General features: G+C 32.6%; 16 protein-coding genes and 2 long non-coding RNA genes across 21 annotated transcripts; 10 read left to right on the forward strand and 8 right to left on the reverse strand.

Moving 5' to 3' along the window:
• The first annotated feature begins 442 nt into the window (after nt 1-442).
• Nucleotides 443-29083, forward strand: LOC130817890 (DNA-directed RNA polymerase III subunit 1). 3 transcript variants are annotated; one of them, XR_009043889.1, is made up of 29 exons: nt 443-694; nt 1516-1612; nt 1724-1853; nt 4443-4595; nt 6258-6423; nt 7959-8104; nt 8294-8406; nt 8822-8921; nt 10692-10907; nt 10993-11141; nt 11229-11370; nt 11455-11595; nt 12241-12429; nt 14506-14725; nt 15897-15990; nt 16594-16828; nt 17263-17454; nt 19016-19114; nt 21569-21772; nt 21860-22033; nt 23230-23377; nt 23519-23670; nt 24675-24833; nt 24909-25022; nt 25136-25212; nt 26859-27063; nt 27162-27364; nt 28673-28791; nt 28873-29083. XR_009043889.1 is itself a non-coding variant. In XM_057683854.1 (28 exons), the coding sequence occupies exons 2-28, from the start codon at nt 1536-1538 to the stop codon at nt 28722-28724; spliced, it is 4050 nt and encodes a 1349-aa protein (XP_057539837.1). In that variant the 5' UTR covers nt 443-694; nt 1516-1535; the 3' UTR covers nt 28725-29083. The 3 variants fall into 3 exon arrangements, 1 of the variants encoding a protein (XP_057539837.1); XR_009043888.1 differs by having other exon boundaries at nt 28673-28775; XM_057683854.1 differs by having other exon boundaries at nt 28673-29083.
• A 6365-nt stretch (nt 29084-35448) lies between these two features.
• Nucleotides 35449-43554, forward strand: LOC130817904 (kinesin-like protein KIN-13A). The gene is made up of 13 exons (XM_057683873.1): nt 35449-35734; nt 35860-36116; nt 36470-36679; nt 36772-36966; nt 37958-38059; nt 38185-38262; nt 38429-38510; nt 38881-39043; nt 39588-39917; nt 40714-40932; nt 41010-41586; nt 41722-41787; nt 42823-43554. Exons 2-13 carry the CDS (start codon nt 35913-35915, stop codon nt 43003-43005), a joined length of 2409 nt encoding a protein of 802 aa, XP_057539856.1. The 5' UTR covers nt 35449-35734; nt 35860-35912; the 3' UTR covers nt 43006-43554.
• A 486-nt stretch (nt 43555-44040) lies between these two features.
• Nucleotides 44041-54437, reverse strand: LOC130817913 (ubiquitin-like-specific protease ESD4). Its single transcript, XM_057683885.1, has 9 exons — nt 53268-54437; nt 53104-53183; nt 52927-53020; nt 52737-52835; nt 49961-50053; nt 49766-49885; nt 48021-48124; nt 46452-46524; nt 44041-45372 (listed from the first exon to the last, which is right to left on the reverse strand). The coding sequence occupies exons 1-9, from the start codon at nt 54123-54125 to the stop codon at nt 45310-45312; spliced, it is 1584 nt and encodes a 527-aa protein (XP_057539868.1). The 5' UTR covers nt 54126-54437; the 3' UTR covers nt 44041-45309.
• Nucleotides 54438-64987: 10550 nt separating this feature from the next.
• LOC130817923 (ABC transporter C family member 14-like) lies at nt 64988-73943 on the forward strand. The gene is made up of 12 exons (XM_057683895.1): nt 64988-65260; nt 65345-67541; nt 68164-68484; nt 68587-68673; nt 68992-69618; nt 69946-70110; nt 70195-70489; nt 70575-70789; nt 71713-72018; nt 72257-72320; nt 72489-72728; nt 73339-73943. The coding sequence occupies exons 2-12, from the start codon at nt 65352-65354 to the stop codon at nt 73437-73439; spliced, it is 4611 nt and encodes a 1536-aa protein (XP_057539878.1). The 5' UTR covers nt 64988-65260; nt 65345-65351; the 3' UTR covers nt 73440-73943.
• A 2222-nt stretch (nt 73944-76165) lies between these two features.
• LOC130817930 (uncharacterized) lies at nt 76166-82384 on the forward strand. Its single transcript, XM_057683907.1, has 5 exons — nt 76166-76430; nt 76554-76660; nt 76757-76904; nt 81570-81764; nt 81854-82384. Exons 1-5 carry the CDS (start codon nt 76320-76322, stop codon nt 82088-82090), a joined length of 798 nt encoding a protein of 265 aa, XP_057539890.1. The 5' UTR covers nt 76166-76319; the 3' UTR covers nt 82091-82384.
• A 12307-nt stretch (nt 82385-94691) lies between these two features.
• Nucleotides 94692-99309, forward strand: LOC130817935 (heat shock factor-binding protein-like). The gene is made up of 5 exons (XM_057683920.1): nt 94692-94832; nt 96887-96940; nt 97938-97961; nt 98069-98111; nt 98920-99309. Exons 1-5 carry the CDS (start codon nt 94830-94832, stop codon nt 99078-99080), a joined length of 285 nt encoding a protein of 94 aa, XP_057539903.1. The 5' UTR covers nt 94692-94829; the 3' UTR covers nt 99081-99309.
• Nucleotides 99310-101975: 2666 nt separating this feature from the next.
• LOC130817942 (rapid alkalinization factor-like) lies at nt 101976-102893 on the reverse strand. Its single transcript, XM_057683933.1, has one exon. The coding sequence runs from the start codon at nt 102658-102660 to the stop codon at nt 102274-102276; it is 387 nt and encodes a 128-aa protein (XP_057539916.1). The 5' UTR covers nt 102661-102893; the 3' UTR covers nt 101976-102273.
• A 2505-nt stretch (nt 102894-105398) lies between these two features.
• On the reverse strand, nt 105399-106912 carry LOC130810579 (uncharacterized). Its single transcript, XM_057676694.1, has 2 exons — nt 105906-106912; nt 105399-105780 (listed from the first exon to the last, which is right to left on the reverse strand). The coding sequence occupies exons 1-2, from the start codon at nt 106910-106912 to the stop codon at nt 105399-105401; spliced, it is 1389 nt and encodes a 462-aa protein (XP_057532677.1).
• A 3541-nt stretch (nt 106913-110453) lies between these two features.
• Nucleotides 110454-127307, forward strand: LOC130817953 (DEAD-box ATP-dependent RNA helicase 13). The gene is made up of 15 exons (XM_057683944.1): nt 110454-110891; nt 111160-111414; nt 112775-112947; nt 113041-113235; nt 114361-114537; nt 117198-117586; nt 118641-118821; nt 119985-120107; nt 120197-120313; nt 122850-122954; nt 124886-125026; nt 125157-125222; nt 126198-126347; nt 126690-126771; nt 126895-127307. Exons 1-15 carry the CDS (start codon nt 110771-110773, stop codon nt 126948-126950), a joined length of 2331 nt encoding a protein of 776 aa, XP_057539927.1. The 5' UTR covers nt 110454-110770; the 3' UTR covers nt 126951-127307.
• A 1213-nt stretch (nt 127308-128520) lies between these two features.
• Nucleotides 128521-138069, forward strand: LOC130817961 (proline--tRNA ligase, cytoplasmic-like). The gene is made up of 13 exons (XM_057683955.1): nt 128521-128702; nt 128777-128847; nt 128952-129037; nt 129137-129229; nt 131111-131227; nt 131432-131619; nt 132519-132585; nt 133418-133540; nt 133699-133851; nt 134690-134974; nt 136110-136328; nt 137063-137156; nt 137747-138069. Exons 1-13 carry the CDS (start codon nt 128593-128595, stop codon nt 137809-137811), a joined length of 1671 nt encoding a protein of 556 aa, XP_057539938.1. The 5' UTR covers nt 128521-128592; the 3' UTR covers nt 137812-138069.
• Nucleotides 138070-144179: 6110 nt separating this feature from the next.
• On the reverse strand, nt 144180-147941 carry LOC130817987 (ammonium transporter 1 member 1-like). Its single transcript, XM_057684001.1, has 2 exons — nt 147059-147941; nt 144180-145148 (listed from the first exon to the last, which is right to left on the reverse strand). The coding sequence occupies exons 1-2, from the start codon at nt 147751-147753 to the stop codon at nt 144335-144337; spliced, it is 1509 nt and encodes a 502-aa protein (XP_057539984.1). The 5' UTR covers nt 147754-147941; the 3' UTR covers nt 144180-144334.
• A 965-nt stretch (nt 147942-148906) lies between these two features.
• Nucleotides 148907-155104, forward strand: LOC130817975 (pentatricopeptide repeat-containing protein At3g18020). Of its 2 annotated transcripts, XM_057683990.1 has the most exons (5): nt 148907-149211; nt 149297-149388; nt 149501-151534; nt 151915-152074; nt 154384-155104. In XM_057683990.1, the coding sequence occupies exons 2-3, from the start codon at nt 149322-149324 to the stop codon at nt 151450-151452; spliced, it is 2019 nt and encodes a 672-aa protein (XP_057539973.1). In that variant the 5' UTR covers nt 148907-149211; nt 149297-149321; the 3' UTR covers nt 151453-151534; nt 151915-152074; nt 154384-155104. The 2 variants fall into 2 exon arrangements, with proteins under 2 accessions (XP_057539973.1, XP_057539965.1); XM_057683982.1 differs by having other exon boundaries at nt 148907-149388.
• Nucleotides 155105-155550: 446 nt separating this feature from the next.
• On the reverse strand, nt 155551-164355 carry LOC130817969 (uncharacterized). Its single transcript, XM_057683969.1, has 14 exons — nt 163846-164355; nt 163006-163149; nt 162780-162893; nt 162606-162690; nt 160749-160857; nt 160538-160605; nt 160326-160451; nt 159317-160251; nt 158859-159062; nt 158716-158776; nt 157695-157808; nt 157002-157115; nt 156830-156916; nt 155551-156100 (listed from the first exon to the last, which is right to left on the reverse strand). Exons 1-14 carry the CDS (start codon nt 163953-163955, stop codon nt 156074-156076), a joined length of 2298 nt encoding a protein of 765 aa, XP_057539952.1. The 5' UTR covers nt 163956-164355; the 3' UTR covers nt 155551-156073.
• A 5073-nt stretch (nt 164356-169428) lies between these two features.
• On the forward strand, nt 169429-176120 carry LOC130817993 (ABC transporter G family member 26). The gene is made up of 9 exons (XM_057684012.1): nt 169429-169614; nt 170283-170575; nt 170845-171000; nt 171307-171490; nt 172386-172667; nt 173778-174062; nt 174240-174524; nt 175137-175244; nt 175789-176120. Exons 1-9 carry the CDS (start codon nt 169429-169431, stop codon nt 176056-176058), a joined length of 2049 nt encoding a protein of 682 aa, XP_057539995.1. The 3' UTR covers nt 176059-176120.
• A 2203-nt stretch (nt 176121-178323) lies between these two features.
• LOC130818003 (F-box protein SKIP16) lies at nt 178324-187686 on the reverse strand. Its single transcript, XM_057684021.1, has 5 exons — nt 187322-187686; nt 184115-184777; nt 181320-181532; nt 179040-179146; nt 178324-178771 (listed from the first exon to the last, which is right to left on the reverse strand). The coding sequence occupies exons 1-5, from the start codon at nt 187535-187537 to the stop codon at nt 178693-178695; spliced, it is 1278 nt and encodes a 425-aa protein (XP_057540004.1). The 5' UTR covers nt 187538-187686; the 3' UTR covers nt 178324-178692.
• A 1225-nt stretch (nt 187687-188911) lies between these two features.
• On the reverse strand, nt 188912-191711 carry LOC130818010 (uncharacterized). Its single transcript, XR_009043908.1, has 2 exons — nt 191431-191711; nt 188912-189794 (listed from the first exon to the last, which is right to left on the reverse strand). It is a non-coding gene; the product is annotated as an uncharacterized LOC130818010 (long non-coding RNA).
• Nucleotides 191712-201515: 9804 nt separating this feature from the next.
• On the forward strand, nt 201516-238667 carry LOC130818018 (myosin-6-like). The gene is made up of 42 exons (XM_057684040.1): nt 201516-201818; nt 204739-204867; nt 206795-206938; nt 207331-207476; nt 207561-207717; nt 208779-208837; nt 208949-209108; nt 210080-210229; nt 210350-210486; nt 210588-210734; nt 210838-210939; nt 211288-211345; nt 211453-211554; nt 214343-214380; nt 214544-214670; nt 214778-214948; nt 215102-215233; nt 215352-215461; nt 215608-215668; nt 215942-216119; nt 217079-217284; nt 218755-218874; nt 223940-224038; nt 226259-227119; nt 227199-227408; nt 227494-227628; nt 227720-227854; nt 229288-229427; nt 230704-230764; nt 230852-230887; nt 230973-231047; nt 231170-231340; nt 232639-232776; nt 232968-233144; nt 234956-235054; nt 235138-235208; nt 235466-235565; nt 235977-236033; nt 237154-237210; nt 237736-237816; nt 237937-238034; nt 238107-238667. Exons 1-42 carry the CDS (start codon nt 201816-201818, stop codon nt 238219-238221), a joined length of 5553 nt encoding a protein of 1850 aa, XP_057540023.1. The 5' UTR covers nt 201516-201815; the 3' UTR covers nt 238222-238667.
• On the reverse strand, nt 221587-227691 carry LOC130818025 (uncharacterized). Its single transcript, XR_009043909.1, has 3 exons — nt 227573-227691; nt 222757-222815; nt 221587-222578 (listed from the first exon to the last, which is right to left on the reverse strand). It is a non-coding gene; the product is annotated as an uncharacterized LOC130818025 (long non-coding RNA).
• Nucleotides 238668-265193: the final 26526 nt, after the last annotated feature.

Raw genomic sequence — 265193 nt, forward strand, 5'->3', positions numbered from 1 at the left:
AACTTCATAACCACAATCACAAAGCTCTTCAATACAATGCTCCTTTGACATCTACATAATACATATAATATATTAACGTTAGTGAACTTTCAAAAATAATGTTTACATTTACAATAATAAAACTAACAAAATACCTTATGTTAACTTTAACAATTGATGGAAAAGAATAAGAATGATCTAGAATGGATAAAATGAAGTATAAGAAATGATGGACCTATTTATACAACAACATTACAACGGCTATTTTCACATTCTAACGGCTATTTTTCTAATTAACAACGACTAGTTTAGTTTTTAAATTTAAAAACAAAAATAAAAAAAGCTAAAAGTCGCTGTTAGTAACAGCGACTTACCCGAGCCTAGACTTGGACGTATGAAAGTTTTGGGACATAAGTTTATCCCAATCTTATACTTGGAATTACCGCTCTCCAAAATAACGTAATTTACCTAAACACTTTCACTCACTCTTTCTCAAAATCAGAATTTTCAATAACTTCTCCCTCCTCCCTAAAAAAAACTGCCGCCACACCTACAGAACACCCCTGCCGCCGGCCCCAGCCACTGCCACTGCCACTGCCACTGCCACCGCCTTCCCCAGACCCTGCCGCTTGTCCGGCTGTGTGTTCACCTGTGTCTCTGCCGCCTCACAATTCACAAAACAAAGACTCTAAAAATCAGAATTTTGATTTTTAAGGTATTTTCACTCTTAATCTTTATGTTCTAATCTTTAATCTTAATCTACATTTTAAATTCTTAATCTTGATATTCTAATATTTAATCTTAATCTTGATCTTAAATTTTGTTAGAATGTTATTTGTTAATTTTTTTTTGTTTATCTTAGTTGAATGATTGAATATTTGTTAATGTTAATGTGTTTGTTTATTTTGAAAATTAAATGGTAATGTGAAACGTGAAGAAGTTAAGAGGAGACAGAATTTTGATGAGCTTCTATGGCAAGTAACTGTTACTTATGCATTTTTATTATTACCCAATAGATATTTTGGCAGTACAAACATTTTCTTTTGTTCTGGGATCAAAGGCCTATTTTTAATCCTTTTCTTTCTTCAATTACCAAAGGTGGTGATTCTTTCAAGAATGTTTTTATTTCTGATGTATTTTTATTTCTCTTTGTTCTTCATGCCAATTTTTAATCTCATTTTATGGCTTAATTGCTTCTAGATTCTAACCCTAGTTCATGATATAGAGCAATTTGGCTAAATTTACTTGAATGGTTCATTTTAATTTTAATTTTTATACGTTTTAGTGTAATATATATATATATGTTAGTCTCCTTTCTTTGTATTTTTATTTGGCATTGTCTATTATTTAGTGTTCTACCATTGAATATTTTTTGTTTTGCAATTTCAAAATGTGACTAAGTTTACAGCATGTTAGGGCTCATCATTGAATCGAATTGATGAAATTCTGAATTTGGTTTAATTGAAAACGTTGAGTTAAAACTTAAATTTTTATTTGAATAACCTTTATCTTTTTTTATAATTGTTATTGCTGCAGTTGTGCTTCAATTTTTTTTGATGATGATGCTGCGATCGCATAACAATATTCAATTCACCAAGCAGCCGTATATTGAGGATAATGAGCCTCGTCGAATGTATCTATTTTCTCCTTTTTAATTTACAAATTTGATGATAATTAATTGATACTCTTTCGGTTAATTTTAATGCTTATAACATTTTGTTGTTATTGGGTGTAATTTTTGCAGTGAAAGCATAAATTTTTCTATGTTTTCGGCATCAGAAATCAGCAAAGTTTCTGAAGTTGAAATTTTTAAAGGAGTTTATTACGATGTTCAAAAGAAACCTATAGCTAATGGTCTTTTGGACCCTAAAATGGTAATCATCCTTTTTAAAATTTTTTTTTTAATTCTTATGTTTTTTGTGAATTTCTTTTTATTTTGCATTGTTGTTGTCTTTGTTATTGAAATGGTTGTTGTTTGTGTTTATGATGCTGATTCAATAATTCTTACATTGCTGCTCATGTTTAACTTGAGTTATATATAAATTGAAAAATTAAGTATGGTTTGGTATAGTTTATTTTATTTTATTTTATTTTTTAACAGAAAATAAACCAAAACATATTCATTAAGTGTTGTATGAGACTGTTTCACGATGAGATAAGCCATACAATCAACTTATTTTTCTAAGTGATCACTTTAATTTAAGGTTATAAGTGGATAATTTAAGACTTTCAAACAACGGTTCACATCAAACTTATAACTGATTATTTTATGTTTATAATTGGTCACTTTAAGATTGTAAGTGATTATTTTGAGATGATGAGTGGTCACTTTTAGGTTATTGATTACTTTAAGATTATAAAACATAATCATTTTAAGATTGTATTAGACTTATCCCATACTCGATTTAGATTTTCGAACCCTTAATAGACCCAAACTTATAATTAGGTAGTAAGTTAATAAAGTGAGCTTGAAAAGTATGTATGAATATGACTTTGATTACGTATGAGAATGTTACAAGGCTTCTTGTGTTGTGTTTTAAATGAGCTATCTTCTTAGGGTATTTATACTACTCTTAAGTACTCTAGAAGGTTCTAAATAAGTCGCATGTTCAATTCTAGAATGTTCAAAATACTTCTACACAATTCTAATACGTACAAGACTTCACTAAAATGATCTAGTTTCTCTTAGAACATTTTAGGCCCTACTAGTATTTTCATGATATTTCTAGAGTGTTCTAGACTTTTCAAAAACATTCTAGACAAAAGTATGAGCTTCCAGCATGTTTTACACTTTTCTAGAACATTTTTCATTTATCTAGAGCATTTTAGTCCTTTTTAGAATGAGCTTGGACTATCATGCTCAATGATTGGAGGTATAAAAAGGAGTCTCGTGACAAATAGTTCTAATCTTCACGTTCAAGGAAAGTTTTTTGCAATTCTTATTAGTTAACATTAACAATGTAGCCTTCAAATTATAGCCTTTACAACTATTTCAAAACGTTGATAGTTATAGCCTTTATGTAGCAGTTTAAAACTAAGTAGCGTTTAAGAAAATTAATATTGAAGTTTTAATTAAAAAGAAAAGATAAATTTTCTCAACAACTTTCAAAAATTGTTTTTTTGGTGAAGACTTCTTGATTTGTAGGCACCTTTCATTTTGACTTGCAATTTATTACTTTGCTTTTTAGTTCAAAAGCCTTTTTTGTTATTTCTTTTACTCAATATGTTATTAAATCTCTACTTGTTATATTTTTTGCATGATCCTTCAGTGTTTTGCAATGTACTAATTATGTTGATTTGGAATTTAATCATTACCATTTCTATGTAATTTTTTTCTAACTGATGTTTTAATACCAATGGTGATTAATTAAAAAATTATAGAATTCCGACCACATAACTTTAATTTTTGACCGCCAACATTGTTGGAAATCTGTGATTTGATCTGAACGCTGTAGACTTTGATACTTTGTTGGCTATAATTTGCAAAAATTAACATTGAGTTTGTAATTTGCAAAAGTGCTAAACTTTAAGGCTGTTTTTCGCAAATTATTAAACAAATAAATCTAAACTTTGGGTAAAACATACTCTCATTTCAGACTCAAAATGTAAAATTAGTAGAGTAAAAAATAAGGCTAAAACCTATGTTGACCCTTCACCTATCATATATGGCGAATTAACTTTGGGTTTAAAATTTTAATCCTAGAATATAGGTTTGAGTTTGATACATAAAATGGATGAATTTATGTAAAATCTTAGACCTATCTCAAATCTATTTCTAATGTTGCAAGATTGATAAATTTTAAAAATAGTGTTCAATTATTATGTATGACAATTGGTGTCGAAAAAATAAAAACTATCTTGAAAAAACGGAAACCTAAAAGAGAGCTAGGTTTTGTGTTTTTAGATATAAAAAACCGAAAAACAAAATTGATACAAAACAAGCCCTTGTCAAAATTTTGGGATGAACATTTATAAATATTGTTTTTACACATGATAAATCAAATGGCTTTGTGCTTTTTTTTGCTTTCTTTCCTTTTCTGTTGCTAAATCTGACATTATTGCTGCTCATGCTTTTAAAAAGTAGTCGCTCCTTGTGTTAATTGATGCTAGTTTTTTCACGGTTGCTCATGTTTAACCCAGTCATGCTCTACCTTTTCACCATTTTATAAGTATTTTTTGAATCAATATTGTGGGAGAAGTAGAAGAGAATTTATGTTTCATCTGGTTCATGTCTACCTGATCAATTTGGCCTATGATAATACTTTATGGAGCTTGTGAAATGAAACTGATAATTGAGGTTTGATTGTCATGGATTGGTACTTTGGAAGAAATCTGTTTAATTGAGACTTGTGGTAATGCAATTCCACTGTTTCTTTTTTCATTTGTTGAATTTTTTTGAGATGCAACATATTTTTATTTTTAGTTTTGTAGTTGATATTCTATATTGGTTTCTTTGACTACAGGGGCCTCCAAACAAAAGTAGTGGTCTTTGTGCAACATGTCATGCGAAGTATGAAGATTGTCCGGGCCATTATGGATGTTTGACTCTTGCACTGCCTGTTTTTAACATTGGCTACATTGGTGCTATCCTAGATGTTTTAAAGTGTATATGCAAGGTGTGTGCCGTGTTTATTTGTATGATAATTTTGTCAAAACTTATGACCAACTATCTTTTTATGGCTTTACTTATGGCTTGATGTTTTATGCTTTATTATGAATATTTTATTTGTATTGAATGGATCATGATGAGGAAGCTTGTCGATTTAGCTTTGTGGAAAATAATTCCCATTCTATTGCCAACATGGTGTGTTTTTCCTCATTACAAAATAAGATTAATACATCTGGATGTTTTTAGATTTTTTTTTTTTACCATTATTAGGGAGAATTGTACATAGCGTTTCATTGTAGGAAAGATAAGGTTGCATTCATATGACTCCCCTTCTAGCATGGGAGCTTGTTTATAGACAGTTTTTATTTTGATTTTTATGCATTATGATATACCTCATGCTATGTTACTTGGACTCTTTGTTTTTGTCGGCTCATCGTTGTTCGATACGGCCAACACGTATACCGATGTCGAATACGTGCTCGGTACGCCATATTGCACAAGGGTGCGACATAGTTTCGCAAACCCAGTTGTCATTCTTACTTTTGCCATTGAATGTTTTGGAGAAGATGAAGGGAGGGAGTACTTGCGAAGAAGATGAAGGGAAAAATACTGAGAATGGGCGAGTTAGGGTAATACGTCATTAGTGCTTTTTGGGATAATTGTGTTTTTATTGGAATTCATCTGAATTTGTATTATAACGTTGGTACTAGTGATTGTTTCCCATAAATAGTTAAAATACTCTTTAAGTATTAGTATTAAGGCTTGTTCATGCTATAAGTCTGGAATTTGTATCATGAAGTTGGTACCAATTTTTTTTTTCTTTTTCTTTTTTTTTTTTTTACTTTTTACTCTACTTTTAATTTTTCTTTACTTTTTACTTCTTCTTTACTAAAAGTAAGTTTTTTATTTTTATTTTTTTAATTTTTATTTTTTTTTGTTATAATGGAAGTACTACTACTACTATTAATAATAATACTTTCAACAATCAATACTAAAATAATATAATGTGGGGCTCACTAATGAATTATCTTTATCCTTAAAAATTCATCTCTAATAAATTAATCAATAAATTTACCCAAGCTTAACCTGCAAATGCCTCAGATTCTGGGAATGCTTGGCGTTCCTTTTAAATTATTTTGCCGTATGACCCGTATCCAATAATAGTACGGTGTTTGCGTATCTTAGAATTTTAAAATTTTCGTATGGGACACTAGGTTCCACACCTATATTTGATTCCCTTACCGGAGTCCAATTCACATAGACCTCACGTTTAATAAATTTCATACAGAAGAAAGATAAGTGTGAAATGAGGTATTATGACATACAAGAAGGTAGCATCATGGTGCCTAAAATTGATAAGCATATATAATTATGTCTTGGTTAACCCTGCATGATAATTTTCGCCTAATATGTATGTCACTATTTCTTCATGATTGTTCCACATTTTGTGATGCAAGGCTCAAAAAATGTATCAGAAAGATCATAAGCTAAGCTCTTTTTAGCCTTGTTTGTGCTTTTTTGTATTGTGCATGCCTAGTGGTTGGTTAATTAAGATGCATGCTTTATAAGAACATCTCTAAATGTGTATTATTTGCTTGTCTTTCGTAACATTGTTGAAAATTTGGGTTATTTGGTCTTCTAAACTTATATTCTTATTGTCTCCTGTCAGTCTTGCTCACATATCCTGCTACCAGAAAAAGAATGTAAAGAGACTTTGAAGAAGATGAGAAACCCCAAGCTTGATTCACTGCAAAAAACTGAGCTAAGGAAAAGGATCGTGAAGAAGTGTACCTCTAGAGCTGAAGTGCTGTGCTTGAGATGTGGATACTTGAATGGTAATATCTTCATTTCTAGTTTACCTGCACATGCAAGTAGTTGCCTTTTGTTGGTGGCGGCTACGACTAAATTAGTAAATTAAAAACCCTTAGAGATTGAATCAATATTATCAAGTGGCAATATAAAGAGAGAAAAGCGACTTAATGCCTCAACACCCGACTTCCTCTTTGTTGAGTTTGTTTTGTACTTGTAGTGAAGAAGCGTTGCATAAATTCTACAATCCAAAATTTAAGGAAAATGGTTGGTTTTCTTTAGAACCAGGTTAGAATGTTGTGGAATTATTTAAATTGGTCTATCGGTTAACTAGGCTTCTTTATAATGCCCTATTACTTTAATATTTTACGGGACCATAATATGCGCTACTAGCACCAGAATTCCTACATGAGATTACCTACACCAAATATGAGATTGGTGTCATATTTACATGGTTGGTGGAGATTTTCTATTTCAGACCCCTTATTGCAAGTGTTTAGATGGTGTGACTACTTCACTACACATAAGGAGATGTGTCGCGTATTGCTTTTGTCTCTCCATGAGGATTATAAGTTATGAATTGCCAAATTATAAAATTTACCAAGTAGGGTAAGTAATGAATTGCCAAGTTATGTTTGGGGTGGGGGTAAATATTTAATGGGTAAATAAAGTCAAATTAGGAAATTTAGGTTGTTAGAGGTGGAAACAAGGGGACTTTGGTTGTTAAAAAGGGGATGAAGTGATTTTTATTGTGTATGAGATGGGGGGGGTAAACTAGTTACACTAGGGCCTAGGGGGTGATGGGTTAATTTTTCCTCTCTTTATTCTCTTACATGAAGATCTTTTTTTTTCCTTCACAATAACTTTAGTCCCTTGTTTCCACCTTTAAGCACCTTAATCTTTTAGTTTGACTTTATTTCCTTAGTTCAAGCATGCTTCGTTGTGAATCGTTTTGAATGTAAGTATCGCATATAGTGCTTTTTCTCAAATGTGACTGTGATGTCATTTTGAGCTGTGCAACTATTTAGGGTTCTCAAACTTTTATTTTTCGTTTTCTGTTTCTAGTTAGGAAAAGCTATTAATCTTATTATTAGACAATAATATTTTGTATTAATATCTCATTTATTTCAAATACACAATTTTAAAATGAATTTTATTTTTCAAATACTACCTGTAAAGATGTACTTTGTCAGAAATGCCTTAGAACAATTTTTTGTCAATAACTATCTTCTTAATTACATTTTTTTAAAAGGCTACCTACTAACAATTTTCATATGTTTCTATGATTAAATTAAGTTTATGTATATATTTTAATTTTTAAAAAATAAAAATACAAAACAAACTTTGTTGACACAATTAAACTTCCAACTCTCCTAAGGTAACAACTTCTACTGCCACATACATAATGGTGTGGTGTGTTTTATAAAAGCCTACAAATTTTGCAAGTAAAGGTTATTATATATTATCAATCTCTACATGTAGTCCAAGTATTGTTGGTCAGGTTTTAGTTACTTTCTCATGGCATTTCTGTTGACAATAAGCAGCTGATGTTGTGTTTCAGGAAAGGTGAAAAAGGGTAAAACTGCATTGCAAATTGTTCATAATCGTCCGAGGCAGAATAAAAATGATGAAGAAAGTGGAGGCTCCACTCTTTCCTTTATAAATCCTCATGATGCATTGTTATTATTTAAGCAAATGCTGGATCAGGTGAATATTTATGCTATGAATTTTACAAACCATATTCTTAATGATCACTAGAGTGTGGTTCTGCACAATTGTTCTGTAGGGTGTGAAAAATTATGCACCTGTAGCCGAATGAAAATTTTCATAAATTGCTTAAGGAAAAAATATTAAAACTTCTATTAGTTTTTTAATTAAATATTTATCATCTTGCAGGATTGCGAGCTACTCTATCTGAATGATAGACCTGAAAAACTTGTAATTACCAACTTGTGTGTTCCTCCTTTGTCCCTGCGTCCTTCTGTTTTTGTTGATGGTGGAATTCAAAGGTCTGGTCTCGACTTATCTGCAAGCGCTGTTGCTTGTCTCTAGTTACTTTTTTCTGTTTTTTCCAAAAAGAATTGGGGTCTATTATATCTAACTTAATAATGCTAAACTTATCTGAAGTTAGAGCTTATGAGTACCAAAATGAACATATTTTAAATTATATTTCTTAAAATAAGTGTAGTATGCTTAGGCACTGAAATCAGCATACTATTTTTATCTGAACCTATCACTGCTGCATTGTACTTATTAGTACTAAAATAAATTTTTCCAAATTTATCTGAAATTGTTTTGTGCAGAAAATATACTAATAAGTTAGACAAAACATACACTATCAATTTGCAATAGGTATTAGGATACTTGCACTTCATCAACTTTTCAGTTTTGATGATATTACCTCTTCTTTCATGGTGCTTTCAGCAATGAAAATGACATCACAGAGAGGTTAAAGAGAATCATACAAGCAAATGCTTGCCTTCTTCAGGGTCTGCAAGAACCAATTAGCTCATTTAAAATATTGGTAAGATACGTGAAAATATGTTCTAGTTCATTCATTTATTATACCTAGGTATTTCAGTTTCTTGACTGACCAATATGTTTGCTCATTCAGGATGTACATTCTAATTTTGAGGCTAATTCTTTAAAGAAAGTAACATGAGAAATTCTTTGTATATGAAGTTCTCTTACTTGCAGAATTGACAAACAAACTATAATCATTTAGTAGCTATAGTATAATCCTAGTTTTCCATCAAATTCATTGAATATGTCATGTTTATATAACTTCTGTGATCAGATTATACACAGCGGAAGGACATAATATAGCAGAAATAGAAGAGATTAGAGACAGAATAGAAGAAGATGAAAGGAAGGAATGCTTGTTGTATTGTTTATCTATATGAGCAGTGTACCCATCCTGAACTCTTCGAGCGGTTCAGTAGCTCCCTAGTGTGTAAATACACAATTGTGAATACAAGCATGAATGAGATCAGCCACCCATTCCCCCCTTTTATACATGAGTAGAATCTACTAGAATATGTAATTCCCAAAAGTCCCCTATGCATAACAGAATGTAAAACAACCTTCCAGCTGGTATGACAAACTTTGCCCACTTGTGTAACTGAATTATTGCATTCTAGAAGCAACTGATTAAGTAATCTGATTTCTGTTCCTCCGGTTGTATGTGTAACGTATGGCTGGCTTGGAATTACTCTGGAGTGGGCTTGAAGTAACACTTGGATCCACTACATGCTCTTCATGAGTTCGAAGGCAGATCTGTTTGCAGGACTGTTTGAGGATTGCATTTTTACTTGCTGTTTTTTGGGTGTGCAAGAGTAGAGACTCCTGTCTTTCGAATGCAGAATTACTCTCTTTATATAGAATTGTTTCTGATATTGTGTCTAGCTCACTTCTATATATGCATAAGTTGGCAACCAGTTCATCGTGCATATATTGTACAAAAGACAAAACATACACTATCAATTTCTCCTTGTTCATAAGTTGTTGCCTTTTGTACTTTCGATATAGTTTTCTCTTTTTAGTTCTTAATTCTTATGATTTTAAGAGTGGTTGGTTAAAGTGTATTAGAAGAATTATTATTACTCACAGCCAAAGGTCTTGGTTCGAGATATAAAGTGGACATATATGTAATTATGTACTCTTTTATGAGAGTTATACGTCATGCCCATTAGTATTCTTGATTTCTTTTTTAATGTGAATCGTAATTTTAAGCTATCCTCAACCCTGTTCTGTTCAAACAGGTTCTACTGCATTTGAGGCCACTATTCTTTTTTATATTAAAGCACCTACACATATATTTTTTTGGTTAGGATCAAAGAAAAGAAGCCTCCATCTTTTATGGATGAAACATTTTGCTTTTTGGGGTTGAATTTTAATCATATTTTCCCATTATAGGCTTGAAATTGAAGATATCATGTGGGATTTTGGTAGATTTGTATTGATGTAGACTCTCAACAAACTTTGTTTAAGCATATTATTATTATTATTATTATTATTATTATTATTATTATTATTATTATTATTATTATTATTGTTATTGTTGTTATTGTTGTTGTTGTTGTTGTTGTTGTTGTTGTTGTTGTTTTTGTTTTTGTTTTTGTTGTTGTTGTTGTTGTTGTTGTTGTTGTTGTTGTTGTTGTTTTTGTATTAAGTACACTTAAGGTTCAAGTTGTTAAGAATCATTTTTTCATTTAAAAAATAGAGGTGTTAGATATTTGTTTAAGCATAGAAGTAGGTGTTGGCATTTAATAGTTATTATACTTGTTCCTTTTAGGATGACTGGGATTACCTTCAAGTTGAAGTGGCTCAATACATAAACAGTGATGTACGTGTTGCTTTACAAGCCCAACAACCTACTAAGCCATTGAGTGGATTTGTTCAACGTTTGAAGGGGAAACAGGGACGCTTTCGTGGAAATCTGTCTGGAAAGCGTGTTGAGTTCACTGGAAGAACTGTGATATCACCTGATCCAAATTTGAAAATCACAGAGGTTCTAAACGTTACTAGTTTAAAGCGAGCTTAATCCTTACAGTTTATCTTTTATTTCTGGATTTAGGAAACTACTTCATTTGCAGGTTGCAGTTCCACTGTTAATGGCATCTATCTTAACCTATCCTGAATGTGTCAATGATCATAATAAAGAAAGGTTGAAGCAATGTGTGCGTAATGGGCCAAAGAAGTATCCAGGTGCAAGGTTTGTTGTAGAGACCAACGGTGACAAGAAGTGAGTAACTGTTCTTGATGCCATACAAATTATTAAATTTTCGAGATTCATTAGATGAATATTGGTTATTCCTCTTTCCTCTTGCAGAGACTTATCATTTTCTATTAGAAAACGGATTGCTGAAGACTTGAAGAATGGCTGCATAGTTCATCGTCACCTTGTTGATGGTGATGTTGTTCTTTTTAACAGGCAACCAAGTTTGCACCGCATGTCTATTATGTGCCACAGGGTGACAACATATTTTCAACATATTTTTTTTCAGTTTGCATTTAGGTCACTCAAGCTAAATTGACTTATATATGCCTGCTTGTAGGCTAGAATAATGCCTTGGAGAACTTTGAGATTCAATGAATCTGTTTGCAACCCGTACAATGCTGATTTTGATGGTGATGAGATGAATATGCATGTTCCACAGACAGAAGAGGCGCGAACAGAGGCATTACTGTTGATGGGGGTACTTATATCTTATTGTAATTTTTTTCTTTGCCTCAATCGAGCAAAAATCATGCAACTTTTTGTGCCACTGGATCTATTTTTGAGGTGCAGATAATTGGAATTTCCATTGCAAATATCTGCATTGTGGATCTTTCCAATAAAAGTATGGAAATTAAAAACGTACAACTAGACAGGATACATAGATAAATATGAATGGATAAAAAATATGTCCACTCACTTAGAGAATACTAAATATGTCCTCACCACCTGCTAGAAGAGCTGTTGCTATGATTTATGAAAGGCTAAGAAGAGGAGTAAGAAAGAAAGATGGGCTCGATGAAATTCTTATTCAGACCTGACAATGTTGTGATGCTAACTTTATGATGTTGTGATTCTAATTTTACTTTTAACACTTGTTCTCAGTTAATCCTGATATTTGAATCATTACCTTTCCACGGTTTATAATGAATATGTCATATAGGTAACATCTAAGGATAGTTTGGAGGGGGAATCAGTCCTCATTGTTAGCTTAACCAATGATTACCTTAACGTTTATTTTTCATATCTAGGATGCGAGCAGTTTAGTTGCTCCAGCATGATGTTTGATTTGGTGATCGCTTTTTTGTTTTTCAACAGCCAATAGTGTTTTCTGTACTCATTGTAGGTTCAAAACAATCTATGCACGCCGAAAAATGGAGCTATTTTGGTCGCGTCCACCCAGGATTTCTTGACATCTGCTTTTCTAATTACCAGGAAGGATACATTTTACGATCGTACAACATTTTGTCTGATGTGTTCTTACATGGGAGACGGAATGGACATCATAGATTTGCCAGATCCAGCAATAGTTAAGGTCTGTATGACTAAAATTATGCTTCATCTTTTTACTATTGCTTAGAATAATTGTGTTTTAACTAAGCTATACTTATAGTTCTGTACTTCTGTTATTTTGGTCTTCAGAAAATAGATATAGCATACAATAGCAAATGATTGAGATGTTTTTTTCTTCAATTGTTATTCACTTGTGTTGCTTATTAGAAAACAAAACTTGTTTTTCTTGGAAGAAATACATGTTTCGTTTTCGATCATCAATACGTTTATGTCTCAAGGGTTTCATGTGTTGATCAAGAAAAATTCGAGATATTTTATGTTTCATTTATGAATTTTAATTAGTTTGTCAATGTTTTTAGGACTTCAATTTTAATTCAGCTGACGTTTGCCGACCTAATTTGCGATGGGTATCTTTTGGTATTTATTATGTTGTAATGGTAGATAAGCTTTGTTCAAATTTGCAGCTGGATTATAAGTAACTTTAATATAATAAACATGAAGTCTTAATTTTCCAAGGAGACTAGAAAGTATTGATGGGAGGATAAATTTAACGGTTAGCCAGTGAAGTAGGATAATTCTGTAGAAAAACAATAAAATGTCAGGGTCCTTTTGTCGAATTAGTCTAATTATTACTAGATTTTGGAGTCCAATACATTTTTCAAGGCTGAATCATTCAGGACTGTGAGCGCATGTTGATTTCACTTCATTTCCATTTTTCTTTAAAAGAAATTTTTTGAAGTACCACTATTTCTGCCCTTAAACACCAATCCCTTTCTAAGAGAGACATTTACTCATAGATGGATAGTGATCTTCTAATGGTGTGGGTGATGTTCTCTTTTTCCATTCTATGTCTATATGGTTAAAGAGAAATAGAACTTTTATTGATCGTTTTCTATCGGTGGAGTTGTTGTGGGAAAAAATGTTTTTTTGGCGTCACTTTGGGCTATGGCGCATGGGTTATTTTAACTTGCTCTTTAAATGATCTATGTAGAAGTAATTGAAATGTGATATTGTAGTCATTGGAATGTGATATTGTAGGTATTCTATCTGCTTTTGGGATTCATCATCACATGGATGTATGACTTTGTTTCTTCAATTTTAAAAAATATTTCTTTATCAAAAATGATATACACTTGGAAGGAGATGACCTTTCAGATGCCTTATGGGGTTGGCAGCTCTATATCATATTAACATCAGAAAGAAAAGAAAACCATGAAAACTAAAGGCCTAACAACATCCTTTTAACAATGCGTCATAAATGTTTTTTAATTGGAGAACACTTAATTATTACACAAGGAATCCTGGAATTGAGGTTTAAAAATAACAAGCCAAACACACATTTTATACTGTGAAGAACCACCCTAGTGATACCTCTTTAGAGTAGTGCTAAATAAGTGCAAACCAAATTATTCAACTATTTGTGCTCTGTATAGCCTTAAGTGCACAGGCTACCTATTTAAGAATTATCTTGTGCTTCTCTGCAAGACCCATGTATCTTCCTAAGAAAGATATATAGATGGTATTTATCACCAAAAATATCTCTCCACACAACAAGCTTTGACTTTCCTTGAGATCTTGGATTGTGAGGTGTGGGTGGCCTAATCAAGAAACTAACCACGTGGATATTTTTGTACCGAGTTATAAAAGATTGTGCATGCAGACAGGCATACGAATTTCTTAACCACAACCTCCTATGTGGAGGATTAACTATGCATGTCTAAAACAATAGTTGGGGTGACTTAGTATGAACCTGGCATGTGAGACTTGACTCTGGAGCTTACTTGAGCTTTCCTGTAGATATTGGAAAAATAATAGAATATTGTTTTAAAAGATCTGCAGGTTGTTAATGCTGGGTGTGTGTATCTGAGATCAAGAATGTTTATTGTGTGTGTGTGTGTGTGTGGGGGGGGGGGGGGGGGGGGGGGGGAGGATAGCAAAGAAGTCAAAATTTTAATATTAGTTATTGGTTTTATTTTAATTGAGCATTGATGGGGCCTCTCCTTTTGTGTTTTTTTTGGTTTTAAATCATGGTGACTCTTCTTTAAAGAGGTACTTTCTGATTTTCCTCACTGATTCAAATGTCTTTGCTTTGCTGCAGCCTATCCAGCTCTGGACGGGTAAACAATTATTTAATGTTCTCATACGTCCAGGTAGACAACTGAGAGTCTTCGTGAATCTTATGGTGAAAGAGAAGATATACTGCAAACCTGACGACAGGAAGACGACTTGTAGGGAGGATACCATGTGTCCTAATGACGGTTTTGTTTACTTCCGTAATAGTGAACTAATATCTGGTCAACTTGGAAAAGCTACCTTAGGTCAGCTTTTAGTATTTTCTTGCAATCATGCTTTTATTTATTTTGTTGCAGTATTTTTTTTCAAGGGAAATATGCCTGCAGGATGTTTATGTCTTTCTGTTAGTAAAAAGTTGTAGTCAAGGGGGTTATTATTGAAAATGATCCAATGAACCTAAATACCCAAGAAAATATATCTTTGCCTATTTAGTTTTCTACAAAGTATGACATGCAATTCTTGATCATAAATTTGTTCAACCATACTCAAGTTATATCATGTGTGACAAACGTACAAAAATCTTGATGTTGCCTGATCTTCAGAGTTCAGACTTATGAAACAAGCCATATTTTTAGATCTGTAAAAGAGTAGAGAATAATCACTGGGTATGCTCATAGACATGTTCATTGCATAGTACACAAATACAATATAGGTGACATAGATGTAGGCATAGGTGACTATTCAAGGTCTAGGACACATAATGTTGACGTCTTCACCTAGTTTATCTTTAGTCAAGTCCTCAAAGAGGTTAACTTGCTCATGTCATTTTTAATTTGCTCTTCCCACATTTTCTTTGGCCTATCGCGACTACTCTTTCCATCATTCGTGATGCCTTCCACCCTTTTCACATGTACGTCGGTGGACTTCCTTTGTACATGTTAAAATCATCCCAATCTACTTTCGCACATCTTTGCAGATATTGGTGCAACCCCTAGACTTTCTTTCAAAACATGGTTCCTAATTTTATCCATCCCGGTGTGCCCACACATCCATGTTAACATTTGCATCTTCGCTACATCCATCTCATGTTCATCTATCTTCTTAATTAGCCAACATTGTGCTGGTCAAATTGCAACTCGATAGAATTTACCTTTTGAATTAGTCAGAAACTATCACATAGCACCCCAGTGGCTGCTCTCCATTTAAGCCTGCAACGTGAATTCGATGAATTACATCTTCATCAATCTCCGCATTACTCTGGATTTTTGATCCCTTGATTAAATTTTAAAACTGATATAATAAATAAGATAGTAATTGGAACTTCCTTCAGCAAAAGTGCAATCGTGGTGAAAAGAAAAACAAAAAGTGTAATGATTGGACTCAAGTGTTATTTTTGAATTTAGGTATGAATTGAAAATTTTTAGTTTGCAATTAGGAGTTTAGGAAACTTTTGATATTTTCATTTGGTAAATGCAGGGAATGGCAATAAAGTTGGGCTTTTTTCTGTTCTTGTTCGAGACTATGATCCACATGCTGCTGCTAGTTGCATGAATAGAGTGGCAAAACTAAGGTAAATATTTTCTTGATGGTTTGGTCAACAATGTTGACAGTGCATATTAATTTTGCTCAAGGCTCACAACAATAAGTCTAAAAGAATAATATGCTAAGAGTAAAATATCTTCAGTTCATATACATTTAATAGTAGTTATTTATTCAACGCTTAAGGACTGTAGCGACTGTCCCTTAAATTTTCTGCTCAACGAATATAACCAAATCTATTGTGCTAGTTTTGGCGCACAACAAAAATCCCCTTTTCATCATATTTCTCTTAGGAGACACCTAACTAGTGAGTAGCTGCGACAATTTTTGTGAAACCCACCTTTTGCAGATCTTTTTTTGCTTAACTTTTTTGATGAAATCATTTTGCAAAACTTATCTTTTCTAAACAAACTTCATTATTTTTGAAGGTATTTCACCTAAATGAATTTCCTTTTGTGCTCAACCTTGTTCATTTTACTTATAATTGAGGATAGCAAAGTATAAGCGACCAACAACTAATTTTATCAAACATCATTTTAACTGATTGAAAGGTCAACAAAATGTTGTGCTATATTTCGGAGATGTGGAGGTTTAAACTAGTTACACTCCCAACATTTTTGCGTTTTTGCTGCAGTGCTAGGTGGATTGGTAATCATGGGTTTACGATTGGCATTGATGATGTCCAGCCCGGTAAACTCTTGAATGAAGAGAAACAGTTCAGAATAAATGAAGGTTATAGAGCATGTGATGGGTTAATAAAATCCTTCAACGAAGGGAAGTTGACTCTCATGCCAGGATGTGATGCAGCCCAAACTTTGGAAGCTAAAATTACACAACAGTTAAATGAAATTCGTGAAATAGCTGGAAAGGTAATGGCTCTTTATTCTTATCCTCTTCTAGAATCTACCGAAACATGACATCACCGCAAGGCCACTTAAGTGGCCCTTGTCTAGCCTTGTAAGGGAGGTCGAATGTATGCAGCCTTGACCAGCTGCCCTGAATCGTGCTTAATGTGACTGCTTTCACACTGTTGCTCCTCTTAGAGTTTCTTTAATTGTGGTATTAGCATAGAAAAAATCGTGCCTAATACCGCCTTCATACTTCCTTTAAATAGTTCTTCTTGCACCTTCTCCATACATCTTTTACGAACCATAATTATGTTGAACACTTGAATTATTTTTTATTTACATCATATTTCCTACGGGACGAAAGAGTTGATCAATGAATATTCCTTCTTTTTCTTGTTTTCTGATAGCTGAATTTTTCCATTCCATGAAATTTATCTGTTTATTTATATTTTTAGGTTTGCATGAAAGAGCTTCACTGGAGGAACGGCCCATTAATAATGTCACAATGTGGTTCGAAAGGTTCCCCAATCAATATCAGTCAAATGGTTGCGTGTGTTGGTCAACAAGCAGTAGGAGGGCGTAGAGCACCAGATGGCTTCAATGATCGTAGTCTACCACATTTTCCTATAAAATCTAAGACTCCATCAGTATGTTTCAGCCCTTTATTACGCCTTAAAACTTTTGGTCCTTTATTCGACTTGCAATATAATTTTTTTGTTTGCATGGTTTGGAATTCATTATTAAGTTTGAGGTACACCTGTGTGTAAAATAGTTTCTCTTAGTTCTATTGTTGTCTCCTCTACTTTGTTTCTTGCTTCTTATATTTTCACTTAGGCTAAGTGACTTAGCTAGAATTAGGCAACGTAGTCTGTCTGTGCATTTCGATATGAGATGAAATTGATTATGGCAATAATGATTTCCCTTTATCTTTCCGTTATTTGGATAGAGAAACTGAAACAGTTCAGTTTCGGGATAGTGTTTCAGGTGGTGTTTGGAGCTAAGAGGACTTTTCGAAATATGAGCCATTTGCAGCATAGATTATTTGTTGAATTGGTTAACTTGTGTTAAAGCCATAAGAGAGGAAAAGTTGATTTGAAATTTGACTAACATGCCATTACCCCAATGTCATTTTATGTTTCCTAGCTAGGCAGGGTTTGGGCTTTGGATATACACACACCCTTGCCCTTATGATTAATTAAAGTTGTTTCCGATTGACCCTTTGTAGAAAACATTATTTGCAATTTCACATCAATAAAATATTCACATGAATTAATGAGCTATTTTATCTTCGTTTTGTATAATATGAAATTAAAGAACTATATATCTTTGGCACTTATTAGGATTCAACGTTGACCATACATATACTTTTAAATCATTTGTCCAAGAAACTGAACTTATTTTCTGGCGAAATATTGATTTTGTCTAATATTAGAATCACCTTTTATTCTTTGAGTTCACATGTTGAGCGTTGCTTATCTTGATTTGGGCACTTTGCTAGTTTGTACTTTGTAAAGAACAAATGTTTTAGTCTTATTGATTAGCAATTTATTTTTTTATCTTCTTAATACGAGCATAATTTATTTATATATATAAAAAGTTTATTATTTTTCATATCAAGATGTATTGTGGCGATAACTCCCACCGTCCCGATAAATTTGGCCCATTTTTCATTTTAACCCGTCCCAATGATTTTGCCTATTTTCTATTTTTGGAAATGACCCCACCACTTTTACTCTCTATATTCTCTCTCATATTTCTAAATATTCCACGACTTTAACCCACTGTACCTAACTCCTTAATCTTCGTGCAAGTTGCAAATGGGCCAAACTAAATGGGACAGAGGGAGTATTATCATTCCAAACTAAATTGCGTGTTTCGGAAAGTTGGAATGGGGAGAAAGTGTGATCTAAACCGCCCAAGTTCCATTTTCTCTTTGCTGAAGAGGTAGTGGTAAATTCTCGAACTGTTAGTCAGAAGCACCAGGCATAAATATGTATGTATATGAGTTTACTTGTATGTGTTGCTCCCTTTACTTGAATATAGTAATGGCATTTTGCAAGTAAGCTGTATTTATATATAAAAATGATATCTTGAAATAACTGATAAATGAAGAAGATTACATTAGTAGTTAGATAATATGCATTAGAGGGTGCAGTAGAGTGGAAAATGATTGTCTGAGTAAGAAATGTATTATCTGATATTTTGCAGGCTAAAGGATTTGTTGCTAATTCATTCTATAGCGGCTTAACAGCTTCGGAGTTCTTTTTCCATACCATGGGAGGGCGAGAAGGCCTTGTGGATACAGCTGTATGTTTACTCTACAGTGCTTCTATACTGTTTTAATTACAATATAGTTTGCATATCATTATTCTTCACCTATTGTTTTTGCACTGGATTTTTTATATTTGAATTTCGAATCCTTTTAATTGTCTTGGGCTACTCCTAGGCATGGTATTTAGTTATTATTATGTATCCAAAATTGTTGCCTATTACATCTGTACTACATAGCTGTTTGATTTCAATTTCATAAAATTGCTATTATTTGGACAATAGGCGTTTGATGAAACCATATTTTAGAGAATATTGATCAAACTAAAAGAAGAAAGTATAGTTATGTGGACTTATGCTCTTCCCCTTAATAAAAGGGTCAAATACCTTATGTTCTATCCTTGTCAACTAGAAGAAGGTAATGATTCCATTTTTATATGTTCCAATTGTTCATCATGAGCTTTACTACTGATCACTTGGCGGAAGTCTGGATAGAAACCAATGTGAGAAGTCATTTTGAAGACATGAACCACCTCTTTGATCTCAAGGCTTTTCCAAAGGGAATACCAAATACAAAGTTTCACAAATGTTATTTGTGGGGATAATGTAAAAGCATTCTCCTTTTTGGATAGGAATGTAGTTTGGAAATAGTCTATATGATGCTATGACTCCTAAGAGAATGGAATTGAGGAATATAGTTTGGAAATTGCTATTATTTTGCTATAAAACTAGGAATATAGTGAGACTGGGCTCCTTCCACGAGGTGGATCTCCCTTCATAGTGTACTCGTCATTGATTAGCTTCCATGACGAGGTATGGGTCTTCCAACTTGCAGCCATTGTTTCCAACTTCTTTGAAAATTGCTCTCCTGAAAACAAATCAGAACTTATGAGCTCCAAGGGTAAATAATACTTAATTATATCTTTACTTTTGGAGTCCCGATAAAATACCCCTGTATTCACCTGTGCCATAACTTCACTGTGTTTCCTTTACTGCCCTTGGCCTTTCTTCTAGAGTAAGTGAAGTAATTTTGGATGTTCTACTGCTGGTGTAGCGAGACACTTTATGCTTTATGTCCTACAGATTTTGTTTTTGTTTCAAACAATAATAATTTCAAAACCTTATCCCCGCAATACGGGTCAACTACATGAACCAATATAAACTAACGTCGGAAAATCTGAAAATCCTACCACTTCCGTAGTTTCATTTCTATTGTAATGATTGCACAAATGTACTCCACAAGAAAAAATTGTGTTAGTTGATAAGAAATACCACGTATGCAGGGGCGGATCTATGTATGTGCCCCGGGGAAAATTTTTTTGTTCTAATCTTAATCTTAATCTTTATGTTCAAAATTTTGATTTTTTTTAGGTATTTTCACTCTTAATCTTAATATCTTTAAATTCTAATCTTTAATCTTAAACTTAATCTAATTCAATCTTGTTGTTCTGATCTTTATTCTTAATCTTGATTCTTATTGCATTTAAGTGTTTTTTGGTATCTGATAATAATGTCATTTAAATTTGATTGAAGTTAGAATTGCGAAACCATTGTGTCCTAGAACCTGATGTTCATTCAAGATATGTGAACTAAATAGCACACCAAGTACACAGATTCACAGAAGAGCGTGGATTCTTTAGAAATTAGAAGTGGGAGTTGCAAATTATGTTTTTAGGTATTTGGTTAGAAGCTCTCGTGAATCACTATGAAGCTAGACTGCAAATCCAAAGTCGCGAGTCTTGGTTTGGGGTGGATAGATTTGAGTGTGTTTTTTAATTCATTTTATGAATGCTATGTTTTAGGTGAAGTCAAGATTAGGTTAGCTGAATAAAAAAACACCATCGTTGAATTTTTCGATTGATCAATATGAATCTCAAGTGTGTGGTTGAGTACTCCTTCCAGGCCCCAGCTCCCTCTTTTCTGTTTTCCTAGGGAATTGCTTGTTATTAAAGATTTTTCATGGTTTAAGAGATTGTTTCACAAAGATGCTATCTACTGCTCACACTAGCTAATTTCGTCTATTCGTTGGTACCCTAGGGGACTCTAAACCCTAGATCCGCCACTGCACGTAGGTTGTTCCCGATTAACTCTTGTTAGAAAACATCATCTAATTCACATAAATAATAAATGCACATGATTTAATGAGTCTTTTACTATAGTCCATTATCATCATAGCTTTGTTATATAAGAGAAGTGAATTATAGGTACTTGTATTTCAAGAACTATGCTATATGTGTTCCTTACTCTCTATAGTATGTATACCCTTTCTCTTAGTTTCCCCCTTTGATGAGTTTGCTCCTCCTCTTTAAAAAAGTTCACACGAAACAAATGGCAACAACATTTCATCACTCCAATGTCATTAAGTGAAAAGGGAGAGATAAGATACAAAATAATTGAGAAGGGGAAGGGATAGAGAGAACATACCTGTTTTGAACTTCGTTGTGTTAAATAATGTAGTAAGTATTTTGATTAGATTGATGGTGTTTGCTGTAGGTGAAAACGGCCGACACCGGTTATATGTCACGTCGACTGATGAAATGCTTGGAGGATCTAGTTGTTCATTATGACATGACTGTCAGAAACTCTAATGGAACTGTTGTTCAGTTTTTTTATGGAGATGATGGCATGGATCCTGCGCAAATGGAAGGAGCAGAAGGATTTCCCGTGGACTTTGAGAGATTACGTTTCAAAATTGAGGTATTATATGCTATGTCTTTCCTGATTCTCAAGTTAGTGTTGGTTGTTAGGTCTGGAATTTGTAATTTTAAAAGTTTCTTTGTGCAGGCTACTTGCCCAGCAGGGAGAGATATGAAACTACCTCCTTTAGAGATACCTGAAATTATAAACAAGAGGTTTTCAACTTATGGTGGTTGCTCTGATGCCTTCAAGAAAAAGTTATTTGATTTTTTTGAGAATTTATCTAAAAGAAAATGCTATATTTCTGAACAGCAGCTTCAGGTATTGATATCTACTATATGTAGTTAGGCAAAGAATAAGTGGATAAAATGTTTGATGTGTGAAAATTACTTATTGTAGTGGCTCTCATAGGTGTTTTTCTCTTTGAAAATTCCCCTAAATTTTAGTTTGCCTGAATGGCTTTATGTGCAAGGCATTGCATAACTAGAAGTATGTAATACAGTTGGCAATTTTTTTTTAGCTGTGATGTAGATGAATAATCTACTCCTTCAAAATTCAATATGAACGGATTTTAGAACATAAAATGTTATAATATTAGTTGATCCAAATATGAAGTATTTGAACTAAATTGGAACGTATTGAAGAGGAAAACGTTCAATCAAGATGATATTAGTTGATCCAAATATGTAATATATACCTAATGAAACCTAAAAATTCAAGTAGAAATGGTTAGCTTAGTGGTAAAGCGTCACGCCTGTGGGTCAGAAGGTAGCATTGAAAACATATCAAAGGCGTATGAAGAGGCAAGTACAAGGGGAGGACAAAATGTGGGTATGCCAGCTGGATTAATTGGTTGGTAGTAGTTAGCAGTAGCTAATAATAATGAGTAGATGTTATGTCTTGTAATTAGAAGGCTAGGCAGGAATGTCTATATATAGGCATATTGTAATTTTGTGGATTGTGTATTGATTTTAGAGGAATAATAATAGGAGCAGCAGGGGCTTCAACACTGCATTGCTTCCAACATTCTCTCTGTCTCTCTTTTTTCTCTCTCTTCCTTGTTTTCTCTTTCTTTGTATATGTTTCAGGATTGAAACCCCAACCAATTTGGGTGTGTCATATAAAGCTAGTGTTATAACAACAAAGAGGTCATAGGTCAAAACCTTGCCCCTCAGTTTTTATTCAGAATTTATATTGCAAATTTTCGTTCCCCTCAATTTTCGGCTCAAGTTTCGCCAGCTAGTCCTGATCCATTTTTCAAAAGCTAACAAGGAATCTTGCCATTCTATGGACTGTTTATTCTTCTTCTCAAGTATATTTTATAGCTATACTATGTAAAAGTGAACTTGTAAAAAATTACAAACTATCCATTGTGGAATACTAACTCTTTAATTAGTTGCTATGAAGTTGAAACCTTATTTTAGTTTTATCTGCCCCATTACTAAGTCATACATTATGCAGTTGATGTACATCTGATGTATAAAAACCTTAAAACTTCTTTGTTGAGTTTTGTGAAGGTGTTTTTGGATGCTTGCATTTCTCGGCTTCGTTTGAAAGAAATTGAAGCTGGAACAGCTATTGGAGCAATTGGAGCTCAGAGTATTGGAGAGCCTGGAACGCAAATGACTCTGAAGACTTTTCACTTTGCAGGGGTTGCCAGCATGAGTATCTTTGTTTATAAAATTTTACCCTATACCTCCTTCCCACCCCTATCGCATAGTAATTTAGGCAATCAAGAGGATTCAACAGAATGTGGAAACTGTATTCGTCTTTTCATAGTTGTTCAATCCTTAACGTTGTTTTTAGATGTTACCCTTGGAGTTCCTCGTATCAAAGAAATCATTAATGCTAGCAAAAAGATAAGTACACCAATCATTATGGCCAAACTTGACGATGATAATTGTATGGATATTGCACAAACAATAAAAGGTCAAATCGAGAAGACATTGTTGGATCAGGTATGTTAATATATTCAATTAAAAATCTTTACTTGAATTAGATGTCTATTTTGCTTCCTAGTAGAAAATCATCTCCTTGATTCTGTTTGAGGCCAGACAGAGAGCGATAGTAGTATGGTTGTTACAATCTGGAAGGGGATGGGCACTAGTTAGGGGTTGATGCTTCAATGAAATTAATGCAGAGAGCATAAGTTGTGGAAAGGAGCGGAGGGGTTGGCCTTTTTCTTGGAGGGGATAAGTCAATATTAGTTAATGAAGTTAATGTATGCTACTTAATGTTTGGTATTTAATTAAAATAATGCAAAGAAACATTTGATTATGTAGTTAACACAGCAATTCGAAGAAAACAGTTGGAAAAATGGTTTTTGGAAGATATAAGAAATAGGAATGTTAATTAGTATTTTTATGTGAGGTTGTTCCAAGAATAGACTTTGCTTTCACTAACTTAGAGATATCTTCCGAGCCCAACTATAAGTTCACTTTATCATGAGTATTTCAAGGCTTCTATATACTGCAAGTTTGCTAGGAGTATTTGGAGTAGGTTATTTAGCATCATTTTTATTCTTTCCAGTCAAATCGTCCTACAAGCTCAGTTTCTTAACTGAAATTCCACTGCTATCCATGATGTCTTCGGCCTCCCTTGAACTTCCAAACAAAATCTCCATATTGTGAACTCTCCACCCTTTATTGACATGCATCTTCTGGTCAACGTCCACACATATACCATTTTAAAAGTTGTTAACTAGACCTTTTTTCTTGCAATTAACATGTTCCATCACCAACACCATTCATTTATAGTTGGAGATTATTATTTTATAGTTCAAATGTTTAATTTATGTTAGGAAAAAAAAGAGTTCAAGTAACTATCAGTAATTATTGTGAAGAAATGTCATATTTTGGTCCTTTATTTGAGAAGGTGATAGATTTTTGCCATTGATTTTGTTGAAGATTGTTATGGAGGCTCTCTTCCCATGCTATGGCTTTTATCTTATGTTGTTTTGTAGGTTGCAAAGAGCATAAAGCTTGTGATGACGTCATTTAGAGCTTCTATAGTTGTTAAACTCGATATGGTAAAAATTAATGGTTCACGGTTGTGTATAAATGCTTATACTGTCAAGGAGAGAATCGAAAAGTCTTTGGCCAAGCGCAAAAGTGACAAACTGGTGAAATTTTCTCCTCTGACTTTGTTTGGTACAATCAATCAATTTGATCGGTATCTGATGTAATTTAATCAGCAGAATATCAAAGTTCTTGATGATGATAAGTTAGCTGTAATGCCTGATGCGGATAAGCACGATGCTCACTTTGTGTTACATCAAACTAAGAACAAGCTTCCATATGTCGTTGTCAAGGTGAGAATAAGAAGTTAGTTGGTTGAGTGCCTTTGTTGTTCAATGTGTCATCTTGAGTTATTCATTCCAAAATTATTGAATTATTGTGTTTAAGCATTGACTTTTGATTTTAGGGTATTGATACCATTGAACGAGCAATTATTGCTGATGAGGAAGGGAAAAAGGGAAAGCTAAACTTGATCGTTGAAGGGTTAGTTCATTCCTAACAAACCGAATTGTTGCTTTGCTCTTGATACATGTTCCTCCTTTCTCTCATGCTGAAAAAGCGATTTACCACTATAACCAAACGTTCACTATAATCAACAACATTTGATGACCACCAAATCTGTTGTATCCCCAAATCACCATCCGTGGTGCTCATTTGGTCTCTTTCTAGAATAGTTTTGGTCTCTTTCTAGAATAATATTTCTTAATGTCTGTTCATTGTTCAAGAATGTGTAGAGAGTAGAAATCCCTGTGCTGAATCAACAATATTTGTTAAACATGCCTTTGGCTTTCATATCATTAATTAAGTCAAATGTTATGGATTTGGTTTTCTCACTCCACTTTTTACATGGGTATTTTTAAAAAGACGTGTCTAGGCAGCAGACACTGAAGCCTAGTGCACAAAAACAGTCATGTCGCCACATCACCACCATATTTTTGGTTGTGATAAGTGTGAAACCATCTACATTGACCGCAAAAGTTGTGTTGTAATTGCTATCACACATGACTGCATTTGAGATTTTGCACTTAATGCCCAAGGTGAACCCTTACACTTTAATTGGCTTAGAGAAGGAAGTTTCCCTGAGGCCCATAAAAAGTGCACACTACAATATGTTTTCTGCATAGGATTTTAAATTTTAACAAAATACACCTCACTTTGATGCTTCGAAGATGAGGTGTTTGCCTCGTACCTAGCTTTTTGCACGTAGGCTCTAGGACCCATATAATCTATCATCTTAGTGTGTCTTAAACTTTGTTATACATTTTGGACACTATTAGGCTCATATGAAACATCTTAAACTTTTAAATTTGTGCATGCAAAAGAAATTTGTTTTTGTCGACAATTTATGTAATGACTGAACCTGTATGTATTTGGGTTTTCTACTCTAAGCCTTTTCTTTTCCTTTTTCAAGTTTTGTTCACCTTTATATCTTCCCTTACATTGCTTGCGAAGTAGCCGAGGAAATGAAATACAGGCATTGTTATTAGATCGAACAAATGTTGTGTCCAGTGGCACATAGCAATATGTTTTCATCATTATAATTAGTTAAATCAACAAACAAAAGATCTATTTAGTAGTAAGGTATTATACGATATATGGGGGTATCAACTTAAAACAAATTTTAAAACTGATTTTGATGGTAAATTTATTATTTCATTTCAGATTCTATAGCAAAATTTATGCTTGATCGGAGTATTGACGTTGATATTATTACCTCATCAATATACGTCTCTTTGAAAGGATATTTCATATTGACGATAATATTAAACTAAAGCTTGAAGTCCTTAAATTTATCCCAGAGTTCATGTTGATTATAAGTTCGTCCATTGATCGTGCCACAAATATTATAGTTTATCTCTGTTCTTTATGGTATTTTTCTGTTGTATACAACATTATATTCAAAATTTTCCCTATACCAAAATAAAGTCTCGCTCTAAAATTGAGTAGATATTCTAGGCATTCTCTAGAGGAAGATATGTGGACATAGAGTAGTATGACTTGTTAAAAAAGGAAAGAGAATTATTTCGAGGTCACATCCCGTATTTTTCTTTATTGCTAGTTTGGTCATAAAAGTTGCTTATTTATTCCTCTTATAACCTTTTATTTGCTTGTGAATTGTGATATTACAGAACGGGGCTTAGGGACGTAATGGGGATCCAAGGAATTGATGGGCGTAAGACAGAGAGCAATCATATCATTGAGGTGCATCAAACTCTTGGAATAGAAGCAGCCAGGAGCTGTATCATCAGAGAGATAAAAAAAGTCATGCAAAGTCATTCTATGGATGTAGACATACGCCACATGATGCTACTCGCTGATGTGATGACATTTAAGGTTATGCCTGTATCCATACATTTAATTTTACATTAATCAAACGGAAATGAGGTTACATAAGGTGGATAAAACCCTTGTTTTTAATGTTCATATAACAGGGCGAGGTTTTGGCTGTTACTAGAGTCGGGATTGCAAAGATGAAGGAAAGTATTCTGATGTTGGCATCTTTTGAAAAGACAGCTGATCATCTTTTTAATGGTTCTGTGAATGCGAGAGAGGAAAAGATTGAAGGAGTTACTGAATGCATCATCATGGGTGTACCAATGCAGATCGGCACTGGTATGATGAAGATAAGGCAGAGGTATGTTGGCAAATTCATATCATTATTTGTTGTATACACTCTGCTACATAAATTTTCTGTTCGATCTCCTAAAATATAACCATGTATCATCCATCACAATTTGTAGAATTTGAATATTAATTGCAGTTACTTTCCGTGGTCATGGTTTTACGGACGTACGTACTTAAAATCATTTTCAAATCTTCTTGTTCTTTTATCTGTTTGATAGAAAGGGCTATTTGTTTCACACGTGCGAATGAAAAGGGAGGCTGGGAGAATGAAAAGGGATAGAGAACCCAGAGTTCCTCGTTTCATTTGGTTAAGATACAGAAATGGAATTGGTCGACTCTAACTTATTTTAAAAAATCAGCCCTTTTTCAGCTTGTTTTTATTCGAGCTAGTATACTTACTTTATAATGCAACAATGCCAATTATTTTTCTGAACTGCAAATTTTTTTGGCATTTTGAAATCTTGAAAGCTACGATTGGAATTTTAGAATTTTTTTGGAAACCTTATTATGTAAGAATGACCTCCATTTTCTTGACCTCCATTTTCTTGCAAACATCTGAACACATAACAAAATCAAATTATTATCTATTCATCATTTATAAGTTAGAATATACTACCGTATGATCATTACCTACGACATATGTACAAAAGATCACCACACGATAATCTCTACTAATAAATATTATGGTGGGAAAATACGACTTTTTATCTACCGGCATTTGTTCGTGTAGATCTGATACCTACCCAACAATTAACATTCAAACTCTTAAGTATTTAAAAGAAAGACAATTGAAGATTTTGTTGTCTCTAATTGGCGTGATTCACTTATCTCTCTAAATGTAGTTCTTTTTCAATGTCATCGCAAAATAACAAACACTAGCAATGGTTGAATGGTTACCAGCATGCTGATTGTGAACAATGAACAATTTTCTTGGAAAAAAAATTGGAATAAGTACATGATTCATGATTATATTAACAGCCCGTCTTGTATAGTTGTATAGACCGTCTTACGATGAGACGACCTCAAAACAAAAAGACTAAGACCCATAAGCTAAAAGTGTCTATTATTAGGCTATTTAACCCTAGTATGAGGCATGTTTCACGATGAGACCATTGCATACAAGAATTTGTGTTATATTAAAGGTTTGATTATGGTAATTGTGATTGCAAGATATGCTGTCTGGTGTGTACAAGTTATGAATATCATCAGTTCTCCACTCTATTGCTGATTCTGGCTCGTAACATGCACAGGACCTAAAGAGCATTTTTGAGATTAAAATTTAGTTTAATCCTTGACAATTGCTTTGTTTCTTGTCCAGAATTGATTCTTTGCCTGAGTTCAAATATGCATCAGATCCAATATTCGCTTGATTAGTGAAGTTGAAGGCGATAATGGAGCAAACATCATGAATTTTGGGTTTGGTATTCACATATCAAGGCAAATGATTTGATAATTGCATTCCTTGTCATATTACATCCTTAATATGGATTTTTTTATACATTTATTAAATTTGTGTAGGAATTTTTCGTCATTCATGGTGATCGTATAGCAACCGTGACCTGATTTTTTGCGAGAACGTATAAAAACTCAGATACAAGGTGGTAGGATTTGATAGGATGAGAGTTTTACTTGAAAATGTGTGTTCATACGAATTATAATAACGTCAAGATTTTGTAGAAGTGGAATCACAATTTGCGTGAATGAATATATTATTTTATTGAATAATAAATTTGATGAAAGAAAAATTGGAGACCATTAAATATTTAAAAAGTATTAAAAGAAAGTTAATGGAAAAAAATGAGGACCACAATTAATAAAACTTGTTTTTATAAAGCTAGTCGGAAACAAGTGGGGATCATAAAAAATATAAAAATGTTAAAATAAAGTTAGTGTAAGATATGTGAAGACCATAAGTATTATTAATGCTCCATATTAAAATGACGATGAATAATGTTATTTTTGTTTAAAGTTTGTAATACACATAAAAAGATTTTTTATGAAAATACAAATAGAACACCTAAAATAGCAAATGAAAATTTCATTAGAAAACGGAAGGAATAGTTAACAATAATATAGCCTTGCTTATAGCCTTTTAACTATTTACAAAACATTGATACTTATAGCCTTTATATAGTAGTTGAAAACAAAGTAACGTCTAAGAAAATTAATATTGAAGTTTTTTTAAAAATAAAATAAAATAATTCATAATTTTCTCAATAACTTACAGAAAAATATTTTTTTCAATTAAGATTTCTTGATTTGGAGGCACCTTTTATTTTGACTTGCAATTTATTACTTTGCTTTATAATCTAAAAAAGTGGGAAAAAAAATTATCTAGAATAATTCAAACTTTCACTCATTTTCTCACAATAATTTCACCTTTTACTCAACCCCTAAATAATCTCAATTTTAAAAGGTGTTCGCTTATGGTGAAACGAAGTAACTTGTTACCTCTTCAACACGTAATATTCCAAAAATAAAATTAATATTAAAAAAACTAAAATAAAAAAAAAAACAGCACCAACATCTCCTCCCCTCCCCACCACCACCAACAACCCTGCAACCACCCTCTCCTTTCCCATTTCCAAGGACGCCGTGATAATAACATGTTCTCTTCTTCACTACTAGAGCGGGTTTGGAGCAGATCTTGCCAGATTTGAATCCAAACCAATTAATTTTTAATGGATTCAAACTCGGATTTGGACCCTAAGGATTCAGACCCATACTTAAACCGGCCGAGTCTAATAGGTTTAGGGTACTTAATGGGTCTAAAAGATCCTTATAGTTAATATTGTTTAAAGAAGTAGATTGAGAAAGTCTTGTTGGTGTTGCCCATCTGTCATATCATTTGGCTTTAACTTAACTATACATGTAGCGGCAAAGTTGTGAGCTCGAATTTCATAAAAAAATCTATTTCAAACTTCAAATACTACAATGGTGATGGTAATTCAAGTAAAGGAATGACAACCAAGCTAATACCAAAATTAATACAAACTAATACCCTAAAACAGGAAGAACAAGTTGCACTGCACATGTGCAAGTGAGGAAGATATGCAAGTAGAGAATTGCAGAATTGAAATGAGGGACTAAGGTAGTAAGGAAAAAGGCATGAAGAAGAAGAAGGAGGGCCGCGAGATGAAATAACTTTTCAGCTAGTCTCTTGAGTGACCGTCTCTTCGAAAAACGTATCTTAAGCCCAGTTCATTAAAGATTAATGCCTACTTACTATATTCTTAATGCCTACTTACATTGTCCTTAATGCTTGCTTATCGTGTCTTTAATGCCTACTTTCAATATCTTAAATGTCTACTTATATCATTCATAATGCCTACTTGCAATATTTTAAAAAATAAATAATAAGTCAGCCAAATTAGAGATGATCTCTCAAAGAGACAGTCTCTCACAAGAATTTGTGATAACTTTTAGTGTTTATTAAAGAAAAGCAATTGTGCAAGTGCATAAAAAATATATAACAAATTTTTGGGTCAGGATCAGGATTCGGGTCTAAAGGTTGGTTTGGGTCTCAGTTTGGATCTAAGGGTCTGGACCTCGATCCAGACCCAATAAGTCTTAAAAAGTAATTCACATACCCTTAGAAAAAGGGCGGGTCTAATAGGGTCTCAGACCCATAACCATCTCTCTAATCACCGCCCTTCATACTAGCACACCATCATTATCCTCTGCACAAGTTACAACCGTCATCTTACTACTCTTGCAAGACTATTATTATTACCAAAATTTCTTTGTGTTGTATTTGAAAACAAGTATTTTATTTTAAATTATACTCCCTCCGTTCTTTTAAGTTCTTTCACCTTACTATAACGGATAGTTTCATAAGTTCTTTCACTTTAGAATATTTTCTATTTTTAGAGTTTTGTATCCCATTTTTACCCCTTAAAACCCCCATTTTCTTTTAATGTACCCCTTTTCTTTTATTTATAATTATTTTCTCTCTCATACTTTTAATACAATCATTACTTTACACTACTATTTAATTAAAATAATACCCACTATAATCAAAGATTTTCTTTTTTTTAATATGTGTGAAGAATCCAAAGTGGAAGAACTTAAAAGAACGGAGGGAGTAAATTTCAATCATGAAATCATAAATAAGAAATTTAAAAATGATAAATTTTGGAAAATCATTCTCAAATTCTCAACTTTATTAATAGTAAAATTAATTCAAATTCAAATTTAAAAATTTTTAATTTTTCAAATAATAAATTTGAGCCAATTTTTTATTTTCAAATAAAATGATCGTTTACTAGCATGATAGTAATTCATGCTTACCCACCATACGCCTTAACCAGCAGAACAAATTGAAAAAGTAATCAACTGTTCACCATTATCTATTATTGAACATTTAAACTCACTTCACCATTGTCATTAATGAACAAGTTCTTGAAAAGCAGTTTCTTTAATTTATAGCTTACATTTTGTGTTTAGAAATCAAGTTCTTCTATTCATAGATTCATATTTTAATTTGTAATTTTTATATAACTCTAATTTCAAGGATGAATCAATCAGATTGATTGCAAAGCAAGAATATACCCCATATTGGCATATTCCGCAATGAATCACTGGAAGAGTGCAACGTAAAACAACCAAATAGTACTAAACTACAAAAAATTAAGAAAACCCACATAAATTTCAATCAAGCCAAATAAATAATTCAAAGTTTGTTCCCTTGTTTTTGAATTTGATTTCAAGTTAAAGTTTCAATCTTTAACGGCCTACTAAATGGTGTTAAAAGGAAATGATTTACAGTATAAAATTTCATCAAAAGTTATATATCATTCCCGTAATAAAATTTAAATAAAAAAAATTATTTACAAATTTCCGTTACCACCTAATACCACGTCTCCCAATGGTAATGCATTTCAGGAAGAAAATGAGATGATTGAAGTTGGACAAGCATGACCATCAAGCTAAGAGATTTTCAACTAAAATTACAGTAGTTTTTCATTCCCATGATCACCGTTTATTACCGCCTACCAAATGGGTCGTAAGAGTAATTGTAAGTTTGATTTTAAGGCAAAGAACAATTGGAATTTTTTTAGAAGAATGATTATAGAGATAAGTTGTTTTATGAAAGAAATGAGATCACTGAATTGTGAGTGGGCATTGGAAGGCGAGAGAAACGGCGGTGGTTTTGATGGTTAGTGATGGTGGTGGAGATAAATGTTGGTGTGACAGTGAGGGTGGGAAAGAGATTGGAAAATTGAGGACTTTTTTTTGAAAAAAAATTACCTGCTATAAATAAGCATTAAATGACAAGTGATATTTTAAGCAAACATCCTATAAAGTTTGAATTATTCAAGTTTAATCGGTGGTAGAATTATTGTAGAACAATCAGTAAAATGTTGATTATTAAACTTAGATCATTTCCAATAGTGAGAAAATACTCCACATGTAAAGTATTTTTTTTTAAAATTTGATCCCATCGGTGAAGAAAAAAAAAAAAAAAAAACTCACAAACTATTTTTTTACGCGCTGTGAGTAAAAAATTTTTAGGAAACGACTTTACTCACCGAACAAATAAGAAGTTGACTCTTATCCAAATAAGGTTTTTCTTATTTTTTAAATTATATATATATATATATATATATATATATATATATATATATATATATATATATATATATATATATATATATATATATATATATATATATATATATATATATATATGATCAAATAAGAAAAATTTTAAAATAAGAAGTATGAGAAGAATTTATATATATAAAAGAGGATATTATGTTACAAAATAAGAATATTCTAAAAGTTTATGTTATAGTTACTTTTCTGTATTATGTGATTTTGGCTCAATTATGACCATAGAATTTTTTTATTTTAGTGAAATCAATGGTGTAGAGTCCTTTTTAGCCTTCTCATTTTCAACACCCTTCTCATTGAAATATATATATATATATGAAGGATGAGAAGAATTTTTGTTTGATTTTGTTTAGTTACTATTTATACAAAAAAGATACTATGTTATAAAGTAATAACATTTTAAAAATTTATATCGTAGTTACTTTTCTGTGTAACTTAGTTACTTTTACAATTATGTGTTCTTGGCTCAATTGTGACCATAGATATTAATATTTTAGTGAAATCAAGGGTGTAAAGTACTTTTTACCCTTCTCATTTTCAACACGCTTCTCATTGGATCTCTCCCCTATATATATATATATATATATATATATATATATATATATATATATAGAATCAAATAAGAAATATTTTAAAGTAAGAAGAATGAGAAAGATTTTTGTTTATTCACTTTATATACAAAAAAAGATATTATGTTGTAAATTAAGAACATTTTTCAAATTTATGCTATAGTGACTTTTACAATTAAGTATTTTTGGCCCAACCATAACTTCAGATTTTTTTATCTTATTGAAATCAAGGGTGTAGAATCTTTCTTATCCTTTTTATTTTCAACACTATTTTCATTAGATTTCTCCTATATATATATATATATGTATATATATATATATATATATGTATATATATATATATATATATATATATATATATATGTATATGTATATATATATATATATATATGTATATATATATATATATATATATATATATATATATATATATATATATATATATATATATATATATATATATATATATATATGTTTATATATATATATATATATATATATATGTATATATATATATATGTATATATATATATATATATATATATATATATATATATATATATATATATATATATATATATGTATATATATATATATATATATGTGTGTGTGTGTGTGTGTGTGTGTGTGTGTGTGTGTGTGTGTGTGTGTGTGTGTGTGTGTGTGTGTGTGTGTGTGTGTGTGTGTGTGTGTGTGTGTTAACCGCTCTAATATAAACTTATGATTTATTAATATAACACAAATTTTTATTTGAGACCGTCTTTACAAAAGACATTTCAAGTTTAGGCCAGTCCAATTTTTAAATTTTTAAAAAAAAATAATTTAACTTTCTAAGCAATGCTTTTTAACTTTCATTTTCAGTTTTTCTTTTTCTCTTTTTTGATAAAACTACTCATTTTTTTCTCTCAAACTCCATTTATGGTTTTCAATCTCCATCTTCCTCTCTCAAACTCCATTGTTGTTTATTCTCTGTTTATCTTCTTCAACATTTGCAAAACTATCAAAGTTATGCATTTATACTTCATCATTTTCATTTTTAAAGCTTTTATTTTCATTTTTTTGGGTTGATTGTGTTATATATTAGTTGGATTACAATTTTCTGATTTTTTTTAAAATTAAGCTTCATCAATGGTGTAAATAGTGATCGATGTTGAACAAGATAACAATATCTACTGTTTGGGGAAATTAATAAAAGCAATTGTGGTTATAACATAATATATCGAGAGTTATAACATAATATATTTGTATTTAAAACATAATATATTTGGGGTTATAACCATAATATATTTGGAGTTATAACATAATATAGTTGGGGTTATAACAAAATGTATAATTGCGGTTATAATGTAATAGATTTGGGTTTATAACAGTATATGATATAATACTACAAAATTGATATTATATTAATACAAGCAAATACATTATGTAATAAATCTCAAATATATTAAGTTTTAATTCCAAATATATTGAGTTATAATCCCAAATATATTTTGTTACAACCACAAATATATTTTGTTATAACCCCAAATATATCATGTTATAACTCCAAATCATAAAAATTGGCTATAATTGTCATCTTCAACATCACTGTCTTCCAACATTGATGAATTTTAATTTTTTTTAAAAAAATGAAAAAATTTGATTTATTACTAAATGATGTTTTATTTTGCTTGGGAATAGGCAATTAATCAGAAAATTTTTCATCTTTAAAAAAGAAAGAAATTTTCTACAGTTTTTTTTTAAAAACAATAATTTTTTTAAACCAATTTTTTTTAAATTAAAATATTTACTAAAGAAAAAAAAGTAGAATAAACTGTTAAAAGTCGTTTTAGATATGTTTTTTAAAATTAAGTATTAAAAACTCAAATATTCAATACATTTAATCACCATCAATACATTTGTGATACGTGAAGCAACGTTTTTTTTTTTTTTTTTTTGTTTTTTGTTTTTTCAGAAAAGAGGTGTTCTGAGAGAGTTTTGAAGCTTACGTCTTCGCCATCTTCTTCCCCATTTTTTCGAATTCAATCCTAATTAGGATTTTTCTTTACATTTTAGATCTGTTAGGTTTATCATTGTATCGAACTGATTAATTCTTTGATTTGGTTTGATCGAAGAAATTCCCGTGGAACTGAGTCGCGAGTTTCGTGTCGATTTACCTTTCATGTTTTGTTTTGGGTTCGAATTTTCTCCGACTTGTGAGTAATTTTACTTCGTTTTGATCATTATTTTTTGTAATTTACGTTTCAATTTGGTCAACATGTTGTATATGGAAAATGTCTTGTTTGATTGGGTACGTGTATTTGTTTAATGATTATTTCAGGTTGTATAACTTAGATCTTGAAATTGGCTCCCCAACGCCGGTCGCAGCGCCACATGGGTGGCCAGATGCAACAGAGCAATGCTGCTGCTGCAGCGGCTCTGTATGATCACCCTGGTGCCGCTGGTGGGTCCCTTTACAATGCAGCACCCACCAGTGATGCCGGCGATGCTGTTATGGCTCGCTGGCTTCAATCGGCTGGGTTGCAGCATCTGGCCTCTCCCTTGGCATCCAACCATATGCCAAATCTTCTCGTGCAGGTATGTTAAATAACCACTCTTTGCTAAACGCTTCTGCCAGAAGATATATGATTTTGATTTTTCATTATTAGTATTCGGTGAAATCAAATTAGGGTTTGGAGACTATTAGATTATTGATTCAAAGAGGATTACAATGTGACTTTGGTTTAACTTGTTAGTGTCAACTGTCAACTTTTTATTGGGATGTGTTTGCTTTTTTTAAGTAATGAGAATGAGAAGTTTGATGAAGGATGATTGTCTTCAGATTTTAGTTTTCATAGATAAACAAATGTATGCTGTTAATCACGTTTTAGGCTCTTTGTGAAGATTTAGGAATTTATTGTTAACTGTCTAGTTGTACAATGGTCTTGAAGGGCTATGGAGCACAATCTACTGAGGAGAAGCAAAGGCTTCTCTTATTAATGAGAAACCTGAATTTCAGTGGGGAGTCTGCTTCGGAACCATATACTCCGACAAGTCAGAGTGTTTCTGGGGAGGGGTTTTACTCTTCTGAGTTCAGAGGGGATTTTGGAGCTGGGCTTTTGGACCTGCATGCTATGGATGACACCGAACTTCTCTCGGAGGTATTTATGAACGTTTTATGAATGTTTTTCTTTTTTGATGCAATTTTTCCATGTCTGCATTTTCTCCCTTAATTTCAAATTTATTTCTCCAGCATGTTATCTCAGAGCCTTTTGAGCCCTCTCCTTTCATGTTGGGGTCTATAACATCAATGGATGATGACATGAATTTGATCAGCAACAAGCAACAGAGAGGACAATGGCAAGTTGATGCAGATGCTTCTACCTTGACAACATTTGACAAAGAGACTGTTTCAAAAGAAAATAATGTGGCCAAGATAAGAGTTGTTGTAAGTATTAACTGAAGATTATCTGTTAAATTTATTTCTTGCATCTGTAACCTCCTATGCTATCATCGTGAAACATTGCTTAAGGATTATGAGAGACTAGTTCTCATGATTTTTACTCCTATCACTAAGAGGTAGCAGCTTGTTTTCTCTAGAATGCGGAGTTTTTGTTAATCAAGGAATTCCCTCTGTTAAATGTGGATAAAGTTACCCTTATAAAGCATTTCATTAGATATGCTTAAAAGTTTGACAATTTGTTTTAAATGGGAGTTGTCAAGCGATTAGTAGAATATGCGGCCCATGATAATTGATTTTGGAGAAAAAAATAGTTGGATGATGCATGTGGTTGGTCTATGGAAATACTGAACAAAATATTTTGGTGTCCTAAGGCAATGTAATGGGAGTAGGATAGTTCTTATGAAGGGTAAATATTTAAAAGTCTATTTGGTTGATTTAAGCTTTGTGCTCATATTGGAGCTTCTTAGACAATAAGTTTAGATGAGAATTGAGGTGATTAAGGCCAATTTTGTTGTTCTTATGAAGATGCCTAAGTGCAACTCATGAATAAAAATATGTTTTAGTGTCCAAATAAGTTATGTTCATATGAGCTGCAAAGTCATATCCGTAGAGCATACATTTTTGTAATTTTCTTTTAAAAATATTTTTAAATATGCATGTCAGTTCCTTAAATTAAAATTGCTATTTGTGGTAAGATATTAGATATTTTAAAGGCGATGTTGCTAATGCCTAGGGTGGAAAGGTAGATGATATAGTTATATTATGGGGTATAATGAAATTCTTATTCATTAACCTCATTGCCCTCAATGATTCATATGCTCATTTGATTATACAATCAAAAGTCTGTAACTGTTTGTAGCCTATGCGTAAGCCTTTTATTACCTTTAATGCGTTGCAAGTTGTAACAAAGAGCCATATTTGTATACCTTCTTAGAATTTGTGCAATTGCAGAGCATGAGGTTTCTATTCTTTTCAGGTGCGCAAAAGACCTTTGAACAAAAAGGAACTTGCTAGAAAAGAAGATGATATAGTTACTGTTTATGACAATTCTTTGACTATTCATGAACCCAAGTTGAAGGTATGTATCTTTCTTTAGATAAAACTTAAGAGTTATGAACCAGATATTTTGCTCTTATATTTTAAAAATGTTATTATAACATCGTTATAACTGTGTATGTTTAACTTTGCCTTCTCATTTGACAGGTGGATTTAACAGCATATTTTGAGAAGCATGAGTTTTGTTTTGATGCAGTTCTCGATGAGTATGTGACAAATGATGAGGTATTACCAATTCCCACTTTTGGGGTTTTTCGCTTTTCTGATTTTTAATTAAGGTGATGCTGATGAACTTATACTCTTAGTTTGTTTTACCACTTTGAGGGTTTTTGTTATGCGTTGCAAATATTTACTTATCTCTAGTATTTTGTCTCATTTCTTCTTCTACCAGGTATACCGTGGTACTGTTGAACCAATTATTCCAACAATTTTTCAACGCACAAAGGCAACATGCTTTGCATATGGTCAAACTGGTATGTTGGGTACTCTTCTTTGTTTAGTTGTTGGCAATGTCCAATTAGGTGTGCTTCATTAGTATATATAGAAATATAGTATCTAGGTTAGGCAGTGATATCTCCTTTTTTGTGAAATGTGCAATCTGCTATTGACTGTTATCTGCCACTCTTCCAGTCATGAGGTTGCTCAGAGAAAAAAAGGCTGGGAGGAAATTTTGTTGTCACAATTTGATGATTTAGATTATATTAAATTGTTCCTTTATTTTTCCAAAAAAAAAAGCTTTTTTAATGCATCTGGTGTATTTTCAGACTTTTATCAAGTGGTGTATTTTGTATGTTTTTGCAATTATTATTATTTTTTAATCAATTACTGTATTTCTTTTTCCAGGTAGTGGAAAGACATTTACCATGAAACCTTTACCTATCAGAGCTGCTGAAGATCTTCTAAGATTGTTGCATCAACCTGTTTATCGCAATCAAAGATTTAAATTGTGGCTCAGTTACTTTGAGATTTATGGCGGAAAATTATTTGATCTCCTTTGTGATAGAAAGTATGGTTCTTGGTTGACAACCCGATTTTTTTCTTGCTTTCGATTTTGAGATAAACAAGTAATTACTTTACGGCTGAGCTTGATTTGCGTACTGGGTCCTGGGGTTTCAATTTTGGAATATTTGCTTCAGTTTTAATCCCACTTTCTGTCAGTGCTTAGAAACTTAGCTTTTTCTCTGGGAGCAATCAGTGTGGTTTGCCCATTGTGTTATTTGCCTCAGCCCATGCTACTTATCTACATTTTTCCGGCAATGCATTATATTATAATATAAATGCGTCATGTTATACTTTGCAGCATGTTCTTTTTAAAAATCATTAAGATTTTTTCTTTTGCGTTCATTAATCGTGTAGTTTCTTTGGCTGTCTACTGTGTATTATCTTGTATCTAAATAATAAGAAATATATTGATGGTATGCTCAAGATTTTTTGTGTGGAGATGGGGTAAAAATTAGTTTAATTGAAGTCGGGTTTACTGCTTTGTGATTACTTTAAGTCTGTAACATGTTGCCCAGACTGAATGAGCAATTCTGCTTATGTTTCTCCAGGAAACTTTGTATGAGGGAAGATGGGCGGCAGCAAGTTTGCATTGTTGGACTGCAGGAATTTGAAGTTTGTGATGTGCAAATTGTTAAAGAGTATATCGAAAAAGGTGATGGAGCTAGAAGCACCGGCTCTACTGGTGCTAATGAGGAATCTTCAAGGTCACATGCTATCCTTCAGCTTGTTGTGAAGAAGCACATTGAAATAAAGGATACAAGACGTAATAATGATGGTAATGAAGCTAAGAATGGAAAGGTTGTTGGAAAAATATCATTCATTGATTTAGCAGGAAGTGAAAGAGGAGCAGACACAACAGATAATGATCGACAAACAAGGTGATTTCTCTACCTAATCTCTTAGATTTTTCCTCTCTCCAGTTCCTTGAAATTGAATCCTGGAAGTACAAGTAATTGGGTAAAATAGATTGGGGGTGCTGTCTTGTGAAGGAGCTGATCTTGCTTCAGTTTTAATTACTCATTCTACATGAAATGTTACCAACAGGTGTTTATTTAACTATTGTTTTTTCGCTTGATCCATTTTTTGGGGTGAATTGAAGGTTCAAATTCTAACCTTTTAAGCACCAAAGGAGGAGAAATCAACTGTAGTACTCATTAGGCTATTAGTTTTCTGTGTACTGTGGAGTGGAGCACACAAAAGAGAGATAAGATGCATTTATCATCCACCAAAGTCGATTTTTCATTGGCAGCTATTTCCATTCAAGTTTCTGCACTTTGCCTTGGTTTTCGACTTGTTCCAAGGAATAGTTTCCATTTTTATATCATACTGGCTTGTTAAGGTTGGTTTTGTAGGATGCATTCAGCCATGTGAAGCAATAGATTTGTGGTTTTTATTTTTTATATTACATTTTGTTTTCGAATTCAATCTAACTTACAATTAGATAATTATGATCATTCATATATCCAGGTATTCATTGGGTCATCGTCAATGAGGCTTATTTCAGTTTGACATTGGGGGTTTGTGAATGGTCAACTTTGTTAACAAAATATCTTTCCATGTGTGCTTCATTACAAAGGCTACAATCATGTACTTCTATACAATCATCTGATTTTGTTGCTTGGGATGTTCCATTATATTGCCTTTTTATCGTTTTTGTTGTTCGAATTATTTCAGGATAGAGGGAGCTGAAATTAATAAAAGCCTTTTAGCTCTTAAAGAGTGCATTCGTGCTCTTGACAATGACCAACTTCATATTCCATTTCGAGGAAGTAAACTCACTGAAGTTCTTCGTGACTCCTTTGTTGGCAACTCTAAGACTGTCATGATATCTTGTGTTTCACCAAATGCTGGCTCATGTGAACATACCCTCAACACTTTGAGATATGCTGATAGGTACTCGAACTTATTTTGGCTTTTTTTTTTTTTGCTTTGTTTCAGAGCACATAACTGTAAAAATACATTTAGAACAGGGTAAAAAGTCTTTCAAAAAGTGGGAATGCAAAAAAGGATTCATTTCCGACTGTAAATAAGGAATCTTTGTCTGTGCCAAGTACACAATTCTTTGCTGATCCAGAGGTTGTTCAGGAGCTTCCAAATGCTAGAGCAGCTGATGTCAGTAGAAAAGCTTCAGAGAAGGAAAAATTTGCTTATAACACTTCATCTGATTTTCCTACTACTTATGGTCATAATGGGAGGAATGTGAATGGAGTTGCTTCTAGATCAGTTGATGGATATAAACTAGAGATGAAAAATACTTACGGTGGCTTTACTAGTCAAAAGAATTCTTCATCTTTTGCACAAAACTCCGCTGATGTAGAAGAAAACATTCAGAAGGTATCCCCTCCTCGCCGAAAAATCTCAAGTAGGGGCGAAAGAACAGAAAAGCTAGGAAACTGGTTTAAGAAAGAGGGAGCTGGGCTTGATCCATCAACGATGAACCACAAAACTCAAAGTACAAGTGCAGTAAATTCAAACAATGCTCCATCCTGGCATTATTATGAACCAGAATCCTTGGGGAATGATGGAAATATTGATGCGATACTGGAGGTTGGTTTTCCTCGTGTGTTATCAGTGCCCTTTCTTGGTGGTTTGTTTTAGGTTTTTGGCTGTCATTTTGTCATTCAGTCTCATATTTAATTTATTCAAGGGATTAAATATAGTGACGTTTTCAAATTTTTGTAGGAGGAAGCAGCATTAATTGCTGCGCATCGGAAAGAAATTGAAGATACGATGGAAATTGTCCGTGAAGTAAGTAACTTTACAACTTGAAATTTCTTTGAGTTTTGATATTAGCGAAGAAATTATATTGATGGCAATAGTTTTCTTATCTCAATGAAGTAGTGTGTTTCGAAAGCTTAACACCCAACCATAGAGCTCTAAAATAGCAATTCTTCAAGATAATTTACCTAAGTGTGAAGACCAACTGTTGTTAACATACATTTCCCTCATGTGAAGGAAAATTTTTGAAGCACTATGCCCAGTATGCCAATATGTCGTATTAGTGTCCTAGCTCCACCTAATGTTCAAGACCTCAATAAGACCATTAATGTTGCTGGTTTTGTTCATTATTATTAATATGAATTGAGAAGTCGATACATCATACATGGGTTCGAAGAAAACATATCAAGCTCTTGGTAAGAAGTCCATAGAAAAGGGTGAAAAGGGATATATAGTGTTTGCAACATTTCAGACATAATCTTTAATATCAGACTCTTTTAAATGAGGTGTCAATGTCTGGATTTCCTAGAATAAATTTTATAAAGCAAAAAAATATCCTAGCAGAAGTTAGAATTATCCCAACTATTAGATCAACTAAGTTACTTATCTTTTTTTTACGAGCCTTAATTATGTGTTGAAGCCTTAATTTTTATTTTTTAATTTCTGGAATTTGAGCCATTTTTATTTTTCAATTTTTGGGTTTTGGGCCGGCCCATATAGATGGTCTCAATATGAGACCGTCTCTCGTAAGTTTTTGTGATGACGAAAATTATTATAGTGGCAAAGTATGTAACAAGCTTTACCAAAATGGTCAATTTGTTGCTTGAATTTATTTTGTGATATAAATAGAAAGATTCTTTATGGGAACAACAAATAGAACACCTCAAAATGGCAAATGGGAACTTCTTTAAATGGAGAGAGTATAAAATAGTTTCTACATGACCCTTTCCATCTTCTCCCTCCACTATGTGAGCCATATGGTTTGGATCAAAGTAGCTCTTGCAAAAAAATTGGTGGGACTTGGCTTCTGCATTTAAGTGACAGCAGCAATTTGGTTTGGTACAGGAAATGAAACTGTTGGCAGAAGTTCAGCAGCCAGGGAGTTTGATCGACAATTATGTAACGCAGCTAAGTTTTGTGCTCTCACGGAAGGCTGCAGGTTTGGTTAGCTTGCAGGCTCAGCTTACTAGATTCCAGCATCGAATTAAAGAGCAGGAAATTCTTAGTCGGAAAAGGGTTCCACACTGATCACACTGTTTCACTGTTCCAATGGTGACACTTCCTGTTGTCTAGTAGCAATATTCTATTTCTCAATGCGCCTTGCTTTGGACATTTGGGAAAAAGCCGTTGATGTTGAATGGATCTTCGTACTCCCTTTGTGGTGTTGGCGCAGTGAAGAAGCGTTCATTTTCTCTACTCTGCCAAACGAACTGTGTGGAAAGATATTCTGTGTAGTGGATTGCATCTAGATGGTGATATGTGGATAAGCTTGTGTCCGGTGATGAGAAAGGTTGAAAAGAGTGGATAAATCCACAAACAATTGTGGTTGTAGTATGGGAATTGAGAAGTGAAAGGAAAATGTCACGAGACATGACTATGTTCTTTGATTGATTCATTGAATTCCAATTTCTTTGTAATTTGCATATAATAATCACAATGATAGGAGAATAATTGTTGAAGCTTCAGGTTTTGGGTATTTTTAATGTTTTGTAAATGCAATTTCCAACTTATAGCCCATAGCATAAATGTTTTGAATAACTATCCTTGATCCAATTTTATATAGCAAATCTTGTATGATCGTCTCACCATGAGATAGTCCATATTATACGCTTATTTCTCTAACTAATCACTTTAAGCTTGTAAGTGATCACCTTAAGATTATAAGTGATTAATAGTAAGGGTCAACTTGTTAGTGATCACCATGATTACCATGAGATCGTCTCATTTGAAAATTTGTGAATGTTATGTGCATGAAGATTGGGTTGTCAGAATATGATGATGATGAGTTGCTTAGTGGTTGAATATTTTCTTTTTCACTTGTAGGAAAGAGGTTTTTCCTCTCATCACCTATAAATCTCCCTCTAGTATATAGAAGAATTTATTTACATGGAAAAATTAAAAATGTCATAATCTAACCCTCCAAAAATGTAATATAATTTAAGAAATGCTTAAAAATAAAAACATTAGTCAAATACTCCCTTCTATTCAGCTTATGTATCCCATTTTCTTTTATGGTCAAGTCATCTTAATTGTCCCATTTCTATTTTTAGTATGGGTTTTTCACTTTTATGCCCTTAGTAGCTTTATCCTATTTTCAATTATACCCTCCATTACCCATACTAATTTTCTTTCCTTACATTAAAAACCCATAATACCACTCTCTTTCCTACCCTTAGGGTCCCACTTTTGACTTTCTTTAAGATCCGTGAAAAGTCAAATGGGACTCCTAAGGTGAATAGGAGGGAGTATTATTTAACTAGCCGTTTACATGTTTGTTGTTAATAAGGACGAACACTTTTATATATCAAATATTATACAATGATTTTGAAGTAAAAATAAGTATATTTCTACATCACGTAATTTTATTGAAAAAGAAACTTAAATAGAAAAAAATTAAAAACAGATTAAGATAGAAAAAGCAAATAGAAATTTTAATAAAACTTGGTCCCTCTCTTTTCCAGCTGAGCACAACCACCATTACAACCACCTCCTCATCAACACCATCAAGACCATTTTAATGATGGTTCACTCCGGTTTAATTCTTAACCATCAATCACAACCATTTTTCCAACAGGTTGCTTAGGTCTTGTCGTATGCAATTGTTAGAGGTGCTCATTTGATTTGGATCATGTATTTCGAATCAGGTCAAAATTGAGTTTTATATCCACGATAACTGTAAATTCATTTTTTTTAAATCGAAATAACAGATAAATAACAAGTCGAATCTATTTTGAACGCCTGTAAGCGTACAGGTAGCAGTTGAAGATTGTTCTTGATGATCATTTCCAAACAAATGTCCTTCCAACTGGTTGATTGCTAATAAATAGGGAAGCACATTCACTATTTCATACAAGATCCAAAACTTTCCACAACAACGCATATGATCTACCAACAACTCCTTAACACCTATCCAATCCATACAATGATGCAAATCACAAAACACCAAACCACCCTCTGCCTCACCATCCCAACTAGGCATAGTGTAATAACTAAGGAAAAAAAAAAGTAACAGGAAAGAAGCAGCTTGTCATCTGGATCTAGCACAACTGCAACTATGATGTCAAAAACTGATTATCCAATTACATTAATATGGCGAGCCTAAAACTTACGTCGCACACTTAACCAAAGAAAGCAACCCCAAACCAAATGAATGGAAGAAGGGAGACGTAGATAAGCAAGAATAGCAGCTACACAATATATACAACCTTATCATTTAAAAGACCGTCTTCCAAAAGCTTAGCGTAGTCTCGATTGAAAAGAAACCTTTTTCAAGTCCACTTCAAGCTGGAACTCTTCAGTACAGCACTTGGAGCAACAGAACTGTAATTGTTATCAATCTGCTCTTAGCTTCAAAATCTCCTTGGCTGTCCTAAGTCGAAAATAAGGCATGTCTACCTACAATAAGAAATCAAAACATTAAAGGAATCAGTACCGAACCAAAATCATTGAAAGTAAACAAATAGTGATGTTATCAAAAGGGTGCATATTAGGCTTAGAAATGTCTATCTCATTATCAACAAAAGCAACTGAGCATGAACAATGAATCAAATGAATTAACAGTGTCCATAATGTAGCATGCAACTTCATATGAACAATGAGGAATTATTGAAACAAAAATATAAGTGACTTTGATATTCTCACTCGTTTCCAGGTAGATGTCAAACCTAAAAGAGCCAAAGATTTTTAGTGCTTATAAAAAAGGCCTACTGTGATCCTTATTCCTCAGTGAGATCAGCTATCCAGCATAGCAACTCATCAGTAGTTCTTAAGACCTAGCATGTCATCTAGCAGCACTCAAAAGAGTTTTACTGGGATATGGTCCTAAATGGTCAACGGCATGGGTAAGTTACTTTGACTCAGAAAACTCGTTTGGACATGGATATGTTTTCCCATATTATTTCTGGGATTTGTTCAATTGATAGAATTCAAAGGGAAAAGGGAAGTTAGGGTTGGTTTTACGTTTGATTCTGCAGGAAAAGGGGAGGGAAGGGGTGGCGGTGGCACAAGGATAGGGGAGGGGAAGGGGTAGGGCGGGGAAAGGGGATGATGGGGGGCAGTGGCAGAAGGGGGAGAAGTACAGTGGGTGGATGGGCAGGTACGTGATGGGGGGAGGGGGTTGTACTGGAAAGGGAGGGTTTTTTTTCTTAATTTTCTAAAAAAAGGTTTACATTTTTATTCGTTATTTACTTTTTATTTTAGGTGAAGAGATCCGGTAAGACTTAAAAAAAGGCATACAAAGGTCGGACCTTTGTAGGATAAATAAAAGGTTGAATCTTTAAAAGATAACCACCAAAAGGTGAACCTTTAGAATTAAATTTTCCTACAAATTTTCATGATATTACCTTTAATTCAAACATTCCCCATCACTAGATAACACATTCTAAAACATAATAAGCGAAAGTTCAAAAGAAAAGAAATCAGCCCATATCTGGGGCAAAACTGAACAAAATTAGTAGACAGCCATAATGGACTACCTGGGAGAATTGGAGCCCCAAGCCTTTGCTATAGAAATCAGCATATTTGATCATAAACACACCACAATCAAACCTGTTCAGAAAGAAAACATATCTGAGACAATAATACATATAATTAACAATAACAAGCAAAAGGAAGTGAAACGAAAGCAACCTCATTCCTTGAAAGAACAAAATGGAATACAACACTAATCAACACAATCTTTACAACATAAAACACGTCAATAACCCCAATGCTGGGTGGCTCTTGCCTAGGCAGCTTTAAGGGTTCCAATGTATGCAACTTAACTCCTGTAATAACAAGGGAATTATTTCCTATTGACCTTGACTATTAAACACCATATGCAACTTCACATAAATAAGCACAAATGATTTAATGAACTATTGTAATAACAATGACAACAACCTACCTCCAACTTAAAGATAAAAAATAATATTATAGCATAAAGGTAACACTTGTTTCCGATTGGACTATTCAAACAAACTCCGTCTATGAGCAAGTGCTTATGCATTCATTGAGAATCCAAAGCCCGAGTGAAGGAACAAAGCTATCGTAGGTTACCAACATATTGCACATCCCAAACTCGAGCGTAATAATAAGTAAACAAGGGTTTCTAGATCATCCCCCAGACAGTGACGCGCCACATTGTCCAAATAAGGTATCATATGAGTAGGAATTCACGTTAAACTTCCCTACCTACTCTCAGGTGTAGTATTAAGTATGCAAGGATTAATAGCCTTGGAAATAATTCCTTTTGGACCAGCCAAAAATCTCATAAACTCATGGAGACACCGCCACCCCCACCCCAACCAGCCAGATAAAAGCAATACACAACTCAAAAAACCATAAACTCCCTCACTTGATAAACTTGCATAAAAGCTACTTGAACTTGTTAGAATTAGATGGAACATTTTGAAGAAGGTAAATCATGCCAAAACAGAATTAATTCAATTCAAATAAGGCAGAACATAAAGAAGAAACTTATATATCACCCACCTTCCTATCATCCACTTTGGTCCACAAAATCAATAGTGCACAATACTAATGTAATTGGAAATACAAAAACAACTCCAGGTTTGTATACAACTAAATATTACAATTTTTCAGACCAGATGGAAAGTTATTCTCAATCAATATAACCCGAATAAGTTCTGAAATCAGTTCTGATTACTAATAATCAGCAACTGTACAGATAAAAGAAATGGAACAGTAAAATTAATTTGAACTAGTACAATAAAAATCAGTTAGAGTCTATCAGCCAAAAATATGTTCTGTTTAGTAAAATCAGGTGTGAATGACTCAGTGCAAAAAATCTTCAGACTGTCAATATCTTATAGTTTTCAACAATTCCATATCCGAAAAAAAAAGCAAGTAATAAAGGCCAAAAAAGCAAAAAAAAAACAAGGGTTCGAGAAGTACAACTTAAGCATGGACTGGCTACAAAGTTGAGCACCCACATAGATACAAATAACACAATCTTCCAGACTTCCACATAGATGTACAGACCAGCACCAACAATATAAAACATGAAATCGAAGCTACTAAAAGAACGAAAAAAGAAAATTTACCCATTCTGTTGTTCAGGAAGGTCTTCTACAAACTCTACATCCCATGACCGAACATCAATTTCCTGCCCGCTCTTGTCCTTTATTTCATCCATAAAATATCTAGACTGCAAAAGAGTATTAACAAGATGTTTTCAATATATATAAGCAATAATAATATTATACTTACACTCATAAAAGCAGCGAATAATAGCAGCATTATTGGGATCATATTTCATCTCTTTATAGTTTCCCCTATAATTTCATTCATAGATTTAGCCAAAGGCATTTTCTAATTGGGTTCATCTATGGATTGAAGTCACTACTCACAAGCACAAAAGAGGAGAAAATCCTATAGACATCAGCATAGTGCATGATAAAGGAGTTTACTATGAGAATTCCAAACAATTAGCACAATACTTAGTACAACTAGAGAAGCACTCTGAAAGCCATCCGGCTCATCCTAAGCACACTCATCGATTCAAAAGTTTGTAATGATAGACATAAGCATAGTGCATGATAAAGAAGTTTACTGTGAGAATTCCAAACAATTAGCACAGTACTTAGTACAACTAGAGAAGCACTCTGAAAGCCATCCAGCTCATCCTAAGCACACTCATGGATTCAAAAGTTTGTAATGATGCAATCCATTTTATGACAATACTGTAGGAATGTTAGAGTAGCTCATTAATAAATAAACTAGGAGAATTGATGACCTAAGAAGCATGGCTGGTCCTCTATGACTCCTTGAGGTATCCCAGATGTCCTTTACTTTACATCCTTCAGATGAGGACAGTATTAGGACATCCCCAGATTTTTGGAACAAAGTAGACTAGACGGCAGCACGTTCCACTGATGAAGCCTACTAAAAAACCAGGTGAATCGAAAACCTCAAACTCCGGTATGGAATTATTTTTTAGATAAAGAAAATATATAATAAAAAAAGAAAGTAACTTAAGGGACAAGATGCCCCGTCCATGAAACTACTTACAAAATAACCCTCAGTTTACTACGATAAAGATCTCCCAGAGAAACATCATTAGAAAATCCAAAAAATTTCATCCATAAAGATGCTAAAAATTAATTTTCTACCATATAATTTCTACGGGAAAAAATTGGTCTCCAAACATATGACAATTTCGTTCTAACCAATTTGAACAAATGGTAGCCGAGAAACATGTATTTCAAAGCTTTTGTAGTATACTGTTAGGCTCGAAGGCATAAAATTTCGAACCCAAGAAATCACAAATATGTTGTGGAGCAATCTAGATTCCTCTTTGATGTGAAAGAGTCTATAATCTATCCCACAATCCTCTTGCATAATCACAGTGAAGAAATAAATAATTATTAAGCTCCCGACTTTTATGGCACATGATACACTGATTAGGGTTGAGAGCCAAATTGGGACAAAGAGTCTGAAGATTTTCCATTGTGTATAGTTTTCCCAGAGCCACAAGCCAAGTCAACGTCCTAATTACTCTACCAATGTACAGGCAGTTACCAATTTATATGCTTGCTTGAAATAACGAATTATAGCAATGTACAACTAGGAAAGAATATTATCGCTTCTTTTCCACATTTACTCTAGGGACAATAGGTGGCTAGAGTTTTAAACTCCAAATTTAAGAGAGCAGGATCTAAAAAAGGGTCCGTTAATTAGGTTGTCATATTTGGGAATCTTAGAGATTCATAAAATATAAAGCTCTCTTAATGTGAAAATGGTATCATTATTACAACTTCTGGACCTAACCAATCATAGAAAAACATACCAGAACTTTCAAAACCTGAAGATCTCTTCCACCCAAAGAGTCTAGATACTGAAATGACTTGTCCTTCTTATTGATGACTGCCAAACACCAATGAACATCTTTGTGGATAGGAACAAATATCTGCCATGTTTGAAAATTCAAGTCAAGATACACAAGCATGAAGAAACAAACAAAGTTGAGAACAAGGTCCAATACTTTGTCGCAATCCATAAGTCCATAGCCAAGCTTTCTCTGAGTGGTCCATCTTTTAACCGCTTTATAATCATAGCCATTTCTTCCACCAACAAGCTGCACCAATAAATAAGAAACATTCTAAGTGCTATGATCACAAAACCAGTAAAAAAAAGGATATCGTGAACCAAGTAACCAACAGCTCTAATCTTCCAGGCACAGAGATATGGCAGATAAAAATCTATAATATGAAGTACCCATGAAAAATAATCCTTCATCAATACCTTATATTTGGACATAACAATAAACTGCAGTTTAGGCAAGTGCATCTCATTATGAGATAGTAAGCATAACCATAATTCAAAGATCTGAGTTGTAATAAATACAACTCCCAGTCTCCCACGATTCAAGTCTCAAAATTCTTGGTCAACATCATGTCTATCTCCACAAACATAAATCATTCATGTAGCATTAATGTAGACAAAAACGGTATTAAAAAAATGTGGACAACAAAGAAATAATCATTAATTATCGCAGCTCGTGGACTATGCAACCGCTCCACTTTTTGAAGATTGAAGTTTGCAAACTTTGAAAGTATTACTTTTACATAAATGCATAAACAAAATTATCATATGCAATCTCTTTAGACTTCCTCTAATGTGTATTTCAATATTACCGATTTTACATTTTTTGCAAACAAGGGCAAGAGAAATCGAAATGTTCAGTACGGAAGCTCACGAGTACAACGTATTAGCTCCTCCCATTCCACACAGAAGAAAACTGGGTATATCCCTTTCTAGAGCCCAAAGGCTTGACACAAAAGACCAATAGAAAAAGAGGGTTTTAGTAGGTGGTTATTTACACCAACAAATTATGTAAAGGGAATTTTATTTAAGCATGGTTTCTCTAGACAAGTTAAATTTTCCTAAAAAACAATTACCTCAATCTTGAGTTTGCCACGGGTGAAATCACTAATCAACTAAATGAAAGAATTATCCGCATCAGCTCCTCACATACGATTTCAGCCCATTGTAAGAGACAAAAAGCATCAAATATACTCCACAAGACTCCTTTATCAGTTTACCCTAAAGGTTAACTCAAGATGGTCACTATAGCGCTCAATTTTGAGAATTTAGAGAGCAGGATATCCTATGATATAACTAAATAAGTGTAATAGATAAGCCAAGACCCGTGATCGAAACCAATAGATGGAGACACTTCGAGTCTGCCCACTAACTCCCAAAAGGATACTTCCATATTATTCAATTAATCCAAAGCTAATGAATTATTAAAAGGGTGGCTCTATATATAGCCTAACCCCCCAAAAGACAATTAAAAGATAACTATTCTAATTACAAAGTACAAACACTAATTAATATGAAATGTCGATAATGCCCTTGGACCCTTTGGCCCGATTATGACTATTTCAGACAAATTATATCTTAGCATCATAATCTCTAACTGCGTCCAAATTCACAAAAAGCCTAATTTCATTTGATAGCAGTGAAAACTGAAAGCCCGTTACATTTTTGGCATGAAAACTTCTCTTCAGTGTTTCAACAATTAATTTTAAATAAAACAGCAACAGAAAAAGAAAAGTTGTGATGCCCTTTTAAAGCCGACACAATTTCATACCCATTCTGATAAAAGGCATCTACCCATGTACTCCATCATTTATGTAGAATTCAAAAGGTAACTGAGTTCAATTTTTATCACTCTTTCATTTGACAACACTTTCTAGAGAAAAACAAAACATTTGTGATAGCAAATTACAAACTCAAATTGTAGTAAGTTGACCATAAACAGTTTCAGGTTATGAAATGTGTAGACATGATAGAGCTACACGGTCCAAAAGAAAGTTGGGTTGGATTCAAATGGAAGTCTACTTTCATTTTATTTGTTCATTGAACCATGAGTCAAGATTCAATAGTTTGGCGAGGTACCTCTTTCAACACATACTCTTGAAAGTAAGAGCTTACAAATGGGATTCACTTTTCAGTAAGCATTAACTACAAACAATGTGGATATACTAAGCTTGTCTAAATTGACCATTTAAGTGTTCTCTTAATTTGTTATTTTAGGTCTCAATTCTGTCTTTCTTACTTTACTTTGAACTAATTAGTTTTTCCCTAACCTTCAAAAGAAGAGGTTTACAAGTTAACTTGATTATCAACAATCAACAAGTAAATAAATGACATTTTAGCAGTTTTAATTGATTTCTTTATCTTGTAATTCTACAATTATTGGGACAGAAATCCAATGCCAACCTCAACAATTTACTTGGCATCCAAGTTTGAGTGGTTCGCAGCAACTAGCAAGTTCAGGTTATTAGACACGAAAGCTTCAAACATAATCGATGCGTACGCAGGCAGTTCAAGTTTATGGTAACACTTATCACAATTTCACCTATAGTTGCACAGTGTTTGGCGGTGCAGAAAGACAAAGTGAACAATAAATCTGCCAAAGCGGATGACTGACTTGTGTTTTCTTCAATTGATACTTAGCCAAGGGTTGAACAAGAATTTAACACAAGAAGTCTGCATGATTGCATTTCATCTAAGGCCTAATCTACATAGAGATTATATTTCTTTACCCAATAACTTTGCTACATTTTCTAATTTTTCTTGTCCTAGTAACTTATAAAGCTAAGCGTCCCAACTCAAGACCACACGTACAACAAATTTGTAACTCTTATTTGCAAGTGTACAATACAGAAAATTTTAAGCCCAAATAAAGCATAGACAAACTGAAAGCATAAGACCGGCACACATAAATGAAATTAAATTAATAAATGACCAACCTTCTTGTAGAAAAATGTATTGAAGAAATGACAATTCAAATACTTCTTGGGCTCTCTTTTTTCCCTCTCTTTCAACAGTTCAAGATAGACATTTATAACCTGCAACCCAGGAAAGGAAGGAGCAATATGTCAGCACAAAAAAGTGGTATCCTTCTATTCCAAAGATAAACATCAAGTAAATGTAACTCACTTCATCATTCAACCATGCACCTGGGCTCAAACACTGCAAAAGTTCACCAGTGATATCAATGTTGGAATTCTCATGACTTACTAAAATCTTTCTCCTGTAAAAGCAAGCAACAATATATAATACTAGTAAAACTAAAATTATGTAATCATACCAAATGATCTATGTTTGAGCTAATACCTATTAGAACGTGATAATGCACGCGAAACCTCTCTCTCCTCCTCCGTCGTGAGTGGGACAAAAGCCTCACGCAACAAATCCTGTAGTTGCATAAGAAAAGATCAGTAACATAAAAATCCCAAAATAAACAGCAAAATATATTCAACAATTTGACAGTAATTTACCTCCTTCAGTTTGTTCAGCCCCTCGGGTTTCTCCTCCTGCTTTGATTTCTTCAAAGATGGCATCAACCGTATTGATTCCAACTTGGCCTCTGTTGACTTTATTTCACCACCCAAAAAACTAAGCCTAGGATAACTTCTGTTCACTTCATTCAGCAGTTTTTTATATGCCTCGAGACTAGGTGGCATAGAAATCAACCCGTTAAACACATTTTGAGCTTTAGCCAAATCTGGCACCATCGAATAACCCTGAATATCACCACTTTCCAAACCCTTGCCATCCAGTTCCTGAATTTCTGACTCTAATCTATCACTCTCTAACGCTCTATGATCATCTGAAACCACTGATCTTACTTCATTTCCATCTTCTACAATTTCCACCTGCCCTGAATTTTTCAAAATCACATCATCACTACGCGGCTCTTCTGCATCAAGATCAATTACCTCCTTATAATTTCCTACACTAATATGCCGCAAACCTTTTAATGCTGTGTGCTTGGTCTTCTGATAAATACCGAGTATATTCCCCATGGATGACTCCTTTTGAATACTACTATCTACACACCTTAACCCGCTGGATGAAAACCCAGACCTAGTGGACTTACAAGGCGCATGAACCTCCCTGCGTAACTTCTGAGGTTCAGGATACCTTCCTAATCTAGAAACAGCATTCTGTTGCACAGCATTCACCTTTCTAGGGCTTTCAGTATAAGAAAATCTGGGTTTTTTTGCTATGTGAGTATCAATTTGATTGCTGTAATCACAGATATAATAAGGTGACTTAAAAGATGGAGATAGAGACCCAGTGTGTAAATTAAAGCATTCATCCACTCGCTTAAGATTATTTGTCAACGCACCCATTAGATGAACCCTAACCCTAATTCATCTACGAGAAACAATTCAAGCCAAAAATCATACCTTCAAATTCAGTACTGAGAATCAGACATTATATTAGTACGAACCGTTTGAGAGAAAATCGAATTTCTGGAGATTTCGAAGTATATTGCAAGCTGAAGTAAACAATTAATAAGAATAAAAATCAGAAGACGACGAACCAATTGTAATTTCAATTGCGAGATTAGGCGCAACCGCGATCGGGAAAACCTAGACAAGAGAAAGTTTTGGAGTGTCCTTTCTGTCTGGGAAATTCTACGTGTAACTCGGCGTTTACTTATTTGTTCCATCTTGATCTTAAATGTTAATTTTAAAGCATGTTCTTGTAAGTTTATTCATACGACTCACCATTTCAAATGGCATTAATTTTAACATTTTTCATAACTCTACCATCTTTGATCCAAATTATATTTTTCCCTTCAAATTCAAAGATGGTAGAGTTAAGGTTTATATTTTGGGGGAAAAAGGTTGAGACTGATGGCATTTAAAATGGTGATACAACAGCCTTAATTTCGAAATTAAAGTTTGCTAATGTTGCAAAAAGGTCATGGTGAAACAATTTGGTAAAGCTCAGGATTACCACGTGAATTTTTTAAAAACTTTGGTTACCACGTGGAAAACCCAAAACCTCAAGGTTACCACGTGAAATTTCTCAATCTGTTTGTTTTGAAGTTCTACACTTATCGTTAGGGTCATAGAATGGGCGGACAGGTGTTGTATGTCCTTGTTTATACTTATACTCATCTAAAACAAATCGATTCGATGGTTTGAAATAGACTTGAATCCCAGCTAAAATTCAGTGGGTCAAAACCCAAAATTTTTCACTTGTAATATGCAAATGACAGACTTGTAAATACCAAAAAAAATTGGGTCAAATACGACCATAATTTAAATTCGACCATATTGAAGCATTTTCAATTACATGTAATCAATTTCAGTTCCTCGTTTATTTTTAGTCGGAACCTACTATATTTCTAGTTAATTTTTATATTTTGAGCCAACTTGTCTTTATTGTAGCCTTAAAATAGGTATATTGATCTTTTTTATAAGAAATTTTTTCTTTAAAAATACAAAAATTGTTATATATATATATATATATATATATATATATATATATATATATATATGGAAATAATTAATGGTAAAATACATATTTTTAAAAAATCCTTAACTCTTAGGGTAGACCTAAAGACGAAAAGATCCGACCCAAAACTAGTTCAATTTGAAAATGATCCAATTCAATAGTAGCCCGATTGAAAGTGATCCGACTCACAATTTGCTCGACTGAAATGCACCTAATTTTTGGGTTTATTCTAGATTTTTTGAATTATTCATATTGATTTTATTAGAATTGAAGTTAGCTAGGTAGGCAGATAAGGTATCGACTTATTGAGAATGTACAAAGTATTCGATTCTACAAGCTCTTAAATTAAGAGACTTCAAGCATTAGAGTACTTTATTACATTACTAATTAGAAAGTGTTCGGGCGATGTACGGTTTTATTAAATTTTTCGACATAAATTATTACAACTATTAATAACACATTTTAAAATTAAATTTACCACAAAAATATGTAAAATTATTTTATAAAAGTTTAAACGAAAAAAATAGTTTTTATCGTGAAAAATATAATTGACTTAAATAAAAATAGTCACAACCTAAATCATATTAGAATTAAGCATCGCATTTAAGTAACCAATTGTATAAATATCCATCTCAAAATATCCAATACACTAAATAATACTCATTTAATAAATTATAAATAATTAAAAAAATAATATATATATATATATATATATATATATATATATATATATATATATATATATATATATCAAATGATGTGAGTAATAAAGTCAAAGATAAAAAAAGTAGTCATAAAAATATGACATTATCATTGAGCGTTGGAGGGAAAACTTTTATTGAGGTGCTGACACGTAAGCAATTTTAAATAGTGATGATGTCATCAGTGTTTTGTTTTAATAATAGTTATATAGAGACTTCAATTATCACTTTATATTATCTTTGCTTAAATTTTTGTTGTAGTTTATTTTACTAGTTTTTGGGGCCAAGCTTTTAGAAAATTTAAAATAAATATAAAAAATTGTCAAATGAAATAGTTTTATGGTGAGATTATCTTTGTAGGATTGACCAAATGTACATTTATAGTTTTAAAGTATTCACTTACAATCTTAAAATGATCGATTATAATCTTAAAATGATCACTTTTATAGCCTGAAAATAATTACTTATAACTTTAAAGTACTCACTTATAATCCTAAACTAATCACTTATAAGTTAAAATAGTCAATTATAAGCTTAATGTAATCAACTATAATTTTTAAATGATCATTTGTTATATTCTTAAAATAATTCCTTATAACTTTAAAGTAATCATTTACAACATTAAAGTGATCAAATAGATATATGAGTTGATTGTATCTTTCTCAGGATGAGACAGTTATATATAAGACTTGCTCATAAATTATAGTGTATTTTTTCTCGGGTTATGCTTTTTGAATATATTGTCTAAAAAACAAACTGGACAACTACTGTAAATTCGAGGGAGTATTTAATTTTTAGCATTTAGTAGTAATGTTTTGTTGAGATATAGTATTTTAGTATTAAGGGCATGTTTGGTTGGCTCTTTTTTAATGGTATGGAATGGTATCACAACCATTCCAATGTTTGGTTAGGCTTTTGTCGAAGCTGTTGACAATCAAGAGAAAGAGACCATTGAACTAGATAAGGGTGGTAGTGATGAAGATGATGAATTTGATGACAAGGAGTCCGTCAACAAATCAAAACAATCAACTCGAAGTGAACCTTCTTCAAAGAAAGCCAAAAAAGAAAAGGCTCCAAATGAACAAGGAAAAGGAAGAAGCCGAAGGTTGTGGACTTAACTTCTTTTAACAATATGTCTTCTAGCTTTTCAAATCATATGAATGAGATGAACAAGCACATATTAACCATTGCAAGTGCCTTCTCTACTACACAACTACATGAGCAAGCTATCATGGCTCGTGAAGAATTTGAGGAAAATCAAAAAAAAAATTTGGTTAGTGAATTGCTTCGCATAGAAGGATTGACAAGATTTGAAGTAATGGAAGCTTCCAAGAGGTTGGCCTCCAATCCAAGTGAACTCTCACTCTTTTACCAATGCCCGGATGATGAGTGGAAGAAAGAGTTTATAATCAACCTCATTCATCCTAACTTGGGCAAGTGATGTAATGAAAATGCTTAACTTATAAATTATCTAGACTTTGTGTTTGGTTGTCAAAAACATATATTGGAATTTTTTTGTGTGGAGATGTATTGACACCATTTTGAGTGAAAATATATTGAACTAGTACTTTTTAATTAGTGGTAATTATCTATTTGCAACATAATATGTGTGTATGTATTTGTGTGTTTAATAAATGTATGTATGTATCTCTATATATATATAAACTGGACAGAGAATCTATTCCATAATTGAACCAAACAGTGTGAATGGATTGAATATTTATTACAGGATTGAACCAAACAGTTTTAGTCTGGTATGGGGTTTCATACCATTCCAATCCTGCTCACTGAACCAAACGGACCCTAAGTTGTTACAACAACCAACCTTTTGCTTGTATAAATAGACATTAGTCAGTTATTGTAAACTACTTTTCTACCTTTTCTCATTCTCTCTTTTTTTTCCTTCTTCTCTTATCTTTAATAAAAGCTCTCCAAAGCAATTAGTAATGGAGTATTCTGTGGGACAAGCTTATTTTGCATCCTCTGTACAATAAATCAATGAAATGAATCTCAATTACTTCTTCTTATTCTGCAGTGATTGCTCGATTCCGCATCTTAACATGCTTTAAACTTCAAATTGAACATTTAAGAGTTTGAAGCCACTAGAAGGGTTTTATCCATTTTTATACTTATGCAATTACTCCATTTTCTCTTAAAAACCTCTATTATTCAGTCTTGTTTTTTAATTAGTTATATTATGCTTCAAATGTGGTAGTTGATTTATCTTCAAGTTGATGTTTTTTATTTTCTTAAACACTCAATTAGTGTTCTTAATCTAAATTGATCAAAACTCTTGTTTAATTAGTCTTAATCTTTCTTATTAGTTTTACTAATCATGTTTAGTCATAATGTGTTTACCTTTAAATTTCATTCATTATGAATAGAGGTGTTCAACAAGGCAGGTCGACCCAATGGGTCAAGGGTCGGGTCACATTTTAACGGGTCATTAGCGGGTCGGGTCAATAATAAATTTTTGTGTAAAGGGTCGGGTTGGATCGGGTCGGATATTTATAGGAATTGGTTGTGAAAAAATATTTTACCACTTCTTTTTATATTTTTATATGATATTATTATATACATAGTTAGAATTGACCCAACGGGCCATAAATTATAATAAAAAAATTATTTTATTAACTTTTAAAAAAGGGTCAAAGTGGATCGTATATAAACGGGTTTTGACCCGCCTCACCTCGTTTAACATTTGACATGACCCGCCTCAATCGAACCCATTTAAATTTTGACCCGACTTCATCTGTTGAACCCCTCTAATTATGAATGAGTAGTTTCATTCTAGAATTAGGGGTTGATTAACCCATTAGTATGTCTAGAAAGTGATTAGTGGTGTTTAAAAATGGGTTAGTGCATCAATGTTTGATGGGGGAGTTTGAGACTCTCTTGGTCATTTCTAAGAAGGATAACCAAGAGAGGATGTTGGCCTATCTATGGAGGGAATGTCTAACATCCTGTTGGAATTAAAGCAAAAAGAAAGTGGAGTTTTTTTATGAAAAAAGTGAATATTGATAATAAATAAAAAGATAAAATAAATTGTACGTTTAGATGAAATTAAAAAAGCATTATAATGTATATATCAAATTAAAAAAATAGAATATGCAAAATAAGTGGAACAAAACAAAATAACAATTAATGCAAAATGAATGGAACGAGAAGAGTACTTTTACTTCACCCATGATTGATTTATTTGGATTATTGCTCTAGAACGTAATAGTAAAAATCTTTCTAAAGAACAAGAAGCCTAAAAGCCAAACTTCATTAATTCCTCTTTATTATAGCCTTAGAAGGCTATAATAATAGATGCTTGTCAATCTTATTATCATATCATGTATCTCGAGATATTAAAACTAAATTGAGATTATGTTTGATCTATATATGGTCAAGAGCCTACAAGCTCAAGATCCTTTACCATTTTTTTTTTTTTTGAATTCACCCTTTACTTTGGTCACCCACTAAGTGGTATCTAAAGTCTAAACATAGAAGTGGATGTAGACATATCATCTTAGCTTGTCATGTCTACTCTACCCATCACTTGTTCATTATTGATCTACAACTAACTAGCTTGTAAATGAGTTGCTCTAAAATCCTAGTTGTCTTGCCCTTGATTTTCTTTATATATTGCAATAATTCTGTATATATTAGATTTGATATTACTGACCTTTTGCAAAAGTTCGTTATTAATTTATAACTAACTAGCTTGAAAATATGTAGGAAGAAGAAGATGGATGGAAGAAGAAAATAAATGAAAATAGAGAAGGTTATTGTATTTTAAGGAAAGACAAGGGTAAAAACAAATATTCACAACTTAACGTATAATCTAACGTTTTTTGAGCAATAATGTTCAGGCGCTTAAATTCCAAAAGTACAATGCTATTTTGTGAAATTGTTTTAGATTCGCTACCATTGACATTTTGCAAAAGTTCGTTGCTACCATGTAGGATATCCCAAAAATTTATATCAAATGCTATATAAATAGTCAATGCAACCATCATCATCAAACCAATATCTCTCTCAAACACACGGTCTGAGTGAGGGAATGTGACATACAAACCCAGAGGATTGTAGTTAATTTTACCCCAAAAAAGTGAAAGCCATACATACAAAGAAATATTAGTGACCTCATTGCCTTTTAAAACTACATGCGAAAAAATAATATTAGCCAAAACTATGGCTAAATCAATATAATAATTCTATATTATTATATGTAAGTGCAAGTGCCAAAACTCTTCATAATGATGTTAACTTTGAACATATATTATTAAACATGCCTTATCATGTACGTTGGAGAAAGATGGTGAGGATGTGTCGAGTTGCGAAGGTTTAAGGTTTGGAACGATCGATGAAGTGCTTAATGTGAGGTGTTTTAAGGCTTTCACTAAGGATGTGGAACCATGCCTTGAACTAGTCAAGGTATGGAAAAGGGTGTTGCTCGAACAAAGCAACACGAGAAAGCAAAACAAAAGGTACAAGGTGCACGTTTGAGCAAGGGATAGTGCTCGTCCAAGCACTTAAGTCAGCAGCAGACAGTAGCTTAGAATCATTGGTGCTCGAGCACATTGTTCATCATCTTGTTTTTCATTTAGATAAGCGATTGTAGTTTTCCAAACCTCATAAACACATTGTGTCCTTTTTCTCATTGTTCCTTTGTGTTCATCATCTTGTTTTTCATTTAGATAAGCTATTGTAGTTTTCCTTTCATTTTTTTTATTAATAAAGATAAATTTAATTTAATAACAAATGTCAAGCAATAATTATGTGTGTTGCTAATAATGTGTGTTAATTAATTCTACTGAAAGCTAATGTTCTACATAACAATTAATTATTACTATTTTTGTAATTTTATACTGTATTATAAATATGAAGTAATATAACAAATGTTAAGCAATTATGTGTGTTGCTTACATGTATTAATTCTCTATTACAAGCTAAATATTCTATGTGACAATTGATTAATACTAGGAGTATTTTTTTAAAATTTTATACAACCATAAAATAATGAGAAATATTTTCTTATTGATGATAATAACACGTAAAAAGAATAACGATAATTTCATTTACAGTCCGTTTTATATAAAATCGTCTCATCATAATTAATTGAAAATTTGAAATAATATACACTTTTTTTAATTTTCAGTAATTGATGTTAAATTGAGTACCCAAATTTTCAAGCACATGATTGTATCCGAGCCTGCTAAATTAACTCGATTTGAACCGAGTGGGATTCCCAGCTGGATAATTGGGCCTATTATGGAAATCATGTGATGATGGCAGCCCACGTGATACGTTTATCATGTCTCGTGTTAAATTGTATCGTACTAAGTTTTATCGGTCTGTGTCGTGTTTGACTATTTAAAAATGAGGTCTAACCACAGAAATCATGTTCTGCTGAGTAGCCCATATATCGTGCGTCACGGAAAACTGTACCGTGCACACTGCACAAGTCGAGCAATGAACAATATAATGTTGTGTCGTGTCGTACATAGGCGGCCCATGTGACAGACCTACACCTCGACCTACTTTCATCTTTAGGATGAGTCAAACACTCATCTTTATTTGTGTGCAAAATCACATCAACTGTCATATTTTGTTATATTAATATTATGCATATTAATAATTTTCAATCAAATGATCTGGACTATAACCTAAATAGGGAACCTCGATTCTCTCTAAACTTAAATATGTAAGAAATATTATCACTAAACATAGGATTATAAAGTTGGTATAAAATAACAACTAACATTAGGAAAGAAAATAAAGCAAATTTTTGAAAGACAGCCTGAACAAAATGACTCATCTTCTTATTTCATAACATTTTCTCACTTATATCCTTAAGATCTAACTATTTATCATTTAAAAAAAAAATCTAACTATTTATTATTTAAAAAAAATCTAACTATTTATACAATATTAAATCTCATTCATTCCCCTTCTTTTTTCTTAAAATTGCCAAATCAAATGAAATACTTCAATTTGATTAGAAATTTAGAATATAATAGAGTATTAAGAAAAAGAAGATAAATATGTAGATGACTATTAAAAAAGTTAGACAAATTCTTAAATGAGTCAATTTCACAGTGCGACTATTTTTATTCGACTAACTTAATATACATTTATCGTCTTAAAATGATCCTTTATAACTTTAAAGTGATCTCTTACAATTTTAAAGTGATTACTTTTTATAGAACTAAATTAATCACTTAAAACCTTAAAATAAACACTTACAATTTGAAAATGAACAATTAAAGAAAGAAAATAATTATATAGGTTTGTCTCATGATATCATATAAGACTTTGTGAAAGGTTATACTTATGAACATGATGAACATTTCTATATCTTGTAAATAAAAGTACAACTCAATTTATATGAGATCGTTTCACCATGAGACGGGCATATATAATTAGTCAATTTATTAATTAATTGATCACTTATAAATTATAAATAATTACTTTAACATATTAAATATACATAAATTAACTACTCCCTCAGTATTCTAATGTTCTTTCCATTTGGAATATTCCACCTTAAGGAGAGAGAAATTGAATTAATGCTTTTGACACATATTTGAAAGATAAATATATTCATGCGGGATCTCGTTAAATACTTCTTAATATATACTTTTTTATTATGTATTTTCTATAACTTTTATTATATGTATTTAAAGATATTGAGATTTAAAATTTGCACCGAAAACTGTGCAAGTAAATGAAAAGAAAAAAAAAGAAATAATTATTAATAATATTCTCACCATAAGGGCGTTTAATTTAAGAATTGGCGATAAAATTATAAAGGAAGTAGAAAGGCGTTTAGAAGTCCCTCGTGGAGCTCATGGACAAGATTAGGATGAGTTCAATAAATATTTTATTTGTGTCATATTCTACAAATTTATTATTGTACTTCGTATATTTTTCAGAATATTTATATTGTCTTTGTGTCTTAAATCAAGATTCCTTCAAATATTTTATGATTGCCACGAATAAAACAATTTAAACCATCCAGTGTACGTATTTCAATTTTTACCATATGCATTCTAATTCATTATTATTATTATTATTATTACTGCAACCAATTTTGTACGAGACAGTTTTTCGGTGAGATCGACTGAAAATAAAAAGCTCATATACTTGTATTTTGCGTTAAGAGACCTTTTTATACAACAATTTGTGTTATTACTGTTATTTAGGAAAATGATACTCCCTCCAATTCATTTGAGTTGTCCCATTTAGTTTTGGCACACTAGCCAATGCAATAATTCAATTCTAAATATCTCTAATTGTGCATAATTAAAAATTATAAAAATTTGATATTAATAAAATTTACATTGAAACAAATCGAACAAAATCCCACATGATTATATTTTGACGTCTAGATTAAAAATAACATACAAATTAAGAGTGATCGATAAATAGTGTCAAAAAACTAAATGAGACAACTCAAATGAATTGGAGGGAGTATTAGATTGTAAAAACAATGAAAAATTGTATAGAAAATAAAATTGATGAGAGGTTTATTGCGTGAAAATGATATACTTAAGTTGTTTCCTTTTGTTTGTCCATTTTAAAATATTATATTGTATAAAAGAGAATTTAAATAAGGCTTTTTAGGAATATTTTAAAAATAAAAAATATTCATGTATGATGTTGTTGGATTTGTTTTAATGAAATTTTTTTATTATCCAATTTAATATTTTTTTATAATGCGTAGTTTCTAGCGATATTAAAATTTAAAATTTACTTTGAAATGTTTGTAAACACTAAATTGGACAAAAAAAGAGGTATACTATAACTAAATTTATTAAAATTAACAATTAAATTCATTCTATTAATATCATTAACCTAACGAGATGTAAGAAATTAAAATAGAAATATCTACCAATATATCTCAATTAATATACAATTTGGTCTCAGAACAATTTTAAATAATATGGTGATAAATTCATAACTTAATGTTATTTTAGATAATAATAATAATGTACGTAATTACTACTTATATATGTAAGGGAAAGAGTATCTCGAATACAATTATATGAATTATTTTCTTATTTCATTTCAACTTATTACTAATCTACCAAAATTAAAATCAAGCTTATATAAACTATTTTCAATTAAAAAATTAATTATTACTAATAAATTATTCGTTAAGAAAATCTAAGTCGTTGACATTAAACACATCACGACACTACAAACAATAAATTGGTCATAACCGTGTTTGTGGGCGGTGTTAGGGGCGCTTTGGATCCAACATTTATCTATATGCAACAATAATTTTTTTATGAGACCGTCATACCGTGAGATAGGTTACATGCAGATCATTTACGAAAAATATTAAAAAGATAATATTTGACGCTCTCATTTCTATTTTATGCAGTTTTATTTATTGTTCTTCTAAAAAATTCTTTCTATTTATATTATTTGGACATATTTAACCTTAGTCATCGTAATTTAAATTCTTTTAATGCTTATAATTTACATATATTTTCTATGAACTTTATTTAACATTTACGCAATATTTATGGTCCATGCATATTTCTCACTAACTTTATTTAACATAGTTTAATGTTTATGATTTTCATATTTTTCCACTAATTTTATTTTATACTCCATATTTTCCTAATGCATCTTCAATTTTTTTATAACTTCATAATTATTTAATAAATTATATTTTCACCATCTAAAAAATATAACTTTTCTTAATTTATTCACATGAACATTTCTTATGAAACTATCAAATAGAAACAAATGAAATATATTACACTATTTATTATTCATAGCATTTCTATTTCTATAAAACTTATACCAAATAATCTGAGGTCGTAACTTTGTCATATTGAACCTAAATGTACTTTTCGTTGGCTCTGGCTGTGGCCAATATCAATCCTAACATTTTATAGTCTTAGGCAAAATGCAAGAAATAGACCATTTCTTTAGAAGATCAATTCAGACTTTAATGAATATTTAAAATAATAAAGTTATAATTTTACGAGTGATGTTCTACGACTTATAAGTGAAGAAGGGCATGGCTCGGGCTCCACGACCCGCACGTTACCCCTAACATGCACTAATGCAAAATCCTGAATGCACAAAACAGCGTGCACCACGAGGTCACATTAAACTATTCAAGTATAAGATTTTGCCGCTTGCCCAATAACACCACTTTACGTCTACTTCCTTCATTTAGTGTTGACTCTTATCAATGGAATATAGTGGGAAATGAGAATCCTCACTAGTAGTAAGACTAATAATTAGTAAACTTGTTTATACACTTTCCCATTTCATTTCATTATTTATCTATCAATTTCATGTTCCAAGTAAGATCATTAAACTTCCCTTTTAATTTCTACTTTTCATGCATATTTTATGATGCACTAATAAATTTTTTTGGTTTTTTGTAGGAATTTTATGATGGGTAAGCTTTTAGGAAGTGATTTTATGTATGTTTTGGCTAAATGGTTGTATAATTTCAAGATTTCTTCAGATTCTGATTGGGTTACAACTCTTAAATGTTCTTCAAATGATCATATTATTGAGCCTTCTGATAATTTCATGCAAGTTTTTCAATGGGTTAGATTCATATTCCTATCTCCTTGTCCTCAAAGACTTGTTTTTTCCTCCATTAATCTCTTTTTTCTATTTATCCTTACCTTGTTTCTTCTTCATAGGCTTATTTCCAAGTTCTTTTACTCTAGAAGTAATACTACCTCTTCTTCAATCAATAAACCTCTTTTGGAAAATCAAACTGATAAAATTCTACATGTTAAGATCAGTTTATGGTTTAGATTTACCTTGATTTCATCTGTTTTACTTTCTGTTTTGTATCTGGTATTGGGTATATTACTATTTATGGAAAGCAAATCAGGAATCCCAACTTCATGGAAACAAACAGAATTTGTGTTTAGGATTGCACAAGCTGTAACCCAAATGGCAATTTTAGTCCTTGTTGTTCATGAACAAAGATTTAATGCTATTTCTCATCCTATGTCTCTTAGAGTTTATTGGGTTGCCCAATTTCTGCTAGTTTTTTGTTTTAGTATTTCATCTATAACCCGATTCGTTTCGGTTCATAAGGAAATGGATTCATATTTAAGAATGGATGATGTGTTCACTTTGATTAGTTTTCCCATCTCATTTTTTCTCCTCTTAGTTGCATCTCAACAATCTTCTGGGATAATTGTGATTAGAGAGACTGAACATGGGTTAGATTCAAGAACAGATGAATCTATTGTGAATGATCCTAATATTAGTGATTATGGAAAGGCAAACTTGTTTTCTAAGATTACTTGGCTTTGGATGAACCCTGTTATAAATAAAGGATATAAGAACCCACTTAAGTTTGATGATGTACCTTCACTTCCTCTTGATCATTCCGCCCAAAGGATGTCGGAGTTGTTCGAGTCACATTGGCCTAAACCCGGTGAGCATACGAAACACCCGGTAGCCGTAACCTTGTTCAAATGTTTTTGGAAGAGTATTGCCTTTACTGGGTTACTGGCAGTGATAAAACTTGGGGTGATGTATGTTGGTCCAGTACTAATCCAAAGCTTTGTTAGTTTTACTTCTGGAATGGGGAGTTCCCCTTATGAAGGGTATTATCTAGTTTTCACCCTTTTATTAGCTAAAACAATAGAAGTCTTAAGTACCCATCAGTTCAATTTCCATACTCAAAGAATTGGGATACAGATCAGGTCTACCCTTATAACTGCACTCTATAGAAAAGGATTGAAACTATCGTGCACGTCGAGGCAGAATCATGGAGTAGGTCAAATTGTGAACTATATGGCAGTTGATGCTCAGCAGTTAGGTGATCTAATGAATCAGTTGCATTCCATTTGGCTTATGCCTTTGCAGCTTTTTGCTGCACTAGCCTTGCTCTACTTTTACATGGGTGTAGCAACATTCGCAGCCTTTGCGGGAGTTATTGCTATCTTAGGTTTCGTGCTATATCGTACTAAGAAGTGCAATGTCTTTCAGTATCAAGTCATGAGGAATCGAGACTCGAGGCTTAAAGCGATGAATGAAATGATAAATAATATGAGGGTCATTAAATTTCAAGCATGGGAAGACTATTTTTCGACTAGAATCCAATCGTGTCGAAGACTTGAGTATAAGTGGTTGTCTAAGTTTGCGTATACTGTTTCGGCTAATATGAGTCTTCTTTTTAGCACTCCTATGATTCTGTCTGTGATCGTGTTTGGATTCGCTATTTGGATGGGCAGTGTTCTTGATGCAGCCACTGTATTCACAGTTACTACTGTGATGAAAATTCTGCAGGAGCCAGTCAGGAGTTTTCCTCAGTCTTTGATACAGATTTCTCAGGCAATGATTTCACTTGGAAGATTGGATAGTTATATGATGAGCCCGGAATTGGATGAAGGGGCTGTCGAAAGATCAGAAGTGTGTCACGATGAAATTGCGGTGGAAGTGAAACATGGGAGATTTTCTTGGGAGGATGAGGCAAAAGAAGAAACATTGAAAGGATTAAATCTTCGAGTCAAGAAAGGAGAATTGGCTGCCATTGTCGGGACTGTTGGGTCTGGGAAATCCTCGTTATTAGCCGCTATCTTGGGTGAAATGCACAAAATATCTGGATCGGTAAGACTAATTCTATGCTTATATGTTCTTCCACTTCATTGTCTTATCCTGTTCAACTTACGGTTTATATTCGCATTGTGGATTCAGTCAATGTTGTCGCTGTCAAAGAACAGACCCAACCAAAAGTTTAAGCAGATGTTTGAGGCGTCAATATATGTTATAATAGTATATTCTATCACGCCCGCTCACATGAGAGCCATTTGGGCTAGAAATATGGATGCTTAACAAGTGTCCCTCATAATTCCACCTAAAAGGAGGGGTGAATGAGATTCAAACTCATGACCTGAGCTTCTAAAACCTTGTTGAAAAACCAACTCAATCAAGCTTAAATATATAGACGTTATGATTGAGGCTCCAATATATGTTATATACTCTTTCAATGATAGAGCATATAACATATATTGGGAACTTGCTATCACCTTAAGTTTTTGGTTGTAATCTATGATATTTTATATACTGTATTAGCCGCATTGTTTTGTCAGTAAAAAGTAGTCTCTTTTTATGTAGTTGGTTCAAGCCTTTGGCGTTGTTGTTTATCGCTCTAATCTTTGATTATTTGACAAGGTTATTGGTTCATTTATGACATAAAAGTAGAATTTTCTTTCCCTTTGTCAATTTGCAGGTTAGAGTGTGTGGTTCAACAGCATATGTGGCACAAACATCATGGATACAAAATGCAACAATTCAAGAAAATATTCTATTTGGCAAGCCTATGAATAAAGAGAAATACAAGGAAGTTCTTAGAGTTTGTAGCTTAGAAAAAGACTTGGAAATCATGGAATTCGGAGACCAAACTGAGATAGGAGAGCGCGGTATCAACCTGAGTGGCGGCCAGAAGCAAAGAGTCCAGCTTGCCAGAGCTATTTATCAGGATTCTGATGTATATCTTCTCGATGATATTTTCAGTGCTGTTGATGCGCATACTGGCTCAGAAATATTCAAGGTCTGTCTATATTATGGACTTTTAGATGAAACTATTATGATTGGCTTTTTTGAAAGATGAATTTTCCAATTATTCTACTACTGAATTTATTCATAATTACAGGAGTGTGTAAGGGGAGCCATCAAAGATAAAACTATTCTTCTTGTAACCCATCAAGTTGACTTCTTACACAATGCTGATCATATATTTGTAAGTGTTAATTATGATTTCCAATGTTCAATTCTATTGTTATGTTATTCCCATAAGACATACATTTCACACATACACATATTCCATTTCCCTAGCCATGACATGGGTCCCACGAATGTGGGGGTCAAAAGTACGCAACCTTACCCTTGTTAGTGATAACAAAGAGGTTGTTTTCGATTGACCCTTGGTAGCAAACATCATCTTAATCTATACATAAATAAGAATTGCACATGATTTAATAAGTCGTTTTAATACGATTTATTATTCCTAGAAGACGGGAGTATTATATTGTTTTCATAAGTTGTATGCAATATTTAGGTGATGCGAGATGGAATGGTAGTGCAATCTGGAAAATACAATGAGCTTCTAGAAGAAGGCTTAGATTTTGCTGCTCTTGTGGCAGCATACGAAAGTTCCATGGACCTTGTAGAAATGAGTTCTCACCCAACTGAGGAGAACTCGGAAGAAACATCCAAGTCTCCGCTAAGTGAAACCAAATCTCTTGAAAGAGTCAAGTCCGAGAAGAAAGAACACGACAAATCCAACTCTGAAAAGGGTAAATCCAATCTCATTGAAGAAGAGGAGCGGGAAACTGGTCGTGTTAGCCTAGACGTGTACAAGAAATACTCTACCGAAGCTTATGGATGGTGGGGAGTAGCTGCAGTAGTGCTAGTATCTCTATCCTGGGTTGCTTCATTAATGGGTAGTGATTATTGGCTTGCATATGAGACTTCTGAAGAACACACTTTCACTCCTGTCTTGTTGATTTCTGTCTATGCAATTGTTGGATCAATAGCCTGTCTTTTTGTGACCGCACGAGCCTTGCTTATAACATTTCTGGGACTTAAAACTGCGCAGAGTTTCTTCAACCAGATTCTTGACAGTATCCTACATGCTCCCATGTCGTTTTTCGATACTACTCCTTCCGGAAGAATTTTGAATCGGGTAGGAATCTGACTTCCCATTGTTGTTCTTGATATGCATAAATGTATTTTGGTGCATGCTTCAAATTTGATGTGGACGGAGAATATTTGTTATCTGCCTAGCTTGCTTAGGCTTTGGTTATTCTTGAGCCGAGGTTCTCACTGGTCGCAAGCTTCTTATCTCTTTTGATAAGGGTATGGTATGCCGTCATCTAACCCTCACAGACTCTGATTATAGCTTCTATGAGCGGGATATACTGGTTATGACGATGATGATTTTCTTAGCTTTCTATTCCTGATGTATCGTTATCTTAACCTTCCACGACTAATTCTGATCTATACTTTGCAGGCATCAACAGATCAAACCAATGTTGATCTCTCAATTCCATTATTCTTAGGCATGACGATTGTAATGTATTTCAATCTAGTGAGTGTTGTTGTCGTTACATGCGTATACGCCTGGCCTACATTTTTGCTCATAGTTCCCTTAGTGTGGGTGAATCTTTGGTATCGGGTATGTCTTCATCTTACATTCGAATGATTTCCCTTTTTTCAAAAGATTTCATTGATTCAGCTCTATGAGAATGTTTTTCTGCAGGCATACTACCTAGCTAACTCACGAGAGCTAACCCGTTTAGGTTCCATCACAAAATCACCTGTCATCCATCACTTTTCAGAAACCGTTTCTGGTGTAATGACAATTCGATCATTCAGGAGGCAAACCAAATTCTGCAAACAGAACATTGACAAGGTTAACACGAACCTTAAGATGGATTTCTACACTTACGGAGCAAACGAGTGGTTAGGTTTCCGTTTAGAGTTCATTGGAAGTGTAGTCCTTTGTTTTGCCGCATTGTTCATGATTATTTTGCCGAGCAGTATTATCAAGCCAGGTCAGATAACTCAAAATCTTAATTATACTAATTAGAGAAATGTGAATTTTGAGTCCTGATTTTCATGATCTTGTGGAATTTGCAGAGTATGTGGGTCTGTCTCTTTCCTATGGGCTTACACTCAATGTTGTGATGTTTTGGACTGTATATATGACTTGCTTTGTTGAGAATAAGATGGTCTCGGTTGAAAGGATTAAACAGTTTATTAGAATCCCATCTGAAGCACCATGGAAGATCAAAGAGTGTACCCCTTTACCAAACTGGCCAATTCATGGAAACATTGAAATAAAGGATTTGCAAGTAAGTTCCGACTTTTCATGACATATCTCTTTTAATCAGTTGTGGATGCAGGATAACAATATAGGGTAGACCGAACATTCATCTCTGTATGTGTGCTGAAGTAATTTAATGTAAAGGAACTAACTCAACCAAAAGTTTAAGTTTATGGTTGAGACCCCAATATATGCTATATACTCTATCACTGGTGCCCCTTCACACAAGAGCCCTTAGGCTAGGAATGTGAATGTAGCACGAGTCTCCCTCATGTTAGAGTATATAACATATTTTGGGGCCTCAGTTGGTTCCTTGTCACGGTATCAGAAGTCAATGTGACAAGAGGTCATGGGTTCGAATCTCAACCACTTCCTCATTTAAAGTGGAATATTCAGCGCCTATGCACATCCAGACTTCTAGCCCAATGGGCTCTAGTGTGAGGGGCATGTTAGAGTATATAATATATTCTGGGGCCTGAACCAAAAGTTTAAGCTTTTAGTTGAATTAGTTCATTGGCACCTCATACTTGGCGCTAATAATTTCACTTGATAAGAGGGGTGGATGAGAATCAAACCCGTGACACTGACTTGGGCTTTTAATACCATGTAAAGTAATCCAAAAGCTTAAACTTATAATCAAGACCCTGATATATGTTATAGTCTATCAATTGAGTGTCATTCATTTGTGTTATATGTGACACAATTGATTACTCATAGGGTTCTTTATCAAATAATTTGAGCCACGGCCTACACAGGCTCGTGCTTAGATCCCTCCTACTCACAACAAAGACTCCCTCACTATTGTCTTGATAAGAAGCTCTTGTTTAATTTTGATATATGAAAGCTACATGCAAGTATTTTTCCATTCTAGATTTTCATTTTAAATCCTTTTTAAACCAAACAACGGAAAATGAGGAAAACAATAATCTGAGACAACGTTCTGATGAGCAGGTGAGGTACCGGTCAAACACGCCACTCGTCCTAAAAGGCCTCTCACTTAGCATACGAGGAGGTGAGAAAATTGGGGTTGTTGGTCGCACTGGTAGTGGGAAGTCTACCCTTATTCAAGTATTCTTCAGGCTTGTAGAGCCTTGTGGAGGGAAGATTATAATTGATGGTGTTGATATTTGCAAAATGGGACTTCATGATCTGAGGTCTCGCTTCGGGATCATTCCACAAGAGCCAGTACTTTTTCAAGGAACCGTGAGAACCAATGTGGATCCTCTCGGTCTTTATTCCGAGGAGGAGATATGGAAGGTATTTACTCTCTCTTCTGATGTTTCACGTCAATAGACTTATTTTCTATTGAATTTACTACATTTCTTTCCGAAAGCTCTTAAATGAGATCGAAAGGAGTAGATTTATCAGACAGTTATCTTATACCTCTATGGTTTCCATGTTGAATGTGTTTAGATCGATAACTTGAATACTTCATTTTTGATGATAACTACGAATTTTTGTAGTCGTTAATTGATCAGTAGCTGTGTGTTTATAGAGTCTGGAACGTTGCCAGCTGAAGGAAGTTGTTGTTGCAAAGCCCGAAAAGCTCGATGCACCAGGTTTGTTACCGTAAACTCTTCCCTTAAAAAAATCCGATCATACATGCTAGTGCGGATACCAGACCTATTCATCGATTCTGGTTCCTGGATCAATTGTGTCATGGCATTTGCTGTAAGCTAGATATGGTAAGATGTATGAACGACTTATAAGAACTTTTTACTGTGTAGTGGTGGACGGAGGAGAAAATTGGAGCGTTGGTCAGAGACAACTGATGTGCTTAGGGAGAGTGATGCTAAAGAAAAGCCGAATCTTGTTCATGGATGAAGCAACAGCTTCTGTTGATTCGCAAACAGATGCTACGATTCAGAAGATCATACGAGAGGACTTTAAAAGCTGTACTATTATCACCATCGCTCACAGAATACCGACTGTTATGGACTGTGACAGAGTGTTAGTTATTGACGCAGGTAACTTATTTTAATTCGTTTCAATGTTCTTAGCCTATCGGAAGTAAACTTGCGCACGCGCGCGCACACACACACACAGTACAAACTCGTGCACAAATTTTAGTCATTGACACAGGTAACTTTTGATCCGTGTCAATCTTCTTAGCCATTCGGCTCTAAACTTAAACACGCATGCACCCACACACGCATACAAACTCGTGCACAAATTATAATCATTGACGCGGGTATCTTCTTTTTATTCCGTATCAATCTTCTAGCCAATCGGCTCTAAACTTGCCCACACACGCAAGCACCCACAATCACATAACAATTTTGTACGCAAACTGTAGTCATTGACACTGGTAGCTTCTTTTGATTCCGTATCAATCTTCATAGCCAATCGGCTCTACACACATGCATACTCGTGCACTAATTGTGGTCATTGACAAGGTATCTTCTTTTAATTATGTATCAATCTTATTAGCCGATCGGCTCCAAACTTACACACGCAAGCACGCACCCACACACATATACAAACTCGTCAACAAATGTGCATGAAAATTTCACTCTTGATCATTTAAGTATGTGTAAAACAAAAAAAAAACGATTCTGATTGTTTGTCGATGGACAGGATGGGCAAAGGAGTTCGATAAACCATCTCGACTCCTAGAGAGAAACTCCCTTTTTGGAGCATTGGTTCAAGAATACTCGAATAGATCGTCTGAACTATAAATAAGCAGTTTTTGCCAGAAAAAGGATTGCACGTATCTCGACACATCCGATGATCTTCCTAGATTCTACTTATTGCGTTAGAGTAGCAAATTTTGGTTAGTTATGCATTAGAAGATGAAAGCAGATTGACTTGATGGAAGATTGAGTTTATGGAGGTTGAGTTTCGATTTTATGGATGGTGAATTTGTTTGCATTTTATATACTCTCTAGTCTTTCAACTCTTTATTCCAAAATCCAAATATTGAATATAGTAAAATAATTGGAAAATTGACAATACTTCCAAACTATGATCATTCTACCCACAAGAAAATGTATGGAGAAGGTGCCTCCCAAAAGATGAGATCACTTGGAGTTGAGCAAAAGATGGGAGTGAATTGAGTAGAATGTAATAGTTTGTGAATTGTGATGGATATTTATGTGTTTGAATTTAGAATATTTCTAGTTATTTTCGAAGTTTAAGAATGTATATAAAGAGCGTTTGCACCGACAATGGGGTGTTTGGTAGTTGACTTTTGTATTGTCGTTTTGGTTAGCTTTTGGCTTTTAGGTTTATGGTTGATCAAAAAGTCAAAAAAAGAGGTTTGGTAAATGACTTTATGTCAAAACAAAAGAGATGCTCTTGTTGACATTTTTTCATTGGGGTTTCTTTTGCTTTTTGGCCCCATTTTTCTAATAAAAACAAACAATTAATACCTAATTTTACCATACATCTTTCTAAACAGTCGATTTATCCAACTAGATTAAAAACCAACAAGCAAATTAATAAATTCTAACCTATTAAATAAACCAACTAATAATCATTTGTCGAACACCCATGACCCATGTGTGCTCAGTTATACTTTTGCTTCTTTATAAGGAGTGGATGCATCACAATATCAATAGCAACCACTCTATATAGTAGAATGTTTTGAGTGATTAAAGGTGTTGTATCTTAAGGATATATTAAGAATATATGTAAATTTTTTAAGTTAGGAAGTCATTATTGTAATTATTATGTGATGTATATTTTAATATTGCTTTTATTATATTTAGGTTATAGTCTTCCTAATTTAGGATGATAATAGTTTATTTATACAATAGGTTGTAATTATTATTGTAATTATTAGTATTTATGATTATCATATATTTTAATAAAAATTTCTAATCAATCATCGCGATTTGTAAATCACCATAAAAAGACAGAACAAATAATAATAAAGTAAATAAAAAAAATTAATTAATTAAAATTTAAAAATCCCACCCTATTAAATTCTTTCACATAAGGGTGATTTACAAATATTACAAAACACTGTTATTTCAATGATTCAATCTATGAAGATGTTCCCTAAAATATTTTTTATTTTTCTGTGTTTCTCAAAACCTTCACTTAAATTTTGTATTCTTCTCTACTAAAATGGAATAAAAAATGAAAAGGAGTATTTTTTAGATTATCGTGCATTTTAAAGTTTTGTGTTATTCTCTTCAAAATAAACTGTGATGTAAAAGATATTACCTTGTTTTTTTGAGTTTGCTACTAAAAATAACATGTTGTGAAAAAAATAACACTTTAATTTTTAATTTGGTTTAAAAAGGATTTAAAATGAAAAGCTAGAATTTTTGTGTTATTTTCTCTAAAACTAAACCATAATGTAATCCATACTTAATCCCATTGACTTTGTCTAAACATAAAAATCAAATTAAGTATTTACGGCTTGTTTGGTAGGTAGTAATAAACGGTGTTAATAGGAATGAAAAATTAGTGTAATTTTAGTTGAAAATATCTTGGCTACCTTGATGACCATGCTTGTCCAATTCTAATGATCTCATTTTCTTCATAAAATTCATTCCAATGCATTACCATATGGAAATGTGGTATTATGTGGTAATGGAAATTATAAACAAAAAAACTTTTTTGTGATTAAAGTTTCATTACCATGGAAATCATATGAAACTTTTAATGAAATTTTACACTATAAATTATTCTCATTACCATCATTTAATACCACTGACCAAATAGATACTTAATATACGAAAAGCAAAATCGAACAATAAATACATTCGTCCGCTTAAATATCACTTTAATAAAAGCTACTGTGTTTAGGTATCTTATCAAATTTTTAAGACCAAAAAAATAAATAAATTAAACATTGTACATACATGTAGCAAATTCATAGATTCAAATTATACTACTCCCCCTATTTTATTATATTTGCTGTTTTCACTTTTATGCAATCAATGCGTAATTTTAATTATTTATATCTTAAACCATCCTTAACTAAAAAATCATTAAAATTTAATGTCATGAAAGTATTCAATTAGACGATTCAAATAAATCTCACTTGACTATATTTTTTTTTACACATGTTGAAAGATAAATAATAACGCTCAATCTTATATAACCAGATGAAATACTATAATAAAATTAAATTTTATCTCATTAGAACAAGTATCATCTTTTCCGTTCAAGATCGTAGATTCGAATCATACCTCACTTATCATTATCAAGAAAAAATACATACAATTAGAGGTGTCCAACGGGTTGGGGCGGGTCAAAGCCTGTTTAAATACGATCCACTTTGACCTGTTTTTAAAACGTTCATAAAATGTTTTTTATTATATTTTGTGAACCATTGGATCAATTCAACTATATATATAATAATATTATATAAAAAAAGTGATAAAATATTTTTTTGCAGCCAATTCCTATAGAAGGAGGACTGAATTTAGGGATTTAAAATTTGAAATCGTGCATAGGAAACAGAGTATAGAGGTCAAAGTTCAAATATACTGTTTCCACTTTCCACTACTACTACTGCTTTCCTTTTTCAACCATTTTTCACTCTATTCTCTCAATTTGAACTCTCTTTCTTCTCAGATTCTCACATAATTCGAGTTTCAGCCATGGAAATGCCTTCAACTTCCATTGAAAATGCTCCTCCTGTTGAGTCCGCCATTGATTACATCCCTTCCGAAGATCTCACGCCATTATCTGACCCCGATACTCAGATTCAGGTTTCTTCTGTTCTATTCTCTTTGATTTGGTGAATAAGAAGGAAAATACCTAGTAGATCTGATATTAGAAGTTGAACATCCATATTTTCATCATCTTAATTGATTTGCCTTTTGAACTTGTAGGGTTTGCTGGAGAGTTTGAATTCAAAGGATTGGATTAAGGTTTGTGAATCACTGAATCATACCAGGAGATTGGCTCTTTATCATCCTACTCTTTTGATTCCATTTCTGTAAGTTTTACTTTACGTTTAAAATCTGATGATTCTAGTTCGAAATTAGATAGAAGTACAATTCTAATCTACTGTAATGTTTTGTGTTTTAATCAGAGAACCGGTTATGGTGGTATTGGTTAAGGCTATGAAGAACCCTAGAAGTGCTTTGTGTAAAACTTCTATAATGGCTGCTGCTGATGTCTTTGTTGCGTACCGTGATAAGATGCTTGAAGATACCTTAACTGCTGCTTTTGATAGTTTGGTAATATCTTGTATTCTTGTTATTGTTTTTGCTTGCTTGGGTTTTGAACGGCACATTTCTTGTTTTAACATGCTATGCAATCCACTATTTTCACCCTTACGATTATAGTTTTGTGTGATTAAAAATTTTAAAAAGTTCCTACATTGTGAAAATATGTATTGAGATGAATCAAGTAAGGTAGTATAAATTGCATTGTACATAACGAACAAGAGGTACTAGCATAAAAAGTTGAAATGATGACAATATGCTTGATGAATAGTGGCTACTATACTAGTGTAACAACTATAGAGTATTTGTACTGTTGTTAAAATTATGGCTCATTTTGCATGTTCTTTAACTCTTTTTTCATTTTGGAAATATGATTTCACGACATTTCCTTTTTGGAGATGGTTTTATGTTTAAGCTTTAGAAATGTGAAATGAAATACTCCTTTAACAACCTGCCCAAAGAAGGAAAAATGTGATTAACTAGCGTTTGTAAAACCTAAATATTTCTCTTGTGGACTAGATAGTTCTAGTGTAAAATAAGCAAAGTGGAAACAAAAGTACTTAATCAACGTGAGCGGAAAATTGTAGATCCATGGGAGAACGAGAAGATGGTCATGTAGAAGTACACGTTAGTCCTAGTTCTAGGCAAGTAAGGAAGTAATATCCATGGTACACAATAAAGGTATCAATTTTAAGATTAGCATATGATCATAATAATAGAGAGTTAGACTCTTAAGTCTATAAGGTCAACACATTTCAACCAAACATCATCATTCATCCACTTTGTCAATCTTTTTCATACATTTGAATCAGTATCTCCTCATACAAACCAGTGGTTCAACGTCCAAGTTCCAAAACGTGTGACATATATGGAACATGAATGTGGAAGACATCATTCACCATCTCCAAGAAATTTGACAAAGTTGATACACAATTTATAATCCGCTCCGACACATCTTTGACTTAACTTGGTGCAAAACACACCACTCCCTTTATAGGTGATGCTCGCGAAAGAATCTTTGCACCAACGACAAACTATTAGGCCTTTGCTTCAAATCAACATAGGACTTTTACCTACATGAGCTGCCTTTATATTTTCACAAATCATTTTGACTTGCTGAGTCTTCTTATAATGCATATCAATTCCCAAAATTGTTGAATTAGTGAACTCCTCTTCAATTAACGCCCTAAAAAGATTCATTTGAATACTAGCTTTGTAACTATTATTGTAGGAAAATTCCACCAAATCCAAATGATCATCCAAAGATCCTTGCAACTCTACTAGCTCACAATATATACATTAAAATCTGATTCATCCTCTCAGCCTAACCACAAAATAAAGTACTTCTAAGAAGATCGGTGCCTAACGTTGTAATGACTTATGGAAATAGGACAAATACCTAGTATCTTTGTAAGTAGTTTCTGTGGTGCTCTATGAAGTTGAACAAAATGCTTAATATAGGCTTTAGCAAGGTGGTATATCTCTCATCCATTATAGCTTCAAAATGAAATTGTTAAAATATTGTCCCATTTCCATTCATGTATCTTCAAAGGCTGGAATAATCTTGTGGGTCTGTGGTGTCACTCCACGTTTTGAAAATAATGTGTTCTTAGGGTTTCTAATCTTAGGTTTTCGACTCTAGTCCTAGAAACAAAGGAATATGATCATTGTTACTCAAACCGCAATATGATTCGGGATGAGCGATGGGAATGGGGGACGCCACTTAAAGTGACTCGAGAACGACAAATAATTATTGGAGTTGTTAGAAAAAAATAAAACACAAGAAAGTAAGGAAGAAAAAGGAAAAGAAAAGTAAAATAAAAAAAGAAAAACGAAAAAAATAATTTCACAACTATCATAGATTAACAAAAGAACATCACGTGAGAAGCTTTACTTTAACATTTATTTTAAATCAAAGGAAAAGAAATGGGTCAAGCCCAATATTTTAACCTACTCATTTACTTGTATAAGCGAAAAAAAAACCTAAATAAATCTTCCGAAGTTAACTAGAGAGGTGGAATGGATGTCTGACAACAAATGGTGGCTTCCATCTTCACTGTGGAACAAGTTAAGTTTTCTCCTCTTTTTCTCTTCATTTTCTTATTTTCTCTATTACTCTTTGTTAGCTTATAAATTTCTCTTCTCCCATATCTTTTTATCTGGTCATTTTCTCTCATGATTGTTATTGTCAAGGTTAGAATTTGTTAGGGTTACCTTGTTTATCATGGACCTTTTGAAATTGGATGAACGTTATTCTTTTCCATTGCCATAGCCTTAATCCCAACAGATTGGGGTCGGCTTTATGAACCAATATATCATTTCCAACGGTTGTCCACATGAATTATTCTTCATTCTTTTCAATCTCTTTTATGTAAGTTTAGATTTTTCATATCAATTTCTACCTTTGCCCTTTAAGTCATCATCGATTTTCCTCGCTTTTTTTTAAGTTCTTCGAACTTCAACTTTCTATTCCTTGCCAGTTCGTTAATACCTTGTCTTTGCACTTGCCCCAATCATCTGAATCAATTATCTTTCATCTTGTTCCTCAATATTTGCAACACTTAACTCTTTCTTATATCTTTCGAATTCTATCCCTCAAGGTATGCCTACTCATTCGTCAAAGCATTCACATTTCTACTACTCCAATCTTCCAACCATAATCCTTTCCATAAGTCAAACATTTGGATCCATATAGTCGGGATGGTCTAATGATCGTTCGATAAAACTCACTCTTAGCTTTAAGAACACATCTTGATCACATAATATCCCAGTAGCCTCTCTCCATTTTTGCCACTCACATTAATTCTATGAGTCACATTCTTGTTGGATGTCCACACTATGGAATATAAACCCAAAATATTTGAAGCATTCATTTGGAGTGATATCTTTCTCTTATAGCTTTGTAGTGCCTCTTATTATCTCATTTGTGCTAAAGTTACACTTTGGGTACTTTGTCTTACGTCAACATAATTTGAATCTTCGTGACTCCAACTTTTATTTTCTTCGGTCTTATCTACCAAAATAATATTATTAGAAAACAACATGCACCAAGGTATGTCTCCTTGTATCGAACAAGTTATCTTATCTAGGGACTAGTATCACTACATAGTGAAAGGAACTTAGAGTTGAGTCTTGATAAAGGCCAATTGTGATCGAGAAATACTCTTTTGCCCTTCTACATGTCCTAATACTTGTCTTTACTTCTCGATACATACATTACACTATACTAATGTATTTCTTGGGAATATCCTTCTTTGTCAATGCCCACCAAAGTACTACTCTTGGTACCTTATCGTATGTTTTTTCCAAATCAATAAAAACTATGTGCAAGTCTCTTTTTCTTGCCCTATAGTACTTCATCATTTTTTACAAAATGATTTTCTTATATTGTCGATTTCCCTAATGTAAATCCAAATTGGTTCTTTGAAACGATAGGTACATCTCCTTATACGTATTTGACTCACTCTTTCTCGTTACTTTAGTATGACTCATGAGTTTTATTGTTCAATAACTGGAGCAATCTTAGACAACACCTTTGTTCTTGTAGTCACGCACTATAGTACTTCTTCAGTTATTCAGCATCTTGCTTGTCCTCTAAATCTTGTTGAAAAGATCAGTTAAGTTACTCTAATCATCCCTCGGTATCACCATATCTTAATAAGTATACCATTTAGCCTAACCGCTTTCTTTAGCTTCATCCTCTTGAAAGCCCCTTCCACTTTTAATTTTTGTATTCTTCACTTAAATTTTCCATTATCTTTCAAGGAAGTGATTGTTGTGTCCGCATTCAGACTGATGACGCTATTGAAAATACATTATTTTTCAATGTTCTTTTTTTAAAATTTTCATAATATTATATGCGCTTGGAATCTATGTTATGACTTAGTTGACAACACTGTATTTTTTGCATGAGAATTCATAGTGACAATCAACTGATCTATGGTCATTGACTTCGATTTTCAGTAATAACCCACAAGGTATGGTAATTGACTCCATTTCCACCACCACCACACCCCCCCCCCCTCTTCCCCGCGCCTGATTTTACCTGGAAATGTAGTCACATATTGTAAAGGTAAGCCATCATGCTTGACACTTTTAGCTTTTTTTAAAGGTAGTGTTTGAATTCATGGATTTCATTACAAATCCTAAATTAATTGTATATTTTTGAAATTGAATTCATTTGTTTGGCAATAACAAGTGGTAAATAATGGTGGTGAGAAGATAGGAGAGAGAATGAATAATGTTGGTAGATTCCTTTAAAAGAGCTGCAGCTATGGGGATGGAGCAATGTAGTTTTTGGAAGTGAATAGAGAAAGATAATTTTAGAAGGGGATGACGATGAGGTATGCGATTGTTGATGAGAAAGATGGAGGGCATGGGAATTACAAATGACATCCCATTGGATGTCATTTTGGATTTCTCAAATGAAGGCCTTTCATTGTTAGCTTAGAAATTGAGCCAAATTTAGAATTGAAAATTCTAGATTACCTTGCTCAAATTCAAAATTACAAATGAATTCCAAACATCCAAATAGGCCATCATAAATGTTCATTTTTCTTTATGTGCTCTCCCAGTTGTTTATTCCGAGTTTTCAGTCATTTATACCAGCTATGCTTGATCAAACAAAGCTTTGTTTGTTGTGTGCTTAACTGCTTACTGTTCGAGTGCTGCGTGCAGCTGCTGCAATTATTGCTGAAAGCATCACAAGACAAGAAGTTTGTGTGTGAAGAAGCAGACAAGACCTTGCATTCTATGGTTCAGTCTCTTTCTCCTCTTCCTTTGCTTCAATCTCTTCAGAAATATGCTCGTCATAACAATCCAAGGATCAGGGCTAAAGCTGCCGTTTCCATCTCCAATTGCGTCTCCAGAATGGTAACTTAAATATCCCTTTCCTGTATGGTGTCGTACTATCTTTTTACGGTAATATTGACTGAAGCAGCAAATATGGTTTTTGGTTACAGAACTTCAAAGATTTACAGGAATTCGGATTGGTTCCACTTATTCAAGTGGCTGCTAATTTGCTGAACGACAGGCTCCCAGAAGCCAGAGAAGCTGCTCGAAGTATTACCTGGTCCGTATACAAGTCCTTCACCGAAAATGAAGAAGATAAAACGCAAGAGTCGTGGCTAAACTTTTGCGAGTCTAATCTGCCAGCACTTCATGGTCAATCGATAATCAAAATCACAACAACAAATTAAACAATAGCTGCAGCTGCAGCTGCTGCCATGTACATACAGAAGTAAGTTTGATCTTCTCTCGAGAGTCTAGACGCCTTGTGAATTTAGATCTCATCACGTCCTTGAATCGACATATGAGCAAATCATGTTTGCTTCCTTTGTTTTCATTATCAATGGTATCTGCTTATCGGGTTTCAAGCCAACATAATCTTGAGTTTGTTGTCATTTTAGGCGGTGGTTTATACTCCCATCTTATGTTCTGATTCTTATATACTTTTTTATTTTTAAAAAAAATGATTTTATATTTTTTTAAAATATTATTCTCTCGGTCTCTTCTATTATTAAATTTCTCATTAGTTTTGCACACTTATATATATACTGGTTCAATTCTTAATCTCTAATGGATTTGATTAAAAATTTAAAAAAATTAATGCTAATAAAAATTAAAACCTTATCAAATAGAGTCAATTCATAATATTTTCTATCAGAAAATTACAAAAATCCAATTATTCAGATTAGGTCGGATCTGATGTAGCACTCTCCTAGGCAACGACTTACAGGGTCCTCACACTATGGTCGGTCTTTTCTAAGTGAATAGAAAACGGAAGAAACTTTTACACCTACTTGGAATTGATTAGGGGTAGGATCTAAGATTGTAAAATTCTACGACTAAGTTAAATATGCTAAAATATTGAATTTCTAGTTATATTTATTCATTTTAAATTTCAATGATTGTCTATTAGCGGACCTTGATCATATATTTGTTGGGATGAGTTATCCCACATCGATAAATTGAAAATGGTGTGCACGCTTTATAAGCTATTAGAGACCTTCTTTCCATTGCCATATGTTTTTGGGATGGTATATATCTCCTTGGCTTATGAAGTGTGTGCACTTGTGTCCCCCGTTAATATGCTGACATTCACAATAAGTCCAGCCTAATTTAACATATTTTTTAGACTTGTTGGATTCAAATTGGATTTAAATTAGAAAATGATATGAATCTAAGTCTCATAAAAGTATCTAGATTTATGAATCTATATGACCCGATTGTTATAAAAATTCCATAATTTTCTATCTTTCTGTTTCCTAATTGCAATTTGGTCGACAATACTCAAACGCAACACGATTGTACTTCATAATTTTAGCTTCCTTTTACATAACTTCCTATCTCCTGTATAATATAATTTAAAAAATTGTATAATATTATTATCATTAATTATCGTTTTTGAATTTGGGTTCGATCTAGATTCGTGAAATCTATAGTTACTAGTTACGGATTTTAGTCTAAACAATTGGATCTGCATATTCGAATTTGAATTTGGTATCTCTCAAAAAACGGATATAAAACCGAGTCCACTTGAATCTGCGAATTTAAGTTTGAATTTTAGAGTTTATTTTTGTTTTTCAAAAACAATTTATCCACTGCACAGTCGGAAGAGATAGTAATTGTAAGTTTGACTGAAATCAAAAATGCATTGATCAATAATAATTTGATATGTTGATATTTCCTTTTCTCTTCTTATTTAGGTGAAACTCATTTTGAACTCTTTTCATAGGCAAGATCCACTGTGTCACTAACACAACAAATATTATGCTAATTAATATACTATTCATTAATCAATTTATATTTTTTTTTTGAATATTTAAAGAAAAATATAATAAAGAGGAATCTTATTTAATTCATCTTAGTTACTAAAAATAGATAAAATAACGTATAAATGCATTGAGAAGAACAATTGTTATTCCTATGAATAGTACCAAAATAGTGTATGAATAGTGTTGCTATTTATAGTATAAATAAGCAATACTCTTGTTATGCAAGGGCACGCAGATACACCGATATACTAATTCGATATAAATTTCTTATACTAATTTTCTCCTTATATTCTCCTTACTCCTTAACATTAATATATATTTTCATTTTATTTTTTATTATCCACATTTTATTGAATGTTAAAATACCATGTAGAATAGTTTAAAAATTGAAAGTCTAAGTGTGTGTTTGAATGTTTTCCCCTCCCATGTACCTAATATGTAGAATAACCATATAATATTATTTTTTCTAGGATTTAACCTTAACTACAATGTGTTAAAAGAAATTATTCACACAAATTTGAATTCAATTCCAAAAAATATTGATTAATTATAAACAAAGCATATTCTAACTATCAAAAAAAGTACAAAATCTTTTTTAAAAGGAGTAACTAATATACAAAAGATCAAAACAAAATTTTCATTGCATATAAAATTTTCATTACCCTGATGTTTTCGACTGACTCCCTATATTGAAAGGATTCAGGAGTTGAATATATACACAAACATTACGTTCATAATAACAAAACTTAACTAAACACAAAAGAAAATACTTTTCTATACACATATATTACTAAAAAAGTAAAATAAAAGATTATAGAAGACAAATCTTAATTGTAACAATTAAAAGATAACCAACCCATAAAACACAAGGTTTAACAATTGATGAAGCAATTTGATTAACCTTTTGGAATTTAACATAACATGCAATAATAGCCAAAAAATTAATAAACCAAAAAGCCAAGCCAATATGAGCCATACCCATGACAAGAATAAATGGGTACCAAGTAACATTTAAGGATATTTGACAAAGATAAATGGGTAAAGTACCCGAATTAATATGGAACCCTCCATCAGCCCAAATAAGCCAAGCTGAAAGGCCCATTAAGAATGATGAACATAATGTTCCTCCATGGATAACCCATAAGGGTAGGAACCATATTGGTTTTTGTAAAATATGGTATCTCAAACCCGACCCGAATAAGAGAATTATGGTTACTGGTAATGAGATATTAACAATAAGAACAATAATCAATGATCTTAATGCACGTTTTGCCATTGCCATTTTTTGTTTTTGTCTTTTCATCATGGCATCATTGTTATTGAATTTGTCTTTCATTGATAGGGATTGTGATTCCATTAAGAATTAGGTTTTTGTTTAGGAAAAATAATAATATATAATAATTAAAGAGTTTGAATGTGTTGGGAGATATAGTATATGAAAGAATGGTACATTAATAATTAGAGGATTTTAATGAGGAAATCAAGGGAAATCACATGAAATATGGATGATATTTTGTTGATAGGTTATTTCTAATGTCCAATAAGTTTGTTCCATGTCATCAAATATTAATTTGTTTAGCAAATTAAAAAATTAAATTTAAAAAAAATCTCCTTTTGGGTCATCATCATCATCGTATCCAATATTCCTTTTGAAAGTAGGGTTTGGGTGGGGAAAGTTAACGGACAATCCATATCCATACTCTCTTTACAGGGAGGACTAGAGGAAAGCGGTCGAAGTTTACCCCCAAACATGTAGGAGCCCTGCATAAAAGGATATAGGTAACGACAATTTCACAAAGGAACAGCTAAAAAAAGAAAAAAGAAAAAAAAGAAGCAACAAGAGGACAACTCAAGAAACTATCAATAATCTAAAATATGGATTTGACGTCTCCAACTAGTCTTATCCCTAGTCAGGTCCACGGAGAGGCGCAGCTCACTTAGGTCGCTCTTTATTTGCTCAACCCACATTTTCTTAGGTCTTCCTCGACTTTTTTTAGCCTCCACTATGATGCTTTCTATCCTTCTAACGGGGCAGCCGATAGTCTTTCTTTGCACATGTTCAAACCATCTTAACCTATTTTCACGCATTTTAGCAGATAATATGGCAACGCCTAACTTCTCTCTAAACTCCTGTGTAACACCCCGAGATTTTTAATGATGTTATTATTTAATATTTTAATAACTTTTGGAGATTTTATAATTGTATTAAATTATATTTGAATTAGTTTTAATAAATTTCTTTCATATGCGAATTTTAATGTTAACATATATTTATATTAAAAATATAGTTACGATTTCTAAAATAAAGAGGTTCGAATCAAAATTGTTATTTTATTAAAATGTGTGAGCACACAAAGGTGAGTTTCTTAGTTGGGCCTCGCAAGAAGATGAATCTAGGGAAATAAATAAATAAGTAAAAAAATAAAATAATATGGATGGGTTAGGGTTCAAGTGAGTATTACTCCTTGTTCCATTCAAAAACATCATGCCTCCTCCTCCCCTCTTCTCTCTTCTCTCTTCTCTCCCCTCTCCCTCACTGCTAAGCCACGAAACCACCAACCAGCAGCCCAGCCGCGGCAGCAACCGGTCTCTCACAACACCACCAGTCTTCCCTCTGTCCTCCCTGTGACGCAACTGCTTCTGTCCCCTCCAAACAGCCACGGCAGCAGCAGCCCAGGGTGTTGCAGTTGCTGCGCATGCCGCCAGCCACGATGGCCGGTTTTGGGGTCCTCTCTCCAACCGATTTGGTCCCGTGCCACCACTACCACAACCTTCACTTACCTTTTTCTCCTTTTTTCTAGTTTTAACTTTATAAGTCATCTCCTCTTCTTCCATTTGATTCTTCTTGTTTTGAATTAAAAGTTTTATAAAATTTATGAGTGTGATGTTGATTTTTGTGTTATTTTCATTGAATCTTTTTTAGGGTAAGAATTTGATTTATGAATTGAACATATTTATGATTCAGGGTTTGAAGTGTGATTAGAAATTATGGGTTGTGTGTTGATTATGTATTAATTTGGTTTAATCTTATCATCGGTAATAGAAATGGTGTTATCTTTGAACATGAAATAATTAGAGTTTGATTTAGAAATGCAATTACTAGTAGTGTGTGTGTTGTATGCTACTATGGTGGTGTGGTGATTAATTGAATAACCTTATAAGTTGTTTTAAGACTTGGTTGATTATGGTTGTGATAGTTAGTAATGATTTTGATTGTAGTTGACTATAGTTATGATTTTGGTTGTTAATTAGGAGTAATAGTTGCTAATTGTTGTGACTTGATTGTTGTGAATTGCAAGTACTCTTAGTAGGTCGTCATTGAAGTTATACATGCATAATTTTAGTAAAGCCAAGAGCATAATGTCAACTTATCGTCGAGGATTGCCAAAGTTCCTCGTCATGTTGTTTTGATTATAGTTCTCTCTAGCTTGGAGAATGTAACAAATGATATCGCGATTCGATCACTCTAAGATTTGCCTTATCGTTATATTAGTGTTATATTAAAAATTGTAAGGCTTAGTTGTGATTAGTTATTTTTGGGTAACGCGAACCGATATACTCAAAATTAGTTTATGAAAAAGAACGATTCACATATACTTTTACTTTTAAATTGATGAAAAGACTTATGTTGTGTTGAATTAATGATTTTGACTTGTATTGAATGAGTTGTGTACGTGCTAGAGTAATCGAAAACTCATGTTGAATGGTTGATAGTGGTTACTTTAGTTTTTAGTTGGTATGACAAAGTAGTTAAGGGGATTTATTAGTTCTATTCCTAACTTGTATAGGTTTTCAGTTCATTAGAGGAAAGTAGAATCTTAGTTGGGTGACTTTTGTAATTTTTGGTTGTGCAGTGTCGCTTACAGGTACGTATACGCAGTAACTAACCCTTATATGCAATTTTCCTTTAAGACATTATTGTTTATTGTGATAATATGCATTGTATCAAAACTATGAGGTACTAGTGAGTAAACTTTATATGAGGAGCTATCGATTATGAAATCCTTGAGCTTAGAATAGTTTAGAGAATAAGAGTGTTAGTAGAAGGCGGGGACCATCCCCTTATCTATTTAAGAATTGGATTATGCCTTACTTGGAGTTAGAATGATTCCTTTATAGGTGGATTTCGTACTTCGTACTTTGTTTGAGTTGTTCAGTGGGTTTGGCATTCTGCTATCCCAGGGCACTCATTAATAGTAGAAAGCGGGAGTTATTCCCATTTGATTAAGCATTAGATTACAATTAGTTGGCGTGACTCAACTGGATTATATCCGATTGATTTAGTAGTCCCCTAGGTGAGATTCGACGGGATCACCATATGGGGGTATGAGCATACTTTTGTCATTGGGCTTCGGGTGGCCGATACCGCCCCTTGACCGAGGTGTTACCGTGCGGGCTTTGCAAACCCCAATATGGTGGCCTCTTCATTGGATTGGTACTCCAGTGTGTCTTTTTCCTGAAGGTAGGATCCAAGAGGGTCAGTTGGAGGGGGTATGAACTCATACTTTGCCATGAGCGTCGTGTGGCAGATAACGCCCTTGGCCGTGTCACTATGCCATGAAGTAGAGAAAAGATTCGTTGATAGAAAGTTATTCAATCATAGAAAGTTTATTCATTGATCGAAATTTATTTAATGATAGAAAGCTTATTCACTGATGGAAAGCTTACACATTGATAGAACGTTTACTCCTTGATTTTACTCATTGATAGAATAGTTTATGCTAGCGAGAAGTGCGCCTAAGTTAAGTTACCTCAAGGGAGTTACCAATCCCAAAGATAGACTATGATCACACTTACTTTAGGATGGACAAGGTCTATAAGGTCAGATGTTAGGTAGTCTGTTTATGCCTTGGTTAAGTTGATACTACGTGTGTTTTACAAGAGTTTATGTTTTGAGAAGAGTAGTATGAAGACTTGCATTCTACCCAATAACACATGGTTCAGGTTGGAAAGAACGTAATGAGATTAAGAAGTATAGGTGGACGATAAACGGTTACTATTTGTGCTTGTGCCTTATGAAATCATCTTATGTTGTTGTATAACATAGTGTTATCTTGTAGTTTGGCCTTATTATATTTGATGTTAGTTACCAACGTGTACGTGTTTGTGTTTGTGTTTATGTTTGATTGTTTGATGACTTTCTATGATTGTTACGCTATGACACATTGGCCTTTGGTCTGATGTTGAGCAGCATGAGGATCATTGGGACAACCCCTATTTTAGCGGCTTAATTAATAGTAATTAGTTAAGTTAATTTGGGAAATTTTGAGTATGTTAATTAAGTTAATTGGGATTCGAGATTAAGTTAATCCGAGAAATGTTATTATTATTATTACTATTATTATTATTATTATTATTATTATTATTATTTGTTATGAAATTTATCTGGATTTGTTTTTAAAAGTTTTTAAAAGTAATATTTAATCAATGTAAAAGTGTAGGACTATTTTATTTTACCTACAATATTTATTTTAGTCAAACTTATTTTGTAATATAGGACAAAAGTTACAATTACGAATTTTAAGTGGTATTGTTATTTATTGAGAGGTATTAAATTGATTTGTGGTTAAAGACACATAATAATATATGAGTAATCAAGATAGGGGTTTTGATGACACATATGATGTTATGTGTCATTTAGAAAATGAAGGGTAATGACTAAGGGATATAAGAAAAACAAATAGAAAAAAATGGGGCTTCACGTAGAAAAAACAAAATAAAAGTTTTTGAAAACCTTCTTCATCTACTTGCTTTGATAAATAATTCATGCAAGCTACATTCTAAGATCATTGAGTTAACCTCATGCCCATTTGTATTTCATTTTGTGTTCTCTATTTTATTCAAAGAAAGGTAAATAACAAAGTTCATTCATTTAACTAGTTTATGTCCCCTCTGTAATCTTCCATTTTCGAGCATTTTCTAGTCGTTTTCATGTTCTATTATTTTATAAGAATTGTAGAGCTCCGAGTCGTAGTTGCGTGGGCACTTAAATCGCCCCAAAATATATTCGTATGAGAGAGTTATGTACAAAATACTAACAGTCTGTCATGAAAATCGATAATAATCAATTATGAGATTAATTGTTCAAATTGGAATTTGAATTAGGTTCCTTTAACCAAGTATTTAGGTTTATTTTATGTTTTTTTATTGGGTAATTATGGATGGTGATGCAAAAAGGGAGTTTGGATTGTTATCTTTTAGAGTTAGAAGTTAATGCACACAAGGTATTTATTCAAATGCATCAATGAAGTTTTTTGGTTTTCTAATATGATTTTTGGTTGAAGAATTTGCTCATTAAAAATAACCTACAAACATCTAACATCTTTTAAAGCTAATTTAAGTATTTATATGTTCAATTGATGATGGGAAAAATATTTGTTTGATTGCTTTGTTTATGTAATAATATTATTAGTATTGTAAAATGATTATAATAAAAATTGATCATGTTATGAAAATTATATTTGATTAAAAGTATGTCAATATTGTATTTATTTAAAGAGATTACAAAAGAATGTTTTGTATGTTATTGACTTATAAAATACAAGTCTTGAAATATTGTATTATAAAAATGAAGTATGATTGTTGATTTCAAAGAAATCCAAGTGAGTTATTGTTTTGTTTTATATTAAAATATTTGACATTGAAAAATGTCCGTTTTTGGGAATTGGCAACAGATATTTATATTCGGATGATTGTCAAATCCTATAGCTTGAAAATAGGTAATGGTTATTCGTTTCGGTCTCGAGCCCCAGATTCTTGTAAGAACCGTATTTTCGGTGATGACGATCACCCGTGTTCTCAGGATTTAGATCAAGCCTACTTCCTGACGGTCCATATATTCCCACGTTTTTAAAGTGCTATTATATTATTGTTTTAATATGAGGTTTGAATAAATATGTTTGACATATAAAGTTTTGTTTGTTTCGCAAATGAAATCATGTGTTTCATTTGCCGTATTGTTTCGCTATTGACTTGTAAAGTAATAGCCGCATTTTGATTTTTGCTATTAACTTGTAAGGTTCTTAGTCGTATTTATGTCGATACCAAACGGTCTTTTAAAAGAGTTTGGGTTTTGATAAATTAATGTTTCATCAGGAAATACCAAATGAGCAAAAGATTTAATTGGAGATGTTTGTTAATGACTTGTATATAAAAGTAATAGGCTGTTGGATTACTCAACAACTCAACTGTTGACAGTCTTTGATGGGGCCTATTCCTTGCGGGGGGATAGATCCATTTTCAGGTTAGCTCTGCTGTGGAGACGATGCCTACTTATATTATGTGTTATGTGCAAGGCGAAGACTTCTTTTTGAAATTCGTAATGTTCATTAGATATTTGTAAATTAAATTGTAATAATTTTATAATATTTTGTATATTCACTTATTTAATGTAAAAAGTTTTAAATACTCGGATATTGGTTTGCTGTGGCTATCGAGCCACCAGTCGGATTCAGCCTTAACTTCAATAAGTCTTCCGCTGTGCTTTGTAGGCAGTATTATTATACTGTTTAGTTGGTTTGGGTTGTTTCAATCATAGACAGGCGTAGCAGTTATTGGAGGTTCTTCTGCATTGCATTGCATTTGGGGAGAGTGATGAGGGCGAAGCATAACCTGTGTTATACCGTTCGATTTTGTAGCTCTTGTTTATCTTTTGTAAACTTTGGTTGTACACGTTTTGTTATGAGGCCTTGTGTCCTCCTTTATATGTTTGTATTTCCGCTGCGTAGTTTATAACTTTGTATGGTTTTGAAAAATTGAGTCATTTTAAAATGCAAGCGTTGACACTGGAACCACGATCCATGCTTGGCATGTTGATTTGAGAAGCCAACGATGAATTACTCCGCCGTGGTGTGAGATTTTAAAGGCAATAATGACATAGATTAGTTTAATGTTTTATTGTGCTAATTGCTCTACCACATGTTCGATTTTTAGCAGAGCTGTTGCCGAAATTTCTACTTATAATTTATAGAGTTCATTATTATTTTATTTGTTTTATTTTAATGTAACACACGAATTTCCTCCCGTCCTTTACGGTTTTGGTTTCGTTTAAAGGGTCGAAAATTCAGGGGTGTTACATCCTGGTTCTTGATTTTGTCCATTATGGTGTTACCGCACATCCACCTCAGCATTTTCATCTATGCCATTTCCATCTTTTGTTCATGGATCTTCTTAACGGACCAACACTCTATCCCGTACAATAAAGCTGGCCTAATAGCAACTCTGTAGAACTTACCTTTCAGTCTAATCGGAAACTTCTTATCACATAACACTCCAGTAGCCGATCGCCACTTAAGCCAACCCGCTTGTATACAATGCGTAACATCTCCATCTATCTCTCCATCATTTTGGATAATAGACCCTAGATACTTGAACTTAGTCCTACTTGCAACTACATCTTCTTCAATTGTCACGTCTGGGCCATCATGTTGCTCATCGCCACTAAAATTGCATCTCAAATAATCTATCTTTGTACGGCTTATACGTAACCCGTGGCTTTCTAAAACCGCCCTCCATTCTTCTAATTTAGTATTAGCCTCTTCGCTAGTTTCTGCAACCAAAACTATATCGTCTGCAAATAGCATGCACCATAGCACAGTATCCCAGATAGACTTGGAGAGCTCATCTATGATTACTGCAAAAAGGAAAGGGCTTAGTGGCGATCCCTGATGCAAGCCTACTCTAATTGGGAAAGATTTCGTAATCCCAACGAGTATCTGTATGTTAGTTGATGCTCCATCATACATGTCTCGTATAGCTTCAATATGACTTCGCGAGACTCCTTTAGCATCCAGACTCTCCCAGATGATACGTCGTAGTATGTTATCATAAGCCTTCTCCAAATCTATAAACACCATACGCAAATCCTTTTTCCTCTCCCTGTATTTTTTCATCAGTCTTCTTAATACATGTATGCCCTCAGTGGTAGATCTCCCTGCCATAAAATCAAATTGGTGTTCCCTAATCACCGCCTCTTGTCTGATCCTCTTCTCTATCACTCTTTTTGGGTGATTTAGATAAAAAAAAAATTGACTAATTATTATTTAAATATCTAAATTTATATCTATTCAAAAAATAATAAATATATTTGTCATCTATGAATTATTTATTTGAATTTATAATTTGTAAATGGAATTTATTTGATTAATGTGGTAAAGTGTAAACTATGATCAATAATTTACATCTTAACAAATGTCATACAATTATAGTTAGAAAATATTACCTATAATTATCCAATCTTTTATTGATTTTCTTACAACAATTCCAACTTTTGATTTATCATGAACAATCTCAATTTTATGATCACTTCCTAAATAACATTGTTGCCTAGATGGTAATCGATTTTTACAGGTTTATTGCTAAAAAGGAGGAAAAAAAGTCAGTGATATTTAAAATTAAAAGTTAAAATCAAAAAATAAACTTACTTAATTTCTTTTTTATTTTTAAAATTTTAAAATTTTTTATAATTTAATTTAATTTTGTATTTTTTTTTTTTGCAAAATAATTTGTTGTATAGGTAAGAGTTTACCTTAGTAGCTGGTGCATTCTAAACAAGCACCCCTTATAATTGAGATTATTCATTTTTAATCAAAAGTTGTTAGATTATTCTATCTTGTTGAAGTAATATATTTCTTTCAATCACAAAATAAACCACAAAACAACAAAAATAATACTCTTTCAATCATCATCATCACATGCCAATGCAGTCTTTTGGTCAAGTATTTGGAGTCTTTTTAAAATCATTTGGACTCGTTTTAAAATCGGGTCTTGTGAGTTGCGTCTATATTAATTATTACATAATTATTAGTCTATTTTTATGTCCGTTCAAATCAGATTTAATTATAGGGTCAGGTAAATATCGTATTTTTTCGTCTGCTTAAAACACCTCTAGTCCAAGCCCACTGGTCATTTCTTTTTTTTTTTTCTTTGTATTCTTATTTGAGATCCTAAATTCAAGAAATTCTATTTTCTTTATGTGCTAACCCTCCTCAAAATTCTATATTGTCTTTTTCTATCTCATTGTAAGGAAAAATTCAAAATAATAATCTAAATTTTTAAATCAACCAAGCACCTAACTTATTTGTAATGAAAAATTCAAATATAAGAGTATTGTTAAACATGAGGTTACAGAGATAACGTTTAAAGGAGGAAATAATGTAAACGTCGAATTTTTCTAATTTTATAAACAAAAATTGACATATTTAAAAGCTAACCAATAAAAGAAAAGATTTTTTAAAAGTAAATTTTTTTAAAATAATTGTTTGTTGGATTTGGATTACGGTGAAAAACGAAAAACAATTCAAGGATGTACATATCTTATGATTGAATATATATATATATATATATATATATATATATATATATATATATATATATATATATATTATAAGTATTTGCAATATTTACGAAAAATTCATGACAACACGCAAGAGTGAATATATACAGTTATACACCGTGAGGACTAAGAGTGATAATGTACACATATTTTTAATTTTCACCCTTTTAACCGTTTTCACATTATTCTATTTCGAAAAATAAAATAAAGTGAACTTTTTTAAAAAAAATTCAAAATAAGCTTCTAGAAATTGTAATTTTTAAAATAAGCGTCTCTATGTCCGAACCTAAGGTCGTGATTTATTCACTGTCACTAACAGTGAACAAGAGAAATTATATTTACCACGACCTTTTTCGTTGTTATCAACAGCGAACAAGACATTGTCATAACGCTTGAAGGGACAAAAAATCGAATAGTATATTGTTCTCTGTTATCAACAACGAACATTGTTTTTTCTTTTCTTACATTATGACATTGTCTTTCTTTTATTTACTAATAAAGAACAAAGACATGGTACTTTTTTTCACTTGTTCACTCCTATTGGTAGCGAACAAACCTGATGTTAAACTCGGACTTGAAGATGCTCGAAATTAAAATTTCTAACGTTTTTTTTGAGAATTTTTCTTTTAAAAAGTTCATTTCATTAAATTTTCTCCTATTATACCTTACCCCGTTTTTAACTTTGAACAAATAAAAACAGGAGGACAAAATTGTCATTTACGTGTCCATTACTTCCCTCTCTAGCAAAAGAAAAGAGACATTCTTTAGGCAATAACTTTCAATTTTCAGTTTTCAAATTTCCAAGGAATTTCTTCAGCAAAATTAGCTATGGTAACTTACTCTACTCTTTCTTTCTTTGATTTCTTCATTCATGTACTCTTTGTATTCTATATCACTAGTCGACCTGATCTTGATAATCTCTTATGTTTCATCATCCGATCTATAGTAATATACATTTTTAGATTTTGTTTATGTATTTTTTTCTTAATTTTTTTTTTCATTTTCTAATAGCATTCCTTTTTTTTCTTAATTATCGGAAATTAACAGAAATTTTACAGTTTTGACATATTATTTGGTAAAAAATTGAATCAAATCATGATTCCTTTTCCTAGAATTTCAACATTTTCTTTTTTCTTTTCTCCCTAAGGCTGAATCTGGGTTTTAAATTTTAGGGTTACGTTTTTTAAAATTTTTATATTCTGATTTTCGCTTGGGGACAAATTCGAGAAGAAATTGTGGGTTGAGCTTGCTTTAACATTTGGAAACTGAAGAATCTTAAATCTTTAATTGTTATGTTATTGTACTAGTTTGTACACAGTTTTCTTTTTATCTAATCAATTTTATGAACAAACTGACTTTTTTATGAAATTACTTCTATCATTTACCCGTGAAGCTGAAGTTCATTCGTGGTAAGTGACTTGTGACAAAAGGTTATTTTGTTGTTAAGGAGGTAGATTATACATTAAAGTAAATTGGACAAAAGTAAAATGTCACTTCTTATGTGATGTTGCACATGACCGCTACTAAAGGTTGTAAACAAGATCTTTGTTAGTTTTATCATTAAAAATAGTAAGTTTGCTTACATTTGATCCTTTCAAAATCCACTGCCACTTGGGTAATGAAATATTATTGTGTTATTGGTGATAATGGAAATGAGATTTAATGATCATTTTAATGAGATGTGTTATCTCATTCTGATTGTAATGAATTAAACGTGAGTTTTTCTTTAAGATGATGATTAAATAAATTTTTATAAGGAAAAAATGATTAGAATAGGACAAGCATATCATAAACCTTGCAAAATAGTTTTTATTCCTAATTACGTGAAATTTTCATCACCATTTCAAACATTTAATGCTAATAACCAAACATGTCACATTGGTTGAATGTTCGTGGAATACTAACATTATCAAGTTTTTGCATTGTCCTCCTATATTTCAACAATCTAGAAAGAGATGCAATGCAGAATATGATTAATTATTTTAATTTAGCTTTAGCTAATTAAGCTAAATTGTTACCTTTTTTGTTTATTGACAATAGTTATTTGTGTGGATTCTTGTGGTCGAAGAGCTATTTGATTTGTACTTGATGCCAAATAATTGGACGTTAGTGATGGGTGATCTGATATCCAATTGGCCAAGCCCAATTCTAGAGTTTTTGAAGTTGAAAATTTGTAAGTTTGACTTACATAAAACCCACCTGCGTTTAGAAATGATACTCAACTCAAGTTTAGCTTTTTATTACTCGTGAAAATTTTGAGCTGAGTAAAATGGCTTGCAAGTATTGTAGGCTCTCTATCGTCCCCTAATAGGGACTCATTCTATTCGTGTGAATCCAGAGGAAAATAATTTTGTTGCAAATGAAAGATAAATTGTTTTTCCAATAGGCAAAATGGTAACTATTTTAGGACTAGGAGTTGTGGTGGGTCATCTGTGTTCTGCTGGTTTGCTGCAAGTGTTTAGAGTATTTATTTTCCTATTAGATGTTCTCTTAATAACAAGTTTGGGATATCTTTAGCCTAGTGTATTTCGAAATAGAAAATTTGTCTGTTAGTAACTCTTTCAACCTGGAAGTGGATGAATTCAAACCTTGTGGGTTTGGGAAGTTATTTTTTTTTTCATAGTAACTCTTTGAGGCTATTGACTTATGCTAAGTCTTTTAGATACCTTGTATTCATGTTTTCTATGTGATCAGTAATTTAAGATGATAATAACCAACATTGGTGTGTAATTGTTTTTTTGCCTTAAATATGTGATGGCTTTTTGTGCGTTTTGTTATATTGACATTGATTATGAAATATTTCCTCTCCCTCAACCATTTTTATCTTTTTTCTTATTTGCCCGCCTTCATAATTTAGATGTGGATTATTGATTTCTTTATTTCAGGACGGGCATGATGGCGATGATGCTAAGCAAAGCCCAGCTGACATGACAGTCTTTGTGAGTCTCATAATTTAAACTAATTTTATTTGTAGCCTTTTTTCTGCAAGTGGTCAGCGGTATTTATGATGCTGAAGTTTTGCTGTTATGTCAGATGCCTTCTTTATACTATGTTTAGCATGATATAATTATAGATAACTTCAGTATCTTACAATGTGGAGTGTATTCAATATGCTTTTGCTTATCGGCAATCTGCCTATAGGGCTCTCAATTGTTTTCTGTTATTCTATGCATACACATTGAAAATGAGCGTGTGAATTTACCTCGAAAAGGTTTTAATTTATAAGCATCAGGAACTGGAGTAAAAGTGTAAAATATTTAGTGTTAGACAAGAAACAGTCGTTTTTGTAAGTCTAATCTTTGAAGTTGTTGGAGTTTGAACTATATTCTTTTTTTTTGTTTATGTATGTTTGTTGGAGTTGAGGGTGTTTCTGTTATTGATATTTCCAGCACAAGATGTAAAATTTCTTCCTTATTGCAAAACCCCTGTTGCATGGAGTATGTCTTAGGTGTAATCCATTCAAAAGATGAGTTGTATCGAAGAAGGATTTCATGTCTAACCTGATCTGTGGAAATAAATTGCTTACTGGGTATCTCCAATCATTGGCATCTCAAAATAGTTTAAACCATGTGCTGTAAACTTAAATGAGCGGCCTTCACCTTATTATTAGAAATTGATACCAAGGTTTTTAGCCGTGGAAACTGTAATACAAATTTTCTGTTTAGTTATAAATCATAAAAAATAATCATCCCAAGGAAAGAGGCCATAAGCTGAAACACCTCCCGATCGGTCTTTAACTAGTTGTAAGTATTCATACACCTTCTTTTAAACTAGAAATGATTCAACTGGCAAACTATGTACTACGCTGGAATTTTGTATGCTAGGCTGCTCTGATTTAGAATGTGGTTACAAAATCTTCTTTTTCTTCTTTTGTTTAACAAAATACATTATTCCCACCATCTAAAATCATTTGAAATGTTTACTTTTCTGCTTCAGGTGCAAAATTTGCTTCAGCAAATGGTAAGTTCAATGACTTCAGCTTAAATTAAGTCTCAGCCACTCCCCTGTGGTCGCTTTTGTCCTATTTTCTAGTTTATGATTGTGTTGCTTTGATTTTTTACGTGCAGCAAACCAGGTTCCAGGCTATGTCTGAGTCGATAATCACAAAGGATATCCTTTATTGTCAACCTATGTTATGCCTTTCTTAAGTATGGCATTCATAACCATGTTTTTAGTTAATCGTCATCCAAAAACTTACATTAAAATTTAGTTGTAGTTTAGAAATAATTATTCATGATTTCAGTGCTTTAGTTATTCTAAAAAAAGGAGTATTTATTTTGGGTAATGAGTACGTTTAAGAAAAGAAGTGGTAATTTTAACAATTTTTCGTTTTTGTCCAATATCTTTCTGGGATAGAACCAATTAGTTTATGCTACTCACACCATTTGTCAGGAAAGTTGGTTTGTTTTCCCCATGACTTATGATGATAAATTATTTTGATAGTAGTGCAATAATCTACTTCCTATGTTTAGCCATGGTGTGCATTATCCCAACCCCGTCTTTTATGATTAAAACAGTTTAACCGTAAACCCCTCTGTTACGATCAACACAACAATACTTAGATCACTCAATCCCGAATATTTCAGTGAAAATCATTTCTACTTTAGTAAAAGGTTTGGTTATTGTTTACTTTTCCCCACAATTGTCAAAGTGGTAGCAAGTTTTGCATGCTACATTGTTGCGGCTGCTGCTTCTTTTATATCCGCTATGTGCAAGTTTAGATTTTGCTCAGCTATACAACATTTTGCTTGTATATAATGACTCAAAAATTTCAGGGGAGCCGGGGCCCTTCAAGCCCGAATAAAGGTCCGCCCCTGACTATTGAATATAGTTGAATTTGTCATTGTGTTTTGGTGTCGTGCATTGTGCTTGAATTTGGCATGGCAGAGACCGTTTTGTTGCCTTAACTAGAGCTTACTTGACGAAATGGGCAGTCGAATTGCGGAACTAGAGCAGGGCATTAATGAACTGAAAGCCGAAATGGGAGAAGGTTCGCCTTCTCCTTCCCCTAACATCACTCCCAGAGTAAATTCAGATGCGAGTAAGGCTGAGGACGATGCTGCAGACGATTCTAAGTGAGCTCGTTATCGACTTCATGGATCATGACCTTTTGGACAATGAACTATCTTAGTGAATGTGGATTTGGGGCTACTCATAGTCACAACCTGGTGCTACACCCCCTTTTTTTACTTTATTTTTTCTTTTTTGGGGTTTTTTATTATAATTTTTAAAAAACTAGTTTGAATATGAAATTTTATTGGTGTCATATGATAGTCCATTTGTTCCTTAATGACGTGCTTATTTGCCATTTTGAGTTGTTTTATATGTTGTTCATCTAAAAAATATTTTTATTTATATCACAAGTTTTTCATATAATTAACCTTGTCCATCTTAATTTCGATACTTTATTAATGTTTATGATCTTCATATGTTTTCCATTTATTTTATTTTAATATTTTTATATTGCTTATGGTCAACATATGTTTTTCACTAATTTTATTTAAATACTTTTTAATAATTTTGATTTTTTATTTTTCCATCGATATTATTTTTATATTTTTTAAATACATATAGTCTTCACTTTTCTTCATAGAGAACAGAAGTATTAGTTAGAATTACTATTTGGTCTCACCGCATTTGCATGCTTATTATTATTACATACAGTTAAAAGAGAATTTAAATGTGCAGACAAAATAAAAAAAAAATGTTCGGGCACAAAGCAAAGAGGTAAAATGAGTTTGATAATTCAAAATAAGATTATGAAGCAAATTGGAGAAGGATAGAGAGAGTATTTAAGAATGAGGGTAAATGTCTTATATAAATTTAGTCTATATAAAAAAAATATTATGCTTTTTTATTTTTAATGAGTAGAATTAAGTGATTTAAGCAGAAAATTGAGGAATTACTAAGAAAAGGACATAAAATTTTAGCGTGAATTTAGTCTATACCAATATTTATTCAAATGAGGATGGAGTCAAATGTCGATAATAAATATAAGTAATATTTAAAAATTTGAAATGAATAAGATAAATTATCAACAAAATGAACGAAATAAGATAAGTTTCAACTTATTTCCAAAAGTAAGCGTGCAATTCCCAAAGTAACTGTGAACAGCTACTTTACTTTTTTTGACCTGTGCGTATTTGTGGAGCATGCTTTTAACAATTAGTAACTGCGAACAGGTCAAAAAAAAGTCAAAGCTGTTTCTAGTTACTAACTGGGAACAGCTATTTTTTTTTTACCTGTTCGCAATTACTAACTGCGAACAGCCCCAAACCACAAATTTGAAAATTGCACGCTTACTTTTAGAAATAAGTTGAAACTTATTTTATTTCGTTCATTTTGTTGTTAATATGTCTTAATCGTTTCAAAATTTTCTAATATATAGTCTTCGAGTCCTTTTAATATTTTGTCTTTCCATTTAAATTTCATAGGTTATGCAAATTAAGGTGAATTTTCTTTTTTTTTTTTAATGTAGGAATGTCAATAGGACATAAAGATCAATTACCTTGAGTTTGGATATATGCAATCTTATCCTTATTACTGATAATTAAGATGTTATTTTAGATTGACGTTGGTAATATACTAATAAAATAAGCAAAATACAAAAACATAAATTACAATTATTTCAAAAATGTCACGTTATTATATCCCTCCACATAAAGATGATTTGCCAAGTTGACAAATAACAATTATTAACCTAGTGTTGTTGTTCCTAAAATCATTTTAGTGGCACAAAAAATGTAAGATTTATTTAAAAATTAATGTTAATTTCATAAAGAGTTCAACCAAGGTGGAAGTTGGTGGAAGGATGATGAAGTGGTGATAATATAATTAGTATGAATGAGACCTACTTTTTGACAACAAAAACAATTGTAGGCTTGCCATGTATACTCTCTAATACTATTTGTCAATTTAATAGATTATCATACTTTTCTTTGTAATTTGTTTCTTATATTTTCTTATAATTTTATTTTTTATAGAAATATTCTCATGTTTTTTAGTCTCACTCATATATTTAACTATTTTTAAAAAATTATTCACTCAATTTAAATTATTTTATCATTTTTTATTTTTATGCAATATACAACTGTGATAATTTCTTATTTCTTATGAGTTAAGGAGTAATGATTAGGAACTAACGCGTATTTAGAGAGAACTCTAGACTAAGCAATTATCATTATAATTATGATTATGGTGCCACTTATCAACGCATGGCCTTCTCATGAAAAAAGATTGATTGAATACCACTTATAATAATAACAATTTGCTTTTCTTTTTCATAATCTTCATTCACTTTTGCTTATGGAAAAAACTTGTTTTGATATATTTGTTTGGTAGAGTTATTAATTGATTTGACCAATTAAAATATGGATAAATTTATTAGTTTTTAAATTCAAGTTAATTGTTATAAAAATATTTAATTAAAAAGTCAAATATTAATGAAAAACTACGTATAGTAATTTATAATTTTGGTTTAAAAACAAATTTTCAACTGGCTTAATTTTAAAGCGTTAATGAAATTATATGGTATAAAATAACACTTGTTTTATTGCTAGTATGAAATGAGTTTAGCTCAAATGAGATAATTTTTTTTCAAATGAGATAATTGAAACAAATTAATACTAATGACTTTTTATGGAAATTTATGAAAAAAAAATTGACTATGGAATAAAATTTTCTTACAAAAACGCTCGTAAAGAATAATTTAGCCTTTTTTATCGCCTAAACTTTAGACTTTAGTATCTTCACTTTCTTAAATACTTCAATTTATTTTATTTTCTAAATATTTTTATTTTAAAATGTTTTTCTTATTATTTTTTGTAATTAAGTCAAGATCATGTATTCATGTTATTGCATGTCTAAGCGCATTGAATTTAATATTATATCAAAATCAAATGCATTATTTTATTGCAGAAGAAAATCAAATTATTTGAAAAAAAACATACTGAGATTGAGCACATAGTAATTTTTTTTTATCGAAATAAGGCCGAAAAATCTCTTATATTTAAGGAGAATTAATTCTCTCAGTAATATTTAAATACAAGTACAATTAATAATATAGGAACGAATATTAATACATTAGTAAAATCAAAAGTGACACACATTTACAACATACTTACAAATTACTAGTGACTACACAACAATTTTGATTAAATAGTATTCTAATTTAATAATAATAATAATAATAATAATAATAATAATAATAATAATAATATATTAAATTATTAATAAGTGATAATATTAAAATGGACTGTCATCAAACCACACCTCATGAGCGCCTGCAACGGGCAATGCGACTACAACCACGATGATAGGGGTTGGCGGAAGCGCCAGGGCGACAATTATAATAGGAAGCGCCACGTCGAGAGCAAGGAACATAGTTCCTCCTAAGTGCACCATAGCTTATATACCTTCTTGAAGCTAACATACGCCTGTATGACTCCGAGTCAACTTGAAATTCATCTTCAAAACATTCACCAATAATCTCATCATCTTGGCAGTTGATCATTGAGGAATCTGATGAAACCATCCATTGGTCAAGATCATATCCTCCTATAGATGAATCAACGGTTGAGATTAATAACATCAAGGCAATAATTAAGATGATTATGAATTTGAAATTTGATAATAAAAATGGGAATTTAAATGCCATCATAAAATAAATTATGATGATTTCACTAGATTGAAATTTGAATGTGTTTGGCCTATGTTTTGGTGTTATTCATATTGTTATTAAATGTGGTTCACACAATTATATGTAAAGAAAGTGAACCTAGGCTTATTCTTGAAGCCAAGGATTACTACTCATTTTGAATACTCTATTTATCTTATTTTTATTTTAGTATGTTCTTTTTATTTTATTTTAAGTTTTTTTTCATACATGCTCTTATTTTATCTTATTTTTTATTTTATCTGCCTAATTTTAATATACTCATCACTTTTTTTAATACTTGCGATGTTGTGTGTTGTGGCAGTATCATGAGAGAGTAATATACTTTTTTCGTTCCATTATACTTGTTACATTTGACTTTTTACGCAATTCAATGTGTTATTTTGATTATTTATATAATATATATTAAACTATACTCATCTAAAAATTATAAGAATTTAATTTTATGAAAGTATGCGATTAGACGATTCGAATAAGATTCAACTTGATTATATTTTTTCTTACACATTAGCCGCAATTTATAAAATAAGGTCGAATGATGAATGGTACTCCCTCTGTTCCTATTTGTTCTTCCTATTTGGGTATTTCACAAAGATTAAGAAAAAGAGAATCTTTGGTAGTAGTGGGTATTATTTTAATTATATAATAGTGGGAAGTAATGATTGTATTGGAAGTATGAGGTTGTAGTGGGTATTATTTTAATTAAATAGTAGTGTGAAGTAATGATTGTATTGGAAGTATGAGAGAGAAAATAATTATAAATAAAAGAAAATGGGTACATTAAAAAAAGGGGGGATTTTAAGGGGTAAAAGTGAGATAAAAACCTTCTAAAAATAGAAAGTATTCTAAAGTGAAAGAACTTTTAAAACTACCCGTTATAAAAATGTGGAAGATCAAAAAGGAACGGAGGGAGTATAAATTATAGGGACAAAAACACTAGGGCTCAAATTTAGTTTGACTTTAAAAAGGGAAGTGGAGTATATCACATGGGTAACGCGGTATTGACAAATGCAGGTGAATTAGTTTAGGTTGGTGTGGCTTATGATTTATACATGCTTCAACTATCATTTCTTGCCATACATTTTCTCACTTTTCTATCCAATCACTTTATTTGCTCTTCATGCTTAGCTGTATTTTATGGTGGTCTATTTCTAATTAAATTTGTTAAAGAACTTAATATTTACTAAAAAATATTTTTATTAAAAATTAAAACAAAGCTTGGTGTTGAGATATTTACATATATGAGTTTCTCTTTAATTCTATTTAAAAAGACAATAATAGTATACAATCACGAAGATTTATCTCAAATCCCTTGGGTATGAACATCATATGCCAAAAAGAAAACACTAGTACTCCCTCCGTTTCTTTTTGTTTTTCCACCTTACTAAAACGGGTAGTTTCATAAGTTTTTCCACTTTAGAATACTTTTCATTTTTGGAAAGTTTTTTCCCATTTGTACCCCTCAAATACCCTCTTTGACCCTAAATAAATCTGTTTTAACCCTTTGGATTCTTTTACTCCCCTTGGGAGCAGCGTGTGTCATTTAATTTACTGAATATTCTGCTTCCTCTCCCAAAAGAAGTCGTTGATTTCTCTCTCTTATTTGAGTTTCTTCCATGGCTTTCTTAGCTTTTATCCCCTGTTCATTCCTCATTTTTACTCCATTTTTACTACATTAAAATGTAGATCGGAATTTTGTCTTCATTTTTATGTTCGTTTTGTGAATTTTGGTTGAGTTTGATTTTTTCAAGCCCTCTGTTTTGCTTTCTTCTTCGACTTCCATTGTTACTGTTTGAAGCTTTTGTTTGTCCATGAAAACCGTCGAATCTAAGAGTGATTCGACCATACCATCATACCTTTGTGACGGTTTGTGTGACCGTGGAGAATTTTGTTCTTGTTCCATTAATGGGAGGTCACACTCTTATTCAAATGAAATTCTTAAATGGACTAAAAAAGATCTTGAGGCATATCAAAAGGCCATGGAGGATGATGCTATATCTAGGTTTCGTGATTCCACCCCTTCTCCTAATGTTGAAGAAGAATTACCACAAAGTATTCTTGAGTATTATTTGGAGTCTCCATCTCATGTTAATCCTTCAACTCCATCTAAGATTCATGAAGACCAAGTTAATTTGGTTGTCCCTGACACTTCTGAGGAAGTTATTGCTTCAAGGGGTAAAAAAAACCCTAAAAAACGCACGTGAATTATGTAAGGTTTTCTTGAATTTCCTTTTGATTGTACACTCATGATAAGTGCTGGTGATGTTTGCTGTTGGATTTGTTTGATTTTGTGATGTTTGATGTTGGATTTGTTCTGAACCTTTTTGATTTCGTCTTATTTTTTTTGGAAGTCTGTTCTTGAAATTTTTTTTAAACCCCTGTGATGTGTTTATGCAATTACTTGACTTAAAATCTGAAAAATTATCTATAATTACTTGGTTGAGTAGCAATTGTGTACAATCGACACATCATATGATATTTTTTTTCATGTACCGTAATTTGCGTCATTTCTTGTTCAAATTTTAAAAAGCTGAGAGGTTCAAAGACCTCAATGATGAATCAGGGGGCAAAAAAACTAAAATGATAATTATATAATGATGTAAATACATATGCATGACCTTAAATTTCCATTTTGATGTTGATTTCATAATTAGTTGCTCCTAAGTTTTATAGAAACAATTTTGATGATGATAAAAAATAAACTGAGGGGCTGTAATTTATAATCATCTTTGAGATTCTTCCACTGCTTCATCATATGCTTCAAGTATTTGTTGATTATGTTGTGCAGCATCTTCATTTTCTGTTTGTGTGCCTTGCTGATTTGTGCTTGGGTTAAGGAAACGTACACATTCCCTAACCAATTGTGATGGTACTCGCACTTGTATTCGTAACCTTCCATTGTCTTCTTGAACTTTCTTCCCTAGGTGTGGCTGAACATAGTCATTAGACCCTTTAACCTTTAGGATTTCATTTAAGTGGTGTTGTAATGAAATCCAAACATTGGTTAAAGTCTTTGGATGTAACTCTTCGAATGCATCTTCCACTGCTTTTATTAACTCATTCATGTTCTTTGGCATTTTCTTATGCATAAGTGATTGTATGCTCCTAAAAAAACCCAAATCTAGAATATTACAATCGGGACTATTTGGTGGTTGTTGAGTTAGAATGAATCTAAAGCCCCCTTGCCTGTTGTTTTGTTGCCAAATTGGATCATCATTTGTTATGTGAACCCTTGCATTATCTTGTTGGATGAAATTATCGATGGACCATCACTTGGGCATTTTCTAAGAATTGCTGGAATTAATTGTTCTATGAGCATGCTCCTATAAACTTCCTGAGTAACCGACTCAGTTGGTTTAATTTCTATAGACCCCTTTGGACGGTTAATTGAATTTCTTTGTGCTGCAACTCTACTTACGAAAGGGAAATTTCCGATTTTCCCATCAAATGTGCATTGGCCATATTGATTCCATCTAGGCCTTGCAACCGCCCCTAAAAACATGGCTTTTGGAATGAATTTTGATGACTTTGCCGCCCTATATGGAATTTTTTCTTTGTGTGCTAGATAAACTCTTTGTGTCTTCTTGGTTAAGTAAAACCATTTTTCATCAATATGTATGAAGTCATACATACCTTTATACATTGGATGATGATGAATTGTATCTTCTTGAATGAGACTTAAAATCCACTCAACCCTTCTTGCCTTGTTTGCATCCGTTAAAGAAGGGTCTAATGGATTTGAATGTGCCTTAATCTCCCCCCTTCGTATCAATCGCCAAACCGTTGTTGGTGCCAAGTCTAAACATGTTGCAACATCTCTTATGCATGTACGTTCACCCATTGGTTTTGATTCAAGTACGTTTGGTGGCACTTGAACTCTTTTTCTTCCACAATTCTTGTACTTTGAATCGACAACATAAGGCTTGTTTTCTTCTTTGGTTTCAATTGCACGTTTCCATAAGTTTCGAATTGATCTTGGTGTGTAACCGTATTTGTTTGCTATTCGTACGAATGTACCATGTGGGAGTGAGTCACTTACTTTAAGTGACAACATTTCATGTAAAATGAGATGCCTCAACTCGTTTGTAAGCCTTGATTTACGTTGATCTTGCTGTTCTATTTGTTGTGCATCAATTTCTTGTGGTTCCTCCTCATAATTGGAGCTAGACTGTGAATCGTATGCATTTGATCCAAAATACCAAGCCCCCTGTAGCTCATCGTCATTATTTGAAGCCATTACAAGGTTAATGATGCAAATGAGGTTGCTGGACAGTTGTTTTTGGTACTGTGAGGCTGCTGTTTGGGTTAATATCGTGGCTGGACAGTGTTATTTTGGTTCTTTGAAGCTGCTGTTCTGTTACTGTTTTGAATTTGATACTTGAAGCCTTAAATCAGCAGCTTAAATAAGATGATTAGGAATTTGTAAGGTAATTTTTTTGGAGATTGTACTTGTAATTATTCATTTTAGTAATCCATGTATTTCTAATTTGGCCAATGCAAGGCCAAATTTTGCTGTTTTGGATGGCTGTTATTATGTACTTGGTCCATGTAATTGTAATTATTCCCTCCTTTTTTTTAGAACCAAAAATGTAAACTTTCCCAATTCGGAAAGTGGTCACTTTCCCTCCATGTAATTTCTCTCTCTATAATAAAATCAGATTTTTTTTTGATTATTTAATTATATCTACAATTATTTGCTCTCTCATTATTCCAATACAATCATTACTTCCCACTATTATATGATTAAAATAATACCCACTACCACCAAAGATTCTCTTTTTCTTAATCTTTGTGAAATACCCAAATAGGAAGATCAAATAGGAACGGAGGGAGTAATATTAACACATAATCACCAGCGGCTTATTGACGGTAATGAGTCAAACTCAAATTGAATTACACACTTTGACTTTTTTTTAACTTTAAGACTACCACACTTAGTTAGAAATACTCACCAGAAGTGCATAAACAATTATAATTTGTCTTACATTCTTCCAATTTTAATTTCGATGGACTGAATAGATTTTTCACCATAGAATAAACTTTGGTGCAACAAGCTTTGGAATTTAGAGTATAGAAGAAAGGTCTACAAAGGTGTTAATCTATTTTTAAGACCAAAAAAAAATAGATACAAGGGGAGCAAAAATTAACATCTAGCTATAACGAGTAAAACATAGATTTGTCGATTTGATGCAAAATCTGTCTAAACAGGACAAAAGTAGCATCGAGTATCACCATAAACTCATAGGGGTAAATCTAATGTCATACAAAATACAATCTCTAATTTTCGTCAAACTTGCACAACCTCCACAAGAAAGGAAGGAACACGTAGTGTATAACATGTTATATACAAAATCATCAAAATTAGAGTCTCCACTCCCTTCTTTTTCATCAAAATTTTTTTTTTTGCCTTTTGGCGTTTTTAATTACCAAATAGTGAAGATGCTTAAGCGAGAACCTCCATATGAGCTATTAGTGCCAAATGCACAAAGCTACCTTCAACCGTTGTAGTTCCAAAAACAATAGGGACATTGGCCTCATGTCTATCTCAAGTATCATGGTGTCAAATTAAAATGTGTTTCGAGCAATGAATGGACTTCTGCAAGAGAAGAGGCCTTAAAATTTGGTTTGTGATCAACTTACGCAATCTCAAGAGAGTCGTACCTCTTAGTTTCATCAAGTAAGCATGTGTGTGCACCTGCTCTTTTCCCACATGCTACCTGATATGAAAAGAGAATAATAGGAATATGACTCACATTCACACAGGGGTAAAAGGTTTATTTTGTTCACCAGATTTTATGCATATCAAGTCTTTCTGTTTGTTAAAACAGCGCTTGTCGTTTGGATTTATCAATGTAACCTTCAAGTCAATGTTCGATTCTAAAAGGCATATATATTTGACATTGAACAATGCAACATAATGGTTTTAGCATAGGAGTAAGGGAAAAACGTGTAAAATTTTCTTAGCATAGGAGCTATAAGGGCCAACCAAGTCATCTTTTCAATCAAGAATTGAGTCTTATCTCAATTGGAGCAAGTACCACATTTTCCAGAGGTTTTAAGTCAGATGGGGTATGATTACCTAATTCCCACCCGTCCTACTACCATAGATGATGATACGTTGCACACTCCTTCTACTAGAGGTTCTGGTCACAGAGGTAGTTCTTCACGAGGTTCTTCTAGAGGATCTAGATGTTCATCTACCCGAGATCGATCTACGGGATCTCCATCATCATCTATGGATGATATGTCGCCATTTGTTCCCTTAGGGCATGTGTTCCCTCCTCCAAATCCATCGCCTCCTCACCCGATCTTGACATATCAGCATGCTAGCAGCGACAAGCACCTGCACTTGATGTCATCATAGAAGCTGACGAGTCCGCATGGACCTCTTTCACCGATGCACGCAACAAATGGGGTCGGGGAGTATAAATTACTTGACTTGGGATGACCATTGTACATATTGAATTTATGTATCATTTTGGATGGTCGTTTTATAGTATACTTCATATGCGTTATTTTCATAGTTAATGTTTATATTCTTCTTTTTTTTTCATTTGAAACAATGGTGGATGAGGTGAATTGAGTATTAGAGTTGGTTGTTGGTTGATTTGTTATAGAATACGAAGTACTGTTAAATTATTTTAATGTAGGTTGTGAGGAGTTTAATGCACAATTGCTTGTTTTAAACAAAAAAATCATGCAGCTAATACGCCATCTAAGGTGACGGTTTATGTTTTACAAAAACAAAATCTTAGGCAAAAACGCCATCTTAGGTGGTGGTTTACTATTTACAAAAAGTAAAAAAAAAATTGTAAAACGCTACTTCAGATGATGTTTTTATATATGTGGAACTGCTTTCTCAGAAAGCGATTTTGATTGACTGACATAAAAAAATTGGTTGCCCTACGTAGATGGTACCATGGGAATTAACTTTTCCATGGACGTAAAATGGGTAACACTTTTTAATTAACAATATATAGGGAAAAAATTCAATATTATTCACTATTTGTAAAGTTTTTAATTTAAATTTTTTGGGAAATTTCACGTGGTGATTTTGAATTTTTGACTTTTACACAAATGTTTTTTAAATTCGCATGGTGCCCTTGAGCTTCCAACTTTTCTATTTGTTAGTCAAAATATTAAGTTTTTGGTTAAATTAAGTATCTATTTCAGTTGAATTTCGAAATATGTGGTCAATTAGAGTGATCACGACATTTGTTTTTTGAAAAAAAATGTGATTACGTTGGATAAAAATAGCGCAAAGTTAACAAAAAAATATGGAAAAAATACTTAGAATAATCCAACCTTTTCATTATTTTCCTACAATAATCCTACCTATTGATTAACCATGAATAATCCCAACTTTAGTAGGAATTTGCCTAGAGTAAACTTGGGTAACACAATGACCTACTATAGTAGATAATTCACCAAAATAGTAAACTAAAAATTAATTTAAAATTTAAGAAAAATTTTTAAAATTTACATAAAAAATTCTGAATAATAAAAAAATCATAAAATTTTTTAAAACATTTTTCTAAAATTTTTGTCGACATTTTATTTTAATTGATCTTTCTTTTTAAACAAATAAAACTTGTTGTATCAAATCATCCGGTTACCGAGTTTACTCTAAGAAAAAACCCTTAAAGTTGATATTATTTATGGTTAATCAATAGGTGAGATTATTATAGAAAAATTTGAATTATTCTAGGTAATTTTTCCAAAAAAATATTCCTTTTTGCCTATCACTTGAAAAAACAGAAAATTCGGAATTAGTACGCCAAATTTCAAAAAAAATTTTAAAAGTTCCATAACCTAAGGCCCAAAGAGGACCAAACCCAGCAAAGAAGCCGCCACATCATTTTCTTGACGTACAGACTTCCTTAGCCCAGCACCAGCAGCCCCTTCAACCTCCACGTCCAAGGGACGCGACCACCGGAGAAACATTCACAAGAACTCCGCCGCTCACTTCCGGGGCCGAGAACAACCTCACGGCGGCCACCTCGTCTATCATCCATCCGGCGTCTACTTAATAAGTACTATTGATCATTGCATTGGTTCCACCTCTAAAATTGTACGAGGTAGCAAACTCATTTCCATGGGGAAGCAAAGCAGACAAAAGATTATTACGGAAGAGCTTGATAACCTTCCTTGGAATTCTTCTCTCCCTAATGAAGATCCTTTTGCTATCCTTTCTGGCTCCGACAACCTTCAAGGAGGTTTAGTTCTTACTCCCAATTTAATTACTTACTACTCCTATTACTATTTATTGATTAAACTTGGTGTTGGGTATGTATTTGTACTGTTAAAACTTTCTATTATAAAGTTTTTATTGTTACTTTTGTTGGGTAATAGTTAATATTGCAAGAAACTTACTCACATTTCTTGTATTTTAGGTTTTGGCTTTTGAATTTATTCTCTAATTTTGTTGCTTTAGGTTTGGTTACTATTTTGAATTGAAAGTTTGAAATTGTAAATGGTGTTTAGGTTTTTTGTCGCTGGAAGAGATTGATGAATCAGAGTATAATTTGACAATGCCGGGTTCTGAAAAGGATAATTTGAAGGAAAAGTCAGGGGCACCTCAGAAAACAAAGAAAAGGAAACGAGTGAATAGTGTTGGTGTTGAAGAGGATGGTGCTAAAATTGAGGCTAGAAATGAGATGGAAGAAGGTAATGTGGAGCATAAGAAAAAGAAGAAGAAGAAAAAGAAGAAGAAAGTAGTGAAAACTGTAAAGACACAAGGTGAGTTTCGAGTTCCGACATGCTATATCAAAGTTTTGACATTTCACAAAGTACCTTTAGATGATTTTAGTAATCTAAATTTTAGGATTTTAGTCTACTTGAAGGAAACTTATGAAAATGTAGCTAGAGTATTTTGTTGCTGGTTTTTATTTGATCTACTTTGTGTTTTAAAGATTTTTTTATTAGAATTGATGGAACAATTAATCACTTTTTAATAGTTATTGAAATTAAACAAATACACAAATACAATTTTGTAATACATGTAGTTTAATTTTTCTAGAGTTTTTATTGGTTTTAGAATTCTAAAATATATATTTCTATATAAGGTTGTTCTGTTTCACTTGACAACATTGCAAGCCATGTGAGCTATTGGCACCTTAGTTATGATACATAAAGATGTAATATGTCTTAAAATGAGCAGATCTCTTAACTTTGGCATTGTCCGTCTATGATAAAAAGCTAATGGAGTACTGTCTTTTGATTTTTGATTATGACAGTCATTCGAAATGGTTCTAACTTAAGGCCTGTGGAGATTATCTATATTTCATTTTATCACAATTCAGCTGTTCATTTAGCTCATCACTTTTAGTCTTGCTTTTCACCATTTATTATTTTTTTTACCATTCCGGCAGATGCGTTCACTTTAGTTCATTTACCTCTTTTGTGGACTTTTCTTCATTGTTAGTAGGATCAACGGTTAATTTGAATCTTTCTTATTGTGGACTTAGAGTATATATGTAGCTACCCAGTCTTTGGAAAATAGAATATAAAAATTTTATAATGTAATTGATTTATTGTTTATCTATTTTAGATCCTTTTTAAGATGTGTTATCCATTTTTCCTTACTCAAACTTCCTTCATTTATCTCAATTTATCTAAAGCAATTAGTATATTATAAATAGCGACCCTTGAGATTATCTTACTTTTACTTATTTTGGACCAAATATGCCTAAAACAAATGAGCGAGGCAAGGAAAACAAGAACTTTAGTTCATTTTGAATTCTCTTACGTTTTCCTAGCTTGACGACAACGCTATTTTTGGAAAAGGTTAATTGCAAGCTTGTTTATGTTGCTTTCTTCAAAAGATTATTGAACTTATAGCGAAATATCCTTAGATAGTAAGACAGAGTGCAATGTGGATGTGACGAAGTAGAATTTATCAAATCTGTAGAACTTCATGAGCTGTAATGAGTTATGGAAGAGTCATCTCAGTGCTGGGAAACTAAGATAGTAAGATGTCTTATAGTTCATCTGTGTCATATGACGAGAGTTGAGAAATGAGTCATTTCTTGCTCATCTCCATCAGAATAAAAAGAAAAAATGCTAGAGATCTTTTTCTAATGACCTCTTTTGTTCGTAGATATTGAAAACAATATTGAAAATGATGAAGAATTGATGGATGACGATGAATTTAATGCATGGCATGAACTGAGGCTTCATCCACTCCTTATGAATGCAATATACAAGTTAGGATTTAAGCAGCCAACACCCATCCAAAAGGCTTGTATCCCTGCTGCTGTTCATCAGGGAAAGGTTTGTGATGTGTGTCTTTTGTATATTTATAAAACCTGTTTGTTACTTGTGAGGTCCTAAAGAATTGCTGCGAATTCTGATTGTGCATTGTAGGACGTCATTGGTGCTGCAGAGACTGGTTCTGGTAAAACACTGGCTTTTGGCTTGCCAATCTTGCAACGACTTCTTGATGAGCAAGAAAAGGTAGAAAGATTGATGCTGGTAGATTCAGATGCTGCTGAGCATATTGCACCTAGAGGCTTGCTACGGGCTTTGATAATTACCCCTACAAGGGAACTTGCCATTCAGGTACGTAATTAATACTTCTATTAGATTATTGCCATCATTCTTTTGTCATTTCTTGAATTCTCCTTCTGTCTACATGCTTTTGGACTATCAGAGGTAGTTTGATCAAAGATATTGAGATCCTTAATTTGGAGGAGTCGGATGTAGCATTTTAATATAGTCCATTATAATCTAAAACCAAAGAGTTATAAATATTTGGCTCTATCGAAATAAGCGATTAAAATTAAAAGCTGAATTCACGCCTTTTCTTATTTGTTTGTATAATTTGGTGATGAAATCTTGTTGATGTAATAACATCATCAACACAATTAGTCATGGTCCCGTCATTTTCTAAGTCACGGAATTCCTTCTGTCTAAGTATGAAGACCCTGATAGTTTGACTGCCTCACTTATTAGTTGTTTTGTGAATAGATCTTTATTTATGGGTCTAGAGCATACTGTCCTCTACTCCCTCTGTCCTCTTTGATTTGCATCAAAGAGAAAGAGGGTAGTTTTTAAAAATGTGGTAATAAATGAAGAGAGAATGAGTTGTGTGGATGAAATTAAAAGAGTTAAAATGTATGGATGAGATTAAAAGAAAATGGTGGGCCATCACCCAAAAAGGGAAATGATGCAAATTAAGTGACCAAAATGGAAAATGCTGCAAATTCAATGGGACGAAGGGAGTATATATTATGGGTACACTTCTGTTAGAAGTTTGCTATTAAAAAACGGAGGATAGTTTTAAAGATGTGGGCATTGTGAGTCATGATGTTACACTTTCCTATTTGAATGTTCCTCATAGTGTTAAAGCCTCACGTTGATGGAGACGGTTCCTAAAATGGCTTTTGGTGTAGTTTTGACATTAGAGTTGGATAACCGGTGATTTTTCAACTTTTTTAGTTTCCTCTACCATCATGTCTTTTCAAGTAATGAATCTGCACTAGTTAAACTTGTACATTATGAAGAATAAAGCCAATGTATTTGTAAGTTGTAACTCACTAAAAAACTTATTTAACAACGTCTTTTGGAAGGTGTATATTCTCCCAGAGAAACAATCAAATAATACATGCATTCTTTTCTTGGCTTGTGAAGCTCTCTTTTAAAAAATTACTACTTTATTTAGATTTTTGTGACTGGCATTTTCAGGTTACTGATCATCTTAAAGCAGCAGCAAGATCTACCAAATTCCGGGTGGTTTCTATAGTTGGAGGCATGTCCACTGAAAAGCAAGAGAGGCTTTTAAAAGCAAGGCCTGAAATTATTGTTGGAACACCTGGGAGGCTGTGGGAGCTTATGTCAGGAGGAGAAAAGCACCTTGTTGAGGTATCTATAAATGTGTAAACCTTAGTGTTTTTATCTGCATCCGATGGAACTTAAACTGCTGTATATTAAGTATAATGGAACTTAAACTTAAACTTAGTGTTTTTACCAAGTTCTCATGGAAAATGTTTTTTCATGATTGGCTATTGAAATATTTGAAATGCACTATCTGCTACTAAAGGTTAATTGGAAACAACTTTTTTTTTAGTGTTTTCAATAACAAGGGTGAGGTTGTGTATATCCGACCCTCCAAACCCCACCCTAGTTGGGAGCCACTTTATGGCATTTGGGTAATATAATTTATGTATGTACTTTTTGGGGAGAAACAAGATAATAGCAGAAAACATAAACATGTTAACCAGAATTTTAACTATGAAGATTTACTAGAATGTCAAAATAAAGATCATCGTTGCAGGTCGTTTTTTTCTGTTCTCCCAATAGAAGTCAAATGACTGAAGTTGTATAACCTTGATCTCTATCATCTTTGGGAATTTATCTTAATTTGTTTTCTTGGTTTGACATTTTTGGTTTGCTTGCTTTTAGTACATATGCTTGTTATATTGGTCATGTATTTAATTTTGGTGTTGTCTGTTTGCAAACACATTGCCCTACTTATATAGCTTATTATACCCCAAGTCTTATGATCCAACTTTGTTGAGATGATTTGAAAAATTAAACTCAATTGGGGCAAGGAAGTAGACCCTCTGAATTATGATTGCCAGAGCAAAGAACATTGATGAGTTGTGTTGATTGTAAAAGTCATTTGATATGTAACAAACCTTTGATGTTTGAAAAAAGTTTGATGGAGACTAAGATTTTACGTCAAGAGATGGTAAAGAGGTTTCTGTGTAAAGTTGAACTATGTGTGGATAATATTTTGATGTGGTAATTAGACTAGAAGAGTACTAAAAGTTACTTCTTCCTTCACTAAATGCTTTTCCCATTGGGGTTGGCATGAATATTAAGAATAACTCTTAATTGTAGATTAGGAATAGTGGAAAGAAGTAACTGAAAGTGTTCATATGGAAAGACAAAAAGGGTTGATGTGATATAGAGATATTAGTGGCTTTAAACTCAACTCAAAACAATATGTGGAGTACTTTTTGGACCACCTTAATAGGAAGCGTGAAAGACATTAATGGGAGGTTTTGTAGAGAAAGACAATTTGGATAGTGGAAGGTGGGAGAACATTTGGTAGGATGAAAGCATTTTTCATTTACTGATACTAATTTACCCTCATTTGAATTTTTTTTTTTTGGTGAAGAGTAGAAAAGGGAACTTGATGAAGGGCATGATGATAGTGCAAGTTCCGAGTGCCGAGTATAAAGTCCCAACCCCATGTTCTATCTCCCTAAGGACATGAAAATAGTGTGACTTGGACAAGGTGAGACATCAAGTCTCGTTCTCATTCTCTTACATCAAATATGGTAGTTTCAAATCCCTCCTTTTAAGCCCTTTAACATGAACAACCACAAAGGGTTAGAGAAAGCTTAGCCTTTCAAGTGTGAGAGAGACCTGGAGGGATCATACAATGAGTGAGCCAAGGTGCCGGGAGGTTGCGTGCTCTTTTAGCTATAGACAAGGTACACATTTAGTTTTAGTTGTAAAATTTCTGCTAATTATTACCCCTAGAATTAAGTTGATTGTCTTCCGTTTCGCTAGAGCTACCAAACACTCATAGAGGAGGAGGTTTTTGCAAACAGAGGAAACTGGGGCTTCTTTACCCGACTTCTGTTCAATTTCAGTAAGTTCATATTTGAGAATAGTTATGGCCCTTCTTTATCTTTTTGTCTCAACTTTCTTTCTATCATGCATCTACCGTAAAAGCAGCAATGGTTCCTGGCCTTGCACTTTCCTCGAGGCTGCTTTTGGCCTCTTACAGAGTTACATCTGCCCAGGGTAGTACGCTGCGCCCAGCAGTCATGAAGTATTTTTTACTTTATATCATGCATCTACCATAAAAGATGCAAAGGTTTTGGACCTTTAACTTACCTCAGGGCTGCTTTGTTCCCCAGGGTAGTTCGCTGTACCCAGCAGTCACGAATTATGTTTTTGCTTGCCTCTCGTGGTTCCATGCCGCTTTTGTAATCAAGGGAGTATTCTGCTTTGTTAAAGCCTTCCTATAAAAACAAACTAAATGAAACAATTAGTGTAAAGTCAACAAAAAGATCTTTTGAGAGTGAAAAATGTTTTCTGTGTATACTAGGGTAACTAGATGGAAATTATTGGTCTTTTTACTGTGGAATTGTGGAAATAGCTGACTAGTGTGTATACTTCATACCAGGGTAACTTGATAAAACTCTTGTCCTAAATTGTACTGTTAGAATTCAGAAACACATAAATTGATGAGAAAATAGGAATGGTCGCATCGTTAAGGATCATAAAAGATATTTATAGAGTTCTTTCCATGGTAGTGTGAGGTGGCATCTCTAATCTGCACCACCTGTTTTTATACCTTCTCTTTGATCATTAAGAATGTTGGCTGGTGATCATAGAGCTCCTATTCGTGGTCATTTCTCGCTTATGTTCAGTACTAAAGGCTTTGGCATTGTTGTTATTGTAATTCGTGTCGATACTAAAGGTTCAACGTGATTTTCTCTTGCAATGATACGATATCCATTTTCTGTTGGGAATCTAAATAGATTTTTTTCCTGTTTGTGCAGTTACATTCATTATCTTTCTTTGTGCTGGATGAGGCGGATCGAATGATTGAGAATGGACATTTTCATGAGTTACAGTCCATAATTGATTTGCTTCCTGCAGCTACTGGAGCTATTGAAAAGCATTCTGAGGATACTCAGAATTGTGAAACTGTCTCTAGCTTTCAGAGGAAAAAACGTCAAACCTTTGTATTTTCTGCAACAATCGCGTTATCTCGCGACTTTCGCAAAAAACTTAAGCGCGGGACTCTCAAAATGAAACAGTCAGCAGCGGATGGGCTATCATCTTTAGAAGTATTATCTGAAAGAGCAGGAATGAGACCTGATGCGGCAATTGTGGATTTGACCAATGAATCAATAATGGCCAGGAATCTTGTGGAGTCATTTCTCGAGTATGTTTTCTTTCTATTGTGCTTGAGTAAATATTAAATACGAATTGACAGATATGTCCATTTTTGCACTAGTCTATTTCATATGCATGAAGATCGTTTCATATATCTACTTCCATGCCCAATTAGTATTTTTAAAGAAATTTTACACCGGAATTTCCATTATACTAGTACATTTTAGCTGCAATGACTAATGAGTTATTCTATATAGGAAAAGAAAACTAAAACATCAGTAAAATTCAATATCAATCTGTAAAATTCAGTCTTAATGATTTTTCAATCAATAAAAACCTGTTTTCAACCTGTAGAAGTAGATTTAAATTAACCAGGTGAAGAGAAACTGGACTAAATTGTATTTTGTGAACATATCAACAAATTACACATGAAAAGGCTATTATTACGGACTTCAATGCTTTGTGTGCTGTAACTCTTTGGACACTTGGACTACTACATCGCTAATTGTGGTTTCTCAAGTGGTATTGTATGAATATTGTACAAGATAGAGTTTCCCATATGGTTGTCATCTGAAGAAACTCGAATTTATGTCATGTAAACACTTACATTACTTGTGGATGTTTTGGTTTCTCACCTTTATCACTGAGCCTACCAAAATGAGGAGCTACTAGTGTGCTAAAATTTCCCAGGGTGTGGTCTAATGAAGGATTAACTTATGATCTTAAATTTAGTATATCAAGTTATATAAAGGATTTAAATTTTTATAAATTTGGATACCCAATAGATACAGATATTTCAACTTATAGAAATCTTTATACAACCCAAAATTAGTTTTGAGGCTTCTGCATACTGCGTCCATTTACTTTTGGTTGGATGGATGTTCAATAGCTCTAGACTTCCTTGAGTATAAATTCTCACTTTGCAGAAGAATTAATGTGTGAATCTGTACTTTGTTTTCTTATGTGAGCACCTGATTTTCCCAAACTTTTTGCATTGGTTTTTCAAACATGGAATCCTGCTTGTGAATTCATTGTAATATTTATATCAAGCATTTTTCTTGCTCCATGTTTTGAGATGATGCGAATAAGGTTTTTAATTTCAGGTGTAGCGAAGAAGACAAGGACGCCTACTTGTATTACATCTTGTGTGTTCATGGACAAGGTCAATCTATTGTTTTCTGCTCGTCAATCACTGCATTACGCCATATTACCGCTCTTCTGCGGACGCTTCAGATTAGTGTCTCTGTCCTTCATGGAGAAATGCAGCAGCGAGCTCGTTTAAAGGTCGGTCTCATATTCTTAATTACATGGCTGCTACTATTTTGTTACTTGGGGATTGAGTTTCTAATTCATGAGGCTTGATGTCTCAGTGATTCCCTTTCTATCCTTTTACCTCTTTTAGGTTCCAGGTTTGTGTGTTACTTGGATTTTTTTCCTTTTAGTAACCTCAGTTTTTAACTTGTTATCTGTCTTGCCTCCTGATAAGTTTTAGTTTACATTTTTTTCATGATATGGGTTAATGCTCCTCAAATAATAAGGCAAGCAACAATAAGTATATTGATGTGTGAAGCTCCTTATTAATTATCACCCTGTTTGGCTATTTGATATTTGATAATACGTTGTGGGAGCTGATAAATTATTATCTTAACTGATTTAGCCGACTGATTCTAATTATTGATATTTTGACTCAATCAGCATATAGAAAAAGTGGTGTTGCACAACCCTTTAGATTATGGAATAGTTAACTAAAAAAGTCGTTTCAATCCTTCGTTGTGATACACACCCTAAAGTTGGTCTTCCAAATCATCAAATGCTTTCAGTTATTCAGTAAGCCTTTTCACTGTCTTTCATTTGCCAAAAATGAGCTACACAGCTACACTCCTAATGTTGCTATTGATTGAAATTATTCGAGTTTGATAGTGATCAGAGCGTATTATAATTTTGCAGTGTTGTGGTAGACTATTTTACATTGTATTCTTGAGAGATATGTCCTGTGTACTTGCAGTTCAGATTGATCACTTTTTCCTACATACCCTTCTTCACACAGCACCACCCAGGTTAATGTGGTCTGACTCCGCAGCAACTAAACGGACACATATTTATCTGACATGTATTATGTGAATACGCCTATGGTGTTATGGATGGCATGGGTCCAGACTCCACAGAGATGATGAATGAGGAAGTTTCAGAAGTAGACTGTAGGATTTGGAGTTTGCCAATGTTTGTGCTTTCACGGTTGCACCGCTGACTTGTTTTTGCCCACTTTGAAGGCATCAAACAAATAGTGTACATTGTATTTGCTACTGAGCTCTTTAATCGTAAACTGATAGCTTATTCTTGAGTTAATACGTATATTTGTCGCATTTGGAGTTTTACACATTGCTGATGCTTTTTAGCTGTAATGGAATTGTTATATCAAAATAGTCTCTTGATTTCTTTTGTATTAGGCACTCGATCGTTTCCGCGAGAATAAGAATGGAATACTTGTAGCTAGTGATGGTGCTGCTAGAGGACTGGACATACCAGGAGTTCGTACTGTCATCCACTATCAACTTCCGCATTCAGCAGAGGTAAATCAAATATTGTTCTCTTGCTTTGCTCATAAACCTTTTTCTTATATGAACTTTGTATACCAAAATCAGGTCATTTACCCTCTCAGGTTTATGTACATAGAAGTGGACGAACTGCAAGAGCGTCTACTGATGGGTGCAGTGTTTTATTAGTCTCAGCAAATGAGAGATCAAAATTTGCCTCATTGTGCAAGTCTTTTGGCAAGGTCTGGCTCTTTAAGCCTTTCTTCTCATGCTGCTTGTCATTTTGTCATTTGATCTTTATACTGGACCATGCTGTACTAAACATTTGACTCAGTTTTCTAAAAATTGTATGCCTCATTGTTGCTTGTTTTGTGGCTCAATATATAACTCTTATTCTTTGACATTTATTTCTGTTTCCAATAGTGGATTTTGAGAAGTACAACTTGATCTCTTTCTGCATTGAAGTTTAAGGTGAAGAGGAAGTAAATTTTTATAGCGTTTCTCACATAATGTTAGGGAAATGTTGCTTTCAGATTTTTGTCACTTGGTTTGGTGTTAGAATGTTCAATATGAATTCTAAGCTCGGTATATTCAGCTTTGGTTCAATTATGGGCAGTATATGTCGTATAATTTTATTTGTATCATTTTGTTGTTATCCTATTGGTGCTAGATTGGTCCACTTGGAAGCATTTGCACAAGGGTTTGTATGTTGCTCAGTGCATTTACTTGGCATGCAAGGATACCTTTTACAATTTTTTTTCAGTAATTTTTCTTTCTTGATTTGTACATCTCTGTATGCCTTGAATTTTTTTGATACAATTTTTATCCTAAAAGATTGGAGTTGGCTGCATGAACCAATGTATAAGTACCAATGGTCGTCCATTCATTTAATATTTTTACCGTTCTAATCTACAAGTCTAAAATATTTAAACCCCATTTCAATCCTGTCATCAAGGTCATTTTCGGTTTTTCTCGCCCTCTTTTGAAGTCTATTGAATTCCAACTTTCTATCTTCCGTACCAGTTCATTAATATCTTGTCTTTGTACATGCTCAAACCATCTTAGATGATTCTCTTTCATCATTTCCTCAATATTTGCAACTCCTAAACCCTTTTTATACTTCATTTCAAATTCTATCCCTCAAGATAATGCCCACTTTGTCGAACCATTTGCTAATCCACTACTCCCATCTTCCTACTATGATCCTTTTTAATTGCTTTACATTTCCAATCCATATATTGGCGCTGGTCTAATGATCTTTCGATAAAATTTTCCCTTTGAGTTTAGGGGCACACCTCTATCACATAATATTCAAGTAGTTGCTCTCTATCTTTGTCACCCATACTTCATTCTATGAGTCACATCTTGAATTTCCCACTATTCTAAAATATGAACTCAAGGTATTGAAGCAGCCATTTAGAGTAATTTCTTTCTCTTCTAGCTTTATAGTGTCTCTTGTTCTCATTTGTGCTAAATTTATAGGTTATGTACTCCATAATCCATTGTACTCCAGCTTAATGTAAACCCTTGTTACTCCAGCTTTTTTCTCCTTCATTCTAACTTAGTATTTACCCTTTTCTAGTCTGTTCTACCAAAACAATGTTGTCAATAAACAACATGAACTAAGGCACGTATCCTTGTATCGATCGAGTTATTTCATCAAGGACCACTTCAAAAAGATAGGGACTAAGGGCTGAACCTAAATGAAGACCAGTTGTTAAATGCTGAATTGAATTGTTGTCAATATAATGTGAGTTTCATTCTGTAACATTGCACTATGATGTTTTCATGTGACATTTTGGTGGCGTTTATTTGCTTGGAGGTGATTTCACCACATACGTTTAGCCATGGTTTCACCACATGACAACTTGCAAATGTTAAGGTTGAATAGGACAAATAGGAAAACAAAAATGTTTAACAGAATACTATATCAATTCAGTGAATGAAACTTTATGGGACTAGTATGTGTGGACTCTACGTCTGTATCTTGTTGTAGCTGAGCCCAAATTTTGTATGACTAGATCCCCCAATATCTCACATTGGTTGTAGACCTCTTCAAAGGTATTGAACTAAAGAATATAGCTTGAGAAGAGTTGAATATACAAATAGATGAAAATACAGGATTTAATTGTAACTTACCAAACAAATTTGTGCGAGACTTATGGGCTAGACTTTAAATTTGGACGTGCATTATGGATTGCTCGGAAAAAATAGATGAATTTCTTGATACCTTCTATCCTGGTCTAGGACTATAGGGTGTAAGGGAGACCTTAAGTCTTTATGGAGGTGTGGAAGTTTTGCAATCTCATGGTCGTTTGGGTAGAAACAAACAGTAGGACTTTTTGTGATTGATTTCTACTGTTGGATATCATTTGGATCAAGGCGAAATTCATAGCCACTTTATGGGTTAAGGCTAATGGTCTTTTTGAACATTATTTACGCATAAGTGATTGGAATGTCTTGTAGTGGCTTTTTTTGTTTTTTTTTGGGATCCTTCATCCCTATTGTTGTGCCTTTTTTTTTGCTCTATTAATATAAATTTTCTTATCAAAAAAGGTTGCAACTTACAAGCCTAATTTGTGCCATGAATGAAATGTGTATCAAACTAGTGCATAGATAAAGTATAGTTGGCTTTCCATCTTTGAGTGATCCATATAGCAAATTTCTGAATTGTTACTTATATTTAGTTGTTTTTTATGAGTGGTGATACATGAATTTCTTTCATAAGATGGGTCATATTTACATCAGTTTGCTAATTCATTTATTTCGTAATTGCAGGATACTCTTCAGCGATTTCCTATTGAAAGCTCATACATGCCAGAGGTTCAAAAGCGATTATCTCTTGCACGTCAAATAGATAAGATTTCTAGGAGAGATTCAAAGGTAAAATGATTTGTTGCTTTTTAGTGTTATATGCTCACTTACGATTGTTTTTTTCGGATGATCAATTGTTTTGAAAATAAAATTAATTCGTAGACAAAGGTTTTACGACGTATATATCGGAATCAACAATAAGCAAGTACTTCTACTTAATGGTTAAGATCTAATATGATTGTAAATTAATAAAACCATGATTGTTGTAGAATTGATTTTTTTCCAAACCCTCTCCCACACCGTATAGAATAAAGAATAAAGATAAAATAGAATCAACGATATATGATTTTCATATGAAATAATGATCCGATACAATTATTTGTAGATCTTCCTTGACACCGTCAATAAATTTAGTTTTATGATAAAATAAAAATCATAGTCCCAAACTCTCATAAGGAGAAATAAAAATTCAATAAATTGATAGAAATAGCCCAATAAATGGGTATAATAACACTCTTATAGAGAGTAAAATTTTATTCTAAAGATAAAAAAATTAAACTAGAAAAAAGAAATCAGGATGCTTACTATTAACCTGGTGGGTGGTAGCCCCAAAATTAACAAATGAAATTAGGGTTTAAGAGATGGATGGGAAAGAGGGGAGAGATAAGAGATGGATGGGTAAACAAAGAGGATGATATGTAATATATTTGCATTTCATAGTCGTCTGAATTCATCAAATGAGGCCGCGTCTATTCTCTTAATCTACTTATCGTTTTGTAATTTTAATGATAAATTTTTGTTGAACAACAAAATTAGATTTTTTAATGTGCAAGATTCTGTTTTCAATAGGTTATGTCTTTTGTTTGGTGAACGGATGTTTCATTTTTGTGAGTTCTTACATATGCAATAAATTTGTTTGAAGACGAGATTGTAGTGGCTTGGATGTCAAGGAGTTTCCTGTAAGTAGGTGTTTGAAGGGCCTAGTTTTGATTTTTCAAAGGAATGGAGGTATGACTCACAAGACTAAGGTTGAGTATCTCAAATGGAGCATATGGTGATTACTAGCCTGACACTCTTATGTAATTTGAGTGTTTGGTCTTTCAGAAGGATTGTATATGGAAGATAGATGCACAACAAAGTATTGGAACTTTTCCTGAGATGGAAATTGAAATAAAGTATTTAGCAGAAGGTTGTATTTGTGGAAATTGAGGATAACGGAGGATTGGCATGTGCAATGCCAACCCAAAGATGCAGTTGTAAGGAAATGGAGGATTGGGAATGGGAGAATTTCAAAAGGAGTTGAGTAAACAACAAATGCGTTAAAGATGGGCTTGCTTGTTTGAGTAAGTTGATCTTTTGTGACTACATGCTACATTACTCGGAGATGGGCACTTTTAATTGACATGTGTACATGTCCAAGTTTTAGAGTCGACTTACTTATATTAGACACGTGTACATGTCTAAGTGTTAGGCTCAGTTATTTTACGGATAAAATTCCATACTCTTGGTGTAAAATAAAATGTCCAAGTGTCCTACCAATGTCCGATGTATGAATGTCGAGGAACTGAAATGGGTACTTGAGCTAATATAAGGAGTCCAAGTAACATAAACTGCATAAAAAAGATTCATGACACTGGAGAGTAGTTTGGGGTGGGAGGTTTATGTATGTGACTATGTGAGAACCATCATGTTGATTCAATATCATTTATTTAGGACTCTAATTATAATGTTACTTCTGTGTTGAAGCTATGTTTCCTCTTTTTTGCTTATTAGTTTCTGTTTGTGTTTTTGATTTGAAGATTATAATTGCTGTTTTGACAATGCTTCTGCTTTATCATCAGATATACTCTCTAATCTCTTGTGTCATACCTAAATACCAATGCACGTGAGTGTTGAACAAAATCCTAGTATATACTATACAGTTCCTCAAGTACCATAGGGTCTATTAGTTTAGTCTTTCACATATTTGAAACCTCATTTTCCGATAATATCTATTGTAGGAAAAGGTAAAAGAGAGCTGGATCAAACGCAATGCTGAGGCAATAGGGCTCGATGTGGAGGATAATGACAGTGAAGAAGAAAGAGTTGGTAAATGCAGACAGCAAAAAGCTACGACCATGCAGTTGAAGAAACTTCAGCAGGTAATACTGGTTACTATTATTTATTATTAAAAATGTGGTAGTTTAAAAGGAGTATTGGTGTGAGCCTCAATACTGTGAGATTACAGTGAATGTTCATGCTTCACAATATGAATGCTCTTTGTAATTGCAGGAGCTCAATACGTTGCTTTCACGTCCACTGCAGCCGAAGTCCTTTTCACATCGCTTCTTGGCAGGGGTAATAATCTATGATGTTATATTTAGTGTCTTTTGGACATTTCTCTTCTTGATCTTATTATTTTGCTTCCGATGGGAATACTTTTGAATATCACTGTTCATGGACCAATCCTGCATGCTATTCTCGCTTTTTTTTCTTAGCAATTCTGCTCTTTAAGTAATGGTTTGTATCGTTAGCTGATTGTCACAAATGTTTATAATACTTTTACCTTGCATGGTTTACAATATCAAGCACCTCTATGTTCAAGTTAATTGTCCAAGGAAAAACAGTAAAGTCTATGTAATAGCGTGAGGTCAGTACCTATATGCTGCGGCAGTGAAATCAATTAGTTTTAGTGCATGGTCCACTTCTTGCTTAATATAAGTAGTACACTTTTTCTTACTAACATTTAGAGTGGAAGCTGTGTTATATCTGTGAGTTTGAGCATACTTGGTGCTCGCTTGTTCGCAACACAAACAGAAATAGAAGGGGGGGGGAGCTGACTTTTATAGGTGCGTCAGGTTTGTGTCGAGCAATAATATGAAGGATGTGTGCTGCGTTAAAACTAGAACCTGGTAAATTGAACTCTCACTGATTCGAGTGCTAATTACAATTATATATGTTTCCAATCATCAAGGTCTATCAGAGAGGCTTAGGCCTTGCTCCCTTCACTTTAAAAGTGATAGTCTGTACAAATGAGGAATCAGTATACGTTTAGCTCATTATATGTAAATTTAATTTTGAGCAAAAATAAGTTCAACTCGGTCGAACAAAAAATGTGATGATAATGAAGCCTTGGTCGGTTAAATTTCACTTGGCAAACTTTGTTATGGGTCACCATGCAGATTTTACAAGCCCTTGTTTAAAAGACGTTGGAAGCATTGCACCATATGAAGGACTTATGAATGATTTATATTAAGGGGTTAAGTATTAAAAGTCAGATAAGGCTGTTTTTTAGGTACTTTTTTGTTCAAATATGTATTTGCTATTTTCCAGGCTGGTGTTTCCCCACTGCTGCAGAATCAACTTGAAGAGCTAGCTAAGCAGAAACATAACGAAGGCCTTGGGCTGAGCAAAAAGAACCTGGTTGTTATTGGCCAAGATTGTGTAGAGCCACTTCAGGCACTTCGTAGGGCTGGTCCGGAGGTAATTCATCAGTTTTAAATGTCAGAATCGTAAACATCTTGCATTTGCATGACCATTGGATATCATGTTTCTTTCGACTATTTACAAGTACTATTTGGGGGAGAGAGGGGTGAGTGAAGGGCAATATATCGACCGATTTACCCTATCGCAACTGCATTGTAAAGGTTTTTAAGGTTATTGCGACTACGTTCTAGGATGCGATGCATCAAAACCATCCTAATAAACGACATGAATGATTTTGCGCCCAACCGCGACGATATCTGTAATTTTGCTGCACGGTGGGGGTAATATATGGCAAATATGCTACTTAAACATCTCTCACGTCAAACTCTCCTTGTGTAGGCGCACATGAACTTCAAAGAGCTTGCGGAGAAGCAACGAGACATGGATAAGTTGAGGAGAAAAAGAAAAGAAGCTAAAAAACGTATACTCTCAATTCTCCTCTGTCTTAACGATGCTTTCATCACTCTTTATAGTTACCTCATCGTCAATGCTTGTTGAATGAAATCGGAAATGTAAATTATGTTGCTCTGCTTTACACTCGCAGGCCAGAAGGAACAAAAGAGAAACGAGAAGAGAAAGAAAAAAGAAGCCAACCAATAGTTGAGAAAATCGGGAAGCAATTGACAATAGCAAATTTTTCGACAGCTACTAGTGAATGATCAAACAATTGGCAATTTTGACATCAAGGTTCTCTTGTGCACTTAGATTGGTAGAGGGCAAGAGGCTATAGCAAGTTACATCTTTTTCCCTAATGTGTATAAAAATAGATAGAGGTCGAGATCATAGAACGAAAAGTCGCAACTAGGGGCGAAACTATGTTCGACCATGGTTCTTGGTGCATACCCTAAATGAGTGAAAATTTGTATCAATGGAGTATCTGATTTATAAATTATTATGACTTTATTTTCTGAGTTTTAATTAGTGTTATTAAAGATGAAAATTTTCATATTTGATTGATGTTATTCATGATTGTGTTAATAATCATTATTAATTTTATATATTTGATAATATAATTAAAAAAATGAAAAATTTTTAAAAAATGGACCAAGATAAACAATAAATATAAATCAAATACTATTAAATATGAAAAAATTGTTAAAAAAAAATCAGAATATATAGATTAGAGTGTATGTGTGGTAAAGTTATTAAATTTATTTGGGTATTTGAGATGTTTATTACATAAAATAAAATACATCAGGTACTTAAATGTAAGTTAATTTACTCTAGATTAGATTGGAAGTATAATAATGTCCTTAAATCATATTGGCTATTAAAATGGAAATATTTTAAATGGAAAAATCTTAGTAAAATTTTCATATGAAAAATACGAGAAGAATAAAAGAGAACAGAAGGAGTTATTAAATTGTCTTACTTTTTAAAAAAAAATTTATTTACAAACTTATACTCTCTATCTATCTTCAGCACTTATTTTTATCATTTATTCCCTCTGGTTTTGTATGTTTTTCTTATTCACTTTTTTCGCAGATCCTAATGCAAGCTTAAAAATCAAATAATTTTTATCGTGAGTTTCTAAAAATTTTAAATAGTTGATATTTACAAAGTATATATTGAGATGAATCTGATAAGATCCCACATAAATATGTTTTTTCTTATAAATCAAAATTTGACACTAAAATTTATAAATTTTATTTGAGACAAACATATGAAAACAGAAAAAAATACTTATTTCTTTTGTTTTATTATCTAATTTAATTTTCCTTTCAACTAAAATTCATCTATTTTACAACTTGTACACCATAAGAGGGACAATTATGTTATCAAGGAAGTCAAACGGGTTTAAAGTTGTTATGTAATTGCTAATTTTTATCTCTAATATAGATGTCGCATGACTCTTTATTATTATAAGTATTATTAAAAAAAAACACAAATTCTTGTGATAGATGTTCTCTTTGAGAAACTAACTCTAATTGGGCCAACCCGTTATATAATTTTTAAAATATTGTAAGTATACATTAAGAATAATGTAAGTAGACATTAAGAATAATGTAAGTAGACATTTAAGATATTGAAAATAGACATTAAAGATATATAAGTAAGATAATATAAATAGATATTAAAAATATAAAAAATAGGCATTAATTTTTTAATGGGCTGAACTTAAATACGTCTCTTCAAAGAATAGCCGAAAAATAGTCAAACGGGTAGGGTTGTATCAGGGGCGGGCATGAGGAAAAGCAACTACATCATCCATCACTACTACTACTACTAGTTCCCTATTTTCATGTCTGCAGCCGGTTTAGCTTACAAATTTGCAAACGCTATTACGTTGACTCGCCCTTTCCGCATTCTCTCCTCCTCCTTCTCTCTCCTATCGCCGTCCTCTTCTTCCAGGTATACTACTCATCTTCAATCCTTTCATATTCCAATTCTTCATCCTTACTAATCTTTAACTTGTTCGTTTCCAGCCGCCTTTTTAATCGCACTATAACATCATCATTTTCCATGGCGGGTGAAGGAAATTCCAAGCCCAAATCTGGTGATTTTTGTGCTTTCGTATGATTAATTGCTTTCTTTTTTGGTTTCATGGCGTAAACATGTAATGTAGTTGGTTGTTATTTGAAATTATGATTGAATTTTAAGGTGGTAAGAAGAAGGAGGTTAAGAAAGAGACTGGGTTAGGGTTAACTCATAAAAAGGATGACAATTTTGGGGAATGGTACTCTGAGGTATCCGATTATTTTGGTTCTTTATTTGTTTAATTTTGCTTTTTTTTTTTTATATAAGTTTTAGTTTTGGTGTTGAAATGTTGGTTGTGGTTTATTTAGGTTGTTGTTAATGCTGAGATGATAGAGTATTATGACATTTCTGGATGTTACATTTTGAGGCCGTGGACTATGGCTATTTGGGAGGCTATGCAAGTATGTACCCTTTTCCCTTTTTTCATTGTGATGCTGAATTATTTGGTCGATTTTTGGTTTTTTGCTTGTACGTCGGTCATACAACCAAAAATTAGTTACTTGTCTTCTTTTTTTATCTTCCGTATGGAATTTGAGAAGGAACCTAGGCAAATAATAACCACGTAGCAGATACAATTAGTGTTGAACAAAAATGTAAAAAAATTTAGATTCTTCGGAATAATGCGTAAGTGTAATTATGCCATTAAATTATACTCCATTAGGTATATGAAAATTTATTATATAAAACATAAGTAAAATAAATTGTGTACTAAAATGTATTCTATAGCAGTGATAGGATGTCGTATGGCAAGTTCTGCGGTTTATGATATTTGCGCCAAGGATGTGTTGGGATTTCGAGACATTGGCATTTTGGTGGCAAGATGGGATTTTTTGTGACGAGAATTTGAGGTAGACTATTTATGAAAAAAGTCGTGAGTGGGTGGAAAATAATTCGCAAAGATTGTAAATTAATTCCACCTTGCGTTACTTTTGGGTTAGGTAACTCAGTTCTTGGTGATTTTAAGTTCCAAGATAGAAGCTTCCTAGTTCGAGTTTTTAATGGTTGGCTTTTGTGTGACAAAATCGGGGCGGGTGGGAAAAGAATTGCAAACGTTGAAGGTTATTTGAATGCTTCAATTTTGCTTTTCAATGGAGGTTCGATGGCTTTTTAGTAGGGAAGATGTAGATTCTTTGTTCTGAAAATTTAGGAGATGGATTCTTTTAATATTTAGCACAATATTATTTTAATCTCTATTTCCCCAATAAAATTCTCCTCCTTCTCCCATTCACAAAGCCAAAGTATAGCTTAGAGTTTGCATCCCCCTTTCTTTGCCCATTGTAATTTTAGCCTTTGTTGTCTCTTTTTCTCCTCTATCATCTTTATATGTTCTAATTTATTTCTCCAACTTTTCCTTTATAATATCTCATCCTAGCGCAAAGTGTTTTTCATCTCTCGATTATCCATTTTGTCCACTTTCTCCAACTTATTTACCTATTGACATTGTTCAAGGCGGATTCTTTTGGGAATATGTTAAAAGCACTTCAGATTTAGTGTTTCTTTCATATGCAAAGTGCTTTTCTACTATAGGCCAATTTCTTCCCCCTTCCCTCTAAATGACATGATCCTTGTCTATATGATACAAGTTTTGATGAGTAGAAGGTAATTTGCGGCAAAAACTATCACCTATTTCCCTATCTGAGTTTCTAATCTATCATATCCTATATCAGGAACCTTGGACAAACTTGGATGTTATAATTTCTTCTCTCAACGACCTGTCCTGGTCGCATCATGATTATTTGCTGTTCAAATTGCAAAGTAGAATTAGCTTATTCATTGACAAAGGTGAAAAGTACGAATCTGGTCATATACTCTTTTCTTTTGTTCTATGATGCCAATCTCCTTGTACTCCCTTCGTTATTCTTGTATGTAAACCTATGTCATCTTAATACGCGATGCAAATGATAATGAAGCAATGAATTGATTTTGGGGGTGCATTATTCCAATATTGTGATCCGACTATCAAGTCCTTTTAGGTTCATGGATCTTGATATATGACATTAAAGTTCATACATGAATATTACATTTGGATATTTTATAGTGTTTGGCTGCCACTTTCTGGAAGAAGAAAGGGGCAAATAAAAGATTGCAAAGCTATGTGTAACAAATCAATGTTCTGGGAGAACAAGGGCTTTAGATTTCAGGAGCTGAAAGATGATTAGTCTTACTGGTCTTATTTTCCAATAGCTTGTTTTCTCACCTTTTCATTCTTTAGCATGAATGTGATGTGTTGCTATATGCGCTTACCTTAATTTTATAGTTATATTACTTTTTTTAAAAATCAGGAATTTTTTGATGCTGAAATCAAGAAAATGAAGATAAAGAACTGCTACTTCCCTCTGTTTGTATCACCCGGTGTGCTGCAGAAGGAAAAAGACCACATTGAGGGTTTTGCCCCAGAGGTAAATTATATGAGAATGCTATTGTCTTATCATTCCATAGTATTAAATATCATTATTTGGGAAGAGGGATAGGCTTCCCTAAAGAAAGTGTGGGATCTTTTTTATGTTCAGTCTGTAGACTGTAGGGAGTTTTCTTGTTTATTGCTGTCAACCTTTGAGTTTGTTGCTTTGTCTCATGATTTGGATTGGGAATCTTTTTTTAAGGTTGCGTGGGTGACCAAGTCTGGACAATCTGAGTTAGAAGTGCCAATTGCTATCCGTCCCACAAGTGAGACTGTTATGTATCCATACTATTCAAAGTGGATCAGGGGACATCGTGATTTGCCCTTACGACTGAATCAGTGGTGCAATGTTGTCCGTTGGGAATTCAGCAATCCTACTCCTTTCATCCGGTAAGCGTATGACATGCTTTTATAAAATTGACTCTAACAATTCGTTGCTTATGTTGTGCACCTTTTTCTTTCTCTATACTATTTAGAATGGTATTTGTGTTTATCATAGTACATTAATAACTAAAGTTTCATGCATATCAAAATATGTTAAAACATAAAGAATACCCATTTAATTTTGCAAAATGTGTCGAATATGAATTATAGTTTTTTATTCTTATTTTGGTCTAAGAAATAAATACCAATTATATTATCTTCTACTTTTTGGATTTTTAAGATAAAGACACATAAGCATACTTATTTACTTATGATAGCAATACTTCTCTAGTCAAGATTACTATAACTATCATTGAAACCCCAAACTCAGAACACAGATGTGGACCCTGACCTTGATTGCTTGCCTCAGATTGCGGAACAGACGCAACCAGACAGTTCAGAGTTACGTTCTGTTTTGTTAACATTACCCAGACGAAATTGCGCAAAGAACGATGATTAAAGTTTTTGAAAGAAAATCAAGAAAAGAAGATATATAAAATCTTAAAAAGAAATCAAGTGAAGAGAAAAAAAAAAGAGAAGGTACAATGTAAGAGTGCTGCTAGAGGCTCCTTCTTCCTTAATTGACCTAACCCTAAACCACACATTTACACTTGTTAAAGTGGGTGACACCTGCAATTACTGTCTTTGAGTGAGCACTTGCTTTAGCTTAATGTTAGGAAATGATTATATTGGGTAGTTGGCTTGTCAGTACAATGTAACTGTTTTTAAGGAAAGGAAGAAACAGTCATATAAGCCACTGTTTTGAGCAGTAGTTTAACAATACTCTGTCTGTTGAGAGAAAAGTTCATTGTTGTCATTATAATCATAAATATGACAATTGATTTGGACTTTCCTTTTCCTTGTAGGAGTCGGGAATTTCTCTGGCAAGAAGGTCATACTGCTTTTGCTACACAGGAAGAAGCAGATGCCGAGGTATGATATCATATTTATCAAAAATAAATTGTATAATTGATGATTTCATGTTTAATTTGAGTACCTTTTAATTAAAGAAATTAAGGCATAATAATTGGCTTGTAGACTTTGGGCTTGTGGATGCTGTTTTTCTTTAGAAACTTATATGATATCCTACCACTTAAGCTTCAAAATCTTGATTTCTTTCCTGTGTAGATGTTAGTCTACATGACATTGATGTGTGCTGAAGCCCCTTGGTTTCACCTAGCTGATATTCTACTACACAGTATACAAGCTCATATAGTCATGTGATGACTTTTTTCGTTGGTGTCTCCTGCACTCAAAACACTCCAAATGTGTTGTTAAAAATAGCAGGGCCTTCCAGATCCTTGTTTCTTGGTTTTTCATGATCCTCTCTAGATCTGTGTTTTCATTTGAATTATGTTAAATTCTTGGTTTTTTAACGATCGGTTCCTGTCTTTAGAAATTTTATGGTATAAAGCATAATTTTTAGCCTCTTTATGGGCTAAGGCCCATGGTCGCTTTCAACATTGTTCTTTAAACGAGCTATGTAGAGGAGAATGGAGCATACTAATGTACTTAGATAGCCTGGGATTTCTCATCCCTATAATGTACTACATAAGTTTCTTCATTAAAAATTTTTTCTTTATCAAAAAAAAAATCATAAATAAAGTTTGTAGAAAACTATTAGTTCATGTTTTTCCTTGTTTCCTTTTGAAGGAATAATTGCACAAAAAAAAGTTATGTCCTTGTGGAATGTTTGGTTGCATTTAATTATCATTAGTCAGAAGAATTCACTTGATAATGTCTGATCATGTGATTGGTGCTTCAGGTTCTCGACATATTGGAACTCTACAGGAAAATATATGAAGAATATTTGGCTGTTCCTGTTATCAAGGGCAAAAAAAGTGAAATGGAGAAGTTTGCTGGTGGATACTACACAACTAGTGTTGAGGTAGTTGCATTGTTTTAAATAAGATTGAGTTACTTCCTTTGGAACTTTTGCTATTTTTTGCTGTCTTGATGAATGTAGTTATAATATTATATTCTTGAGAATTGACCAGTTTTGTCCTCCAACTTGTTCCTCAATTATATTTATTTTTTTCTTTCCAGGCTTTTATTCCCAACACTGGACGTGGAGTACAAGGTGCAACCTCACACTGTTTAGGTCAAAATTTTGCAAAGATGTTTGAAATCACTTATGAAAATGAGAAAGGAGAGAAAGCAATGGTGTGGCAGAACTCATGGGCGTACAGTACTAGAACGGTCTGTAGACTACGATCCTTTTGTTATTGCAGTTCATTTGTTTTATATTGGTGCTTAATTTTGGACTACTGAATAGGAGAATTGTTATCACTTTCCATTCCACTTCCTTTGTTCTTTTGTTCCAAGAAAAAATCTTCTATGTACCAAATAACAATATACTTTCGAATAATAAGCATGTGACTTAAAAGTGAAAAATTCTTTACGTGATCAAATATCCCTTTAAGTTACTAAATCAAAAAGTCATCCAATTTTGATCAGTCAAAGAAAAACCGAGTTGTTTGGGAAACTGAATTGGTTGCTTTCGATGCTAATGATCATGTCTAAAGCCTTGTTGCCAATATTTTATTCTGAAGTCATGATGTCAATATATATTTCTATAGCCTTTCGTGTCGTGTCTCCAAATCAGTGCCTTTCCTAGATTGAAGCTGGTTGCAGGATCGATTATCTAGATAATTAGAGTATATTACAAATAGGGCTGGTGATATCATTGACATCACGTGTTGCTCAAGTTGTTCTTTATTTGTTTTCAGCCATTCATTCACAGAGTTTGTTGTTTAACAATTTGAATGAGAAAAAGTAAGACAACCCTAAGGGCTAATAGGAAAAACAGCTGGTGTCACTTGTCAGTGGTACCTAATTACTGTATGAATTTGCAATTGCCTTTAATAATGCCCAAAATGGCTAAAACCTGCTCATTTTGGTTTTTAAATTGCAGGGAGATTACTAAAATAGGTAATTCTGGCTGTTATGTTCCAATTGACTGATGATATTCTGCCACCTGCCTTTTTGTATGATCAATCAATTGACTGATGATCCACTGTTTATTGTGTATATGCAGATTGGGGTCATGGTGATGACACATGGTGATGACAAAGGCCTAGTTTTGCCTCCAAAAGTTGCAGCTGTTCAAGTCATAGTGGTGCCTGTCCCTTTCAAAGATGCAAATACACAAGGAATCTTTGACGCATGTTCTAATACCGTAAAAATATTGAGTGAAGCAGGTATTCGGGCTGAAGCAGATCTTAGGGATAACTATTCTCCAGGTTGGAAGTACTCACATTGGGAGATGAAAGGTGTTCCTTTGAGACTTGAGATTGGACCAAAGGATTTAGCCAATAGTCAGGTGAAATTTCCGGACATGCACTCTTGATCTCATTTTATTACTGTGCCGATTACCTGTACTGCTGTCATTAAAAAATATATATTCGTCATTTCAAAAAAAAAGAAAAGAAAAATATATATTCATGGTTTTTGCTATGCTTGTCATACATTTGTGGTTTTTTGATGGATTTACTGACTTTTGTTCGTGTGAACTTAGGTTTCAATATTACTATATTTACTAGTTCATCATGTCTCTTTGATGTGGGTGGGCCGGTAGGGTTAAAATGACATTCCACAGGCCTTATTGAACAGCTATTGGATTTTTGAACCTCATGGCTTCAAGTGCAAAAATTTAGCTTCATTTTCTATCTAGTGCTCTCAAATATGAGCATTGGGCCATAGCTTTAAGATCTTGCTCTGGTGTTACTAGAAATAGAGTTCTTAAAAATCTTGTTTTTGCCTATGTACATACGAGAGATTTTAAATATGGGTGATACTGATGATAGTTAAATAAGAATATCAGAATATGTTTGTTAGGTGTGAAACCTTATAACTACAGAATCGTTAAATATAAGAACTAATTCAGACTATGTAATTTGAAATCCCCATGCAGTGCCCTACGCTTTAATGGTCGGTTGGTTTTAGTGTTACTATTCTGCGCTTTTGTGAGGCTATTTGTATTAGTTTTATACGTGGTATGGGGCTAAATTGGAGTATTGAAAAGATATATTGTTATTATACTATATAGTATGCTTCGAGTACTAAACTATTTGTGGCTCTGTCACAAGCTGTTTGTTTGAAGGGAAGGATGTGGGCACCACTATCTCTTGCATATAAAAAAAATTCGGGTAGCACTAATAGTCCTGGGTTTTTTCACGTCTCAATAATCAATATTAATGGATTTGACAGCCATAAGGGGTATAATATTTGGACATTGACTGCTCTACTTTACATGCATGCTTTCTTTGGGGGAAACTTTAGCTGTGGCGTCACTGGTAGTTTCGACATTGGCTGTCAGATTCATTGTCAGATTTAAGTAATTAAGCTTGAACTTGGAAAAGCTGGAAAGTAATGATTTTCCCATTTTGGGTATGGAAGTGAATAAATCATAATCATATGTCTTGAATATTGAAATGTGAAACTATTGCCATGTATAGGTTCGTGCTGTTCGACGTGACAATTCGGCGAAGAAGGATCTGCCAATGGCTAATCTGGTTGATGAGGTCAAAGAACTTCTGGATGCAATCCAGAAGAATTTGTATGATCTTGCAAAGGAAAAGAGAGATGCATGCGTTCAAAAGGTTAGGACATGGGATGAGTTTGTTGAGGCCTTGGCTCAGAAAAAGCTGATCTTTGCTCCTTGGTGTGATGAAGAGGTATTTTGCATTCCATTTGTGTCAATGTTTATATTTTTAAGTCATATTTTCTGATTTCTGGCATGGTCATCATATCCAAACTTCTTATAATCAATTCCAATCTCTGAGAGCATAAATGTTCATCTGGTCATTTCTTTGCATGGCCCGAGAGCAAAATTAGGAGAACATTTCCTGTAGTCTGCCTGTATGATGTCGCCTTTGCACACTCTGATGTGTGCTGTTCTTAGAAAAAATTATAATAATCATCTTTGCGTTCACATGCACTGTTTGAGCCATACGAGGCAGTCAGAAAGATTTGAATCTCCCTCCATGTATTCTTTTCTCGTGCTTTTGGTTTCTAGAATGTCACGGGATCCACTTTTTGAGTACAGAAACAGTTGGTCGTTGTGTTGTGCAATCTATAGGAACATATGGCCTATTTTTAGTCGTCCCTGGTCAGCCCCCTTCTCTGAAGTAGATGTTTTGTTATGTCTTTTTTTATGGGGAAAAGTACAAAAAGCATCAAATGAGTTCATGAGAATCACAGGTTAGACTTGTGACATGGATTTGATTCTCACCACAGGTCGAATTAGTTCTCTCTCCCCTCTTGTCCTTAAGGATTCTCTAGCCTACCCTTGAATCCAAAAAGACATCAAATGAGTTCATGGAAGTGTTGTCACTGTCTTAATTTTACACAATATTTTCTCTTGGAAATGTGCCAGAATATTTAATGCCTTGTTTTTTAATCTATTCAGGAAGTTGAGAAAGACGTCAAAGCTCGAACAAAGGGTGAGATGGGAGCTGCCAAGACTTTGTGCTCACCATTTGACCAGCCAGAGATGGAAGAAGGTATTGGCTCCTTATTCCTGTGTGACACATTTAGACATACCTCTCATCTATCGATTACTAGTCTAACTATTGCACTGTATTACTTTACCGCAAGTTTTGAGCAATTACGGCCCGTTTGGTAACCGATATTAAATGGAATATGGTAATGGAATGTTAGTGTAATTTTGGTAAGAATATCTCTTGATAAATTTAATGACCATACTTATTTTCCTTCAACAAGCACATTTTTTCACAAATTCCAATGCATTAACACATGTGGTATTAGGTGGTAATGAAAAATTATGAATAAATTTTTTTTTTATGATCAAGCTTTCATTGCCATGGTAATAACATGATGCATATCATGAAAATTTACACTACAAATCATGCTCATTACCACCAATTAGTACCATTAATCAAACGGGTCGTTATGGTAATAAAAAAGTAATGTTGGCATCAATTCATTGTTTTCTCTCGTGGGTCATTATAACATGCAGAAACTCGTTATCTTGTAATTCTTTCTTGCTGAAACCTCAAGTGAGTCAATGATGTAGAGTTCTGCGCCTTGTCGTAGTATAAAGTTAATCCATTGCTATCCCGTTTTGTTGAAGGTACCCTTTGCTTTGCATCCGGAAAGCCAGCTAAGAAGTGGACGTATTGGGGCAGAAGCTACTAATTATAATCTGCAAATGCTCTTACCTGTAATTTTTACATGAAAGATGCCACTCGCTACTCAAGATACTGTGCATTTCTTCAAATACAATCATATTATAGATAGGTCTTTTGGAGTATTTGTATTTTTGACACTACAAGAATTGAATGATTTTTGTCTCGGACTTTGTAGAGCACATCACAATACATTCCCATCTAAAGTGGTTACTTGTTGAAGAGTTTTGAACATTTAACGATATATGTTAGGAGTTCAATTTTTGTTTTTTGGTTGAGGTGGCATTTATCATTAGTTTCTTATTAATTTACTTCTCTAAGCTTAAAAAGCTTTCATTTTGTTTTGTGTCATGTATCAAATTCAAAAGGATACATGAAATATGTTCACATAACAAATGAGAGCTGCTTTTCTTTTGTTGGGCTCTTTTGTTCAAATTATTTCAAGGAAAATTTGCAACCTGTTCCTCACTAAACTTTCTAGAACCAAGATTATATGAGAACCGTAAGAATCAATTTGTCTGATAAAAATGCATTACTTTTTACAAAAAATATGGTACTTTTGAACAAAAAAATATTATTTTTGTTTTCAAAAAAACCTAATTCTTTTTAGCAAAAAAAAAGTGTTATATAGGAATGAAAATATGCTAGGATGTGACAAATGATTTCATACTATCACAAGTAAATCATAATAGTAAAATCACTTATTTTCCTAATAAGGTTGTTTAGTTCACACCTTAAAAAATAAGTAATTAGTAAATATCACTTACAATTAGTAAAAATTAATTTTAATCAATAATTAAAAGTCACTTTAAATTAGTAAAGTTCCATTGTAATATAGAGAAATCAGTTTCAATTTGTATAAATTAGTTACAATAATTAAAAATCAATTTCAATTAGTAGACATCAACTGAATCAGTAAAAATCATATGAAGTAAATAGGGGCTAAATAATGGCATATATAATATAATTTGTGAAAAGTAATGCAATAAAAAAATAATATGGTCAACCTAAATATATTTAAGTTAATTTTGTAAGATATTTAATTATTGTTATACAAACTGAATACTTAAAAATACAATAATACATGCCCTCAACTCCACCTTAAATCATTAGAGCTAGAAAGGACCCAAAATGTGAATTTTGCTTGGAAGTATTCGTGATTTTTAAACATTATGCACTAAAATATTATATGAGAAATTTAATATTAATGAAAAATACTTTAGTGCATTAAAACAAATTTAAAAGGATTTATATTTTCAATTTACAACAATCATGAATAACATCCAAAATTAAATTTGCAATAATATCAAATATCATCAAATATACATAAGTGAAAACTTTCATTTAAAATACTACTCATATCAATATATATAAATTTCCGTACCATTACTTATCTCAAAAACCAAAATACTTAAAAATATAAAAACAAACTCAAAAAAATAAAAATTAAAAAAATACTCCCTCCGTTCTTTTTTGATCTTCCACTTTGGATTTTTCACACATATTAAGAAAGATAAAATCTTTGGGTTATAGTGAGTATTATTTTAATTAAATAATAATGTGAAGTAATTATTATATTGGAAGTATGAGGTTGTAGTGGGTATTATTTTAATTAAATAGTAGTGTGAAGTAATAATTGTATTGAAAGTATGAGAGAGAAAATAATTATAAATAAAAGAAAAGGGGTACATTAAAAGAAAAGGGGGTTTTAAGGGGTAAAAGTAGAATAAAAACTTTCTAAAAATAGAAAGTATTCTAAAGTGAAAGAACTTTTGAAACGATCCGTTTATTCCGTTATAGTAATGTGGAAGATAAAAAAAAAACGGGGGGAGTATTTAAAATTCCTTATATTTATCCTTTTCTTTATTAATTTTGGATGAAGGTAACAATATTAATAGTAATGAACAGTAATTTACTTGCTCCTCACTTTCTTTTTAACCTTCTCTGTTCATCACTTTCTTCCATCTAACATTTTTGTCCCACATAATCAATTATCTTTTCCTCCTTTCATGATCCCCTTTATTCACTCTCCTTCCTCATTTCATGATCAATTTTCTTTGCTTCCTCCATCTTTCCCAGCTTCTCTGTTAGGGACACAAAAAAAAAACTAGGGTTCCACAAATCTAGGTTTAATACCGGTTTCAATCAAGAATACTAATACAAAACGAAAATGAAGGCATCAAAAAATCCGATTTACAGAGTGTGAATCATTAATTAATAATCAATGAAGGCTTCAACGAATCTGGTTTTTTCAACCTTTATGTTTATTTGACTTTTGATCCCTGATGTTGGTTTATATTAATGATAATTGTAAATTACAGTTGAATCTGCGATCTAGGGTTTTTTTTTTTTTTTTTTTTTTTTTTTTCCTTGTCTAAAGGTTTTGAATTGGTTTGTAAAATTTGTGGGTTTTCATTTTTCGTAATTGTTTTAATTGATTCTATGTTTTGAAGAATTTTTTGGGTTTGATGTTTATTCATGTATTGTTCTCTTTGTTTGAATTCAATCAATAATAGAAGTATTTTCTTGTTTCATAAAGAGACTATTAACATGGTTATTGAATGCATGATAAGGGATTAACTCCTAATACTTAGAAGTTGAATTGCATGATCAAGGGTGCTTGTGAATTGGAGTTTGCTGAGTATGCAGAGTATGTGTTCGATGAAATGTTTAAGAGAGGTGTGCGGGAATTGTAGTAGTTATGACAATATAGTTGCGGGATATTGTAGAATGACCAAAATTTCTAAGTTGGATAAGTGGCTTAATCAAATAGTTGAACAAAAGTTTGTTGTTGATATTGGTGATCAGTGCATTTTGTAGTTAAGGGTAATATAAACAGGACATTCTGGTACTTCTATAAGATGATGGAAATGGGGTTTACACAAAATCTTATGAAATTCACATGTTTGGTTGATGGGTTATGCAAGAGGGATAATAGTAAGCAATCTTTTGAGTTAAAGGAAATGGTTAGCAGAGGTGTGAGACCTAATGTTTACGCACATACAACCTAGAAGGGATGGACCATTTGTAGGAATTGCTGAATTCGAGTTATTGATCATATTATTACTAGAATGTTGCTCGACACATTTTACTTTTAGATCTCAGTTGGTCACATATTATCTCTTGGTTTTTCTTGCTCATCAGACAACTCTAGTGCACCACGACTTGTGAGTTGATACCCCTGTGCCAAACAGTACTTGCGTCTCTATTGGTTGATGGGTCATGATATTGTGAATCGTAGAAGATCAATTGAAGGTTTTTTCTAAAGCTAGAATATTCAAGTTTGTTTGTGAAATTGACAGATTGAAGAGATCATCTTTGAGACTTTAAAACTTAATGTATACAGATTGTGTGCAAGTTTAATCTCAATTGCAAAAAGTCATTGTCATTTCCAAATTTGTCTTGTATTCTTATTCATTCCTTTAATTTGCTTGATATTGTGCTAATTGTATTGTATATGAACTTTATTTAGTATAATTATTATCAACTAATGCACTTTTAATTACGATTTAAATTTAATAGGATTTCGTGCGCTTCCTACCAACTAGTTAGTAAAAAAAAAAAAAGAAAAATAGAGATTAATGCTTCCAAATTTAATGCACTTATATCTTGTAGTAATAGTTTTTTGGGTAATTTGTCATCAATAACACAACTTATTCGCAATCCGTTAAGAATAAATCGACCTATGGTTTATTTTTGAATAAACCCACTTAAGGGGTTTTTTACGGAGAATAAACTCACCTAATGTTTAATAGGTTACCAAACATGTAACTAAGGGTTCATTCTTAATTGATTGCAAATAAGTTGTATTATTCTCAGCAAAGAATTCCTTACATGGGTTTATTAAAAATAAACTATAAGTGGGTTTATTTCTAGCGGATTACTAAAAGGTTGATTTATTAATGACAAATTCCCTGTATTTTTTATATAATTGACCTAATTTGGCTTAAAAAGATTAAAGAAAAAATTATAACTAAAGATTTTGCTTTCTCTTTACATATTTTGAAAAAATGTTGAAAAAGGAAATTCCAAGCAATTAGTGTGTTATCTTAAATTTAGCTTTAAAAAGAATTGATAGATTACTCATCATAATAAGGTGCATCTTCTTTTCATGGGAGTCCATTTTCTAAGAACTTCACTATTAAGCGTGCTTGATGGGGAGCAATCTTTGGATGGGTGACATCCTGAGAAGTCTTCCGGGTGCTGCATGAATGAGGCCAGAGTGCACTGGAAAGACTTGTGTTAATTTGTGAGGTCAGTCTATAATCTCCATAGATAGTCACCGGCGGTCTGAGAGGCCGAGGTGTTACAATTAGCTACTAACTTATAATTATCCTCCATATTGCAAAACCTTATTAAATTGCATGGTTTAAAAAAAATATTACAACACAACATTCCATTACCCAAACCTATTAAGTAGTTTCCACCTAGGATGGAGTTTAAAAGGGTCAAATATACACAACTTTACCCCGTTAATAATAAAATAACAATTTAAGAAATGAGTAACGTAGAACAAATTAAAATCATGATCATAAATCTTATTATGGAATTTTCTTTGCTAAACTACATTATATTTTATTACTATTCTTAACATTTAATATCAATAAATAAACGGGTCTTTAATATTTAAATATAAGATTATTACCATGTAAACACGTGCAACATATCTAAATGATAACATGTATAAAAAAGTATCAGTTTTTTGTGTAAAGTTATACAACAATAATTCCAAGGTAATTCAAAACTGATTTTCATGTAATTAATTTTAAAAAATATACCTAAAATAATATAGATATATAATGTTATAATTGTACTATTTTTGAAAACTTAACTAAAACAACTTGTTATAGGGATTTAATTGTTACAAATGATTTTTAATATGATAATAATTATTTTTATTTAATTTTGTGTAGATTTTGAATTCTAATTGTAAAGTTAATGCAACATAATAAACACAAAGTCTATAATATTTCGTCAAGAGTATTATCAACATTATATTTTTCATTTAGTAACTCTTTTATTTAATTGTATGATATATTCATTACAATTATGCATACTAATTTCAACGTAGCTGCAATCATTTGCTTGCATAGAGATTTTAATGGCATGAGCAAAGATACAATCAAATTATAATTTGAAGGCACATGGACTAAATATTTGTCGTTAAAAAAATAATTATTTTTTAATTATATTTCTAAAAATTTAATGTATTAATAAAAAGGTAATAATATTTATAGCTCTTAAGGTTGTATATAAAAATTAATAAATTTTTTTATCATTAATAAATATAAATTTAAGGGAGTATAATTATATTAACTTTCAAAGAAAGAATAAATAATAAACTAATAAAGTATAATTAAATTCTTATGATTTTAAAGCAAATATAACATTAAATTACATAAACACAATACAAGATTCTTACTTATATAAAGCCTGTTAGGGCAGTATACATTATTTTTCTTTATAAAAAAAAATGTAATATTGTATTTATTTATTGATGGCTATGGTTTTTGATTTATCTTAAAATAAGACAATATTATATCAAGGGAGATTGGAATCTTGTATAGACCATCCAAAATTTGAGTATAATAATTCTACTCCAATGCTTTGTTATCTTAACTACCATCACTCACCTACAAGGCTACCTACAAGCCTATAATTATATTGGTTTGTCCCTTTAAATTGGTTATCTCATAGTCAATTAACCAAAATCCTCATCATTAGTTAAATTTATTTGAGGGTTTAGTGTGCATACCAGACATTTATTTGGCACTTATAAAAATGAAAGTTTGTGATTTTTTTTTATTTATTTTTCACATTTGAACGAAATAAATACTGATTTTACTTCTCTTTTCTGCACAATTAAGATTATTTAACAAAATTGAGAAGAAAAATAAATCTTAGCCCTTCATTTTTGTTGATGCTAAGTGTCTTAATCTTAAATGAATACTCGACCCTCTTGTAAATTGTGGTACTGGAGAGGATCTAATTTCATAGTCAACAGTCATAATGTAATAAATTTAAAAAAACAGTGAAATACAAATTAAGCTTTAATATTCTCAAATAATAATAGACTTTACAAAATATATTTCTACTTTTAAACTGACCAATAACTTAAAAGGAGTACTTAATTTTAGAGTATAAATATTCTACCTAATTACTTCCTCCTATTCTAATAAACTGTATTTTTTTATGTAAATTCACATTAAATATCTCATTTTCTTATTTGATAACTTTTTTTTTGCTTATACCCTTATAGGATTTAAGTAAATACATAATTACCAATAAATTAACTTTTTTTTTTCTATTACTTAATCCTCTTAAAATATGCATTATCAAATAAGATATTTAATTATACAAGAATAGAGTATTAATAAAAAAACTTAAGTAGACTAAAACCTCATTTGCTTAACACTTCACTTCACTATGTAAGAAAAATTAATGTAAAATTCAATATATAATTTACAATTTTAAAAATATATATAATCTTATAACATGATGACTATCTTTAACTCTAATTGATCCAAGTAGGTTCAACCAACCCGATTTGAATCCATTTTTCTCAACCGGATTCCTACTCGTTCATTGGTTTCTCCCTCATCATTATAAGCATAAGCGAATCCACCATGTCGGGTTAAATCCATACCCGACATTTCATCATCGGGTGATATCCTTAATAATTTAAGCTTATGAAGTATCAAGAAAAGAGGTCCCATTGTGAAGCTAACCCATCCAATTATTGCTAAGATTTGAACAATATGGGCACCTAAAAGCCTACCACCCCCACCCATTAACAAACCATAAGGTCTACCCGTACTCGGATACACCTCATCAACATACTTTTTACTCGCAAAAAGTGCGGTAAAAAGGACCCCCCATGTCCCACATCCGCCATGCAATTGGGCTGCTTCTAATGGATCGTCATACTTATATCGATCCGCTAATTTATTTGACCCGATCAAGACCCACGCAGCAACAAACCCACAAATAATTGCAGCCCACGGTTCAACCACGGAGCATCCGGATGTGATTGCGGCAAATCCGCCCAATAAACCGTTACAAACATCGGTTACATTCCAATGACCCGAGAGAATCCGTTTTCCAAATAATGTGGTTAAAGCAGCTGTGCAACCGGCCAATGTGGTAGTGACAGCTGTCCTTCCAATTGCACTCCATTGGCCGTAATATGGGGCGGATCCATCATTGTATGTGACTAGAATCTTGGTAAACGAACCCGGGTTGAAACCGTACCACCCGAACCAAAGTAGAAATGTTCCTAACACTACCAATGAGGCACTATGACCTCGTAAGGCTACTGATCGTCCTTCATGATCGAATCTTCCGATCCTATAAAATATAATATATATTATTTTAAAAATTAAAAGAACATAAATTATAAAAGAAAACATAAGTTTCTATATGAAATAGTCTTACTATTAAACCATTCAAACCATATCACTTGATTTTTTAAAATTTGTTTACATATAGACTACTTGTGAGGATCGTCTCTGATAGAGACGATATCTCACAAGACCAATAGCCTTATTTCCTTTAAGTGGATTAGATCCCCATACCAACACAAAGTATATATGTCTAAAGATGTATTCTCTATTTTAAAAATAAGATTTTCTTTGGTTTTATCTTAATCCATAGAATTTATTTAATTAATTAATTTTGAAGTGATCTTCATCCTTGGATAATCCTGCATGTGATTGTTGTGCTAAAAATGGTTCAACTTTAATTTAACTAATGGGAGTATTTCATAAAAGAATCTTATTTAGTCTTTACATATAAATATAAATAGGCATGGCGGTTTCACGGTTCCGGCAACTTTTTTCCGGCAGTTTCACGGTTCCGCGGTTCGGAACCTGTCGCAAACGATTCCGGTTCCGAATCCGGTTCCAAGCGGTTCGGGACCGGGTAACCCGCCCCGTGGCCATGCCTAAATATAATATTGTAGAGAAGAATAAACTTATCTCCTATTGTTTTATTGTCCATTTTGAGATTTTGGCAATAATAATTTGAGAATGAAAATTTTGAAGATAGTGGATTATTATTATTATTATTATTATTTTTTTTTTTTTTTTTTATTATTATTATTTGTATTGAAAATAGTAAATTTATTTTAAATAAGCAGACAAGGTATTATTTTTATTGATAATTATATAAAATATTTGCATATAAATTGGTAAATGCATTGGTAATGGGTAGATGAGATATTATTTTATTAGTATTGGTTGTATGAATGCATTAATATGGAGAAATAAAAGGACATATTTTGATATTTTATAAGTTGTGAAATTATTTTGGTCTAAGAATAGTTATATAAACAAAAACTATTTTAAATTGAACAAATTTTTAAAAATATGGAAAATTAAAAAGAAGCGAACGGAGTTTTAATAGTTAAGTTTAATATTATATTAGCATAAAGGTTGAATGAGTTTTATATTTTGGACATTTCATTTTAATAATTTCTTTTGTCTAGTATTTGTTTTAAAAGAATATTTCCCTAAAAGGCACAATAAAATTATAATTTTCTTTTAAATCAAAATTTACCAAGTGATACATATTTTTTTAAAATGAAAGGTAGGCCATATATAATAAATAACTTAATCAAAACTTACGATTTTTTCTATTTTAGCGGCTAGCATACGTTCAATTAGCTATACCTATACTTATATAGTAACTACTTTAATTTTCATCAATAATATTGTTTTACTTGAAATTTTTTATGTATTTAAAAGGTAATTAAGTAAAATTTTTACTTTATTTGTCTCAATAGTTGTTAATTTATAAATTTTGACGGTTTTAAGATGAGACTATTTCTATTAGTCTGATTCATTACACACTTACGGTCTAAAAGTTTAAAAATGATCACTCTTTATAGTCATACATTCAAGACTTACTATTAATTAATTATGTGCAATCAAGTATATTCAAATGCGTGAAAATACTTCCTCCGCTTTTTCACTTGCACCCACACTTTTTTATACAGTCTGATGTGTTTAATTATCGAATTGTTTATATCTATATACACAACTAAAAATTATAAAAATTTTATATTATAAACATATGTAACAAGACGAACAAAATAAAATGTCACATGATTATTTTTTTTTCTCCTATATTAGTCAGAATATGTAAAGTATTATAAAATGATAAACAATTAATTTGGGTGCAATTAAAAAAATTATTATTAATTTGAAACGAGCAAATAAACAGTAAAAGTAAGAGGTTTGAATAAAGAAAAATAGTACCTTGGACCTTCAATAAAAGCACCCCAAAACCCAGCAATACCACCGACCATATGAACAACACCAGAACCCGCAAAATCAATTACACCCGACCCGAACAAAAGATTACCCGCATTATTAGCACTGGCCCACCCATCAGCCGACCAAAACCAATGCGAAACAACCGGGTAAACAAACCCGGTCAAAAAACCCGAATAAATCAAATACGCAACAAACTGAGTCCTTTCTGCAATAGACCCACTTGTAATCCCCGCCGCCGCAATCGCAAACGACCATTGATACATAAAAAATGAATAATCCATTTCAGAATCGGGTACCGAATGAAGCCCAAAAAACCGGGAACCAATAAACGGGTTACTGGGTGATCCGAAAGCGAAGGCGAACCCGAATAGATAGTAAGAAATTGCACCGGCAGCAGCGTCGAGAACGTTGGTGAGCATGATGTTCATGGTGTTTTTGGCTCGAACAGAACCGGCACAAAGCATGGCGAAACCGAATTGCATGGAGAAGACAAGGTAGGTTGAGAAGAGAAGGAAGGTTGTGTTAATGGCGTGGGATGATGAGGAGAAGTTTGTTGAGGTTGCGGTGAAGCGTGAGCAGATGTAGGAGGCTGCTGCTATTGGGTTTGTTGTGTTTGGGCCTAAGTATTTTTGGAGTTCGGAGGGTGAGCATGGTGGGTATGGGTATGATGATGACATGATTTTGGTGAATGGGATATATTGGATATGATAGAATGATGATTTGAATAATGGAAAAGGGTTTTGAGGAAGGGAATATATGGGAAAAATAGAGATTTAGAGGTGGAGTTTTTATGAGGGGAAAATGGAAAAGGAGATAGGAGACTAGAGATTAGAGATCCTATCTTCTTGGAGATTTGAGAGGAGAGATTCACGTGAGTTTGGACTTAGTGTACTTTGGTCCTCTTGTTTTTTTATTCTAAAAAATTGTCTTTCGATGAGACGATATTAAATATATAAATTTTTATATGAGACGGTTTCACTGTGAGATATGTCTCATATTTGGATTAAATAGTTCAATGATAGAAACTAAGTAAATATCATAATCATAATCATAATCATAAATGCTAATAAAAAAATTGAAAAATAACACATGGTAATTTTTTAGAGTTTTGACAAATATAAAAGTATTAATTTGATAGGACTATAATTAATTGTGTGCGCAGATTTTCTAGATGAATTTAAAGTTAAATTAAGTACGTATTTGAAATATATTTTTACATTAAATCTTTATTTAAATAAGAAGCTTAAAGGGATTAATTGTTTCAAAAAAAATGTTTTATACGTAAGTAAGAAATTATTTTTGAATAATATATTGATTTAAATCATCATCATAATCATAAATATTAATAAAAAGAGCTGGAAAATACCAAATGACAACTTCTTAAAGCCTTGCCAAATGTATTTAGTTTTGTAAGGCTATAATTGATTGCATGAAAATTTATTTTTAAAAAAATTTAAAATTAAGTAAGATAAGTATTTAAAAGATTTAATCACATTAATTCTTTATGCCCATCATGGGTTATGCTTACGCCATTTGCTTAGTAATTTTAATCGTGCTATGAGTAATGTTCAACTAAAGATGTTGTTCGGTAGAATTGTTGAACAAAGACAACAATCTAAGTTAATCGATCCGGTTTTTGGAAATTCAGGTTGCAAAACGAGAGGCCAGTTACTAACTACGAACAAAAATTTAACCATACTTAACGAGGACTTCCTTTATTCATAATTACTAACTACAAACAAATATATTGGCCTTTTTAACTGGTAACCTTTATTTCCAATTAATAAATGTGAAATAATTCAAACTTCAACTCTCAAACTAAAGTCTAAAGGGTACTTATTTTTTGATTCTTTTTGTTAAAATTGTTCACTTTCAAATTTTCTCATAAACATTAGACTAACCCACCGCCGAAAATATGAGTCATTCAATTCGTGATTCGTGAATTTCCTTTCTAATTTGTTCCAACTTCTCCCTGCTGTCAAATTCCCCCTCCCTATTCCTTTCCTAATTCCCGCCTGAATCCGAACTTACCATGGATGCCAAATCTGTGGCTCCTTTCATTAATGGAGACACCTCCATCTTCTTCACTAACCCAATCATGTCGAATCATGGTCAAAGCAATATCTAATTCTTAGGTATGGAATTTTTGAAAATCAATTTTTAATTTACTACCACTAATGTGTTCATTGTGTATTTGTGTGGAAAATTGCCCAATTTCAGTTTTGTTTGAAGAAATTAAAAGGCAATGAATCGAATCTTAACTGTTCGCTGTCAATTAAATGCAAAACCGAAATTGGAATTGTATAGAAAAGGTCAGATTTCCGCCTTACACTTTTATGATTTTGTGTCAATTGAATGTATAGACTAATTATAGGGTTTGAAAATTGGTTAACTGATTTATTATTTCTCCTTACTTTAAAAAAGCAATTAGATTTTCAAACCATATGCAAGCGCAGAAATCAGTGGAAAAAATCGAGGAAGAAGACATTTTGAGTGGTGAAAGCATAGAAAATGGGGCATTTTGGACTAGAAAGATTCATAAACTATGCATTGATGGAAATGTTGATAAGGCCCTTCGTCTGTTGGGTCGCCTTCGCCTCCATGGATATCGTCCACACTCGCTAAATCTAAGCAGTATAATCCATGCCCTTTGTTGGTCCCAACGCTATGCTGAGGCTCATCAGCGGTTCCTATTCTTTATTGCTTCTCAATGCATCCCGGATGAGCGCACTTGCAATGTTCTCATTGCTCGATTACTTGATTCTCGTACTCCACATGTTACATTTCATTTGGTTCGACAATTGATCAATGTAAACCCCGAGTTTGTTCCCTCTTTGATGAATTATAATCGTTTAATTGATCAATTTTGCAAACTCCCAGAGCCTCGTGTAGCTCATAGAATTTTGTTTGATATGCTTGATAGGGGTCATTGTCCTACTGTTATTTCCTACACTACTTTGATTAACGGGTACTACACGTATGGTGAAATGGGCGCAGCATTTAAGGTTTTTGATGAGATGTCTGAGAAGGGTGTAACCCCTAATTCGTTGACTTATAGTGTTTTGCTTGGTGGGGTTTTGGTCAATGGTGATGCACAGCTCAGGAAGGACTTGATGAGTAAACTCTGGGAGCAGATGATAAATGTTGATAATCCCTCAATCAACTGTGCTGCCTTTGCCAATCTTATTAATTCTTTGAGTAAGGAAGGATATTTTGATGAAATTTTCGAAATTTCTGAGGATATGCCTCAAGGTAGTAGTATTCCTACGGAATTTTCTTATGCTCAAATGGTAGATTCTTTGTGCAGAGCTGGTAGGCATCATGGGGCATCAAGGATAGTGTATATAATGAGAAAAAAAGGTTATAAACCAAGCATGGCAGCATATAATTCTATCATTCACGGATTAAGCAAGGATGGGGGATGTATGAGGGCTTTCCAACTATTTCAAGAAGGAATTGAATTTGGTTATGTTCCATCTGAATATACGTACAAGATCTTGGTAGAAAGTCTTTGTCAAGCTGGTGATATATACAAGGCAAAGGAGGTACTGCAATATTTTCTCAATCAGAAAACTGCAGACCAAACAAGAATCTATAATATCTATATCAAAGCTCTTTGTTTTATCGACAATGCAACGGAGCTCCTAAACACGCTTATTTCCATGCTTCAGGCGCAATGTAAGCCTGATTTGATCACTCTAAATACTGTTATTAATGGGTTATGCAAGATGGGAAAGATTCATGACGCTATGGAAGTATTTAATGACATGATACTTGGCAAATTTTGTGCACCTGATGTCATAACATTTACTACTATTATTCGTGGGTTATTGAATGCTGGAAAAACCAAAGAAGCTCTTGTTCTGTTGCATGAGAAAATGCCTGAAAGACATCTTGTACCAAGTGTTGTAACTTATAATGCTGTTATTCAAGGGTTATTTAAGCTTCAAAAGGCTAATGAAGCTATGGAGATTTACAGAGCCATGGTTCTCCAAGGTGTGATTGCTGATAGCACCACACATACTATTATCATTGATGGGCTTTGCGAGGCTGGTAGTTTAGATGAGGCCAAAAGATTTTGGGATGAAAAAATATGGCCCTCCAAGATTCATGACCACTTTGTTTATGCTTCCATTCTGAAAGGGTTTTGCCGATTGGATAGATTCGATGAGGCTTGTGACTTCTTATATGAACTAGTAGACTGTGGGGTGTCACCTAATATTTTCAACTACAACATTTTACTTGATACCGCTTGTAACTTGGGTTTGAAGAGGCAAGCTTATCAAATAGTGGGAGAGATGAGGAAGAATGGGTTATCTCCAGATGCTGTCTCTTGGAGGATCCTTGACAAATTACACAAAAATTCACAACTATAAAAACAAGTGAAAAATATACATGCTGATGTGGAAACTGCTGAGGGAAGGATTTCAGAATAAAAGTAGGCGGAGATATGAAAATGTAAGTAAGAGTTTTATTCTTTTTGGCAATTTATATGCATCTATTGGAGTTGGTTTAAAAAACCTTTTTTGTTTCTTTTTGAACATTTCCTGGCTCAGAAATGTGATTATGGTTAATCATCAGAAACACTATATCCCATTATGTCTTGTATCTTATTGTTTATCCACTTTCCTTTTGTCTATCCAATATTTTTTCTTGAAATATTTAGTTGTATTTTCTTCCATTTTTATTATTTTCTGATTGGTATTGGAAATGCTTAATAACTTGTGATTAACTCCTTTTAATTAAGGTCTTTTAAGGTTATGCTTAAAGCTTATGTGTTGTATACTTATCCAATCTGATGTTTTCCTTTTATGACCTACTGGTTTTATTTTGCTTAGGCTATCATCAGTTTTTGCTTCTGGACGGAAGAAATGAAAATGAAAGGCTTTCAGCTCATATATGTGTATCTCTGACCAAAGTCTGAAGGGTTTTGCATCATTGATCGAATCAAGAAACATAATAGTGTGCCCCCATCTGCTCAGAGAAGGGCTATTAGAGGTAACTGCCAATGCCATAGCCTTCTCTTAGTCTTTTGTCAACTTTGGATAGGATGGTGAACAGTTCTTTCGGTAAATAGAACTGGGAACTCGGTGCTTGGGTTGTCGATGCAATTTGTTTGATATATCGAGTTTTTTGCCTTGAATTTTTTATATTCTACTCCCCCACCATTACTTTTTGTCTGTTTTTTAGGAATTATTATTTCTATAAATAAGGGTTTTTTTTGGATGGTGATCCTTAACTTTGATAACTTGTATTAGGCGGACATAATAATTTGAAAATCTACGTTGTGACCCTCAACATAATGATCACGTCCCCCAAATACAAGCTAACTAATAAAGTGTTTGCCAGCTACTGTTAAGGAAAAGCAGATCGATTTGTGTCTTAGCGGAAAAATTGACTAGAAATATATGTAATGGAGTAATTGTGTTCAAGTCTTCATTTCTCTTTCTGCTTGAAGACTTGTGTCGCTCTAAACACAATGGTGTTTTTGAGGATTTGTGAGGCAACTGAAAAAGAGATAGATAGAGAGAGAGAGAGAAGAGAAGACAAAAGGAAAAAAAGTAAAGACCATTAGAAAGTTTCATGTCTTGCTTGTTTTGTTGTATAACTTTATAACTTTTGTTTTTGATATTAAAACCTTTAAAACATTCTCAAGTACACTCATATAATTAGTATTGGACTGTACAATCACAATGGTTAGCATTTGACCTACCTAATATATTAAATTGCTAAATTGCATTGCACCGAGTTCACTAAGTTTGAGCGTTGAGGATATTCGGCTACCTTGTTAGAATTTGGATTGATATTTTGGAATTCCCACATTTTTTTTTTTCACCTTCTTCAGTTCTGACTGTATTACTCTAAATTCATCAGTGCTTTATACATCTTTTATACTAAGCAATTTCTGTGAAAATGCCACAGTAGCAGTCATAAGAATTTGATATAGTTGTTGGAACAATACCTCCTTGTGTAAGAACAGAGATGCCTGAGTGAGAGACTGAGAGCCGAGCGGATATGAAAAACTGTACGGGCAAGTAGAGTGGCTGTTGGGGTGGGCAGTTCACAGAGGCACTGGATTTAATGGAGAATGAAATGCAGAGTGAGAATTTCCTAGAACCTAAAATGTCTTTAGGAATTGGAATGGAATAAAACCTAAAATTGGGACCTTGGGCTATACTTGGGAGGATTTTATTGTGATTCTAATAGATATACTTGAAGAGCAAATGAGCTTCTTGACTGCTACCATGAGAAAATATTTGTGAAAAATTATGTCAACTAAGGAACTGTAGATATAATCGACCATTCAAGATTGTGCTTGAAGAATTTGAGCTCTAGTTTTCTTTATGCTTGAGGTGAGATCTCAATCTAATTGTACATCATGTAGAATTCGTTGCACAAGCCTATATAAACTCATCTGTGTTCTTATATACATTTAAACATGGCTGATACAAGTGCAAGTATAATAGAAACTATGCTCATGGCTAGTTCCTAGTGGTGTCTAAACTTTATAGAACTCTTTACCATGGTCCGTCTTCGATATTCTGAGAGCTTATTTAAATATTTGGTGGAGTCACTTTTGACTATTTAATTGCCGGCTTAGTTTCAAAAAGCTTGTCTAGGCGCATCTAAGGCTATACCTTGGGTGGGCAATGGGTTGAGCGCCTTGATCAGACTGGGCGTGGCGAATTCTTAAGGCTAGCGCCTTAGAGCGCCCTTTGGTCTTAGTCTCAGATGGAGCCCATTTGACTCACTGGGTATACTTTGCGTCCCTTCTTTATTTCTCTTCTTTTTCTCATTTTTTCTCTTCTAGTTTTTTTTTTTTTTTTTTAATATTTTTTTATATTTTTTTTTGTTCTTTTGGGGTTTTTGCTTTAGTTTTTCTTTGGCTTTTGAAGCGACTTGCACCTAAAAGCCAGTGTCTGATGCCTAGAGCCAAGTCTGTATAGACCCTTAGCGCCTTAGGGAGCCTCTTGCTTTTTAAAACTAATATTTTCGAAAAGCTTGAATTTGCATCTCTATAAGTATGATAAAAAGTATTATGTTCCTCTATATTTTTACTGTTCAGTTATCATGGGATTTTCTGGAAATCAAGTGATCATGGAAATAAGGTTCAGAATAAATTTAATTTTTTGGATTATGGGTTTAAAATAATCCGAGAATAACACAATAGAGACTATTGATCTGTGCTACAGAAAATGTGGGTTTCTTGGGTACCTGATCTTATCACTTGCCTATCCTACAAATAACTTGTTTTTTCTGATAATGATCATGGTTTGCCGTTGCTGATTTTCTTGGTTCTTTTACAGGGCCGACTTGTTCAACAATTCTTCGACTGAAGTTCATAGATGCCCAATATTTGTTCAGAAATCTGTAATCTATTACACTGGCAGATGTAATGAAATTGTTCCGATTTAGATGGAATGGGCACAAGTGAATTTAGGTATATTTATCCTTGAGGAAATCGTTACTTACTTTTTTAAGTATTTTATGCCCAATATTTCAATCTATAATCTTTTTTGTATCATGTCACATTCAGAAAGTTAACGTTTCCTATGATAAATGTAGATGATCGGATACTCAATATCCCATGTATTTGGGATCATTGTTTAGACATTTTGTTGATTTGATAGCCTATGCTCATTTATACATGTAAACGTTAAACACATTTTGATGTTGGACGTATTTTTCAACAATCAAGTGGTCATGACTCAATACTATGTATAACTCTACAACTGAAACCAATCTCCAGTGCAATTTGAAAGTACAAGTGTACGTAACTTTCAGAGAGCAACCTAGAAAATATTTCTCCCTTTTGGTCTCAAAAAATAGCAAAAAAAAAAAAAAAAGAAAGGAAAAAAAAACAGTATTAAAATAATAGAATGTTGATGGTGGAAAAGTTGAAAATTTGAACTCAATCTAAAACCTTAGGTGGAGCTACTAAGGTCCTATTTAGTTCAACTAATTTTTACTGATTTAATTGATTTTTAAAGAAAACTAATTTTTACTAATTATAATTAATATTATTGATGGTAATTAATTTTTAATGATAAATTATTTTCTTTAATAAAACTATTTTATACTAATTGTAGCTAAATTTTAAATTATAATTGACCTTTATTAATTAAAATTGATTTTTACATATAAAAATTTATTTTACTAATCAATTATTTCTTTTGGTGAACTAAATAGGGCTATAATGATATTAAGATAATGTCTTTCAAAAATATGATACTAAGATAATGAAAAATTAAGCTTGATCTTAAACTAATCATTGCCTTAATGGTTGATTTTAGCTTGTTTTTAAGAGTTTAGTATGCATATTTACAGTGTTTCAAATGCTTATGTTATGTTGATGAATCAAAAATCAATTACGCCATCTCGTAGTGGTAACAATGACTATCATGGTTGTCACAAAACAAAGATGTATCAAGTAAATAAATAAAAAATCAAAAAACAAAAAGGACAAAAATGATATAACACAAAAAAAAAAAAAAAAAAAAATCCCAAAAGGTCCATTTCAGAACTAATTGCCAGAATAGAACAAGTTCCATGTTGGTAACAACATATTTTTTACATTTTCTTTTTCAAGTAAACAAAAGTACAAGAAAATATATATGGAAAAGCATTCCTACAATAACCATTAACCACCACTAATTAAGGGCAATCTTAAATCAACAAACATACAACTAATACCTTCATCATGATTCCTGGGTGCTCAACTGCTCATAGTCTGTCAAATCTGATTTTATACAGCACCTAGCAGTAGCATAACATCTGCCCCTACCGTATTTGCACTGAAGTTCGACCTAAGAAACTATCTTGTGCCATTTCGGCAAGTTGTAACAGAGATTACATTCATGACAGCAGCTCTTAGAATATCTTCGGTGTTAGCAGACTACAACAGCAAATAAATAACCTCACAATTCAAGCAACGTAGGAACGTTTTTCGATACTTTGATTTGAATGTCCATGCTCAGATGTGAGTTATTTCTGACACTAGCATTCTAAAGCATGTGATGGTACCTACAAAAAATTTGATACATACAAACCAATATTAAAAAGTTGTACAAAACATAAATAGCAAAAAAGAATAGAGGTGTTTATTTAGGTCATCGGATCAATTTCAGGTCAGGTGCTTCGAGCCGGTTCAAAATCAAGTCTTGTGTGCACATGGATTTTTACAAATATTTTAAATTCATTTTGACAACGGGTTAAGTGGGATTGGTTCAAAGGTCAGGTAAATATCGGATTATTGGGTTTGTTTTGAACACCTCTACAAAAGAGTAATATCTCAAAGTACAACCAATAAAAGGGTATGCAACAGTTCTCCTATATAATCTATACATCAGGATTTCGGAAGCAGCAACAGGGTTAAGAGTTAAGACTTAACGCTACCACAAAAACTTGCACAAGGTACCTAACCAATTTCTTTTGCACTGCAGCTACACCTACCACAGACAAGCAGTCACTATCCAGCTCACTTAATCGCATATTAAATCAGGTTTTAACAGTCGGATATAAGCATGATTCCTACGCACACGTTTGGTAGTTTCTACTCTCTAAGGAGCTCATGAGGGAAAGACTTCCCCATAAACCAGATGCTTTGGGAACTGTTATCTGAATTTGCAATTTACGATCTACATTTCTTAACTTAACCCGAAATTCATACACTTCAGTTTAGAATTAACAATCTCCGATATAAGAAACAAGTGCGCACGAAAGTGGAACTAGCAAGTTGACCATCCATCTTACCTCCACCAAATTTTCATCAGGAAAGCATGGAGACGTACAGCTTGAGCTAATGGAACTATCATATTGAAGAATCCTAAGCTTCCCCTCCTACATAAAAGTGAAACCATTGATCAAAATCAACAACACAGAAAGTGAATTATGACATAATCAAAAAAAAGTTCCACATCTCCACCTTAGTTCCATAGACAAGACCGCAACCAGCTGAAGGATGAAAGCAAGCCACATTGACTTCATCCACCGCACTAGGAAGGACTCTCACAAGCTCCATATCAGAAACTCTGTAAACCTGGTAAGATGGAGCAAAACTTAGAAGGGTAAAAAGTACCTTGCCAAAGTAGAAAGCTAGCAGACAAGGGAAAAAACGTTGTCATTGTAGATTTGATTACATTTTTTTTTGGGAAAAGGGTAGCCTTCAAGTGATGATAGCAGAAGGGGTGTTGCTTCAGAAACATCAAACTGGTGGGACAATTTTTCAACAAAGAAAATGGAACAAGAGGGAGTACCAATCACAAAATAGAAGGACAAGTATGACAACAATAATAAGTGTCAGTATTCAAGCTTATTTAGAGACTAATCCCTCTGTCCCAATGAAAAACCACAATTTCTATTTTGGTCGATCCCTTTTACTTTGTAACAATTCCATTTTGAGTAATGTACCCACCACTTTCTTTGATTCTTATCCACACATGTTGTATTATTTTCTCTTCCTTATAGTCTTATTCACACAATTTTAATGTATCCGCTACTTTTGTGCCATTTGTCATTGTATCAATTTCATGGGAACCGAGAGTACTTGCAATCGATAAATCATGAGCATATCTAATCTAGAACTAAAATGATTCAATTTTTTACTATTCCTCATTACCTCTAAAATAGTGTAAACAGGGACCGTAGTCTCTCTGTAAAAGACAATACTTTTGAGGAGAGAATTATGGCGTCTTCCATAAGCAAGCAGCAAGTGTTCCGATGTAGGTGAGAACTGTAAGGTAACACACAAAACAGGTGAGTGATGTGACAATGTGAATTCAAGAGAAAACGAAGATAATGAAGAATAAACAAAGAGTTGTTCCATCAACTGAATTTTGAAGAATCTACTAGACAAATAATCATGCTCTTTCTTATAATATACATCAATGCTATTTCTTTAATGTCTCATCTAAAACACTTGATGTACATCAACGCTCTTTCTTTTCATACCTTCCTTAACTTTAATGGTTAAGAGTGAGGAAGGAGGATATAAGGAAACAGGGACGAAGTAGTGCATGAAATTGCACAAGGGTGAAAATTTAGGGAAAGGGTGTTAGGTAAGGGTGAAAGATTTGAGGTTTGCAACTGTGATTAGAGAAGAAAGTTATTCCATCCCCCAAAATGAAGCCAAGCATGACTATGGTGATAATCTAGAATGTAGTATGTACTTCAGGTTCACTTGGAGGACCTTTTGAACTCTCATCCCCACCAAGGGTGGGGCAGTGAGTGGTGACTTTTTATTTACTGTACAGTACAAATGGACATCTTCATTTAGGTTAAAGTGATATTTTACTATAGATATTTTGGAACTCACTCAATACCCCCCACATCCTTTCAAGAAAGAAGACAATAAAGGAAATAGAAATAGCGGGCAAAGTATCATAATCCAAACCCTCTATTTTATACTCAGGTCCCAGGAGCCCAGCTACAGAAAAGTACTATATAAGCCAGATGGCTGAATTCTACTTGCAGTCCTTAGATAGCAGTAAATCAAACCTTCATTAGCTGTCCACCAACCTAGTACAAAAACTAACTGATGCAGAATCATTAAAGATCTAGGGATGTCACAGCAGTCTCATGTCTAAAACAAACAATTATCAGAACCAGGAAAAAATAGCAAAACCAAGTTAACAACTGACCTGAATTGATGTCAAACAATGAGCAGCTCTTATAGCCCGTGATGCAAGTACTAGCCCAAACCTAAAGCATTGTAATAGCAAACCATAAAATGACAGTGATATATCGGACACAAACAATGCAAAGAACAAGTCAAAACACATACGTTGCCTCCTCCAAGGAATATATCCTCAGCTCATACATAACTGGTTGAGCTGAGATTGGATGCCTTGTTGGTGAAGTAGCAACTCCTGAAACATCGTGTTGAGCCTGCATCTGTAAGCCAGGTTCACCTTCTGATTGCGGCGGCATACATGCAACACAAGCTGCCAAGAATTTTCCACAAGGAGAAAAATGGGCACCCATTTCACTGCAAATTTGTTCAACAAAAGAAAGTCATGCGTTACAAAAACCAAGATAAAATAAAATACCACATTATTAGTTTGTGTATCTAAATATATTGATATAGTATGAAAGTGTTCAACAATGAAAAATATAAGACATTCAACAGTCAACACTACAGTTCTCACCCAATGAGAAGGCAAAGAGCCAAATCCAATCTTACAAAATCACGTTCAAACTATTCTTTAGCAGGATAATAATGCAGTGTAATATCTGACTCACCTACATAGGACGGCATGTGGGATAATCAAACGGCATTTATCTGCTTCAAGAGCGGCACAGGGATCTTTTACATCATATGGCCATATTCTAAGCTTCACGGTGCACGGTAACTCTGCCGCAGCAGCTGCTAGTGATGTGGCAAGCTCAGATTGAATTCGGCTAATGACGGGCTGTGAATCACCATCATCCTGTGAAATACCACCTGCTTCTACATTAGGAGTACTAGCTGCTCCACGAGAACGAGATGAACGGTGTCGAGAACTGGGTCGACTGCCACCCCTAGCATAGGATGTACCCAATTCTATTGCTGACGAAGTCACTAGATCCTGGTTTAACATCTCACTTTGCCCAGAAGAAGGTTCCTGAGAATTGGGATTTATAGGACGTATCATGTGTTGTCCTGCTTGGCTCTGACCTATTAGCCATCCTTGTAAAAATGGTAAATCCCAGTAAGCAGGGTCCCCAAAAGGAAAAAATTGTGTACTTCTCTCTTCAGGCTGTATATCAGATGTCTCCATATCATCAACGACCGACTCAGAAACAGTGGTTTCAATCTCACCTAATCTATCAGGCCTTGTATCGTCTGGAACAACAGATGGGGAATTGCCAGATTCTATAGGAGATAACAAAAGTTCATACTGTCCGGATGGGGTGGAATATGTCAGCAACCTTACAGAAGAAGAAGGACCAAACCTCTGTGGCATACTATTTGAACCTGCAGATCCATCTGAATGCTGAAAAGATGTTCTTCCGTCATTTCTGGAGAGTGGCGGTAAGATCAAAAAAGGAAGGGATATGAAAGGAAGCTCCTCGGTCGAACTAGACCAATCAGAAGCAGGGGCATTAGTCACATATACAGTAGGAGGTGGATATCGCACATAACCTTGAGAAGTAGCAAGTGACATTGATGAATCTGATGAATCGAGGTCATTCACCTGCATGCAGGGGAAATCATGAGATGCCAAAGAAAAACGGGTTTAAGGAAGTTAGATGACACAAATCTAACTACCTCGGCCGTCAACAAAAAAGGTGCAGCGTGTGGATGGAAGTGAACAGCACGCAATGAGCGTCGAGTCTTTAGGACAACAACAGGATTTGCCATTTCTCCTCTTTCATTGTAGTGCCAAATGTACAGCTAACAAAAAATGAATTTAACAAATCAGCATCACGTGATTGGAAATAAAACCCAACAGTATACTGGAAGATGAAGAGTATTCTTACCTTGTGTCCAGAAGCCACAGCAAGCAGCTCCCCCTGGGCATGGAAAGCAATAGAAGCAATTGGTCGATCTGTGAAAGATGAAGCATGCGCGATTAGAGATAAAAAGAACAGAAAATATTTAAAACTTCTTACAATAAAAGAAAGAACAAAAGGCGTTGGGAAAAGGATGCAGATGAAAGATTGACAAAGCCAAGGGAGCAAGACAAATTACAAAAATCCCGTGACCCAATACATTCTGCTGTATTAGCATCCCAAAGTCGAACTTCATGATCCAGACTTCCACTAGCAAGTAAGCCAGGGCATGTCGGATGGAATCTTACCTGAAACAGTTACAAAAAAAAAAACAATCAAACAATGTTCAGATATCAAGATAGCAACAGGCCAATATGCAAATCTCCAAAACACCATGAGAAGCTAATTTCATGTGACTTGTAATCTCAGTTCCTACAGATGAAAGCAGTTTGTGTAACAAGTCAAACTTGAATCTCAGTCAAGTAAGCATATATAGCATCATATTATATATAGAACTGGTGACTTCAACTACTTACCACTTAACTAGAAAGGCAAGTCTAAAATATCTATTATCTACACACTTCAAGCATAGACATGCACCAACCTTTCAAAATAAAGACAAACAACATCTATTAAATTCCAAATAATAGTATCATCACAATTATGATGAAACGAAAATGGCAGTTGCAGCTTCACAAACATCTTTGTAACAGAAATGTCTATTAAGTAAATTAAATATGCTGTTCAGCCCTTTCTTAAAAGTCAAAAGATTAAAGGCCTTCATAAAAGATTTCATTTGGAAGAAAATAAGGTCACGTGACAAGTACACATCTACAGACTCCAAAAGAGACCCATGAGGGTCACTCTAAATTAGTTATGCTATAACGTGATATTCTAGTATGCTACCCAGCTCAAGAAAAACCGCATACTTTTCCACGAATATTAGAATCCACAACTTGTGCAGAATGAATCACCATTTTCGCATACATTTCCTATTTGTAATTCAGTCTCCCCAACATAACCTCTTATCTTCTCTACAAAATCTTCAAGACCTATGGAGACTTCCTTGAAACAAGCAAGAGGTTCCTTATTTTGGTAGAACAAACCTACAGGTCAAGTACATCTTCAATAAACCATCAAGATATTCACATTTCATTTTCTTCAAAAAATATGTATTTCCTGAAACCTAGAGAAAGAATATTTCACTTCCTTTGATCAACCCTTTCTATTGGTTATATAATCGAACCCTTTTCATGAGATTGGTCCCACACATATGCACCGACAAGGCGACAAGCTTCACTTTTAATCTTCTATTCTAGCATCATCAGTTAACTATTCATTTATCTTAATACAAAAGTTTCTCTTATCTTCCCCTAAACACAACTATTTGCATAGTCTTCTCCCTCTTACAAATGTCTTAATCTCTCATTTTGTCTCATGCATCATAAAAGAATGTTAATCTTAAGCTTTCTCATAAGATTTACCAAAACATCCTACCATAGACATTTTTTTCCTTAGTGTTGATCTCTTCTCTCGAAAACCTGATAATCTTTGCTTATTTAACACAAAACCTTATAAACTTCACTCCCAGCAATCCTTGTACATCTCGGTGTAGGAGAAGAAGTCTGACTTATCATTACACTTGGATATGAGAAGTCTAACACACAACATGTGGTGTGTAGGGAACGCCCCCTATATACCATGTGACAAAATTTAAGTTGAATTCACTAAATTACCTCAATACTCCTTTAACCAGGCTCCTTGAACCAGCAACAAAAGTAACTTAAAAGTCCAATATCAATCTAGAACGCTCATTCTGGAATAAAGTTTCAAGTCAAGCAGCCTAAACTAAGTCTAGCTTCATTTCGGTTGTACATAGAAATGTTGTCAGCGCTAAAAGCCTAAAACATAATATTTAAGAGCACTCATAGTGTTTCCTCTTGATCTATTTAATTTTGTCAATAAACACCGTAACAATGATAACTAAGAAAGCATCAACACAGCAAAAACAACACAAATTTATGAAACATCTTTACCAAAAAAAACTGAAACTCACCACCCAAGGTGTCCTTCGATGCCCACTTAGTACCTTCATACAATTTCCACTTTGGCAATCAATTATCTTTACAGTATGATCACCACTGCAAGGATTAAAAACTTATCATATCATATTAGCAAAGATATCTTAAGCTGTAATCAATGTAAGTCATACAGATATATGATAACTCACTGCGTGGAAGCAAGAGTCTTCCCATCTGGACTAAAGGCTGCTGCAATTGTTGACCTAGGAGGCGGCAAAGGGCAATACTTAGCGGACAAATGACGCAAGGATTCCGCCTCGACCCTGGAATACAACTCAAATGAGTCAGAAAACTACATAAAGTTTATCTTACAACACAAACAATCAGAAAATGTTGAATCTAATCCGAGTACACTTTAGAGATGACGAAAATTACCATGAAACAAGACCACGTCTGGCATCCCTTCCACCCATAGTATCAAAACAACCCTCTAAACGCTCACCCCATAACTTATTTGACGAACGCTTTGTTCGAGGAGCCACCTCTCTTTGTGCTAAGAGGTTGAAGACATTGTTCCCACTGCATAACAAAAAACACCGCCATACTTAAGACTCAGCAGACATCAGAAAATGCTAAGCGTATACCCATAACTTGCAAGTTCTTAATTGAAATTTTGATGAACAAATATGAACATAAAATATATATATAATCATATACAATATATAAACTACATTAATAGAAGAGCATCACAAGGGAAAGGTTATAAAACCAACCAAAATGCTACAGATTAAGAAATTAAAGAGTTCTGAGCTAGTTTAAGCAAGTTGAAACAGCATCAAAATTCCCAAATCTGGGATTTTCATATCTTATTAAAACATGATATAATTATATTCAAAGATAAAACTAAATCAAAACAATTTATACATGTATGAATAAATCCGTATAAATCCCATCTTTAGTCTCCCCCCCCCCCCCCAACAATTCCTATTACTACCTCCCAAACAACCAAACGAGCCGTAAACAACTATGAGCTACCCTAGCTTGAAAGAAAAGTAAAAGATCTCCATACAAATCATTGATCAATTCATTATAGAACAGCTTAACCGAAATTTGCAAAGAGAACATGCAATTTCCATACCATTTGGATGAACAAAAACAAAAAGAAAGGGTCTAAAATCGTAATTGAAAAGCACCCATGATATAAATCTTCCAGATCTTCAACTCAAAATAAAAACAAAAACGGAAAATTGAAGAACAAAAAGAAACAAATCAGACCTGCGCCTAGGAACAAAATAGGTAGAAACGCCGCCCTCAATAAGATGGTGTAAAGGGTTAGATGTAGATGGAGCGCTACCAGCATCATCAACCCACATTGGATCCCTCATTTTTAATTACATAAACATACAGAAAATCAAAAACCCATCTCAAAATCCCATCATTTTCTCACAAATTTCTCCCCTAATTTGATGATTTAATTTTGGAGGGTAGTAGGTGAGATGATGGGAAGAAGATGAGGTAAAATTAAGAGTCAAAAAAAGAAAGAAGAAATCTTAAGATGGGTTTTGAAATTGGATTTTTGATGATTTTGGGAGGATCACAATCCAAGAAAAAAGGGGAGAGGATTTGGGAAAGGGTTGGGTTGGGTTGGTGCAATTAGCGGCTACACCATAGAAGAGGATTGATGAAGATCAAAATTGAAGCAAATATGAAATGAGTAATGGAAAATTGGAAAATATTGGAACCTACAATAAACAAGCCAAGGGAAGGCAAGATTGGCAACATTATTATTACCCTTCGGTGACTTTGCTACTTCGTATTAAAGCAAAAATTATTAATATAATTTTTTTAAAAAATTTTAATTATGTGTGATTAGAAACATTTTTATAAATATGTCCAAATCAATTGGGATAAAGTTACATAAAGGACTTTGTATAAAAATTAAAAAATTGGTATTTTATGTTGAAAGTACATTATAACCTTTAAAGAGATATGTGTAAAAGTTAATATAAAGTATTAAATAGTGAAAAAAATTACAAAACATAATTATTTTTTGCCAAAAATAATAATATAACAAGTAATTTAAAAGGTTAAATAAGAAAAGTGTAACAAGTATATAGCGGACTTAAAATTTTTACGGATAAGATTGAAGGGAATTAATTACTCTTGAAAAATCAAATCGAATTTATTTTATAAAGTTAATGAAAATTCCTCAACAATAGGGTAACCAAGATTATCTATTTTATATTTTCCTTCTATTTTGGATTTTTTTATGTTAATAGAGGTCTATGTATTAAATAAAAAATATTTTTAAAATGTAAAATAATAAAGTTAGGTGAAATTATGTAACCTACATATGAATAAAATATTGAAAATATTATAATTATTTTTCTATATAAAAAAAGTTACAAATGAAGAAATAATTTAAATTAAAAAGTGGAACGACTATTATACTTGTTTGGTTTTACTTTATATAAGTAGTCAAGTAGTGGTACTTATGTGCCATGTTGAATTAAGCGTGACGGCAAACTTGACCTTAAATTTGCTTTCGGGCTTTACTTGGCCCACTCTGATGAAAATTTGAAATACTTAAAGAAAAAAAAAATAATTACATTAATTAAATTTTAAACTTATTTCAAAAGTAAGCGTGAAATTCTTAAATTTGAAATTTTGGGTTGTTCGTAGTTACTAACTGCGAACAGGTCAAAAAAGACAAAACAGCTGTGACCTGTTCGCAGTTAGTAACTGCGAGCAGCATGCTGCACAAAAACAGACAAAATAGCTATTCCCAATTACTAAGTGCGAACAGCCCCAAACTTCAGGTTTAGGAATTTCACGCTTACTTTTGAAATAAGTTTAAAACTTAGTTTATTTAATTAATTAATTAATTTTTTTTTTGCTCAAAGTATTTCAAATTTTCCTCTGTGATCGGGTTGGGTTTGGCTCCATTCTTGGATCTTAGATCTTACCCGTGAAAGTATTGAAATATGAAGTTCTGATACTTTATGATATAGATAGTATATTTGGGGTACTTTTTGCTTTGCAAACTAGGCCATTTGTCTGGATTATACTAGAAAATCAAGCTTTTTCTATGTCATCCTCGAAGGTATTGCACTACTTGATAGTTGCTTTCATTATCCATTCACTTCATTTAGGAGAATTTTCAAGTGTGTATAGCTGGCTATGAGGATACTATTACAACTAATCAAGTAATTAGGGTGTACTGGTTTTTCTTAATAAGAGGTGAGGTTGATGAAAGGGAGAGCTATGTGATAATCGAATTCATGATCTTTCTTAAAAATTGGTATTTGTTTTTCAGTGAGATCTAAGTGATAATCGAAGTCAAAACATTTCTCGAAAAATGGTCATTGGTCTCCAATTTTTGACCAATCTGATGTGAATAATTTCACATTTGAATTATTTTTTAATAATTCAATATTTACCCTTAGTTTGCTGTCAGCATATATTTTATTTTCTTATAATTCAACATCTGCACTTAATTTACTATCAATATACACTGTTAGTATGCTGAGTTGCTGACATCAAACTAAAAAGTAAGGACAAAGGCTGATTTATTAATTAAAAGATAATTCAATGTTAATATTATTTATGAATGAGACTAGGTAAAAAGTTAAATTATAAATGTAAATTTTTACATTTTCTATTTGTGCGCATAAGGTGGCTAATGGAAGGTTTATCTCTTAATTATCTTGGTCAAAGCATGATGGCTAAGAATTAAAAAATAATTGATGTAAAAAATAATTTGTAAAAGGGTTAGACAATGCGACTACTTATTGTAGTGACTATTAGTAATTCTGTTCAAATAGTGTGTTTTTTAATGTCATCAAAGAAAGTATGTTCAATAAAAAATTGAGAAGAAAAATAGGTCCAAATCAAGAGTGAGCAAGGAGATTAGGATATGCCATTATTATAAAAAAAGCTAATAAATTAGTGATAATAAAATCAACATTTGAAATCCATTACCAAAATGCTAATAAATCACCCAATGTCAATAAATAGCTCTTATTGAGACGAGAATTAAAAAGATCAGATATACATAACCTTATCATTCTTAATGATAATAAAGAAACTGTTTTTAATCGATTCTTAGTAGCAAACATCGTTTACAGTTTACATAAATAAGAAATGTGTCATCTTACACAACAAACGTCAATAAATAGCTCACATCATCAAGACAGGGTTTAAAAGGTTAGATATATTTTACCTTTTGTTAATGATAACAATAAAGTTGTGTTTAATAAAACCCTTAATAAGAAAATTCATTCACACCTTTACATATATATATATATAAGCAATGCACGCATCTAAAAAAATGCATTGTATTAGGTAACAAATGCAAGCTTTGTTTTAGAATGTCTAATTCTCTCTTTGTTTTGTAATCTTCAATCTTCATTTTCCATTGAAGCTATCTTTGCTTTCAGTGCTTCTATTCTTTCATCTTTGATCTTTATTTTTCTTTGTAGCTTCTCCATCAAATCTTCCTCTTTTGCTTTTCGGTAGAGTGTCCCTGTTTCACATTTTGAAGCTCATTATATCCGATAAATTATAACATATCTTACAGCCTAAACTATCTGCTTTAGTTGAAATTGTCGCGTCACATAGATATAAAAAACCAATGTCATTGAAAGAATATGAGTTTAAACTAATGTCATAGAAGGAAATGAGTTTAAACTCATTGGTCTCATTTATAACGAAATCTTTAGCGTAAAGTATTACAATGACACTTGACATATATAAAATAGAAGAATATGTGTTTAAATCATATATGTCTCTTATTTATTGAATATTTAGTGTAAAGTATGAGGATGACATGTGCAAAGCATGAGGATGATGCTTGACATAGATATTAAAAACCATTGTCAAAGAAGGATATGCTTCTAACCTCACCCACCTTAAAATAGATTACCAATAAGACGGTATTTTCTTTAGTTTGGTCATGTGATCTAAAATTAGATCATCAATAAGGATGATCTAATAAGACAAATCCTAAAATTGTTTGGTTGTTAGCCATTTGCTGAAAAATAACAAATACTCTAGCAATTTTAAATTCAAATGAAACAAACTTCAACACATATTTTACATAGATGATATTATGAGAAAAAAAAAATTATGGCATTATTTCAAACTTTTGATTTTGGGGTTAAAACATTCTCATTATGAACTCGTTGGAGATAGTGTTTATAGAAAACTTTCTTGCGCAAGAGCTTTCTTGGCAGTGAAGAAAAACAAAGCTCATGAACTTTTATCCTAGGTCGGAACAAGTTGATATATTTTTTGTGAATATGCCCCCTGTGGCTGACATGGAGACGTAAAAAGGGGAAGGTAGGGATGAGTTTTTATCGCTTTTGCCATAGTAAGCCTTTCGTTAGGGACCCCTAACATCACTTAGAAACTCAACTCATGAACTCTCTCATGTATAACGGGAAGGCTTGTTGAGATTATCTCTAGACATGTTCAAAGAATAAATCGATACTAATTTAACTCATGTTTCTATAATATATTTCATCCCATAATGACCAACGGAAAGCACCTACGAAAAGTTCTTTTTGATTTAATAAAAGGACGCTTGAAATTATCCATTATTTGTTCAGTTTATGTCTATAAATATTGAAAACCATATTTCTAAATTTTAATTTGTTAGCATTAGACAAACTTGTTGTGTAAAAAGTCCTTGATTCATGATGAAATCAAAAATTGATTTGCTAAGTTCTATAGCGGAACCCTATGTCTTGAATCATTAAATGAATAAAATATTATTTAATTAATCAATATTTGACATAGAAAATTATAGTAAATAAACAAGTCGAGAAAGAGAAGATTGAATCAAAATATCGTAAGGCACATCAGCCTACGTGCAAGACTAGCAGACATAGGAAGGCAACCCAATTGGGGGTACCTTTTTAGATAAGGTACGCACCCAACAACCATGACTAGGTCACTAAAACATACTAGGTCACTAAAATTAATTAGGCATATAAGGTATGTCCCCAACAACCATGACTCAAATTTTTTACACCCTTTATGATTCTATTCGACCCATTAGTTTGGATTTGTAAAATGTTGGAGATATTTACAAATCATAGAACTTCAACTATCAATTTAAATTATTAATTGAGTTGATTCCATAATATATCATAAGCCAATGTGATAAGAGGTTACGAATTTGAATCTCGTCACCTCTTTTTATTTGAAGTGGAATATTTTGCATCGTGTATGGGAGAACATGTATTTCATCCACCCTTTTAGTCCAAAGGGCTTTCTACAGGTAAAGTTTAGAGTTTGATTCTCACCTAACTCTCTGATTTTCTTAACTTACCCTACAATAAAAAAAATAAAAATCTTTAATGTTTTCACACCATTGCATGGTTATAGAAAGTACAAACTATACGTCCCTTTTTCATATTTGGTTCTGAGCATGTGCAAGATATTCGACCACACAGACCCCTAAATTAAATAGCCATAAATATTAGTTGACATTTGTTTACATTCTTTTGCTTTAGTTTAATTTTTATTTTTAGGCTTCAAAGTTTCAGAAAAACATAAAATAAACAAGACTTTAAATTTTGTATTGTATTTTTGCTCCGCCCCGGACCTTTTTGTTGCTAAGAAATAGGAACACCATGTGTAGTTAGATTCTAGTTTGGCTTTGTTGTTTAAAGTCATGTAAAAAAGGATGTCCAACAACCTTTTCTTTAAAAAAAATACTTTCATATCTTATGAATTGTGATTAATTATAGTTGACTTAATTCTTTTACAAGGAAAAGTTAGATACCAATTAATTGATATAATTGTTAGTTTAGGCTTAAAAATACTCATCTTTTATCAACAAACAAAACAAAGATGGATATCAAGAATAGAGATGAGATTGAAGATATGACATCAATACAAATTGCAGGAAGGAATGGTTTTGGTCATAACATAGATTTCATGTCTCAAGCCTATCTAAGAAATAGGAGTACAGAAATTATCATAGAAGATGATAATTCTTCACCTTTAGAAGATTGTCCTCTTCCTATTTATCTTAAGGTACTAAACTTGATCATGATCACTAAAAACTAAACGAAAAAGCGCCACAAAAATGCCTAGTTAGATTCAATTCAACAAAAAGCTTAAGTTAATGGAAGAGGTCACACTATATGTTATATAATCTATTACACTTCATTACACGAAAGCTCTTTAGGGTCGTGATTATGAATTCATCAGAATTCTTTTTTATACTTGGTGCTAATAATTTAACTTAAAATTAAGGAGGATGGATAAGATTCGAAACTGTGATATGGGTTTTGACGCCTTGTCAGAGTACTACTCAACCAAAAGTTTAAACTGATGGTTGAACACGAGAACCTTTTAGGATAGCATTATGGATGCAACACATTTTTTTTCTCATATATGATGTCAAATAGTCCACTTGGAATTAGAATTGGATTTGATTTGAGCCCGTAATATTTTTGTCACATTGGCTCTGATACCATGTGAATATACCAATTCAACCACATGTTTAAAATGATGGTTATGTTTTATACCCTATCAAAAATAATGAGAAAATGTCATATAAGATGAATTTTGTAAATAAAAAATAGTTGTAATTTATTGTTAATAATGAGATTATTTGTAACAAGAAAATGCATAAAAAAAAGGAAAAAAGAATTTACTATAAGATTTGTCTAAAATAAAAATTTGTGTGTTTGATGTAGTTTGAAGATGTTGAATACAAGGTGAGATACAAAGAGGGCAAAGGAACACATCTTGTAAAAGAAATGGTATCAAAGATGGCATCACAAATGAATATAGAAGATGGAAATAATTATAAGAAGATATTAAAAGGCATAACAGGAAGCATAGGACCAGGTGAAATCATGGCTTTAATGGGTCCTTCCGGTAGTGGTAAGACCACCTTACTTAAGATCATTGGTGGTCGAATGGACGAAAATGTTCGAGGAACTATTACTTATAACAACATTCCTCATAGTGCTGCTCTTAAGAGGAGGTTAGCCACTCTCACTTATTACTAGACATGTCGGAACAACGGGCGAAAAGGTTGTAGTTGGGTTACTTACGGTCAAATTAATTTTTGGTAGGCCGTGTCGGGTTTAAACCTTTTTTCCGATATTTTCGGTCAGTTTATTTTTGAGTTACAAGTCAAAATTTTCAGATTATAAACCACTAATTTCCGATTGAGTTTCAAGTCTTGTTACACTCTTTAATAACTAATGTCAACCTTGATTTTTTTTTTTTTTTTTTTTTTTGAGGTTACAGAATTGGGTTTGTGACCCAAGATGATGTGCTATTTCCTCAGCTGAGTGTAGAAGAAACCTTGGTTTTTGCGGCATACTTGAGGCTTCCCAACACCATAAGCAGGAAACAGAAGTATCAAAGGGTGGAAATGATTATTAAAGAATTAGGCCTTGAAAGGTAAACCTTTCTAAAAAATATATGCATTTTTTTTTAGCTATTTTTGTGAGAAGCACATATTTTTATTTCCTCTTTAGTTTGTAGCAATTGGGTTATTTAGCTCATATATTTTACGTGTCTCTCGAACAAATCGTCTTTCATTACAATTTTTGTTTTTATATAAACTTTTTTCAGTTTTGGCCCTTATATATGATCAATTTTTTTTAAAAAAAAAATTAGTTTTTTATTTGGATTTTTTGATAGATAATATATCTCAAATTAGATTACGTGAAAATGAATTAAGTTTGATGAAAACCTTAAACCTAGATGCCGCCACACAAGAGTTGGAGGAGAGCTAGTTCGAGGAATTTCGGGAGGTGAAAGAAAACGAACAAGTATAGGATATGAGATATTAGTTGATCCTTCTTTGTTGTTGCTTGATGAACCTACTTCAGGACTTGATTCAACCTCTGCTAATAAGCTTATGCAAATTCTTCAAGGCCTTGCTAAGGTTTTTTTATTACTTTATTTCAAATCTGATAGAGTATATGACACATGCTGTGTCTATGATCATTAACTTAAGTTTGTGGTTGAGTTGGTTCTTTGACATCTAGAAATGTGAATACATACAACATATGTTTTCCTCGTACATCAAACTAAATGTTGGAAAAATAACCCATGTGTAATCCCACATCGAAGAATTAGAGAAATGGTGACTAACATATAAACTTGATGGGCTACTTCTCCTATGACCCATTGGTTATAGGATGGAATCTCATAAGTCTTTTGTATAGTCAATTCTTATTTATGTAGGTCTTATTGTGTATAAACATAATGACAAATTTATTATGGTGTCAGAGCCGATAGTTTCTGATCAAGTGAAAATAAGAAATCCCAATCTTCCTTAAAAATAAACGTGTTGGTTCAAAAAGCTCGACATTCCCACCTAATTAAGAAAGTGGACTCACATATAAGGGGAAATGTTGAAAAAATTACCTATATTAATCCCACATCGAAAATTTATAGAGAGGGTGACTAATATTTATAGAGAGGATGACTAACATATAAGCTTGATGGGCTACTGTTCCACCCATGACCAATTTTGTTTTAGGATAGAACTTCATCGGCTTGCGTGTGGTCCATTCTCCTTTTGTACGTCTTGTTGCGTATAAGCCCAAAGAAAAATTTATTACTAAATAACAAAGGGTGGATGAGATTCAATTTCATGACCGCCCATCACGTTTTCTTTTAATACAATGTCGGTAAACCAACTTAACCAAAAGCTTAAATTAATAGTTGTAACCCAAGATATTTTATATAGTCTATCAAGATCATTTACGCTAACCATAATAATTGATTATGTTTTATGTTTAATATTAAATGAATTTATTTGTATATATTTATAGACAGGAAGAACAATAATCACAACAATACACCAACCTTCAAGCAGAATGTTTCATATGTTTGATAAAATTCTTTTGATATCAGAAGGGTTTCCTGTATATTATGGGAAAGCTTGGGAAACAATGGACTATTTCTCTTCTTTAGGGTTCACTCCAGAGATTCCCATGAACCCAGCTGAATTCTTGCTTGATCTTGCTACTGGACAAGTCAATGATGTTAGTGTTCCTGATGAAGTGAAGAAGGACAATAACACCAACTCTGCCTCAGACAAGGCTATTGTTAAGGTGAGTGCATCGATTTGTTTGGTAAATCATCAGCCGAAAATACTAACTTATAAGCCACTTGTTTAAGCCAACTGTTATTGAGATATTTGATAAAAATTAGTTATCGTTGTCAATAGAGGTGGTTATAGGCCCATTCAAGGTTCCTGACGGCCTAGGCCCCCGGAAAATATATTAACAAATTTCTTTTTGGTTCATTCGTGAATGTAGCTTAGTTGGTGACGTGTCTTCTCATAATTTGATTTTGGCTATTTTCATGGTTTGTATCTAGTTATTTGGTACAATTAAAAAATATATCATAAATTTTTTTATCTTTTATAAATTTTCGGATGGCTGACAACGGACCTTAATTTTCTAAACATCGAAGTAAATCGGTCCTTTATTATACTCTTTGCTCTACCTTTAGTTGTCAATCATAAAGTCATTTACCAAACATTCATAATAAATAATTGTAAAAAAAAATTCTATTTCTATATTTTGATGATCAAAAAATTTTGTATGTGATTGTTTTACCATGAGACGAGCTTATAGAATTAGTTCATTTATCTAATTGATCTCTTTAAGATGCTGAGTAACCAATTAAAGGTTATAAGTGATCACTCTACGATTTTAAAAAGTGATTACTTTTAAATTATTAGTGACACCTTAATTGAGATTTTAAATGATTACTTTAATACATTAACGGCTCGTTTGGTAGGTGCTAATAAACGATGGTAATAGGAATGAAAAACTAGTGTAAGTTTGGTTGAAAAATCCCTTGGCTACCTTAATGGACATGTTTGTCCAACTTCAATCATCTCATTTTCTTCATAAAATTCATTCCCATGCATTATCATTGGGAGAGGTGGTATTAGGTGGTAATGGAAATTTATAAACAAAAAAATTCTTTTGTGATCAAAGTTTCATTACCATGAGAATAATATGGAATTTTTAATAAAAGTTTACACTATAAATTATTCCCATTACCTCCATTTAACACCACTAACCAAACGAGTCGTAAGTGTATAAATTGAGACAGACTAATAGTGATGATCTCATCGTAAAATTATCACATTTGAGAATTTGTGCTTTGATGATATATAATATGTTTTGTTTGGTGATGGGATGATGTAGTATATACAAGTCAAGTATAAAATGTTGTTAGAGCCAAAAGAAAAGGAAGAAAATCATGGTATAACAAAGATACCAGAGCACCTTCGAATGGGCATCCAAGTAAAAAAGGAATGGTCAATGACATGGTTGGATCAATTTTGTATATTGTTTAAGAGGACATTTAAAGAGAGAAGAAGGGATTATTTTGATAAATTGAGATTACTTCAAGCTCTTGGAGTTGCACTTTTGTTAGGCCTTCTTTGGTGGAAGTCGAAATGTGATACCGAAGCTCAGCTTCGAGATCAGGTGCGTACATCAATATGTTACACGTACATGTTAGAGTATATAACATATTCTTGGGCCTCAACCATCTGCTCTGATACCATATCAATGAACCAACTCAATTAAAAGTTTAAGTTGATGGTTTAGAAAACTTGTATGACGTACAAATATTGATATGATCTCCGATCCCCTTAATTTCAGGTTGGTTTGATGTTCTACATATGCATATTTTGGACATCTTCATCAATATTCGGAGCGGTTTATGTATTTCCCTTTGAAAAGACGTATTTAGTGAAGGAAAGAAAAGCGGACATGTATAGGCTAAGTGTATACTATGTTTGTAGTACACTAAGTGATATGTTGGCTCATGCACTCTACCCTACTTGCTTCATGGCTATAGTTTACTTCATGGCTGGATTCAAAGCAAGCATTGAGTGCTTTTTCCTAACACTTCTTGCAATACTACTTATTGCTTTTACTAGCCAAGTAAGCTCATTTTCCTATTTTAATTCCATCTACTCTATGTTACTCAAGCTATCTTTTACTAAAAATTTTAATTTTATTAAAATGTTGGACACTTGACACTTCATTTGGGGGAAAAACATGAATAATTCTCCATTCCTTAAACAATACTAGTGCAGTACTATAACTTAAGTAGCAATGTTAATGGAATAGATTGGGATCACGTTAGATTCAGATCCAAATTGATTAATTTTTTTTTGATACAGATCAAGAGTTATCGAATCTGATGGATTTCTAGTCCTAAGTGAATCCAAGTGCAATTGTTCATTATTCATTCCTTCTATATTTTTACGGTCTTGTTAAGTCTAGAATAAGTCTATAGGCTGCATAGGTCTAAAATAAATTCAAATAAATATTAAATTAAATACATCTAAAATAAGTCTAAAATTCATTATCGGTTGGTTCATGGGACTAGTCTAGGTTGGATCTAGCTCTAGGGCGGGTTTGGATCGGGTGAGGGTTGGTTTTAGATCTGAATACCTTAAACCTAAATCTCAACCAATTTATTTTTGGACCTAAACTCAAACTCAAACCCATTAAATATTTTTAAGTTGTTATAGTTTTTAATGCATTCAGGGGGCTGGAGAGCTTTTTGGAGCAGCAGTTTTGAGCATTAAAAGGGCTGGAATGATTGCTTCATTGATACTAATGTTATTTCTTCTTACTGGAGGCTATTATGTTCAAGTAAATTTCTAGTCCTTTTTATAGTCCATATATGTTATTTTTTAAATTCACAAACTATTTTCATTCCTTAGCAAATAATGTTGCATACATGTAAATCTTAATCTCTTTCTCGAGTCAAGGGTCATATCAAACCTTTTTATCACCATTGATAGAACTATGGTAACTCTATAAGCGAAATATACTGGATATGATGATGACGATGTTAAAGATATATAACGAACCTATCTTCGAGCCTCAACCATCAGCTCAAGTTTTTGGTTGAGTTGATTTCTTGACATGGTATCAGAAGCCAACGTGACAAAAGATCACATTTTCGAATCTCAACCACCCTTTATTTAATGTGAAGGGTTTGTACTGCAACTATACTTTTAACCTAAAGGGCTCTTATATGAGGGGACGTGTTAGAGATATATAAGATATCTAAGGATCTCAACCATCAGCTTAAACTTTTGGTTGAGTTAATTATTTCTTGTCAGATGTCATATGAACCTCAATCAATATAATGATAAAGTTGTTAATTGTATGATTATGATTATTTTTGCAGCACATTCCCAAGTTTATGAAATGGATGAAATACCTATCCTTTATGTATTATGGATTTAGACTACTATTGAAAGTACAATATTCTGGAGATGAACTATATGAATGTGAAAGCAAAGGAGGATGTAGATCACTACAAAGCTCCCCTTCTTTTGACACTGTCAACTTAAATGGAGGATTACAAGAAGTTTGGGTTCTTTTAGCCATGGCTGTTGGCTATAGATTACTTGCATACATTAGTCTTCGTAGAAGAATTAGTTCTTGCCATCTTTGATCATCTTTATGTATTACTTTGAATACATTTAATAAGATCACTTAATTGATTCGTTTGAGAATCGGGTCTTGTTTTCGTGGATAAGCTCTAAGTTCGATTTTCATTTATTTTTTCACTTTTATCGGTTTTTATTTGTAATTTTACCAAAATTAAATCAGTTAATTAATTTGTTTGATATTGTTATGACCCATGTTTTCCTAAAATGTTCACAAACGTATTTATATAGTTTTTGTTTTTTTAAGTCAATTAGCATAATCATGCAATCTCAACTGGTGATTAAACTAGTATACCATCTACGTCATTTAATGCAATTAAAACATGTAAAAATAGAAATTGATTTCTAAATAAATTATTGACATATTTAATAATTATTTTAAAATGCCATCAATAATCTCGCACTTAAAATTAAAATTTTATAATTTTATTTCTTTAAATTTATTATAATATAGTTGACGTTAAAGTCAACCAAAATAAAATTACTCTCCTCACCCCAATGGTTTACACTAATCCTATCAAATTTTCCTTATTAGAAAGAAAAGCTATTTTTTATTGCAAGTTTCACATGATTTGAGGAAGCAATAAGTATTCTTTTGTCCCTTCAAAATTTGTTATATAATGCAATTAAGTGAGATTGAATAAAACAAGTTTTTTTTAGAGAGAATCAACAAATAAGCTTCGGTAAATTTTTAGTCTCAAAATAAGTATCTACATGTAAGGTCAATTTTATTTGCTGTTACTATCAACGAACAAGAGGAAAAAAAAAATTTACATGACTTTGTGGAATAATTTTGCCTAATTGAGGTTAAAAAATAAAAAAATTTCAACTTTGATGTTTTTTAAAACTTAATTCCCAAAATGGTATTCATATAATAAAATAGTTTTACTAAGCTACATTTTTTTTTTGATTTGGTGATTCCAAACTTGCAAGAGGATAAAGTTGTTTTGTCAAGCAAATATATGCGTTAAAAAATTTAAAAAATCCCACAAATCTTACAGAAAGAGTAAAATATCAAAAAAAAAAAAAGAAAAACTTCTACATACAACAAAAAATCTCAACCAAGTCCAAAAGTCAAAATCAATAAAGATATTTGTCAAAAATAGCATATCCTTATGATCTGTTGTTAGCATCATCCTTGTAATCTATCATAGAAAATCAAGTGAGTTTTTAATGTAAAAAATAATACATTGAATATACAAATCCCTAATTTTACAATGACAACTATTATATTTAAATAAAGAACAATAAAAAATAGAGATGAAAATCTGAAAATTACCTTCATTGCACAATGAAAAAAAGATATCGATTAAAACAGTGGATTTAGACTGCAGTGATGGGTATAGATGGCGGCTGTGGTGGGAAGCTGGCGGTTGGCGTGGATGGTGGTTGTCGTCAATCTCTTCAAGTCCCTCGTCGTCAATCTTACAAATGTTTAGTTTAGGAATTGAGAAAATAAATAGGATTGTTGTTGGAATTGGAATTGAAATTAATTTAGTTTTGGTTTAGTTTTGCTTAGCAGAGATTTAAGAGGTTTTGGAACTTCCCAAACAATAATCAAATAGATTTAATTAATTTTTTTAACACTAGTTTGGGAAATAAATTTTGGTGAACTCTAAATTGAAAATTTTTTTATTTTCAAACACCACTTAAGCAAATCATTAGACTTTGTGAGATGTTACCAACAGCAAATAAAGAGAAACAATATTATAACCTTTGAAAGGACAAAAAAATTAAAAACAATGTTTGTTCGTCGTTAATAACAGTGAACAAACTATTTGTTACTTTAATTGTCCCTTCAAACGTTGTGGCATTGTCTCCCTTTTGTTTGTTGTTACTAACAACGAACAAAGTAAAAAAATTTCTCTTGTTCGTAACAACGTACAAACCGAACCTAAGGCTCGAAAACAAAAACAATTATTTTACAAATTAGAATTTCTTGACACTTATTTTGGGAATTTTTGAATAAAAAAGATTATTTTATTCAATCTTTCTGCAATTAAAGTAGGAATTTATTATTTGTTGCGGAGCAAATTAATAGGTACAGGGGATTAACTAATGTAGAAGTGGTTTACAATCTATGACAAAACATACTCCACAATATTACCTTCCAAAATCCAAAAGATTCGAGTTGTCTAGTGTTAGAGAGAGCTTTCCCTCTCGCTCTTATGATAAGGATTCAGTTCTCACTCGACGAACGATTAATTATCTTCCTCCTTACATGAAGTTATTCTCTAACACACCTCAAATCCGCCCAAAAAAAATTTCATAAAAATAGAAGAAAATCGTATGTTAAAAAAAATTTGAATTAAACAAAAGCAGCAAATTCGCATTTGTACAAGAAAACTTTATCCAAACACCAAACTATGGAGTTACAAACTTACAACTAGAGATATATATAGTATCGAGTTATATGATACAAGTTGTTAAGACTGAAAACAAAAGTCAAAGCCGGAAATACATAAAGCAATACTAACAATATATAATAAAGAAAACATCAGAAGGGCCGAACTAAAGAGTAGACCGTAAAAGTGGGCTGAAGCGGTCCTGCCAGCCCCCCGAGTGGCTTCACCACTACCAAGATGACTGTCGTTGCCCATCACTGCTACTTATTCACATATGACACATTATTGTTCTTTCTAGAAGATGTAGTCGGGCATCTCAACCGGAAAGCGTCCCACTTCAACCTCAAATGCATCACCTTCCGGATGCGTCAATCTATGAAGGGAACAAGGATAGATTAAACATCCAATGTAATATGCAAAGAAAAGGGTCAAAAACCCATTTACGAAAGCATTACAACTATAGCTCTACCACCTTAACGAGCATCAATGCCAAACATCAATATCAATAATGGAAAAAAGCCAAAAACTATCGTACCCGCTTTGTAAATCGTATAAAATTAAACTAAGAACAAGATAATATGTCACATTTCATTACGACCACATTGCAAATTATTTGTTTCCTACAAAATTGTTGTTATTACCTTCCAGGAACAAATGTAAAAGAACCTTCAACGGATCCAGACGTCTGTTGCTGAGATGTGCAGCTCTCATAAACAAATTCTTTCTCGCCGGGTAACAACAAAGGGTACTGAAAAGTAACAGAAAAGATTAGTCAAACTGATAAGTCTAAAGAATGATAGTATGAATATTTGTTTCTATTTTCTCCAACAAAGAAAGATATAGTTGCGGGCAGCCACTAAATTAATGAAAGACATTGCAAATATCAAAAGCAACATTCCATTACCCAATGTCATTAAAAGACAACCCCGGCTATTCTCCCAGGTCCCAACTACGCAGGGTTTTGAGAGTCAAAATTTACGCAACCCCACGGCTTATGATAACAAAGAGTTTGTCTCTGATTAACCCTTGATACCAAACATCCTTTACAAATTACAACATTCCATATATAAGAAGTACATATGATTCAATGAACCATTTTAGTAAAAACCATTATGGAGTAATCAGTAACGAAAAAAATACAAATTTCTGGCTCTAAGAATGAACAGTGTAACTTAAATAGTGTTTAAATGGCAATGGTAGAAGGAAGGAAAAGAGGGAAAGATAAAAGGGAAGGAAATGAGTTGGACTGAGCTAGTGTTCCCTCCAAATCCATCCAACTTAAGAAGCATTTGGTTTATTAGAAGACATGAAATGGGTTAATGCTTTAAGAATCTTGCCAAAAAAAGTATTTCAAAACCAAACAAGAATACGGAGCCCAACAACCACAAGAAAGTAGCTTGCCCAAAAAGAAGTCATGTGATTTGTAGAATTTTGTTTGTGGTGGCAAGTAATGTGATGACTGATGAACCCCACCAAAATGGAACTTTTTGTCGGTTATAAAAACCTTTTGGAGTAGCATGCCCATTGGGGAAGAAAGCTAAGGAGATTCCCCTTCCCCAGAGTACCCTAGTGAGGTTTGATCCCCAAACACCTTAGGATTACGAGACAAACTGTTTCCACTATACTAGTGTAGCATAACTCTCCCGCTAATTTGTTTTCTGGATTTGCAATTTGCTCAAAATGTCAAAAAATAGCGCAAAATTGATTGTAATTAGCTTTTGATGATTTGTGATTTGCAAGAAGATTAGCAAATCATGTGACACTGTACTAGAGCAAGCCCATCTTGGTTCATGTAGCTTGAAGATGATGGTATAACCGTATAAGTATTCATGTTCTGTCCAAAACGTGCCCCTTCGGCAAGTTTGTATTGGCTAGCACTGGCCATGAATTTGATAATATAGAAAAGAAAGGACCAATTTTGTAAATTCACCCAAGTAAGAATGATATTAGGAAAAGAGTATTAACTGCCTCTTGATGGTAAATCAGCTGCACGAATGCCATAGGCACACTCTCTTATACAAATAAGAAAATTATATTTTATATTAAATGCGCAAGTTTGCAGGGGATGGAAGTGTTGACTATGGAAATAGATTTCAGCCTAACAACTAATAACTTCTTCAACAAATTTTGCAGTCACATTGTATTGACATAAATTAAGATATCAGCGCCAAGGTGCAAAAATGCAGTATTGGTCATGATCACGGTAATGACACGGTGAGCACTGATCCAGTAACAAGAGTGATGCAGTTATTGTAAAACCAAATATCGTTTGGAGGCAAGAAATATCCCTTCAAACACCCAACACATCTTTTATAGACCTTTACAACGCAGAAAATATTATTTCGATTTGATTTTTAAACCTTTACAATGTGATCGATGCGATGCGACCATATATTTGCACTATGAAAATTAAGTAATGGAACCCTAAATCTATCAACTAGTACCAGCTTATTGTGGACTCAACTCAAAACTCTATCATCTTCTTCATGAAAATGAATTCAACATATAAGTCTGCAAAAAGACCGTTATCAAGCCGCATCAATGCTCATTGTAATCTATATCCAGCAGTAATGTATTTTTTCAATACGTGAAAAAATTTCGTGAATATATGTTGACACTATTTGTTTTCAGAAATAGGCTAAAAAGTGTATAGGTAAGCTGCTGGTTTCACAACAAACAATAAGCTCTTGAAGAATCAGATATTGCCAACACATTGTTAGAAGTCCTATGGTCTAAAAGCTAAGTTGTATTATTAAAGAAAATACATCCAATCACATTTAAAGCAATAAGTTCCACAAGGTCATCATGCAACACAAAGACAAAAAAAGATCTTTTATTTTTGAAAATGTAAGAAGAAAGTAGGATCCCGTTCTAGAAGTGGCATCTCAAAAATATTAAACACACAAATAGATAACACTTACCTTTCCTATAACAGCTTCTGCACTAACTTCATTCTTTACAACCTTGTTTTCTCGGATAATCCAATGTCTCCAGTACAGCTGACAAGAGCTAAACGTCCTTCCGTGTACTGTGCATCCCTCGGGTAAAAGGGACATGCGGATTGAGTAAGCAAACAAGAAATCAGGGATCCTAAGGTCAGTCTGCTCTGGAAGGAGCACAGCAGATGCACGTACCTGAGACATAAATATTCTATTTATCGGCAGTCAAATTCAGCAGCAAGTGTATAAACAGAAGGAGCCTAAGAATTTATAATGGCCATATTTCACAAAAAAAAAAAAATAGAGCGAGTCTTATAATAATTCTATGAACATGTGCAGAAAAACATATACTTTACACAGGGCCGTCTCTGAGTATTTTTGGGGCCCTTTAAAAATAATATGGTGAGAAACATTTAAAAAAATCACTTAAACTAAAGCATCAAAATGTTTTTCCCAATTTATATCAGTTGCTCAATCCCAACTCTAAACTTCTCAAACCTTTTATCCATAAAGACATAACAATATATCTAAATTTTTGTATGTACACTTGGCCTGTGAAACCTGAACTTAAGAAGCCTAATTCATGTTGGTTTTAAATTTTTAACTTATACATCTTCTGCTTCAGTTTGATCTTTTCATTTAATTAAAATAATACACTCATATCATAAATACGTAAGAAGATCAAAATGAAATACTTTTTAGTAAAATATTACAAATGAATAGTAACAGTTCTTTCTTATAATTGAGAGTGATATAGTAGAATACGTAGCCATTAGTAAATTACAAATGAATACTTCTATCAATGCACCCATCTAATACAAATTTCAAATATCATAAAAGTTGGTTTCTATGATTGTAACATTCAACAAGGACATTAAAAATAACACTCAAAACATTAAAAGTTAGGTTATAAAATTTTGATGCAACAGAAGTGTTAAAATAACAATCAAATAATTAAAGTCAAGCATTTTTTTTACCTATTTTGCTTATGAGATCCAATTAATTTTCAAATATAGTGTTGCCCTTTTATTTCCAGTTCACCCTTGACTCTTAAGCATTTTTTATCCTTATGTTGTTTTCATTCTTCCGCCTTATTTTATCACTGTCTTTTTTTTCCAATTGATTCACAATTAATCGATCAAAAATCATCATATTCAATAAATTCACAAATCCAATTGACATCATCCTTTTATATCTCCTATTTTGTGTTCTTAATTCTTTTTTACCCAATTTAAAAGAGATATAAAAATATAAAATTTAAACGAAAAAGAAATTTTAAGTGGGGAATCAAAAAGGTTATTCTTACCAATTGCCATACTTCATCAAAGGGAAAGAGATGGAAAAAATAAGTGAGAAGTCATGGTTAATTGATATTTCTGGTTGATTCAAGAAGCCATGAAGCTCTAGCATCTAGAAGAAGTAAATGCTTTTCCTTTTCAAGACATTGGGAAATAGTGTTAATTTGTTTTTCAGACTTTAGTTTCCTTGGATTACTACTTTGGGCCTTTCCTCATTGTTGTGAAAGTTTTTAATCTCACGAGGGGGTCCCTCAACCTACCTGATTTCTACATTAAAATCTTGGGCCCTGGGCGGTCGCCCTTTGGGCCTATCCCCAGAACCGGCCTTGACTTTACATCTTAGAGAAAACTTCCCAAAAGTATAGCAAGTATGTAAATAGAAGCACCTGAGTACAAGTGAGCCAAGATTTAAACTTGCTCATCAAACAATAACACAAGAACATCAAATATATGTATGCATCAGATATAAAAGTCTTCAAATTGCAGATGACTTTAATAAATTTTGAAGTTAGTCTAATTCCAGGTGTTGCCAAACAGACAAGAACGATGAAAAGACATTGACCACATTCTACAACCAAGGACAGCAGTAATCATGAACTGACTATTGAATCCTGAAAAATACAAATTAGCAAATGAAATTCTCAGTTTGGAAAAAACTCTCCATCAATGAAAGGAGAAAAAGTAATCATATTCTGGCTACAATCCAGCTTAAGGGTCCCATCCACTAAACTTATGCAAGTCACACAAACAAGGGTGCCTTGGGTAGTACAAAATGATTCTGTTAACCATCTAAGATGTATTGATATGGACAATATTTTGATAGGGGATATGGGGAATAACTGACTAAGAGAAATTTCCTAGAAAGGGGATGGAAGATAAGCAATTAGTTGTTGATCAATATTCTTTTTAGAGCTGCTATGAGCAATTTCTGTCACAAAATATATTAATACAAATCCTCTAGTTCTAGTTCAGACCATGTTGAATATGTTTATCCTATGTTACTCTTACTCGTATATCCACTATCGATTTGAATAAATGGCCAAGTGTTTATAAAAACAAAAACTCTATTTTGAACCAAATGAAAGTACCCAAGTGCCCTACCGATGTCCACGTGTGAAGTGTCTGACACGAGTATTCAAGGCAAAATGAAGAGTCCGGGAAACAGAGTATACCAGTCAACTCCTCTAGGACATACTCCAATGAAACGATAATACTTAATCCTTAAGAGATGATAAACTAGCATGTAACTCAATAATTCTTCGAAAAAGTAATTTTCTCTCATTGCAACAGAACCTTAATACAATGATCTGCATAGAAATTTTAAAAAGGGATTAGGCGATGAGCTGAATAGCTCATTAAGCCACTTCGATGCAACTCAATATACTTCCGAAATAAGCATGAAGCATATTTTCAAATCAAACAAACAGTTTGCTACATGCATAAATGCCCTATTAAAATTTCATTTTACATATACACTACCTGCACACCATTTGTCACAACTGTGGAGCATAGAGGTGACTTCTCTGGAAACTGACTAATGCTTTTCTGATTACATTCCTCACGAACTGCAAGCATACCACTGTTCAAGCGACGGCAATGTTCTTCCAACCATAATAACACTCCATCACAAAGCTCATTACCACTAGACTTCAACACTGAATCAGGAACACAAGACATCATTTCACCGTCTTCAAGGCTCACAGTTCCAACATACAATTGATTGTCGGCACAATTTAGGTAGAAAAACTTTCTACTTTCTAGAATAGAGGCAGCAATAACAATATACTTTGACGCTTGTATCACATGCTTTGACGCTGTAACAGCATGCCTTAATGGTAGTAAGCCCACATTCACCAGATGGTTATAAACAGAGTAACCTCCGATAAGACCCAGCAATTTGTCTGAGATTTCCTGACCATCATGCATACGGTAAATCAAGCGTGTGGAAAGTGGCAACTTCAATTTTAAACTTTTCTCCACCTCATTTAACTCCTCCTCAGATGCACCCTTTCTCAAAGTCAAGAGCACCTCGGGAAAATTTTTATCCAACCAACTTTTAAGACTATCCCAGCACATTTTGACACGTTTGAGAAGAGGCCAAGAATACATGCTGAAAGCTTCCCTCCATAACCCATAGGCTACCTAGAGATACCAACAATAATCTGAGCACATATCAACTATAAGACAAACTGGTCACAGACGATGTAACAAAGATGCACGCATGCAGCCTAAAGGTAATTGCCACACATGTTAAGAGAGTGAACAACACAAGTTACTAAAGTATAAACCATTACATACCAGAAGACACACTAAAGTCATCCAAAAATCGTGAAAACCTAAGACGATGATTTGCGTTTTACTATGAGAACCTCAAAAAAAGAGCTAAAATGCAGCCTTTCTAGGTGACAAAACACACAAAATAAAACCAGGTCAATAACTGCTGTAGACTAAATACTAGAACAAATAATGAAAAGATAATACTGCCATTCCTTGAAAACGCATCCTTGATTGGACTAGTCATCAAGGTTAAAGCTATTCAAAATAAAGCTATGATCAACCATAGGCCACTCTTGCTTACAAAACTCGATACAAATACCCCGGAAAACTTACGATCTCTTTAAATATTTGATATGACTAAAAAAACACTTCCCAACTATATCAATCACATTTGAGAGCACATAACAAACGCCACCTAAATTTACCTACAAATAATTGCCATTTCAAATTATAAGCAAAAATTTCAGAAATTTAGTGAATAGTAGATTATATCAGACAAATCACTCGAGTAAGCCAACAAAGCTTGCTATTAGTAATAAAAAAATCATCCGAAATCAAGTCCTGGTAATACTGTATTCTTTCATTTTACTCTGCAATTCATTATCTCAATAGAAGAATGCTATGTGCATAGCCTTCAATGACTGATATGCATTGATCAGTCTCTAAACCCTCTTCTAACATGGAATCAGTACAGGTTTGTCATATCTAAATTATGTATTCTTATTCCTTCTTTCTGTTCCTACAAAACATTTTCCACAAAATTTCTTGATAACTAAAACAAAAACTAAATCCTAAATTTCTCTGAAGGATCAAGGCAAATAATAGCAAATATACAGTAATAACTGATACAACAAGATTTAGCAAGTACTGTTGATTAGACTCAGAATCAAGGAAGTATGTACTTCCACTGTCCATCTGATCAAGCCAATTTAAAACTAGTTTCAACAGTTTTTGATGGAAGCAGTTACAATGATTGAAAGAGACCAGTGATGATAAGTTTGACTTTCAAAAGAGATGTGCTTTATGGATGGTACTTTGCCTACACTAGATGCAGACTCTCCAAACATCAAGGCTTTAAAGAGATGCAACAATATGGTCATAGGTTGGTTGATAGCCTCAATGGAGTTAGGTTTTGTTAGAACAGGTAGAAATACTGGGAGAGATATTGAAAGAGGCCTTGAAGAAAGATTTGGTCAAACCTCGTCATCACAATAATATATGTCACAAGAAGAATTAGCAAGTACAATAAGATCATGGAACGAATGTAGCCAAATATTTCACCAAAATGAAGACACTCTGGGAAGAATTGGTTAATATGAATCCCTTGCCTACCTGTAATCTCACAAAAAGGTTAATAGAGATTCAACACGATCAAAGACTAATTCATTTATTAATGAAGCTTGATCAACAATCCAGTCAAGTTAAAAGCGATATACTCGGAAGCAATGTACCGATGATGAGTGATATGCATAATGCTTCACAAGCATATAGGCTTTTATTGCAATAACAAAGACACAACGAACTTAGTAAAATAAGATCTAATTGTGAGTCCATGGCCTTCTATTGTGATAAGAAGTACTATGAGAAGCCTTACAATAGAGGTCATAATAATCATGATACAGAAGGTTATGGAAGAGTTATAAACAGGAGAAGAATCAAAACATGAAAGGAAATAAGAGTTCTTCGAGCGATTTTTGTGATCAGTGCATGATAGTTGGTCACTCTATTGAAAGATGTTTCAAGATTGATGGATATCCAAACAAAATTAAAACCTAATCATGGAAAAAAAGTTGCTACTTTTTGCATAATTGAAGACCATGGTGATTAAACAGCTCATCAACTACTTTCATATCTCCATAAGGAAGTTTTTATGAAACCACCAGAAGGTTTCTCTACTGCTCCTAATATTTTGCAAACTGAAAAAATACCTTTTTGCTTGAAACAAGCGTCTAGAAAGTAGTTTGCAAAATTGACAACTGAAAATTTTCATCAAGGTTTTACCCAATCAAAATATTATTACTCCCTTTATATTACAAAACACAATTTTGATAAGAAAACAAGTATTTCTCATCTAATTAACATCTGAGAAATACACACAATCCCAAAAAAATCAAAAATAAGTGCCACAAAATGGGAATGACCTTAAAAGTATCTCTCATATAATTAACATCTAAGAAAAACCCACTAAGCAAAAATATCAAAAATAAGTGCCACAAAATGGGAATGATCTAAAAAGTATTTCTCATATAATTAACATCTTAGAAAAACCCATCAAGCAAAAATATCAAAAATAAGTGCAACAAAATGGGAATGACCTAAGAAGTTTTTCTCATCTAATTAACATATATGAAAAACCCAGAAAGCAAAATAAGTCGAAGAATTAAAAAAGTGTCAGAAAATGAGAATGACCTTGAAGGAAGGAACTGGGTTATCAAAAGGGTCAACAGGAGAAGCCATATGAAGATCACGGGATGCATGAACAGACCAATAGTAATCATCAGAAGCCCAATCTCTGAATTTCTTGCTGACACAACCAATTCTAGCAGTGCCATTTGGTTCTAACTTTGAGAGGATTACTTGAATCGCTAGATCTCCTAAATCTTCAATTCCGATTTCTTCCCCCATTTTTCAATCTTTTTTTTTTTCTCTTCAATTTCTCAAACATATACTCTTTTTATTATTTCAATGAAAATTCAAGTGTCAATTGTGTTGAGGTGGATAATAATATGATGTTGTATTGTTGTGTATGTTAAAACATCCGAACAAAATTGCCACATATATTACTCCTAAAGTATAAAAAATTTCTAATGGATTATGTTTATACTAAAATATTATGTATAATTTCATTTCACTAGAATTTTCAAGTGATTTAAGTAAAAGTTGAAAAATATAAAAAGATAGTATATTATATTTTTTTGCACTAAGTCTATATACTACTTACTTTTCTAAAAGAATATTTTTATTTATATTATGTATATTTATCGGATTCAGTTGATCTAGATCATCTTTATTTTAATATTTTTTTATACGATAAGCTGAGAATTTGAGATAGTTAGGTGAAAATAGAACACAACTGAAATATTATGCTCCAATTAGGGGTGTTCAAAACTGGATACCGAATCGATTCGGATCTGGAAAATCGAATATCTGATTTTTCGGATAGTGAAAGTCATGATGTTGTTCCGATTTGAACAAAATCGAATATCTGGTTTAATTCGAATTGGATATCAGATATCTGATTTTAAAATTTTAATTTTTTTGCTCTTTTTTAAGGAAATACATAAATATAAATATTTAAACTCACTTTATTTTTTTATAAATCAAGCTTATTTTTTAAAGTTTGAAAACAAATTATTTTGCAAACATGGTTGGACTTTCAAAAGGTTATATTTATTAATAAAATAAATTATTCATGCAAATTAATTATAGTTGAAAATTGTATATGTTAGTAAATCAACAATCCAAATATTTTTTTTAAAAAAAATTAATATATTTTCAAAATTATATATTAAAAATAAAGATAAATTGGAAAATCATATCCAGATATCCAGTTTGCCAACACTTATCCAGTTTAAACACCAAGATTTCTCCAATTATTAAAAAATAGATAAATTATCCAATTTTTAAAACCAGATAACAGATAATTCAGATCAGATATTTTTGAACATCTCTAGCTCCAACTGTGATAACACTTATTCTCAATTTTAACATTTTTTAAATGCTTGATATTCCTATATATTTTTATTGGTTTTATATTAATAATTTCATAATGCGTATAATTCTAATATATTTTTAACTAAATTTATTACATTTTAAATGTTTGTGACACTCAAACTCCTATGACAAACAAATTTTATATGAGAAAATTTTATTTTATTTTGTTGGGTAAACTTTAATTTAATTTATTAAGGGGTTTTGCCACTTTGAACCTAGAAGTTTAGAAAAATTTAGATGGTAAAATAGTGAATTGATTTATTTGGAGAGAAAGATTAGTGAATATGTAGAATAGATATTGTTCTTCATTTCCAAAAAATTGATTACATCAATGGGTATTTATAGTGTTAAGTTTGGTTACAAGTTTACTAAAATATCTTAAATATTTTTATTTTTTTATTACTTTTTCTAGGATCTTCCATTATATTATCTTAGATATTTTTATTTTTTAATTCTTTAGTTTAGATATTTTTATATTTAATTAAAATCCTAGATTTTTCTAGATTATTTTAACACTCCCCCTAATCTGAAAAATCTTGAACTCTGAGTTGTCTTCTGAACTCGATAAATCTATTAGTTGATATGGGTTTTGTGAAAATGTCCGCGAGCTGCTCCCCCATCTTGCAGAATTGTAGTTCGATCTCTTTCTTGTCTACTAACTCACGAATGTAGTGATGTCGTATCTCGATGTGTTTTGATCTGCTATGAAACACTGAATTCTTCGTCATTGCAATTGTTGAGATGTTGTCGCAGCACATTGTAGTTGGTGTCTCTTGCTTATGTTGTAGATCGATTAATATCCTTCTGAGCCAGACTGTGTAACAACCCAGCTTACCGTTGACTGGGTAAACAGGGTCGTCACGGGGATTATTTCCCAAGAAACTTAAATCATATCCCAAAACCTGGGCAAAGGAATCACTAGCTCTATAACAAAACCAACACAGCTAAATCTCAAACCAAATATCTAATCTAAATATAAAGTAACCATACAACTCACTACGAGTCCATTATAATCAACATAATCAGAACTAATCAGAACTAATATACATTAAACAAATTCCTAATACAAATTATAAGCTTCCACGGCCTCAGCTCAAAAGGACATCCTTAGCACTCTCATCAACATTGCTAACCCGATTATTCCCGACCGGATCCGATCTATAATCAGCTAAAAGATGGAAACAACAAGGAATCAGATTAAACTGAGTGAGAAGCAACAATCCAAAACAATTAAACACAGCAATTCAAAACAATGGTTTAAAAGCAACATCAGTTTCCTAGATCTATATGCGCACAGGGAGTCTAGTTGAGAGGAACATCCATAGCTCTAAGGCTATGTCACTCTCGGGTGAAACTAGTCAATATCTCAATGACAATTCGCTTCAAAAACAGGGAGTAGGGAACCATGTTCCTCAACTCCGTCAATGACTAGCTCGCAAGCCCGATACATTGACCATATCAATGTTAGCATAATCATTCATAAACATTTATCACATTCATATAAATTTCACAAACTTTAAATAAACATTTTACAAATGGTAGCCTGGCCAGACCCCTTTTTAAGGAACTGTTACTACTCACCAAAAAGAACGCTTCAAGAGGCCAAATCTGCTACCCCGCGATTACTAGAAGGGCTCTTCGATAAAGTCGCCTCCTAAAGCATAATAAATATAGCATCACAACAAAGCATACGGTACTACGACTAGGTTCATATAGTTATTGCATCTCATCCTAAGAACGCATCTTAGTTCTATCTTCTTTTCTAATATTTTTTCCCATTTCAGAGATTGTGCAAGCTCTACTCTAATTCAAACACTTTCATATCTATCTAGACTCAAAACCAAGAAACTAAGCAAGATTAACAAACTACCCAAAGAGAAGGACTCAGCTCATTTATCCATTCAGCTAATAATTTCCACACAAACCCTAGATACTTTCAAGATCAACCAATCAATCAACATTTAACTATCACCATAATTGAAAAAGGTCAATATTATATCCAGGGACACTGAACTAATCACAACTATTATCATTCAAATAATCTACTACCAAGATCCTAATCCACACTTAAATTTTCATCATCACATAACTAACTAATACACATTTCCCATAATTTCCCAATTAATAACTCAATATCTTATATCCAGCTAATAATCTCAATCAACAAAACTCATCCAAATAGTTTCCATATCTCTTGATCCCAATTAGGAATCCCGTAATGGTTTTAGGACACCTCTTACTAAAACAAGCATAACTCACTCATACGAAAACCAAATGAGACGATTTAAGTGGCTACGCGACCGTGACTCGAAGCTCTACAAAGCATATGAAGACACCAAGACCCAAAAACAATCAACACAGTTCCGAAAAGTACAAAACAGAATGTTCAGATTATAAACTGAAATATCAGAATCCCACATACTCAATTTGATACTAGAATTCAAATAACCCAGATAACTAATACTAATCAACACTAACAAGAATCCACTTACTAATTGAACCTATATACTCAACTTAAATTCCAGTTTCATCAAAATTGATATTTGTTTCTTGAATTTTCGATGCTTAAACAAGACCAAATTCTACTTACTTTTCCCCAATTCAACGGGACAGAGGCTTGGGAAAGAAAAGATTCAATTGCTATCTTACCAATTTCTACTTCAATGGAATAAAATTCTACAAGTATATAGATATTACATGAAATTCCAATTAAAAAAATAGCTAGGGTTCGAATCTTGAGAAGAAAATCAGATTATTCAAGAAAAGTAAAATAAAATTACACTTCAAAATTAAGAGATTCAAACCTTAGTTTGTTTACACCAACAAACAACGAGAAGAGGAGCGCCGGTTAGGGTTGAGGAACCACCGTGACTGCACAGAGAAGAAGGACCAGCTTAGGTCAAGAGGAAGAGGATGAATCTTGCTTGTAGGCACTCGAAATTTTCGGAAGAAGGAAGAAGGTGATGGAGGTCTTGGTTCCTTGCGGGTTACTCGAAGAAGAAGAAAAAGGAAAAGGGAAATGGGGAAAGGGAAAGTCGGTTTAGGAGAAGGGGACGGGAAGGGAAATGGGAATTGGGTTTCTGATTTGGGGGTTTGGGTATATAATTTCTTTATATATATATATATATATATATATATATATATATATATATATATATATATATATATATATATATATATATATATATACATATATATATATATAAATATAAATATATATATATATTAATATAATTATTATTATTATTATTATTATTATTATTATTATTATTATTATTATTATTATTATTATTATTACCTACTTAACTCAATTAATTCATGGTAATATTCTAATTAGTTTAAAGCCCAAAATGATTTTATTTATTTTAAATTCCCGAATGTCACAGACTGCTTCACGTGCTACACTTGTTGTTGCAATGTACTCTGCTTCTGTTGATGATAAAGCTATTGTCGCCTGTTTTTTTGATGACCATGAGACCACCTTGTTTCCAAGCTGAAATACGTACCCGCTTGTACTTTTTCTATCATCCACGCTTCCAACCCAGTCGCTATCGGTGTATCCTGTGAGCTTGAAATCTTTTTCAGTTTCGTACATGATCCCATAGCTTTTTGTTCCCTTAATGTATCTGAGAATCCTCTTTGCTGCTGTTAGATGATCCTTGCTCGGTTCACTCATGAACCTGGATACGATGCTGACAGCGTTGACTATATCTGGTCTTCTATGTGTGGATAGATGAGAGAGCCGACCAAGCTTCGATACATTGCTCCGTTGATTTTTGGTTTGCCATCGTACTTTGATAACTTCTCATTGATTGTCATTGGTGTAGCCAGCGGTTTACATTCTCCCATGTTGAATTTCTTGAGAAGGTCTTCTGCATATTTCTCTTGTGATAGAAATATTCTTCCTGGGCTTTATTTGATTCGTATGCTAAGGATGTATTTCATTGTATCAAGGTCTGTCATCTCGTACTTCTTCATCATAGCCTTTTTAAATTCTTCGATCATCGTTGGGTGTGTGCCTGTATAGATTAGATCATCACGTACAGGCATAAAATGAGAAAGTTGTTACCTTGTGTCTTGATGTATAGTGAAGGTTCACTCAGACTCTTGATGAAACCTTGCTGGAGAAGATAATTGTAGATGTTGTCGTTCCACGCTCGGGGTGCTTGTTTGAGTCCGTGCAGAGCTTTTCGAAGGCGGTATACTTTGTCTTCTTGGCCTTTGATGACGTATCACTGCGATTGCTCGACGTACACTTCTTCTTCGAGTTCTCCATTTAGAAATGCTGATTTGACATCGAGCTGAAAGACTGGTAGCTGATGTTGTGCTGCTAATGCCAGGACTGTTCTGATTGTCTCCATGCGGACAATTGGTGCATATGTTTCGTTGAAGTCGATTCCTGGTTGTTGCGTATATCCCTTTGCTATAAGTCTTGCTTTGTACTTGTTGATGGAGCCATCATGATTATGTTTCACCTTGTAGACCCACTTGAGTCCGATGACTTCCTTGTCTTGTGGTTTGTTGGTTGGTCTGCTCCGTCTTCTTCACTTGGATATCTTGGGAGAGTATCTCCTTCGCGAGCTTCAATTTTTTTTTCTTTCCACGTCCATTCAGCTGCTTCGTCGAAAATTACGTCTCTAGAGATGATTAATTGTTTAGATTCAGGCTTGTAAAGAAGATATCCTTTTGTTTTGTGACTGTATCCAATGAATATGCATTTTTCTCCCTTCTCATCGAGCTTTTCCCGATTCTCCTTCGGGTTGTGGGCATAAGCTACGCATCCGAAACTTTGAGGTGTTCTACTCTTGGTTTTCTCTTGTGCCAAGCTTCATATGGTGTTAAATCCTTAACTTCTTTTGTGGGAGATCTATTGAGGATATATACTGCCGTGTGAACAACTTCGGCCCAGTATCTTTTGGGTAGATGTTTACCCTGCATCATGCTGCAGGTCATCTCTGCTATAGTGCGGTTTTTCCTTTCTGTGACACCATTTTGTTGAGGTGTACGGCTTGCTGTAAGTTCTCTTTTAATTCCATGCTTCTTACAGAAGTTGTTGAATCGTTTCTTGTAAATTCTCCGCCACGATCCGTTCTAAGAATCTTAAGAGAATGCCCACTTTGATATTCTGTAAGGGCTTTGAATTGCATGAAGTGGGAAAAAGCTTCTGATTTTTTCTCCAGGAAATATACCCACATCATGCGGGAGTAGTCATCTACGAACAAAAGAAAATATCTTTTTCCGCCAAGAAACAGATTCTTGGTAGGACTCCAGATATCTACATGAACAAGCTCTAGAGGAGCCTTGGCCCTCCAAGATGCGGTAGAAAATGGCAATCTGTGCATCTTGCCATATATACCGCCTTTGCAAATTTTTCTTTTATTTTTTATTGATGGTAGTCCAATTACCATTTCTTTTTGTTTTAATAGTTTTAGACTGTTAAAATTTAGATGCCCGAATCTCAAATGCCATAAGATGGATTCATCATTTATTGAGCTTAAAGCCAATTTTTCTTCAAATGGCAATTTTAATGGGAATATTTTGTTATGAGCCATTTCAACAGTTGTTATTATCCGACCCTTATTTTTATCATAGATTTGACATTTGTTATTCTCAAATTTAACCATATATCCTTTTTTAATTAATTGGCCTACACTTAATAAATTTTGTGCAAGTCCAGGAACATAAAAGCTTCATTAATTAATTTTGATGAGCTATTTTTTGCTTTAACGGCGATTGTCCCTTTTCGGCGACATCTTCTTTTTTACCGTCGCCAAGTGCGATGTGTGTTTTAACATTTTCGTCAAGAGTGACAAACTAATTTTTATTGCCAGTCATGTAATTTGAACAACTACTATCAATATACCAAAGTCACTTACTTTTTCTTGTGCATTTAATCAAATGTAAAATATTTGATCTCCGTAATTATTGTTTTCAGAATAGTTTGCTTCTTCTTTTTGTCGATACCAGCAATCTTTTTCGAGGTGAGTGTGTATTCTACACCTCTTACATTTATACCGACAATCATTAGTATTTTACAATAAGGGTCAGTTTGATTATATAATTGACTCCTTTGATTTTTAAAATTTTCTCTCCCCTTGCTACGATTAGTTGATGTTTGTCCTTTTTCATAATTTTTACAATAATTATTTTTATTTTCACCATTAGAAAATTTTAATTTAGCTTGAAAATCTTGTTCTAGTGGTTCTTCGTTAAATCTTTTTAATCTATCTTCATGTGCAAGTAATGATCCCATTAGTTCGAGTACACTTAATTGAGATAAATTTTTTTTGTTAACTTCTTCTATTGTCGTGGCAATAATGTTATAATTTTGTGATAGCCTCCTTAATATTTTTCGAATCACATTTTCATCTTCTATATTACCACCATTTGATCTTATTTGATAAACTATACTAGTGACTCGGTCAAAAAATGAATGTATTGTTTCATTTTCTGCCATTAATAAATTATCAAATTCTCTCCATAGTGATTGGAATTTAAAAAGAATTTTCTCTTCGGAACCTTTGTATTTTGTCTCCAGGATCCTCCAAGCCTCTGTAGCTGTTTTTGCGGCCATGATCATTGTAAGTATTGCTTCGTCGACTCCACGATATAATAGGGATAAGGCATAGTTATCTCTTATCCTATTTTGTTTATATTGTTTTATTTTTGTTTCATCCCAAGATGACTCTTGTCATCTTTGGGTGATTGCTCATAACCTTCTTGTACTAATTCCCATAAATTTTGGGAGGTAAATATTGACTTCATTTGCATAGCCTATTCTTCATGTTTTTTTCTCTCTTAAATGTGGGAACTCAATTAACTTGGGGTAATTAATGGTTGAGGTCATTTTTTTATTTTGTGGTTAGAGGTTTATTTTATTATGGAGTATATTGGTTAATGTGTTTAGGTTGTTTGGAGGTCTTGGTTTTAATTAGCTCTTGATACCAAATGTAGGAAAATTTAAATAGTAAATAGTGAATTGATTTATTTGGAGAGGATGATTAGTGAATATGTAGAATAGATATTGTTCTTCATTTCCAAAAAATTGATTACATCAATGGGTCTTTATAGTGTTGAGTTTGGTTACAAGTTTACTAAAATATCTTAGATATTTTTATTTTTTAATTACTTTTTCTAGGATCTTTCATTATATTATCTTAGATATTTTTATTTTTTAATTCTTTAATTTAAATATTTTTATATTTAATTAAAATCCTAAATTTTTCTAGATTATTTTAACAAGATTGTTTGGTAATCAGTTATATTTGAGCTAGATACCCACCTAAGTTGTATAAAGTACTATATTTTATCTATCTAAGATGATGAAATATTAAATGTTTCACCTTTCATAATTTTTAAATGGTACAATTTCAATTTAAAATTAACTATATGTATCAAAGTTTTTAAAGGGAAATTAGTAAAAACCTCATATAAAAATATCTTTTATCAAAAAATATATTTTTTTTATTCAAAAACTACAGTCAAAATGCATTTGTTTGTCACAAACTACCAACTAACATATTTTGGAAAATAATAATGTACTAGTTTTCCCCAAGTATGTAGTTTTTAGAATACGGTATTTTCTAATTGAAGCAAATATTGCATTTTAAAAAAAGAAGAAAAAAGTTGATAGTTTTTGAAAACATATTAAAATTTAATGAGTAACTTTTGACAAATAAATGTATTTTAGTAGATAGAATAATTTTTTACCTTCATATTTAGGGTAAAATGTAGAGAAAATTACTAAAAATTACCTATTCTATAGCACCCTTTGCAAAAAAAATACATATTCTAATTTTTTTGCAAAAAACTACCTTAAATGACATAAACGTTTGCAAAAGATTACTTGATGACGAAATCAGTTAGTTGACCGTTAGTTTTATGGTTAACTTTACACGTGAATTGCACGTGACTTCATTTAAAGATATGAAATATTTAATTGGCGTCATCTTTTCCTTTCCCTCCACTCTCAGTTGATGATTGCTCTCACAAATTATGAAAGACATCCATCAGCACTCAATCAAAACTTGAATGCAACATTAATCATCCCATCCAATCAACCGGTAAGTTCTGTAATTGTTATTTATTTAATTAATCTACCCTCAAATTCGAATTTCTCTATATGCTTTGAAATTAGTAGTTGAATGCGTGGGTTTATTTCATTAATGTACTCCCCAATCTCGATCCTCTGTTCTCTTCTCTTGTTCATCCACTTTTTTTTCGTTTGAGATTTTGAAGCATTCCTTCTTGTTCTGTTGAATCAATTTGTTGTTTATGGGAAAAAAAAGGAGATTATCAAAGAAAAAAAAGGTTAATTTCAAGTGGGTAACTAAGCAAGGTTAAATTTCTCTTTTCCAAAATCTTTTAAAATTGGACTATACAGAGTTTGTCCATGAGGCTTACCATGTCAAGACATATGCCAAGACATACAGACCTAGGTTCCATGGAATGTCAGGGCATAAAATGTGGCCTACCTCTACAAACCCTAAGCCATTACCACCTCCCTTTAGAAAAATGCCTGATAGGCCTAATAAGAGGAAGAGGATGTAATATTTGAGAAATTAATAATTAAGACGAGTGAATTTAAGAGAATTGCTAGTATGAGAATGACCTTAAATATACATAATATAAATATATTCTAAACTTGATTTTTTTTTCTCTTTTCCTTTCGTTTAATTTGATTAAAATACCAAAACCTTCTTCTCTCTCACGTGATGGAACCAAAGGAAGAAATCAGACATCCATCTTCTTCCTCTGATTTCTTCTTCCTCTGATTCCTTTTGCATTCTTCCTCTGAATTCTTCCTCTGATTTTCGAAAGAAGAACAGTTGGCCGTCTTCTCTATCTTCGATCTTCGAAGGAATTGCAACAATGGCTCTTGCTCCTTGATTTTGATTTTCGAAGAACAGAACCCATCTTTTACCCTCTGATTTCTGGTAGTAATACACAAAGAACAACATCAGGTATAGTTTCCCTTCTTTTATTTAATTTCGAGCACATTTGTAACTTTCATCTTCATGTTATTTGATTTCGAACCCTAGCCATCTTTGATTGGATTTTCATGTAATATCAACAATTTTATTTTGTAATCCCATTGAAATGGTAGTATCACAGTAGCAGCCGAAACCCTTTCCTTTGATCTAAATTATGCCGCAAACCAAGGAAGCCAATGCCAACCTTGTTTCTATTGATTTTGCATCAAATTCAGAATAACCTTATTTCCTGTTCTTGATTTCTGCCGCAAACAGTAAGATTCATCTCCTTCCATTTGTTTGGTTTTTGGTTCTTCCGTTTTGCTTTTCTTGGTTGAGGCATTATGAATGTAGAACATTCTTGTGATTTTCATTTATTTTCTTTACCTATTATTGATCATCAAATCTACTAGTCTCATGGAAGTGATGTGATCTCAAGAATTAGTGTGGGTATGCTTATTCATATTAGAGTACATGGAATTTTCGATGTTTAATTATTGAATTGGTGGACTTGTAGTTTGTAGGGTAGAATACTTATCTCTGTGGTTAATTAGATGTGCATTCTTGGAGGAAAATGATTGTAAATAAAAAACATTAGATAGCTTAGTTGAGAAATAATTAAAAGTGATTAAAGAAGGAATAATTGGTGTTCTTGATTGAATTATGCGATTCTTGGAAGTATTGTTAATGGTGAGTTAAATGTTTGTTTTACTTGTGATTGGAAATACAAAGGAAAATCATGGAGGTTGTTAATCTTGAAGAGAAATTGGCAATTATAGGTCATGGTTATAAAATCTTGATGGAAAATCGGGAGATTAGAATAAAACATGTGTGATTTAAATGATTTGAAATGTTAGAATAAAGTTTGGTTATGCTACAGTCTTAGGAGGAGATGTAATAAAGTTATATGTTAGTATTAAGTATCGAACGCCCTTTGGTGATTATGTGTATTGTTATGTTTCAGGAGACGATTTCTCGGCGGAACCATTCTAACTGATATTTGCGAATTGAACCCAACTCTTTGAAGCGTCGTCTTTGGTGAGTAGTAGCAGTCCCTTAAAGGGTCTGATCAGACTACATTTCTCGAAAATAAACTTTTTACTAAAGCTCTTTTGAAATTGAATATTGTTGAGACAAATGTTGTTGTGACTGCTTATGTTGATATTATGATACGGTCAATGGATTGGGCTTGCGAGCTGGTCATTGACAGAGTTGAGGAACATTGTTCCCTACTCCCTTTTTTTGAAGCGAGTTGTCATTCAGATATTGACTAGCTTCACCTGAGAACGACATAGCCATAGAGCTATGGGGCACCTCTCAAACTAGACTCCCTGTGCGCACATAGATCTAGGAAACTGATGTTGCTTTTAAACCCTTATTTGGAAACCATTGTGTTTGTTGTTTTGGATTGTTATTTCTCATTCAGTTTAATCTGACCCTCTGTTGTTTCCATCTTTTAGTTTGATCACAGATCAGAGCCGGTCGGGAACGATGGGTTAGCGGTGTTGAATAGCGTTCCAAGGATGTATATTGAGCTGAGCACGTGGGAATTTGTAGTTTTGTATTACGTTTTTGGATAAATGTATATTAGTCTTGGTTGTGTTGGTTATATTCGACTCGAAGTGATTGTATGGCTACTTGTGTTTTAGTTAGATGTTTGGTTTGAGAATTAGCTGAGTTAGTTACGTTAAAGAGCTGGTGACCCCTTTGCTCAAGTTTTGGAAGTGTGATTTAAGTTTTTTGGGAAATGAACCCCGTGATGACCCTGTTTACTCAGTCAACGGTAGGTCGGGTTGTTACAGAGGAGGTCGGAGGTTGATGAAGCTAAGGGTGGGAAAAAACAAGGCTCTGTGGTGAGGGAGTATAAGCAAAGGAGGTGTGGCAATTGTGGCACACTAGGACATAACAAAAAGAAATGCAAAAACCCTCCCAAACCCCCTTCCACCATGGATAAATCAAAGGGAGGAAGGCCTAAGAACGTTTCAGTGTCCTCATCACCAACCACACCAACGGTGCCAACACTAACTGCAACAACATCCCCTCCTGCAACAACAGCCCTTTCTGCAACAATAAGCATAGCCCCTCCTGCAACTCAAAGCTCAACACCAATGGTGCCAACAGCAACTGCAAGCTCTATTGCCCCTGCAAACACTGCTGCTACCTCATTTCAATGAAAGGGCAGTAGAAAGAAATCTTAGGCGTATGGATGCATCAAGAAAGGAGCAAAAGGTGCAGCCCCAAGGGCGATTTCAACCCAAGCATCTTCAAGTTCTCAAAATCAAAGAAGAAAAATGTAATTGCAATGTATGTAATGAAGAGTTTGTAACGTTTTATGTTGGAAGCACTATGGTTAGGTTATGGAACAACTTTTTTTGACTACTTTAGTTTGTTTATGTTAGGTTATGGAACTACTATGGTTAGTTTATGCATTGTATGTGTTGAACATCTGTTGATATTAGATAATTAGCAACAAAATAATGAAGAAAATCAGCCTCTTCATTCATCATAATCATGTTTACAAAAGCTTTTAAACAACAATTACAATCCTTGCTTACTATTACATAACATTGATGTTGGTATATTGTTTATAGGTTACATAACCTTCATTAGTACAATAAACACCAAGAAAAAACCAAATAAAAAACCTAATACAAAGCTTGATATCTCTTTTCCGTGCTTTCTCTCGTTCATCAATTTCTTTTTTATCCTTTTAAGTTCTGAAATTGCTTGTTCCTTCTAATGTTCCAGGCAAAAAACCCGTGAAGTCAATATCTTGATTTCTGTTGATAAATGTCGTTTCTCCTCAACAAGTGTATTCGTCACTTTTCTTTGCCAATCAACCATTTCAGGTTCATCAATCCACTTGAACTTGTTGCATTCCCTCCAATTCATGTCAGGATCGAAAAATTTGCAAGTGTTGAACTGTCTTCCAGGATTTTCCTTAGTCCATGAAATTCTCCGTGCAAAAGGAAATCCGCAAGTACATCTTTTGAACTTCGAGATTTTGGTGTGAGAAGCCATAATTTAATTTGGGGAATAATTAGGGTTCTTTGGGATTAAAAGGGAAGGGGGAAGAATTAAGGTTCTTATCATTTCAAGGGGAAAGAAGAAATAATTAGGGAAAATCGTGTTTTCAAACAGAACAATCAATGATTTAAGTGAATAACGTGACACACGTGCTAGTCAACTAATGGTCAACTAACTGATTCCGTCATCAGGTAGTCTTTTGCAAACGTTTATGTCATTTAAGATAGTTTTTTGCAAAAAAATTAGAATAGGTAGTTTTTTTTTTCAGGGTGCTATAGAATAGGTAGTTTTTAGTAATTTTCTCTAAAATGTATGAAATATGTAAGTTAATAAGTATGATGACTTAGCTTTTAAATAACTAATATATATTTTAGAAAAAATTACCTAGATTAATCCAATTTATTTATGATTTTCCTACAATAGTTTCATCTATTGATTACCCAAAAAATAATCCCAACATTAAGGGGTATTTTCCTAGATAAACCCGATAACCGGATGACTTACTATAACAAGTTTTATTTTAAAAAAAGATAATTAAAATAAAATGTCAAAAAAATGTTTAGAATTTTTTAAAATTTTTTTATGATTTTTTATTATTCAAAATTTTTTATGTAAATGTTCAAAATTTTTCTCTAATTTCTAATTAATTTTCAGTACATTATTTTGGTGAATTATTAACTATAGGATGTCATTGAGTTACCTAAGTTTACTTTAGGCAAATACTCTCTAAAGTTAGGATTGTAATTTTTTTTAAAAAATAAAATGTAATTTTTGACAAAAAGTAAGTTTTTATAGTTCGTTGTTGTAATTTTTCTTTTTTAAAATAACACAAATATTACTTTGAAAAAGAGTTTAAAAATAAGAAAAAAAAAAAAAATCCCAAACTCTTGGAGAGCACGACAAGGAAGAGGTAAACATCAGCTTATTGCACCCATGCAACGTCTCTGCTCTCCTTCTTTCTCTTTCCTATCGCAGGCCACCATTATCGTAGTTTGATCATAATTCATAGGCTGTGATTATGATTATCGTTGATTGATTCTTAAATATACAATTCTAGGGTTTTCAAAATTTGATATTTTCCTCATGAGAGTCAAAATCACGTTTGATCGTCATCTCCCTGCTTTCATTTTGACATCAGCAGAAATTCAAATTCTAATTTGCTCGGCTGTCTCAGATTCTTCATTATAACCATGGTACATTGTCGGTTTCTTCGATTCTTTTCGTGCATTTCTTAATTTTTCTTTGTTATTTTGTTGTTTCTAAATTTGTAATAATTGAGCTGTTTGTTTATAATATTGAGAAATATTTTCGTTTCTGTTTGTCGGTTAAGACATTTGTATGTTTTCTTAGAGGTAATATTGGATGATTGAGAAGAATATATAGCTTGCTGATCATAATTTCAAGAAATTGGCTTGAGAGTCTAGAAAAAGGAAGACAGCTTCCCAACAAAATAATGGGATTGATTTTTAGGTGACAATGAGATGTTTTAATTAGTGCGATGAAAAAGACAACAAGTTAATCAAATGATAAATACAGAATAAAATGGGTATAAAGATTTTGATTATTGACTGCATTTTCTATATGAGGCATTTCCTCCGTTCTCTGTCAAGAAACCAACTCAACCAAATACAATACTCAAGCTGATGGTTGAGGATCCATGAATGTCATATACTTTAACACGCCTCTTACACGAGAGCTATTTGGGCTAGAGGTATCGATTCAAACAAAGACCCTTCTCATACCTAGCACTGAGCTTAAGCTGACTTTTGATACCATGCCAAGGAACCAATTTAACCAAAAGCTTAAATTGATGGTTGAGGCTCCAAGATATGCTATATACTAACATCCATTTTTTTGGCTCTGGATGATGCAATTAATGGTAAAGGTAGTTTGCAAGGGAAGGCAAACCAATGTTGATGGTAGATTGGTAGGTTCATGTGAAAGTCTTTAATTTTTCTTATTGAAGGTTTTTAATTTATTCTTGTAAAGTTGTATATACTTCCTCCGGTTCACAATAGTCAGCCACATATTTTGTTTTCAGCTATTAAATGCACTATTTTGGTCCTTTATATAATTATATATGGATGATTAAAGTTCATATAAAGTTAATATTATGAGACAACATATATCAAAGACAATATTGTTTGAAGAATAATGGCTATTATGTAAGTGTATGACAATCAAATACCCGAGGTACTATATATATAATTTGTCTTTCATTTTCTTCCCATCACCCAAAATGCCAAAATCATAGGGTTGTTGTGGCACTTATCTTTTTTTCCAATATACTTCACTTTTCATTTTTTTGAATGGAGTCTTGTACATGTGTAATGGAATGGATTTGAGGCCTTTACAAGGTCATGAGACTTTGTCCCACATCGGATGCATGAGCAACTAATGTGGGGTTAATAGAGTAAATGTGCTCTCTCACTTACTAGACTAGTAGTTCTCTTGTTTGTTCTATAACGATGATATCAAAGTTGACTTAGAGTGGTGGCCTATGGAGTAATGGCCTGGGTTAAGCCAGTCGTGACCAACGCAACCGTGACCAATGAGGATCCAATTCGCAGTGGTAGCATGGGTTAAGCCACCTGTGACCAATGAGGACGTTGGAACTTATGGGGGTTCGAATGTAATGAATGGATTTTGAGGCCATTACAAGGTTATGAGACTTTGTTCCAAATCGGTTGTGTAGGCAATTAATGTGGGGTTTATTATTAATGGACTCTCCCACCTACTAGGCTAGTCTTTTGGGTGACTTCTCTCGTTTGTTCTATGAAAACATGATATACTTCTCTCAATGAATTGAATGAATAGAATGCTAAAGAAAATTTCATGGTCCATCGATTGTATTTTTTTGGATTAGAATTGAGTTAATTCTCCAACTTTCATGATTTTATTTTTGGTGCCTTTTCTAGTTTGGCTTGGATTTGTTTTACTCAGTTGAAACTTAGAAGCTTTGTATTATTTTTAACATTGAACGATTAGACAGTAAGATTTGTTAAACATACTATAAAATTGATTTTCTGTTTTTCAGTTTTAAAATCTAAAAGGTAAGATGGATATTGACTGCAGCTTGAATATTCTTGGTTGGTTCATATATTAATTTACTTATGCTTTGATGGTGATTGGAGAAACAATAAGTGCCTTTGTAGCCAATACCACCATATGATTGTGTTCCAAGAGCCTCACATGGTAGTTATCCAGATGAAATTTCATCCAAATATAGACCAACCAAAACATTACTGATTAATCTAACTAAAATCCACATATAGCTGTGGAATGTGAATGAAAGGAAAATGGTGTTTGGTGATTTAGTTGTGGAACTGACTATGTTCAATTTATTTGTAATAGATTGAATAATGCCTTATTGATATTATTATGGAAGATATGTTTTTTTTTTGTTAGAAGACAATAACTTTCAATGGTATTGCTAAATCGAGGTTTGCTTTAGGATGTACAGTTGAAAATTTGTCCAAAACTTGGTTTCCCTTCTACCCAAGAAACATTGTCTTCCTGTAAAAATGAAAATACGAGGAGCATAAACTATTGCACTATCTATTTAGTAACTACTTAAACTAATCAATTGGCCATGAAAATTATTATAGATTTAAGTTATTCTTTTTTTTATTCTTATATTATGTAAAGCTGTAAACTCTTTTGAGATGAAGGGAGTATTTGATCGAAAAGATGGTGATTTAGCGTTTTACACTAAAATGACTGAGGGTACAAATTATTGAAAAAGATACATAATTCTTATGAGTAAAAGCCTAAATATTCCCTTCAATCAGACTGTACAGTATACATACTATCATTTACACATAATGGTGAATAGAGGATGAAAGAAAGCCTCAAGATTGTTGACTGAGATTGAGTACCAACCTAGATCAATTTAGATTGTGTACAAGCAAATAGTATTTTTATAGCATAGAGAAAAAAATGGGAATCATGTAATAATGGCATTTATTAGTGACAAAAAATTAAATGCTTTCGGAATTTCTTATAATAGATTCTTTATCTCATATTTTTGTCAAGCATGACAACTCTGCTTTTCTGTATAGGGACAGACGGCTATATCATTTTGACTGGTTCATTATATTCTTTACTTTGCAGGCTGCGGCCATCAATTATGCTGTGGGATCTCTTGTTTGGGTGGAGGATCATAAGGAAGCTTGGCTAGATGGAGAAGTATTGGAACTAAATGGAGAAGAACTAAAAGTAAAATGTACTACAGGGAACACAGTGAGTTCCATTTTCTTTGATTGTTGATTTTGGAATAACTCAATAACTCGTAAACTGATAATGATCAGTTTAAAATGTTCCTTTCCTGAAAAGTTTCATCTTTGGAATGAATTAATGACATAGATTAATATGGATATTAATTGAAAATTTTAATGAGTTTCTTGGGCATACATAATATTCAGTCTGAAGACTGAACCTTCTAGACACCAACTTCCAAGCTGATGACTGTTCGAATCTGATATCATCTCTACTCATCACGACCCTAAAACTTGTGTATAACCTGTAAGGCAGTTGCTTCCGCTCATAAGTTTATTTAAATTTTAAACCAGCCAACAAAGGTTCTCAGGTGAATTTATTAAAGATGGGCTTCCAGCACCCAAATGAAGGTTTACGGTTTCCACCCAGGTCATCTGAAAAAGTTGTCAAAAGGAATTTGAATGTTGATCTTTGGGCTACGGTGTCGGTTCATCGTTTTTATTTTCTGGTTGATACTACTTTGACCAAAGATGCACTTTCTTGGTGAGGACTATGTTCACTAAAGGTCTACGAGATATAAAATTTATTTGGCGTAGAGAAATTTTAGGTTGTAGCCAACCTAAAGAGAGGTTCTCTTCTTTTTGTAGAATTGATGCTTTAGACATCTTCATGTGTTGAATTTCTATAGAAGTATGTCAAACTAACAATATTGAGGGGGAGTTGAGACAGTGGATAAGCAAGGGAGTTGAGCTATTGTGTTATTTATTTTTAAATATTAGTTTCGAAGCTTGAACACTGAGGATCCACAAACTTAGTTATAAAAATTTAGAAAATCAAGCACGTACTTTATGTCTTGTCTTATACAAGGAGTTTGAGTTATAAGGTGTTCCTTTTGTGCTTTTATGTTTGTGATTTTGTGTAACCTTGACCTCGTCCGGGTCGGTGACACTACCAAGGGTGGATCCAGATACTGACAACATTCAAGCTATGTATAAAGCCATGTACCTATAGGTGCTAATATATGTGCCAACTAAGTTGGTAGGAGCTTAATATGTGACAGTATTGACCCGGGTTCAAACCTCATCAACCATATTTTTAAAGAAAATATTATCGACATCATTTGATTTTGTTCTAGATCGTCCCTGAACACTACTCATGGGGAATGTAGATTAACCCTACAAACCAACACAAGCCTTTTTCGACGCACTTTTTTCTCATTCGTTTGCACTCTGAGAACTTTCTAGGAGGTCACTTATCCTAAGATTCTCACCAAACACGCTTAACTACTGCAAATGAACTTTCTTGAAAAGAAGATGCACCTTGTTGATATGAGTATTACTATTTATACTTTTAAAGCTCCTTTGTTTTCTAAACTATTCTCATCTCAACTCGGGGCATTATATCAACCCTACTTAGGACAATATCCGCGTTGCACCCAACACACCAATATCTCTTCATCTTTAATCTTTCCCTCTAGGTGGAGAATTGCTTGGTTGCTCTGATATTATCTATAACATCATGTCCTCGTCAAGGACGATGACCCCATCCATGGGGGTTGGAGACTGCCCCACAAACAAACACAAGCCTTTTTGGAACTTTGTTGTTACTCGTGTACATCTTGAGAACTTCTTTGGAAGTTACCTATCGTAAGACTAGTCTTCACCAAGCAAGCTTATCTTTGGAATTTACTACAAATGAGTTCTCTTAAATGGATGTAGTACTATCAATGCTTTAAAAGCTCCTATGATTCCTTCATTATCTCAACTCAGGATATTATATATTGTGGAACTAAATGGCCCTTAAACTTTGTCGACAATGATGTTCCTATAGAATTTCACTTACTGTTTTAGATGATTATCAATGCTCAGTTTTGGACTTTTGGTTGACCTTTCACCTAGTAGTTATGCTTGATTCCATAATGATGTTTTTACTCATGTTAAAAAAACTACAGGTTGCTATTAATGCATCCAGGGTTCACCCGAAGGATCCTGAAGTTCCTGTTTCTGGTGTAGATGATATGACTAAACTAGCCTATCTACATGAACCAGGGGTTCTTGATAATCTAAAACGCCGCTACGATATTAATGAAATTTATGTGAGTAGTATGCAATTTCCCTATCTTAAATCTACGTTCTCATGTACATGTGTGATAGGATGCTGAAATGCAGACTAATACCCATTTGCTTTCATAATTCAATTTTATGCCTTCATTTATCTGCCTATATCTGTCATGGTTGTGACCATGATTAGTATTTTCCATCCATTTTTTACACTGTTAATTGATTTTAAGTTTAGCTACGGGGAATGGTAAATCAAGTGTTCTGAATAACCATGTTTGGTGATTTATTTTGCTCTGCCCATTCATCTCTGGAGTACATAAGAAATGTCACATTATGTATTGACGGGGACTTCTGATGTTCACAAGTAGTATAAATTTATTATTCATCTTCCCTGCAATATTTTTGATTATTCTAATTTTTATTCCAGACATACACAGGAAATATACTGATAGCTGTCAACCCCTTCCAAAGGCTACCTCATTTGTATGATGGTGATATGAAGGAAAAGTACAAAGGGGCAGCTCTAGGTGATCTAAACCCGCATCCTTTTGCAATTGCAGATTCTGCGTACAGGTAATCTTTCCTTTGTGTTGTCAATTTTTGAACTGCTTCTATTTGTTTCTTGTGGAACTTGTATAAGTATGATTTTCTTGACAGATTGATGGTTAACGAAGGAATAAGTCAGGCAATTTTGGTTAGTGGGGAGAGTGGGGCTGGAAAAACTGAAAGTACTAAAAGTCTAATGCAATATCTTGCATTTATGGGAGGAAGATCCGGTGTTGAGGGACGTAGTGTGGAGCAGCAAGTACTCGAGGTGTGAAAAAACTAATTTAATTTCATTATTCCCTAAATTTCTTTTTTTATTGCTAATTATATTTATTGATCATTGCGGCTGTATTAGAGCATAACTTTTGAGTAAAACTTATCCAAAATAGACAGAATTCTTTAAAATAACAAGAAATTGTAATGAAACATCTGTTTTCGATGGACACCCATTTGCAGTTTGTGCTTTTTCTGACATTATAACATAGTTTTGACGAAAACATAGTAATGTTGCACCCTGGAAAATGGTGTGAAATTCCAAATTAATCTTCTTTTAAAAGAATCCCAAATTTTTATAAAGAACTCAGAGCATTAAGTTATAGAGGGTAGACACATTTTTCATAGAAGAACTCAGAATATTTTGTAATGCCAGGATGGCAGTTTCATAACACACGCTGTCAACCTATAGCATTGGCTATTGCTGCATTAAAAAGGGATTTGGAAAGAATTTCCTCCCAAGACATTGAGATCTAAGTCATGGGTATGTATGGAGTTATCTGCTACATAGTTGATCTTTTGCATGTTCATTATTTTTGTTTGGGAGAAAAATTGAGAGTAGAAATTATCATCTTGTTATGGGTTGTCAGCAATTTAAGGCACCTTTTTGTGTAAGAAAATGTTGGCAATTGGCATTCCTTCTAACGGGCTGCATATTTAGATCTGGTTTCCGCTAGCTTATTTGTGGCTGTGTAAACGTTGCTGGAACTGGTGAATCAAATAGCCACTAGAAATCAAAGTAATAATCAAGAAAGATCATGCGGATCATGAAGACAAGTATGTAGCTAGGTATAGTTTATAATCACATTCCCAATCAAATGGCATATTATAGGTTTAAGTTGCTCACTCCAATTAGTCTTGCTTAAATTTGACTAGCATTGTAGAAATTGTGATTTATGTTTGTTTAGATAAGGATCCATTGTACTCCAGCATACATGACATACAATATGGATTTCATCTAATTTTATATAAAGAAAAGAACTTCAAGTGCAAGTGATCTTGATATGATTTTCCTAAAAATTGCTCATCACCTTTTTTTTTTTTGCCGCTGTTCAGTCTAATCCTGTTCTGGAAGCATTTGGCAATGCCAAGACTGTGAGAAATAACAATTCAAGGTGGGGGTTCCTTTGCTTTTCTATGGAAATATCCCGTACCGGTTCTCGAATAAATCATGTCTTTAAGTCATTTATACCAAATTGAATCTCACAAATATGTTTCATGGGCAGTCGATTTGGCAAGTTTGTGGAGCTACAATTTGATGAAAGGGGGAGGATTTCAGGAGCTGCCATTAGAACTTATTTATTAGAAAGATCTCGTGTTTGTCAGGTGTCTGACCCTGAAAGAAACTATCACTGCTTTTACATGCTGTGTTCTGCTCCGAAAGAGGTAGTTAACTATCACTGCTTTTATACGTGGATGTAAGATATATTGTGAATGTTGACCTGAATCAGGTGATAGAAACGTTAAGCATTAATTAAACTTTTAGAACATCGTTTGATGCGTAACTTTGTCGTGAATTTCTAAACTAATACTATCGTAGGCAGTATATTTGGAAGCATATAGCAAAGCTGCAGAGGTATATGAAGTAGTTTGTGAGAATAAATTTGGATTAATTTACTTCAACCCCAGGCCCCATCTGTTTGACTGTTCATGGGATCGTTTTAATTTAGTTATTACATGCTGTTTAGCCTTAAGATAATCAATAATTTACATATTTCTGATATATACACCTAATGGATAAACGTCACTCCTTCCTTTTCAATTTGCTACACAATATCTAAAAAGCTCTCACTTTGATTTGTATTATGTAATAAATTCAAAGGGACAAAGGAGTATGTATTTTGGATGTTATTCAACCTTTTACCAAGAAATTCAACGCTCTTAATAATGTCGATCTTCATAGATTTCGGGAAAATTCTTGACTCATCCTGGTTAATTTGTCAATAATGCTGAAAAAGGCCTGACACTATGATATTTGAGCCTTGGAATCTACCCATACCCAACTCTAAACTTTCCGTATAGACTCAATATTTTATGTCATTTTCCCCCCATCTTATTTAAGTATAGCTTGTTATCTTGGTCTTTTTTGCTTCTGTTAAAACCCCTCTAAAATAATTCTGCAATGCCTGTAATTTTTTTCTTTTTGCGAAGGATGAAATCGATCACCAATGCTGAGTGGCTGGTTGTCTTAAATTTTGCTTTTATGTTACTTAAACGGCTATGTATTACGATCACTGTCTTATAGATATAAGTTCTTTAATGTCTTTCTAAGGCATGCTATACTTGTTTTTTTTTTGTGTTTATTTTGTTTCAAGCTCTTCTGGATGGCCATTGTCTGATCATTAATGCTTGCTTAGGATATTGAGAAGTTTAAGTTGGACGGTCCAAGAAACTTTCATTATCTCAATCAATCAAATTGCTATGAGGTTGATGTCATAGATGATGCCAAAGAGTATGTAGCAACCAGAAGAGCCATGAATGTTGTCGGAATTGGTTCTAATGAGCAGGTAGTGTGGATATATGGTGCACCATTGTCAGCTCTAATTAATTTTCTTTTGATGCTAGATAGGTTTACAGAGTTATTTCTTACCTAAATAGGAGATATTGTCCTCCATTTTTCTTTATAGGATGCAATATTCAGAGTTGTGGCTGCCATTCTCCATCTAGGTAATATTGAATTTGCAAAAGGGAGTGAACCAGATTCTTCTGAAGCCAAAGATGAAAAAGCTAGGTTTCATCTGAAAACAGCTGCTGAACTTTTCATGTGAGCATTGTCTTGTTCCTGTGCGTATATATTTATGCTTATTACTTAATTCTTTATTTTATTTCTAATGTTAGTCACGTTCATGCAATTTATGTATTTAGGTGCGACGAGAAAACCCTTGAAGATTCCCTTTGTAAACGTGTTATTGTCACTCGTGGAGAGTCCATTACCAAGAATCTGGATCCAGAGGCTGCTGCTGTCAATAGAGATGCTTTGGCAAAAATTGTTTATTCAAGATTGTTTGATTGGTATGTCCCATGTCCTGGATATTCTAACTAAGCTATCAATTTTGACCCTTTGATTAGTAAATGAACCGTTATGACTAAGTTTTTCATTTTCTCAATTTCTTAGGCTTGTGAACAAGATAAATAGTTCAATTGGTCAGGATCCTGAATCAAAATTTCTGATTGGAGTTTTGGACATTTACGGTTTCGAGACATTCAAGACAAACAGGTGCTTAACTGGTACGCTTTTGCTTTTATTGTAAACTGAAACATCTTAACATATACAGCTAAGACAATGTGATTTCTGATGTAACATAGTTACCAGAAGTTACAGTCAATTGTTCAGTTATTAAATGATTGACCAATTGGAACTCTGGGTTTATCGTTACTAGAATTTTGAAACTGGTCATTGGTCTGGTTATGACAACCATGCGATATAATTACTTTGATAAGCTAAATTGCCAGATTGTCTTTCAAGTCATGTATATTCTGCGTCTGAGACAGAATTCATGTAGTTTTGCACTCCTTATTCAAGATGGTACATTACTCATTGGTCAGACTAATTCACTCTTTGCAGCTTTGAGCAGTTCTGTATTAATTTAACAAATGAGAAGCTACAACAGCATTTTAATCAGGTTTTTATGTTATTGACTAAACCAGCCCAAGAGACTCCTGTTCTTTATGATGTAAAATTCTCCTTTATAAATTAACTTTTTTGCTTTGCAAATTCCCAATTTGGCAGCATGTTTTTAAGATGGAACAAGAAGAATACACTCGTGAAGAAATTGATTGGAGTTACATAGAGTTTGTTGACAACCAGGATGTTCTTGATCTTATTGAGAAGGTTGGTTTGCATTGTGCTGTCCAGTGTTGGCTTGTTTCACTTGGTTGATTATTTTTTAAGAACCCACATTGAAGTCACACGGTTGATTAATAAGTCTCCCACTAGAGTGAGAACTAGAAAGTTCAGGTTCAAGCATATGTCACTTGAATTATTTTTTCAGCGTAATTAACTTGCTTACTTCTCATTTAGATCTTGATATATGCTAGAAGTTAGAGCCTCAATAAATTCATTCTGGAAGCAACTTGGTGTCTGATTTCACTCAATTCCATCATAGGATTGAAGCTCTGTATTGTGGAATAGGGTTTTCTCCTCTTATATTCTTTTTCCATATTAGAAGATTCATGTTATAAATCCTCAAAATATTCTCAGTAAATGAAACCCAAAAAAATAATCTCATTTCGAGAGTTTTTGATATTCTTGTATTGTGACTTAATTGCCGTTGAAGAGATTGTACTCAAGAATTTGAGATTTGGAAAAGGATCAACGTGTTTGTTAGGAACTACAGAAAGATAATGACTTAATTTGAATCTTTCTGAGATATGATGGGGAGGTGCAGATGTAGACGCCTTACAATCAGTAAGAATAAGTCTGATTAGAGTGGTTGTTTTTGAAGTGCCAGAAATTAATTCATTAAGCAGGAAACAAGTAATTTATGAAAATTATGCAAAATTGCTAAAACATTAAAACTGTACGAACTTGTTTTTCTTTGAGATGAGCTTTCGCTCTTTAGGAGGAATTTCCTGTGACATCTCTGCTAATCGTTCATATGTTTTTTATATCCTCAGTGAAGATTAAGTCCTCTCCAAATTCAACTTTTAAATCTGAATTCAATGGTAAAGTTAAAATTTCTAAAGATCTGCAATTCTGGAGAGTGTCTGTGTGGGGTTTCAAAAAGCAGCCAGCTGTCTATGTTATTATGGTTGGAAGTAGTGAGATTAATACCTTTTTTACATTAATATGGTTTGAAGGGGTACTAAGACTGATAGCTATATGCACATGGTTTGGAGTAGCAGTAAGATTGATGACTATTTATATTTGCCTTAGTGAGATCAAAGCATGGGAATGATGAACTGCTGAGAGTCAGTTATTAGTATGTTCAAGACTTGAGATTGGTGCAAATGTTGGAAACATACTTTGGAGTTCCTTTCAAGACGATGCCATTAACTCTGATTTTGTAACGTCTGTGTTGAAATGACTTCGTGAATTATGCTTATAAGCTGTAAGAGATCTTTAATCATCAAGCTGTTTGATGTGGGCTAAGAAACTAAAGTTCTGCTTGTACTAAGTTGAACAGAGAAAATCATCTTATTCCTTATTTTTCTTCTTTTTAAATGATTTCTTGTCATTGACATGCCACTCCTCGTAAACATGTATGTATTGGTGGCTGCTTTTACATTTTGGAGATACCAGTTATTACAATCGCAAAAGAGACTCTTATTAGAGGGGTTTGTATAAAAAGATTGAAATGATTATTTGGTGGGTGAAGGTAAAAAGAATCCAAGAGATCCATACTCCAGGCTTTCATTGGAGTAATACGAGAAAGTGTGCTATTTGAAGGAGGTTGTTTGTGTAATTCAGAATACGTGTCGACAAGAATTACTATTTATTAGGAGAATTGTTTGAAGGAGGGTTTCTTTAGCTTCATTGTTCTATAATTTTACGTGCAATAGCCTGCGTTTCATTCATTATGTGACCGACTTTATTGTTTATTATTTTTGAAACAAGTTTCCACAACTTGCTTAAATTTTAATATCTTTTATAGCCATCTTACTATTGCAGTTCCTCTTGCCTCATCTATAGATTACTTTGTAATGTATCAGCACAAAATACTAAATTGTTTGAGGCTCCAAATACTTGAGGCAGATGAGATTATTATACTACTTAATATATTCATGAAATGCATATCAAATGTTACCTGGTGTTACATATTTCTTCATGATACAAATTTTGACATTTGATCTTCTCTCTCTTTACCCAAATCTTTTGGGATTAAGGCTCTGGCATTGTTGATGTTGATCTTCTCTCTCACTCTCTATATATAAATTAGTGCAGGATCAGGTGAGCAACTAAAGTGCTGAAAATTGAAAATCAATTTCAGGGTGTACATATTCAGTTAAAGGGTGTACATATTGGGCTATAAAAAGAGTGCGTTTTTCTGAACTACAACATTTTTTAAAAATTTTTTTAAAAAAATGATAAAAAAAATTATTGTAGCTCAGAAAAATGCAGTCCTTTTTCTACGGACAATGTACATTGTTTTAGTGAATAATGTATACCCTGAAATTCATGTTCAATTTTCACCACTTTAAGTGCTTTTTACTTGATCCAAAATCTATATATATACATATATAGGGGGAGGATCTAATGAAAACCATTAAAGTGGTGAATACCATGAAAACCAATTTTCAGGGTACATATGTCATTTTAGGGGGTACGAAGGGGTAAGCATGTTTTTTGAACTCTAGCTTTGTTGAATACTAAAAACTGTCACTGACAATATATACCCAAACACTGAATATGCACCTCCATGAAAAGGTCACTGAAATATGTACCTTGAATGGTTAAATATGTATACTGATTTTAGTTTTCACCACTTTAAGTAGTTTTCGTATGATCTTTTTGTGTGTGTGTATATACATGTATATATGTATATAAGTGTGTGTGTTTAAACGTTTATATATATATATGTATATATACGAATGAAAGTATGTATATGTACTTCTTGCGGAAAAAGGTAGGATTCTGTACGTGTAAATTTTCCTGACTAGACTTTTCCTAATGATCACAGAAACCTGGTGGCATCATTGCTCTTCTGGATGAAGCATGGTAAGTGATCAGAGTTACTAATTTCTGATTGATTTGGCTTAACCTCCATTTTCCATATATTCATCTTTTTTTTTTCTCATTCATCATTCATGTTCCTTGAGAGAGAGAGAGAGAGAGAGAGTGTTGAGGTGAACTGAAAGGTTTGACATTTGTTATTTTGTAGTATGTTTCCCAGATCCACACATGAGACGTTCGCTGAAAAACTGTACCAGACATTCACCAATCACAAACGCTTCAGCAAGCCAAAGTTGTCGCGTACTGATTTCACTATATCACACTATGCTGGTGAGGTAGGTCATTTTTAATGAAGCTAAAATATTGTAGGGTGGCAGGTCCTTGCATTGAAGTAATATAAGTTCGATCCCAATATTAACTTATCAAACAATTTATGCTGCAGGTTACCTATCAAACTGACCTTTTCTTGGATAAGAACAAAGATTATGTTGTTCCTGAGCATCAAGAACTTCTAAATGCTTCAAAGTGTGCCTTTGTGGCAAGCTTGTTTCCACCTTTGCCTGAGGACTCCACTAAATCTTCCAAGTTTTCTTCCATTGGTACCGGCTTTAAGGTCTGTTGAGTTAGCTTTATCTCTCTCCCTTTCTCCCTCCTCCATCCTCTGTGTGCACTTTGTGTGTGTTTGTGTGTGTATTTGTGATTTTCCTCAATGCTTCCTCCCGGTGTTTGAATCTTCCACTTCATTGTTTCTTATCGTGTTTATCAGCACCAATTGCAATCATTGCTAGAGACATTGAGTGCAACGGAGCCACATTATATTCGTTGTGTAAAGCCAAATAATCTTCTTAAGCCTGCAATATTTGAAAACGGCAATGTTTTGCATCAGCTTCGTTGTGGGGTAAATTTCTGTTCATTAGTCTGTTTGGTTTGATACTGAATAAACAGTCTTATTCATTTAATTTTATAAATACGTGTTGCAAAGTGTAGACTTCTTGAATAGTGCTTTTTTCTTTCAGGGGGTTATGGAGGCTATAAGGATTAGCTGCGCTGGCTTCCCCACAAGAAAGCCATTCCATGAATTTATAGATCGTTGTCGTATCCTTGCTCCAGAGGTGTCAAAGGGCAGGTAATTATAACACTGATCCTTCCAGATACGGCTCTTTAATACTTTTTTATCTGTATTCTTTACATTATGTAATCCTTACTTCATGTTTTGTGCTTCACAATTTTTTTATGTCTTGACCTTTTCTACATTTGAACTGTTTCTCACAGTTGTGATGAAATCATCGCATGTAGAAAGATTTTGGAGAAAGTGCAGCTTGAAGGTTATCAGGTGCAAGGCAAACTGATTTAATATCAAGCACTAGTTTATTTGTTGGTATTTTTGTGCGTATCAACTGGAAGTTCATGTGTTATGGTCAGGAAGCCATCTTTAATAAACTTGTTCCTTGTTATTATTGTGCCCTGTTTCTATCATACTATAATGTTCATTGTTATTATTTATTAGCATAAGCTGTATTTTTAACGGCCATGTTTTGCATGTAAATTTCTTTGATTTTCCATTATCCGTACTTGCATGATAACTCTTAATTCAATTGTGTGACAGATAGGTAAAACTAAAGTGTTTCTCAGAGCGGGCCAGATGGCTGAAATAGATGCACGCAGGAATGGGGTTTTAGGTCAATCTGCTACCATAATTCAAAAGCAAATTCGTACCTTTTTTTTCCGTAGATGGTTTAAGCAAATGTGCGGTTCTGCTATACAGGTTCAAGCGTTGTGTAGAGGTACTGCTATGTTTGCTTTGATTCATCAAGTGATTAGGACCACTACCCTTTTGTATGTATGGAAATAAAAAAAATTATTTTCAAATCTGATTATTTTGGTAGATAAGAGTACAAAATTATCTTTGTGATCTTATTAAGCACTAGTTAATTCTGGAATGAATGTGTGGTGAACTTGAAACATTAAAACATAATAGGAATTAGTACTTTTTATATTAACTCCTTGCCGTTTTCTCTTTGGGCTTACTCAATACATTATGGACTCCTTGACATTTGATCTATTATTAAACTAACTAGTTTCTGTAAGTAACTAAGTACTATCTGAAACTAAAGTCTTTTGTACAAAAATCGTTTGTCTGTGAACCTATATATATTTGTTTCCTTTGTAAAGAATACTGCACACAAAAAGCCTTCTAAATTACTGGTTTAGAGTTTGTTCTCTTCAAATTTCCTGAATTTTTCATCTTTTAGTCGAAAGGCAAAAAACCAAAGAGATCATAATGTTAGGGTAAAGGCATGTTGTTGCAGAAAGACTCAGAGACCATCTCCCTCGACAAAATAAATTATGTTTGACTTAAAATAGGTTTAGTGAAAACAAGTGAAGTCCAGCAAAATAAGCTGAGTAAATCAAAAATAAGATCAGCAAAGATAAGTGAAGTGAAAATAAGCTAAGTTCAGCAAAATCACCAACAATAAGTTATTAAATTAGAACCAAGTTGGCCATTGACGGATCGTGCCTTGCAATATTCAATTATGACAAGCAATTACAAGATTCTCAACGGGTACTAGATTATTCTCTTGCAAGGAAAAATATTTTGTTGTAAACATTGAATTGCATTATTCTTCATTGCTATCTGCCTCTGTATGAATGAAAGTTTTGCAAATAGCAGGCTTGCATTTGTTGAGGACATGTTCATATTCCTTGTGCTCTTTAGTATTTACGCAGAAACATTTTGTTGCAGGACAAATTGCTCGTAGTGTCTTTGAGCACAAAAAGAGAGAAGCAGCATGTCTGAGAATCCAAGCGGAGCTGCGCTGTCATCTTGCCAGGAAATTTTACTTAGAGTTATACTCTTCAGTTGTGAAGATTGAGAGTGGTATGCGCGGCATGGCTGCTCGTCGCGAGCTTCATTTTCGAAGGCAGATGAGGGCTGCAACTATAATACAGGTAAACCCTTGGCTTAATTGACATTACTTGACTTGACAGATGAAAGTTGTATCTTGAACCAAATTCCTTTTAAAATATTGTATTATGGGGTCTATATGTAAAACCACCATGATTATTTATGATTTTCGAAAACACTTTTAAGTGGAAAACTTGAACCTAGTCCTAATCATGGGAGGGTTACCACCATATCTATTTCTAAGAAATAAATATAAGGCTAAACAAACTTATAAAATAACTTAGTAATTTAAACCAAACTAAACAAGTCGTGCAACTTAGAAAAGTTTTAAACCCAAATTTAATCCTTATAAAATTTTTAACACAAGTAAACTGAAATGTTTATACTAAGAACTAGTTTACTACTATAAACGATTTCTATATGAAACTCACTCCACGTTCCCAAATGATCATTAACCTGCAAATAAGATTGCAACAAAATAAGAGAGAAAACTCTCAAAATTAGAAAAATGAGTAATTCAAACTTCATCCCGTAAAATAATTAAGTTTGAAAATAATGTGGGATGATAATATATAGTCTAGTTTAAAAAAATTAATTTGTGCACATAAGGTAACATCACATAAGCCAATTTATTAAATTTGACATTTAATAATGGCAATCACATTTTCCAATTATTATTTCGAGGGAACGAGAATGCCAGTAGGCCTAGACTTTACCCTTGACCTACTTCAACACGGAAGTCGTCACCTCAAATAATCAAGGCCAACATAGTAGTCTCAGGTAAGTTTTGTGTGCACACCTCTCCTTCCTGGATCACAACAAATAAAAGGGAGACTAGACAATATAGTATATCAATACTTAGTAACCAATTGTTAGCTATATCAACCTAACTGCGCATGTTCATCATAGTGTAGAAATACGGTAATAGTCGCGATTGTAATAACCTAACAGTGATGTGGTAACGGGAGTGATGAAATTATCGTACGCCTAAGTATTGGGTGAACCATAAGAATCCCTTGATACGGCCCAAAACACAGTTTTTACACCTTTACAATGCGGGAAATATCAGTTCATTTGTTTTGAAAACCTTTACAGCACGACTAATGCAATGTGATGCGACCTTGTTTTTATACTATGTTGTTCGTCATCCGTTCGGGACTGTCAAAACTTATTTTGCTGAACTTAACTTGTTTATGCCTGAATTTTCCCTTTAAAGTGTAACCTTTTTGTGTTAGAATTATGAATGTGGGCATCAATTATCAAAATCCCAACAGTTGCACCCACCACACATTCCTAGTGATCATACTTACTTCAATAATGTTGTCTATACATTATTTGTGTATGGGTTTAAAACCTATTATGCGCTGATAGAAAACTTGATAAAATCATGGCCAAGAAAGTATCAAGAAAGAATAAAGTGAATTGAACGTGTTTTCCTTCCACTTTTTGGAGATAATATAGCCTTTGTGATATAAATTATGATTCCTTATGTAATATGTTTGTGTCTATTTCAGACTCAATGCAGAAGGTTCATAGCCCAACTCTTTTATAAAAGGATAAGGAGAGCCGCTATTGTTACACAGTGTGCAAGGCGAGTTAAATTAGCACGAAGAGAATTAAGGCATCTAAAAATGGTATGTGAAAACCTTCCAAAGCTTTATTATATTGGCTTTTGTGCGATTAAATTCCTATTATTTTCGCATGAATAAATCAAAAGCAAAATAAAAACAAGCAAATGAATAAAACACTCATATCTACATGTGTTAAGCTAGCTTCATAGCCTTTCCTAATTTAGAGTAGAGGTTCTTATGCACATGCATATACATGAGCATATTTTCACTGTCTGAATTTTTTAAGGTTAATTCTTTCTAATTTCATGCCTTTATGGCATGTAGTAATTTGTTAGTAAATTTATAATATGTACGCGGAAGTCTCTCTTGCTTTTTGTTGTTCCTAAACTGCCCCTAGTACGGGAAATTCACCTGCATCATCGTATCTTGCCTTACAGTATAGGTTTTTAAGTTTATTGCGACTGCAATAGAGATTGAAACAACTATTTACCATCCGCATTGACTGCAAAAGACGTTTTACGACCATTTTTGTGACTACTGCGGCAAAACTGCATCCTATGGGCCACTTACATAGCTTCTAAATCTTGCTTCAACATGATGTGATTATAGGCAACTCTTATATTGAATACGTTTATTCTATAAGTCTATTTTATAACCAAATTTCCGAATCTCATCCATATCCCTCGATTCTCGTCAGGCTCATCAAAGTCACTTTATTCCCATGTTACACCAATGTAATGTATAATATGAATTTTTTTGAATAGATGCTCCGAAATAAGGCTTCTTCAACACCACTCTGAACTGAAAGAATTTGAAAATAAAACATGTTCAAGTTATATTTCTGTACTGCTTTTTCTAACTGAAAGTAATTTATAAATAATAAAAAATGGAAACATACAACTTTTGGTTACAATGGCAAAAGCTTATACCTAATCAAGGGTATTACTTCTATTCCTGACCTTTCCTTTACATTTAACTCAACTAATTTCTCAAATGATGGAGTACTACAAGGCTAGAAAAAGAGGTTTGCACATGGTTTATTGACTCGCAAAAAGCATACGACAAGGTACCAAGAGAAATAATTTGGTGACAATGACAAAAAAGGGTATTCCTAAGAAATACATTAATATAGTGCAAAGTTATGTATCGAGAAGTAAAGACGAATGTTGAGACATGTAGAGGGGCAACAAAGGATTTTTCAATCACAATTGGCCTTCATCAAGGCTTGACTCTAATCCCCTTTCTCTTTGCAGCAATCCTAGATGAGATAACTCGATCAACACAAGGAGACGTGCCTTGGTGATACGGTAACTGGAGTGATGCAACTATTATAATGCCTAGATATCGGTCAAAAGCGTAAGATATTCTTTAAATGGCCCCAAACATGGTTTTTTACACCTTTACCACACGAGAAGTATCGATTTGCTTTCGAAAAACACTACAACGCGGTTGATGCGATATGATGCAACCTGTTTTGCACTATGGCGATAATAGACACTGATGTGTTTTTGGGGATCATGCGGTTGGCGTACTGCCAATTATCAGCCTAAACTATGAAATGTCGCTGGAAACGACTTGAAATACGGTTCTTTTACACCTTTATGACTCGAATAATGCCAGTTTGGTAAAGTTGAAAACCTTTACGATAAGGGAAATACAGTACGATATGACTTTGTTTTTGCACGATTGTTAGCAACTCAATTCAAAAAAAAATCCAACCCTATTAGAATATTCATACTCACAGCCATCTATAAGAACCACAAATATAGTCATAAGCCAAATCATTAGGGCAATAGCAGAACAATGACATAATAGATGCCATAGTAAATTGATCACATTTCCATTCATATCAGTGAAGACCATATTATTTCATATTTTCATTACTGTACTCCAAGGTCTAGGTTCGAATCATAGTCATCTGGATCGCAGATTAGTGCCCCGATCCATGATCAAGCACACTAGTCCCAGATTGCGGGTCAAACGTGACCCAAATCCCTAGAAACACCGTACCGTTTAATAAAAACACATATGGAGTGAAGCTTGGTTGTTGTTAGTAGAGAAAATAAGAAAAAAATTAGAAAATTAAGCTTACTTTCTCTGACTTCAATGAAGGAGAAGTGAAAAGGGGTATAAGATGGAGTAATTACCAACAAGCGGGGAACTTATTAGTTTTACAAAAGTAACTGCTACTTACTCTTATGACTTTGGGTTTTAAAAAGTACTTTGACCGGGCTCACCAGGAGACAAACATACACATTACTTAAGGTGCATCACGTGTTTCTTCCTCTTTCCCTAACCCTTTGTCTCTTTTTTTTTTAACTTTTACTAGTACTTTTTATAACTTTGTTTTGCTTTTCTTTTCCTTATTTTTACAATTATATTTATTTCCTCTTAATTTTTTTAAAATCTACTTATAAGAGTACATTATAATAGGGATATTATTAATGGTACCCCTGTGTTATTGCACTCTATTTTTGGTACCCTGTGTTTTTCGTAATTCCAATGGTACCCTCAAACTATCTTGCTAATTACAAACGTGACATTTTTTAAGTTTTTTCCGTTAAGTGGCCGTTAATTTATGAATTTGACCTAACCATGATTAGTTTCTTATTGCTTTCTTCTTCTTCCCTTTTCCCACTCCTCTTCCTTCTCCTTCCATGGCTGCTTCTTTAAGGTACTCATCAAGTAAACTTAAACCAATCCAGTAAACTTAAACCAATTGCACAAAATTAAAATCAAAATAACTATTCAAAATTATTAAAAAAATTATTATACATTACATAAAAAAAAGAAAAAAAAAATACAAAATACAAATCTACTCCGTATTCGACGGCAAATGCGAAGAATGAAGAACATCTCCACCGCCATTAATGGTGGAAGAACTCTGACTACCTCCAATGGCGAGATTTTCAAGTCCAGGTTTCAATTCCCTATTACAGAATTCTTCATATTCTTCTTTATCCCCACCTTTTTTTTTAACCTCAACAACACACAAAGACGGCGTTAACTCAAAAATCTCTGCCTGAAGCGTTAACGGACCTTTTACACCTTCCGTAGAACCTTCTAGATTCACTCTACAATCCTTCTTCCTTTTCAATTTGAAGATGGTGTTGGGACCTCTAGAATTGGAGTTCCTAGTAAGAAAATGTTTCCAACGACGTCGTCGTCGAGCAGAGAACCCTCTACTGCCAATCAATTAATGAGTAAAAGTGTTAGTAAAAGGTTATTTGATTAACCAGGAGCCCAGAAGATGATGAAATTGATAGTTGCTCCTCCTGCTTCATCGCTCTTGCAAACCAAATTGCTAGTGAGAAAATTACCGCTTGGTAATCTCCAACTGGGCTCTCCGGAAAAAGTTCCAGGTGATCTTTTGGTAGTACCGGAAAACACCTTACCGCAAAATCATGAGTACCTTGAAGAAGCAGTCATGGAAGGAGAGAAGGAAGAGGAGAGGGAAAAGGGAAGAAGAAGAAGAAACTAACCATGGTTGGTTTTTTATAAAAATTAACGGCCACTTAACGGAAAAAACTTAATAAGTGTCACGATTGTAATTAGCAAGATAGTTTAGGGGTACTATTGGAATTACGAAAAACACGGGGGTACCAAAGATAAAGTGCAATAACACAGGGGTACCATTGATAATATCCCATTATAATACCATATATACCTATCATTTCGGAGTCACCTTGGATAGCATCCCGCGTTTCTGTTCAAGTCCCACTTCCTACACCGTATTGCATTCTAGGTAACAATGGTTTGAATGAGTCCTAATCCAAGATCAAATAGAGATTACAAACTTTCCAAAATTAAATAAAAATACTACCTTAACTAAAAAGAAATAATAATATAACAATTAAGACTTCTGAAAAAAACATATTAATATTTTACTAGTTTTAAAATAAATCAATATTAGGAGTGTTAAAATTTTCCTTTGGCTAGAATCACCTTGCATGATTTTCATTCAACGCGGTTGGTCAATTTCCTTGTCATTCATCACCAGCACCCTGTAAGCACAATGTAAATTCTCAGATGTGGTCGCTATTCCAGGGTTGGTTACAAAATTACTTTCGCGGTAATGTGGATTTTTTGCAGTTACTGCGACCTATGTTTCAGTTATAATAGCCTAAAAAGCCTTTATAATACAGTTGCAGTGATGTGATTGATATTTTGCAATATGACCGTAAGCCATTTCCATCTCTATTTTCTTTCTTTGTTCCCAAATCCCATTTATGGAACTCATATCTTCTCTCTTATCATCATAACCCCTGGAAAAAAGTGCCACCATCACAAAGTTAAGTCCCAACTTACTCAATATGGCAATACAACCCTATTAAGATGGTCTAATATGGGGGACATAGAGTGCACAACCTTAGCCATAGGGAAATTTTGATAAGCAAACATATGAAACTAACTAATGAAAGATTTAAAATCAGCTGAATACAGAACCCTACAAAATCTACAAGTGACCAATGATAACCAACCTTAAGCACCAATGAAGGCTTGCATACGTGAAAAAGTTAATTAGAAGATTAAAGTGCTTTAGATTTGTCAAGAGAAGTATTTGGGTTGTCAAGAACATCACCTGCTAGTCCTGTTCCCCTCCCCAACTTTTATTGTTTATTGACCGACTCCCAGACTTTATGTTTTCGGCTGTTTCTACCACAACACCACCTCCTCTATCTCCTTGCTCCAATTTTCTTTTTTTTTTCTCCTTTCCCTCTAGTTAGTTTGCGAATTGGTGAGTGTTTAGTGGTCTTTAGCTGGTTCAGGTAGAAGATGTAGCAAAGGCTCTAATGTTGAGGAGCTGTGGCATGGAAGACAAAAAAATGGGTATGGCTTGGTGTTTCGTTTAGGAGCCAATCAAGATTAATTTCACTAGTACTTGGACAATTTAAGAAAATTAGCGTTGAATACCGATTAAAATCTGTTAAAAGATGGTTATAAGTGAGCTGAACACAACTTCAGTATCATACAATTGATACATGTAACGATTTTCTGTTGGATGATATTTTATCTGTAAAATTATCCTGATTTCTTTTATGTTTTAGCTATTCTATTGCACTAAAGTCAACCTCTGTAACTCCACATTTCGCAATTAAATATAATTGTTCACATCATTCATATGCAGGCTGCAAAGGAGGCAGGTGTATTGAAGGAAGCTAAGGATAAATTAGAAAAGGAAGTTGAAGAATTAGCTTCCCGTTTACAGCTAGAGAGACGCATGAGGGTAAGTATTATGCAGAATAAACAAATATGCATGTAGGCTCTATAAAATGTTAAAGTATGCTCTCTCTACTTATCAGATGTGAGGGTTCAGACTACTCTTGCATGAAAAATGATCTCATAATTGTGCTTGACTAGAGTCTACGAAGGTCTTGATAGGTTTTTTATACTGAATTTGTATATTCCTTCACTTGATTGTTGAAATCTTTTCGCTTAATATTTTTCCTTTTGAGATTTATTTGTACTCCTCCATCTTGAATTGATTGCATCTCTTATGATTTATCAGTGTCTAGAGAAATTAGTGACCTTTCTTTGAAATATGTTGAACAAGTTTTAAATCATTAGTTTTTAAGCATTTTATGAAACATAATATGTTTTATGTTCATATAATAGAGTGGATTTGTCTCAATTCAGTAAAATGGGTGGTTTAGCCAAATTGTTTGAAAGATAATTTCTAGAAATATCTACACAAAGCTAACAAATAATATTGGACTATCAAGGTTTTTCTAAGCATCTAGAAGAGAACTCTATTCTACAATGCATGATTATATTTTTATTTTCATTTTCAAACCTCCTAGTCGTTCTTAAGAAAATTTAAAATTTAATAAACTTGCATGAAAAACCACAAGTCCCATGTGGCAAAGAGATTCATAGGAAAGGCAACAAACAAAAACGTTATATCGTCTAAATGTTACTAAATTGGATTCCTTCTTACCCTTATATTGTAAACGAGGCTACATTGAGTGCGAACTCCATTTACATTTTCAATTAAATAAAAAGTACATGTGATTTAGTGACTATTTTACTCCAGTACAACGATGAATGTTTGGCTTCATGGAAAATGGACAAGAAAAAGGAATGTTGCGTAGAAACTTCTGTTATGGTGATAACATCTCTAAATATAAGTAAGGGACAAAATAAGTTTTTTAAGAAGCAAAGTAAAAGAATTATTGAGTGGTATACAAGAAGTATCCTCTGCCTTTTGGAAAATTGCTCAATAGTAGTAATGTTTCTTAATTGATATGCTTCGGGAAAGACATTCTTTTCCCTATTTTTAAGAACAAAGGAAGATATGAGTACTCAAATCATTGAAGGATAAAGTGCTTAAGTCGCCATGAATATTTGAGAAAGTGTTATAAACTTCGAGTACAATAATTCATGACAACCTAATTCAGGATTAGGTCAAGGCACAAAATCCATTCACCTCATGTGGCATTGGTAAAGACGAAGTAAGCACAATTTTATTGATTGCGAGAATGTGTAAAATAATTTTAAGAGATGTGATGTGTTGTGGTGAATATTGGTAAAGAAGGGTTTACTATAGTGTTACCTAATTTAGTCCCCCTTACAAACCTTGATTTAATTCATTTATCACCATTTGCTAGTGATCTAAAACGCTTTAATTAGCAAATTAAGGTAGTTTTTTTAATTTTATTTTATCTTATTTAATTTTTTTGTAACAAAAGCGATATGTAAATCTTCAACTTGAGTAATGATTTCTTTGACTAAAATAGAGTAGAGACTCTTTAGACTTATTAACAATAATTATTTACTAATTTTAGGTCCAACTTTAGGTTTTTTTAATTTTTATTTTAAAAATGAGGTGGCTATTTACCTATCGCCATATTGAGTGTTTGGTTGATGGAATTGTATAAAATTGACCCATTCTTGCTTAAATGCTTACAACTTACCAATCGTTAGTTGTCTGATCACTTTTATCTTTTTCATGCTTTTGAGCATAGACATTTCTTTAAATTGCATAATCTAAACCGCAATGCAAAATATTGGCTGCATCACCAAATTACGAAAATGTAATAAAGATTTGAGGCTTTCGTGATCATAATATAGGCCGCAACAACTGAATAACTATTTGCTTGGACCATAAAAGTGGTTTCGCCACTACTGCCGCAACCGCGACCACATATGAGATATTGTTAAAATGCGGTTTTGGTCATGTAGTGAAACAACTTTCATGGTCAATGCAGATGATTTTGCGGTTTTTTGTCCCATACATTGGTTGCGGTGATGCAGGCGATACGTTGCGAGTGAAACAACAGTTTGCAATATGATTGCCATACAGTGATGCAGGTGATATTTTATGCGGTATGCACTATGAATCAAACTCATAACATGTAATGGATGTTGTTAGAGTATGCATTTTTGCTGAATTTCTTGTTTCTTTGCACTGAAGTGTTTAGCAATTCATCTTCTATTGTTTCTTAAGGTTGAGCTAGAGATATTGAAGGAAAAGGAAAATGGAAGTCTACAGCAGGATTTGCAAGAGATGGAGAAGCAGTTACAAGAGGCGAAGACATTGCTTATGAAAGAACGTGAAGAAGCTGTGAAGGCTGTGAAAAGGGAAAATGAAAGTCTACAGCAAGATTTGCAAGAGATGGAAAAGCAGTTGCAGGAGACGAAGACATTGCTTATGAAAGAACGTGAAGAGGCTGTGAACGCTGTGAAAAGGGAAAATGAAAGTCTACGGCAAGATTTGCAAGAGATGGAGAAGCAGTTACAGGAGACGAAGACATTGCTTATGAAAGAACGTGAAGAGGCTGTGAAGGCTGTGAAAAGGGAAAATGAAAGTCTACAGCAAGATTTGCAAGAGATGGAAAAGCAGTTACAGGAGACGAAGACATTGCTTATGAAAGAACGTGAAGAGGCTTTGAAGGCTGTGAAAAGGGAAAATGAAAGTCTACAGCAAGATTTGCAAGAGATGGAAAAGCTGTTGCAGGAGACGAAGACATTGCTTATGAAAGAACGTGAAGAGGTTGTGAAGGATTTGAAAAGGGAAAATGAAAGTCTACAGAAAGATTTGCAAGAGATGGAGAAGCAATTGCAGGAAACAAAGACATTGCTTATGAAAGAACGTGAAGAAGCTGTGAAGGCTGTGATTAAGGAAAATGAAAGTCTACAGCAGAATTTGCAAGAGATGGAGAACCAGTTGCAGGAGACGAAGACAATGCTTATGAACGAACGTGAAGAAACTGTGAAGAGAGCACATGAGGATGTCTCTGACGTACAAGCACCCATTTTTGATGATCAACTGATGTCCCAAATTACAGTTGAAAACGAACTGCTCAAGGTAGTGGATGTGGATCTTGTGCAGTTCTTGCTTTATCAATTCATATTGTTGATCTATTGGTCTTCTATTGTTTTTGAAGGTTGAGCTTGAAGAATTAAAGAAAGAAAATGAATGTCTACAGAAGGCTTTGCAAGAAATGGAGAAGCATTTTCCGGAGACGAAGACATTGCTAATGATAGAACGTGAAAAGGCTATCAAGGAAGGACATGAGGATGTCCATAACATACAGGCACCCATTTTTGATGATCAACTAATGACCAAAATTACCGTTGAAAATGAACAGCTCAAGGTAATGGATCTTGTGCGTTTTTTGCTTTATCCATTCATGGTGCTATTATTTTTTCCTCTCATTTCATTTTTTAAATTGCTTCCAGGAGTTGGTAAGTTCATTACAAGGGAAAATAGATGAAGCTGAGAAGAAATTTGCGGAAACAAGCAAGATGAATCAAGTACCTCATTCTGATAATGAACTGATGATTAAACTTGTGGTAGAAAATGAACAGCATAAGGTAATGTGTCCCCCTGTGACCTTTACATGGCCTGCCACTCTCGGTGATACTACATTTTTGGCATTTATTACAAAATTTCATTGTTTCCTAGGAAATGGTAAGTTCCTTGGAAAATAAAATCGATGATACTGAGAAGAAATATGCAGAAACAAGCAAGCTAAGTGAAGATTATATTTATGATAATGAAGTGATAAACAGACTTGCTTCAGAAAATCAACAGCTCAAGGTAAGATGCCTCATTGCCGGCCATATATGTGGAACTTCTTGTTTTGTCTGTTTTCTAGAAGCAAATTAGGATTTTATATTTGGGTTCAACACTGCAATACAATTATTTTATGTCCATGTGTGATTGTAGTTTAATTTAGGAAAATTGTCAACTACTTAATAAAAAACACTCTATGTAACTATCTAATATAATTTGAAAACTTAGCTTTTTTATACAACCATTTTATCAACGTACCACCACCAATTAACAATCTTTTTTATATCTTCCGTCAAATGGACCCCACCATCGTCCCTTTTTCCTCAAAGGATCTAAATTTCATTGTGAAAAGACGAAAACATCCCCTCGTCACTACCATACCAGCCAAACTCTTCTCCTACCCCCAACTCATATCACCTCCTTCTATAATCACCCATCCTTCACTGTAAAACCAGGAATCACCATTATCATTGTAAAATCAGTAATACCATGAAAAAGAAATAGTGTGAAGATGTTGTTTGACTAGTTACTGTTTACATAAAATTTTTGTGAAAAAGGTTGCTTAGTTATTTTTTTTTGTTGTAATTCCTTTTAAACCTAGTTCTAAATTTGTTATTTCAAGCCCCAATTTTAAACCCTAATTAGTAACTGAGGATGTTACTTAAATGAAAATACCTCCATTGTTCTTTAATTGTCACTCCCAAATTTTTGTTATATTTATAAACCCCAATGTGTAATTTATGAGTTTCTCAATGGTAAATATCTACATTACTTTGCAAAATTTCGCAATAGATTTTATCAAGTGTTTGATTCATAGTGCAAAACAAGGCTGCATTGTATCGTATAGGCCTCGTTGTAAGGGTTTTAAAATTTACAGTATTGATATTACTCACGTTGTCAAGAAAAAACCTCATTAAGGCCGTATCATGAAAGTTCTCATGATTTCGGCCGATATTTGCCGATACAACAACTGCATCACTCACGTTACCATATCACTGTGTCGTTACCGCAATCGTGACCATTGCCTCATTTTTCCACTATCATTGCTTTTTACAAAGGCGCTTCCGTTAATTGAGATTTCAGGATTCATTGTTGATATGAGGTTTCAGTATGATTATTGAAGGATTCTCATGGGTTTTATAATAGGTAAACTAAGACTTTCGAGGGAAAATGCGTGAGATACAAGAGAAATTAGAGTAGTGTGTTGATGGTCTCTTTACATCCGGAAATTGAATCATAAAATTATTTATTAGGTAGTTTATAAAAAGTGACATTTTTTAGGTTGTTGAAATATTTTCCTTTATTTTGCATTATCTACATAATACAATTACATTTACAATATCCATGGTTAAAGCATTGCTGTCTTAGTATGCTATGCGTTACAGTAGTCAGCTTGCCATATAAAAAGACACGGTAATTAATTTTGGCACTCGTTTCAAATCTCCCTTGATATACAGGAAACGGTTAGTTCATTGGAACAGAAGATTGATGAGACTCAGAAGAGATATGAAGAAACAAGCAAGCTAAGTGAAGAGCGATCAAAGCAAGCAAAAGAAACTGAAGCACAGATGATTGAACTTAAGACTGCAAAGCAAAGGTGTATACTGATCTTTGTTTATATATTAGTGCGGATCTGTTTGTATATGCAGACATAAAGGGGATAATGAATTATTTTTCAATAGTCAAAATTTATCTGTAGTGATCATGTGTGCCCAAAGCATTCCTGATTTCAGGCTAGACTATCTAGTGAACCGTCATTGTCGCATTGCTTCTTAATTCTCGATGAAGTTTACAATTTTCTCAACATGATAAAGAAAACTGCAGACATATGTGCTATTTCGTTGGAAATCTGTCCACTCCCAGTAATTCTAAGACTGGCCTTTGTAGATCTACTCCCAGTTGCAGATTTCTAAAAGGGAATTTAAGTGAATCTCCTTTTAAGAAGAATGGAGATAGACACAAGCATTTGAGCTTTTCCCTTCCTTTATTTCTTGGACTGTTAACATCAGTAATGGGCCCATGCGTCAAGATGATTATAAAATGCTTTACTATTATTTTGGAACCATTGTCAACATTTACCTACAATATTAAGATAGAACTAGGTACGTGCATGTCACATGATAAGTCAATGCCCAACTCACCGGTAATTGTTTTGTGATATTCTTTCACAAACAAAAACAATTCATTAGGTAGCTTTTGACAAAAAAATTTATTAGGTAGTTTTTGACGTAAAGTCTGATTTTGTAGGTAGTATCTAACAATTTTTCCTTTCATTTTTTAGTTTTACTGTTAGTCTTCGTGATCTGCTTCAATATATTACAATGCTACTCCTTGATCTTTTTGCAAAAACCTAATCGACAGTAGCAATGTTGTGCTGGCCACATTGAAATTATAAAATGTACAAATGTGGTGATATTATTCTAGATTAGGAGAGGATTTATATAATTATGTTTCTGTCAATAATCAAATGGAGTTTTCTCATATCTCTCTGAGATTTTTGAAACATTTTATATCCTGGGGATTTCTCCTTGATAAACTAAATCACTGCCTTGTGGAAGACAGTATCTTTTTATGGCAATACAAGTATTGCGTAGACTTCAATGTCCTTTTGTAAAAGAATATAACCCAAAGAAATGAATTGCATTTGTCTTAGCTTATTTTGTTTTTTTTTTCTTCATCATACTTGGGAAATTGTGAAGGAGATGAAATTTTACTTTTTAAACATTTCTTGTGGGCATTTTCTTTTTTCCAGTCTTGTATGAATCACTGATATGTAGCCAAAAGCTGACAGTTTCTATTCTCATCTTTGTTAGGTTATATACTTGTATGAACTAAGAACCTTCTATATTTTCATCTCACTTGAACCTTTTTAGGCTGGAAGAGAAGATGGCTTCCATGGAAACTCAGCACAAAAGCAAAATGTCAGATTATCCGGTATGTTGCTGACTGTTTATTTTTGTTTTACCAATTTTCTCCTTTGAAATTTTATCATGTCATTTATGTTTTTGTGAAATTTTTCAGTCTTTTGGGAATGGATATATGAATGAAACCATTAAGGTAAGACTACTATTTTGAAGCATTTCATTTACTCTCTCATTTTTTGTCATATGGATTTGATGACCAGGTAAAGTATGTTTAGCAGGATTTGCCAAGTGGAACACCAAGAAAGCTATTTGGTACCGAGTCTTTGAGGAAATCACAAATGGAGAGACAGCGTGTATGCAGCAATTTTCTTAAACTGAGAACAGAAAATCTCAATTTTTTTCTTTTTCCGTGAGCTTCTGTCAGTTCTGTTGGAGCTTTTTGGTTCTGTCCAACATTTGCTTTTTCTGGATGCAGGAACTTTCAGATTCTTTAATTAGATGCGTATCTGGAGATGTTGGTTTCAGTCAAGGAAAACCAGTTGCTGCCTTTACTATGTACAAATGCCTTCTTCACTGGAAATCATTTGAAGCTGAAAGAACAAACGTCTTTGACCGGCTTACAGAGTTGATTAGCTCTGCGTTCCAGGTAAATAGACAGATGTGCATATATTATAGTGTCCTAGAATAGTGCTCATAGCAAATGCATTTTTTTCAGTGTTTTTCCTCTATGCTATGTTCTTTTTTTGTTTCATTTTAGATTTGAGAAGATTTTTATTAGTAAAATTGTTGAAAGGAAAAGCCGGTTAGTGGTACAAAGGGGTACAAATGTTCTGAAATTAGTTGTTGTATTGCGCATTAGTAAAGATATCCCAAGACTTTGTAAGAGCAACTCTAAAAAGCAGTGTAACCTAGTTTGTGGTTCACTTTTGTGTGTGCAATGTAAAAGAACACCATCCGCTGTGTAATTTAAATTAACTGTGAAGTTTACCATTTGACCGATTCGCACATTTTAGAATTCAGATCGTAGTTGATGGGTGATTTAGTGCAATGGTAATCAGTCTGAATTTGTACCAATTCACACATTTCATAACTCAGATCGTAATTGATGGGTGCTTTAGTGCATTGGTAATCAGTCTGAAGTAAATATGGGTGATTTGGTTGGGGGCTTTAAAGACAGGAAAAGGGGAAAATGACCCCTCATTTATATAGATAATGTTTCTGTAGATAATACTGGTGTTTTGGCTGGGGACTTTAATGAAAGGGAAAGGGGAAAAGGACCCCTTATTTCCATAATGTTTGGTTGGTTGATCACTTGATTCCATCTTCCCTACATGGGACTTGATCATTTGAGGTCCCCTTTCCTGATGTCTCTACCCACCCACAAATATCTTTTACCCAACAATACCATACATCTTTCACCACCAACTCCACAGTAACATGCCACCATCTTCTTGAGTGCATATGACCACAGTCACCAACTGATTGAATCTATAATCACCATCTTTGTCGAGTGTTGACACCTTAACAATAGATATGCTTACCGCTACCAACTCATTGCCCATCCTCAAAAGCTCCCCCAGGCTGACTAAACCACTGTTGATGCATTTAAATAAATGGCAAATACTATAAAACCATCTAAGGTTATTATTTGGGGTTCAAAAAATAAATTTCCTCAGATTTGGGAATAGTTTCTTTTCACAATTTTTGCGGGGAATTTTACTTTATTGATATGTTGTCAAAAAGAATTAAGGGACTGTTGTCAAAAAGAATTGTGTAATCAACTGCCTAATAGACCATCATAACCAAAATTTTGAAGGTAATATGGGTGAGTTCATTTATTTGACTCTTATATGATGATTGATGATGAATGGTTTTCTATATGTGCTTACCTGAGCTCTGTCATCTCCTTAAACCTTCACTAACACTTTGTGTGACTTTGTGCAGAACTCAAATAATAACGGTCATTTGGCTTATTGGCTGTCCAATGCATCAACATTGTTGTTCTTACTGCAAAGAAGCTTTAAGGCAAACAAAGATTGGAAACCCCCTCAACCACCAACCTTTTTCGGAAGGATGGCCCAAGTAAACTTTCACTTTACAATCTATATAGAGTTTATTGAAAATTATGTTGTATGCTTGTTTAAATACCTATACTATGTGGTGGTGTGAGTATTATTGTATTTTCTATATATGTATATCAGTTTGACTCTGAAATTAAATTTGTGATTTTCTTCCTTGTCATTACTTTAAAATAATTTGGCGTTTTCTTGTAGGGATTTCGTTCCCCTTCTTCTGCAAGCCTTCAAATTGATATAGTTCGTCCTGTTGAGGCCAAGCAACCAGCTTTGCTTTTCAAGCAGCAGCTGACTGCTTATGTTGAAATGATATTTGGGATTATTAAAGATAATTTTAAGGAAGAGTTATCACCTCTTGTTTCCTCTTGTATACAGGTTCGTTGAACAACATTTGGTTTCATAAGTTTATAATTTTCATTTGTGCAGTCTTCCATGAAAACTTTTGACTGCAAACACTGCTCTTTTTCTTTCTACCATTCTTATCCCACCCCTCTTTAGTAAGTGTTTCTGTTATTTCACTCTTTCCTAGAAAACTATTATTAGCTCTGGCCTGTTAATTCTTTGACTTCATAAAGTTATCACCCACTGAATATTTGCTCACGTTCACCTTGTAAGTTAGGTAAGGAAGAACTGTGACAAACACTACTTTGTCGTAATGTGTAAACTTTCGGTAGTTTTTTGTGAATTTGATATAAAAACTAACTGCTTCATTAGAGCTTCAAAACCCTGTATAAGCTTCAAATTTTTGCAATTTGAGAACCATCAACCTAGCATGCATCTAAGCTGATGAGAGCCACACACACACATAGCACATTCAATCGAATCGGATCCCATCTAGGTGGCCTAGGTTTATGTGACTATAAAAAAGAAAATACCTGTATATGTCGATGAGGATGTTGAAAGAAAACTTTCAATGTAAATTGACTTACTCACTCATTTTCTTATTATCTGTGTTTAATGTTATGCTTACGCATACATATTGGTATTTATCTTTGGATTGTATGTTATATAGTCCCTTGTGTAAGAAACTTTACTCTTTTCACCCAACTATATCATTTTCACGCCCAAATACATCATTTACACCTGGCGGCCTTTCAAGTGTACAAATTCTTTGATTCTTTTTAAGTTTCAAAAAAGTACCATTGGATTCAGCAGTCTTCTTTGCGAATGTAGGCTTGATTTAATGACCTCAAAAGACTTGTTGAATTATCCGTTCATCTCTGGATCTTCTTTCTTTAATTTTTCCATGGAGTTCCTGGGAAAATGAAGATTCAGTAATCTTGCTTGGCTCTACATCACCTCCTGAATGGTATTTTCAGCTCATTGAATAGCCTAATTGATATTTGGTTTAATCGCCAAATTTCTGTTTGATATTTTCTTGTCATCTTTTTCCTTGATGGTAATTTCTGTTCCTCCGATTGAGGTATTTTCTAGCAATCCATTCCATGGGGAATTGAGTACTCTTGGTCACTTCATGGGTTGAAGATCTGCAGTTATAAGTTTTGAGGCCTGCAACAATTGCTTTACATACTAGATTTCTTCAGCTATTTATACGACTTTTGTACTCGTCCTTTATAATGGAAGCTTCATTTTTTGGAAAGCCGTTTTACTAGTTGAATTCTTGTTAGGTCTGAATCAGATGACAATCTTAGACTTTTTGGGAAGCTTTTTACACTGAAGCGGGTGCACCGTGCACCTGCACATTAACTATCTTGACATTTGAGTACCGATAGTTGTTGAACTCTTCCTCTGTTTTTTCAAGTGCACATCATTTCCCTTTTTGAGAAATTTCTAATAGTGTACCGATTCTTTATATGGAAACTTTTTGTGGTCTATGGACAACTATACCCTTGTTCGCATTGTACACCTTTTATGGGGAACCTGCACTTTAAAACTACGGAGGAGTGTGTATTAAGTAGACGGCAGATATATCATAATTAAAAATAAAAAAATAGAAAACGAACAAGATGTTTATGATTGATTAATTAATAATAAATGAGTGATCTTATGTTCATAAAATAATGTTTCTCACTTATTACCCAATTTTTACATTGGAAAAAAGAACAAAATTAGGTCTTCTGAAGCTTGACTGGAGTTTGAGGAAGATGTTTAATTTTCTGTTTTATATTTTTAGTATATAACTCTTCTTTTTGTCTCTTATATATTTTGTTTATCTTGATGTATAGATTCCAAAGAAACTTGAAGTTGACAGCACTCAAGATAATTGTTGGCAGGGCATCATTGATTGTCTTGATTCATTTCTTAAAACACTAAAGGAGAATCATGTATGTGTACTTGCTACTTTGTGCATCAGGAATTGTAGCAATTTCTTCTTTCTTCTCTGTAACTTGTATTGTATTTGTGTCAGGTACCAGTGGTTCTTGTACAAAAGATCTTTATGCAGCTTTTTTCATGTATCGATGTGCAACTTTTTAACAGGTAAAGCTTTTTTCACCTCATAATTGTCGAATATCACTTCTCATGGTAATTTTAATCAATAACTCTCCTTGGAAAGCAAGGACATTTATTGCTGCCTTTCTGGTTCTTTTAGTAAAAATGGAACCTCTGGAGGTGTGGGTATACTCTAGAGATTAGGTGCTTCTTGAACCCATCAAGTAGAAACACAAAAAAGAAAGATATATTTTCATTTACTGAAATGTTGATGAAGTTCAAACTAAATTCTCTCTATTTAACAGTATACTCCTCGATCGAGAGTGCTGCACATTTAGAAATGGCGAGCATGTTAAAGCTGGGTTGGACATCTTGGAAACCTGGTGCGGGGAAGCTACGGAAGAGGTATTTGAACCAGTATCTGAGTGAGACAAATTCTTCAGCTTCTTCACTGTGCTAATATTCTTTTCACGTGCCAGTTTACTGATAACTAAGGATACTGCACATATTTAAACTTATCATCAAACTAAGCGTGTATGTTATGTGCAAATCTGCTTTAAGTTTAAGGAAGTTCTGTATTGTGTTGATTTTTTTTTTTACACCAAGTCGGTTTTAGTATTTTTCAAATTAAATGTTTATTTTGATGTTCGATACGTTGAGCATCTAAAAAACTCTTGCGAATGTTGTGAAGCTATGGTCTTCTCATTTTTCAATGATCTCTAAAAGAAGTTGGTAGAAGTTGATTAAATGTCTATAGGTGCCGAGGTGATTTTGTTGAAACAATAAAACTTTCTGGCTAAGTCTTTGTGATTACAGTTTACAGGATCATCATGGGATGAACTCAAGCACACAAGGCAAGCGATTGATTTCCTGGTATGTCTGTGACTTGACCTTTTACTGTACAGTCCCTATATTTCCATGTAAACTTTTGAATAAAGCTTGGTTGCAGTCTCATAGTCTATTAGGACTTGGAAGTTATCCAAACTCTAAAAATATCCAATTTTATTCCACAATAACTAAAACTTACTTTGTCAAGTATTGATCTTAATATGCTTTGTGTGACTTATCTTATTAGGATGAGTGAAATCTGATTGAGAAAATTTGTTAGGGCTTTGCTTAAGATTTGAGAGCGGAATGTTTAATGTAGTGGACGGATTGCTTGCACTGTGTCAGTTACAGTCACATCCTGTTTTGATGGTTGAACACTTCAAATAAGATGCTGACTTAATAGTATAAGACTTTGATAGACTCCTCTAAGGAACTTGTAATCTCAAATGTTCAATCTAATGATAGTATTGTATTCATTTTCACAAATTTTCCTGGTTAAATTTATTCTGAACATTTTAACCTGACTTCCTCTCCCTTGTTTTATTGTACCTGTTTTGTTATACCTCATTCAAACATAGGAAACATAACCATGCGTTGTACTCCCTCTGTTTACCTTTGTTCTACCGAGTTACTTGTGAAACATAGACCAAACCAAACCATAAGTGTGAAGCCCTCTTGATGTCTAAGACAATGATTAACAGGTTGGTGTGAAGTAACTTGGTAGAGGATTAGAGGATAAAGCTTGTAACTCAAGAACTTGAGTTTCATTGATATCATAGACATAATAACTTGTTATAAAGGACAACTATTTGCATGTCATATTAGTGAGACTGTGAGTTGGTCTTTTTAAGGCTTCATTATAATATATCTTGATATTGAACATTTGTAGTCCAATTCCATGTCTACATCAAAACTGAATGAATGGGTAGGAGTTTTTAATTAATTCATATAAGACATCAATTGCTTATTCCATACCCGATAGGTGGGGGTCTTCTTTTTGACCTGTTTGACTTCCTACTTAACATAGAGGAATTGTAGTCCAATCCTCTAGAATTCCATGTACAGATTTGGATGCTTAATACTAAATGTGTGGTTTAACTCTAATATAGAAGGACATCCTGTCATTTCTATTTATATCCTGATTTAGATTTTTATTTATGAACAGATTATTAATCAAAAATGTAGGATCACATATGAAGATCTTACAAGTGATCTCTGCCCTGTAAGTTTTCTCCTGCTCCTGTGCTTGTCTATGTTGTCTATGGAAAAGGAAATTACAAGCATTTACTTAGTAGCATATTGTGAACAAATGAAAAAACCCTTCAGTGATGATAATCCAGCAAGTGTCAATTGGTGAGAATTTGTTCTAATGGTTGTAAAGTAATACATGAGTCTCAGATTGGTGACCAAAGTCAAGCATAACGTTCAGCTCCACAGTAGATCGATTCTGTTTAAGTTATGTTGAATCTACTTGAAATGTAAAATAAAACACATCTTCCAAAGTACTTGCATTGTGCAGCGTTAAGGGACCTATATAAAATTTTAACTTGGTTTTTAACGTATTCGTTGTCTATTTTAGGTCAATTTCATCGATATGAAATGTGCCATTTGTCGACTATGTTAGATTCCCTAATAAAAAATACATCTGTTACCTCACTTTTTTTGTCCCATGACATGATAAAAAAGGCTAATGGCTGTACTTACAACCTGTATTCAAAATTTACCAACTCTGATGCTATTTTTCCAGCTCTTGAGTGTTCAACAGCTTTATAGAATATGCACAACATACTGGGATGAAGATTATAACACGAGTACTGTTTCTGAAGAAGTAAGCACATTAGATACTAAAGTTGTGTTATTATCTAGTTGCTTTGGTCCTTATGATCAGCCCTTGATCGTTCTAGAAACCGTCTTAGTGTAAAAATCAATTGTGCTTGGCGTTTTTCAGGTTATTTCAAGTTTGAAGGCTTCGATGCCTGAAGAAAATGAGGGTGAAATGGACAGCGATAAAACCAATAAGGAACTTATACTAAATGACAATTCCAGGTGAAAGAGAATCCATATAAATCCCTCTTCCTAAATACATTACCCTTTCCTTACGGTTTGTTTTAACTGCAGCATACCCCTTTCTGTTGAAGACCTCTCGGTTTCCCCAGAAGAGAGAGATTTCGCTGGTGTAAAACCCGCCCCTAAGTTACTAGAGAATCCCGATTTCCAGTTTCTGCAGGATTGAGGCCCAGATTATATAACATTTGGCTGCCTCAAACAAAACTCGAAGTTTATATTCATTCCTATACGAAAAGGTTAACGACATCCCATTCTTTCTTCTTTTAACTCAACATCGATCGCCCAAAACTTAAATTATGAATTTAGTTCTTTATCTTCGAAATAGCCCTTGTATAGATCTCTTAGGCTTTTCCTCATCGCGGTTGGTGAATGGATGTTTCATATTTCTCATCTCGAGCTCAGGTGTTTCATTCTTTAATGGGATTGTTAAGATAGAAGCATATGTTTCCGCCCATTCTTTGATTTGTTAAAGATTATTATTTTTTGAATAATAATTGCTTTGTATAGAGTCAGAAAGTTTTTTTGTTTTTTTTTTTTTGTTTGTTTTTTTTTTTTTTTTTTTTGGCTAATGATCAGCATATACATTTGTATTGCAAAGTGCACATCAAACAATGACAATAATGAAATGAAAGTATTATTTATGCTTTATGCCTAAACGTTTATGACTCTGTCGCACCAATTTTGCTGTATTTTTTTAACGTGAGAATTTTTAGATGAGAATATAGCAAAATGAATTAACGAAGGAATTATTTCTGAAGCTAGTATTTAGTTGATTATTCATAAAACTTGTGAATTTATTGCCTTAGCTGTTTGCCATTTGGGATGTGATTTGATTAATAATATGAAAAGACATGCTGAAAAATGCCCTCAAGGCATATGTTAATGAGGATAATAATAACAATATACTCCCACCATAACTATAGTCTCTCCTACTTAATGAATGTATGTGTTACTTATTGGTGCTACACATATTACGTTAGAATTTAGATGTTGCCATATTTAAAGATTTGTTATTTGTATAAAAAGAAAAACCTAACGTATCTGTTATGATATTAATCCAGGATCTTTGGATTATTAATGTTAAGAAACAAGTGAAATCAATCAGGATCTAGTGTTGCCCTCATGCATTTTCGTCTTGAATATTTGCAAGACTATGTATAAAACTATAAAGGCTCAATTTAAATATAACTTATTTATAAAAAATGGAAAATATCCTTAAATATGTATTTTAATGGATTCTAAAAACCTTTTTAGTTAGTGTTTTAATCTATTTAAGTTGGTATTTAACTTATAAAAGTTGCTGTTTTAATCTGTTGAAGTTGGTATTTTAACTTGTTCAAGTTAATGTTTTAACCTATTGAAGTTGGTATTTTAACCTATTAAAGTTATTATTTTAATATGTTAAAATCAATTTTAATATGTTAAAATATCAACTCCAAATAGATTAAAATAGTTCTTATAAAATTATTAAACAAAATTTTTTAAAACTGTCTAGGATTAGGATAATGGTTTAAAGCTTTTTCATTTATCCTTGAGATATAAATTTGATTCTCATTATCATTTTCCTCCTTACCTATAAGAAATCTCTTATTTTACCTTAAATAAAAAAGTTTAATGAGCAATTAACTTTTTAGATTATATCAATAAGTATATTTATATATTTTTAAACAAGAAGTACATTGATACATAAATCATATAAAAAATTGGGGACCCATCAAAATAAATTTTCATAAGCAACAAATAACTTAACCCATGGGCCTTTAAAAACCAACAAATAATCGATAATAATGAGCATGTTGTTTTACTTTTCTGATTCTGCGAGATTACAATCGCATCACATGCTTCATCAAATTATAATGAGCGGCTAGGTTTGCTAAACTTTAATGCTGAGTTGACTCGCCATCTTACGAGTTGAGTCAAACCCGATCCATGTGATCACATGTACTCAATGACAGTTATTACCGTTGATAAGGTAGTTATATTCATTACATATTTTTATCAAAAAATAATTAAAAATCCCTACTTTGTGCGTCTCACTTTTAAAAATTCATATTGAGTTTTTTTATTTGACAAAAATAACTTTTCTATACACATTTGTTTTTTAAAAGACTTTAATTAATTATAACAATTGAAATACAAACTCTCTGGCAAAAATAAACTTGGGCTTATTAATGAGTCAACTAGAAAACTTACTTCTTATTCTCCTTTTGGCAAAGCTTGGGATAAGGTCAATGATGTGGTATTAGTATTAGGGTTGGCTTCTCAATACTATGGATGACGAAATATCAATAACAACTAGTCTTGCGTAAGGCCGTCTTACTGTGAGTTTAATATGCCAATCAGCCCAATAAGTCTAATTTTTTTATAATAAGCGATCAATAATTGAACTTTTTAAGGTCATAATTAATGTGTTTAAGGTCAAAATTGATTTCTTTTAAAAGTTATAACTTATCTTTTAATTGATCACTTTAAATATTGATCTCTTTAAGGTTTGAATTGCACGCTTTAATATTGACATTGAAGACTTTAAAAAGACTAATTTTAATCCATTTAAGGTTATAAATTTGTAAGTAGAAATTGATCACTTTTAGGTTAAAATTAAAATTATTTATTTAGATTAATCCATTTAAAGTTTGTTTTAAGTTGAATGTTATAATTGATAACTTTAAAATCAAAATTAATTTTTCTATTTGAGTTTGTGCAGCTCATTAGCAACCACCTAATAAGGAGGCGGTCTGTTGTGAGTTTTTTGTGCATCAAAAATTGTGATCTTCTGAACACGACAATGGTATAAGTAGTTAGGGATGAACAAGGCCGAACGAGTCTTTACCATTAAAGAGTTTATTAATTTAAGGACTTGAAATTTAAAGAGTAATTTTGATTAATTTAAGAAAATGAAAAAAAATATATATTTCAATCGATTTAATTTTAAATTAATTTTGATTAATAAAAAAAGCCAAGTTGCATGAAATGTGTACTTGGCTATTTCTTTTTATTTAAATGGAAAATAAAATAAAGAAAAATGGTCAAGTCATATACTTTGTACAACTCGACTATTTTCCTATATTCAAATGTCAAAATTCAATAGAATTTAAATTGATCGACTTTTTAGATTTTTGGCTACGTTGCACTTACGTTGATTAAAGTGGTATTAATATTTATTTAAATTTAATTAAATCGAAATTAATTGATTGAGATTTTAGCTTTGTCTACAATGCACACACGTTAATTTCTTTGAAATTAATCTATCACATTTTAGATTTGTGTCTTTGCATTGAAAATCTATATGTTGTGTTTACGTTACACAAGCATTAAGTTTAGAGAATTTATTGAAGGGAGGGGAAAAATTAAAAGTTAATGATAGAAATGTGACGTCATAATTAATGAAAAAGGTGGCGACAATTGAGAAAACAAAAGGATATTCATCTCATTTTTATTGACTGAATTTACATGGAGCTAAGTATGGTTTCAACTTGGAAGAAAGTGAAAGACATACTCAGAAATAGATGCTAATAGATGAATGCATCTAAAACATTCTAATACATATACATGCATTATATGTAACAAAATCCAATCTTGATATGCTTCATGTCCTTACATCATTAACATTAGTGCTTAAATTTCTCCATAATTTCTTCTACTTTGGTTACAAGTCTCTTCAATCTCTAACGGCATTTTGATTTGGTGATCGGTATTAAATATTAGGAACGATAATGAAAAGTTCATGTAATTTTAGAAGGAATATGTAATGGCCATGCTTATTTCAATCAACGTACAATTTTATTTTCTTGACTAAATTCATCGCAATTTATTACCATTTGAAAATGTAGTATTAAGTGGTAATGGAAAATTATATAAAAAAACTTACTTTTATTATCATGAAAATGACATAATAATACATATCATGAAAATTTACACCATAAATTATTTTCATTTCCAGTATTTAGTACCAATTACTAAACAAACCGTTAGTAATTAGTATACATTCAAACATTGATGTGCTTGTTGGGTTATTGCCCATGATGAGTCATTATTGTGCTTAAAGTTTGGAAATATTAGGTTGGTGGTTTTAGAAATTTGACCGAAGAGTAGTTAAAATATTTTTAAACAAAAACTCAATATATAATTAGTCTATTTTTCTAATTTATTATTTGAAGATAATTATAAGTAATCATTTTATAAGAATATGAGTAATCACTTTAAAACTATAAAAAATAATCACTTTAAAACTATAAAAAATAATCACTTTATGACTATAATAAACACTTTAAGATAAAATTGGCTCAACTCAACTATCTCATTTGAGAATTTGTTATATTATTTTGTCTTTTGGGCTTATAATGGATGATGGACGAAGGAAGAAATTTTTTAGTATAAATTTTTTATAAAATGTGACATGTCATTTTCAAGGCAAAAATTTGATGAAAAAAATATTTTTTACATATTTCTATTACCGCTTAATACCACTTCTCCAAATAGTAGTATATTGGAGTAAGTTTTGTAAAGAAAAAGAGATGATTCCAGTAGAATGAATATGACCGTTAAACTTATTAAAAGATTTTCCCACTAAAATTATACTAAATTTTCATTACTATACCCACTATTTAATACTGAGTATCAAACGGACTATAAGTGTTATGTTCTTATTATTTGCTTGAGTGTTAAAGCAGAATATCACAAATATTCCATTTTGAAATGAAGGGTGGATTAGATTTAAACTCATGACCTTATGTTAGGTTGACTTTTGATACACTATTAAGAAAACAAATTAAAATAAGTGAGTTTGAATTAGATTTTTGACCCAATTAAACAAATGGGTCAACTCAACCTGATCTGTTTATTAAATAAGTTAGGTTAAGGTCAAGATTTTAAATCTAGAATAAACTTGTATAATTTATTTAATCAAACAAGTTAATTTCTTGTCAGGTCAATCAATATGACCCGAACTTAATTTTTCTTAGTGAATATAAAATAAACAACTAATAAACTAATAGTATAAAACTAAGGTTTGAAAGATAAGATGTAGGCACTTGTTAAAAACTCTTAAATGGAAAATGAAAACTCTAACTGGTTAAGTAGCATGAAATCTAGTCGATCTGATCTATAACATATCAGGTTATGATTGTGACTTTAGACCTAATTAGCTGAACAAATTACATTCGAATCAAAAAGTAAATGATTAGAACACGAACGCGAACACTAACCCGACCTAACCAGATATGTTTGATAGCCCTAAACATGCTTTAAAAAGTATATATGTTGAAATTTTGTATTAGCAAAAACTACTAAATTAGAACATGCCTCTTTATTTCACATGATTAGTTATATTGGCTTTTTATTCATTTTTAGGTGTAATTTCGAACCTAAATCTATAAATATAATAAAATATTATAAAAATTATATATTAAAAAATTCATATATATATATATATATATATATATATATATATATATATATATATATGTATATATATATATATATATATATGTATATGTATATGTATATATATATATATATATATATATATATATATATATATATGTATATGTATATGTATATATATATATATATATATATATATATATATATATATATATATATACATATATATATATATATATATATACATATATATATATATATATATATATACATATATATATATATATATATATACATATATATATATATATATATATATATATATATATATATATATATATATATATATATATATATATATATATATATATATAGGATTGGGATCCGGTGAGAACCACCCTTTATGTAACACCCATGAATTTCCGACCCCTTAACAAAACCAAAATCGTAAAGGACAGGAGGGAATTCGGGTGCTACATAAAAGAAAAGAAAAAGAATTTAGATAAACATTAAATATTAACTTTAAAAAGATGAGTGGAAATTTTGGCAGCATCTCTTCTAAAAATCGAACATGTGGTAGAGCAATCAGCACAATAAAACATTAAATTAATTTAAGGCATTATTGCCTTTAAAGTCTCACACCACGACGGCATGATACGTCGCGGCTTCTCAAATCAACATGCCAAGTATGGATCGTGGTTCCAGTGTCGACGTTGCGTTTTAAAGATGACTTAACTCCTTAAAACCATACATAGTTATAAACTACGCAGCGAAAATACAAATATACAAGGGAGGACACAAGGCCTCATAACAAAACATATACAACCAAAGTTTACAAAAGATAATAAAAGCTACAAAATCGAAAGGTAACGGTATGACAGGTTATGCTTCGCCCTCATCACTCTCCCCCAATGCAATGCAATGCAATGCAAAAGAAGCTCCAATACCTGCTACGCCTGTTTATGATCCTCCTGCTGCTCGACATTAGACCAAAGGCCAATGTGACATAGCAGGACAATCATAGAAAGTCATCAACAATCAAACATAAACACAAATACGTACACGTCAGTAACTAGCATCAACTATAATAAAGTTAACTATTAGATAACATTATATTATAAAACAACATAAGATGATTTCATAAGACGCAAGCACAGATAGTAACCGTTTATCGGCCACTTATATTTCTTAATTTCATTACGTGCTTTCCAACCCGAACCATGTGTTCTTGGGTAGAATGCAGGTCTTCACGCTCCTCTTTTCAAACATAAACTCTTGCAAAACACGTATAGTATCAACTCGACCAAGGCATTAACACAATACCTAACACATGACCTTATAGAGCTTGTCTATCTTAAGGTAAGTGTGATCATAGTTGTAATACCCTTGAGGTAACTTAACTTAGGCACACTTCTCACTAGCATAAACTATTTTATCAATAAGTAGATGTTCTATCAATGAGTAAACGTTCTATCAATGTGTAAGCTTTCTACCAAAGAATGAACCTTTTATCATTAAATAACTTTCGATCAATGAATAAACTTTCTATCACTGACTAACTTTCTATTAGCGGATCTTTTCTCTACTTCTTGGCATAGTGACACGGCTAAGGGCGTTATCGGCCACCCGGCACCCATGGCAAAGTATGAGCTCATGCCCCCTTCAGTGACCCTCTCGGGTCCTACCTTCGGTAAGGGGTCAGAAATTCAGAGGTGTTACACTTTATGTGAGAACACTCCTAATATATGAGAACAAATCTAAGCCGTAGGATTAGATTAAAGTAGATGGTTAAGATTAATGGAGAACAAGTAATGGCATTAGTGTAAATAATGAAACTGCCGACTTCATCTTTTACCCAAAATACCTGATTTTCTTTCTCATCAAAAACTTTCACACTTACCTTCATAAACGCATTGTAACTGCTCCAAATCAAAGCAAATCACATCGTTTCCTTTTGATTTTTGCTCAAATTCAACGAATTTTATTCATAAACTTATATAAAATCAGTTGAATTGGGCAAATACGAACCCTAATTTGGCGGAAGAACAAATTGAAGAAAATTAGGAATAGAGGTTGGCGAAGAACAATTACTTCGTACAATAGTAATTGAACAAATACGAACTCTAATAAAAGTAGTATGCTCATTTGAAAAATGAGCATTAAATTGTTTGATCATTTGAAAAATAAGCATTAAATTGTTCAAATGAGCAAGCAAATAATTGAATTGTTTGCTCATTTTAAAAATGAGCATTAAATTATTTGCTCATTTGACAAACTGTTTTGTTCTTTAAATAGGTGAATATTGGTCTAGTTACAACTTTTCGAATGATGAAGGAAATTGTTGGAAGATATGATAATATCGGTGCATCTAAGCAAGATTTCAAAAATTTTCATAGAGATTTGAAAGCATACATTCAAGGAAGTGATGCTCAAATGTTCGTGGATAACTTTACCAACAAAAAGCTAATGTGGAGCGCTTTTTTCTTTGATTTTGAGATGGATGAAGATTATTGCCTTTGTAGAGCATTATGGGCTGACCCCCTTTGTAAAAAGAGTTACGCTCTATTTGGTGATATGGTATCCTTTGATACCACATACCAAACCAATAGGTAATTCATAAAAATCACAATTCATTTTTATGTTATAACTATAGCTTAACTTAATAACTTTGTTTTAAATGAACTTAGTATAATTGTTTGCTTATTTCATAAATGAGCATTGACTTATTTGCTCATTTCAGAAATGAGCATTCAATTATTGCTCATTTGACAAAAAAGCAAACAATTGTTTGCTTATTCACAAATTAGCAGTAATTTATAAGCTCATTTGACAAATGAGCAATCAATTATTTGCTCATTTTCCAAATAAGCTTATAACTCAATGCTAATTTGTGAAATAAGCAAACAATTGATTGCTCATTTGTCAAATGAGGTTATAACTCAATGCTAATTTCTGAAATAAGCAAACAATTATGCTAATTGATTGAATTATTTCAGTAGCTGATGACAATTCTGATTTCATAATCTCATTTCAGATTCTATTAAAATCGGCAGTAGGAACATGATGGAATATGTTGGAAAGGTATTGTAACAACTAGTGAATAGTGATAAGCACTAAAAATCAGCAAATGTAACCTAAAATAAGAAAAAATTAAACGAACATCAAAACGAAAATAAAACAATGAATTTAATCTACAATTAATTGAAAAACAACAAATGTATAAACAATAGACTCACATTAATGAAAAATTGATGAAGAATGAAGAACTTGTGATGAAAAATCAGAGAGCAGCAGAGAAGAAGGAGAAAAATGAGCGAAAAAGAAAATTAAACGAACATCAAAACGAAAATAAAACAATGAATGTAACCTAAAATTAATTGAAAAACAACAAATGTATAAACAATAGACTCACATTAACGAAAAATTGATGAAGATTGACGAACTTGTGATGAAAAATCTGAGAGCAGCAGAGTAGAAGAGAGGAAAATGAGCGAAAAAGAAGAAGGAGTCAGTGAGCAGCGAGAGAAAATGAGCGAAAAAGAAGGAGGAGAGAGAAAAAGCCGTAGGAAATAAGAGAGAAAAACCAATTTGTTTTGTTTTGTATTGTTTGTTATACCGGGTTGTATTATGACCCTTGGATGTAGTTGATCCAACGGTTGTTATATGTCCTTACATAAAATAGGGTTCTCACATAAGGACGTGGCCTCATATGATCCTATATATATATATATATATGTGTGTGTATGTATATATATAAACGAATCTAAAAAGATCTCACATGTATATATTTAATTTTTTATATTCACAAAAAAATATGTTCGTATTTAGCTCTATTGTATGAAATGTTTTAAACACAACCAATGCAATAATTAATAAGTAAATATATAAAAAAAACCATATTAACATAATAAAAAAGGCAATTTGACAATAAGTAGTTGACTTAGAAAGCATATTTATATTAAATAAGTAATTGTATTATCTCTACCTAAAAAAAGTAATTGAATCTGACAATTCCTCAACACAATAATGTGATAATATATAAACATTGATGATTAACAACATGATTAGAAGTTACTCATGGATGAAGAGGTAGTTATTCGTAAAAAAGAAGGTTCTTGAATCTCTAAATGGAAAGAAGAGAAGAGAGCAGTTGTAATTAAGCTTAGAACAAATTAATTAATTAATTAGAAGAGGTAGATACAATGTAACCCACTTAGCCAAGCTACAAATGCCATACTATGCGTTGTTATTTTTTGATTTAGACTTCATTAAGTGAACCTAACTTTTGGTAATTGTGTTTTTCATTCAACTTGCAAGTTGAGCCCTTAAATATGTACATCCATTCATCTACTCACTTGGTAAACAACGCATTAGACATTAATAACTAGGGGTGTGCAATATGAGATCAGGCTGGCTGTTCGGATCGGAATCGGTTGAGATTGGACCAGACCAGTTGCATCTTGTCCGGGATCTAGGTCTCACTAATTCTTCATTTCGGGTTTTCGGTCCGATACGGTCTAAGCCCAAAAAAATTTGGATTAGATCGAATTAGACCGGATATATATAAAAATAATTATCAAGAGGAATTATATTTGAGATTTTTATGTATATACTTTATCTAAAGGGCTTTATATGTCTTATTTATAACACAAAAAAATAAAGAAAATTAACTCAAACATTTTAATTTTGTAATTATTAATTTGCTAAAATATTTCAAAATCTTCCATCTTTTAAGTTATTTTTCATATTAAAAATTGCATCTGGTCTAAACTCGGACTGGATTGGGAGGAAACTGGTTAGACTGGGATCAGACCAATAGAACCGGTCAGGTTTCCGATCTTAACATATCTAGAAATCTAGTCTCCTGTCCAATGGTTTTCGATCTGGTCCGATCGGGGTTTGGACCGGTGCACACCCCTAACAACAACAAATATATTTTATTTTGATTATTAATAGCATCTTTGTTACAATTATTTTTATGCATAAGTTGCGCCTCTCTGAAGACATAATTAACTAGTTAGAATATATAGGTGTAGTTGGAGATGTTGTATTTTGTGACTTTAATTTTATTAATCAAACTTATAAAATAAAGTTGCATAAACTTAGTAGGTTACAAAAACATATGACAAGTTCAAATATTTGCTTAACATACACCAAATGTGAACTTCATCATCGGGAACCACCATAAATCGAAAATAGTAACAAGAAGATTTTGAATGTGATTTGATATAAATTTTAGGCAAGATGCTCTATCCTAAAACATCATTTCCTCCCTATTATATACGGTGCTTGGGAATGTATACCGGAAATATATTTTGAGATACAAAGAATTTCACTAAATTCCTAGTACAAGGAAATTAGAACGACACGAGAAAACTTAAATGGAAGAAAAACAGAAATTTACAATCGAAACTTGCAAGTTCTCTTTGCAAAGTGCTAGAGAGGATAAGAAATTCAGAAATTACATGTAGTAAATAACCCACACAAGCCTTCTATATTTATAGATGAGCTTACACCATTTCACGAAGTAACATGTTACTCCATGAAACACAACATCGATTCACGAACCAATGTCGATATTAAATTAATCCATCCCAATTATCCAGTTAATATAACCATATTAACAGTAGGTAGTTATAGCATAACTAACAAAACTAAAAAAACGAACCTTGCAAAAACCAGCGGGAAAATCGCGGGCCGCGACTTGAGCAATTTCCAAAACAGAAATTTTGTCTTGAAATCTCTCGATCCGCAAAAATACTTTTGCACAAAACAACAATTTTGCATTGGGATATTTAACTTAATTAATAATTAATTAATTTATTTGCTTTAATTAATTATTAATTCCTGTAACCATTATACGCTCTGAATGACAGCAGGAAAAGCCAAATCCATGTCTTAGACTATTGATAGATCCTTTTCACTTACCTTTCTTGCCTTGTTGTTCTCATTTTTATTTTTTACCTTTTCGGCTCTTGTAGTTATGTTAGTTATTTATATTTTTCAATGACAAATCCCTAATCTTACTGGTATTATTTTTTTTATAGAAAGCTTTTCTCATGAGGACAAGATATCACTCATATTTTTTTCGCAGAGTTCTTTCTATTAGAAGGTTAAATGGACCACATTTCTTTTTGCTTTCTCTTTAAAGGATATAATATGATTTATTTGTCGTCTTCTCCCATTCAAATTATGTTTTTGAGCGATAGCAAATTAATAATTACAACTATGGTTATTTTTACAAACTAAATGAGCGTTTTAGTTTCGTTATAAGGCTATAACCATGGAATCCATGTATTTTTAAATCGACAATAATCTCATTAATTCAATGTTTCTCACCATCTAGTAACCCAAGATCAATTACAGAATGACGGTCAATTCATTGGACTTTTGAAATTAATTTGATATATTAAATTCTTTATGCATAATTTACACCATTAGGACTAATATGACAATCTATCATCATAATGGTTTTATATAACTTTATCCGGCACCAATGTAAAAAGAAATAATGAATTATATGGATGATATTTGAAAAACGTTAAAATGTATAGATGAAAATAAAAAAATATAGAGTAATATTATTAAAAAATAATAATAATATAAAATAAAACAAATAAAATAATACTAAAACATATTTTAGCGAACTTATCTTAAGTGCAAAGCAAACTACAATAATAAACAATTAACAATTAATTAATGACAAGGAGTTAATAAATAAGTTTGGTTTAAGAGCGAGGTTTGACTCTACGACGGATTGTAATACATGGGAGTAGTTAATATAGTTTGCGCACAAGTCGTTTAGGTCACGTCCATCATATGATTAGGTCACATGGAGAGTTTACAATGACTCATCAATTATACTTCCTCGATTCCAAAATAATATAAATGTTCACTTTTTTTGCTGTTTAACATATTAATTTAAGTTTTAATATTTATAATTATGTATGATAAAAAATTATATAAATTTGATATTAATAATTTTATATTAAAATGAATCAAACAAAATTTTTATTTGACTATGTTTTAGCTTATAAATTAAAAACCAATCATAAAATAAGATTGATATAATAAATAGTAGATATTTCAAATGTTTTGCAATTAATTTGAAACGAATGAAGTATATCATACTTCTCTGTCCCAACTATTTTATATCATATTTTTGACATCGAGATTAGAGACTAAGGAGTTAGATATAATTTATTAAAATAGTAGAATATGACTAAAAAATAATAGATATTTCCTTGGTTCTTTAAAGTTGTTTCCACAAGAAATGTTCACGAAAATTCTTTTAAAAATAAAATTGTTTAGATACTGTATATTTTTTTATCAAATAATAAATTTAATGGAGGACAAGTGTGTACCAAAAAAATTAAAAACTATTGAAACTAAAGTTTGTGGAATGAGTACTGCAATTATTTAAAAAATAGGAAAAATTATTTAGGATAATCCAACATTTTCATGATTTTCTAACATAATCTCATCTATTGATTAACCATGAATAATCCAAACTTTAGAGGGTATTTTTCTTAGAGTAAACTCGGTAATCGGATGACATGCTATAGCAAGTTTTTTATTTTTTAGAAAACGATAAATTTAAATAAAATATCAAAAAATTGTTGAAAAAGATTTTTTAATATTTTTTATTAGAGAAATTTGCAAATAACAGCCTTCAAGTTTAAGACTTTTGCGAATTACTGCCTCCAAAGTATCAAAGTCTACACCATTCAGGCCAAGTGACAATTGACCAATCCAAATGACTTTTGACCAGCCTAAATGACAGTTGACCATTACTAATCACCTTTAACTTTCGTTGACCATCCATAATCACCTTTGACTTCTAATTACCAATAGTACCCTTATGTCTTCGCACTTTAATGTCGTTTTTACTCATCATAACGATTTTTTTTAAAAAAAAACGGACGTCACGCTTACCCTTAATATGGGGTAACTCTTTCGGAAATTCCGTCGAAATTGCGTGTCGACCGGATTTCCAAAAGAGTTAGTCCATAAGGGTAATTGCGTGTCGCGACGTCCGTTTTTTGAAAAAATATCGGTATGATTGGTAAAAACGACGTTAAATATCTTTTTCGGTCTACGTATCGAAAAATAAGCAAATAAGTATTTATTTTAACCGGATTTCCGAAAGTGTTACCTCATAAGGTTAATTGTGACGTCCATTTTTTGAAAAAATATCGTTATGATGGGGTAAAAATGACGTTAAAGTGCTAAGACATAAGGGTATTATTGGTAATTAGGAAAGTCAAAGGTGATTTTGGATGGTCAACAAAAGTCAAAGGTGATTAGTGATGGTCAACGATCATTTAGGCTGGTCAAAGGTCATTTGGGTTAGTCAACGGTCACTTGGCTTGAATAGTGTAGACTTTGATACTTTGAAGACAGTAATTCGCAAAAAAAACTTTAAGGTTGTAATTCAGAAAATTCATAAACTTGAAGGTTGTTATTTGTAAATTTCTCTTTTTATTATTGGGAAAATTATCGTGAATAATACAACCTTTTGTTAATTTTTCTATAATAATACCAACTATTGATTAACCAAGAATAATACCAACTTTGGAGGGTATTTTCCTAGAATAATACCAACTTTAGTTTATTAGCTAATTTACCGATTTTTTTGTGTTATAATCATCTACAGTTTGATTTTTAACATGTTAGGAATTTTCTAGGAAAACTCTTCTTTAAGTTGGTATTATTCATGGTTAATCAATAGTTGGTATTATTACAGGGAAATTCACAAAAGGCCCCTTAAAGTTGGGATTATTCATGGTTAACTAATAAGTGGGATTATTGTAGGAAAATAATGAAAAGGTTGGATTATTCTATGTAATTTTTCCTAACAAATATTTTAAATAAATTAGTGGAAAACATTTGGGGACCACAACCAATTATATATTGTTAAAAGGAAGTTAGTGGAAAATATATAGGGACTGAACACATTATTAAAATATTAAAATGAGGATAAGCAAAATTATTATGACCAAAATTTATGAAATAAATAGAAAGATTACATATGAATTATAAATAGAAAAACCTAAAATAATAAAGGAAAAAATTATAAGGAACAAAAAAAATATATTAAAGAGAGTAAAATCTATCTATCTATACAATATACAAATGAAGAAACGATTATGACACATGTCGACTTTACAATAACAAATTTTTCGCTCTTTTCATGTTCTTATTAGGCAAATATTTTTTAGCATATTATGTCATATCTTTTTTTATCAAATTTGTTTAAATGAGTAGTTACAAAAGATTTTAAAATACACCTTATTTACTAATTTTTTACCTTATAGAATCAATTTAGTTATGTAGTATCTTTTAATTACAATGGATGATTATCAGATAAGATATTAATAATTTATGTAAAAAATTAACTTTCATTAAGATAATTTTGTAATAAATTAAGAAAAGAAAACAATTTTGAAATAGCTTTTCATAGATAATCCTATATATTACTTACACGACTATAATAAAAAAAATTTGTACAATCAAATAGACTACACATTATTATTTAAGTAAATAATTAGATAAGATATCGGTGAATTACATTTCAAATGATGATTTTATCACCTATGTTTGACCAGTTTATAATACATAAATAAATAAATAAATAAATTAAGTTATATGTTAATTATTATAGTACAAATGTATTCTTCAGACTGAAAACTTATTTTAAGGTTTTACAAAGACATTGAACATAAATTATTTTTTATATTATTTTTATATGTTAGAAATTTTCTATTATTTTATGTAATTACTTATAATCAATATTGTTTAGTGCATAATATTAGAATTATGTTTTATATAGTAGTATATTAGTAATATATATAATCTGATAGTAATACTAGTACAGTTTTTAAAACAAATCAATTTATAATTTTAATATGCTTTGGAGTCATAAAATAACTTAGTTACACATATAAAATTAGTAATTTTTTATTTAAATAATTTATGAACTGTGCTTGGCACGAGAATTTATCTAATTGTAATTAATATTAAAAATAAGACAGAGATAAAATTAAAATAATAAAAATAAAAAATAACGTAAATTAAGTAAAACGGAGAAATATCTGGGCCATCTCATGAATCGCAAATCAACTACTCCCCTCATGCTACATTTTGCTTTCACAAACGAACCTCTAAAGCGTATTTTTCAAAAATTATCGTCACTCTTCTTATTGTGTGGTATTTGTTCTTTCACCCCAATAAATAAAACAATCATAAGACTCTGCCCTCAAAAAAGGGCTAAATTTATACTCAAATATCAATTTCCTTAAAATGAAAATTAGAACAACAAATTTCACTATGCAGACAACACATTGAGGTATTATTTAACCAAATATTTCATAATTTCAAATAAAAAAGGAGCATGGGCCAAGTTGAAGGTTTTGAACTATTATGCCATGTTATTTTATTTCTTCCTTCAATATAAATAATTACTAAATAAATTACTTTTACAAAATAGATGAAAATACTCCCCTCTGCTCCTCTTTGATGTTCTCAATTTTCATTTTAGACAGTTTTATTTATTGATCTCCTGAAGAAGCTTACGTCTTTCGTTCCCCTATACTTGCTACATTTGATTTTTACGCAATCCAATGCGTTTTTTACTTAGTTTGATCACTTTATATTGAACTATATATATATATTAGGGGCAATATAAAAAATAAGCTTGAACGATGAATAATATCAATAATAGTAATGTAGCGAGTATTTCAGAACGGAGGAAGTATTTATATAATTTTTTGGACATCATTGACCTTAATCACCTTAATTTTAATACTTTTAAATGTTTATAGTTCCTACTTCCTACATATTTTTCACTAATTTTATTTTAATATTTTACAATGTTAATGATCTCCACTTATTTTCTATTAACTTATAATTTGTTACAATGCACTATGTTTTGCAATTGATTCTTATTTTCATTTTCTCAATCATCATGTTTTGCTCAATTTGTTGCAATTTCCATTGATAAATTAGGGTGAAGAAGACTATCATTGCTCAAGAGTAAAAAATAGAGTGATTATGTTCTTAGTCAAGGGTTATTGTTGATGATGGCAGTTTTTGAGAACCTAAAAACAATGGCATAATAGTCTTAAGAACAGATGGAATTGGTATTATATCAAATAGATCGGGTTGGGTCGGATTTGAATACGGGTCATGTATAAACTGGTTTGAAACCCCTTGACTCAAACATAACCCACTTAGTTAATTGGATTGAAAATTCCAACCCTGAACCGAAGTGCAACCGATCAAGCTAGTCAACTTGATTTCGACCCACTTAACTCGTTTAGAGTTTATTGTTTTCATTTTAGGGTTTTCAACATCGACTACATCTTATTCTTTTGGCCTAAATTAAAAAAATTTCTTTTAAGAGTTTTTTTTTGTATTTGTTATGAAAAATAGGAAGATATTAACTAAGTTCAGGTTATACTTATTAATGTAACTTGAAATTAACCCGTTTAATGAAATGGGTTAAACATGTTGGTTTCAAGTTTAAATTTCAATTTTAACCTAACCCATTTAATTAATAGATTAGTTCGGGTCAATCTTTATAATCAATTAGGACAAAAATCTCAATCCAAATTCACTTATTTTAGATTAAATTCAAGTCGTATCAACAAATCAAATTAGATCAGCTTTTGCGGGCCTAGATTGAAGTAACGACATGTTTCTTTGACTTAAATTTGTTGGATGGAATTGAACTTCCAATATCCCGCACAAGAGAGGGTTCAGGTGGGAGATTTTTCTTTTTCCTAAAAGATGCGGATAAATCATACTTGTTCTTTTCAAAGAGGGAGTATAGAGAGATACGCACAGTCAAGAAACTCCCTAACTGATATCTGCGCACAATAGGGTTAAAACTCCAAACCTTCAGCTTTACATGCAGATATTCTATCCATTAAGCCACAAACGCTTTTAGTGTGAATTGGAATTGACTAAATTGAATAAAAAGTTGAATCTTCTATAGTAAAAGATAAAGTAAAGCGATTAATCAAATCAAACTGAACACAATAGAATCAAACTAAACAAATTTACGTTCAATGGCTTTGATTTTGGTTTTGATTTTTTGTTTTTTGACTTTTGGCATTGAGATTAATCAATTGATTGAAAAAAAATGTATGATAAGTGATTTTTGAGCCACTTGAAAAGCTAGCTTTTCAAGCTAAAAATCAAAAATCTTCTTGAAGTAGCTAGTTTTTTATTTTTGATTGGCATTTGGCATTTTACCCACTTGTTCTCAAATAAACAATTAATAATTAACAAGTAATTTCTACTAAACACCTTCATAACATCTGACTTAAAAAGTTGACTTATCATTTAAAATCTTTAGCTAGTCAAACTAACCAATAACTCCAGGCAACAATTATTTGTCAAATAAACTGTAAATTGACAAATTCTAAGTTACTCTTAACTAAACTAAATTGAAAATCAGTTGGTAGAATATGTCCTTAGAAATGAGTTTTAAAATAAGCCATGAATTCAAGGGTGATCCAAAAAGCCTACGCAAACTTGGGGTAAATAATCTTTAAATGTGATTTAAAATACGTTTTTCATATTGGGTAGGCTAAAAATAGAAAAGAGTTAAGTGAGAATCAAACTCAGGACATTACCCGATAAAGTTATACTTGTTATTCAACTGAGACAAGACTGATTCTAGATTCATAATACTTCCTCTTTTTCATTATACTTGCTAGATGTTAGCTTTTACGTTATCTAATGTGTAATTATGATCAGTTATATCTTAAACTATGCTTAACTAAAAATTAAAGTTAATATTATGAAAATTTACGATTAGACAATTCAAATAAGATCATGTATTTCTGTTTGACTATATTTCTTCTTACACATTGACCGCAATATATAAAATAAGCATAAAAGATAATTAATATCACTAAATCTAATCTAGCGAGTATGTCAGAATAGAGAAAGTATAATTGATTCAAAAAATTGCTATAATACATTTCAGTTAATGCACTATACTCCTTTTATTTCATTAAAATTGCTATAATTGATTCAAAAAATTCTCCCACGAATAAGTCAATAGTAGCAAACTCTATGAGATAATAAAATATTTCAAAATTAAAATTTTTTAGCACAATAAATAAGATTTGTGATCTTTGAAACATAAGATGTTAAATCATGCATTGAATTTACACAAATTTAAATTTGGATAGACCATCAAAATTTTTCAAAGCAAACATAGGATAGTTATTAGAAGTCCATATATTCTTGTATAGATCTTGACTACATGTGTTTATGGTTATGACGGTGCCACTTCTCTACATAAACAAGAAAACAAATCAACAAAATTAATGAATTGACCATCTTAATTGTAATATTAAGTAAAATCAAACTTCCCATTTAGTTGGTCAATGATGTTGTAATCTGAGTGCCCTGACAAATTTAGTAAACATTTTATGAACTTACATATCATCACAAACGACACAAGCAATATAAGATCTTTCATATCTACAAGGATTATATTAATCATTAAGAAATAAGAAAATCCCAAAAATATCATGGGTAGAATTGTACATTCATATATTTTGGCGGGTTTTAGCTTCACTCGGTCTGTCTCGTTGCAGTCTCTATCTAGGAGTCCTTTTTTAAGACGAAGGAATCTTTAGCCGCATCCTCCTTTATGGGTATGATTTTTCGTGTTTATCCCTCCTAAGACTCTGATCATAAATCCTATGAGCGGGATATACTAGGTTTGATGATGATGAAGATGATATTTAGGCTAGTTTCGAGTATAATATCTTAGTTCGAATTAATTTAGATTCTGATCTGTGTATAAATATCTAGATAATCTAATTTGATTATATATACGTGCAAGTTAAATCTGTTCGAGTCGAACAATACTCAATTTTGGTCAATAAAGTCAATTTTAAACAGATCTAATCATGACATTTGTATTTCGAATTTTTTAAAGAATTTTCTTTCTTATAGTATAATTATATTTAGTACACCTTGGACCTAACTACCCCAAGTTTTTCCAAATCTTGTTCAATGTGATTATGTAATTCGATTCTCTTAGAGAAATATTAATTAATTTGTGAATTAGATGCACCATTAGCTTTTTGCAAATAGCCCACATGGAAACATGATAAATGCAAACCGTCCTATTAATTAAATCAAAAAATACCCTCTTTAAGCTAAGTCAAATGTTATTAAAAGCAAGTTTAGGAAAATAAAAATATATAAGTAATAAAATTTATGACATAATTAGGTTATGTGGAGTTTGCTAATTTTTCGCAAGGTATGGTCAATACTTAGCACATGACTAGGAATGTTGTTCATTTCAAATGTAATTCTCTTTTCCTTTGACTCATAAGAACTAACTAATCTCAATCATTTGATGAATCATAACATGATCATTTGGACCAACATATATCAATGATTCAATAGATTAAGTTTGTACTTCTAAAAGGGTATACGGGAACATGAGTACATGACTACAAGAGAGGGATAAAAAGGTAAAAGAATCGCCAGGGCCAGCCCTTTGAAAGAGCAAGATGGGCCATTGCTTTGGGTTTGCGCCCAATCACAAAAATATAACACAAAAACTTGAAGCAACCGCCTCATGTGTGCGATCAAAAAAATTTTATACTTGTTGAATTCAATCCTTAAAACACCAAGTTCAAAACTTAAAAAGCCAAATCTAACACTTAAAACTTCTACTTTAAGCCTCAATCTTCTTTCTTCAGAGCCTTAATCTAACTTTTTAGCTATCGATTTCAACCCTTAAAACACTCATTCCACCACTTAAAATGTCAATTCTAACTCCTAAAACCCCTACTCCAACCCTTATATTTTATATTTTACTGTAACACCCCAGCCCCTCGGACCGCTGGTGACTACTCTTGGAGACTGTAGACTAACCCCACAAACCAACACAAGTCTTTCCAGCGCACTTTGGCGTCACTCGTGCGCACCCGGGAAAACTTCCCAGGAGGTCACCCATCCTAAGATTTCTCTCCACCAAGCACGCTTAACTGTGGAGTTTTTAGCAAATGGGCTCCCTAGAAAAGAAGATGCACCTTGTTTGATATGAGTAATCTATCAATCCTTTTTCAAGCTAAATCTGGGGTATTACACTCACCCCCACTTAAGAATACAACGTCCTCGTTGGACCATAACTTCAGGATCTTTCCCCCGCTAGGTGCACTGAACACTATCAGCCACGGTCGCAGGGTTGCTCTGATACCATTTGTAATACCTTGGCCCCTCGGACCGCTGGTGACTATTCTTGGAGACTGTAGACTAACCCCACAAACCAACACAAGTCTTTCCAGCGCACTTTGGCCTCACTCGTGCGCACCCGGGAAAACTTCCCAGGAGGTCACCCATCCTAAGATTTCTCTCCACCAAGCACGCTTAACTGTGGAGTTCTTAGCAAATGGGCTCCCTAGAAAAAAAGATGCACCTTGTTTGATATGAGTAATCTATCAATCCTTTTTCAAGCTAAATCTGGGGTATTACATTTACTTACCTACATCAACTGTAAAATATTCATTTCAAGATTTAGAATGTCTATTCCAATGTAAAAATTGTCAAATCTAAGACTTAAAATGCCTATTTCAAGGTCCAAAATGTTCAATTCAAGCTTTAAAATGGCAACTTCAAAATTATGCGCTGGCCCTATGAGTGGTCGCAGGTATATGATCGTCTCACAGGAGATTTGCTGAAAATATAATGACCTTAGTGTCGTTGCTAAGAACTAAACTTGAGACATAATACAAACAAAATGATGCCCACCAGTCTTTTGAGAGACTATCTCTCTGAAAGACGTCTCTCAGGCCCATCCCATTAAAGATTAATGCCTACTATAAAGCCTACTTACATCATCCTTAATACATACTTACCGAATCCTTAATGCCAACTTACAATATCCTTGATGCCTACTTACCGTATTCTAAATGTCTATTTACATGATCCTTAATGCACACTGAGTATGAACGTGTTCTCTTCAACTTATTTTTTGAACTTATTACTTAGAGTGTAGTACTTACAAAATCTTAAATACTTATTTACATTATCCTTAATGTCCACCGGGTAACTTACTCTACGTTTTCTTTTATGGGATGGCACAACGAGAGATGGCACAAAGAGACCATCTCTCACAAGAATTTGTGAATTGACATACATTCATTACTAGGCTATGAGTTACTCTTGTGAAAGACCGACTTGTTCATTGTGTACTTATTGTGTGGACATGACAAATAAATGTTTGTAATGCATAATCCATATTGTCTCATTTTTGTGTTCAAATTTGTAATATAATACTAGTACAAAATTTCGTGTTTATATGGATAAGCTTGTGTTTTAATATTATAATGATATAAATTAACAAACTCATAAATTTGTGCACTACACTAACACTATATTTACTAGTTGTTTTACCGACTTTTTGTCATGGTTTTGCCGCTGAACAGATAGATGATAGATTAATTTGAGAATTGGGATGATAACATTCCCCTAAGGCCTAAAGCGAGTTGATGCTCATGGAGTACCATTTTTATAAGGTAAATGGCTAGTAATAAGTAGTAAGTAATAATGCTCGTGAAAGAAAACCAAACAGTAGTGAATTAAACGTACACTTTTGTGAACATGCTTTCCCTTGAATCTCATCTGCATGGGAATACTACAAATAAAAGCGTGGTCTCATCCACATGCATGCACGTACTATTGGGATTGCTTTTTTTCATATATAAAGTGCTTCTTAATTGTCGCGTTATTTTCATTGTGTTAGATATTATTTTCCTACAATAATATTAATTATTGATTAACTACGAATAATTCTAACTTAAGGAATGCTTATTTATAATAATACCAACTTTTGTTTATTCTACGTTATTTGCCAAAAAAAAAGGTAAATTAATTGTTAAATAAAAATTTGTATTATTCTAAGAAAACACACCCTTAAGTTGGTATTATTTATGGTTAATCAAAAATTGATACTATTATAGGGAAATAAGCGAAAGTTTATATTGTTTACGATAATTTTTTCTTTTTTATATTAAATTATAAAATTATTTTTAAATTATTATTTATTTTTGTTAATATGTTAACTAGTAAATTATTAATAAATTTTTTTCATAAATAATTAATTAGTTTAAAACATTATTGTTCAATTAAGTAATGTTTATCCTTTTGTCAATAGTATTACATGTTTGATTTATTATTTATTTTTATTTTTTAATCATATGGTTATATGACTAATAATTAAGATAGAGGCAAAGATTTCTTTGGGGATTTATTGTCTGGCAGTAGGTCTAGGCCTACGCTTCCTAGAGAGGTGTTAGTGGGTCTGTCTTTTGTGCTAGGCAAGAGCAGGCAGTGAAACAAAGTCAAGCCTAGAGGTCTAGAACCTTAGAACAAGTGTGTGCTCATATAAATGACCCTATTAGCGAGCATAATTTCTGCGATCTAGTGTTGTATAATCAATACCTAGGGTCAATGGGACAATTAGACTGTTGAACAAGGGCATAAGGGTAGGTTTGTGAGGACACAGGATGACGCTTGTACTTCTTGCAGTGTTGATGTCCAACTTGAGAGCCCAATGGAAGATTTTCATCCCCATGCTAGGATAGATAGACAGGCAGCTAGTCGAGTTCAGTGATTAGTAGGTGAAGGAAACCAGTAGGTTCTTTAGAAGAAAATGACATGTAAAAGTTGGACTTTTATTGGATAGACGAAAGTTCTAACCTTTAAAACATAACCACCTAAACATTGAAACTTAAGAATTAATTTTTCAATCAATGCAAGTATGATACGAAATTTAAACTTGTGACCTTTTGCTCAAACTCATTCTAATACCAATTCAACCAAGATGTAAAGGAATGGTTAATTGTATAAATTGATTACATGTTAATAAATTAATTCAACTAAAAGTGTAAAATAATGACAAAAATCTCAAGATATGTTATATATTCTATTGCTCTCTTTCGCGTGAAATACATTTGGCAAAAAACATGAACGTAATTCTAGCTAGTCTTGTTATTGTTCGCTATTGAATAGAAGGGTTGATGAAATCCGAATCTATGGCCCTAGCTAACTCTTAATATTATATGAAAAAAATCAATGTATATTGTGTAATCTATTACACTCTCTCATATAAAAGTTCATTTTACTAAAAGCATAGATACAATATATATGAGTACTTAAAATCCAAACTTAAGATACAAAATTCTAATATCATGCTAAAAACCAATTTAAGTAAATATTTTAATAATTAAATCCCCAAACATATTTTATAGAAGAATCATTAATTATTTATCACAAACATAATTAGTGGATAATCCCAATTTTTATAAGGTATAATAAATACTTGTATTAGAAAGTGAGATGGAAGTTTGAGTGAAAGATAGGATTACACCAACTCCACGTGGGCACCAGCGCATGCATCCTCGTGAATTAGCACCCTCCTTTGTTTTGGAAAACTTAATTGCCTCAATGCAATCACCAAAGGCCTCTTACATGCTAATTGCATATATCCTCTTATTTTGCACAAGTTGTAAATGACTAAAATTTAGTAAAAAGAAAAATTAATTTAGATATATAATAAGACAAAATATAAGTAAATAATAAAAATACGTGATTAAGATGAAAAGAGATAATAAGTTTGTGCATAAAATTAATCAAAAGAAGAAAAATGAAATTATTTTCAAATAAAAAAGAGTGGAAAATAAATTGAACAAACAAAAATATAAATATACGAATTAGAGGAACAATGAGAATATTTACTTCTAATTCTTTTTAATGATTACATGGTAGGTTGAGAGAATTAATAAACAATTAAATAAAAAATGAACTCAAAAATCTTACTGAAGAAAAAATGATACTTTAAAATCAATTAAATAAGACTTAATTTTCTTATTTTAATCAAAAATAAAAAGTGAGGCCCGTTTAGTGTTTCAACTATCATCCCCAAATTGAATGAATTTTACTAAGTAGAAATATATTACTTGGGAGTTGGGACCCCAAATTCCCAATGCAAGGCAACACCTTCTATTTGTATTTGTTTTTTGGGAATGATCATCATCTATTTGTTAATCCTTGTTATTATCAAAATTTCTAGGTTTTCTTAACATATAAAAAAATTAATAGTTTACCATCAATATCAAATGGTAGCAAAGAAAGTGGAAAGAGTATACGTACAATGAACTACTTGATTTGAGATTTTTAGCTACTCAATGATTTAATTTTCTATAGAATTTGCTATAATTTTAAGCTATAAGTAAAAGAAAAACAAAAGAAAACAAAAAGATAATATTATTGTTTCTTTAACAATTTTTATGCTATTAGTTTATTGGACGAAAAATAAATAATGCAACCTAAAAGTAAAAAAAATGCTACGTTTTTCGTAATTAATGATTGAAACGGTTGATGGGTCAAGTAAAGAAGATGAAAATTCAATTTGAATTTAGGTGCAGTATTATTGTAACACATGTGTGATTAAGGATCACAATGCTCTACATATAGATTAAATAGTTCATATTATATATATTATTAAAATATAAATTTTTATTTAAAGTCTCTTATCGAAAAATGTTCTCACACGAGAGTTTAGAGTGTCTCCAAAGAGAAAGGACTAATTAAAGTACATGGTCGTATATACTATATAATACTAGTATATTCAAATGAATTATAGTTAATCGTTTTAAAGTTTTTTTTACGAATATGTGAAACATATATAATTTTATTTAATAAAGGATGACAATGCAAGAGTTTTCAATTATTTCATTAAATTTGAATTTATTCTCTTCATTTTCTAAATGTTTTTTCCATTTGAAATATTCCACTTTAAGGATAGAGAAATTTAATTAATATTTTTGACACATATTTAGAAGATAAAATATATCCATGTGAGATTTCGTTAGATTCGTCTTAATTTATACTTTTTTATTATGTATTTATTATAATTTTTTATTATGTATATTTAGAGATATTGAGATTTAAAATTTACATTAAAAATTGTATAAAAAGTAAATGGAAAAAAAAAAAAGAAGGGATTACAATTTAATATACCATCCTTATTAGAATTAGTGGGAGTTGATCAGTAGTGTTTATCTTTCTTTTAATTAATATCACTTTTTTTTAGTGAAAATAAGTAAAAAGGAAAATCAAATTTAAGAATAAGATTAAATAAATAAATGATATAAATAAGGTCCTGTTTTTTTTTTTTGTTTTTTTTTTTAAAATTTTTACTGATCTATCTAATTTTTTAATGATTGTGACTGATTTTTACTCATCAAACTGTTTTTATTGATTGTTATTGGTTTTTAGTTAAAAAACTATAACTAGGTTTTACTAATTAAAACTAATTTTATTTGTTTGAAATTGATTTTTACTGACCATAACTGATTTTTACTTATTTTTACCGATTTTTTAATTTTTAAAGGTGAACTAAAAAGAGCCTAAATGTTTAAAATTGAGGGAGAATAAGTTTGTGAATGAAATAATTGCCAAAAACGAAATGGTAATAAATCAATTGGACAAACTAAAATAAAAAATGGCGTTGATTGAGATAGATAAATGGATTACTATTTAATCATTTTGTATGTTTTAAAAATAATTGTTTGTTGGTGCTGTTGGTTACTTTGACCAGTTGAAAATATTTGTTGATATGCCAACTATTATATAGATGTTTGGTAAGTATTATTTATTTATTGTTGGCCATTAATTAAAGAAAAAAGTAGGCTAAAAGCGAAATGTCAATGGATAAAATCTATTATTTGTAACTTTTTGGTTTTGATTTAAAGTCAGCTTTTCAATTAACTTGATGGCCATGAATAAACACCCGATTATTTATTTTGCAAATACTCCAATCTGGTATCCGATTTAAAATCCAAAATATTTATTTTTTTAAAAATAGGTTAAATAATCCGATTTAAAAATGTGCAGAGAAAGACTTTCGACGCCCCTGTGAGGAGGGTAAAAAGAATTTTAGTAGAGGGTGGAGTCGAGGAAGACTCAGGAGAACTTGGAATGTGCAAATAAAAGTTAACTTGCATGAGTTACAACTCTCTGAGGACCTAATCAGGGATAGGGGTAGTTAGAGGCGCCTTATAAATGTTTTAGATTACTGATTTCCTATTCGCTTACGTGTTGGTGTTCTTGTTCTCTTAGTCTTCTCGAGTTAGGGGACTCTTTTATCTGCACTCTCCTTTATGGGTATGAGTTGCCGCTGTCCTTCCCGTTTCAGATCATGACTATAATTTTTTATAAGAAGGATATACTAAATATGATGATGATGATTCAGATCAGATATTTAATTATTTATATGGTCCCAAATGAAAGGGAGATAGAAGGTCGAAAGATTGAAGAGGACGTGGTGAATTTGGGGATGAGCAGCCGCCTAGCATAGAATGGCGAACCCATACCCCCATATAAACTCATGTTTGCATGGGAAACAAGCATGATTATTCACGTTCCCTTATTTTAGTTACTCACTTCTTTCTTTTTTATTTTAAAATATTTACAATTTTTTAGTGAATTTATTGAATCTATGGCCTATATAGGAAAAAATTCATCGGGTAAATTAAATATTCAAGGTAGTATTAAATTTAAGATATAAAGATTATACACATTTATTATTTATACTTACCTATCAAAATAAAGCATATTCAATTATATCAATTAATCATCAATTGTTATTGGCATTATAAGTTGTAGAAAGTCTCTTGTAAGACGGCTTAGCTTAAGTCGTGCGATTAACCCAGG

Source organism: Amaranthus tricolor, chromosome 1, assembly GCF_026212465.1.
Source record: "Amaranthus tricolor cultivar Red isolate AtriRed21 chromosome 1, ASM2621246v1, whole genome shotgun sequence".
NCBI lineage: Eukaryota > Viridiplantae > Streptophyta > Magnoliopsida > Caryophyllales > Amaranthaceae > Amaranthus > Amaranthus tricolor.

Bases quoted from the DNA above. Each gene is read 5' to 3' on its own strand.
- LOC130817890 (XM_057683854.1), top strand. From the start codon at position 1,536: ATGATGATGCTGCGATCGCATAACAATATTCAATTCACCAAGCAGCCG. The intron at 8,407-8,821 runs GTCTGGTCTCGA...TGGTGCTTTCAG, and splicing joins GTTGATGGTGGAATTCAAAG to CAATGAAAATGACATCACAG. The intron at 23,378-23,518 runs GTATCTTTGTTT...CGTTGTTTTTAG, and splicing joins TGCAGGGGTTGCCAGCATGA to ATGTTACCCTTGGAGTTCCT.
- LOC130817904 (XM_057683873.1), top strand. From the start codon at position 35,913: ATGGGTGGCCAGATGCAACAGAGCAATGCTGCTGCTGCAGCGGCTCTG. The intron at 38,060-38,184 runs GTATGTATCTTT...CTCATTTGACAG, and splicing joins TTCATGAACCCAAGTTGAAG to GTGGATTTAACAGCATATTT. The intron at 41,587-41,721 runs GTTGGTTTTCCT...AAATTTTTGTAG, and splicing joins ATATTGATGCGATACTGGAG to GAGGAAGCAGCATTAATTGC.
- LOC130817913 (XM_057683885.1), bottom strand. From the start codon at position 54,125: ATGGGTGCGTTGACAAATAATCTTAAGCGAGTGGATGAATGCTTTAAT. The intron at 48,125-49,765 runs GTATGTTTTTCT...ACTCTTTTGCAG, and splicing joins TTCAGGTTTTGAAAGTTCTG to TCTAGATATTTTATGGATGA. The intron at 45,373-46,451 runs GTAGTCCATTAT...TTCTTATTGTAG, and splicing joins TGGGGCTCCAATTCTCCCAG to GTAGACATGCCTTATTTTCG.
- LOC130817923 (XM_057683895.1), top strand. From the start codon at position 65,352: ATGATGGGTAAGCTTTTAGGAAGTGATTTTATGTATGTTTTGGCTAAA. The intron at 72,019-72,256 runs GTATTTACTCTC...GTGTGTTTATAG, and splicing joins CCGAGGAGGAGATATGGAAG to AGTCTGGAACGTTGCCAGCT. The intron at 72,729-73,338 runs GTAACTTATTTT...GTCGATGGACAG, and splicing joins AGTGTTAGTTATTGACGCAG to GATGGGCAAAGGAGTTCGAT.
- LOC130817930 (XM_057683907.1), top strand. From the start codon at position 76,320: ATGGAAATGCCTTCAACTTCCATTGAAAATGCTCCTCCTGTTGAGTCC. The intron at 76,905-81,569 runs GTAATATCTTGT...TGCTGCGTGCAG, and splicing joins CTGCTGCTTTTGATAGTTTG to CTGCTGCAATTATTGCTGAA. The intron at 81,765-81,853 runs GTAACTTAAATA...TTTTGGTTACAG, and splicing joins CCAATTGCGTCTCCAGAATG to AACTTCAAAGATTTACAGGA.
- LOC130817935 (XM_057683920.1), top strand. The intron at 96,941-97,937 runs GTGAGTCTCATA...TTTCTGCTTCAG, and splicing joins CAGCTGACATGACAGTCTTT to GTGCAAAATTTGCTTCAGCA. The intron at 98,112-98,919 runs ATATCCTTTATT...ACTAGAGCTTAC, and splicing joins TGAGTCGATAATCACAAAGG to TTGACGAAATGGGCAGTCGA.
- LOC130817942 (XM_057683933.1), bottom strand. From the start codon at position 102,660: ATGATGGCATTTAAATTCCCATTTTTATTATCAAATTTCAAATTCATA.
- LOC130810579 (XM_057676694.1), bottom strand. From the start codon at position 106,912: ATGGCTTCAAATAATGACGATGAGCTACAGGGGGCTTGGTATTTTGGA. The intron at 105,781-105,905 runs GTTCACATAACA...GGGTTTTTTTAG, and splicing joins TCCAACAAGATAATGCAAGG to GAGCATACAATCACTTATGC.
- LOC130817953 (XM_057683944.1), top strand. From the start codon at position 110,771: ATGGGGAAGCAAAGCAGACAAAAGATTATTACGGAAGAGCTTGATAAC. The intron at 117,587-118,640 runs GTATGTTTTCTT...TTTTAATTTCAG, and splicing joins CTTGTGGAGTCATTTCTCGA to GTGTAGCGAAGAAGACAAGG. The intron at 125,223-126,197 runs GTAATAATCTAT...GCTATTTTCCAG, and splicing joins CACATCGCTTCTTGGCAGGG to GCTGGTGTTTCCCCACTGCT.
- LOC130817961 (XM_057683955.1), top strand. From the start codon at position 128,593: ATGTCTGCAGCCGGTTTAGCTTACAAATTTGCAAACGCTATTACGTTG. The intron at 129,038-129,136 runs GTATCCGATTAT...TGGTTTATTTAG, and splicing joins TTGGGGAATGGTACTCTGAG to GTTGTTGTTAATGCTGAGAT. The intron at 133,852-134,689 runs GTCTGTAGACTA...GTGTATATGCAG, and splicing joins GGGCGTACAGTACTAGAACG to ATTGGGGTCATGGTGATGAC.
- LOC130817987 (XM_057684001.1), bottom strand. From the start codon at position 147,753: ATGTCATCATCATACCCATACCCACCATGCTCACCCTCCGAACTCCAA. The intron at 145,149-147,058 runs GTACTATTTTTC...TATATTTTATAG, and splicing joins GCTTTTATTGAAGGTCCAAG to GATCGGAAGATTCGATCATG.
- LOC130817975 (XM_057683982.1), top strand. From the start codon at position 149,322: ATGAATCGAATCTTAACTGTTCGCTGTCAATTAAATGCAAAACCGAAA. The intron at 149,389-149,500 runs GTCAGATTTCCG...ACTTTAAAAAAG, and splicing joins ATTGGAATTGTATAGAAAAG to CAATTAGATTTTCAAACCAT.
- LOC130817969 (XM_057683969.1), bottom strand. From the start codon at position 163,955: ATGAGGGATCCAATGTGGGTTGATGATGCTGGTAGCGCTCCATCTACA. The intron at 162,894-163,005 runs GTAATTTTCGTC...GTTGTATTCCAG, and splicing joins AGACGTGGTCTTGTTTCATG to GGTCGAGGCGGAATCCTTGC. The intron at 156,101-156,829 runs GTAAGATGGATG...AATTTTTTGTAG, and splicing joins CTGATGAAAATTTGGTGGAG to GTACCATCACATGCTTTAGA.
- LOC130817993 (XM_057684012.1), top strand. From the start codon at position 169,429: ATGGATATCAAGAATAGAGATGAGATTGAAGATATGACATCAATACAA. The intron at 169,615-170,282 runs GTACTAAACTTG...TGTTTGATGTAG, and splicing joins CTCTTCCTATTTATCTTAAG to TTTGAAGATGTTGAATACAA. The intron at 170,576-170,844 runs GTTAGCCACTCT...TTGAGGTTACAG, and splicing joins AGTGCTGCTCTTAAGAGGAG to AATTGGGTTTGTGACCCAAG.
- LOC130818003 (XM_057684021.1), bottom strand. From the start codon at position 187,537: ATGGGGGAAGAAATCGGAATTGAAGATTTAGGAGATCTAGCGATTCAA. The intron at 179,147-181,319 runs GTAAGTGTTATC...GTTACTTTTCAG, and splicing joins CAGAAGCTGTTATAGGAAAG to TACCCTTTGTTGTTACCCGG. The intron at 178,772-179,039 runs GTAATAACAACA...TTCCCTTCATAG, and splicing joins TTTACATTTGTTCCTGGAAG to ATTGACGCATCCGGAAGGTG.
- LOC130818018 (XM_057684040.1), top strand. The intron at 229,428-230,703 runs GTGTATACTGAT...GAACCTTTTTAG, and splicing joins CTTAAGACTGCAAAGCAAAG to GCTGGAAGAGAAGATGGCTT. The intron at 238,035-238,106 runs GTGAAAGAGAAT...TTTTAACTGCAG, and splicing joins ATACTAAATGACAATTCCAG to CATACCCCTTTCTGTTGAAG.